At 34.6% G+C, this 288358-nt stretch overlaps 1 long non-coding RNA gene across 2 annotated transcripts; it reads left to right on the top strand.

The window, feature by feature from the left end:
- The first annotated feature begins 102110 nt into the window (after window positions 1-102110).
- On the top strand, window positions 102111-202997 carry LOC131423648 (uncharacterized). Of its 2 annotated transcripts, XR_009225497.1 has the most exons (4): window positions 102111-102239; window positions 103551-103713; window positions 108089-108302; window positions 201962-202997. It is a non-coding gene; the product is annotated as an uncharacterized LOC131423648 (long non-coding RNA). The 2 variants fall into 2 exon arrangements; XR_009225498.1 differs by lacking the exon at window positions 103551-103713.
- Window positions 202998-288358: the final 85361 nt, after the last annotated feature.

Genomic DNA, 288358 nt, shown 5'->3' with positions numbered 1-288358 from the left:
CAACTTCAAGCTCTTCACTCATGTGTTTCTCCAGATATTTTGAGTTTAGGTTCTCTGGTCATGATTGTCTTCTATAATCATTACCAGCCATTTTAAAGGAAGATATTAAAATATCTTGCCAAATTTTTTAAAATTTTAGAATCTGAATAATAAATTTTCTTACATTTGAATGAATATTTTTTTTAGAAAGAAATCAACCACATGTCAATTAGAATGCACCTAAATGGAAATTTGCTTAAATTTAGTTTTGAGAAACAGAAATTACATGATGCCAATTTAATACCAGATTGCATTTTAGCCCTAATGATCAAATATGAGATAAGCAAAAATGCAAGTGGAGTTTATTCTGATACATCAGTTACATGTTATATTTAAATAAAATTTCTGGTTAGAAGATTAGCTGAGTTTCCAAACATACTATCACTTAAAGTTAATAAATAGCTTTTACAAATTTTCTTGCTCTAATGATATGCTTCTAAATTATTTTGCTTTAATTTTTATTAACCTCTAAATTTTAATTAAATATTTAATTAAAGATTTAATTCATTTTTATTTCTATTAATAATAACAGCCTATGCTACCTTAGAATTTTGCATGGGTCATTTATTTAAATGTCACTAAAAGTCATATAAAGCAAGAAAAACATTACCTCCATTTTACATTTGAGAGAAACTGAAATTCAGAAAAATCAGTGTATCTATCTGAAATAATATGGTCAGTGATGAGTCTAGAATCCAGACTCAAAACAGGCTGACATTAAGTCAGCATTCTTATCAAGATCCCAGGAGTTGCCACATGAGTACTAGGATTTGTTTCTTGTAGTAAAATAGGTTTAAAATTTGAATGCACTATTCTCATATCTAAATGAATATCAAAGGAAAAAAATTATTGGTTTGTTCTCACTTTTTTCAACATAATTTTTTTTCAATATATACATATTACTTGATGGATATGTTAACTTGTCTCACTAAAGTAACCATTTTATTATACACATCACAGAACATCATGTTGTATACTTAAATATATACAATAAAGTTTATTTGAAGCAAAAAAAAAAAAAAAATAAAACAGAAAAACAAAAAACTTAGCCAAATGACCATTATTTTTTACACCAGTATAAAATATACATATGTGGGGCAGAGAACACTGGTTGGAACTCTGTATTTTCCTCTCAATTTTTCTGTTAACCTAAAACTGCTACAAAAAATAAAACCAAATTAAAAATAGCTAAATATTTGAATTGTGACAAAAATCATGATATATAAAATCAAATATAATGTTATATATGATATATAAAATCAAATATAATGTGTTATATAAAGGAGGAAAAATTTTTATTCCTGATTTTCTGAACTATGTCTGAGGACAGAGGGGAGTAAATTTTTATCTTAAGAGTTTAGTGTTATAAACTAGTCTCAGACCAATGAGGATAGAGAAACTACATACTAACTTAAACAAGGATAGTTTAATACAAAGAGTAATCAACTATAACAGACTAAAGTACTGAAAGATTAGTTAGTAAGAAGTAATAAACTCTTCAAAAAAATACAGGATCTTCAGGTGTAAGGAGTCAGCTTCCTACAGGACTAAGAGGCAGTACCAAGAAAGTGGCCCTCAGGCCTGAGCCCAGGCCCTGTGGAGAGGGCACTGCTGAGGCTCACTGAATGGCAGAAGAGACACTGTGGTGCCAACCGATGGCACTTGTTGAAAATTAGTCCTGGGACATTACCTGAAATCTGCCTCCCTTGTAGAGACAGCTGTTCATAGGGACATGCCTCTTCAGAAGCACTCTGCTATAAAATCAGCCAGGGGTTCCAGGGAAAGCTGCCAGCTGCCTGCATTGCAGACAGCAGGCACTAGAGAAGTTGGATTTGATTCAGGAGCTGGGTATTAGAGAAGCACTTGGTTCCTGGGGAAGTTGCATGCATTGCAGGAAATTGGCAAATAAGCTACCAGAATCAAGAAGAAAAACTCTTTCTCTTGCATCACCTCTCTAACACCCTCTACTGAAAAAGCTTAACATCATCTCAGATGGCAAAGGAAATGCATTTTAAATACCCATATCTGTATTCAAAGAGCAGGTAGTAAAGGAAGAATTTGGAGTTGAGAGGCATAAGTTGATGTCTGGCACAGGTGGTATAACGAGATATTGTTGCCTTATGACTACAATGTTTTTTGAAGTGTAGACATGAGGGAATTTGTGAGAAGAGACTGTTTGGATGAACTTTCCCTTCTCTTCTGCAGATTCCAAAATGACAGCTGACTGTTTCCTTGGCATGTAATTTCACCAGCTTTCCATCTTGCTGATTCCTATGAGCATATGAGCTGCATTATTTGTGCTGTTTTTCAGCAGCTAGACTGCTTTCTGCATCTAGCCCTCTGTATTTTCACTCCTTCCTTTTAATTTAATTTTTCAACTTGTTTCCTGCCCTTCCAACATCAGCCCTTGGAGCTTTTGGAGATGATGAAGTGTTTTTTCACTTATTCACAGCTGCTGACCTAAAACTAGTTTTTGTATACACTTGGCCATATGTTACCTTTTAACCAACCCCATAAAAAATGAAAGAACATATGAAGTGACATAATACCCATTCATGAACAGGTCTGATGGATACACTGCATTGGAGAAAGGTTGATAATGGTGTAGGAAGAGATGTGGTCTGAAGATTATACTTCTATTCTTCTGGAAAAATAATGCTATCAGTACAATCTAGCAGACACATGCTTAGTTCATTTTTTATTTTAACTCAGCCCTCTGTAGTTACTTGCTAGAAATTCTCCTCCTGATGTGGTTTGGTTTATTAGTTTTATAAATTATAAATATGATTTATGATTGTAGGTATGAGTTTTAAGAAAAAACAAGCTGTGTGTGGTGGTGTATGTCTATAATCCCAGTGATTTCTGGAGATGAGTCAGGAAGATCATAGTTTAAGGCCAGACTTGGTAACTAAATGAGACCCTGTCTCAAAATAAAAAATCAGATGGGATGGGGATGTAGCTCAGTGAGTGGTAGAACACCCCTGGGTTCATTTTTCAGTGAACAACGTCTCCCCCAATGAAAGAAGAAGGTGACTAAAGAAAAATAGTATTAATTCTCTACTGTCCTTGAGAGAACCAATCTTATCAGTTTTATGTATATCACTCCAAATATTTTTCTATGGTCTTATAAACATGTATTTATTATTGTATATAATCAGTAGCTTATGGGTAGGTATATAACATTTCCATTTTTGCTTCTTCTTACAAAAATGGGTGTCACAGATATTTTATTAAGATGATATAAACAGTTGTGACTCCCTCCTTAATATCTGCATGAAGTTCCATATGGTAAATGTATGAATTTCCTGCTGATGATGTTCAGGCTGTTTCTAAATTATTGTCACTTCAATCAATATGCAGCAGGACAGTTAGAGGGTAATCCTTTTAAACTACAAGATACATGTAGTTAATGTATAACTTAGTACCATAAAAGGAGAAGCACCTCTCAGAAAAAATTTATGAGAAAGGGGTTTTTAAATTCCTTTTCCTGCAGGACTGCTCTTTAAATACATCTCCTATTTCTTGTTTGCTGACTAGCATGATTGTTTAAGTATTATTGAAAGTCTTTCTGTAATCATAAACTCAAGATGCTTTATTCCTTATCAGCCATTATCTAACAAAGAAAATAATATTAAAAAATATTTTCAGGATTTGTTTCCTAAAAAGTTATCACTGAGTATCGTTAAATGTTTTGGGAATACATCTGTTTGAAATTAGGTTTTTATTTTTCATGATTTATTTCACTAATTTCCTAGATGCAGAAATATGACAGGAGTCAAGATGGCAGATTAGAGGCACCCAGCACTTACCAGCTTCTCAATGAGATAGAACCAAACAACAAGCAGGTGAACAGCTGCATGTTGAGGTGGTGGATTATAGGTGAAACCTAGGAATATTAGATATTAGCATAGTAAGAGAAACAGAGTCCTTAGCACTCATTGGTGGTGGTATAGGAGGATAAAAAAATACTCCTGGTGACTCTCTAAGTGCAGAATCTGATATCTTGCAAATATATACCCTAAACAGAGACGATACCTTGGATCTGCATAGTGAGCTGGCAGTGGGGGAGAGGTTCTCTGCATTTCCCAGTGTATTAATATAGTGTCATATTGGGAACCATTTGACGAAGGCCCTATTGTTTGAACTTGCTACTCAGGGGATCAGAAGCCCCTTCATTTTTTTCTATCTCTAAGACCCCAAGAACTCTTCTTTACTGGCTCAGAAAGTAATCATTCTGAGAGACAGTTTGGCCCAACAAAGTGACTGACACAAATCCACTTAGAATTCCTTGTGGTGGGAAGTGTGGCCTGAAATGTGGAGGGAAGAAGAGACTTCCCCTTAAAATATGTGGTTCCAGAGTTCTGCTATTAGTACCCAGGGAAAAGTATAGTTATGTGAGACTTCATGTGGAATCCAAGGTTGGGAGCTCCAGGATTATGGGTGGTGGATAGCACATAACTTGCCACAGCACAGGTCTATGTAACCCTGTAACCTCTCATCTTGCAGGAGTGCCTAGGGATGCACCCTAGTGTTTGTCTCATCCTAGCAGAAGGCTGCCCAGGGAGCTCTGAAAAGCTCTATTGCCCGTCATGATCAGCATTTCTTACAGGTTCATTAATGTGCCACAGCACAGACTTGGCAGCTGCCCTTGCAACCTATAAGACTATAGAGAATATTTATGCCTAGCACATTCTGCACTAGTTTATTCTAACTTGCAAAACAGTTGAGAGGTACTCCAAAAGGTTTAGCCACAAATCATTACTGCCAGTCACCAGGATCATACCACAATGGAAAGAATGGGGATGAGGTGGTGGTGGTGGTGGTGGTGGTGAATCACCCCTAGCCAGCATTTTAGTTTTTCCTTTCTTATTTCTTGTCTTTGGAATTATTATTTTTTCAATTTTCTCTTTTTTTCCTTCCACTTTTAAACTTTTCTTCTGCTCTCTTTATTTTTCTTTCTTTTATCCTTTAATTTACACTATATTTTATTATCTTTCTTTTCTCTTCTTATTGGCGCTGCTATTGTTCTTTCACAGTTCTTATATATTTATTTATTTTTCAGAGCTGGGGATCAAGCCAGGCACTTAGTACATATTGGGTGGGTGGTCTGCCTCTGAGCTATACTCCTAACTCAGGTGAGAGGAATTGCCTCTAGTTTCTGCCATGACCCAGTCCTACCCAAACCCCAGTATATATTTAAAGAATATAGGGGACAAAAGACACCAGCTGATGATATATTTGCAAGTAGGCATAACTAGGGGTACTGAAATAGTCCTCCTGGGCAATTACCCCAAAGGAAATAAAAACAGCACAACTACTGTGGACACCATATCTATAAGCGGCCTTAGCCTCAGTTTCTCCCACACTCAATTATATTAGACCTCATTGACAAGACTAGTTGTGAGGTTCATGAAGGGGGATCTTGCCCCTTACCTCTCCACATGAAACACTGTAGTGTCCAAAGAGAAGATACAAGCTTTAGGCCCTTCACCATGATTGGAACAGACAGTATCAGAATTTAAAGTAACACAGTCAACATAAGCCCATGAAAATCTCCACTACCTATTAGGGATTTTCACTTCCACTGTAGGAGTATGCACACATAATCTGCAGTCTATACCACATAACTTAAAATTCACAGAGAGAACTGACTTTTGTAACAACTCTAGAGAAGATGAGGCCCCTCAGTCTCTGATATAGCACACATTATGTCAAAATTCACTAATCTTAAACAAAGAAGTCACAGAGAGATGATACTATAAGGCCCAATTGGAATTGAAATCAACAATACACAACAACCAATACATGAAGATGCATCATCAAGAGAAAGCCACTTTGGCTGGGATGGGCTGAGGTGGGCTGGGGCTGTAGCTCAGTGGCAGAGCACTTGCCTCACAGTATCACATGATACTGGGTTTGATCCTCAGCACCATATAGAAATAAATAAATAAATAAAGATATTGTGTCTATCTACAATTAAAAAATATTTGAGAGAGAGAGAGAGAGAGAGAGAGAGAGAGAGAGAGAGCACGAAAGCCACTTAAAGCCCTCACAGAAATTGAAGAGATATCCACCCCAACAGATGAACAAATATCAGCATAGAAACATAAGAAATTGACAAAGAGGCAATATTACACCTCTAAAATTCATCATTCTGTACTAAGTAAGCAGATTCTAAAGGTATCAGAGTGGATAAAATGCCAGATGAAGAATTAAAAAGAATGATTTAAAAAATAACTCAATGAACTCCAAAATGATATAATTAAGTAAATTAAGGAAGAAAATTCAAGACAAGAATGAGTAATGAAATGAGAGAGGGAAATTTTGAAAAGGACCAAACAGAAATTTTGGAATCAAAAAGCTCAATAAGTCAGATAAAAACTCAGTTGAAATCTTTGTAAAGGGACTAGGTCAAGCAGAATGAAGAATATCAGGACTTGAAGACAACTATGATGAAATACTATATTCAGATAGCATGAACACATAATAATGAACACATAATATCTCTGGGACACCACTGAAAGACCAAACATGCATAATTGGAATAGATGAGGGAGAAGAGCCATAGGATGAAGGCATAGGACATATTAATGAAATAATAGAAGAAAATTCCCCAAATCTTGGGAAAGAGCTAGACATCTATGTACAAGAGGCATGGAGAAAGCCAAATGAACATGACCAGAAAAGCACCTCTCCACAATATACTTTAGATAACTTGCCCAAAGTACTTCTTTCAGAATATTGAAATCTGCAAGGTAGAAGCACCAAGTCATATTTAAAGATAAATCCATCAGAATTACAGTAAATTTCTTAGAGGAAACTCTACAGCTCAAAAGAGCATGAAATGTTGTATTTAAAGACTGGGAAAACAAAAACAAACAAATCTGACAAGCAAAACTGCTATATCCAGCAAGGTTATCTTACACAATTGAAGAAGAAATAAAGTCCTTCCAAGATAGGCATAAACTAAGGGGATTCATGATCATTAGACCAGCATTACAGAAGATATATAAGGGAATCTTACAACCAGAGGAGGAAAAAGACAAACACAATCATGAGAGCATGATTGAAAGCATAAAAACCACTAGAAGAGCAGACACACAAATGACAAATAGGAAACAATCATATATCATCATTATGGTAAATCATCAAACTTCTAAGGTGAATAAAGAGAAATAAATTAATATGAAATATTCAAAGCAATAAAGTGACAGGAAGAAGCATTTACCTTCCAATAATAACTCTGAATACAAATGGACTTCATTCTTCAATTAAAAGACACAGAACGGTTTACTGGACTAAAAAACAATACCCCAAAATATATTGACTACATAAACTCATCTCACCTCAAAGATAAATATAGGCTGAAAGAGAAAGGATAAAAATGATATTCCAAGAAAACAGAATCTTAAAGCAAGAGGGAGTAGCTATATTTATGTTTAGGAAATATGGACTTTAAAATAAAAATCAGTTTGAAGAGACAAAGAAGGTCACTATGTATTTATAAAGGGAAATAGTTAATAAGAAGATATGACAATTATAAATATGCATGCAACAAATGTCAGAGTATCTTATTTTATGAACAAAAAACTATTAGACAATAAAGGGAGAGATATATCCCAATAAAATACTATTGGGCAACTTCAGTATCCCACTCTTTCCAATCTCTTTCCAATCAGTAGATCATCCAAACAAAATATCAAAGAAATGTCAAAATTAAACTATAGTGCATACCAAATTACTTACCAGACAGTAAAGGAATATTTCATCCAATGATAGCAGAATAAACATTCTTTTCATCAGCACATGAAACTTTTTCCAAAAACAGACCATATGTGAAGCTACACAAAACAAAGCTTAACAAATTCAAACAAATTGCAATAATTTCTTGCATCTTATCTGATAACAATGGAAATAAAGTAGAAATCAACAGCAAGAAAAACTAGAGAATAACTATAAAACACATGGAAATTGAACAACACACTATTGAACAGAGTGGGTCACTGACAAAATCAGAGGAAATTTAAAATTTCCTTGAGTCAAACAAAAAGGAACACAACATATAAGATCCTGTGGGATACAGTGAAAATAATACTATGTGGTAGTTTATAGCAATAAGTGCCTACAAAAATAAAAACAAGATCTTGAATAAATAACCTAATGGTCCCTGACAAGGCTTTAGAAAAACAACAAACCAAATTTAATATCAGAAAAAATAAAGAAATAATAAAGATCAGATCAGAAAAAAATAGATCCAGCTGTAGTGGCGCATGCCTATAATCTGCTGAGGCAGAAAGACCATGAGTTCAAAGCCAGGCCCAGCAATGTAGTGAGGCCCTAAGCAACTTAGCAAGATCTTGTCTCTAAACATAATATAAATTGGGCTGGAGATGTGGCTCAGTGGTTAAGCACCTGTGGGTTCAAACCCTGGTATAAAAAAGAGAAGGGGGCGGGAAGGGAGAGAGAAAAATAAAACAGAGATGAAATAATGATACAAAGCATCAGTAAAACAAAGATTTGGTTCTTTGAAAATATAAGCAAAATTGACGAACTCACTGTTAAACTAATTAGAGAGAAAGGGAGGGAGGGAGAGAGAGAGAAAGAGAGAACCCAAATGAAAAAATTAGAGATGATAAGGGAGAGATTACAATAGATAGCACTGAAATTGAAGAAAAAAGAACATTTTGAAAAACTGTATACCAATATATAGGAAAAATAGAGATGCACAGATTAATGGACATATATGTTCTACCAAAAGTGAACAAAGATGATATAAAAAATAAAAACAGATAAGTAATAAGAAATGAGATTAAAAGAATAATAAAAAATTCCAACAAAGAAGAGCCCAGAAATGGAAGATCACTACTGAATTTTATCAAATTTTAAAGAAGAACTAAAACAAATGATCCTCCATAAAATGAAAGTGAAGGGAACCCTTTCAAACTCACTCTATGAATCATGTATTACATTGATATAAAAATCTGATAAGGACATAACAACAAAAAGAACTATAGACAATATTATTGAAGAATGTAGATGAATATTCTCAACAAAATGTTTTCAAATTGAATTCAACAGAACAATAAAAAGATCATACACCATGATTGAGTTGGTTGAATTTTAGGAATACAAAGATGGATCAACATAAGTGTTATGGTTTAGTTATAAGGTGTTTCCCAAAAGCTAAAGTGTGAAACAATGAAGGAAAGTTTAGAGGTGGAATGATTGGATTATGAGAACTTTAACCCAATCAGTAAATTAATCCCCTGATAAGGATTAACTGGATGGATGTAGGATTAGCCAGGTAGGGTGTAGCTGGGGGAGGTGGGTCATACAGGGCACTGGGGTATATATATTGTACCTGGTGAGTGGAGTCTTTCTATGCTTCCTGGTGTGAAGTCTTGGGCTACTTCTCTCCACCACAGTCTTCTGCCCTAATGTTCTTTCTTGCCTTGAGCTCCAAGGAATGAAGTTGGCCTTTTGTGGAATGAGAACTTTGAAGCCGTGAGCCCCTAAATAAACTTTTCCTCCTCTATGTTGATTTTGTCAGGTCTTTTGTTCATAGCAGTAATAAAAGCTGAATAAAACAACAACAACAAATCAATAAATGTAAGAGCACATGAATAGAACAAGAATAGAAATCATCAATCTCAAAAAATAGATGCCAAAAGACTGATAAAGTTCAACAATCTTTCATGATAAAATCCCTGAACAAATTAGGTGTAGAATGATCATACTCCAACATATTAAAGGCAATACATGACAAATCTATAGCCAAGAGCATACTATATGAAGGAAAAACTGAAAGCTTTTAGAGGACTAAAATCAAGGATGAGACAAGGGTACCACTGTTGTTATTCTTACTAGAAATCCTGGCCAGAGCAATTAGGCAAAAGAAAGAAATAATATATAAAAGTAGGAAATGGGAAAGTAAAATTCCATGCAAAGACTTGTATCATCAGTAAATTATCCCTTTTGCTCATGATATGATTCTATACATAGAAAATCCTAAAGATTCCACCCCATTTTTTTTGTATCTGATAAGCAAATTAAGTAATGTGACAGGGTTCAAAATAAACATACAAAAATCAGTATTGTTTCTGTACATCAATAATGTACTTACTGAGAAATCAGGAAAGCAATTCCATTCACAATAATCTACACCCACACAAATATGTAGGAATTAGCCTTATAAAGATATGAAAGACATCTATGATAAAAATTAGGAAATACAGAAGAAAAAACTTGAAGAAGATACTAGAAGGTGGAAAGACCTCTCATGTTCATGGAGGGGAAGAATGAATATTGTTAGAATAGTCATACTAGCTTAAGAAATCTACAGGTTCAATAAAGTCCCCTGAAAGTACTAATAATATTCGTCCAAGAACTAAAAAAAAATCCTAAAATTCATATGGAAGCATAAAGGCAATAGCCAAAGAGATCCAAGATCCTAAACAAAAAGAGCTGGAGACTTCACAATACCTGAATTTCAGTACTGTAGAACCACAGTAAAAAACAAAAACAAAAACAAAAACAAACAAACAAACAAACAAAAAAACCCAACACAGTTTGCCACAAAAAAAGGCTCATAGACCAGTGGAATAGACCAGATGACTTAGAAATGAATCTACATATCTTTAGCAATTGATTCTTGACAAAGGTTACAAAAATATACATTGGAGAGTGGGGCTAAGGTTGTAACTCAGTGGTAGAGAGTTCACCTCTCACATGTGAGGCACTGGGTTCTGTCCTCAGCACCACATAAAAATAAAATACAGGTATTGTGTCCATCTACAACTAAAAAAATTAAAAATATATATATACATTGGAGAAACAACAGCCTCTTCAACAAATGTTGCTTGGGAAAACTGGATATTCAATGTAGAAGACAGAATTTAGATTCTTATCTCTACTTTGTTCAGAAAATCAACTGAAAAGGGATCAGAGACCTTAATGTTATCTTGAAATTACTAGAATAAAACAGGAGAAACACTTCAAGATGCTGGCATAGGAAATATTTTCTGGATAGGAGTCCAATAGCTTTGGAATTAAAAATTGACAAATGATATTAAATTTAAAAGCTTCTGCACATCGAAGAAAGTGATCAACAGAACAAAGAGAAAGCCTACAGAATGGGAGAAAATCCTTACCAGCTATACATCTCATAAATAATTAATATCCAGAATATATAAGTCCTCAAAAAACTTAACAACAACAACAACAACTCAAGTAGTTGAGTTTAAAAATGGACAAAGTATTTGAATAGACACTTCTCAAAAGAAGTACAGGGCTGAGGTTGTGGCTCAGTGGTAGCATACTTGCCTAGCATATGTGAGGCACTAGTTTAGATCCTCAGCACCACGTAAAATAATAAATAAATAAAATAAAGTTATTGTGTCCACCTACAACTAATACTATTTTTAAAAAGAAATACAAATGGACAATGAGTATGTGAAAAAATGCTCAACATCTTTAGCCACCAGGGAAATTCAAATCAAAATCATATCAAGATTCTACCTTACTTCAGTTAGAATGATTATTATCAACAAAGAAAAATTCAAAAATTAATTCTGGTGAGGATGTGGAGAAAAAGGTAGGAATATGAATAAGTACAGCTACTACAAAAGACAATATGAATGTTCCCTAAAAAACTGAAAATCAATGTACCACATTGTCCAGCTATACCACTGCTGGGAATTTATCCAAATGACATGAAGTCAGCATAGAAAAGAGCCAACTGTAAACCCATATTTATTATAGTACTATCTACAATAGCCAAGATATAGAATCAACCTAGGTGCCCATCAGTAGAAGAATAGACAAAGAAACTATCACACACACACACACACACACACACACACAGAGAGAGAGAGAGAGAGAGAGAGAGAGAGAAGAATATTATTCAGCTGTAAAGACAGAATCGGGAGACATCATATTGAGTGACATAAATCAGACATAAAAACACAAAACAAGTATCATGTTTTCTCTCTTAACCAGAAACCAAAAAATATAGACCTGGATGTAGAAGAGGGACTCTTAGGACTGGAAATGAGTAGAGAGCCAGGGTAGGGGGAAAAAGGGGTAGGTGAGAGAGGGTAGAAGGGAGGGTAGACATGATTAATGTGTGGTATCTGCATATATGGAAGTGTCACAGTGAAACCCATTAATTTGCACAATTAATATTGTTAGTAATAATAAAAAAGTTATTTTGGGCTACTACTAGAAGAGAAAGAAATCTTAAGATAAATTGGATCTTTAGTACTGAAATTGTAGAATGATAAGCAGTCCCATAGCATTTATCCTACCATTTCCAAATTTTAAGTAGCTCTTCATTTTTTATTTCACTACATGACATGCATTCGAGTTGGGTGAATGTGGCAGATTCTGAATTTACTGAAAAATTACCCAGTAGCAATTTTGAATTCAGCAGATATCATTATATTAGTAACTTTTCATTATTTCTATGAATTAGCTGATACTTCTTTCTAAGTGTCATGTTCTTCTCTATTATTGAAGCACAATCTATAGCTACTCTTGTTTTAAATTCATCTTTTAATCAAATGTGAAGCTGTTGGTCTTTTTCATGGATTATTTCAGTGATATTAAATAATATTATTATCTTCTTTAAAAATCATACCAATTCAAGGCACTTAGGCTTAAATTAAATTAAGGGAAACATTTGGTTTGATATAAATGAACTTAGACATTTATATGTGCAAATTGGCTAACTATATTTCTAATAGCCACTTCTTTCTGTATCTGGCCTAGAATATGGAAACAGATATAGTAGTAATTATCTGAAATGTTTAAAAATGTATTATACTGGAAGTTGTGTCTGGCAAACCTGAAGGACATAATGCAATTGACACTGATTGACCCAAAGTCCCTACTTTGAAAATTATCAGCCAATCTACTCGAGAAAAATAAATAAAAAGGAAGTACTGTGTAAATCCCACATTTTAGTTCTATGTATGTATTTTATTTCTGCAGTACTGAGGATTGAGTCCAGGGGAGTTTTACTATGAACTATATCCGCAACCCTTTTAAAATTTTTAAATTTTGAGACAGGATCTCACTAAGTTGCTGAGGTTGGCTTGGAACTTGAGAGCACGCATCAGCTCATGGAATAGCTGTGGTTACAGGCATGTGCATGTGCATCCAACTTAAACTCCATATTTGAAAAAGACACTTAATTTTAATATTGTGAACTTTAAAAATAAATGTTCTTTTGAACCCTAATCCTAAACCTAAGCTGAATACTTTTGGAACTTACAAAGGCGAGGAATTATTCAAGTTTCAGATGGTGGGATTGCAATGAGTACACACGGCATTCAATAGAAATCCTGAAAGGATTATGCTTTAGTTGTGGATGCTGAGCTAGCCCAAAATAAAGGTAATTTCACACTCACCCCAAGAAAGCATAAACACAAGCCTGAAAAGTATGCTGATCTAATGTACAATAAACATTTATCAGGGTGAAGTCCAACATTCCGTAAAGGAATCAAATAAAATCCAGCACTCAATAATATAAATTCATAGTGTCTGGCAGATAAAGAATTACTAGACATTTTAAGAAAGCAGTGTGCATGTGTGCATAAGTATTAAATATTCTCAGTGATTTAAAGGATGATGTGAATATAATGAGAGAGTCTGTATTAAAAATGAACCAAATGGAACTGAGATAAAACTTTAATAGGATGAAATAATCTACAGAAAAAAGATTAATGATTTTGAACACAAAGCAAAAATATTCAAAATGAGACAAAAAAGAAAACACTGAAAAGAAAAATGAACAAAGCCACAGTGACATGTCATTTCATTTCAAAATATAATATTCTCATTCTCTCTCTCTCTCCCCCTCCCCGCCATACACACAACACAAACACACACACACACACGCAGAGTTTCTGAAAGAGAATGAAATGGAAACAAATGTAAAGAAATGGTGGCCTAAAGATTTCCCAAGAGTAATACCTACAGATATAAGAAGTTTGAAAAAAGCCAAGGAGAATACACAAAAAAGGCCATAACAAAGTCATTCTAAAATTTCAAAACTATTGATAAAGAGAAATTATTAAAGGCAACCAGGATAAATCAATGAAATTAATTGCAGATAAATGTTAGAGAAAACTAAAGAAGCCAAAAATGGGTTTCATGAAAACTAATCAATAAAAGTGATAAATCTCTATATATATTGGTCTAGGAAAAAAATTGAAGGGAACTAAGTTGCCAATTTCAGGAGTAAAAGTAAAAACCTAACTAGAGATCCTGCAGACTTCTGAAAAGATAAAAGGTAATACAAACAGCAATATCCCAGTACATTTAAGAATCTAGATGATATGGACAATTTTCTTGAAGGATACTTTGTCAAAAATGATGTAAGAAGAAATAGAAAACCTAAATAGCTCTATATCAATTTTTAAAACTTAATTTTTAGTGAACAACTTTCCCAGGATGAGAACGCTAGGCCAAGAAATTATCACTGTTGAATTCTATCATACATTTGAGGAAGAAATAAGAATGTCAATTCTATACAAACTACTTCTGTACGATTTTACAATTTTACTTTACAACTCTACTTCCAACTTTTATATTACTTTGACACCAAAACTAGACAAAGATATCACAAGAAAGGAGAACTATAGAGGGATATCCTTTATGAACATAGGTGTAAAAATCCTTAACAAATATCATCAAATGAATCCAGTCTGTACATAAAATGGAAAACACACCATGACAAAGTTAACTTATCTTAGGAAAGCGGAGTTGACTTAATATTCAAAGATCAATGTTAACAGAATAAAAGTAAAAAACCATATGCTACACTCATAAATGCAGAAAAAGCATTTGACACAATTTAACATCCATTCATGACCAAAAATTACTATAAAGTAAAATAAAAACTCTTAAAAAACCAGGAATAGAAGAAAACTTACAACATACAAATTGTTGTGTGTTTTATATAACTAGCATAATACTTAAAATTGAAAGACAATACTGTCCCCATAAGAACTGAAAGAACACAATGGCACCCACCCCTACCTGTTCCACTAAGAGGTATGCAGAAAAATAAAACCCTAAATATCTCTCAACCAGTGAATAGAGAAATAAAATGTGCTATATTCATTCAGTGAAATATTACTCAGTATTTAAAAGGAATGATATGCAGAAAACATGCATAAATCTTAAAAGCATTGTGATGTATAAAAGAAGTCACAAACAGTACAGAATCTATCATTTCATTCATCTGCAATTCCAGGGAAAGGCCTAACTAGCTTGTGATGACAGAAAGCTTATTAAAGGTTTTGTAAAGGGTTGGGAGGTGAGATAATTGACTTAAAGGAATTAAGAAGGAACATTTCTGGGGTACTGAGATTCTTCTATATATTAGTTATATGGTACTTTTTCCTGTATATAAATGATCTCAATAGTGTTGGTTAAGAAACATTTCAAAATATAATTACCATGGAAGATGTGCTCAAAGAAAAAAGGTGCAAAGAAAACATAAGAAAAATTTAATGCCATGAGAAACAGTCAATAAAGGATGTAGAATAAATTGTACCAAACTCAAATGAAATTGGAGATTTGAACTGCAGAGTAAAATATATGGACACACACACACACACACACACACACTCCATTTTATACATTTATCAGATCTTTTGTCAGCTTTGAAAGACAGTATATTTTAGGGAGTTTTGAAAGTTATACTCTCTTGAAAAATAAATCTGCCTTTGTTATAGATTATAATATGGGGTTATTTCAAGCATACCTAATAATATGTTTATATGCCCTCCATGCATGCTGGAAAGGCAGGTGTAGAGCCATTTCACGAACAAATATTAATAAGGAACATTGTATGTGGAACATGATCTTAACAGTAGTTTGGAATTGTAAAAAATTATTTGGTCTTTCATCTCAATCAGTTTTTAAGCTTAGTTTAAAAGACCAGACCAGAAAAGAATAATGCCAAAGATTTATTTTGAGCACAGAAAGCATGGATGTCCATGTGACAATAGAGTTCTAGCAGTTCAGAAAGAAAGAGATCACTAGGTCACTGTTTCCTAGAGTGTGAAGCAGGCACACTGGAGTTTCCCTGGATGTTTCAATTGTTACACTAATGAGCTTCAAACCAAGGAAGTCATTCCCTTGGTCAATTCTCTTCCAATTATCTGGAAATTATGTCAAAGAGAGAGTGTAAATTTAATGCAAGCACATCTTTAATGTCTCCTTAAAATTTCCTACATTTCTCTTCTTTTTACAATTAGAAAGCAGAATCAGGAGCAGGATGTCTAGCAGGATATAGTATCTAGGAAACAAATTAAAATATAATTAGATTGCATTTTATTCTCTTTAAGATATCTTCTGTTTATAATCAATAAATATTTTACAATGATTGTGCTGAGTTTGTATCTCATGTACAAAATCTCTGATATATTCTACTTCTCCCACCTTTATATTACTTTGAAAATCCACGAGGGCACAAAATGGTGTACAATTATGTAAAAGTGACAAAACCAGAAACCAAAACCAAGCAAACAAAATTTGATTAGGCAATTTTTTATAAAAGACAGACATTATTTTCATGATTGAAAATCAAAAGCTTTAGTATTTGCCTTTAATTTTTTGCTACCATTTTTTACAAAAATAATGCAAAATGGAAAACATATGTATATATATATATATATACACACACACATATTCCTTCAGCAAAACAAAAATTCTTCCAAACTTCTGCTTTAAAAATCCTGACTGTACTGATTTGGGTCTGACTCATTGTTGTTCCTTTAAATTTAAGAAGTTGCACTTCTTGGGAACTTGTAGGAAAAAGTCTATTTTTATTCTTGGTGGATTCTGATGTCAATACATTGAATGTCCTAAAATTCAGGTTTGCATATTAAAGCTATGCACATGGCTATTTTAAAAACTGAATGGAATAGAGCTAACAAGTAATATTTAAAAGCCACAGGTTATTAAGCTTTGTTAAATATTGAGAATCAGTTACCATTAAAAGTGACCATTCTAATGGTAATATTTATTTCACTTATTTTTTGAGAAACAAATTGCAAAACTAGTCTGACATTACATACTTAATGATGCCTAATATGTTTGATAAAGAGGTGAGATAATTTCAAAAATTGATGAAAAGGTTTGAAAACAACTTTGCACAACTTTAACAAAAGATTGCATTATACTGTTTCCAAATTTGTCTTAGTAGAATTTCTCTACTTAAGCATCCATATAATACTGGTATTGTATGGTATTGTGTGTGCCTGACTAGACATTTTGGGAAATTTCCTCTATTATATAGCTTAATTTTCACTAACTATGCAAACCTGAGAAAACAAGTTTGGTAACTTAAGTTATTAAAAATCTACTTCCTTAGAATAATCTTGCCTTTTCTGTTTTTTTTTTTTCTGTTATAAAAAGTTGTGGAAGCAGGTGGATTTATTCCTGTGTTCCACTTGGAACAGAATTAACTATTCCAATTTTCTCAGACATTTTATTTAATCACTGTCCAGGAGAGATTCTTCCCTGTGTCCTACCTATACCCAACAGGGACATATTCATGGACTTATCTGTATCCACTGTGTGTAGTAAGTTTTAAGAAGGGAAAATAATTTCCCCTCATATCTGTAATGACTTTTTAAAAAAGTTTGGAATGAAAGTGTTTTAATAGAGAAAGCTATTTTAGCTCATTTTGTAATAGTCTCTTTTAAATTGTCTGATATCATATTGAGCTTACAATTAACCAAGGGATACAATTGAATATTAAAAGTTATTGAACAATCAGAAAACAATAATGCTCAATTCAGTGAGAATACTGTTTTAATGTTTGAGATTTGTGAAAGGCACTAGGATCTTTTCTCCTGCCCATAGAATTTTAGTAGTAACTAAGTTAATTAATCACCTAAGAATGAAATTGATTGAGACAGAAGAACTGGCTGATAACACATAAAATACAGATAAGGTTACCAACAACAAAACACATTAAATATACTTCATAGTAGTTAACAGAATTTTTATATGTTTATTCAGTTGCTGTGGGTAATTGTTCCATTGGTAAAAGTTTTCTTTAAGTTCAACTAGAAAAAAACTTCATTTGAAGTCAGTTTTAGTTTATTTCCGATGAGGTTGATCTCTCTTATTCTTTTTAAAGCCTTCATTCATTGGTTAAGCTTTCTCTACCTTTTTGTTCTTACACTGTTAAATGGTCTCACCATAAAGACTATTGAAGCATAAAGACATATAGAATTAAGGATTCTACTTCCCAGAAATCCTTTATTTGAAGAATTAGGAGGTTTGATTTAACACATTTTATCTAGGTAACAGTACTACTCTAACTTACAAAATATGTAAAATAAAATATATTTAAATTAAAATAAAGGAGCTTAATGCTTTCAAACATAAAGAGATAGAAACATTAATTACCCCAATTTGATCAGTGCATATTGTATACATGTCTTGGATATCACACTGCACTCTATTCATAAATATAATATATAAATATATAATTATCATGTGTTAATCAAAATTTAAAAAGAAGTTTAAAGAGAAAGAAATTATGACTACCTCATTTGATCATTACACACATATACATGTATTGAATTCTGACATTGTAGGTACCCCATAAACTGATACAATTAAAATAAAAAATAAATTAAAATTTAGCTGGTGATTTTTAAATTATGTTTTCAACTTGTTTAGCTTTGTCCTTTCATTGTCATAGTTTTAGATTTAAAGGGGAATCCTTTAAAATGAAGATAAGTAAAATTGTTACAAAACATATACATGTATTTTATTATTATTTTTTTTTGGTGCTGGAGATATAATCCAGTGCCTTCACGTGCTAGCCAAACACTCTTAACACTCAGCTATATCCCCAGCTCTGATTTGGGTATCATTGCAATGATGCCAATGGTACAGGCTGAGATGATGCTGAGGGTTAACTAATGGAACTGTATTGAATTGTTTAACTTTAACCAAGCAAAAAGCTTGCTATTAACCAGCAAGTAAAAAGAAAATACTTATTTACATGAAAGACATTTAATGAATATTTTTGAATTCTATTAAATATTTCCCATAAGTTTTTTGTAATGTAACATTGCAAGAAAAACCTTTTTTGGTGATTTCATGTTGAACTCAATGTTTTATTTATAGTGAACTGGGAAATTCATTTTAGAATAAATCACCACCTGGTGGCACTGTTTACTAAGAAATTGTTAAAGCATGGGCGGACCACAGGGCTCAGTGTCCTTTATGTTGCTGTATCCTTTTGTGTTTGTGGAATTGGTCATCTTTTTCTATTGTTAGTGAATACTTGAGTTTTAAGGGTGACAATATTACATTCTTTTTATTGTATAAACCATTTTATGTATATAGAGCCTATTGCTGTGTGTTTCATAATCACTGAAAAAAATCTTAGAAAATATTGTTGGACTGTTTCTATAATCTGTTTTTTTTTTTTGTGTGTGAGTGTGTGTGCATTTGCTTATACCTAGAAAGCACCAAAAGAAAGTGAAGAATAAATATTAGTTCAAAGTTAGATTTTATACCAATGTATATTTTGCAGATTCTTAACAGTGGTTGGAGGAAAAATGGTGGGGTGAAGCAATAGACCAGTGTTCTAAAATGAGAAGCCAAGGCACTTCAGTGTGGATATAGTACACACATAGTTCACTGAACACTGAAGGACAATTTTAAGGAAATGTTCATATAGTACTTCCCTCCTCTTTTACCACCACATCGCCTTTTCTTCCTTCAAATCCCTCAATGGATATTTTATATCTTGTTTAAACAATGAATTCAGATATTGGGATGTTAAAATGTACATATATTTGGAAAATTTTTATTCATTTTCCACTTTGCTTTCTGTGAAATAGCCTATACATGTATCTTGCACAAAGCTCTAATTTACTACTTGATTTTATGATCTTGAGATCCACAGCAAATAATGTTCTTCATTTACACATTTAATTAGTACACAAACCAATTATGGGCAACTAGATGCATATTAATTCCACAGAAAGGGAAAATTTGAATGTAATATAAACAATTCCAATGTTAAGAAATTAAAGTTTAGTTCCCTGATGTCAGGTGCATTAGCTTTAGTAGGTCAGGGATTGTCATCTATTGGGTTCACTGATGTGCCCAAGGACCAACCTGACATGAAGCAGATATTCAATAAATATTTTGGATGAATTCAAATGAATCTTTGAATTCCTGGCAAAGTAACAACAACAACAAGGTTGATTGTTAAAAAATATAATGAAAGATAGCATGATATTGAAATAAGACCTAGAAGAATGAATAAATAATTAATTTAATGTAAAAAGTTACAATTCTAATTTCTGGGTCTGTATTAAGCAGAGAATATGTTTGTTATAACATTTTAAAATCATGCAGAGTAAGAGTGTACTGAAATTGCAGTTTATTATGTATAAAATAAACACTTTGAATATATCCTCTATGAAGGTGCTTTACAAGGAGTACATAGTTATTTGGAAGAAATGTTTTCTTACAAAGAAATGAAGAATAATATAAGGTCATTGGTAGGAAAGAAGAGCCTGAGAGTTTTGAACATTAATATGAGTAAGACTTGAATCATGAGGCTGTTGGAACTTGTGGATTTCAGTGCCCTGACTTGGGTATCATTGCAATGATGCCAATAATGAAGACTGAGATAGAGTTGAGGGTTAACAAGGGAACCGTATTGACTTGTTTGACTTCAATGATGTATTCCATCTTTATTTTATTTTGGTTGTTGTCTGTCTAGGCAGCTTCCTGTTTGCTTTTACTATTTTTCTTTTTTTTGTTTAACTGACAATAAAATCTTCTCCCAAATTGAGTCCATCTCACTGGGTTGTGCACATGGAAGCTTTTTGCAAGTGGGTAGAGACAACAAATTTTAGTTCTGGTCACTGGCGTGATTGTGGAAGATCAGGGAGAAGGCACATACTTCATCAAGTCTGCTTTTCTCACCTATTGGTCTTCCTCTTATTTCCCAGACCAAGCTGGCTCTCATATTTCTCTTCCTTCCTGTTATAAATAATTGATTCCAGGGCAGCGTCCTTCAAAAGCATGTACATCTTAATAGGAAGGATTTTTTTAAAAATGAATAATTTGTGTGTGTGTGTGTGTGTGTGTGTGTAGCAGGTATGAGACATACTACATAAGAGCACAGACCTTGGAACAGACTTTCTGGAATGGAACTTCACTTTTTTGCCAAATCACTGTGTGATTTGAGGCAAATTATCTGACCTATTTGAGTTCCATTTTCCTCATGAGCAAAATCATATCTAATTGATGAGAGGATGAATGTGTAAAGGTAAATATTTTAGAATAGTACCTGGCACATAGTAAGTGCTATTTGACCTCTAAGAGCAGTTTTAGGCATCAGCATATGAAGAGGGAGCATGATTTGGACTTTGGTGTCTCCCATAATTCATGTCATTGTATCACCAATAAGTAGCCTAAGGTCTCCTGCAACTATGCCTTGGGTTCAGTTGGGTTATTATCAACTGTTCTTTCTGACTTTGAAGGAGCTTAAAAAACAATAATAGATTTTGATCAGAAAACTTTCCTTGGTACATGGAAACAAATGCTCTAAAGGTACTTGAAGCTTATTATACTGAAGGAGTATCTAATATTAATAATATATTCCTCAAAATACTTTTTAGATAAGCATTAACAAAGTTTGCCACAGATAAGTATTACATATGCTTCCAATGTTTAAACATAACGTTATGCTACAGATAAGTATCATACACATTTCCAATGTTTAAACATATCATTAAAACTCCTTTAGCACCGGTATTGATGATCAAATATGAATTTTTCTTATAAGGGAAAACTTGACATTTTCTGTATTTTTATTATTAGTTAACAATAATGATTTTTTTTTCTGGTACTGGGGATTGAACCCAGGGGTGCTCAACCACTGAGCTATACTCACATCATTTTTAATTTTTTTATTCTGAGACAGGGTCTAAATTACCCAGGCTGGCCTCAAAATTGAGATCTTCCTACCTCAGCTTCCTTAGCAGCTAGAATTATAGGCATTAGCCATAATCCTGGATACCTTATTATTTTCATTTGCATTTTCTAGGTTTTAGAAAATGGAACTGTTTTCATTTGATACTAAGTTGACTTTCCTACAAAATGCATTCTGTAATATTTAAATAATTTTCTATTGACTTGCTGATCATTTTGAGTTAGTAAATCTATAACTTTCTTGTGCCTCTTTTCAATAGGAATATAAGGAAGTAAGGACATATATGCAATCAGAGCAAAAATATTCATAGAGAATGTGAAATACTAGAATAATGGAGAACAAGGGCTTATGCTTATCTATATCCCGGTAACAGACTACAGCACTGTGTCATAAGTCATAGCTCATTTCCTTGTCACTACTTGTTGCATAATTTATGAGGCCCCATTCAAAATGAAAATGTGAGCCTCTTGTTAAATATTTATTAAGAATTTCAAGATGGCAACATGAGAGCATTAAGCCCTACACAGGTCGAACATTCACGGAGTTGACCCTTGTCATTGTATTCTGTTCAGGTAGAGGGGTAAGTTTTGAATTGCTCTTCCTAATCTTCAAAAAATAAGTGAGGTTCTTATGAACTGAATATCTATTGTGTGATGTCCAATTGCCAATTACTTGGTAGACACTGAGAATCTGGTCTGTGTTTACTTCTTCTGTGGCTTTAAACAATGCTGTAAATACCAAATAAATGGCAATTATTTATATTTTAGCAGAGTATGACCACATTCCCAATAAAGTTTCTACCAATCAAAAGGGCTTCGGAAAACTGGGAGTTCATTATTTCCTTAACTAAATTTACTCATTTATTTTAACCTGTGAAGAGTTATAGACTACTTACTCTTCAGTGCAAAACATAAACAATATGGCTAATATTCTAATCATAAGGGGAATTTTCCTGATAACAGTTTTGACAATTTGACTCAGTTTGATATGAGTTATTCACGCCCTAGATCAGACTGTTAGCCATACACGGAGAAATATGTATGAAACCCAGAGTGCAGTCTATTTTGGAATTCTCTGAGTGGCATTCTTTCCCCCCGTGGGAAACACATTTTCTTCCTTCTCTGCCAAGCAGGGAGTAAATTATATTCAACTTTTCTGATTACATAAATCCTGTCTTCATATAGTAACATATTGAGCTCATAATCCTTGGAATCATTTCATTAATGCTGGTTAAGGGATATTGAAACTAGGTATACTAAAGACAGGTAATGCTCTGTTGCATTTTCAGCATGATTGGCATAGGTGCAAACCTTTCTTCTATAGCTTCTCATATGTATTTTTTTCTCATTTTTTTCAGGAAATTTTATTATCTAAATGTGAAAATGTAATTTTTTATATGATATAAAGTTATACTTATTACTTAATATTAAACTAATATAGGAATTTGAAATTGTGAATTTGAATCTACACCGCACAATTCTAGCTTATAAGTAATGATCTCAGACAGAGATTAGATGACTTTCTTATGTAACATTTGTTCTGCGTACACTGAGTTGGTTGGTTTGGGTCTATCTGTGGATATCCATTCAGCCAACCAGAGAGTATGTGACTTAGACCAGAGTTGATGTGATTCCCTAACTCATAAAGGAATGAAATAAAAGGTGAAAGATTAGAGGTCAGTAAATATAAATCACTCAGAGGCCAAAGACAATTTTTTTTCTTTTCAACCAACTTAGAGAATGATAGAAACAAATAATAAATGTTTATGAGCATATCTGTTTTTTTTACTCTTACACAAGTTAGAACATTTTTACCTTATGACTTAACACACAATCAACATAAACATTATAACTAGTAACCTACACAACAGGTCCTATTTTTAAATTAACCATTAACATTTGTGTTCTCACTTGAAATTGCAAAATTAGGTTAAACTCAGCAATTTTTAATTGGGACCATGTGTAAGCTACATTGTATTTGTGTTTAACAGGAGCAAGGATGGTGAGGTACGTACAATACAAATGGATAGTTCTTATATTAGGCTAATAGCAAAACAGTTAATAATAAATACTAATTTGAGAAAATAATTAATGTTCATTTCAAAATAAGGCAAACACAGAGTTGAGGTCTTAAAACAATACTATATTGTATCTGGTTTATGATAACCTCTTAATAAATATTTGGTCCTTCTGATGGGAGATGAGAATTTTGGTTTACATGTTAAGATTCGCCCAGAAGACCTTACTCCTTCATTCTTTATATTCCTATGCTGTTATAATTTGGATATGAGGTATCCCCCTAAATACTCATGTATTAGGCAATGCAGGAATGTTCAGAAGTGAACTAATTAGATTATGAGAACTCTAACCTTATCACAGATTAATCCATTTCATGAATTAATGGTGGTAACTGTAAGCAGGTGGGGCATGGCTGGAGGAAGTAGGTCACTGGGGGTATGCACTTGGGTATTATATCTTGTTCCTGGCTCCTAGTTTTCTCTCTTTGCTTCCTGGCTGCCATAAACTGAGCAGCTTTCTTCTGCCACACCCTTTCACCATGATGTTCTGTCTCACCTTAAGCTCAGAGCAATGGAGTCAGCTGACCATGGACTGAACCTCTGAAACAACCAAAATAAACTTTTCTTCCTTTGAGTTGTTCCTGTTAGGTATTTTGGTCACAGTGATGAAATGCTGACCAACACACATACCTATAATATTGTCCACTGTTCTGATTAAGATGTCAAATTCTGAACTCAAAAATTCTGCATGTGAATATTTACAACACCTATTATTTGGTTGAAATATAACTAAGTTCAATTCTCAACAGTAGATCAGAAAAATGACCTGAAGTTAAGACTGGTAGAAAGAAGAATTTTGTGGCTCTAATCAGAATACATTACTCATGGTCTACATTATTTTCTCAATTAGCACAATATAGTTAATTTCTAAGTTTGTAAAATGTAAACCTGTGACATAAAAAGCAATTATTTGAATATTAATAAAAATCCTTGAGTATGACATTTGTTCCTAGATGGTTATCATTTTGCAACTGAAGTAAACATTTTAGCTGACGATTTAACCATGTCTGTTGTTTTTTTTTCCTGCAGAAAATCACAATTTATATATTTAGACCTCTTGAAAGCATGAGGATGAAAGTCATGCTTAAGGATGTAGAAACAGAAAGTTAAAAGGAACCCAAAATCCTTTCAGTTTTTATATTTAAATATTAAATGAGTTTGCATTAAAAATAATTTCTTTTCCTTTGAAACTCTCTATGCATATAATTGAATTTACATATATTTCTTTTTTAGAGTATGTGCAAGATTATAGAACACAGTAAGCCCCATGGACATGTCTAAGTACATGAAAAAATGGGTGGAAAATTCTTAGAAGAATATGGTATAGTGGGTAGAATTTCACAAGCTGTAGGTACTGGATGTAAAATTTAAAATTTTTATTTCTTTTTCTAAAACCACATTGTGCCTTATATGAAAAAAGATTAATCTAGGTACAGTTCTAAATTCAGTGAAAATTAGTGAATCTTCATTGTTGTATTTATTACCTTCATTGGTGGTATATGTGGCATGAAGAAGTCTAACAAAAATATTAGTATGATATCAATGAGGAGGGGACACTAATTTATTAGTCTAATCTATCTTGGTTATATGCTAGAATCCTTTGAGAAATAAGTAATTTTCTAGTTCTTCAACTGTGTTCTCTTTTATGCCATGAAATCAAATAATCAAATATTTCCCAGTTAATCTGCCTATTCTTAATCATTTGCTTAAAATATTTATCTTCTATCAGAGAAATACTTGTAGATATATTTGATTTTTGCCTTTCTCATCTAATTTTCCTCTTTTCCATGGTTACAGCGCCCTCTACAGTTATTCTCAGGAATTACAGGAGGCACATTCTGTTAACCGACAGTGCATATGTCTCAATTCTCTAACGTTCATGCCATGTAGAGTAATAGCACTGATTCCAAATTCTGGATGATCCAGTGGGGGTCAGATCAATTCCTCTTTGTGACAAAATACACTAATTACTGATTATCACCCTGACCTGGTCTAATTTGGCTGCTGGCAGTATCTAAATGAATAAAATTCTTAAGTTTCCTCTTTTTTTCCCTCTAATGTATTTCTTTGCTCTAGTTCCTGAGATCTTAATGTTAAAATGGGTATTGTTGTTAGGCAGAATAAAACAAGTCTACTTGACAAATAGCCTTTCTACTTCTTTTGTATTACAACTCAATTAAAGCCATTCATCTTCATGGATGTACATAGATTGTCTTTATAAATATTGCATGGATATATGAAAAATGTATATTCTGTCCAAAGAGTAAAATATTCTGTATATTAAATCAATATTATTGGTTGGCTTATTACATTTTTCATGACTTTACCTGTTTACATTGTCTATTATATTTAGTTGTGAAAAGAGTGTATCAAAGTTGATCACTACAAATTTTCTTTTTTAAAACAATGTGTAGAGTTTCTGTTTTATGGTTCATATAAACTTAAGATAAATTCTATTTGTTATTATTGCCTGATATTTGTCTCCAAATTATTGCTTTTAATATTTGTGAAGGAAAATTATGCCAAACTTAGCCCATGTAAGGTTCTTAAAAAATATTTATTTTCTGAAAAGAAATTCGCATTCCTGAAAAAATGCTTAAGAATTTTTTTGACAAATTTAGTGGCATTAAGATCTTTTCTTGAAATCTAGTTTGTCACTGACCAAGTTAACTGTCTATTAGTAGCTAATGTTTGTCAAGCAGATGTTCTTTTCTCTTCTTCCAGTTTTTAAGAAATTCTATCTATAAATATTTAACTACGATTTTTAAAAAGTAAATGTCTGTGCCAAGTGTTTAAATTTTTCCATTTTATGTCTCCTTTCTTGCAGCAAGCTTTAAATAAAACTTTGGTATCATATCAAATTTCATGTAAAGATTTTTGACACTTTAAAGACACAATATCTGCTATTTTGTTCAACCATAAGCTATGGTCTGGGTGTGGTTTGAATGTTCCTCAAGGGTCTATTGGGATGGAAGGCTTGGTCCACAGGGTGGCATTATTGGGAAATAGGGGAACCATTGGAACCTAGTGGCGGATTCTTAGGTCACTGAGGATGTATTCTGAAGGTAGTTCTCATAGGACTCCTTAGAGGAGGGTTGTTCTGTCTGAGTTTGGCCTCCATCTACTTCTCTCTGGCTGCCTGTTTAATATATTACAGCTGGCTTTTACATGTGCTCCTGCCATGGTGCCTCCATTCCTGGCCCCTACCATAGGCCATACCAATGGGCCTTTCTGATCCTAGACTTGGACATCCAAAACTGGGCGCTAAATAATTTTCTATCTTCTTTATAAGTATCCTGTATCTGTTATTTCATTAGAATGCTGAAAAGCTGTCTAGTATACCATGCCTGTTTTTTTCTTTTTCTCATTTGCCTGGCAATTATTTGGCTAACTTCCAGCACTTGAAAATAACTTTGAATTAAGTGCTTTTTTTTTTTTTTTTGGTTTATAGCTTATTGCTGGCATTCATTTTTTAAAACTGACAGTCTGATTTTAATGACATATTTAATCTATTAATATTTAGTGTAATGGCTGATTAATTGGTTTTATTTATCCCATCCTAATTTATATTTCTTCTAACTTTTAAGGAAAATTGATCAAGTCATAAAAATAGGGAAAAGAGATTGCTTAGCAGTCTGAACATTCAGTGAAGTTCTGGGTCATGTTGTAGCAGGCTCAACCACAATTGTGAGCTTCTCTATGGATGTTGTACTTGAATTTTCTTAATTGGTCTAATAATTTTTCTGTTGAAGTTCCTACCTAACCCCTTTAGCAGTTCTACAGGCTTGCCATGTGTTCGGTTTATTCTGGTTCTCTAGCACACTGTGGCAGGTAGCTCATTTTCTGGAGTACTAGTTTTCCTTTGTTGACATTTTGGTTTGCAAACTACAAGCTTTGGGGGTCTTACAAATGGTGAGAGGCATTGTGATCTTCTGTCAGGAGAGAGTGGCATGGATTATACTAAGGAATCTCCTCTATTCCCTGATCTCCTCATACCTGCTTTGCCTTAGTAGAAGCAAAGATTCCTCCCACCCCTTGCTGAATGACCCCACTCATAGATCTCAGCCAGTTAAACTATATCAAGGATTTGCTGCTTTGTGGTTCTTACTCTAAGTTTTCACAGCTCTTCTTTGGGTGTTTCCCTGAGACACCAGGGGTTGGAGTAGTAGGTAGCATTGCTGTTTTCTCCACAAGTTTCTCAGAGCCCACAGTTTCATTTCTTCCTAGCTTCCCAAGGAATCCCACCACTTAAAAAAATTGGGAAGAGGAACATAATTTGGAGCTGATGATGGAAATAAAGACTTGTTCAGATCATCACGTTTCCAGAATCTCATTGAGAACTCAGGTTTTGATTTTAAAAGCCAAGATTTAATTATTTTTTGACCATTAATAATTCTCAAAAAGTGTGTTCCTTCTTGTCTGGCTTCCCAAATTCGTAGCAGGCTACCAGTGGGGAAAAAAGATAGAAAAAGGAGCATATCAATGAACATTTAATATATCTTACTACTCTGTTAATGCAGTCTGTTGTGAATATAAACTGCTGACATCAGTGGTTCAAGGCAGGACTTGTATGGCCACCAGGGGAAAAGTGGCAAACACTGCTGCTGTAAGAGGATATTAGACACTTGGTGGAGGTGACTCAGTGGAAGTTATTTAACAGGGTTTTCTTAAGAAAGGGATAGAATTGGGGCACTAATACAGGAACTAAGATTTGAGGAATTTTAGAGAATAAATATTCTGGGAAGATCCAGGGGTATGTTTAAAGAGGAAAACAGAGTTCTAAATCCAAATGGCAATTCAAGAAAAGCAGGACCATGTATACGTCTATTAATGAGAAGAATGCAATTTGAAAATGTCCTGATGGTTCCTGAGCATCTAAGAACCCAAATTCTGTTCCAGCTAAGCCAAAAACTAGCTGGGTAACTTGGGAGTAAATATCTGAATGCTTTTTTTTTTAAGTTTAATTCATCTGCAAAATGAGGTTTTGGCGATATTGGCCTTGATAAGTCATACATTTAAACACATGCTAAGATACACACATATATCCCTCTCCTCTGCAATCAGTCTCCCTGTTGTAGGTGACTTAGAATCAAAATTAGAAGTGGTGAAAGGGAAGTGCCCTTTTGGTTCAATGTATTCCAGCTATGTATAACCATATAACAATGTGTTTTATCTGGAGGTAGCACATTTCATATTTGGAAATACTATTAGATATTTCCAGCTTTGAGTGGGATAGTGGGTAAAGAAGTGCTCTGTAGCAGGTTCAGGCTAAGGTGCAAAAAGTCCTCACACATGGGTCAGATCCTGTGGTGTTAGAGGTATCTGCAGTAGGAAAAGATGCTGAGTGAGTTTGGTGGCTTGTTCTAGTAAGATGATCACAAAATAGGCTCCTAAGCTTTGGAACAAGGCTTTGCTATCTGTAGTAGAGTGTTGTACAGTATTCATAGAATAGCTCCTATTGTGTTATTATATCCTAATGGGGCTAAGTGACCCTATTGCCAGAAATTCCCATTATGACCTGGTTTCTGCCAGATTGACTAAATCAGTACCAGTTTATCATAATACAAATTTGATAGATCTGGGGTCAGTCATGAACAGGGCCAGAGATCACAAGTAAAAATATATGAGTAGGTGGTAGAACCTTCTATGAAATCCATTGCTGATGTCTTTTCATCAATTAATCATTGTCGCTGCTGTAGGGATAAGTGAGGTTGTAACTGATGACAAAAGAGGGAAAGATGAGGCTGGGACCATGGAAAGGTTGATTTTCTTTGTGGTGCAAGCTAGTGATGAATTGCCATTACACTTACAAATACATTTGTAAGTGGCCTTGAAAAATAGTAGGAGTAATGGGAATTCCTTCCAGTGGACAAAACTGAAGATCTGAAGTAAAAATCTCTATGAACTCATAGACAGTGGTGAATGGTTTGACTGACTGGTCAGGGGCATGGAAGAAGAAAGACCAGATAAAATTTGAACTGGAGCATGTAGATGGACCTAAGGAATATGTCAGCTTTCTGTTACTGTAACAAAATACCTGAGAAATTTGATTTAAAGGAAGAGAGACATATTTTGGCTCACATTTTCAGGGGTTTCAGTTAATAGTTTGGCCCAGCTGCTTTAGAGCCTATGGGTGAGACAGAACATCATAGCATGTACGGACATGTGGTGGAGAGAATGCCTACCTCCTGGTGACCAGCAGGCACAAAGAGAAAGGAGGGCTAGAAAGAGGGGGCATGATTGACTTGGGAGATTGGGCTTTGTGTCACTGCAATTCTGGATTATGTGGTTCTAGAGGTTTTGATTTTGGAAGGGAAAATGCTCTCAGCAAGGAACACATCAAGAGTGTCTTTAAACATTAAGCTATGCCTGTTACATAATCAGTTCATGTGTCTTTCTTCACTAGACTGGCAAGGCAAAATAACTTGATAATCAGGAAGAGGGAGGACTATTGTTATGTAATAGGATCAGTGAAGAATATCAATAGGATATAGAATGTGATAACCTAGGCCATCTCTGGGGTTCCTAATCAGTCTTCTGTCAAATTTTGACACCAATTGGACTAATCAGTCATGACTTAATAACATGATATCCAGGAATACAGACCTCTCAGGATAAAAGTCTTGGTCATCCCATCAAGATATAGGTGAACTACCTATAAACCATAGGTACCTGCTAAGGGTGCCATAAACACGGAATGGATAGTGTAAAAGGGAAATGATGATATTAGTCAATTCAGAAACTAGTGAAGCCATGTGGAATGTAGTTTGTCCCATCACAATTTTTCTTGTAAAGTTTTCTTAGGAAATGAGACCAATCAAAATCCTGGAGGAGTTGTACCTGGAATATGAAACAAGTGGGTCTAGAAGGGCAATAGTGAACTGTAGTGGATGCTGTACTTCACCACTAGTAACTGCTTCTGTGATTAGGCTTTCATTTCCTGACTGCTAGGAGTGCTCCCTGCTAATGGCCCATAGCTGAACAGGTTCCTTGCAATTGCCCTCAGCCAAGGGAATTGCTTTGGCCATGACCATGTCTCTGACTGGGGCTTTCCATATCTAATCACTGGTATTTGTGTAGATGCAAAGATCCATAATCTTCTGTTAATTTAGGATATTTCCAAAGCATCATCGAGCTTCAGAGCTCCTCATGGAAGTGATTGAGACCACCTGTCGCAGGATGAGTACCTCTTTGGCCTAATCCTGCTTCTGTCACTGCATCGGAGGTAGTGCTCCCATAAAACACTTGCACTCAGTCCACTGAAGAAAAGTCTGTGTCCTATAGAATTAGACCTGCCAAACTAATAATTTAACTTTTAAAATGACAGGAAATGATATGATTTCTTTGATTTGAACATCACACAATAGGTAGATGTATTAAAATGTCACATGATATCCCATAAATATGTTTAATTTTATGTCAATTAAAAAATGACATGGCATGTTAAAATAGGGTCTGTCCAAAACAATGAAGTAAGACATTGATTTTTTAGTAAATGTAACTACAGTAATAAATCAAAATTGTTAATTTAGTCCCTCTACTTTCTCACTCCTTTTGTGGCCTAAGCAAGATTCCTTTCTTGATTTATAAAAAATTGATTCAACTTTATAAATCCTAACCTATGAAACAGTGCCCTTTCCAATGGAATGTCTTTTATCTAATAGCCTCAATGAATTTTATCTTATTTTATTGTTAGAATTGACAGAACACTAGGTAGAACATGGAATCATTTATAGAGTACAATATTTTACATACTGTTGCAAGTTAAAATCTGTTTCATCAAGGATAGCAGTATAATGGATTATGTGGTTAGTTGTTTTCATTTGATATTATGGAATTATGACTAGATATGTTGTAAGGGATAAATTATCAAACTTTCATCACTTTACCAGACAAGAAGAAGTAAGAATATCAGGAGATGTTAGCATGATGCTATGCACTTAGCATAGCTGGCCTTACTATCATGACTCTATTCCACTGTATGTTTACACATGGAAGTGCAGTGCTCAAGTTAGTTTCTCCTTAAATATGTACTTTTTAGTTAGGTATGCTAAAATCATAGGATCTGGTACCTTGATTACTCCATAGTAGGTGACTATGTAACAGTAAGATATTACACATTCCAAAAAGCTAGAAGAAAGAATTTTGATAGTTTTTACCATAAAAATTGATAAATTCTTGAGGAAATAAATGTTTAACTTCCTAACATCCTATAATGTATGCAGGTGCCAAAACATTATGTAGTGCCCCACTAATATGTATAATTTTATGTTTTTGTGTATTAGTTAAAAATACATTTAAAAATTAAAATTACTAGTAGCCCCAAATTAAAAAAATGAAACTCATGAAGCTCTGTGAAACACAAACACACATACTTACGTCCATCATAGAATTCCTTAAGTAAGGACACTAACACTCCATCCACAGAGAAAATACTCATCAATATACTTATAATACATAAATAATACAATGTGGCTTTGGCTTAGGAATAAACTACAAATGAAACAGAATGGAGTTCAGAAACAGACCACTGTGTGTATATCGACCTGATTTTTGAAAAAGAACACTGTGGATGGAGGAGACTGTTTTATCTTTTCAATATATAGTGATGGTTTGAATAGGAAGCTATTAGGAAAAAAAAATACCTTGACACTCACCTCATCCCATCCACAAAAGTCAATTCTCAGTGATTTGCTGAGTTAAATATACAAAGCAAATAAGGGAAATTTTAGAGAAAAATAAAGGTGTGCATTTTTGTGACATTGGCATATACAAGGAAATCTTGCACAGGACATAAAAAGTACTAAACATAGTAGAAGAAAATTAAAATCTATATTATATTATTATATTAAAGTTAAGAATCTCTGCTCAACAAAAGATATGGTAAAATGAATAAAGAAGAAACTATGAACTATGAAACTATGAACCAGGGCAATATATTCACACTATATTTATGTCAAAAGATTTCTGTCAAGAATATATAAAGAACCCCTACAAATCAGCAAGAAGACAGATGGCTCAAATGAAAAATGGGTAAGATTTGAAGAGACTTCATGAATAAGGATATTCCAATGGTCAGTAAAGGTACAGATAGATGCTTAAATTCATTATTTATAAGAAAAAGGTAAATTGAATCCAGGATGTGATATGATAATACTTCACAATAATTAGCATTACTATGATTATAAATCAAATGTTGGTGAAGACACAGAGATACTGGAACTCTCATGTGCATGTCTCAATTCACAATTCCAGAATGTGCACATACAAATACTCTAGCAACAGTGATTCAACTCCTAAGTTTATTTAATAACCATTGCACACATTTTCAAATATGCATATTCAAGAATGTTCAAGAATGTTCATAGCACACTATTCTAAATAAGCAAACACTGTAAATTAAAAATTGTTACTTGATAGCAATAGAATTGAAGAAATACATTATATGGTTACTAAATAGGAATGTTAATGAATGATCTATATCTTTAGCAACAATGTAGAAGAACTTCACAAATATAATGTTGAGGGAAATAATATTTTTATATTTAATTTTTAATTGTAGTTGGACACAATATCTTTACTTATATATTTATTTTTATGTGGTGCTCAGGATTGAACCCAGGGCCTCACAGGCTCTAGGTGAGCACTTTACTTCTGAGCCACAACCCCATCCCCATGAGGGAAATAATCTTAATGTAAAAGATACATGTTATATGTTCCTAAGGGTCATCAGCTACTCATCCACTAGATTTAAGCTGAGCTCCAATCTGTACTGCATCCTGGAGGTGAACTATTTTGAGTACTTTGTGATGTATTTCATAGATGCAACATAGAAACTAATAAAATTTATTCATTTAAAAGTCAGGATATTAATTCTATTGATTACATATTGACAGGAGGAGGGAATGAGGAGGCCCATTGGTGATTGTCTTTTTTTTTTTATTCTTGGAACTGTTGTACAGATTCCTGTACTTTAGGTCAATGCAGTGAGTAATATGCTTATGTCTACTTATCTTTTTTGTGTGTATTACATGTAAATAGAACTAAGAAATTATTGTTTTTATCTTTTGAAGAAAAATACTCTAGATTTATTTCAGTAGCATTTGACTCATTCTTAGATAATATCAGTTATCTTTTTCCTATTTTCAATCTTTTTCCCATACTTTTGAACATACTTTCTTATCCTTATTGTACTCACAGAATTTTTTGAGTTTTCAAATCCAGTAATTCAAGTTGACATGGCCTCAAAATCTTTGTTATTCCCCTCAGTCCTCATCAATCTCTTCTGCACTAGAGGTGCTTAGACCTGTGCACCTTAGATTCACCTCCATACAGTGACTCAGTAGGTCTGGGTACCTGATAGGAGTCCAGTGTCACTGAACCACCAGACTAGTCTGACAGAGACAGCATTAACATCTTTCTATGTCAGACTTGACAGCAGAATGATTAGGAATTAGAATTTTTTAAAATTATGCCATCTGTAGCAAAATTATATACTGATCTTCTAGAGTATTCATTACATTTGAATGCATGTAGGACAAGAGGAACCTAGATTTTGAGGCATCCCAGAGAATCTCTTATTCATTGAAGTTTGAGAAATAATTTTCGTATGCCTATAAACTTCTTTGCTACTGAGAGGAAGAAATTATTAGAGTACATAGTAACAGTAGCCCTGCTACATTCCCAAATACTTTCTCCCCATTTTCCTGATCTCTCCAAGTTATATATCAAGTCCCTAAAAGTTGGTAGTTTAACCAAGGCTATAGGGTTTAAATAAAATAGTTACTTAGCAACTCATAATTCACACAGTTTACTTCTTCCAGCTCTGTTTCAGAAATCAGAACCATTTGTATCTCTCAGCAGACAATGTAAGTTTTTAAAGTGGAGATCGGCAATGGCTCCAGCATATACTAGTGCTGTTCTACAGACAGAGAGGGCAAATCGCCCTCTGTTGCAGTCTGAATGGCAATTTACTTTCCTAAGCATCTTTCATGGACCAACAATTCATAATAGGAAACACCAGCAAAAGAAGAAAAGAATGCTTTCTCCCTGCCCTTTATCAATTATGTTTTCATTAAAAATTCTTATTAATAATCATAGGAGAACAAAGTAATTTAAATTTTAAATAGGTAAAGAATCCCTTTTTTACTTCAGGACTTCTTCTAGCATACAGTAATATTTTCCCCCAAATGGCTTATATACGGTACTCATTAACAAAATGCTTAGTAACAACTTCTGAAGAAATAAGTATAGAATTTCATGCCTCAATCCACTAGACCCAAACATAACTGTTGACAAGGAGCTATATGACTCCAGGGGGACTTGCAACATGGATGACAGAGCTTTATCCTATTTCCTGATTTCTAGGGTTAATGGCCTGCCTTTATCTTTACCATTGAAGCATTTTTTTTCTCCTGTTTTGCTTATACTGTAAAAAGGAAGGGGTTAGAAGCTTAAAAAGAGAGTTCCTGCAACCATTTCCTTTAATGAGAACACGAGTGAAAATAAGAACTATTAGTTAAATGGACAAATTGTTTTTCAAGTGAAACTCTCCAGTCTCCCAGACAAAAACTATTTATACTGAAAGCTGTTTAATGACTTTGATCTAATACTATTTCTCAAGTCCATAGGACAGTTCACTTTCAAATAGTTCAAGTCTCAAGTTTATAAAGATGTTTTTTGGAAAGAGTTGCAAGTAGTGCTTTCCAAAGATAACTGTCATTTTATTTTTATTGCAATCTTTACTTAGTTAAGTAACAATAACAAGAGTTACATGAGAGGTGTCCGTAACATAATTCTGTATTCCTGAAAATACCTAAGAATCAATCAGAATGATCAGTTTGGAACAGAACTCTGTATCTTTTAGGACACACTTTGAAAACCACTAACATCAGATTTATTTAATATAATATTAATAATTGGTGACATTTTATTTTATTTTTAAAAACCTTTAAAAAATATTTTTTAGTTGTTGATGGACCTTTATTTATTTATATATGGTGCTGAGAATCAAACCCAGTGCCTCACACATGTTAGGCAAGTGCTCTCCCACTGAGCTATAACCCCAGCCCCTGATGACATTTTTTTTTAAAATTTCATTCCTCTAGTGGAAGAGGATTCACTTTCTTTCCCCCTTTTTCTTTATCTGTGTTTGTAAAGGGATACACATACACGTTTTTGCACATATATGTACATACATGGTTTTCAAGGAACAACGGAAGACAAATTCACTAAATGATATAATGTTGTATGAAGTCCTCAAAGAAGAAAGCCATAGCTGAAATCCATTGAGTATACAGGAGGGGAAACTAATTCTAAGCTACATTCAGCAGAAACTGAGAAATAAAAATATGAAATTATATTTCTATAAGAAATCAGGGTTCATTCTTTTTTGTGAGACTATGTTTGTCATAGCAGATGAAAGATTGGAAATGTGTGTGCATAGTATATAGTGCTTTTTTCTTTTCTTTCTTTCCATGTGCTCTAATTAGGGAGCTCAAGGTGTTATCTGTCAGATTGTTTAATACAGTTTAATAACATTTGAAGTATTCTGTATGCTTGATAGAAAAACAAACACATTTAAAGTAAGATTCTAATATAGATTTTGCTGTTCTGTGATCACTCTCTTTCCTTCATCATATTAGTTTTATCTAGGCTAACAAATACCAAGTGGGATCCTGTATAGTAGCACCATGCCACTTTAAAGAAAACAATTATATAAACCATTTGAGAACAGATTGGATTTTTACTTTTTAATTAACCAACTTGAGGAACATTTGAGGTATTAACAAAGACTGTCCAAGTCAGGGAGTTTCAACATTTATGTTTGTAAAGAATGGAAAATAAAGGAATATTTTCAAGTCTTTGGAGACACAGAAGGGGTAAGGAGGGGAGGGAAAGAGAAAGGAGGGGAAGGGAGGGAGGGAGAGAGAGACCCAAGAATGTTCATTCTAATTTGGTTTCCATAGTAAACCATCTGTGGGATGATGAAAATATCATCATCACTTTGGAATTTGTTGATCTTATCAAGAAATAGAGATAATCTTCAAGGTTTCCCTTGGCATTTTGGAATCTGCTTTTCTTGAGTTAAATAGGATGTGAGATTTCTTACTTTGGTCTGTGTGTGGAAAGATATAATAAGTTAGTGAAGGTGTAACTAACTTCTCTTTTAGGTTTACTAGTTTTGGGTAGTGTTTGCCCAGCTTGCACAAATCCATTTCTGTGTACTTAATATAGAAGGTGGGTGAAACTAATGAAACATAATAGAACAATTAAGTGAAACCTTGTGATAGAGACTGAAATCATTTTTTAGTCGAACATATCATGAATTTTTCAGGCTAGCAAAGATAAAAATAATTATCTATGTTTGTTAGACTTACCTTAAATTTTAGGTTATTCCTAGGGGATATTAAATGTCACATTGGCACCATCTATAGATATCTGGAATGAAGTGCACCTAAAACCATTACATTTTGTGATAATGCAACACTTCTTTTTATTTAAGGTAAGTAATATCAATTTTAATTCAGCTGAGATACCAAAATGGTAATCAAAGCCACAACTAGTGTTTGCATGCTTAAACTGCAGAACAATCCAGCAAATATCACTCTTCCTTTTGTCAACTTATATTTATATTATAGATACATAATACATAATATCTATGATTTTAAGTAGATTCTTAAGATTTCTACAACTTCTATAAAACATTTATTTCATGTTTAATGATGAGCAGCAAAAGTTCCATTTTAAATATGTTAGAGTTTTGAAAGAATTGCTTTTTGCTTTGTGTTGTTGTTGTTGTTGTTTTTTAATTTTCAATACTCAAGTACAAAAGTAATCCTATAATCTATATGGGCTTCATAAAGTAGAAAGTAATAACTTTTTCAGAAGAGTGACCTTGTTAATGTATGGGAAACGTGCTTATATTTGAATTTTTGTTATATGGGATTAGATTTCTTATTGAATTTTATAGGTACAATGATAATATTAATTGGAATGTGTGACCAAAAGTATATTTGCCACCATGATATTTTGTGTAAGAGGAGGAAAGCACTCACAATTTAATTAGACACATTCAAAGAAAGAAGGATGTGACTGAGCTCATGCTCTTGTTGGAGGGAAAGAAGAAAACCTTTGAATTTTAAATTTACTTTCAATAAGCCAGTCACCCCAAACCAAAGGCCCAATGTTTTCTTTGATACTGGGATGCTAACACACAATGGGGGAGGGGGTGGGGAAGAATAGAAGTTCATTGGATCAAAGGGGAATGAAAGGAAGAAATGGGGGATGGGTATAGGAAAGATAGAAGAATGAATCTGACATAACTTTCCTATGTTCATATGTGATACATGACCAGTGAAACTCCACATCATGTACACCACAAGAATGGGGTCCTAATTGGAATAAGTTATACTCCATGTATGCACAATATGTCAAAATATACTCTGTCATGTATATCTAAGAAGAACAAATTAAAAAATAAATTTACTTTCAATCAAATTTTGCAAAACCTTGCTCTTTGACATAGATATCATGAATATAGTAATAGCAATTTGCTGTAAACTGAACCTAAGAAAAAAATGAATGACTTTCAAAAACAAAAGCAAACTCCCTGCACTCATTTTTCTTGCTCTTTTACTGACCCTTACTTAGGGATTTCCTACACTTTGCTCTTTTTTATATATTAGTGTTATACCAGGAAAAATGAGTCAGATACTTTAATAAAAGAATAATTTACTGAGTAATCTAGTACAGAACTGGATTCAAAACACTTGTTTTAAATAAAACCATTTAAAAACATATCATTGAAATTAAATTTGTATCTTCAGTATAGTAACTATCCATTTTTGCTCCATCCCTCCAAATAGTATTCAGATATGTCTCTGAGTTGGCATCATTATAATTTTCTATGTTATTTTGTTATAATCATTTTCCTGAATAACATTTGAAATTGATTTAGTGCTTCAGAATTATCACTTTTACTGAGCACTTACTGTATTTTAGATGCTAAACTAAAATTATTACACTGTTTTTTTTTTTTTTTTTTTTTGTACTGGAGTGGTTGAACCCAATGGGGATGAGCCACATCATTTTTATGCTTTATTTGAAACTGGGTCTCATAGGGCCTCACTAAATTGCTAGGACTGGCTTTGAACTTGTGATTCTCCTGCGTCAGCCTCCTGAGTTGCTGGGATTATACACATGTACCACCCTGCCCAGCACATTTTCTTATTTGTACAAAATAAGTAAGTGGCAGTTATTGTTTTGTCCTTTCTTAAGGATAGAAAGAGTTAAGTAATCACACAGGTAGCAAGTGATGGATCAAGGATTTGTGAGCAGATGGTCTAAGCTTAGAATTTATGCTCTAATTAATATGCTATGCTGCTTCTGACAACTGAAAGTGTATGCTAAGGAAACAAGGATTAGATAAAGGGGAGAAATAATACAGTTAGAAAAAGTTTATATTTTGGATTTGCACCAATACATTTTTGCTCTCTTTACCTAATTACGCCCTGAGGTTCTTCTTTCTCTGCACTTCAAAATAAGAAACAGCTTACGTAATATTCTATAGTCCTTTAGAGGAGTGTTCTTGTCTCAGTCTCAGAAGACACCAGAAATAAAAAAAAATTCAGACTTAGATCTACATAAGAACAGGTATCATGGACAGATATAGGAATGATTTATGGGTAAATCTTTATAACAGGGATCAAACCATGCTTTAAGTCCATCAAACTAAATAAATCTACTACATGGCTGGTCCAATTTACAAAAGAAACTAGTGGCAACTGTGGGTGCTAAATACAAGATAGGAAGGATTCTTATTTGAGACCAGAAATAACCTATAAGAAAAAAAATCTGAACAATCTTTCAAAACATATTTTGGAAGACATGGGCTTTAAGAAAAAGACAACTTTTATTTTGAAAAGAATTATTTTCCAATTTAATTTTTTTTTCTTAGAAATTTTCTCTTAAACCTAAGTTGAGAAAAGCTTAAGTTATATAAAATGGCAGTAAATATGTCAGACTGGGACTACCTGACAAAATAGATTAATAAAATAGTACAATTTATCACCTGGGCATTTAACAAAGAGAAATCAGCCTTAGTAAGGAAATATTTTATAAATGAGTTTGAGCACCAACATTATGGCCAAGTTGATTGAAATTGTGCTCTGCCTCACCCAAATGTTAATGTCTAATTAAATGTGTTTTTCGACTGTATGAAGATCCTGAAACAGTTACTTTAGGGTGCCTGAATCCATTGTCTGAAATAAGAATGTATTATTTATTATGTATTTTAAAAATGCACTACTTATGCAATTTTCCTAAGTAAAATTGAGAACAATAAAAATCTTCTCATGTGTTTGATCCTACAGATTGGCTAATCAACTATATATAGCCAGGAGTGCCTTACATGTTTGCTTAACTTAAAACATATACATGAGGGCTGGGATTGTGGCTCAGTGGTAGAGCACTTGCCTAGCATGTGTGAGGCACTGGGTTTGATTCTCAACAACACATATAAATAGACAAATAAAATAAAGGTCCATCAACAACTAAAAAAAATTAAAAAACATATACATGCATATTAAAATCAATCCTGAGCTATAGAATGGAACCTTTTATTGAATATATGTTCGCTCTTTGGAATTCTGCCTTTTCTTTCTTGAATAATCCATACGTATAAGGTAATTTTAAAAACTTCTAGTTTCAGTATCTCACTATTTTTAATGTGTAGAAAAAACTTACAGGTATTTGTGAAGCTGAGAGCAGAATCACCCTACATTTTTATGATTCCCTCATTTCCCATTATTTTTACAATAGTTTCACTCTCACCTAATTCAATGACTATCTTCATTTTCTGTCCAAAACTTTATGGTGCCTTTCCAAAGCATTTAACTTAATTTGCATATAACAATGACATTCATATTTTTCACACTCGTATTTTTCTAGTTAATGCCAAATTTAATTAAGTTATGTAGTTACAAAGATGATTTTACAGTAGGATACAGATTTAAGCTAAAATATCATTGGTCTAAAGAAGAAAATTTTCTGTGTCTTCAACAGAAAAATCTACTTATTTTAAGACTGATATGTGGCTCAACAACAATTAGGGTCAGCACCTCTGTCTAGAAGTTCAACCAGTGTTACAAGGTGACTTCTCCCATTCTTGCCATGACACTCAGATTCCAGCCAGCAGTAAAAGGGGAAAGAGGAAGGAATGTGTCACTTCACAGTACTTAGTCACTCTGTTATACCTTGCTGCCAAGGAGACTTGGAAAAGAAGTCTGTAGACAGATTACCATGTGTTCACTAAAAATTCTACAGTTATTTAAGAACAGGAGAGGGAAGAATGATGACTGAGGACTTTGAGCAGAGATGTGGACCAGTGTGAAGCTTTTGAATCCAGGCAGGTACCTTAGTAAGTTTTGCTCTGACCCTTCTCTTGTCTTGCCACTCTGCATGGGCAGAGTCCAGTAGGACTTGTCTAACCAGAGTCCAAGAGTGGAGTAGAAACACAGTATAATAACCACGACAGGAACTTCCATTTAGAAGAGAGAAAGGTGGAAAACACAGAACAGCTGTAAGTCAAAATGCTACAGCAATGGAGTTAGATTCTTGTTCAGCCCCTAGAGGTCCAGGTTTCAGCAGGGCATGATGGCAAAAGCCCGTAATCCCTAGGACTCAGGAGGCTGAGGCAGGAAGATCTTGAGTTTGAGGCCAGCCTCAGACACTAAGTGAGGCCCTAAGTACTTACCAAGTCCCTGTCTCATAATAAAAAAAAATAAAATAAAAAAGGGCTGGGATGGGCTGGGGCTTGAGCACTTTTCTGGTATGTGTGAGGCACTGGGTTTTATCTTTAGTACCATGTAAAATAAACAAATAAAATAAAGGCATTCTGTCATTCTACAAGTACAAAATAATTTGTTTTAAAGGCTGGGGATGTGGTTGAGAGGTTAAGTACCCCTGGATTCAATCTCTAGTACCAAAAAAAATAAATAAATAAAAAATAAAAAAGAAAAAAAATTCCAGGTTTATTCCCTGGGAGAATAACCCAACTATGGTCCACCATGGCCCTTAGCCTTTTTACTTTTCAATTACTTTTTCAATGGTAGGCAGTATAACATGTCATCCAGCTCTTGAGCTCTCCTTGTTGCTGGTGCTAGGGGTTTGAGACTCAGTGTTCATTAATGATTAAAAAAATCATGAGAATTTTATTGCTATTGATACTACAAGACCAGTAAGTCATTACTTTATTTCCTAAAAAACTTAGTTATATCTGGCCTATTTAATTCTGGTTATTGCCATGTAAGGCTAAAGATCTAGATGTGGATCTAGCTTGTACTTTTATTTACTGACCTCTATGCTCTGTGTAGCCTTTCTGCTTCAATGAAATGCTGGTAACTTTGATTTTCTGCAGCAAGATCTTATATGAAGTGGCAGCAGACTTAATCTGGTCTTTGCTGTTTGGAACATTCCACATGCTTTGGGCATAAAACAGGTGTTTTACAGAGGAAATGAGAGGGTAGGCTAATTTGATGAATTAGTTGTATTTTATACTTAAAATTCATGTAAATTTGGATTATGGCTATATTTCAAGTACTCAATAGTTACAGAGTGCAATTGTAAATAATCACAAAAGCTTTGGCTTATAACTAGGACATTTTAATTATCAAGTGTACTTTTCTAGGCATTGTGAGGGATAACAGTTGTCATTCACCAAGAAATCTGCTATTTAGTGAATAAAACACACTATGTAGTTATTTCTCAAATCATGAAGTTCTAGAGAATACTAATTTGAGTCATTCTTGTTGGAAATAATTAGGTTCCCTTCTATTTTCTTCTTTTTCTAAATGGAGAATGGTTAATTTTCTTTTTCATTTGAGAAACTAATGGTAGATTCTGGTGAAAGTCCACCCATATCCTCTAACCACCACATTCTGTCTTTTGCAAAGAAAAAGTCTTGATAAGCTTGAGGGGCTAGGTCCAAGCCAGGTCAGAGCCTTCTACCATGTATTGATATATTTGATATGAAATTAGCTTTGGAAAGACTAAATGCTAATGTTAGAATACTGTGGAGAAAAATGCCTCTCACCTATGATTAACTGAAGTTGCTAATGTCATCCTGATTTGTTTGTCACAAGTTAAGTGGTTCAGGTCTCTGAGATATACTTAAGAAGCCAACTTTCCAAGACCCTACTTCAGAAAGTGTTACCTGGATGGGAGTGAGCAAAACATCTGCCTCTTGGGATTCAAAAGGCCTTCAGCTTCTTGGGTTTATCTTTTAGCTTAGCATTTAAAGAAAATGGCTCAAGCCTCTTTGTGCATAATAGCACTGTTGTACTTTCCCCCTAATTCCCCATTATTTCAAGGACTAACCTCCTCTAAAATATCTGGAGAATATAATAGAGATTGCTTCATTTTTGCTTCTATGCTGTCATCTCAAGGATGCACAATCATGATTCCTCATCCAACCTCATGCTTCTGTTCACATTGTGACCTGTCTTTACCTTGAGTTTGTAATAAAAATAAAGCATGATAAGGTGAGGGGGTTACTGGAAGGTATGGCAGAGGTAGTTACTATTTTAAATAATACGGGCAGGGAAGAGCTCTCTAGTAAATTAACATGTAACCAAGAATTAAAGGAGGTGAGGGAGTGAGCAGGTAGAAATCTGAGGAAGGTGTTACAGGAAGAGAGAAGTGGACTGTATAAAGTCCTGCCATGTAGGAGAAACAGCAGGATAGTCAGTACAGCTGGAGTTAGGCTAAGGAGAGTCACAGAGGTGAAGTCAGAGAGGGAGGGGACCCTCAGACTATGTGATGCCTTGCAGATATGGGTACTCTTTGGCTTTGACACTGAGTATGGTAAGACGCTGTTGATGAGTCTGAGGCAATTTTTCCTTCCTCCTTTGTGAGACATGTTTAAGAATCCACAACAGAGTTGTGGCTATTCTGCAATTTGTCAAGGCTTGCTCCAGTGTTGTAAGCATATCTGGGAGGGAATAAACAGCCATAATGTCAAGAATAGGCCATTAGAATTTCCTAACTTCCTTATGTTGATAAATAGTCTCTAACAGTTTCATCTGGGACATGGTTTACAGGCTTCTAGATGAGTCACCAATTTCCAGGCAAAGCAGAGGGAAGATGGAACAGTCACTGGAGGGAGATGTCACAAGCTCACATCACAGGCAGAAAAGCAGCAGAATGCTGACATGCCGAGAAACATCTCTTGGGGGAAGATAATCTAAACCACACTCACAGGACAATATACCTGGGGAGAAAACTCCACCAAAAATGTAAGACAGACTATGCTCTCATTTCTCAGACTGTGACTATTAAAGACTTATAATTAACTGCAATTAATTTTAGCTGAAATTCAGCCATACAGCCCATTGTCATTACCACACCCACTACAGCCTCCACACAGCTGTGGGTCATCATTATGATCTCTCTTCCAGGAACATTAAGCAATTTGTTAGAGAACAGACATCCAGAAACAAACCTGTGTTAGCTTGAGCCTGTCTTCCAATTCTACAAACCAAACCGTCACCCTCCAGAAACGACGATTCCAGTCCACTTCCTATATCATTTGAAGAAACACAACACTGACAACAAGAATGTCAAGTTTCAAACACAATGCTAGATTCACTGTGAATTTCTGTAGTGAAGAACGACTACTTTTTAAAGATGCATTTGTCTGGGGTAGCAATATTAAATTTTAACACGTATTGACAATGAAAGTGACAAACTCACTTTGTTTCAGCTCTTTACAAAGTGAGCAATGAAGCTTTAAATCGTTTTGTAAATGAAATTTAAATATACATAATACATATTTATTGGATTAGTTTAATCATTACCCTAGCACCCAAATCCATTATCACTGACATTTTGGTATAGTTCTCTTTTGTATAATATTTTTGTTTTGATTTTTCTTTTTGACAATATTGAAAATATCATATGAAGAATTTATATATGCCTATAATTTTACCTTGCCGTTTTCCTTGATATGATGTCAAAGCATGTCCTTTGTTTTATAAACTCTTTAAAATATAATTTTAGGGTAAGATTTCTGAAACATTCCATGATTATGATCTTCACTGCTAAAATTCTCCTCTAGCCCTCTACCACCTTTAGTACAAAGTCCCAACATCTTTAGGGGAGGATATTAAGCTTGTCATGATTTAACCCTTCTTGAATCCCTAGTTTTTTGCCTTTTCTTTAGTTTCCCGAACATATCTTGATCTCTAGCAAATTGGAATAACTTCTGTTTTTGAGTCAATGATACTTTTTCATTTTTCCCATAATTTCTTTCCTGGATTTTAATGCCTTTATTATCATTATTGGATTCAAAATTTTTACTTATCTCTAAATACTGAAGTTTTTAAAATTAGATTTTCTGGGCAGCAGCCCTTGACACTCCTCACCCAAACCCATGCAGTTGGTGACCTGGGTCTCCTGTCTCTGAGTCCCCACAGGACACACTTCAGCAAAATATGGGTTTCTTCCTCTATACCAGGTGCTCTGTAAGAGTGGGAACATTGTTTTATTTTGCATTTGTGTCAGTGGTTTCAGCATAGTTCCTGGTAAAAAAGAGGCATTAATTCATTTTGAATGAGCTAATGAATTACCATAAATAAATCATATATATTTAAATTTTTTTTTTGTATTTTTAGGTGTCGCTGGACCTTTCTTTTATTTATTTATATGCACTATTGAGATTTAAACCCAGGGCCTCACACATGCCAGGCAAGTGCTTTACCACTTAGCCATAACCCCAGCCCCATAAATTATTTTCTTTTATCTGTGCACTTTTACTGAGAGTTTGTCTTCCCTGATATAAAGTCCAAATCTTCCAAATTCAAAATTGTCCTTATTTATTGCCATGCTATTGTTGTTATTATTATTATTAGCTTACTTACTTTGGGTTTAGGACTTAGAGTTCTTTGTATTTTTTTAAATTAAATACCACTTTTATTTTAAAACATAAATTTATCTAACCTTTTTATTACTTAAGGAAACATACATATATATGTAATATATGTAAACATATGTGAAAATATTTATATATAAATATATACATATAACAGATAGGGGGTGAAGAGATTTCCACAATCTATGAAAAATATTTTTGATGATGCAAACAATTACACGTTGGGTTTTAAATTATTAAATAGAAAAGAATCAAGCATCAAGTCAAGAGAACACGTGCAGAAATGGCTTGGAATCCTATGAACTCCACAGAGATTTCTTGTCTCAGTTTTAGTAAAAGCGTGGAACAGGGTGGGCAGGGTCCCTCCACTCTCCTCTTACTGCTTTGCTCTTTCTAACCAGCAATTTTTGGTGCGACAGATACAAAATATCTGGAGGGGAGGGATCTTTGCTGCATATGAAGTGAACAATCACTGGTTTGACACTTTGGGCCTGAGTTCTGAGCATTTGGTGTAGACTTTTTGGAAGCCTCATGAGGGTCATTGATAAAGTGAACTTTTAGGCTTATAGGCCTTTGTCTGCCAGCTGCACTCTATCTCCCTCAATTTCTTTATATTTTAATGGTAAATTTTTCTAATAAAGTTAAGAAGAAACAGCACTGAAATAAGATGGAAATGGAAAAAAAGAGGAAAAAGCTGTTGAGGATAACTATGAATTTGCACATTTTAAAGAGCATACTGAGTTTCACAGAGAAATATTCAAACTGAACGATGGCATCCATTTCTAGTATCACTATAGTTATGGACTTGGTGGTAGCTGTGCAGGTTTCCCATTTTTATCTTCATCCATGAGGGATTATTATGGCCACCTATTAGAAATATAGCACTCCTCCTGCCTTGAAACATCCTTTTTGTAGTAAAAATTCTCTCAGTTCTATGGATCTGTATAGGATAGTCTATATGGATGTGTGTTTAGTTTCAGAATCATGAGCTTGGGATAAACTATTTGATCTTTGATTCAATCCTATTATCTGTAAAAAGGGCAGAAGAACAATATCTGAGCCATGGGACTTTGAGGATTAAATATGTACCTTCATGAAAGAACTACTGTTTTAGGTTTGTAGTGGTAACTGACTTCAGGTGTATTTTATGATTCTAGGTCTATGTGCCTGAGCAGCTGGGTCCAACCTTTACCTGCTAAACTTCTTTCTTAACTGAGGAATCTGCATTTCCTGTATTGGTAGGGAGGGTAGCTTGAGAAAGCATGCTAGTAGAAGAGGTGAGAGGATCTTGGCCTACAAGGGATTTTGGAATTGGCTGACTGGGGCCACAAGAAAAAGTCTTCTTGTACTCTAATGAAGACTCAAACTCCAATAACTTTGTCTTGGAGCACTTAGAACAAGGGGAGGAACTATGGTATTAGGAGATGATCAAGAAGAGAATGTAGGAGGAGAAGCATTAAAAACGTGGAGGGCTGGGGTTGTGGCTCAGTGGCAGAGTGCTTGCCTAGCACATGTGAGGCCCTGGGTTCAAACCTCAGCACACATAAAAGTGAAATGAAGATATTGTGTCCACCTACAACTAAAAAATAAAAAAATGTGGAAACTGATAGGTAAAGGTACATACTGAGAAGTATCATTGTAAAAGGTGTTCCCGATATCCACTGAAAACGAAACAGAACTAGGTTCTGGTATTTGCCTATTCTCTTATACCTGTTATTCTCTTGCAAAATTTTAGTCACCAGAGCTTCATTTTCTCTTTTAGGACATCCCATAATCTGCTTTTTGAGATTTGAGACTATGGTAATATTAGTTTGCCATACTTAAATCCGATCAGATACCTGCACCTCTCTTACCCATTCTTTTATTTCTCACACGAGGAGTTTGGGACTGTCAGAAGAGTGTAGTTATGAGCATGGTTTCGAATGTAATCTGCCCCCTCCCAGTAAATTGTCTTAGGCAAACTTTCCTAAACCTCAGTTTCTTCATCTAAAACTGAAAAGAGAGATGGTGAGACTGTGCTACCTCATAAGCTGTTGTGAAAATTTAATGTATAAATGCGTGGGAAGAGCTGAGCATAGAACCTACCACAAGAGTCGTGTTTAATATGTGGATTAATATACTGTCATTTTCAATTCATTCTTTCATTTCTTTTTGGTATATTTTCTCCCTTTTGCCTCTTACCTCACCACTTCTGATGCTGCAAGCACGACAGATGTTGTCAGTGGCAGTGTAAAGTCCTAAGAGTGAAGCTGTGCTTGGAGTGTGCAGGCATGAGCAGGGTCAGTGGCAGTGAAATTCAATCATCCAGATCAGGCTGCCCCATGTCCACCTGAACAGCCAACAGTGGAGGACTAGGAAGACAACTTGTGGACATATTTGATCAACTTCCATTCTAAATGGAGAATTAGCCAGAGTGGTTTACACATATGAACATGAGAGAACCCTTCAATATTTTCTTTTATGAATCTCACAGTATAGAATTCATCTAAAGGAACTTATAAGTTGAACTTGATAATCACATGTACATCTTTGCTTCAAATGTATCATTAAAGACCTTATAAATGGTGTTCTCTATTTTCAGGTGATAAAGGGCAGCTATATCTTTTAAGACAAGAAAGGAAACATTTAAAATTATTAAAATTTGATAAATAATTAAAAATTTAAATTTAAAATTTATGTACCTACTAGGTTTAAATTTAGAATTAAATGCTAACTTGACTCAGAGCTAGAAGGATTAAATAAATTTATTATTATTTTATATAAGTAATTCATCTTTTCTTAAAAATATTAGTCCAGTATAGGAAAGGATTAGAAAAATCAAAAAGATCCCCACTCAATCATATAATCTGTGCACATTTTATATATGCATTTTCTGGTCTTTGCTTACAATTATATTTCAAAAATATAATTTTATTGACTATTTTTGCATTTTGCTCTTTTTCTTTTTTGATACTGGGGCTTTTTTGATACTGGCCCCTTTACCACTGAGTTATATCCCAAGTCCTTTTTTATTTTTTATTTTGAGAGAGGGTCTTGCTAAGTTCTTGAGGGTCTCACTAAGTTGCCCAAGTTGGTCTTGAACTTGTGTTTCTCCTGCCTCAGTCTTCCAAGTCACTGGGATTACTGGTATGTGCCACCCATCATGGCTTATTTTGCTCATTTTAATTAATATTAATTTAAGTTTGAAAACAATATTCTTAATGCTTGTTTAATATTCTATTGCATTAATGTACACTAATTTATCTATTCTGCAAGTGGAGGCATTAATTTCCTTGTAGGTTGAACATTTAGTTTCTGGTCTTATACTATGATAAATAAAGTGATTTTGAACATCCTTATACCTAAGTGTTTATGTTCAGGTGGCAGGAGTGCTTTGATGGAAAGAATAAAGATGCCAATGGCTTCAGTGGTAATTTTTATTGTGGAATTTTAATTGTGGAATTCAAGGAGAAAAATGTGAATTTCAAAATAAAAGAGAAAAGGATATTCTTAAGAAAAAAGGGCTAGAAACACAGCTATAGCCTCAGCATAACTAAGAATGATGGGAATAGAGATTTAGTAGAGAAAGAAAGAGAAAGGAAGAATATAGCATATGAAAAAGAGTATTATTATCTTAAATAGAGATAGGACCAAGAAGTAGGATCAATATTTATTTAAGATTCTAAATCAGAATTTCAGAATAAATAATGCTACTGATTTTATGATAAGAAAAGTTGATAAACTGTATTTTTATCATATTAAGCTTTAAAAGATGATTAGAGATTTGGTTACACATATTTCTATAAGTGATACTGAATTCTAGGAAGGGTTAAGAATAAAATTAAGTTAAAACCATCATTATATAGGTGGCTATTAAAATAGTGAGATAGACAAAAAAAGATTCTTTTAACTCACATTGATAGAGCACCTATCATGCATAGAAAGTCATGTGATAGGTGTTCAAGCCAGTATAAAAATGAGACTTTAGGGAAAATGATGAAATACATAGATACAAAGCTTTGTCCAAAAAAATGAATAAACTATACTGATATACTTCAGTCATAGTAAAGGCTGTAAAGGAAAACACGAGAATAGAAACCCAATTTTTTCAGTCATTTCTTATAATAATTAAAGAAACAGAATGGCCACATGGTGGCGATATTCAACAAGAAATTAGAAAACAGGAAAGAGAACTTTTTTTGTTTCTTTTGGCCTGCTAATTCTCTTGGAAAAGCACATTGAAACCGTTAAATCATAAGGAAACAAACACTGGGAATTTAGAGGGACAAATTACTAACTGCTCCATCTACCTCATTTCCTTAGGCCACTTGAATTTTTGAAACATATTGCAATTAAATGAATTTGTGGTTTTTCTGGATTTGGAACAATGGCAAGATTTGAAGATGCTCAGACAGAAAGCTTCCTGCCTTGGGTGAGTGTCTGCTGTGAGGCCCTCTGGGCAGCTAAGCAGCAGAGAACAGAGGCTCTTCTATTTTCTGGAGTTTACATTAGTCAGTTTCTCCAGTGGGCAAGTTCCCTCCATATGGTTGGCAAAGAATGGTTTGGGACTGAGCAATACTGAATCTTTTCCAAAGCAGTCATTGACTGATTTATATAAATGTAAAAGCAAGTGTTTAAAAAAATATTAAATGGGGCACTAATGCTGGAAAAGAAAGAGTAGTTCTACTTTAGTAATTCATGATACTTTCAGTTATTTTGAGCCATTTGAAAATAAATATCACATGTGCTATGTGTCAAAATATAGATATTTAATTTAAAAATAAACTGTAGCTTATGAATGCCATTAATAGGATCTTTCATAAGAATTATAAGACAATGTGGGTTACCCTAGTATTCAAACTCCATCCTTTCCCTCTTGGATAATTCTTATGGTTTCTTCAATACCTCTATAGTTAAACCAACTCAGTTCTTTAAAAAGAAATTACATCTGGAAATAGAGGCTACAGAGGGAAAGTCTCACAAAAAAAGTTCTCATCTCAATAAAACTTTATAATTTCAACTGGGATTTCAAAACATTTAGGAAATACTCAATGGAAAGAAGGTGGCCAAGAAAACAAGTTATAAATAAAGAAAGATATTTACAGGCAAAAATAAGTCAAAACAAGGAGAATGAAAGCTGTTTAGATTTGCTACATGTTTGGGTGAAGAACTGTGTGAAGTTTGGTGACTCTTATAAATTTAATCCAGATGCTGCTATTTGAGTATAATGGGAAAATACCACTTCTTCTCTGCCCCTGGCACATCTGTGTCTGCTTATTCCCCAACCCTCAGACCTGTCCTGCCTGCTGGGTGTGTCCAGTGTGGGTAGAGTGCAGTCTTCCTTACCTAGAACTCAGAAGGGAAGAAAAAGGAATGTAAGATAAGGATCATTTACAAAAAGATGCAGGACTGAAAAATATGCAAGGGAATCAAGAAAGAGGAAAAAGTAAAAAGGGAATTATTACTGAATAATAATTTTGACTCTCCCTGGTCCCTGACTGGGGCACAGAAAGTAGAACTTGCCCAGGAAGATTGAATTTTCTTGATTCTGGGTCTTCTCAAGCAGTGAACCCTATTTTCTACTTTCTTTTCATTGCAGCTGCAAAAAATGTACCAATTTCCATTCACCATTGAGTTTTGTCTATCTTGTGTAATCTGGTTTTCCGACTCAAAATACTATAATCCACTGATCAGATACCTCAAATTATTCAGTCAAATGGTAGTCGTTTTTCCTGGGCATCTTATTTTGATATCTGACTCAATTCCTCTTTGAAATCTGGCTTCTTTTTGGCTTTTGTGGGTTTCCTCCATCTCTCCTCCTGACTTCCTGAATTAATATTCTCTAGCTCCTCTTCAACTCTTGCTCCTTGGTTGTTGACAGTCTTCTAATTCTTTGCTGATAAATTTCAAATTCATATTTAGCACCAGCCACTCCCAGAGCTGGAGATTTTGATATCTAATTGTCTATGAAATACCTTCATGAAATTGCCTATTGGCAATTCACACCTAAACGGGTCCCACATGGATATCTGGTGTTTCTTGCTGAGTCCTCAGCTCTGCTGTTTTTCTCCATACAGAGAACATCACCATATCCCAGGCAGAAAATCTAGGCTCATCCTGAGTCCTCTCATAATCTCCACCCCGATTTATCAGTAAGTCTTTGGAATTATGTATATTCACATTATACAGCATGTCCCATCTATCCTTTTTTTTCAGGCTTCATTTTATTGTTTTCCAGAACCATTGCCATAGCTTTATGACCTGGTTCTGTTCTAGTTCCCATTTGGTCCTTTATTCAAACTAGCGCCAGACTTAACTTTCCAAAAGACAAATCAGATCCTACTTTAACTTCACACTTATAGTCCTTCCAACTTTCATGACTTCTCATGATCCATAGATTAAAATCCAAAGTTCTTCACATGGCATTTAAGTTTGTTCATGATTTGGTTCTCATGTCACTTCTCCATACATCTAAGCTACTCCTAGACTCCTTATCACCAAGACCCCTTTGAAAACTCCAATATCTCTACTGGCCTACAAGGTAACATTCCCCATTTTCTACATTATAATGATTAAGACTCAGTTCAAATATTAACTCCTATATGACACTGATTTATTTTTAGGACCTAATACATAATATGGGTTTTATAACTGTTTTGTTATTTTTCTATTAAGTCAAAATAAGGAAAATGAAAGCTGTTTAGATTTGCTGTGAAGTTTAGAACATTTACTTTGAATAAACTTATACAAATAATTTGTGTCAGTCATCATTCTAGGCCATAAGAAGAAACAAAAGGAACAAACCTGAATCCCTGATCTCAAAATAATTGCAGTATATTTTAGGTAAACAATGTCTGTATTCTGTCAAGTACACTATTATAATGCACTTGACAACCCCTAATACAATTTTGTCTACCCTTTTGCCTTCAAAAATGGCTGAAATATTATTTCCTGTTCAATGTCAGGTGTAAATTATGTGTACACCAAATGAATATCTCCTCTGTTAGGTCTTAAGGACCTTTCTCAGAATCAGCCTATGCCTTAGTGCTTTCTAAAAAAAAATATTTTTCACAATAAAACTTGGGCTTGCAGGATGAAATTTGTTTTCTTTTTTAAAACTGTCCTATCACCACTTGATATTCTTGGACTTTTTTGTTTACTGTAAACATATGCCAACAAATAATTTCATTAGATGGGTTGTACTATTATATGATAACAACTGGGAAACAGAGTGAAGAACATAAATGATGCTCAGAAACTACCAAGTTTAGGAGGATCTTCTAAAATTAATTTAATGTGTTCTGGCACATTCATATCAAAGTAATTGGATATATAGTTTTTCTTTGTGCTTTTATTCTAAAAAAATAAACTTACTGCCCACCCCCTCATCTTTCTAATTTCTGCTAAAGGGATCGCTTACCAAAATAGCATAATAATAGCAAATAGCCATCATCAATTTAGGTACCCTTCAAATTAAGGAGGTGATTCATTCACATCTCTGTAGATCTTTAGACACAAGGACCTCAAAGTCCACCTGACTGTTGCCTCACAGGGAAGGTTCAACTTTGGTCTCTACTTTATAGAAACACATTATACTCTTGTTCAGTTTATACTTTTCCTACATAAAACTTGGTTTTGAACTTCTCTGGAAATTGACAGCAATCTTTTCCTCCCTCCCACTTTCTTTCTTTCTTCTGCTTTATTGAGGTATAAGCAATAGACCAAAAGACTACACATATTAATGTACAGAATTTGATGAGCTTGGACGTAAGCATGTACCCAGGTAACAATCCCCACAATCAAGGTAATAGATATATCCATCATCTGTAGGAGTTTTCTTATGCCTGTTTTTTGTTGCAAAATTTAACATGAGATCTAACCTCAAAATTTTAAGTGCACAGTACAGTATTTTTTACTATAGGTGCTATGCTGAGCAGCATATCTCTTGAGCATAATTGAAACTCTACATCCCTTGAACCATTCATCCTTTTCCTTTCTCCCCAGCCCCTGGCAATGCTCTATGAGTTTGTCCACAATGATGCAATGGTGGGCAGGGTTTCTTTCCTTTGTTGTTGTTTTTTTTTTTTTTTTTTGTTAGGCTGAATTACATTCTCTGGATGAATATTTTGCAATTTGTTTATCCATTGTTCTGTTGATAGACATTTGGGTTGTTACCATATCTTAACTACAATGAATAGTATTGGAATGAACACAGGGATTCAGATGTCCCTTTGAGATCTTGATATCTACCCACCAGTGGAATTGCTGGATCTATTTTTAGCTTTTTGATGAACCACTATACTGTTTTCTATAGCAGCTGCACTATTGTAAATTCCTACCAAATGAAGGAATAAAGAGTTATATTTTAGCATGCTTAGTTGTGATAACTTCACATGAAAGGAATAATGAATTTATAAATACTTTTAAATAAAAATTCTATAATACTACTGAGTTAATACAACTCAGATATTTTTAGCTTTTCTAGATGCAGTTAAAGAGAATCATTATCTATAACTTTAGCTTTATTTATTTATTTATTTATTACCAGGGATTGAGCCCAAGATGCTTAACACCTCAGCCACATCCGCAGAACTTTAAAAATTTTTGTTTGTTTGTTTTTGAGACAGGGCCTCACTAAATTGCTTAAGTTCTTGTTTAGTTGCTGAGGCAGGCTTTGAAGTTGCAATCCTCCTGCCTCACCTTCCCTAGCTGCAGGAATTATAAATGTGTGCCACATGCCCAGACAACTTTAGCTTTTTAAAATGCAGATAATATAAAATAATAATTTCTTATTCATTTTTAATGATGTTTTATAACTATAATTTATTTGTGTATCTAATTGCTATATAAAATTACATATTGTTCATATTAAATTTTAAAACAATGCATATAGATAAATAGTTAAGACTATGTAAACTAGCATTAATTGTTTTTAATACTTACAGATAATCATTCTAGTCAATACTTACTTTTGGTTATAAGTACTATGTTAACAAATTACGGAAACAAAAGCAAAATGAAGCAAATCAATAACATAAATCTGATGTCACCAATTTACTCTTGCTTCCTATCTTTTAGTAAACATAGAGTCAAAGACCAAAATTTGTTCCATCAAGTAGAATCCTTAGTTCAGTCCAGGATGGGCTCAGGGATCTGAATTTTGCTCTGCCTGGTGGTACATGCTTGTAATCTGAGGAAGCTGAGTCAGGTGGATGGCAAATTCCAGGCCTATCTCAGCAACATAATAAGAACTTGTTTCAAAATAAAAAATAAAAATGGCTATGGATACAGCTCAGTACCTGTGGTCCTGGGTTCTATCCCCAGTACTGGAACAACAAAAACAATAAGAATATGAATTTTAATAATTACCCTGGTGTGGGTGGGTGTATTATAGTCTGATTATCCTGTTCTCATTATCAGATTACATTTGTAAGGTGACTATAATATAGCCATTGGCTTTTAAAAGGGTGTTTGTATCAAAATTTCAAATATTATGTCATTGAATATATTCTTATACTTAATATTCAGTTATTTAATTTAAGCATAGCCTACATTGTCATTTAGAATATGAGCTCTGTATCTAGAATACATGACTTTGAATCCTCATTCTCTACTATTTGGCTTTGTGGAATTATGACCCCTCTTAGTTTGTAATTTACCAGTTTATAAAATAGAATAGGAATAACCCCTTACTTCACAAGATTGATGCCAGGATTAAATGAGTATTTGGGATATTGTAAATACTAAATTAATGTTGGTCATGATTATTCAGATTACTTTGTGGATTTCTCCATTATATGGATTCAAAATCATCCTTTGTATTGATTTATTTTTATTATATACACAGATCTTAGTGTGTACACCTGAGGTTTGTTCATGGACTTCCTGATTTATGCCTGTTATCTAGGAGTAGTCTCTGGTTTAGCATTTGTCTGGGATGAAAGTGTCACAATTTGGAATATTGTCACATTTAATGTTTTCAAGGTAATCATTTATTTTGAGAGCTCAGAATTCTTGTTTTGGTTATTTGTTTTGCAGTGCTAAGGATTGAACTCAGGAGCTCATGCACGCTAGGCAAATGTTCTGTCATTGAGCTTCACCCATCTTGAGAGCATAGAATTCTTAGGTAAATAAATATCATTCCATTACACTTAAGGTGGGTTTTTTTTTCCTGTGAGGAGAGCATTTTTTTTAAGACATGATATTTGGAGTTTTGTAGATATAGTTTCCTGTGGACTGTCTGATAATCTGCCTCCTATTAACTCTGTACTTCTACTAGTATCTGAACTAAGCTCAACTTCTCAGAAGAGACTCCACCAGTAAAGTGGATGCATTTGCCTCTTGAGCTCAAGATTGGGCTGATAAAATTGAAGACAGTACCTGCTACATAGTGGGATTTGTGACATCTCTCACACAGAGTCAGTTCTGGTAAGCAGGTCAAGAGTATATCTGCATTAATTTGAAAAAGTGGATTTCCCTGTCTTTTATCCTCCCGTTCAGTTTCCTTAAAATAATTTAAGTGACTCCAACACACATATATCTCACCTAAGTGTACTGGCTTTTCTATAATAAGCATATTTTAGAATACGTTTTTTGAATCTAATCAGAGAGCAGATACTGTGACCAATAATTGGTAATTCAGATTCTTAAATTTCTGGTGCAAATTAGTGTAGAAAGTTGATTCCAGAATAGCAGAAGAGTTTGAAGATGTAGAAGTGCTCCCATCCTCCTAGTTTCTGACTCAATTACATTTCTTTTTGTCTCCCTTCCCTTACTTTTTTGGAAGCTGACTTGAAATTCTAAATGATGGGATTCTCCTGGAATCATGAATGTAGTAAAACATGTCAAGGAGCAAATACAGATTTTTCTGCCTAATCCCAAAATGTCACAGTATGTCATGTCACATCAAACAGCTTGACTCTGTAAAGATAGTACACACAATCTCTTGTCTTTAGAACCTGTGTGTACAACCTAGAATATTACCTTCATAGAAAAATAAAAATATAATTGAATATATTTAGTATATACCAACTAAAACTGATCTATAGCAAACTGGAGAACTAAACAATGATTTAAAGGAGGAGTTTGTGCATATGCACAAATGCAAACATACTTAGTTACAAGCAGGCCAAATGAAACAAGTTTTGAAAATTCTACAGTCTTCTACTTTTCTTTTTTTAAAAATATCTTTTATTTTTATTTATTTATTTTTTATATGGTGCTTAGGATCAAACCCAGGGCCTCATGTGTGCAAGGCAAGCATTCTACCACTGAGCTACAACCCCAGCCCTTCTAATTTTTTGAAGCAAAATTGTATCTAATACCTCAAATGACTGAATAGCTATCAGGGTTTCATTTCTTTCTCAGAGGTCCCTTTGTGACTCAGTTAAATTTGGATTTCAGATAAACAACAAGTAATAGTTTATATTTGTATACATGTTAAATATTTAGGACACACTTATAATAAAAGTACTTATTTAAATTTCAGATTAAAAAATAACTATTTTACTATATGTATATCCTAAATACCTCATTATGTTTATTTTAAAATTTGTTTACCTGAATTTCAAATTTAACTGGGTATTTTGTGTTTTTATTTGCTAAATCTGCCAGACAAAATTCAAATCAACCTTTTACTGAGTCCTTAAACTTTAGAAAAGAGGTTAATTATGGTTCAGCAGATTCTGTCCTGTTTGATAGACACTATAGTGTTTAACTGATTAAAATGGGAAAATTGAATTTTTGATCTCTTCACATGAGCAACATTCAAATCAGTGTAATAAAATCCAAGTACAATGAGAAAGTGTGAACAACTCTTTAAGTTCTTTATAATGAGGTTTGGTTAGGAATAATATGTTTATTATTAGAAGCTAGACCTCAGTTAGAACATGAGCAGAATATGTTGAAAATAGATCTGCACAATCTGATCATACAAGAGGTCATTCGATATTGCCCTGAGTTATTTTGATATTTAAGTGGAAGTTATATTTGTTAAATATATTTTTGCCCCCAGGTTAATGATTAGTCTGTGGAATAGTGGCAAAATGAACAATAATATGAGAATTCAGGATAAAACGGCAAGTTGAAACAGAAAGGGTGTACATAGGACACAGTTGAAAATTTGGTATGGTACCAAAACAGGAATGAAGACTAATGGACCAGAATAGAAAACACCAGAGGGAAACTAACATAAATATAGCCTTTTTAACAAAAGGTGGGAAAACTGGAAATCCATATGTAGAGGAATGAAATTTAATCCATATCTGTGACCCTGCATAAAAGTCATCTCCAAGTGGATCAAAGACCTAGGAATTAGACCCAAGGCCCTGCACCTGTTAGAAGAAAATGTAGGCTCAACATGCCAGCATGTTGGCACAGGAACCAACTCCCTTAACAAGACTTCTAAAATTCAAGAAAAAAAAAATCAAGATCAGTAGGTGGGATTGCATCAAATTAAAAAGCTTCTGCACAGCAAGGGAAACAAGAGCATGAAGACAGAGCCTACAGAATAGAAGATCTTTGCCACCTGCTCCTCGGGGAATTAATATCCAGAATATACAAACAACTCAAAAAACTTAGCACTAAAAAATACAAATAACCCAGTGAAAAAATGGGCAAAAGGTCTAAACAGAGACTTCTCAAAAGAAGAAATATAAATGGTTAATAAATAGGTGAAAAAATGTTCAATATCTCTAGCAATTAGGGAATAGCAAATCAAAACTAAATTGAGATTTCATCTCACTCCAATCAGAATGACAATCATCAAGAATACAAGTAACAAACAAACAAGCAAAACCCAAAACAAACAAACAAAAAAGAATACAAGTAACAATAAACATTGGTGAGGGTGTGAGGAAAAAGGTACACTAATACATTGCTGTTGGCCCTGCAAATTAGAGCAACCACTCTGGAAAACAGTATGGAGATTCTTCGAAAGCTAGGAATTGAACCACCAGGTGACACAGCTATCCCACTTCTTGGTATGTATCCAAATGACTTAAACTCAGCATACTACAGTAATGCAGCCATATCAGTGTTTATAGCTTCACAACGCACAATAGCCAAGCTATAAACCAATCTAGGTAATTTTAAACAGATGAATGGATAAAGAAAATGTGGAACATACACACAATGGAGTATTACTCAGCCATAAAGAAGAAGGAAGTTATAGCATTTGCCAGTAAATGGAGAGAATTGGAGACTATCATGCTGAGTGAAATAAGCCATTCTCCCAAAGTTAAGGTTTGAATGTTTTATCTTCATGAAAGTTGACAGAATTCTAGGCATCCTCAAGGAAAGAGGAGCCAAAGAGTTTTCATGAAGGCTTATGGGAACAGCTCTGGCTCATTGACTCAATAAGCATTCCTAAGCCCTATTCATCAATTTCAGTCCCCTTCCTTTCTGGATGTAAACTAAGAGAACAAAGAGGAAACAATTTCTATGTGTCCATACAACAAAATGGAAGGCCTTCTGTGCTCTTTATAATTTTTATACCAAACCATCAAGGTATTTGTGCATCATTATTTATAGACTGCTCTACATTAGGAATTGTTCCAGTCACTCTCATGGAGCTTGTATGCTAGCTCTAGGCATGTCTTGTGGTCAGGTCTCTAAATATACCAGCCAGTTGGGAAATACTGAAGCACCATAGGCTCTGACCTTGCCTTCACTCACCCTACCAACATGCAGAAAATGAAATGGCTGAATATTTCCTATGTATCACCGACCTCTCATGTTAGTGATTCTATTCAATCATCTGGATTTTTAATAGGTCCCCACTGACTTTTTACTAATAAATTTCTACTCATTATTAAAACTTGTTTTATATAGTCTTTCTCCAAACTCCTTTCTCCATCCAAATGGAATTTAAAGAAAGGTAAAAGGTACTTGTTTTTACCTTTAGTCCAAGTTAACAGCAAAAAACAATGAAATAAAAAAATAAAGCAAGAAATTATCAGAAATAAAAAGCAAATAGTTATGAGTAACAGACAAATATTATATTGCAAGATGGGTATATTTAGGTAGAATAGGTGTTAAGTAAGGTCAAAATGACTGAATGAAAAATTACTGAGCTAATAACGCTTGAGAAGATGAATTTTGTGAATGAATGATTACAAACACACTTTATGTTGTACCATAGTTACTGTGTTTCTATTGCAGTGGAAAACTAGTAGAATTAAGTCAGCATAGTTGTGCATTCAAAGTACTGAGAAATTGTGTAAAATACTGGCTTTAGATATCATTATGCACTGTTAACTGTGGTATTCAACAGATTGCCATCAGAGAAATGCTTAAGTCAGAATGCCAATGAAGTACTCAGCAAGATGAGAACTTATGTGAAAGGCTTATATGAAGATTATAAAATTAGCTTGAATGTTGACCAGATATTTTAAAGAAATATCCAGCAAATAACTTTTAAAATATACACTAAGTATATTGAAAATAGAATATAATATTTATAATTGATATACAAAAATTTTAAATGATTTAAAATATGTGTATCAGGTGCACACTATAGTAAAATTACTCCCCATATACATGTCTTCATGATGAATATAAATATGACTTCTTATAATAAATGTTAGACCTAACTTTCCATTAAAGACAGTTTTGTTCTGCTTGTCTATCAAATTATTGACAAATTGATAAGTCAGTAATGACTAATACATTTCAGCATCAAAGTTAGTCTTCATTTCATCAATCCAAACTGAAAATAACTTTTAGGTCCAGGTGAGATGGGTATGGAGTCTTGAGTAGAAAGAGTTGGGCAGCCCAGCTTCTCCATTTCCTTACTCTATGACCTTGAAAAAAGTATGTAACCCCTATCAATCTGGATTTCCTCATTTGTAAAATTATAATAGCACTGCTGTGAAAAATGTATTGAAATAATGTGTGTAAAATGTGGAGCTCTGTACTAATTTACATCAGGCATTCAGTAAATATAAATACTTTTCTTGTTCAAACTTGGGAGATGAAAGAAGAAAGGAAAAGTAAATAGATGCTATGTGATTGATCCAACGTCTCCTGCCTGTCTTACATAGAGATGGCCCAAGGCATTCAAAGGATGAGTAAAGCACAGGACTGGTGTGTGGGAAATGCATCAACCATAGTGCAACCACTGATATGAAAGACAGTGCTCAAGGTTCTCTGGGAAACACTTGGACATGTCAGAGGGACAGCAGCTTCTTATTGGCATCATCTATAAGAGACCCTGATTAGTACTGAATCGTGACTCTTTCCTTTCTCTCTCTTATGTTGTAAATATTAGGTGTCTCCCAAAAGCTCATGGGTGAGATGATACAAGAAGGTTTAGAGGTGACATAATTGGCTCATGAGAGTCTTGGCCCTGTCAGTGCAATAATCCTCCAATGGATTAATTGTGTATAAACTGCAGGCAGGTTGGGTGTGGCTGGAGGAAGTGGATCCCTAGGGGGTGTGCATTTGGGGTATATATTTTGTTCTTGGTGAGTGGAACACTCACTCTCTCTCTCTCTCTCTCTCTCTTTCTCTCTCTCTCTCTCTCCTGGTGCCCTGTACTGAGTTGCTTTCCTCAGCCATGCCCTTCTACCATGATGTTTTGCCTCACCTTGGGCTCAGAGCAATGGAATTGGCCATCTGTGGAATGAGATCTCTGAAACTGTGACTTCCAAATAAACTTTTCCTCCTCTAAAATTGGTCTTTTGGTCATTGTAGCAAAAGATTCACTGAAACACTCTTCAATGTGAATAGCACTAAGGCTTTCATCCACTTATGTTTTTAACTTTCTGATTTCTAAAACTGAATCACAATCATGAATTCAGATTTTTGAATTTAAGTATATTTTTGCACAAGTTCATTTCCTTCATTAAAATTTCAAAATTGTAAATATACATGGCTACAAAAACCACACTATTAAAATATATCTTTTCTCTCATTGGAGGTGAGCATAAGGAAGCAATTGGAGAACACTTTTCACAATTAGGATCTGAATTTTTGACATCAGAAAGGGCAAAATGGCGACACACCACTGTCCTAGCTTTACAGAAATCAGTTTGCTTAATTGGGGGAAGATTCTGCTGCTGAAAAACCAAAAGCTATTTTTTTTCCTTTAAAGAAGTAGTATTTTTTTGTAGCTCTACTAAGTGCTTAAGCAGCTACTTTATACAGTATTTTAAAATTTAAAAATAAATTCTGGCAATGCTTCTAAAAATTGGAGCAAGCATCATAGATTTTTATGGCAATAGTGAGAAAGGGAGCAGAAGCAAACAAAATGATGCCATTTACGAAGTCTCAATTTTGATAAGGAAAAGAAGCAAGGCGCAAGATGTGCCACTTCGTGTAACCCAATTCAATCATTGTCAAACATATCTTGAAGTTCCTGTCAGTTTTTATAACAAAACCGGCTCTCTCAGTCAATATTTTCTTACTTCTTCAACTTATCAAACATCTTCTGACTTTTGTCAATTTATAACATTTTGAAAATTCCCTTTGCTTTTGAACAAGATGTCATTGATGATTTGTTGGCAGAATTTCTCGCCCTCTAGAATGTGTGTTCTGGTCTGAAATGCCTTTACCTCTGTTCTTCCGATTACCCAATGCTCTTTGCAAACACTGATTACAAATGTCATTAGCTTCAGTGACTCACCTTCAGATTCTAGTGCTGAAGGAATGGATCATTAACTCATTTTAAAAATTTTCCAAAAAGGTTGGTTCTACCCACTTGTCCTTCACCTAATTATCAACCTGCAAAAAAAGGAAGAAAGGGGATACCATACTAAATGACATCTTGGACCAGAAAAAAGAATTAGGTTGCCAGCAGAGCATATTTAAAAGAATGATTAATCTCTCTGAATTTGATAGTCAAAACATTTTGACACTAACTGGCAGTTTTAATGATCACTATAATTTAGCTGATGGGTTCATTAATAAACTCCAGGATACTTTGTAACATTCAACACTGTGATCACTCCAGTTAAGGTTACTGAGAACAAAAAAAATCTTTCCTTAGGACTTGTATAACCTGCCATCAGTAATCCAAGTAGGAATCTGTGCATAATGATATCTGGCAAACAAGTACCCAGGAAGATTATCCTATCTGCTAGTAGCCATTGGTCCTGTCTTATAGGTGAAATATCCTACAGCATTCTCAAATGACCCACCAGCCAAGAGCCACATATTTTAGTCCCTTAGAAAGGGAAAACAAATATTATCAAATCAGTAAAGTACAGTCATCTTTTAAACCCCATTAGAAAAACAGAGACTTGGTCTTGTTGGTCTTAGTGCAGTAAGTAGGGTGGTTTGGTCAATAATTTTGGGAGTAAAGTTCATCTTTGAGGCTTGAGAGGTTATGATTGAGTTCAAATGCAAATAATATTTAATTAATCTACCTCAGTAACTCTCTGATAATGTTAGACAACTCTAAGATTATCTGTGGACCCTTAGTAATTTAGTCACTGTTATTATGTCAGCTTCTGGGCACAGTTCAGGTAGTTTTCAGGGACTGATAGAGGCCATAATATCCACTATTTTAGCAATAGATAGGGGTCATTTGAATGAAAGGATTCAATTTGCCTGGATGTGGAAGAATTGGAAAGTGATGTGAGTGAATAGTTGTAACAATATTTTTATTGTAAAATATTTATTCAGTGATTATGATAGAATAATCACTGTACATGTACATCTTCAGCCTGAAATACAAAGAGGCAAAAATAAATGTTTATTGCCTTATCCTTCTCTCTTTCCAGAGTAGTAATGTTTTTTCAGGGCCTTGCACATACTAGGCAAATACTCCACCATTAAGCTACATCCTAGTTCTATAGTCAGATAATTTTAAGCTAGAAAATGCCGTACCAGCAAAAGGATAGCTTTTCCTAGCCTCTCTTTCACTATGAAGTAGGATATGGGTGGCAAGTGGTAGGGTTTCTCAGCTTCTGGAAGTTTCCTTATAAGATAGCACTCATGAAATCTTCATGATGTGCTTCCTTACCCCTTTCCCTATGCTTCTTTGAATGTCCATTGCCATTTTGGACCATGCATTTGAAGTTACATGCCGCAGTCTGGCTGGGCACAAAATCACAAGCCACTCAAGCAGGAACAAACTTTATTTTTGAAACTGCCGCCAATGCCCCATACGCTCCTGGCAAGATTGCCGACTGACCCACTTGGCGTTCTCCCGGACCCCCACAGGAAGTCCCTCCTCCGGAATTCCCTCCTACCGCACTTCCCCAACCAATGGGAACTCTCCAGTAGTCCCATAGCAGGCCGAGGTGGACAGCAGGAGTCCAATATCCATATGAATACAGATCTTAACATAATCATATCATCTCAATGGCTTGCTGGCATCACCTTTCAACCAAAAATGCCATGCATCATATTACTTGGCTGCGGCTCTTAGCAGTTACACGTGACAGAGCAAAGACACAAAGGATATATGTTCTCCGTTCCTGTGAGGTGCTGTTCAACCCAGGGTTGTCATGTCAGACATTAACAATAGAAAAGGATGACATAAAAACTGTTTATAACCCATCATTTATGAGATTTTTCTGTTACTCATCAACAAATTAATCCTAACTCACATCACAATACATAGGGACCAATTCAAAATTTATGATTAATAACCTCCTTTTCTGTTTGACACATCATCAGTAAATGCCAGATTCTATGTTGTTTCCTATGTCCTCTGTTCCTCACTGTCTATCCAAAGAATAAGAAAGCATAGATCCATATTTCCAAAGTAGCCTTTACTCAACACACACACACACACACACACACACACACACACATTCTTACTCATCACTATTCAATATCTATTCTTCATCTGCAGTTTCCCCAGCTTTTTTGACCATAAGTGATATGAACTCATAGGGCATTTTAATGAAAGCTTTAATAGAAGTCTGTCTTTGTAACAATGGTTTAACAGAGCACTGACCAAATCTCCCTAATCATCTTAGAGAGGAGCATCAAGGGTTTCAAGGAAGAGACACTAGTTGAATTGAGTCATAAATCTTGAGTAGAAAAGCAGACTATGTTGAGAAGAATATACCTCCAGACGGAGGAAAAGCATGATGGAAGCTGAGGGCATATTTTGTAAGGTGAAGAAGTGCAGCATGTGGAGGAGTGCAGAAGGCTAACTCAGTCGTGATTAGACCTCTGAGGACATTCTATGTCTTGCTGAGGTTCTTGGATTGCTCTCTGGAACACAATTAGGGACTTTCAGACGTGGGATGAAATGATTATTTTTGTACACTAGAAATATTCTAGAATAGGTGATAAGAGGAGTAAAATAAAAAGGCCAACAATTAGGATATTATTGGAGTGTTCATTTAATGAAAATGGAACTGAAGATGAGAGATTCCAAGATTTTCTGAAAGTCTTCTAAGGGGCTAGGCAGGGAAAATAGAGATATCTGCGAAGAAGAGAATTGTTTTAATACTCAGCATATAGGTAAAAGTTGGAGCCATGAAGTCTTTTAAATCCCTGAGGGAGGCATGTGGATTGGAAAGGATATAAAAGTTAACAAAATCCTGGGATGTAGGTGGAAAAAATAAATATACTGTAAAGGTATTTTGGTGGTAGCAGTGAACAAAAGTCAGGAAACCAAGAAAAGAGATAGGGGAGGTGGGAAAGGGTTTTTTTTTTTTTTTTTTAAAGTATTTATGATTATTTGATTAAAGTTTGCCTCCCTTGTAGAAGACAATAGACTTCAGTATTTTTGTTCGCCATTTTATCTTCAGTTTCTAACTGAATGAAGCCCAATATTTATTACACTTTTATTGCTTATTAAATATGTATTAAAGAAATCCGGATTCATTTTAGACATTATTGAGGCTTAGAACAGACTAAGAGATTATACCAAGAAAAACCCAATTGTAAAACAACAAATAGAAGCAAAACACAATCATAAAAAAAACAACAATAAAAAAGACATCCTATTTCTGGCTTATAAAAAATGCTTCAATTGCATTTGAAGCTTCAATTGCATTAGAATTTCCTCATTGTGCCACTATCATATCACTGTATTTGTTGAATTGTGCATCCCAATTCTTATTTCATCCATACAACCAAGTTTCTAAAAGTGACTGAATACCTGGCTAATGCAGAAAGTGAAAACCCCTTGATGATGAGATTGGAAAGGTGTCATGTTCAATCTATAAAATTTTTTGAAGCAACAGAAAATTGAAAACATGTAAAAAAAAATTAAACAAAACCAAAGTATTATGTCTGAGTGGAGAGAGTGAGAATTACATTTAGAAAAGTAGATTTATGCTCTGGAGTTTAGAATTATATCCCCCAGCAAACATCAGTACCAAGAAGAACAGAGGGAACTCAGATGAAGGAAATGTTAATAAGAGCTCATAAAAACCAAAAAACAAATTGAGACTGTAAATATCAGATTTACTTTTACTGAAATCTTTGTTAGGAAACTCATTCTAAGACAAAATATAAAACAATAGTTGAGTGCTTTTATGGTTATAAAGGCTTAAAAATTAAACTGCTAGGCACAGAATGTGGAGTACTTTCATTTAGTTTTTAATTCCTCCTACATAGGTGGTCCTCAGATCCAGAGGGTTCTGGGATAAACAAAGCTATGAGTTGTTATTAAAGTTAGAGAGGTTGTTATTTCCATGCAGTTTTATTTCCATCTGACTTGCTTAAGCATGCAGAGACAACAAAGCAATGTTCAATTTGACCTTTTATAGTTACATTCATAAAAGTAATAAAATTTCAAAGTAAAATTTTATAGAAAATCTGTTATGTTTACCATTTAACGGGGACAGAGCATACCCCTCTCCAATTCCACCCAATTATCAATGCTGAGGCTCTCTTTCCTCAAAATTACCACTTCTCTGAGTGTCAAAGGGCTCATCTGCCAGCTGAGGCCCTATGAATGTTATTCTAGATAGGGCCTATGTGATGGTTAATTTTATGTGTCAATTTGACTAGACCACAGTGTACTCAGATATTTGCTTAAACCATATTCTGAATGTGTCTATGAGGGTATTTTTTAGATGAGATTAACATTTGAATCAGTAGAATGAGTGAAACAGATTGCCTTCCCTAATGTGGCTGGCCTTCATTAAATCTATTGAGGGTCTGAATAGAACAAAAAGGCTGAAAAGAGGGAGATTCTGCTTTGTACCCCTGTCGTTGAGCCAAGATGTCTGTCTTCTCTTGCCTTTGGACTTGGTGTTAGATCAGAATTTATACTATGGGATCTCATGGTTCCCCAGTCTTTGGACTTGGACTGGTACTTAACTCTATCTGCTCTTCAGGGTCTTTAGCTTGCTATCTTCAGATCTTTGGACTTATTAGCCTCCATAACCATATGAGCCAATTTCTTATAATAACTCTTGCTTTACCTGTATAATGCTCTCAGTTCTGTTTCTGTGGATAGCTCAGACTAATACAGATTTTGGAACCAAGAATTGAGATGCTGCTGTAACAAATATAAACATGTGGAAGCAGCTTTGGAAGTGGGTAATGAACAGAGGCTGAAAGAATTTGAGGTACATATTAGAAATGTGGGAATTAAAAGTAATATGGAAATGAGAAACATTATTTGAAACCAAAGGAAAGGCAATCCTTGTTATATATTGGTAGGAAACTTGACTGACCTGTGTTCTAGGATTTTGTGGAAATAGAAATTATGAGTGATGAAACTAGATATGTGTTTCATAAAGTTTTCTCCTGGATGATTATAGTAAAATGCAAAAGGAGAAAGATGATTTGAAGAAGGAATTGTTAAGCAAGAAGGAATCTGAAATTGGAGATTTGAATATTTTCAGTGTATCATTTAAATTGCAAAAGATAAGAAAGATCATTCTGAAGAAAACACCAAGGATTTTAAGAATAGATATAGTCAAAATAGATATAGTATTGTACCAGCAAAAGCACTGCCAACTTGAACTAAAGAGGGCAGAAGAGATAAGCGGAAGTGAGGAAAGGCTGTGGGATTCTTTGGATTTGACAAAACAGGACAATGAAGATATTTGGCTGCAAACATGTGCTATTCTTCAAGAACCAGGGAAAAATAACATCAAAGGTGTTTCATATAAGATCAGGGTCATTACCTGGATTTCATCAGACCGGATGACTTCTTTCTGAATGTGGGAGCTTCAGGATCCCAAGGAGTTACCACCACCTCAGTGGGTCTAGAAGGCAGAGGATTAATCCAATGAGAATTACATTCAAGATTTACTATTTGGTGGAATTGAAATTAATCTTGTTATATTTGGGACTTGCTTGGGGCCTATTATTCTTTCTTTTCTATTTCCCCTTTTGGGATAGGAATGTGGAAATATCTGTTCTATACCTGTCCCACCACTGTATTTTTGGAAGCATATAATGTTTGGTTTTACAGGTTTACAACCAGGGAAGAATTTGCCTTAGGATGAATCTTTTCTCAAGTCTTAATTGCATCTTATATAGATAAAATTTCAGAAAGACTTTTGATTTCAGACTTTTTTGAGTTAGTGCTAGAATTAGTTATGAATTCTGAGGCTGTTGAACTATAACATATTTGCTTGTAAGAAGGACATGAATTTGGGGAGTCTAGGGCAAAATGATATGGACTGAATGAATTGTGTTCCCAACCCTATCCTAATTCATATGTTGAAACCCTAACCCCCAAAATGTGATGGTATTTGGAGAAGGAGGCCTTTGGAAGGTTATTAAGTTTAGGTGAGGTCAGGAGGGTAGGGCTCTCATGGTGGGATTAGTGTTCTGATAAGAAGAGATGCCAGAGAGCTTGGACTCTATACTGTGTAAGTATACAACAAGAAATTGGTTGTCTGTAACCCAGGAAGAGAGCCCTTAACAGCAACTGAGTCAGTCACCTCCTTGATCTTGAATTTCTAGCCTCCAGAATTGTGATATATAAATTTTCATTGTTTAAGTCTCTCAGACTGATATTTTCTTATGCAACCTGATCAAATACATCACAGAAAATTCTTGGGTCATTGAGAGGAGTATTTAATTCAGAATTTCTATCTGTAGATGGAAGTCATAATTCATGATCAAAGGCACTCTTCTAGGTCCAGGTAATGAGTACTGGTCCCTCAACCCCAGTACTAGGCTATGGACTCAGGCACACCATAGCACTGAGTTATGTCCCCAGCCATTTTTCTTTTATTTTAAAGCAAGGTATTGCTAAGCTGCTAAGGCTGGCCTCAAACTTCTATACTTCCACCTCAGCCTCTGGGGTCACAGGAGTATACCATGGTGCCTGGCTCAGATAATGAGTAATCTCTACCTGTTTATTTGATATCCACAGGACTTCCTGCTGGGGGCTACTAAGGGTGATGACAGTTTTTCTACAAGGACACCACATGATTATTCATCACCTGCATCTGTCTCTCTCATCTCCACTCCCTGACTTGCTGTGAGGGTTGGGCTCATTGGCTCCTCTTTCCCTAGCTTAGATAAATCTTCATTCTCCTTATTTATGTACACACGTGAAGTAGTCTGGTTCTGTGCATTCTTTATTCTGTTTAATTGTAAAAACATAAATTCTGTGCCCTGCTTCCCTCAGGTCTCTCCTGTGCATTAACTATTTCTATCTATTTTCATGCATACTCTAAAATAATTCTGTTTTTCTTGGAAGCAATACAGACACCTTTAACTCATGGTGGAAAGATTACACAAGGACTAGGGGAAACCAGATATAAATATTAATAATTTAAGATAACCTGCAAATGGCAACATCAATGCAATTGATTTTTCATACACAGATAAGCACTCCTCTGGATTTTAGCTCTAAAGTCTGCATATAAAGTCTGCATATAATTTGAACATGGAAAATGAGCATTGTGTATAGACTCTTTCTCTCCATGTATATTATTACATATCTACATGTGTCTCTATCTATCTGCTAAATCTCAGTCTCCATTTCCTACTTTCAAACTCTTGAAACGGAAATCCTAACCTCTGTTTTTAAGCTAGACTGTGAAAGTCTCTTTGCTGACCACCTTGGATCAGGCTTCCCCTCTGATTCAAGTTGTGAAGTGACAAACTATAAAGGGCAATCCCAGGGGAGGCTGTGGGCCTGGCAAAAGTCAATGTCTCTGATACATTTCTCACATTGACCCATATCTTTTTTATTCTATCCCCAGACCAATCTAAGACCCAATCTCTCCTCTTGATTATTTCCATAGCCTCTCTGTTTTTATCCCATTATCATGAGATCTTATCTTCCTAAACTGTATGCTTTTCTTATCTTTTACAGCCTAAACATTCAGTATTTTACAGGACACAAATTGGGATTTATATGTGAAAAAAAACTATCCTGTCTTTAAACAAGACTGATAAACACCAATTTAAGTAATTCTCACTCAATCTATTTTCCAGGATTTCTTAGAGAGGTTAATATGCTGATATGTATTATAGCACTTTCAGGGGGAGATATGTGATATTTCTCAAATTTATTTAAATAAACCCTTTCCCCATGGACAATTAAGTCTTTGTGCAGTCTGCTTTAGCATAATGCTAGCCAACAATATAAAGTAAAATTTGTCACATGGTATATTTATGTCTTTCACAATTTGTACACTCAGACTTATATACCATACCTGAATTTCCTATTTAGCTTTATAAAAGGATATTTTAACACTACTACTTTGACCACAGTACTACTTCAATCATCGTTTTAGTCTGCCTTCCATTTTCTGGGCTTAAAGGCCATATTACAAAATTTCTGTTATTTCTCTTCTTGTTTCTCTTTCTAGGTCTCAGTCTTCCTGTCTTTTCTCACTCTCTTTTCTCTTTTCTATCCTTTGTCCCTCTGCTTTCTTTTTCTCTAATTATCTTACAAAACTGGTCATTTTTTTTTGTCACTTAACCATTGTCTCAATCTGCTTGGGTTATTCTGTTATAACAAGATATCTTAGGCTGGGTAATTCAAAAGTAACAGAAATTTACTGCTTCCATTTCTAGAGACTGGGATGTTGAAGATCAAAATGCCAACAGATTTGGCTTCTCATACAGATAGATTCTTCTATGTGTAAGGGGACAAAGGGGCTTGCTCAAGCATAAGGTTACTAATCTCATTCATGAGTGATTCGGTTTGATGACTTAGTCATTTCCTGTCATGGTTTGAATATGTCCTCTCCAATGTGTTGAAACTTAACAGTCTATATGATTGTATTAAGAGGTGAAGCTTGATTTGGCCATTGGAACTCCTCCTTCATGAATAAAAGTAAGGACTTTATCAAATAGGCATCACAAGGCATGTGATTTTTTTGGCCCCCTGCCTTCACCACCTGAAGAAACATGTTCCTCCCCTTTAAGAGTGCAACAGATGTGGACAAGCACGGACCCACCAACTCCTTTATCTTGGTCTTCCAGTCTCCAAAACTGTAAGAAATGAACTTTTGTTCTTTATATACTATCCAGTGAAATAAGATACTTCCCCAGAGGCTCCACCTCTTAATTCTACCACAAAAGTCATTAGTTTTCATCATGAAGTTTGGAGGGACACATTCAGAACATATCCACTCTATGACTAAAACCCAAGATGTTAGAAGCCATAATCTGTAAAACTTGATGTAGATAATGAGTAATTTGCTCACTCTGGATCCTAGGTCCAGACTAGGACCCAGGTCCACCCCACCACCAGCAGACCCACAGCAGACTTCAGGCCCAGGCCCAGGAATGCCCCTACCAACCAGCAGACCCACTCTAGAGCCCAGGCCATCACCATAAGCCCTCCTCATGCAGTAGCCTCAACCTTACAACAACAGACAGCCTAGAAGCACCTGCATCTCTGAACAGGCATCCCAAAGCCAATGGAATGCCCTCCCTTTCAGCCCCATCTCTGAAAGAGATTGCATCCATCTTGGGACACCCCCACTGCTATCTCAAGTTACTTCCACTGTTGCCACCAGCACTTTTAGTTGTAGTAGCATCCATCCAGGGACATAGGCAGGGTCTGGAAGCCCAACGTCAAGGTCAAGGTGAGGTAGAGATAATCTGCTCAGATACTGCAAGATTGTAGGGCAGATACTCTAATACCTCAAATCCACACTGCAAGAAAGGAAAACACATAGACAGCATGAAAAAAAAAAAGGACCAAACAAACCAAGATACTATAATAACAAAATCCATTTGGGAGGGGGGAACACACACACACACACACACACATATATACACACATACATATATGTTGTTGATAGATATTTATTATTTATTTATTTATATGTATTGCTGAGAATTAACTTAGTGTCTCACACATGCCAGGCAAGTGTGCTATTGCTGAGCCATAGCCCTAGGCCCCAGGATAACTTTTAAATCAATGTGTTTATGACCAACAGAGTCATCATAATGATAATGTTAGAAATGAGAAGCCTGAAAATAGTGTTTCCTTATGTTGTCTACTTTCTTTCCTTTTACTTCAGTGGCATGAAGACATAAACTGTTTATAGGGTAGAGATTTTTTTCCTTCTAATTTTGCACACATGACTTTATCAATGTCCTCCATCCTCCATTTCATTGATCTATTTTCTTCCCATTCCTTAAACGTTCTTTCTCATGAAAGTAGTTTATCTTGAACTCCTTGAAAGTAAAAGTCAGTAAAAGGAGGAGTGAGGAATGGGGAAAGTTTAATTAATGGGTACTAAGTTGCATTTAGATAGAAGTAAGAAGTTTTAGTGTACACAGCAGTTATTTTGTACTTACTGTATACCTCAAAAAGCTAGAAGAAAGGACTTTTGTGATGAGAAGATAGATTAACATTATTATCAAATGTATATGTACAGCAAAACATGAGGATACCACAATACTTATACATTAATGTTTTGTGTTTTTAATGTATCAGTTAAAAAGTGAAAAAAATAAATAAAAAAGAAAAATTGGGAGATCTTTGTTAATTACATGTGTTTAAAATATTTTGTGTTGAGAGCACAGTTGCTATATATATATATATATATATATATATATATATATATTGTTTTAAAAAATATTTTTAGTTGTAGACAGACACTTTATTTATTTATTTTTATGTGGTGCTGAGGATGGAACCCAGTGCCTCACACATGCTAGGCAAGCGCTCTACCACTGAGATACAGCCCTAACCTGAGATATGTTTTATCAAATATATTTGAAACCTCCAAAATTATTTTTCTATGTGTAGTGTATACATATAGTAGATGTAAGTATATATAATATGTGTGTGTGTGTGTGTGTGTGTAAATAAAATACTAAAGTATGTATGTCTGAGTTTGTTGAGCATTTTTGTAGGCTTTTAGATATTATACCAAGGTTTGACTATATCGATGAAAAATTAAAAGTAGGAAGAGAATAGAATAGTTGACATAGATGATTTTTGATGTGACTCTTTGAAATTAAAAAAAAGTCATTGGCTAGCTGAAATAACGGTCAAAGTTAATTAATTCTGTTACAGCAAAGAGAATTCTTCAATCAATAGGCAATTCTTATACAATTTTTAATAGGCTAATTAGAAGAAACAAATGTCACAAAATGTTCATTACCTATTAAAGATGTGGTATCAAATTACTAATTTGAATTTCAAGAAGCATAGGAAGCATGACAACTGTGAGTTTAATTAGCTTTAGTTGATAAATTGCATCTTAAAAATAAAGATTATATACCACCCAAATGAATCCTTTCACAGGAGTTAAAATTTATTAGTGAGTGAGGCATTCACAGACTAATTACAAAAGTTGTGAGGTTATGGATATAAAAGGAAAGAAAAATAAAAAATTCATATATCTTGTCAAAGACATTTTAATTCTTTTTGTGTCCCTGGTGTCTGGAGCAAATGAAAAGGTCACAGGACTTCAGGAAAGAGGGTATTTATTAGTGTTAGCTACTTCAGTGTTTCATCTACTAGAACCTGCCAAGTTGTCTTTTAAAGAGCTTTACCCTTCAAGTTAGACAGCAATTTCATCCTCCAAAATAGACTCTTTACCAATGAATTGCTTTAGCTCACTTTTTAAGTTCTATATTGACTATTATGAAATAAAAATCTTCTAGAAGATAGAAAGAAAATCTGTTGCATTTTGTAATAAAGAACGAATGTCATCATAATTTAAAGGTTTGTCTTTATTAATCATGTATTTTCATCATTCAAAAGAAAAAAGTAAAGCATATTTTATAATAATAAACATTTTTAATTTGCCTGAGAAAAGAGATTTGGAAAAAGTATTATTTTTGTTTTTCAAGTTAATTCATTTTCGTGATGACATTTCAATAAAAAGCTATGGCCATGGTCTTCATACCATTGTTTATTTATATTCCTTTTTAAAATGACAATGGTTAAATTGAACTCTTCTTTATATTCACTAAATGCCCTGTCTGGCACATTTCCATTTCATGACAGATTGTTTTCTTTAGTAGTTCAGTGTCATCACTACCTAGCTACAAACAAAATTACTTATTATGGAAAAGGAAGGAAGACTCTGAGGGGGAACAAAGAGCCAAAAGGGAGGAAAAAAAAAGTTTTGAGGTTGTGCAGTCATGTCACTGATAACACTGTAGGGTTGGAGTTCAGAATCACAATGAACCAGGGACTGCTTGCTCTCTGCCTCCCATCCGCCCTCTTTTTATGTGAGATTGTCTATTGTGGTTATTCTATCTCTATTTCTGCATTTTATGGTATATGTGTGTGTAGGAGCAAATTCACAGGACTACCATTAGCAAGGATTTAGAAGAAACATATAGAAGGATGCTGACCTGAAAAACTTCATTTGTACCCAGACATCATTTGATAACATAAACCTGAATATTAAGCCTGAAACTCCAATAGACCATCATGAAGCAAGCCATCTCAGTTTCTTCATCTGTAAAAAGGGCAAATAAGCCATATCAGTTTTATGGTTGTTTCCCACTATTTTTATGATCATATCAATTGTAATTTTCCATTATTTATGCCACTTTACTATCCTGGCTGAATCAAGGGTTGACTAAATTATCTTATTGGTTGCTATATACTCAGTTTGGGTCTTTTAAAGTAATAGATTCCCAGACAATAATAATCTGTTTCTGTTCTTTAAAATCTCTATAAATTTCTATAGTGCTCATTTTAGAGTAAAGTATTCATTGGATGCTTAGCAGATATTAAATGATGCATATGATCATGCTCATCAGCAGGGTTAGTGGCACTATCAGAGCTACCATTTCTTTTTTTTTTTTTTTTTGCTTACTAAAATCATCAACAATATGAGTATCTGCTCTTGGCTACTATAACATGACAGGTGAGAAAGCTTATAGCACTTATATACTTCAGGGCTTCTCAAGTGACTAGAAACTGATTTCTAACTCATGATGAACTGAAGAATAATTTACAGTGTGAACTGTCCTTTGGGAGATTTCATCAGCTCACTGATGTAAAAGAGGTCATTTCTATGGTTTGGTTGGAATTTTTTCTGACTTGATTATTTTTGTTTCAGAGGGACACTTTAATGAAAAATAGACCATTGGGCAGCAAAACGGAATGCTTGTATGGAGAACTAAAAGGTGGGCTCCATAACTGAGGGAGGCTTGGTGAATGATTTGGGGTAATTGGCATTTTTCAGAACTGGGTTGGTGATCATTCATAGTCCTTATGAAACCAGAAACTTTCCACAATCACTTAAGATAGAACCATCTCAGTTAGCAATCATTTCATTTTCTACTTGCTGGTTCTTTGTAGACAAAAGTAAGCAATGAACAACTGCAAAATCCTCCATGTCCTTGTTGAAACTCTCCTGACCTCTTCTAGTGTCTCCCAAAGAAGGCTATTGCTTGCCTTGGCCTTGTGACCTCTGCTTCCTATCTGGAGATTTGAGTGATGAATTTATCCATTTGTCCCAACCATACTATTTTATTTTTAAAATTTATTTATTTATTTATTCTAATTAGTTATACATGACAGCAGAATGCATATTGATTCATAGTTCACAAATGGAGCACAATTTTTTTATTTCTCTGTGCACAAAGTAGAGTCACACCATTTGTGTCTTCATAATGTACCTAGGGCAATGATGTCCATCTCATTCCACCATCTTTCCTATCCCATGTCCCCTCCCACTCTCTCCCTCCCTTTTGCCCTATCCAATGTTCCTCTGTTCCTCCCATGCTCCCCTCCCCCATTATGGACCAGCATCCACACATTAGAAAACCAATTCTCGAGACTTCTCATACCTAGAAAGAGAACCACAAGGGAATTCTTAGTTGCAGTTTTTACTTAGGTAACCCAGAAACTATGATTCAGTGGCATGAAACGAAGGATATGTCTACTGCCTGGTTTATATAACAAATATCATCAGCTAAAGGAAGCAAATCTGATATTTTATCAAGTTATTTCCTGTTTTGATCCTGTTACTTAAGCAAATTATGTAAACCCAGTCTCTGAAACTAAAGACCATTTTTACAGCATAAATCAAATGTTGTGCTTAATCTGAAGGCTATTAGAAAAAGCACACATATACATGCCCACACACTTACAACTGAACCTATTTCAAAAATCTTACTAGAGTTAAATGAAAATAGACATTTCTCTCTATTAGGATGGGCTATTTGACAGCATTATTACTTTCATCACTGCTGATGAAGTCTCTCCATGAACAAACTCTAGTCAGGCTCTTCTGAAACTCTCTTCTCAACTAGATTCTTTTGACTTTTGAACTTTTCCGTTCATCTCTGCATTGTCCAATTTTAGCATCTTCCCTTTTAGTCCTACTAATTCAGTTTAGTGCTAATTTCCCTCTCCTGATATCTAATCACTTCACTCTCAATTCAAATTTCTCATTTTCCACCTTCCCCTGGTTGATGCATGATCACCCTGTCCTGCCTTCAGCAAAATTTTGTTAGGTCAGTTTAGCCAGAGCTTCTCCTTATTTCTGATGCTTTTTCATAGTATTTTTCTATCCAAGATCCCCCACCCTATTCCTTGGCTCTGAGGCTTCCCATTTTTCCTAATATTTGGAGCTGAGCCTGATCTCTTCCCTACAACAAAATCTCATACTGGCAGCCAACTTATATGTGTCTTTCAATAGTCTCCCCTTGAATAATTGTCTGTCCCTCGGGAGTGTCCTGAATAAATGTTTTCCTTAACTCTACTATCTGCCATTTGAAAATTTTAGGGTAAAAATAAATTGTCCAGACACACCTTGATTCTTTACTTTTCTGAGCATTTTTTTCAGCCACAGTGATTTAAATAAATACCTAAGATAATGCTTCTATAAAAGATTGGATCTTTTGTGGGACACTAAATTTGCAATGCTTACAAATAAAGGGTAGTAATTTTATAAGTTGAATCCTCTGTATCACCTCTGACTCAGCAGACTTCTACCGGATTGCTGAGCCAAGGAAAACCAGGATAGTCCTATTGGCAGCAATGAGAAATTAAATTGCTTCTTATCCTAAAATACTACATGTGAAAATGTCCTTGGTGAAGTCTTTCTTGAAGCTCCGTGACTGTAGGGAGATGGCATAAGGAGGAGCATTAGTGTGGTCCTGACCTCCAGTGGGAATCTGTGTCAGTCTGATGAATGAAGTCTCTTTGTGATAATGTTCCTGAGGCGATGAGAATTCACTTAGATCTCTTCTGTAACAGTAAAGAGCTCTTGGGAGCCTCAGGGCCTGTTTCCTCTGTTATTTTGACTACTTCTAGGCCAGTAGGCTGAGAGGCAAAGGGGAGCCCTGCTGTCAGCTCAGCAGGAGTCACGCTCAGGGTGTTCTTGCCAGGGCTTGGATTTCCTCCCTGCCAGATGCAAGGGTTGAAGAAGGAAGTCAAGCCATGCTCAGAATTCTCTCTTCTGAAATTTATTCTAAACAAGGTGATAATTTCCAATTAATTCTGCAATTAATATTAATAAGAAATATCTTTTTCCAAAGCAACTTTGAAGTGAATAGTAAGTAAATGTTTGGTTGAATTTAGAATAATAATACATTCCTTCTTATGCTTCTGGTCCTTTGCCCAGGAAAGTCAACAAATCAAACATTCTCTTTAGTATACAGACTTAGTTTTTTTCCCATGAATTTTATCAAAATCACTTCACTTATTGGCAATAGGATTTTACAATGAGCCTTTTTAAGAATGTTCATGTTTAATTTCTTGGCTTTTTCTTCAAATATCTCTCCAAACCTATTGTCAGATGGTTTGATATTAACATGAGATTAGATGTGGGTGGATGACTCATGAGTTTTGAAAAACATTCGGAGGAAAAACATTTATTTTGGTTTAATTCATATTTTCTAAAGGTTTTTCTTTTTTTAATTTGGTTTTCTTACTACCTCACTGAACTCCTTTCAAACTATAATAAATCATGAACTTTGGAATCATGTCAAACTGGGTTTATAAACTGGTCCTATCACTTCACCTTCTTGTAATTTTAGGTAAATTGCACTATTCAGGCAATGAATTAGTCAAACATAAAATGACTGGTTTCTTTTTCAATTTTCCCTTTTCTTTTTCATTTATTTGCCATAGAGATATTTCTTTCTTTCATTACAACCCACTTTTTATGCATATAAAACAATACATCTACTATCTAGGTGACAAAATAATATATTTAAAAATTATATAGATATAATCAGAATGTATTTGGGTTGATTGTAGGTCAGTTTGCATCACATTCAAAAAAACAGAGCTCATAGTGTCTATCTATCTACCTACCTAATATTCAATACACACACATTCACATACCATTTCCAGAGTTGTTTTTAACCTTATTTCAGAGCTGTGTTTCTCAACCAGGGGCAGTACTGCCTCCTTGCAGATATTTACAAACATGTGAGAATGTTTTTGGTTATCATGATGGGGAGCACTCTTGATAATTAGTACATGGCACCAGAGATACTTAGCCTTCTGAAATGTGTGGGGCAGTCCTGCACACTGAATGTTTTCCTAAAATCAACATCATAATGATAAACTCCAGAGAAAATTCCAGAAAGAAAAAAAAATTACTGACACATAATCTTTAAAATTTCTCTCCTTGTCACTAGTTTCTACCAAAATTCTTGACAAAGATGAGAATCAGCCCTGAAATCTTCTCTTTCAAAAACCAAAAAAGGTTTTTTTTGGGGGTGGGGTGGGGAGGAGAGGTACCAGGGATTGAACTCAGGGGCACTCAATCACTGAGCCACATCCCCAGCCCTGTTTTGTATTTAATTTAGAAACAGGGTCTCACTGAGTTGCTTAGCACCTTGGTTTTGCTGAGGCTGTCTTTGAACTCCCTATTCTCCTGTCTCAGCCTCCCAAGCCTCTGGTATTATAGGCATGTGCCACTATGAAAGTCATGTTTTGTTCGTCTGTCTCTCTTTTCCTTCCCTAGTTCATTAACTTATTTTTAACCTACTTCCATTTAACCCATGTGGCTTTCTTACATTTTTTCTTTTTCTCTAGAGTTGGCTGGGAAAGCAAGAATCTTTTGTTCTCCAGAAGCTGGAAGAAGGAAGGGAAAACTTGAGGACTCACCCCTTAATATCTATTTTTATTTGACACAATAGAGATGGGTTTGTTGCTGCTTCCAGCACCAGATAACTATAATGTGCTGTCCATTTCAAAAACAAGAACAAAATTCTGAAAGTTTTTAAAGAGAAAGATGTTTAACCTGATTCAAACTTAAACATTGTATACATGTTCGAATTGTATATATTATCCAACTTATGCATACAATTGTTATGTTTTTGTGTGTCAGGTAAAAAACTAAATTTAATTAAAAGAAAAAAATGGAAAGGTTGTGATTCAGATAGATTTGAACTGAGTACCTGATCATCTTGAAAGAGAACTGGTTTAGTAGTTATGTTTGATTTCTTTTTTAAATTAGCCATTTTTAATTTTACTTTAGTTTTTACACAAATGGAGCACAACTTTTTCTTTCTCTGGTTGTACATGGTGTAGAGTCACACCATTTGTGCAATCATACCCACACACAGGGTAATAATGTCTGTCTCATTCCACCATCTTTCTCCCCTATACCCCTTTCCCTCTTCTCCCTTTCCTCTGTCCAATCCAAAGTTTCTCCATTCTTCCTGCCTGCCGCCTGCCCCATTATGGATCAGCATCCATGTATCAGAGAAATAATTTGGCCTTTAGATTTTTAGGATTATTTTACTTGGCTTACATTTAATTTTGAGGCATGATTTAAGCTCTGTGACCTTGTGTAAGTCATGGAACTCTGGTAGCTTCCTCATTTCTGAAATGGTGTGGTACCTTTCCTCCCTAATAGCTTTAAGGGATGGTTATTAGCAGTGTTTGTCTTTCAAACATTAATTACACAACTCTGAGAGTAACCACAGAAAAAGTTAATCCTGATCATTTTGTGCTATTTTGCACAGCATTGCATTGTTGTACTTGAACTTTAAAAAGTAATTGTTTATTTGCATGTCAATTATTGTTCATCTGTAAGATTCTTGAGGTAAATGGACAGATCTTCTTCACCTTTTTATCCCTAGCACCTGGAATAAAGACTGGTATACAGTGCAAATTCAGATAACCTATTCACAATACTGGTAAATAAGCTTTTACACTACAAAAGACCATATATTAAGTGTGTTCAAAATTAAACGTTCTCATTTCCATGCTATATTTTCTGAATGTATATGTTTTCCTCTTTGCATATGGTATTGTCTGGTTATAAACTTATTCCCTGAAACCTATTTTAATATTAATGTAATTCTTTATTTGTCCATGTTGAATAAAAAAGAAACTGATCTAAGTAAGTAAATACCTCTACTTTATCTGCTATCAACATAGCTAGAACCTGTTAAAATTATTTTCTATTAATAACATGACAGTATCATCACTTAATGATTAATACACAAAATACAAGATTAGTTAATTTTCACTTCTGGTATCTCATAAAGCATGTCACCATCATAGCATATCTTTGGGTCATAAAAAGGGAGAAGGCAGGAAGGAAGAAAAAAAAGAATGAAGCAAGGTGAAAATCTAATATCTTTTTTTTCTATCTCACCATGTACTGAGAGAGTGCTATGTTCAGTTTTATAGACAAGATAACTGAGACTGGGAAAGATTAAGTAACTTGTTCAAGGTCACCTATCTGGTTGGTAGCAGAGCTTCTCAAGTAAGTCTGACATGAAAATCTTGTGAGCTTTCTACCAAACCATTTTATAGTGCTCCAAATATATGACTACTTGGTACAAGATAATTTAAATTCTACTCAAAAGAAAATTTACTATAAGCCAAAAACATATATTCTCTTATAGCTATGCATCTTCACCATACATACTTGAGAAAACTATGTTGCAGAAAAACTCTTTCACTTTGCCTTGTGGTCAGCAGATCACACATATTCATTCTGTGAATATTAATGTCTTTATCTAACTTAAAGGACTTTGTTCTTTTGTTTTCTGTTCCATCCTCCTTTATTTCAATTAAAGAAGCAAACTGGTATTTGGTATCAAATTAAACTAATAATTTCAACCCCTAGAATTTTTAGCCCCAGTTTATGAGCCAGTGTGGGCTTTGCAGTCCACACATTTCTTAGAAAACTATATGAGAAGTCTATAGAATATTCTGTTTATGTGATTTTTGTTACAAAATTAGAATAGTACTCTTCAAATCAGTTTCATTTTTCAAGAAAAATTTAAAGGCTGACAGGTATAGATTCATGATTTTCCTTCTTTCACACCAAATAATTACACATTTTCTTATTATTCTTTTTGAAAGGTGGCATATTTTATTATTCCATCAACAGCAATTCCCTTATAAATGTTTGAAGAAATGTCTTTGGAAAATACTAATATTTGAGAAAGTGATTTCTGAAAAAAGTTTTTTCAAGCATGGCCATTTTTAATTAACAGAACTTATAAATCCCCCAGTTCCTCCTTTATTAAGGAACTTTTTAGAAACTTGATATGTAGTATGACTCTCTGGGAGGAATATTAAATGAAGCATAATTCCAAATGATGATGATGATGATGATTAGAAGTAGTAGCACCAGCACTAGTAGACATTGCTACTAACATCTTAAAAGCATAATTGCATAACTTGAGTGAGCAGCAGGTAAGTGCAGGAATTAATTCTCTCTCTCTCTCTCTCTCTCTTTCCTCCTCCTCCTCCTCCTCCTAAAAGCACTACCATCAACAAATAAAAGTACTCCCTTGTGAAATAATTAAACAATCTTAACGATAAAAGGCCAAAATAAAATTATAATTATGGCAGAATACTAATAAAAATGCACCACTCACTGAAAATCAGCTTTTATCAATCTTACCTATTTTGTTACATGTAAAATGCTGTATTATATGCTTTGGAAAACATAAAGAGTTCTAATAATTGGCATCTGACTTTAAGGAGCTTAGCCACAGGGAAAGGTAGCATATACACATTCATAAATACATCTTAGTGTTAAATAGGATAGGAGTCAGGGGATTGAGAAATTCTTGGGGACAAATATAGTCAGTAAAATTTTACAGAAATGTAAGGTTTAACTAGACTTTAAAGAATGTGTGGGAATTACATGGGTGGAGAGGTGGTAGAATGTTCCAACTAGGGAGATGGTATGTTAATGATGAAGTGATGACAATGTGAAATTCTGTTTTGGAGATGAATCTGAGTGGAGTAGAAACTATTTGTGAGAGTAGGAACAAGATGGGAAATAAAATGAGCACAGAAGTCAGAGCTAGGTCTTTAGAATTTACCTAATTGAAAAAATGTTTGCAAACAGTCTAAGGAAATTAGCCTAGGACGAGTATGCAGTGTTATTTGAAATGTGACAAGAACGAGGGAAGAAGAAATAAAAGAGAAGTAAGGTAAACAAGATCACTATGAGCACTTGTGCAGACTTCACACTGGACAGTTCTGGTGTTTCATTGTATAACTACAAACTGTACGTCTGTGCACAGCAACTTTGATGAAGAGTGAATGGTAGCATAGTGGAGAACAGAGAGTAAAGCAAATTAGACAGGAAAAGATTTGAATTAATGCAGCCAACAAGAAATCTGCTCAGCAAGGTCAAATAATTTCTATCTCTCTGTCTCTCTCTCCCTCTCCCCTAGCCCCCCACACAATCCATGCATGTTTGAAGTTCAAACAGAAGGCAATGGCAGAATGATTAAGGAGAAGATATACTTAAAAAGGTTTCTGAAAAGGTTGGTATAGAAGGCCCAGATTGAGATTATATTTTCCTTTGAGTCTCAAAGACAGTTATGATCATTCCATTATCATTTCCTTAGGGAACTACCTCAGACAGACAGGTTCCTAGCGAAACATGGAAAAAAAATATAGATAAGTCAGGTGCTTCTGATATATCAATTCCTGTCTGGGAAGGTTGAAAAATGCTTTTCCTAGATCCTGAGTCTAAGAAATTGTATCTGTTACAATATTTAATTTAAATATATGGTATTTTAGTATTTTAGAGTCAATAAAAATAACTTCCAATGAATCCTCTAGCATCTATTTTACTCAATAAAATACTCATAAAGTTGGTGATATCTTATTAGCCTTATGTTTTGGGTTGGTTAACTTTATGATATATTCAATTATATAACTTCTACATTACCAATTTAGGTTATATTTTAAAGAAATAAATATTTACATGACATTTTTATAACAATTACAATACTATGCTTGAATTTAAAGACTATATAGACTGGTAAGACTACATAGACTATACAATTGGAAAGAGAACACACAAATTTATTATGCAAAGCTAGTGTAAGCTACCAAGAATTATGGGATCTCAGAGTAGAGAGTAAGTTACCAATGAGAGGCAAGTCTTTATAGAAAAATGTAGTGGTCCTGGACCCTGAAAGCCAAGCAGTGGTACCTATAAAACAGTTCAATTTAAATGTGTACCATAGTGTACAACCCAAAGCACCAAACAATTCGTAGAATATTTTTAGTACAATTTATTTATGAGTTCTATTTAATTCCTAACCAAATTATCATTTTGGACTATCATATGCCTTAATGATAATTATCTAAACTTTTAAAGTAATGAATGCATAGTATGATAGGAATTCTGAAAAATACTAGGAAAGTATATAGACAAAATACTGAAGTACAGATAAAATATGATCTCACTGAAGATAAATATTAGTAGCAACTATCATGTGTCTTTCCTCTTATGAGTTCATGGCAAGTTTGAATATTTAACATAGTCTTTATATGAATCCATCTCATACTTCTTGATTAAGTTTTTAATTAGAATTCTGCTTCCTAGTTTCCATTACTGGAAATTTATTTATTTTTAATTTCTCCTTTGAGCACATCATAATTTATCCACACTCTCTACATACATGGCAAAAATAGATACGATTACCTGCTTTTCATAGTAGAATAGTAAATTCTTCTATTTTAAATAAAATTTCTGAAATTAAGAGTTTTTGGTACATACAACTTGTTTTCAAACATAAACTGTGGAACACTCATACATGTCTTTTACTATTGGTAAAAAAACTTCTTAGGTATGAATTTTCCTCCTTTTTATAAGTTATGTTTAAAGATGAAGTAATTTTTCTTGATTGTAGGTACCCACCTGCCATACCAGGTAACATATGAGATGTTCTTTTCCAGATTATTATTTTCTTTTTAGGTTTTTGAGACAGCAATTCATCCTGCAATCATTTTATAGTCAGGAGTGGGATGTGATTCTGAGAAAATGCTGCCATGCAATTTCTATGTCAGGAATTTATTAACCGTGTTAAGCATAGAATGATCTGTTCTGGAACAAATGTCTGCGACTTTTTTCCCACATTGTTGCTTCTCTGGAGCTCATGGGCAATGCTGGATTATTTTAATCATGTAAAATAGTCACAAACAGGATTTTGAAAGAGTTAAACTTCCCAGTAATTGGACATTTTACTTTGTTTGTGAGTCAATATATTTTTTTTTTAAGAATTAGAGAAAGGGACTAAAAAACAGAGGCATACCCCAGGAAACTTTTCCTAATGGCTCAGGCTTGTGGAAGCTTTCTATATCTATAATGCTGGTGGCTCAAATCTCCACAAAGAAGCACAAGGACTGGCAAGGACTGGATCATAACTATTCCTTTAAACTTTACCTTTTAAATTTGCTTATACATAAAATTTTTATTTGAAAACTAACGTGCATGTGATATAAATTCAACAAGTTTCATTGACCTTCTTTCTTGAGTCCATTATCAGTTTCCTGTGCATCCTTCTAGTAATATTATTTATACATAGAAATATATTTAGTCTGTTTCTTCATAAATAGAAATCTCATGTTTCCATTATTATGCAGATATTTTTTGTCTTCCACCTTTAAAATTTATCTTAATAGTATGTCTTGGAAATCATCTTATATCAGTGTGTGTATATATTTACATGTTGTTATATTTTATTACTATATGCATTTTCTTTATCTAGATATACTACAGGTTATGTATTTATTCCTTTGTAGACAAACATACAAGTTTTCTTGGTCTTTTAATATTCAAACAGTCTTCCAATGAATATCTTTTCAGATATATAAAATAATAGCTGTAAGATAATTTTTGCAAATGCTGTACCAAAGGAAGACTAATTCACAATTCACGACTGATTGATCTGATGCCAAGATGAAAAGTCTTTTGAGGTTTATCCCAGGACTACAGAAACTGAGTTTAGCAAAACTAGTAACATCATTTAAATGATCAGAAAATTGTGCTTGAAGCGAAAGAGCCAGCTGGATGCTTGGGTCTTTGGGTAAAAGAGAAAAAAGCCTTGGATGTAGTTCAAGTGCTATGTACCTTGGGAGCTATCCAGAGTGCTGAAGATCCACAGCACGAAGCAGTCTGTCCCAGTGGATCAGAAATCTAAATCGCCTGATTTTATGTCTCTTCTTCCTTGACTACTGCCCTTGAGATTTTTAGTACTACTAAAATTAGCTATTACCCATCGGCTTCTTTTTTTCCCCTGTCCTTAACTCACCTTAATTTTCAATTTGCCTCAACCCCAATCCATTATGCCTCTTTTCTCAACCAATTCCAGTTGTGAGCTGCTCTCACCATTATTAGTATTCCAAGAAAATTAATTTAAAAATTGCAGCAAACTTGAATTTGACTATTTCCTGAAAATGATCTCAGTTTACACATATGCATAAATATACCAATAATATATCAAATACTTTGTTTCATCTGAGTGATTCAATATATCTGGCAGCTGAAACGTATATCAGAAGATAAAATACTTGAATACATGAAATTTTCTATTGCTTATTTTTGCTTTCCTTCATAATATAAAACCCCCTACTAGAGCTGAATGACTTTTCTATTCATATAAATCATAATTGTTTGCATATTTCTTCTAAAGCAGAGATGTCAATTTTTGTTCTACCTGTTGAAGGCATGATAATGAATAACCTAAAAAACCCAATGTATTCTGTTTAATTAGTTTTTATATCTGTACAACTTGATACATTGAGGAGTTATGTGAGAATATTAGAATACCTAGAGTTTTCCACCTAGTAAAATGTCAGAGAAGACATTTTTTATATTTTAAATTATATACCTGGGAATCCTCTCAATAAAGTATTCTGGCTACAGAAGACAGGACAAGAGGAGGGTCTGATATATTTGTCTCATGTAGAGTGGAGGGCTTATGTGGAGAAAAGGGTAGAGAGAAAGAGTGGTGGTGGAGACAGAGAGAGAAAGGAAATATGAGAATTGGCTTAAATAAGAGGAAGTTATTGGCTCATATGCCTGAACAGTCTAAGGCAGCCTGTCTGTGTTGACTTCTCTCTAAACCATATGGTCCCTGGAGAGCTGCATGGTAACTACATCTTCCCAATTTCAAATCCAACGAAATATTTTTCCTCAGTTATTCCAATTAAAATCTAAGAAAAACTCTAGTTCTGACTATCTTTACTTTATTAGTCACATTGTTTATCTTGAAATAATTAGGGTGCCCGAGACATTTGATTTGTTGACGGCTTTAGGCCTAGGTCATGCTCATACCTTAAAATTGGTGGGAAAGGTAGATTAGTCCTCTTACAGAAATTTCAGGGGAGTCTTGTCAGATGACAGAGGATCAATAACAAAAACAAAAGGAAAAATAAAACAAAAAATCAAGTATACACAACAGAGTAGAAGGTAGGAAATACAAGGAGGAAAACCAAGGAAGGATATTTAACTATATTATTGACAATAAGAATTCATATTTATTAATGTTTTTATGTGCACTACATTAATTTGTCCTAGCAAGAACATTGCAATGTTATCACTTCATATAAATGAAAACATTATATATTTGGTTTTCAATTTTTCTTCCCATGTCTCAATTAAAAAATTCACTCAAATGGGTAATAGTTGCTCTTCCTCTATTCATAGAAACTTATAAAGCTTTTGCTTGGGGATTAACATTATACTTACCTAAAATATATATGAATACATAGCTTCTCCCAAACTTACCAAAGAAACTCTTTCAGGATGTAGAAAACATAAGTAGTGATACTTCTTCCCCACAGAGTGCCCCTTGACTGTTCTCCACAGATGAGATGGTGGGAGACTGGATAAGCAAAACTGGCACATTTTATCATTCACCTGAATCTATCTGTGTCTACTCTTGATCATTAATGACCAGACTAACAATCTCTATTGAATTCACTTTCAGAATGTGCAACATTTTGTTTATATTGTTTCAAAGGCCTTTTCCCCTTCAGCTTGCTGTTGGAACACAGCAAGAGTCAGTCATTCTATTGGCTCTTTAGGCTGTCAGTGCAAACAGGAAGCCACTTCATATTCTTTGTTCTCTGTTCCCATTGATTTCTTTTCCTATAGCACTATTCTCATTTTGTTCTTGGCACTATTATCTTCTTACCTTAGTTTCATACTTCATCTAACAAACACTTAGGTATGATATTTCAGAAAATTCTTATTCTAGCTTCATATCACAGCAGTATATTTGTGAGGTTGCTGATGGCAATTTTTAAAATATAGGTTTTCCACTTTCTGGTATAATAATGCTTAGCATCTACATACACCAACATCTTATTTTGTATGGTGACTTTCAAGTAAGCAACATCCATAACAAAAATATCCAAAAAAACCCCTCAAACTATTGATTTTATCCACTTGATAAAAACGGAAAAAAATACCCATAAAACTTGTTGTTAGTAATTAGAATTCTTGTCTATTTTATTCGGAATGTATTCTTGTTTTTAAAGGTGGACACAATATCTTTATTTTACATTTATGTGGTGCTGAGAATCGAACCCAGTGCCTCACGCATGCTAGGCGAGCACACTCCCACTTGAGCCACATCCCCAGCCCTGGAATATATTCTTAAACAAACAGAATCCATATAAAAGATGGTCAGCACATGTATCTAGAACATGACCAGAATATCATGTTGAGATATGTTTTGTAGGTCATTGACAAACAAGGGAGATGCTACATGGCAATTTAAATTTTTTTTTGTCTATAACTTAAACATAAGTTAGAGAAGATTGTGGATTTTTCAGTAACTCACATTCAAAATGCTGGAAATATAAAATAGATGAGATGACTAATTTGTAGGATATAAGAAGTCTGGAAGAGAAGAAACTTCAAGAATTCTACTGAAGAGTAATGGAAAAGTTAAGAAGGTGTTTTAAAATACATCTTATTATATTTTAATTATTTCAATTGTGTTAATCCTAAATCCCCCACTATATTGTAATTTCTTTGCATGTCAGAACCATGGACTATTTTTTTTTAGCATGTGGTGGTTCTTGTAATTTGGAGATAAAATTTAATAAATTTTGAATACTAGGATACTGGAAAAATAATATAGACCCCCACTAAACAAAACAAAACAAAAAAACAAAAGAAATGTAAAATATCCATACCTGTGTCCCACTGGAGAACCATATGACAGACTCATCTATAACTTCTCAAGTTATTTGTGTGATTATAACAGCATAATATTTATTAACAACCGTTCTTTATTGGAATCTCCAAAATTAATCTTGTATTTTCCATCTTCACTCAAATCCTGTCTCACACCATGGTAATACTATGTGTCAGAAGATAAATTGGTATAGATTCTGTGTTTAACTTTCAGATGAAATGACAGGACTAGGGAGGTAATAGATAGATTTTCTAAAAGCACGGGCTATGGTGCTAGGTTCCCTGACTTAGGGTCTGGATCTATTAAATATTAGCTGTTTGAACATGAACAACTTAACTGCTCTGAGCCTTTACATGATATATCATAATGGGGCTTATTTTGAGAATAGAATGGGTCAGAACAGCAAAGTGAAGGTCTGGCATCTATTAAATATCAAATAATGGTAAACAATGATTATAGGTGAGGGGAAAGGGGAAAGCTTGAAATCAACAGAATTATCAAAATAAAAACTGGAGACCAAGGTAAAGAGGCAGAGGGAATAGGGATGAGGAAGACTGCAAAGATAAGGAATTTGATGAGATACTTTGTTGAATGGTGGAATCCATAGAATGTGGGGGTCTCCACACCAGAAAGGGGATAAAGGAGAGGAAAGGTGGATGCTTGTGAGCTATGTTCTCTTTATTTTGAGAGAGTGGGAGTGCATTATCATGCCTTTTTAAGACTTGGTAGTTCATTTCTTTTTAGCACTGAATAATGTTATCTTGTCTGGATGTACCACAGATTCTCCTATGGACTGGAATTTTGGTTTCCTCGGGTTTTGATGATGGTGAATACAGCTGCTATTAACATTGGAGTTAAGGCCATATAAAAACCTATACATGGTTTTTATATGGCCTTAACTCTTTTGTGTAAATGTAATACTAATGTACTCTACATTTTAAAAGCAAAGTTATACTTTAAGGATAGGAAATTTATTATAAAAGCTAGGACAATATGAATAGTGAAAGCGGTATTGTTAATGATTATGAAGAGCATTGCAATTTGGGAATATTCCATGCAAATAAAAAATGCATTATCACCCTACTTATAATTTACCTGGTACTCTATACAATTATTAGGACAACTGAATTTCAGTTTCAATGAGAATTCCAGACAATCAATAAATTTCAGAATTGATGAGGACCTTAGATTTTATCAAGTTGAATTAACAAAGTTTACAGGTAATTTACCTAAGCTTATAGAGAAATCTAGGCTCATGTAAGAATAATGACTTGCTCATAGTCACAAAATTCTTTATATAACTTAGGTGATTGACTCCAAGTATTTTTCTACTATAACAATTCTATAAATACTATGAAAGACTAGAATCTTCTCATTAAAAGTCAAAATTTCTTGCTTTTAGATAAGTGACATTCCCATATCAAGGATAAAGTGTAATGTTTTTTTATAAGCAAGTCATAAAGATCACCCCAGAACAGAGTTTGATTGCATATTTCAGCATAAAAATAGGAAAGCTGGGTTGCTATGATAAGGATCCATTCATGGATTAATGAAGCTTACCTTGTGTCATTTGCACATGAAAATTACTCAGTGGTTCAAAAGTCCTATCTAAAAAGTGCAAATAACAGATTCATAGGTTTCCTATAGGGAAACATATATAAATGATATGATATTCTCAAAATATCATAAGCATTTACAAGCTAGGAGTCATTGAGACCTGGAATTCATTTGGAATCAAAGAAGGACATTGAAGCATGAGATACCTAGAGTATGATTGGGTCATTGTGGGCCCTGGTGGTTAGAGTAAGGAATCAAAAATTTTGGTGGGTCTGAATACTGCAATTTTAAGTGGATTAATTGGTGTAGGACTTTTAAAAGAGCATATAGTGGCAGTATAGGATAGAAGATATAAATTAGAGGAGACGATGGAGAGTTCCAGAAATTCCCCAAGTCCTATCATTTGATTTTATGGGAAAAGGTGTGTGTTGTAGAACCATATTTCATGGATTAAAATATGAATCCATTGCTTATTGGCTTCATAATGAAAAAGTTAGTTAGCCATCTTGTATCTTGTTGTCTTCATCATTAAAGTGGTGATAGTAATTGGATTTCCCCTTCAACTTTTTTGAATAAATGAGATAATGTTTGCAGCATGTTTGTATGCTTAAATTATAGTAACTAGAATTGATATATTAGTAATAGTTCATAAATATTAGGTATCATTATTATTACTTTAATACCAGTCTCAGGGCAAGTAATGCACCAGGGACCAGAACTGCTTTCCCAATCTAATGGCCTTCAATGCCACATCATTTCCTTCAGTATTTTTAAAATAAGAACACTGTGCATAAATGAGTTCAAGGGCTGTTTTCCCTTCTCCCCCTCCTCCTCCTCCTCCTCCTCCTCCTCTTCCTCCTCCTCCTCTTCCTCCTTCTCCTTTTTCTTCTTCTTCTTCACTTTTCATGGGTTGCTAAATTGAGTAAGGAAAGACTTTTCTCTGTATTTGCCACGCATCAGCTAAGAGATGCACAAAGTGTAATATTTACTCATGCCTACGATATTCTTTGACAGCAACTAGTAGACAGGACAACTTCCTTGATGTCCAAATTCAAATACCTTGGTATCCATATCATACTGAGAATAATTCCTTCGATAAACTTATAGATTATCATATATAAATGTCAAATGATTAAACTATTGAATTCAAAAAGATGGGGGAAAATGTGGCATTAAAATAATAAAACTAAACAGGAGACAAGGCTTGCAAAGCATGACATGGATTAATTTTTTAAATGCATTGAGATAAATGGAAATTATCAGCAAGAGAAAAGTGGAACCATCTGGAAATAAGGAACTGAGAGACATTAGCTCAGTACAAGAAGGATGCCTAGAGTGAAGAGGGAATGAAGCATGAATATAGAGAATCGGCAGAATAGGAAGAGACAAATTAGAGGAAGGTAAGATAGAAAACATGTATGAGAGCAGTCACAGAGTTTCATAGGAAGATTAAAGCAGTAGGTTGAAACAATTGAGCTTTGGCAACTGGAAAACAGTCTCTGATAATAACAGGCATGACAAGCACGAATCTGGAATGAATATCTGTTCACAGAGTATTTGTGACTCGTTGATGCAGCAATTTCACGAGATTTGAAAAACCATCTGAAAGGAAATTGGGGGTATTGTACACATAGGCTTTTTATGGCTTATCATGATTATTTACTTTTTGCTATAACATCTAAACGTATTCTAAACTATAGCCATGATCTTCCTTCAAAATTCTGTGTAAATTGTTTTATTCTATATAAAAATCACATCAGATCAGAAATGTGTGGAAGGGATGCTTCTCAGCATTCAGTTTTATGTCCCTGAAGCTAATACCACTTCCATGCCAAGTAGATGTTGGAAATTTTCCGTTGACTATTACACAAATTTCAAAAAGCCAAACCATTGAGTCAGAGGATAGTTTATGGCCCATTAACAATACATTTGCTTCTCAGAACTGTAAACACGGCCTTATGGATCTTAATGTAATTGTTTAGGATGAGTGTGTTGGCAAGAACTGTTGGAGTCTGTTAACACAGTCTGGAAAGCAACGTGTTTAAAGCAAATCTGCAAAATGTTACCAACTCATTAAGCTAAGAGCTTTATGGCTCAGTGTTCTAAAGCAATTCTGCGAAACACTCTGAACAAGGCTGTATATCCATTTCTGATTCTGCCATACTTTATGTGTAAATAAAAGGGGCTACTTTCCTTGTTGCATTATGCTGTTTTATCATATTGTTGACTTTTTCAAAACAGTCTTATTTCATTCGGTTACATAACTAAAAGAGTGCAGAAAAACATTTATATATACCCTATGGAACAGATCTGGCTGTATTTAAATGTAGTATAGAAAATGCAAAGGTTCTTTCAAAACTATGTTGCATAGACACAGTATTACTACCACTAGATTTCCACTCTACTGTTTCTCTAAAAAATCACTTGTGATTGAGAGGATTCTGGGTATGATATAGTATATCCTTGTGCTCACTGAAACAACACTTCTATAGCATCCCAATGGATAGACTAAAATTCTATATGCTTATGTGAGGTAGACTTGATTTCATTAAAATGTTTTCAGTGACAAAGGAAAGAAACACAATTCAAACAAAGGAACTAGATCTCAAGACTGAAATATTCAATGGTTTCTCATTTGCAGCTTCAGAGGTTCTAAGGTCTCAAGTTGTGTCACCGTCTCTCCTCCCCTTTGGGCTGTGTATGTGGTGTTTGGGATTGAACTCAGGCTTTCATGTCTCTACCACTGGGCCATAACCTCAGATTTCCCACCATCCCTCAATCCTGTCTTTTTATTTTTTAATTTTCCAGGTGGTTTTGCTCTCAGTTTGCTTTTTCTTTGTAGTACTGCTCAGGCTCCAGGATCACCTCTTAACAGCTCCATAGCACAAAGAAAAATGGTGTTTCTAACAGTTCAAGCCAAAGTTATGGAAAAAAAGTATGTCAGACTGACTTGCAGCACGACTTTGCCTCTGCACCAAATACTGGGCCAGGAAAAGAGGAATACATGGAATGTTCAGGTCAGGTCATACACCCACCTAGTAGGGTCCACTAACTGGGATGATTTGATAATTTAGCTGATATGGTCTAGATTATGTTCATTATTTTACCTCTCTTTATCTTCAACAACAGATTGACACATAATTATTTCTCCCACTTGTCTAGTCAATATTCTCCCTTACAACTTCACCAATACTGCTTTAATCCAAATTGTCTTTAATGCTTTTCCTGGGACAGTAGCTAGAGACATTTCATTGTTCAGTCTTTACCTATCTAAAATTTTGTATATTGTTGCCAATTCAATCAATTTTATATCCACATTTCATTCCTTACCACCCCATACTGACCTATTCTTATTCCTCTTTAAGATCTATGCATTCTTTTTTGTATCTCAAATTGTACCTTTTCCAATTTGAGATCAATATTGTTTTCATCCTATAATTTTCTCTACACTCATCATATAGTCAGTCTTTACATTAGTTCTTTGATGCCTGTGTCCTCTGCTAGATTGAATGGCAAGAAGAATAACCTATTCATCTTTATATTTGCAAAAGTACTGAGCATAACATCTTATCTCATATTAGCTTTCAATAAATGTTAGGCAAAAATAATTACTGAAATGCTGAATAATCCAATATAAACAGTAATTGATTTAAGAATGTAATCTTGGCCAGAGTACTCAAGGAAAGACAAATAGATCACTATATAAGATTTCATAACTCTAAGTAGGAGCCAGAGGTCAGCATCGGTATCTAGTCCACATTAGGAGACAACTCTTCATGGACATCTTGCATTTCTGGATATTTTATAAGTGTGACACTGCTTGTATTTATTCTGATCTATTTTTTGAAAGGTTGTTTCAATGAATATATAGTCTTATAAGACAGAAAAATGCTGCCCTCTTGAGCAAAATATATGAATCCTTATGGTATATTATAAATGGTTCCAGTTTCCTAAGCTTAGGGATTTTCTTCTGCACTGCATATCAGAGTATCAACTGACTTGATCCTCTTTACAATATCCTCAGGGACTTGGGACTTAAGCAACTAATATGAGGAAATGCTGACACTTTGGCTACTACTATTGTTGAGAGTAACAAAGCCTTTGTTTCTGACTCAGGTGTCTCTTATGCCTTCAGCTATTAATCATGAAACTGTGGAGGGTTAACTTATGAACCTAAAAGTATGGTAAAATTTCAGAATCTTCACAGATCTTAATAGTTTATGCCATAAATAGGCTTTAGAAGTATATATGTACTTACAGGGCTTTGGCTTTTACAGTGGTATATTTCATGTCAAGTTAAAACTGGTAAGATTCAAATCTTGGTCTTGTATGATCCTACCTGTTACTTTAGTTATCTAGGATTGATGTAATATTTTGCCTATAAAATCTGTATAGTAAGAATTAATAAATTGACCCAAAATAGCTACATTAATTGATTAATTATTATGTGATAAGTTCATTAAATTAATGTGTTCATTTTATCAGTAATTAACATCAACATGTACACTGTAATATAAAGAAAAAAACTCTGGGTCTGTTTCCTGAATTGTCATGCTTACGTTACTTCATACTTAATTAGGTTTTTATTTCTAGAAGTATGTTATCTTTTGATCCTTTATGCTTCCTTCTGTATCCACTGCTTTTACCATAATCTTCACCCCAATTAACGATATAATCTAAATCCTCTCCTTTCTTCCTGCTTTATGATATCGCCACCATTGGCTTTATGTACTGAACAAAGAGTGAGTTTTCAAAATGGAAATCTGAAGAAATAACTTTCTAAGAAAATATATCATTGATTCCCATTGGTCTCTCAATAAAGCCCATACTCCTAAACTACAGCTGCATTTAACAGAGACCCCAAATGACAATGGATTATATAAAACAGAATGGTATCACTTTCTTAGATACCATTTTGATAGACTATGAATATAGATATGGTGCTCTGCCCACAAATGTTATTGAGAGAACTAGGTTCTTCATGCCTCATTACTTCACCATCCCTAACACTTGTCTCTCATTGAAAATGTGCATGGGGCATTATACCATGATTGTATTACACAAAGCAGGATGGAGGAAAGAGATAAAGGGATGGATGTACCTTTCTTGTAAATGCATATCTAGAAAGTTTTCCAGATCTCTTCTGTTAATGTTCTATTGGTCATAAATTAATCATATGGTCACACTTAGCTGCAAAGGAGTCTTTGAAAAAAGACTTCTTTCTGGTATCCCATATGCCCAGCTGAAAACTGGAGTTTAATTCTTACAGAAGAAAAGGAGAATGGGTGGTAGGTAACAATAGCAGCATCAGCCACCCTTTACTAGCAGGGCCATTCATGAATTGGCTCCTGCTTTGTTCTCTAGCTCCATCAGATAATACCACCCCACTGTGGAAACATTATCAGAACACATCTTACATTGTAAGGTTGTTATTTTTTATTCATTAGTGTTTAAGTTTGACTTCTTCAACTAGATTGTGAGCTTCTTAATAATAATATTTTACTTAAACACTTAAATTCCAATATCAAATAAAACGTTTGCATATAATAGTTGTAGAAAAGTTACTGAATGCCGGATGTGGTGACACATTCCTGTAATCCCAGCAGCTTGGGAGGCTGAGAAAGGAGTTCAAAGTCAGCCTGCCTCTAAATAAAATACAAGAAAGGACTGGGGATGTGGCTCAGTGGGTCAAGTGCCTCTGAGTTCAATCCCAGTACAGAAAAAAAAAGTTACTGAATGGAAATACTATATTTGTTAACATTAATATCCATCTTTTATGTATGAAATAGGTAATTTCAGAATTAGTTCAGTTGTATGTTTTCAGATCAGCTAGTTTTCCTTTGTCTTCCTATTCTCCATGAAAATAAAGTGTGGAAGGTTTTTGAGATCCCTTCCATTCCTGAATTTCTGAGATTGTATAAAATATAACCGTGTGAAAATTTAGTTAGAAAAGCAATAATAGTTTTTATTACTGAGTTCTTCCCAAGGGGCTGGACACATCTGTTTCTCTGGCCTTTTAACCAGTTTTATTTTTTAATTAACAGTTTTATACTCTCCTTCAAACTTAATCCTCTTCACTTTATTTATGGAAGCAGGAAATATATTAATATAAAAAAGACTTTCATAGCGACCACTCTTAACTGGATGATGATACAAAGGGCTTTTTCTAATCTTTGCTGAGAAATTATGCTCTCAGAATTAATCCTTTAAATATTCTTACAAACAATCATTGAGTTATAACTATAAAAATGGCTATACAACTTTAAAAATAAATGCTTGAGTATAAGATCTCATTCAAAATGGTAGTGGTGCAGGGAGGGACCCTTAAACACAAGAGAAATTATAAATATTCCATTTTTATTCAAACATATTTTACTTGATATACTCACTGTTCATTTGTTTTCTTCCTCATCTTTGCAGAAATATCAAATCAAAAAAGTGAAATTCCTACCTCTAATTGAAACACACACACACATATGTCCACACACAATTGGGTGTATGAAACTCAGAGATAAGAGGATAAATGAAAATTTATATCTTAGAAAACAAAGTTGGACCTTATTAAACTATAAGGAAAACATCTTGTGTGAAAAAGAGTGCAGGTTTGTTTACATGGCCCTGAGGTTATGAAGAAAACTATCTTTTCCTTTTTATATAGGTTCTTGCAATTGTAAAAATCACCCATGGCATGTAATATATTGACTTTTGCAGCTTGCATACACCTAATCTTGCCAATATAGTTATTTGAAATCAAATTGATTTTCCTTGAAAAGCTTAATTGCAATCCTAAAACGGCTCAGCAGACTCATAGCCCAATTGATTCCTGTCTCCCAAAAGGCATCTTTTGGTCACAGACCTCCAGAATGTTAATTGTTTTGGTGGATAACCAAAGCTCTAAGGACCAAAAGGTTGTGGATTGACTTGATGCCTGACTCAGTTACTCATTTATAATATATTTACTTCATACATATTATACTCATTTATAATATATTTCTACCAAATGATATTATACAACAACCACAGATGCCCTGAGGTTCAATTCAGAATGTTTTCCTTAATTAATTAGCCTCAGTATTTATTTTAACATGAAATGACTTTTTTTTTTCCATCAAAGCTTTTGAAAGCTGAGAGCAGAGGTGAAAAAGGTGTTCAATAGTGATGATACATATCAAATGTAAGGCTCAGGAGCAAAACTGACAATAAAATTTTTGAGTGGAATTTGGGAGATGTTTGAAATTTTCTCACTTCTGGACATCCCTCTGAGGGGACTGGGAAAGAGCACAGCATAATCCCCAATCAGTTTAGAACATTGAACTCATATTCTGATCTTTGCACAAATAATGTTGAGTTTTGTATCACTAAAAAAGGAAGTTGCCAAGATATTGTGTATTAAAAATGAAGAATATAGTTTCTATGATACAGTTTAAAAAAAAGGAAAAGTATGATTCTCAATACCACCCCCACCATGAGACACACACACACACACACACACAATAGAAAACAAACTGACAGTGGATTTTTAATTATGCCAATTAGAACTAAGATTCTCTCCCTCTCTCAAAGTTAAAAATATGAGAAAAAGGACATCTATTTTGATTTTTTTTTTTACCATTTATGCCAACCTCAAAATAAATGGCAGCCAGTGAGTTGATTTATGAGATAAAGGTATGCTGGTTTATCATATTAAACACATAATCTGCATATATTTTACATTAATCTATTTTTTGCTTATCAATCACAAATAGAAAAATGACTTCATTTCATTTTTCAATTAATCATAAAATGAAATTATCAAATAAAGTCCAAATACCTGAACAGTAAATCTAAGGCCCTTGTTTTCCTTCCAACTCTGCCCTTATTAACTACTTGTTTTGATAATGCTCTGCCAAATAGAAACCATTGACTCATCCATGGTTCTTTTGCTTGTTCACTTTTGTATCTTTTGATAATGTTGATCTGCTGTCCTGGAAAACATATTTTTCCCTCAATTTCAAGAACCAAAGTTTAAGTATATTTCAAATTGTCTTCAAACGTCTCTTCCTTCTCTGTCACAAGTCCACATAGGGAAGGGAAATAACATCAGTTAAGTTTTGAAAAACATTATTCTTCCTATTGTGTGGAGGCCTTAAGCACAGAAACAAGAAAGTGATGAAGCTGTTGTATAGTCAAAGAGAAAATGGTGACTTGGATGAAGGAAAAATCAGTGGGCAAAGAAGAAAGCAGACTATATTCATACTGTGGAGTGAAATCCACTGATATTGTTCATAAATTCATGCAAGCACATGAATATAAGGGAGGAATAATGGATACTTAATTTTTAATAATGTAATTTGTGTTTGCCTGAGCCCCCCAAAAATGACTAGAAAAAAAGAACATATTTTCAGGTAAAATCAAGAAATAATTTTAGGCATATATTGTAATGTGTATTAGTGATCCAAGTTGATGGAACTCAAGATAGTAGGCTTAGTCTGGAGCTTAGAGCAGAGAGTCAGGCCAGGATTATAAAGACAGTAAGACAAGAATGCTTAAAAAAAAAAAAACACGTAAGAATAGAGGCAATCATCTATTGAGGTATGTAGAGAAGAGAGGACTTTGAAAGGACCAGTAAGGTAAAAAAGAAGAGTTTGTTTTGCTGAAGCAGGAGGAACTGCTGAATAGTGTCTAATGCTTTGGCAAAGCTATGAACATATGGAAAAGTATTTACGAATGTCGGTAACATGGAGCTGATCTGGATTTTTGATAAGGGAATTTTCAGGAAATGTTGGGAGTGAAAGCACGATTGTCATGGGTAGAAGTATGAATTAAAGATCAGGAAATGTAGGAACAGTTAAGAGGAATAACTACAGAAAAACATCAACAAATAGGGCAGAAATGAGTAGACTATGTCTATGGAAGACATTTCTTTTTTCAATTTGGAAGCACATGGTGTGCATTAATGGAAATTATCCACTAAGGTGGGGAAAACCAACTATGCAAGAGGGAAGGAAAGACTCAAGTTAGTGGAGGTTTCAGGAGGACTTTAAGAACCAAACCCAGAGAACAGTGAGAAGGGACTATCTTTGATAAGAGGGAGACAGATATTTTATTATGAAAAATACGACATATGGGGTGCAGGTAGAGTACAGATTCAGCACCAAAAATGTGTGAGACTGGAAATCTGATCCCTCTATCTTATCATTGAAATGGTAGTTAAAGTCCTCTAGTGTGGGAGTTGTAGGAAAGGGATCTGAAAAAAAAAAAAAAAAGAGAGAAATTTTGAAAGCTGACTCTCCATGTGGGAAAGTGAGCTCATTGCACAAACAGATGATTTCATGGAATACTATTCCATGCCCAATTGAGATTTGAAATAGAAAGCTGTCAGTTTCACTCTGTGAATTTCTTCATTCTCATTCTCATTTGCCTTTATTTGAAAAGACACAAAAGAAGTCAGATTACTTTGAATTATAGTTAATTATGTACATATCTTATTTTTGTATATAACAAGGCAGAGGAAGCAATAAAGGAAACAATAAATATTCACATCTGAAATCCCCACAGCACCAAGCACATTGTAATCCCTAAATAAACTTATCCATTTTTCTTGTTACATTTGTAAATTGGTTAAGGTTATTTATTTAAGAAAGTAAAATGTCATTATTAATCATGATAAAATTAATATAAACAAGGGTACTGGGTTTTTATCAGACATGATAATGCACATTTTTTTGACATTCCTTTTCTAAGAAGCTTAGAGAATATGTCATACTTAGTGTTTCAAAATAACATCAAGGTATTGAATTTCAAGAGTGACTGTGAAGACAAACAAAGGGTGCTGAATATTTCAGCCAGGAATCCATTGGAATGTAACCGCTAAGGCACTAGGTAGTAAATGCTGAGTGGGGTGTTGAGTTTCTCATTGCAAATGTCAAACTGAATTTTAAAATAGCTGAAATGGTGATGCCTGCTTGAAAAACAAAGTGACTTGGTGCTAATCTTGACATAAAAATGTCTGTTTGCATATTAGCAGGAATCCTAACATTCAAAATCTTTACCATAAATTTTCAAGTTGCTATTCAAAATTAACTTTCAGCTAAAATATTGGCATAATTCAAAGTAAGCATAATGGGCTTTGGAAAACATGTTTTCCAGGTTTATTGATTTGAAACTAAAATATGTATGCTTCTCTCTTTACATCACAAAACAACACATAACTATGACCTGTCACTTTGGGAAACAAAGCCTGGCAGTTGTTACTGTTTTCCTTTTAATTGGCCTTAAAACAACCCAAATGAGCATCTTCTCAAAGATTCATTCACCTGACAGCTTGTCTTTATATGGAACAAAAAAGTTAAAATAAGAGTCAAAATGAATATGAACAGAAAAAAACTGCTGAGAAGTATTTGGGGATTTGACTTTCTTTTCCCCTCTTCATGCTCAGAGAGAAACAAGACACATTAATCAATTAACTTTGATCCTGTTAAAGAAAGCTTTAAAAAGAGAGTTCTAGGCTTATGAAAGTATATTATATTATTATTACAGCATTCTGCTTATGCACTTATCAATCACATTCTTATAATGGCATACAAACCAAAATACCATCATGTATTCAATTTGTATTTATTGGGTACATATTGTGTGACTGGAAAGATTTTAGGGACTGTAAACAAGAAGAACCAAAGGGTTCTATAAAGAGGATGACTGACAATGTTTAGACTGGTGGTCAGTGAAGGCCTTGCTGAAGAGATGATATATGAGCTACAATATGAACAATGAAAAGGAGCAGTCCATGCAGAGGCCCCCATGAGATTGTTCCAAGTAGAAGCAGTGGAGTTTGCCTTTTTATATATAGAAATTTTTTTACATATAGAGATTTCAGGGTTCCACTCTTTAGTTTGAGCACCATGAGAATTCCTAGAAGCTATCAGTTCATAACTAGCACAATCTTCTAATTAGACATATGTTATTTGGGTTGGATGATGAAAACGAATCAATGAACAATGTGATGATGTTGAAGCCATTATCCAAAATTACATGAATAAAAGTTCTTGCAAAGAGTCACAAGGCAAGTATGTAATAGATAACTGGAGTTTAGGAATAATGGTAAGAAACACACTTCTCTTTCAGTTGCATTTTCTTTTCACAACAGTGTGAAATACCATGGTGACCTTTATTATTTCTAATCCATTAAGAGTTAGGTTAATTGACTTGCTCAAATTTGAACAGATAAAATTGAAGAATCTGACCTAAAACTTATAACTTTCAGCTCCAAATTTAAATGGCTTTCCTATTACAGGAATTTAAAATGACCATGTGCACACGTAGACACACACACAAAAATACTAACATAGGATTTAATTTATAAGTTAATTTACTGTATCTCCTAGGAACTTTATGCCTACAATACATATTAATACCACTAGATGACAGTTATATTTCAGAATGAAATATTGATCTAAAATAAGATATTTGGGGCAATTATAGAAACAATTTCAAGATATATTTCCTTTCTAGAAAAATGTAATATAGCAACATAGGATTGCAGCTGATTCTAGGTAATGAAATTGAAATGAAGGGACATCATGATGGATCTTAATCCCACTCTACAAGGAATCACAGTGTGCCTGCTCTATGATGAGCTCTTCTCTTCCCTAGACTTTCTAAAAAAAATAGAAAAAAAATTTAAATTAATTTTGGTAATTGAAGAGATATTAATCAGTTTCTCCTGTCAACAAATATTTTCTCATGGGATCACTAGCACCCATTTAAGGTTTAATTTTAGATATTGCTGTATTCTCTGATGTGTGGAAATTTGAAGAGCAGCCCTCAGTACCCTGAAGAGAACACTGTGTGCCAGGTACTAGAACATAGTATCATTGCAGAACAGTTCTAATCTTCTCTTTACTGAATACAACCTAAGGTGAACCATTTCCAGGAACTAACAAACAAGATGGGATGAGAGAAGATTTTAGTTCAAGGTATGTTTCATCTATAAAAGTACTGAATAGAGAATATTTTTTTCTTTTTTTGATAGACTATTATTGGTTCTTTTTAGTTATATATGGCAGTAAAGTCTATTTTGACATAATTATATAAACATGGGCTATATCTTGTTCTAATTCAGACCCCAGTACTTTTCCTTTCCCTTCCCTCTCCCCACCCTCTGCTCCCTTCCCTCGATTAATCTTTCTGCCATTTACCCATAGTTATTTTTAAAATTAATTTCTTGTGGAGGGGGGTGGATAGAGAAGATTTTTAAGGAGTACTCCTGGGAAATAAATCTCTGTCAAGAAAGGACATATTTCTACCTATCAGAGAGAACATTCGGCCTTTAGTACAATATGTCAAAACACGCTGTACTGTCATGTATACCTAAAAAGAACAAATAAAAGAAAAAAAAAGAAAGTACATGTTTCATTTTGCCATTTCTCTCCTCAGATTTCAAATCAGACAATAGCTTTTAGTTTCTCTTTGCTCTAAGCTTGTACTTTGAGTTAAAGTAGTAGTCACTAAATTTACTAAAATTCATCTAGGTTTTCCTTTTTACAAACCATAGGTGATGATATCACCAGACGTTTCAAGTAAAGGGTGCTAATAAGATTTTTATTTGGAGACATTAAGTCCTAGAGATGAGAATGGATTTGAATTAGCATGGTTAGTTTCCTTCTATCATAGAGGATGCTGTTTTATATATTCTCTTGCATAGATCTTTTTAAAAAATCTTCATCAGAATTCTTTATCCTTTCTTCAGTTTGAGGGCCATAATAGAAGTTGAGAGTCTTTTCCCTGATGTATAAAAAAGACCCTCAGGATAAAGTCAAACTGCTGTACCAAGTCACCTTGGCAGGCTCGCAAGAGCTTGCTTCAGAAGAGCAGAGTTTGTATTTTGTCCCCCATCAGGATACTACTAAAGGGAACTTTGTGTGTAAATCCACAAAGATGTTCATTGATAAACTGTTATTTCCATTTAGAAATCAAGTAAGACTACAAAACCTGTGTGACCTTTAATCCCTTCGGTGGCAACAGCAGGCTTTACAAAGAGCTTCTCTCCCTAAGGGAAGAAATGGTGTTCAGGGTGAGACTGTAGAGGTTTAATTGGCACTTTCTGTGGTAGCCACATCAATGTTTGAGGTTTTTGTTTTTGTTTTTTTTTTTTGCAATGGAATTTACTTGTTACATGACATTTAACTCTGGACTTAATCAGCAACTAATTATTGATTTTATCAAGGAAATTTTCTATAAGATGGGAAAGAAGCTTTGGCTTTAATGTTATACTTTTCTTCTTGCAGAATCATCCTATTGATTGAAAACTGCCTGTGGGGAGATTGTTCACTCAGACAGTGATGTCAGTGAGGATGAGAGGTTGGGGCTGAACTTTAATTGAGAAACCTATAAAAGTCACTAAACACCATCTCATCACAGATAGTCAGTGTGATTCATGTGAATACATATGTAAGTAGTGCATTGCTCTTTCTCTTATCAGACATGAGCCGTGGACTCTCCAGAGAAATGTTCTGTAAAGTCCTTAGTGGCCTAAGTTAGTGCTTCTCAAGCATTTCCTTCTTCAAAAGGTGTTGGTCCTGGAATTGAATTTAAAATGCTAATTAAGAGATAATAGCTTTCTTCCTAAGATTCAGTTATACCTTAATCCTAGGAGCAGACCAAGAACAAGGTTCCAATGCCCCCGGGCTCTATAACAAGACACCAGAGAGTGAATAGCTCATAAGCAACAGAAATTATTTCTCACAGTAGTCAAAGTTGAGGAGTTCAAGATCAGTGCACCATCAAATTCATCATACATTGGGGCCCATCACCCTCCATGGATGATGATTCTTTCTTGTTATATTTACATGTGGTAGAAGGGATGAGCGAGACCCTCAGGCATGTTTTCTTGTACTGGGGATTGAATCCAAGGACAGTCTACCACTGAGTCTATTATTTTGAGACAGGGTCTTGCTAAGTTTCCCAGGCTACCCTGGAACTTGTAGTTTTTCTGCCTTGTCCTTTTGAGTTTCTGGGCTTGCAGGTATGTGGCACTACACCCAGTATGGGTCTTTTCTAAGAGATAATCCCCAATTATGAAAGCTTTATTCTTACGACATAATCACTTGCCAAAGATCCAGTCTCCTAATATCATTACCTAGGGGGTTAGGATTTCAACATGTGAATATTGACGGGACAAAAACAGAACCATAGCTGGAATTTTCCCTCTCTTCCTATCTCTACTTACTAATTGGGAAATAATCAGGGAAATTCTCTCTGACTTTGGGCTTGCTTAGGGTGATAAAGAATGGAGCTTTCCATGAGTGACAAGGACAGTCTGTGTAATTCCAAGGCTCGAGGCAGAGCAGTAATAGGATTTCATTAGTAAGGACATTTCTCAAGGAATATTCAGGTTGATGGAAAGACTTGTGTTGTGGATAGCTGGCTCAAACTTTATATTCACTTATTTAAGTGTCATTTTATTTAGAATACTTTTAGTGATTAAGCAGAGTTCATTTTAAACATTATTTTCACTAAAATAACTGTACAAAGTTGGAAACGTGCATGTCAGACTTCTAATATATCAATTCAATAATCTCTTTCTTCTAAACTTTCGTTAGACTTACTATTTATCTATACAGCAATTAAAACATAGAAACCTATGGTATTCTCCGATAATTTTACTTTTTCTCAAATGTTGGTGTCATAGATGATTTAAATCCAACAATGTTCAATATACTTTTGGGGATGTAGGAGGTGTTTATTTGTTGTAATGTACTGATTGATATACATATATTTTAAATTCCCATACCTACAATTCAAGTTTATATTAAAGTTATTTATTGTGTGCTTATACTGAGTTAATTGACAATGATGCAAAGAATTATTCTTAAGTTAGGATACTGTAGATTAGACTGTGTAACACAAATGCCCTTGATCTCAGGAATTAGACAACAAATGATTAGTTGTTGCTCATGGTATCTATTACAACTTGGTTAGAAGCTCTGTTCCTACATCACATATCCTTACCTGAGGACAGACTAATGGATTACCCAAATATTAATATGACAGAAGGAAAAAGGACCCTGACCCAGAAGTATCAAGAGAAGTCTTTGTGAAATAGCAAAAAAAAAAAAAAAAAAAAAAAAAGCCTAACTTGAGAGGTAAGAGGTGAGAAAAGAAGGCAGGGATAGGATTTTGCTATGAAGTGGATAAAAATGGGGTATTAATTGGGGGGGGGTAAAAATAGTGTTAAAAAATAAATAGCGGAGTGTAATTCAGGAGTGAGGGAGGAAAGAAGAGAGAGAAGCAATAATCCATGTGCAGGAAAAAAAAGATAGAGAAGAAGTTCAGAAATAAAGATCCTGAGAAGACTAGGGTGTCTGAAATCAGAACATAAGTGGTTTGAGGAGGGACAGTACATAATTATAAAAAGGAAGGGGAGCATCAGTGTAAATGGAGGCTTATCAAAAGGTTTGTGGAGAGGAGAGAATACTGGTTGCGATTGCTTTTTTTAAAAGTATGAAGTCAGATCATCAGCTGAGTGAAGGAGGAAAGGGGAAGTGGGTAGTTTTAGGAGAGAATTCAACACGTGAGATAGTCAATTTGAAACATGCTAAAACAAAAATAAGAAAATATGGAAAGACGACTACATTGTATTGCATGACCTCTTTGCATTTGTGACATTAGATTGGCCTGACTGATTTTAAATTACTCTCCAGGAAAATTCAGTTGTTTGGGTGCAGACATGACATAGGATAATATGTAGATTTAACTAGAGTTGGGGCTTTGCCACAAAAGTAAGATGGGGTAAGGGATATGTTAAACAAACAACTGTAACAGTGATTATAATGACAGATAATGAGCCCTACATTGGGTACATAGAAAAGTGAGGATATGACAAGGCAGAGGATAGTACTTAACAGAGAAAATGCAGTAACTTGTGGCATTAAATATTTTACACTTGGGGGCAGACAGGGATATAAATAATTAACTCTGAAACACTGTTAACATATTCTATCCTTAGGCAAGTTTAGAGTCTCAAGGGAATAATTAATTCTCTCTGGGGGCAGGGGTTGGGGAATATATATAATATACTTACTGCTCTCTAAGAATTATGCCAAATCTTTAGAGCAGAGGTGGCCTTTTTACTACTGAGGCTGTAAATAACCTCTAGAATTTGGAGAGCCAGTCACAGTCTGTTGAGAGCACAATCATATTTTTCTACAATTCTCCTTTATTACTAGAAACAGATTATTGTAATCTGGGCACCTGTAGATGCACTTAAACCTCATCAAGCTCTCAAGTGACAATTGAGATGAAAAAATAAGGCCCTATTAAACTTGAGATCTAGGGGACAACAGAGAGAAAACATTAAGGATGGAATTTGGAATCCTTTAAGAAATAGAAATATCATGATGATTAAGAAAGAGTCTGGGAGGGGCTGGGTTGTGGCTAAGTGGAGGAGTGCTCAAATAGCACATGTGAGGCTCTGGGTTCGATCCTCAGTACCACATAAGAATAAATAAATAAATATATAAAGAGTCTGGGAGAAAAAATGGTTGTTACTGGAAATAAGAGATATGATGCAATAATGAAGCATGTTGTGGGATCAGGTCAGACGGAAATATGATTTGATATGCCAGGACTAGAACTAAAGACCAGGAGCCAGGAAAAGAGGAATAATAGCTGACACCATGCTCATTAAGATGTGTCTCTGACTAAGGACCTTAACGTTTGCCTGTGACACAGATGATAACACGCCCACAGTCTGCTTTAATGGAGGTATCTGACTTCTTCCCTCACCATTTTCCTAGTCAGCCCAGACTCCTCACCTTCCTGACGTATTTGGGTCTATATCCACCCTCTGCTTTTGCTTACTGTTCTCTTCATCTGAAATATTCTCTTTTTCGTTGACATATATTCAAATCTTACCCATTTTACAAAGTAACTTTTCCATAAAACCCCATTGCAGACCAAATTGTTGAAATATGACATAACAAATTCTTCCTCCAAGTAAGGGAGGAATACTTGCCATTGTATTAGCCTTTAATTTCTCCTGTGGCTAGTTCGGTCTTCCCAGGTGGACTTCCTGGCAATAGCACCATCACAGAAAGAACATTGTACTTGGAATCTCAAATTCCAGCTTCTCCTTCTAGCTTGTTATTATTCTTATCCAGCTACTTATTATTAGCTTCATAGTGAAGTACAAGACATTTTTATAATCTGTTTTTCTCATCAATGAAATAAGGGTCGCAGTCCTCAACCTCCAAATTTGTGAGGTGGATTATGTGATATGAGAGAGTTTTTAATGTGGAAAACAAAATCTAACTAGTTGTGATGGTTTACCTTACATTGCAAATTGGTTAGGGTGTGGTACCCAGATATTTGGTCAAACTTTATTCTTAATATATGTTTCAAAATGATATTAATATGTGAATAGGTGACTCTGAGTCAATGTGATTGCCTTTTGTAATGTTGAGTAGGCCTCATCCAATCAGTTGAAGTCCTGGATAGAAAGCCTGGTTTCCCAGAGAGGGAATTCTGCCAGAAGACTGCTTTTGGACTCAAACTGTAACTCTTCCCTTGGTCTCCTAAAACAAAACATCCTTTTAGTTCTGTTTCTCTGGAGAACCATGCTGATAAGCTAATCTAAGCAGAAAGTGATTTATTACAGTATATTAGATAGAATAAAGAAGGTCTAGGAAATCAGAGGATTTTATTTTGGAGGCTGCACAGCCAGGAACAATGAAGACTTAAGAAAATCCCAAGTATAACACAAATGCCTAACTGCCAAGCAACCTGAAAATGGCGTTTTTAGCTTTCTGTTTTTTTTTTTTTACAGGAAGGCATGTACAAAGAGGGTTCTCATGGGGCTGAAACAGCTGATCTGAGCTGTCTGCTCTAGGTGACATATGAAAGTTACTGGCATTGAGTCTGACAGGAGAAATATACCATGTGACTTCAGAATTGTGAACTTCTTGAGGACAGAGACACTTGTCCTTCTTTGCAACCTTCTGAAGTTCCAAACTTCCCATTTCCAGGTCACAGATTCTTTGGTAAGCTATCTTTATTTCCATGTTCTTCCTATTTCCTTCAATACTCTCTCTATATATAAAAACTTAATTTCTTCCAAATTTCTCATTTATTCTTGTACTTATATTTTAGCCACTGTTCAAGAAGTGGGCTCCACTGCATTATTTTATAAAGATAATATTTTTATCAAATATTAGATCTACTTATTTTTAAATTTTGGGGTCCATTGATTTAAAGTGTGGAACAGACCGATAATGGTCGTTTTCACAGCATGCTATATCATAGAGACAAATATTGGTTATCTTGGTAATCAGAAAAGAATAAAAGAAAATAAATGTGTGTTTTGATTACTAAGTTAACTGAAATTCAAGACAGAGTTATGGCTATGTTTAACAGAGCTGTCCCCTCCACTGCATGCTGAACAGAAACTTAATATTTTATACATAAATTAATTTTTATTTTTATCATGGCTCCATTTAGGTAAATTCTTCCCACTTAACAGATGAGTGACTGAAGCACTTGTATGTTAAGTAATCTGCCCAAGGCCCTCCCAGGGACAGGCCAATTGTGGGATCTCTTAACTCTTGCCTTCTAACATTTACTCCTGACTGAACAGCATTGTTATTGGAGGATTTTTGTTTTTTGATTCCTATATATATGCCTTTGCTTTGATTGGCAAAATTAGAATTGGTAGAACATAACTTCTTAAAGATTCCTATTTATACAATCCATACATGAACAGTGTTCACTTGATCAGTTTCTTTTTTTTTTTTTTTTTTGCTATTCATCTTAATTTACTTTAGCTTTTTTTTTCCCCATGTCTATTCAAATTTGAACAAATAAACATGGTCCCGAATAAAGAGAGCCCTCTGACACCAATACCTCTGAGAATATTCATGTACATATCAGGTGAAATAAAGGTTGCGGGAAGAGCAATGTATCATCCAAATGTATATAGCAGAGTACACCTGTGAGACAATCATAGAAATTTCCTTTATGTTGGAAGAAGAATTTCATTTAAAACCATTTTGAACCAGTTGTTGTGGTGCACACCTATAATCTTAGCTACTGTAGAGGCTGAGGCAGGAGGATTGTAAATTTAGGGGATTTAGCAAGACCCTGTCTCAAAATGAGTAAATAAAAAGGGTTGGAGTTATGGCTCAGTGATAAAGCAATTGCCTAGCAGGTGCAAAGCTTGGCTTGAACCCCAGTACTGAAACCAATCAATCAATCAATATAAAATTAGTTTGATCTTGGGAGTGGGGGTGTGTTTCAGGAAAATTAAAAGTATTCTTGGAATTACATAAGATTTTCTTAAGGAAAAATTTCATAATGAAACGTGTATGGATCTAAATATAGGTATTAAATACATGTCATATACCCAATCTCATATTTGGCACTATGCAATTTATAAAAGACCCAAAATCTCAATAATGATTATGAACTGGAACACAATTACACCAATGAAGTGTAATATGATTTTTTTTCTCTGAAAGGGTGTTATAATTTTCAGGCTTGAATAGTACTGAACTTCAAAATGATAGCCCATATGGCTAAAAATGAGGAGAGACAATTTAAATTACTCTTCATTCTCTTTGTCTTAGGAGATTAATTTTCTGTCATTTTCTTTGAGAAGTTTACCTTCTCTAACATTTCTAACAGAAGGAGCTTAACAATGAGAAGGGCAAAAGCCTTCCAGGATGGCACTACAGAATTTCCATCTGTAAAGTATAGAGTTGTTTGAATTGGTTGGCCACTGTGCTTTATGAAAAGATGGATGAGAATGAGGAAGTACAGCAATTTGAAACTTTTGAGTCTATTGCTTCTAATATTGTATGTTACCTGGAAATGGAAGTTGTGGAAGTGCATTATCAAGAGAGAGACTTCAAAGTAGAATATGAAAGAGAAGAGTTAATTTCCAGAGGGAGTTCTAATCATTTAGTAGGCCTGCCAGAGTGGACTTAGATAATATGCAGGTATGCTCAATAATATATTGGATGTTTGCCAATCCTTCAAGCTGAATTTTCTTACCTTTGGAAGAAAAAGTCTTTTGTGTATAAGGTACTGTTCTTTCTGGAATCTATAAACCCGTTTTATCTATTATCTCTGCTGCCTCAGCAAGAGACTATTAATTGTAGAATACAGATAATGATAATATTCTAAGAGAGAAGATTTAAAAAAGAATAATTGAATGGAATTTTATTTTTTAACAAAAATAATGGGATATTTTGAAGTTCATTTATGGAGATTTCACATGTTCCATGCTATAATGTTGAACTTTTACATGGTTCTTTAAATGTATCAAATTTATACTCCTAGGAAAAACAGTAGGAAAAAAATCGATCTGCCCCATTTTTCCTGGGGTAAAGAGGTCAGGTGTCTTGCCCAAGAGCTAAATACAATAAATCCGAATACTTTGGAACTTCTGGCTTACTGTTATTGATCCAAACACTTGTTTTCCTATTTGTGCATTGTTATACTTCAATTACAGTAGTTAGGGCTTCCTGGAAACCAGCCTAATGAATTTTATAGGTGTTGGCAATCTGAATAGTTATCCCTGAAAGAGCAAATACAAGGGACATCATGTGGGCATGGAAATAAATGAGTCAGATGTTCTTTTCAGGATTAAATCATGACACTTGGAGCATGAAAACTAAAAAGGAATTCCCATCTTGATTTCTATTTTTTCTCAACTCCCTTTTCCCCAATCTTCTGTAGACCCTTATGTTCGTACAATTTTATTCTGAAGAGTTTTTTCCTGAGCTAACTAAGATCACAAATTGGATCCAAATAATTTCCACATTCTGGTCTTTACCTAGTCTCTCCTTGAAACCAAACTTTCTTCAATCTATCCCCTCAGGATATTGCTGTGTAGCTGGTGGTCTAATTTGCTCAAAGTGGAAATGGGTTAAACCACTCGAGTCACATTGTTTTTCCTTGGACCTGTGTGTATATTAACTTCTCTAGTTGCTGTACCTGTTACACATATCTGGACTGAAATGGGAATTTTACTTTTCATATTGTTTTCGCTGTACACAAATTAAAGAAAAAGACAGACTGCGAATCTGCATGTAGGTGGAACTGATGGGAAACTACTCATATCTTGAGAGTGATTCTCTCCCCAGTTACATTATATACTAGAAGTTAGAGTATACTCTTCATTCTGTTATTATTAATCTTGTTATTTTTATGAACTAATACAATTTTACCAAAAATAAAATTATTAAATATTTAATTTAATGCTATTAAATTAACTTTATATTTTCATTTCACATATGTATTCAAACATATGTTCATATTTACATAATTTTAATTCATGATTTTTATTATTCTGAATGTTTTACTATCTATTACATTATTTCTGATATAAGTGAGCAATGTTGTCAATGACACACATGTATGAGGAAATTGATATAAAGGATTTTTTTTGCATATTCAGGACTTTTAATGACATACACATAGCTAGTATTTAGTCAAAAATGTTTTTTAAAGTAAATGTTATTTTAGGATGAAAAATTAAATCTCCAGTTTAACAATGGGCCTTTGATTCCTTCTAGCATGACTATTGTTTGTATACACTGGCTAGACTTCATCTGTTGTAGTAGATGCAGAGTTACTGGGTTATATGGGGAGAAAGGAAAACAAGATAGGAATGTTTAGAAGCATGATGATGTACATTAGAAAATGTCAATCAGGCTACAACTGAGTTTAATGGGTGGAACAATCTCTAAACCAATGGATTTGAAAAGGTTTCACCCATATATAAATTTTAAAAATGTTGCTTGAATATATATTTCTCAATGAGTTCTTTTTCCTCCCTATCTTTCCAAGAATTGTTTCACAATAAGTCATGACCAATCATGTTGACATTTTATGTGTAAACAGATAGATAAATGGATACTTGGGAACAGCAGATATAAACTAGGACAGTCTTGCCAAAACCAAGGAACATGGTGATCCTTTTAGATGTGTGGAAATCTTTCCACATCCCAACAGAGGAAGAAAACACAACCAATCTCACCTTCAGCTTAATATGAAATATGTTCTGCCCTCATAACACTTATGTTTAAACTGGCTCTATGTCAAAATATCTTTATGTCAATGCCCAACCCTGGTAAGTGAATATTTATTAAAATTTTCTGAGGAATACTGAAAAGTCCTGAGTGACACTGGTATACATATTAAGACAGTGGGTAAGAGAATGGGCTTTCATGTGGGATGTGTTTGAACATTCATTTCTCCCTTTACAATTAAGCAAATTTCTCATATTAAACTCTCTGAATGTCAGTTTTCTCATTTATATAATAGGGGTGGCAATAATGGTACCTGACTCAGAGTTGCTATGCTGATCAAATAAGGCAGGAAAGGACTTAGCAGAGTGTCTGGTGCATAATCAACATGTTCTTATTGAGATGGACAATGGCTGTGGGTCCCTGAGAGCCCCTCTTATTAAAGAATGTATTCAGAAGGCAAGACTCTTACTGTTCTTTACCTAGGACATTTCCCAGAGTTGCCTGTGCAGTGAATAACTAGAGGGGGAGTCAGGTCTCCTTTTGGAACATAGAGTATGCTTACTTTTTGCTTGTTCTAAAATGCAAGTTCCTTCAAGTGTTCCTTAGCTGCAATGAGCACCCATATCTTCAGCATTCATTTGGACCCTCTTCCTCACCACCATGGACCTTGGGGGCAAAGAGACCAACACAAATCTGCTGATACTCATGCTATGTGCACTGTGAATGATATTATTTTGTCTCTGGTCCATAAATTTTGAGTCTCCTGATAGTATTTCTGATGCAGCAATGGGCCAACTTATTAGTTTTAAAGTAGGTAAAATAAATTCCAAACTCAATAGTTTGGTGAAAAGACTAGGAAGCTGAAAGAGAGAGGGTTTTCTTTAAAAAGGACAAGCACCCCATAGCTTTGGTTCAGGTATTAGAGGACTCCCTGGGACCTGGGATCCTCATGTAAGACATGCCCAAGGATGAGAGGGGCATAATAAGGATACTCCCCCAGCCCCAACTTTTTGGTATTTATTTCAAAGACATTACTGTTGGTATTCATAGAGAGATTTCTGTGTTTACAATAGGATATTTCTGTGTTTTACATAGAATATTCTCTGTGTTTTACAATTACAAATTTATTTTTAAATTCAGGAAACTTCATCAAGTTAATGATCAAATAAGCTCTGGTACACAAAGTAAAATTCTAAAAATAATATTTTTATGCTTGGAAATACCTTTTAAATAAAAGGTATTATAATTATATATCTTAATTTTTAAATTTTATTTATTCTAATTTGTTATATATAATAGCAGAATGCAATTAAATTAATATTACACAAATAGAGCACAATTTTTCATATCTCTGGTTGTATACAAAGTATATTCACATCATTTATGGTTTTGTACATGTGCTTAAAATAATGATGTCCGTCTCATTCCATGGTCTCTCCTACCCCCATCCCTCTCTCTTCCTCTCCCTCCCCTTTGCCCTATCTAAAGTTCATATATTCTTCCCATGCTCTCCTCATCCCATTATGAATCATCAACCTTATATCAGAGAAAACATTTACCATTTTTTGGAGGGGATTGGCTTCCTTCGCTTAGCATGGTATTCTCCAACTCCATTCATTTACCTGGAAATGCCATTATTTTATTCTCTTTTAATGCTGAGTAATATTCCACTATGTATACATACCACATTTTCTTTATCCATTTATCTACTGAAGAGTTTCTAGGTTGGTTCCACAATTTAACTATTGTGAACTATGTTGCTATAAACATTAATGTGGCTGTGTCCCTGGAGTATGTTGTTTTTAAGTCCTTTGGGAATAAACCGAGGAATGGGATGGCTGGGTCAAATGGTGGTTCCATTCTCAGTTTTCCAAGGAATCTCCATACTCCTAACTATTGATGGGCCAGATGGTGAGAGGTAAGGATGCAACAAGCTGCTCAAATAGCATTTGGTTATTGTTCGCTCCCCTCCAGGCAAGAGGAGAAAGGATATTACCATAATTATGGGGCAATAAACCCTGGAGGCCAAACTGAAAGGCAATGTATCTGTGGTAATATTGGTTGGAATCCACACTGCTTAAAAAAAATGTGTCAACAGTTATGACCTTGCTATTTGACATAAACCATTGGATGGACTGAAATTTTTGGAAGTTTGTTTTATTCTGTTGCAAATGATCTACTGCATGAAACCTAAATTCCATGCAAACTCTTTCAGTGCTGACACAGCTGCAGTTTTGTACCTCATCCTCCTATGGTCCAAGTTGGCTGGGAGTGAAGACAGAGTGCTTGGCTCAGGGTGACCAAAGCAACTGAGAACTCTGAGGCAGATGTCACAGTGTGGTGTGCAGGTGTAAAACAGGGTCCCTCAGCCCAGGTTAACAGATGCTGGGAGATGTGCAGGGAAGGAAGCAGTGCTATACTCTACTGAAACAAATATCTGAGATAAGTCAATTTTAAAGAGAAAATATTTATTTTGGCTCACAGTTCTAGAGGTTTCAGAATAGAATTGGGCAGACCCATTACTTTTAGGTCTCTGGTGGTGGGAAGGGGGTTAGTATATCATAGTGAAAGTGTGTCCCATAGCAAGACCTTTCAATTTATGCCCAGGACATGAAAGATATACACATATCTTTCATAGATATAGATATATAGATATAGATATAGATGGATGTGGGGGAGGGAGAAAGAGAGAAAAAAAGAGATTGGCGTACCCCCCATTCTTATTTAGGGACATGCCCCCAAAGACCTAACACCTTCTAGTAGCTCCACTTAGAATTTCTGCCACCTCCCTTAGTGCAAAGCTGGGACAAAGGCTAAACTTTGGCTCTTGGAGGACATTTAATATCCAAACTGTAGCACGGACTGTGGAATGGAGATGAGGGAGGAAAGGAGCCTCCCCACTTACGTCTCCTGTGAAATAGTCTCCTCTGCTACCCTGCATACTATACACTCCTTGTAAGGAAGTAGAAGAGTCTCCTGGCACCTATTGCATAACCACTAACCATGTATTTGTTAAGTTCTTGTTATAGTTTGCATCAGGGAAAATGATGATCAAATTCATCAGATAAAGCTTTGGTTAGACTTACAGTTGCTAAAGGAAGTTAAAAGGATATTGCAAGTGGGGCCCTTTGGCCTAGTGTACTTTTTTTTTTCCCTGTGGCTCCCATAACTGAACATATAAGGGAATGATGGGTTAGATGCCAGAACTTCTCTACTCTATGTGCCAGAAAGGTTCTCTTCCTCTGGGACTGTTTTATGTACTATCTCCTTCAGGGTCCCCTAAGAGAAAAAAGACAACAAACAAACAACAAAAAATTCTTGGAGGAGATAACAACAAAAGTCGGCTTTAAAGTCTCAATACTACCAAGGACTCCAAGAGGCCATTTTTCCAGTAAAACAGTGCTAGCTGCCTGATACAGCTGCCATATTCACTCCTTTTGAAATGTAGCTATTGGCCTGGTGTTGAATGTGAATGCCTTACTCATGTAGGACTTGTACTTTCTGGATTTTCATCTCTACTTTAGGGCAGGTCCACTTGAAGGGTAACAATGGGGTTAGGAATCAATAGACCTCACTGGGTAAGTGGCAATGGATTATTCAATAGTAAGGCCAAGATGGCCAGAGTGTCATCTGTTTTCCCTCCCTCCACCACCTGAAGTAAAGCAACTCAAACAATGGGACCTTGCACAGGTTCCTCTGAGTGATTTGACCTGGTGAACAAATACTTCATCTTTGACACATCATGGTACCCACTGGGACCTGCCACTGTTTATCCTAAGGCTAAAAACTAAAAGCAGATATGGTCAATCCTTTTTGTGGGCAAACACAAGATCATCTTTGTAGATCTCTGCTCAGTCCTCCCTTTGATGAATATTGATACATTTTCCATTGACTATTCTATTTCTGACTCTTTCCTAATTAGATCTTCCTGGTCAACAAATACAATGAGATAGTTAGATCACTGAATGTTACTGTCCTCAGAAATTGTTCATTTCTTTTTGGTTGCCTTCTGGGTAATGATTAGGAAGAAAAGATTATAGGCCTCAACATTAAAAAATTCAGGATTCTTCCTGTTCATTCAAGCTTCTCTCTTTCCTCTAGCTGCAGGCAAACCCATTGGGTGTTCTGCATCTCTCTGGCTTTCCACATTACCTCACAGGAACTGGAGCAAAATTAACAGATCATGCTGATACATATGTGGCTGGCTGTGCTCTGAGTAATAAAATCGTTTATCTCTGAGCTACAAGTTTTGTGTATTCTATGAGAATCCACAATACAGTAAGATTAATTTATTAGCTTGTTAGGGGGGTAAAAATCAAATCCCAGACATAGTGGTGATAATTATTTGCAACTCTATGTCTGAATCTTATTCTCAGGAAGTATTAAAGTTAATGAAAGCTGCTTTTATTTTGGAATCCTACTTTTTTTTCCAAAGGCAATAATTGAATGTTATGCATATTGAAAAGAGTCTTTCATGCAAGTTGGTTGTTATCTTTTCTAATTTACAAATTTTATGATTGTGAAAGTGAGATGTTGATGTTAGGGAAAACTATTCTATTACTATCTACTCAAAATTCATGAAAAAATATTCAGTCAAGTAGTACATTCACAATTGAGGATGCTTAAATTAAGACATGGAGATACTATAATAGAATGAAGATTTAGTAATATCTGGAATTTTGAGTAGACATATTTCTTAAGACTTCTTTCTAAAAGGAATTGCTCTTCTTACAGCTAATATTGAACAGTTACATATGTGCCTTTGAAAGAAAATAAATACTAGACAAGTTGAGGTCTTGGAAAATGTCTGAAGTGCTTCCTTATTGCTGTTCTGGCTGTGTGGTCTTACTGTCCTGCTGTTCACCACCCACTGGTCAATCAAATACAGGCAATCAGCAAAGGGGAGACTCAGTAACCAACAGGAGAGATGACATGCAGTTTAAACGGCCATCACATGAGCTGCCTAAGAAAGGCACAACTCTGAGAAAACACACATTTTATATTTGTATTCCTATCTGGACCCTGTGATTTATCGTCTTCATCAGAAAATATCACTTAAAGGGCAAGATTCAATTAGAGAGACAGATTTTGTTTTTTATTTGAAATACATACATAAAAATTATTTGATTAGGAATATGGTATAACTCTATCTCTACAATTTCCTGAGTATCTACAAACAAGTGATGCTAAAGATATGCCTTATGCCATGGAGGAATACAAATTTGTTGTTCTGATTCTGGGGTGAAGCCTTTGTTTTCTTATTGATACTGCTTTGCTCTCCTTGTAATTAGTGGACTATAAACCTGATTTAGTAACCCATACATGAAGTACAGAATAGAAAAGGGAACTTTGAGTTCTGAATCCAGTAATCACTTTGACCTACCAATGAATGATAGCCTTACACTTCTAGTTATAAACCTGATAGATTATATACATACATACATGCATGAATTTACACACATAAACTCTCATATCACTTCTTTTATTTCCATGTTGTTTGATGAGCTTTTATTTGTACCTAATTTTTAATTTGTTATTCTTATATATCTGTTTTGAACTTCTGAAGGCATATATTTTAAAGGTTACTGCATTCTCTGACTTCTTAATTTTGTATTTTTTTTCTCTTGTGCAGTACCTATTAAGTGAAAACTACTATGAAGCTTTATGGGAAATAAAGAAAGGAATAATATAATCATTAGAATCCAGGATTTTATAATCAGAAAACAGAAATTAATACATGAACATTATGCCAGGTCTAAGATATATATATATATATATTGTAATGGAGATGTCAGACAAAAAATATGCTAGAAGGACAACAGTTCACTTGGATTTGGAAGGTTTGTAAAGGAAGGTTTGTAAAGAAAGTTGTTTGAAGCTAGGGCTTGAGGGTTGATGGAGAGCCTAGATATTTTATAATAATTATATATTTGATTCTCACAACTTTTGTATTCTTTTTAATTGTATTTCCAGAAACATAATTGCTAAAAACAAGTTATTCTTAAGAATATATCAGGTTTCCTCAAGAATTCTAATTTTTTAGTTCAGGATTTCCAAACACTGTAATCATGCCTACAGAAGTAAACAATATTTATATCATGACTTAATACACACATACATGTATATTAAACTAAAGCAAAAATTTGACAAAACAATATTTATTCTTATGGTATTAATTTTATTTTTATTAAGGTATTACTTACACAGTGAAACAAGCAAATCCTAAGCATGCAACTTGACAAGTTTATACATTGGGGGTATATAATACTATAGAGTTAATCAAGAAACAGAACATTTCTAGGCCTCATGAAGGAGTCCTCATGTCCACTTAATAGTCAACACCCCCAGAAGAGATAACTGCTATTTGGAATTTTATCAACATATATGAACTTTGCTTGATTTTGAAGTATCTGGCTTTTATCAGTCAATGTTATATCATTGCTGCCTACTCTTAATTATATTTTTTTTATTTTTTTGAATTTATGATAAACTACCAGTAGTTTTTTTTCTTTTGAGATATAATTTACATATTATAAAGCTCACTATTTAAATTTTTTTTTAGTTGTAGTTGGATACAATACCATTATTTTATTTATTTATTTTTTATGTAGTGCTGACGATTGAACCCAACACTTCACATGTGCAAAGTGAACATTCTCCTACTGAGCCACAACCCCAGCCCCTAAAACTCACTGTTTTGAAGTTTATAATTCAGTTGTTTTATAGGACTGTGTGTATTTTGGTGTATGTAACTTCCTGTTTGTAATGAGAAACTCAGGGTTGGCCAAGAGTGAGATCTTAGGACCTTCTTGGGTCATTTGTAATCATGTGCACAGTTCCAGACACATGCACAGACTCCATCAACCCTCAAGCCCTAGCTTCAAACAACTTTCTTTACAAACCTTCACGTTTCTACTTCCATTTTCATACATAACTATTTTATGCATGTGGCATTTGAGAATCCTAGGGATGTACTAGAACTTTCCAAAGCCTCTTAGGACATCACATTCCCCAACATTTTAAGTTTATTTGTTAGCCTATTTTTTTGCCCCAGTTGTTATCTACTGCTTTAGGCATTCCTGATGTTTACCACTGACTGTAATTTTTTAAATTAATGTAACCAGAGAAAGATCTGTTTTCACTAAGCAAACTCCAATCAGGTCAAATAAATCCAGATTTGTGACTGGGTTTTTTCCAGGAAGTCATCAAAAAGGTCAAATAATTACAATTCCTTGGGAATGTGGTTAAAGCAGATATAATCTAAATCTTTCTGGGTTCCCTTGGAGGGTGTCTAGTCTTCTGAATCTCCTGCAAGTGCAACTTTTGCTTTTCAAGTCTATTGCAAAGGTGAGATGGATGGGTGAGAATAAGGCAAGTTAAAATGCTGCACAGCATACTGTTTTGTTTTGTTTTGTTTTTTAACCAAGATTCAGCCAGCTTCTCATTTGTTGGAAATCTTTGTTTAATTTCAGAGTCTTGAAAAATCTGGTTCTGATCATTTTGCTTTGTACTCATTGCTTCTGTGAAGAATAAAATTTTCAGATATCCTTACTCCACTATATTACTGACATCATGAACTTATACTTGCTATTTTATTTTTTTACACACTGTAATATTTTAAATTTCCTATTGAAACAATAGCAAAAACTGATTTCATGGTCTACTCAAGGGTTGCATTCTACATATTTAAAAGTCAAGGCACCTAGTTTACCTAAGGGTATTTACACAGTTTCAGTAACAAGCAGCATACACTTTCGTGGAGCACAAGCTTGAATGCAATAACTTTAGATGGGGCTTGAAAGTATTCAGTAGCATGCAGAGAAACAAAAATTGAGACTACGTTGGATGATATAGGGTAATTTAGCCTCTCGCCTAGAATGTATACCTGGATTATTGTGAAGCAGGAAGCCAAAATAAATTTTGATTCAAATTGTCTATTTGAGCTACCTCACGTTTCTACTTCCATTTTCATACATAACTATTTTATGAGTTGAAGTGTGTGCTACTCCCAAATTCATATGTTGAAATCCCAACTACCAGTACTTCAGAATGTGAGAAGAGAGGGCCTTTTCAGAGGTAATTAAGGTAAAATGAGGTCCTATATGTGGGCCTTAATCTAGTATGATTAGAGTCCTTATAAGAAGAGAAAACCAGGACACAGCCAATACAGAGTTGAAAAACCACGTGGAGACAAAGGGACATGGTCATCTGCAGGCCAAGGAGAAAGGCCTCAAAAGAAACAAAACCTGTTGACACCTTCATCTTTGACCTCAACCCTCCAGAACTGTGGGAAAACAAATTTCTGTTGTTTAAGCCACCTAGTCTCTGATATTTTGCTACGGGATCCCTATTAGACAAATACAGCTATTGTAAGAGAGAGAGAGAAAGAGAGAGAGAGAGACAGAGAGAGAGAGAGAGAGAGAGAGAGAGAGAGAGAGAGAGAGAGAGTACACACTTTGCTCAGGCCTCTTTTCCACTTGTTTTTTCCCATTTAATCAAAATGACATTGTTTTCAATTAAGCTTAACATATGAGAGACATAAAGCCCTAACTACCTCCCCACTCCCCTGCAGACATCAACAACATGTTGGTAACATTTTGGAAATAATGTGTTTTAAAATAAATTATTCTTTTATCTGCCAACTGGAGTTTTTGTGTGAATTTTGAATAATTTTCAAATCCTGAGCAAAACATCAAGACTACAAGGTCTGTTGAGACAAATGTGTTTTCTTTGTTCGCCTTTCCCTATCCCATGAAACTCAGCATCCACCCTATTTTTGCGTTAGGTTAAGCTACAGACTTTACTCTGGAAGCAGATAGTTGTAGAATTGTGATTCCATTTTTTCTGCTTGATCAGTCCTTTTAAGTTGATGACCCTTAGCATCTTCAATTTTAAGTTGAATTAGGTGTACTTAGAGGGAATCGTTTTCCTGGTTTGATCTGCTCAGGTGGTTTTAACCCTATTTGAGTGGTGAGGCTGTTCATTTGGGTCCAAATCATGTGCTCCACCAGATGAGTGAAGGCTTACTCACTTTTACTTTGACTTGTAACCTGCTGGGTTACTCCAATTGAGTTCAGTATGAATGCTCAACATCTTCAAGGTTTCAAGGTCCATAAATCTCAACCACAGTACAAGGAACCACATCTTCTTCTATATTCTCACCAGCCCGATAACCTCATGTGGAGATTGTTTAAAAAAATTATTTCAAAAAGGAAACATATAAACAATAATTATCTTTTAAAATAGTTTCATTAGCTGTTTGTTTAGGTTATTTTGGTGGGAAGAACAAATTGTTTTCCTGTTACATTCAGATGCTTTTTTCCCCCCTTCTTCATGTCATTTTGATTTATGGGATTTTTTTTTTTCATTCTTAATAGCTCAGACAAGTTACAAGCATGGATGTAAAAAGTTGGCAGTGTTTAAAGGGCATCATTTTCACATGTGTTCAGATACTCTGCAAATGAACTACATCATGAAATTGGAGATAAGCATGTCAGAAATTACTAAGCTTTTCTTAAACACTCTAAAACTTTACATACTAATTTATAACATTTGTACTTAGCATGAGTGAGCTGTTGGTTTAGGAACTGACATTTACTGTTGTGGGTGACTATGACTCTTATGCCCCTCAAAAGAAAAAAGAACTTGATTTGAAATATCTCCTGTAAAATAAATTTCAATTAAAAAAAAACAAGCTACAATGAAAATCAATAACAATAACATCTGGATATCTGAGATGTTATTGCTCTTTACTATCACAGCAACAATTACAGATAATATAGGTAGAATGGAGTTTAAATGGTTTTCTACTGATATTTTAAAAAATAGAAAGTGGTCTTAATGAATCATTAAGACTTAAAAAATAAAAAGGCATACGGAAGAGAACTTCCATAGAACAACTTCTATTATTTTGCTTATTTACTTTTTGATTTCACTTTGATCAGTTATCCTAGAGGACTCCATTCTCTTTGAAAACCTCTAAGCAACAAGGACTTCATGGTGGTTCATTAGGATACATGTAAACTCCCTGGGTGGGATGGGGGTGTGGTAGGGGAAGAGGAGTGAGGCGCTGCCACACTGTTGAGCTTCACAGTGGCTGCACATCAAATTCTGAAGATTCACAGACAAACCAGCAAGGAATTGGGCACATTTTTTAGGAGCTATGGTTCTCAAGGGTTTAGTGTCCTTTTTTTTTTTTTACCTAGAAGTTTGCAAAGCTAGAATAAATAATCTCAGATTTTGTTGTTCCACATTTTCTGGGCTTCCCATTCAAAACTTGCATAAGCTTTCATGCTCCAACTAGCCTGGGTGCACCCCCATGGCCAACAGCTTTCATGGGGAGAACAGGAGGAATTTCTTTTATTCCCTTTGTAATAAGAAACCATTGCTATTTAAAAAAATTAAGTCCGTGCAATAACTTCCAATCTATATTACTAGCGAATGGCTTTTTTAGCTTTGGCTCAGACACATGCATCTCTGATGACCCAGTAGAAACTACTACTTAAAAAAAGTCTTTAAAATACTGTCTCCAAAGCCAGGGTTCACTTCCTTATCACCCTTCAAAACTCACTCTCTCTCTTTCTTTCACTCTCACTCTTCCATCACCTGTGGCTATTTTAGTGAGTGGCATCTTAGTGTGGGCAGCATGCTTGATTGCCTCCTCCTTCCCCTATTCCACTAACTACATTCATTCAAATTACCAGGTCTAGGGATTCTTCCTAAGTATCTTTCCTCACTTGGTACACCACTGATGACAAAGTACCTAGGAAACTTTAATTGCCCTTTATCTGGGCACTCTGTCTTCTGTTTCTCCTTTCTGCAATTTGTTCTCTGAATTACAAAATCTGTTTTTATCTCTCTTCTACTTTAAATCATTACACTTTTTATTTCTCTAAGAACAAATTAAAACTTCTTTATCCAGTGCAGGAAACTTCTTCACTCATGCTGTTCTCCTTGATTTCTCTTTCTTGGGGCTACAGGACACTGACTTGCCTTGAAACCAACTCCTGCTAGTTTTCTACTGACCTATTTGGCTTCATCTCTCACCTCTGCTCTTTCCTACTATGTTGTTACCACTTTGAGTTGACGTGACATCACTGTTTCAAGGCTTTTGTACAAGTGTTTCATTTTGCCAAGTCATCATTTACCTTCCTATCACCTGGTTAATCTTCATTATTTTTCATCATTCACCTTAAAGTTTACTTCTTCCAACAACCCTTCCCTAACCACCTCCTCTCTTTCCCAGTAAGTTTAAGCTGGTGACTCTTTTTGATTTTCTCCTACCTGCTGGATTCTGCCAATAAAGCTCCCATCTCTGGAGCAGCCTTGCCTGATAACTTGTGTATCTCTCTTTTAATTTTCATCTCTTACAGATGCAAATCTATAAAACAGGATTTTTCTTTTTTTCTTTTTGCATGGTAGTTATAAAGATGAATTGCCTGATGCGGAATATGGAATATAGCAACAATTTAAAACATGGTAGATATAACTACTACCAATACTTCTGTGACATGCTGTTTCATTCAGAGTGGACATGGAGACTGCCTTTTCCATTAAATAATGCAAAAGGATTTGGAAACAGGGTAGAAAGGAGGAATAAAGAAATTAACTGAAATAAATTAAAAGGTTGGTCATGGCTTCTTAAATTGCTTCTTAGACACACTTCATTACCAGTTGCTAGAATTCAGTACAGCAAAAAATCTCCACTGGGATGCTTCATTTGAAGATGTGGGCTTCCCAGCCCGGCCTGATATGGTTGTCTGACTTTCATGTCAATGCCTGTCCCCACCCTGTTTGGAAACAAGTCACTGCACATTCTCTGGCTCCCTAACTCTGTCAGAGGGAATGACGGATGGGGTATTGGAGCAAACCACATACACTCACAAAGAGCAAGGCTGAGCAATACGACAGCGAGTAATTAAAAACAACCTCACTCCCTTGGAAACTGCTCCCACCTCCTGCCACCCTGGCCTCTACTATCTTGGCACTGTTGGTCTACAGTTTTCTGGCTGTGCTTTCTGCCAGCTCACTTTAGCTGGCATGGGCACACTACACATTTGGCAGTCTTTGTCCTCATTACTGAACTCCTCTGTGGAGCTGCCAGGCTTTGGTCAAAGGCTGCAGGGCCACTTTGAAGTCCTTCCAAATATTTGCGCCTATGGTTGGGAAGTTGGCTTGTTACAATGTGTATTTTCTCCACTTTTTTTTTCCCTGACATGGTATATGCTAGTTGATTTCTAATTTTATTTCAGAGTAGAGGTAAAGAAAATAGGAAACATTTTGACCTGCCAGAGAAGGGATACTAACTCTCCATCTGTTCCTATATCACACATTCATGCATATTTCCCAAAGAAACAAGTTAGTTATCTATAAAACAGAATAATTTTATATAGAGTAACTTCCTGAAATATTTAGGTAGAGATGATTAAAACCAAACCAAAAAAAAAAAAAATACTGTTATACATGGAATTTCCTAGTTGCAAGTTGGTTTGCAAATGTTGTTTTCCATAGGATCTTAGTTGTTTGGAAAATAAAGCACCAACTATTCTGTTTAAATAACAAAATCTGCCTGATTCTCTACTGCTAGTTTAGTCCCATATATCAACCCTTTAGGACTGATGGGGATAGAACATTCTCTCATGGCATCACTCTTGGAATTTGACAGACAGAAAATGAAGCAGTACTCTCCATGGCGTCTAGCTAACTGCTCTCCTTTTTTCCACTTCCTTTCTAGTTTAGGAACTCAGGACACAGCATGATTCTCTAAAAGCAGCAATGTTTAGAAAATACCTGACACCAACATTGTCAAGCCTCTCTCAGCCACACCCAACACCCAACCAATCACACAAAGTAACAGACCTGGGGCTTAGTATAATTCTCTCTCTCCACTCGTTAGCAATTCCTTTTCTTCTCTGAAGGATGAAGACTGGGTTGTGTTTGCCAACCTAATCATCAATGAAGTGTCTCAAACTTCTTTACAGATATTATCAGGTCAATTCTGAAAAGATTTTAGATGGTCTTTTCTATGAACCAAAGCAATTTTGAGATATCCAATTTCCTTATGAATCATGGATCAAATTGAGGATAGATTTCTAGTCTATTCGTTTTCACATTCACAGTTTGTACGTTAGGCCTGATTTTCACAGCATGGGGGAGGATTTGTACACAATTGAGGCATTTTGGAAGAGCTGCAATATAGTTGTTTTTTTTTAAGAAATAGTACCAATAAAAGAGGATACTTAGAAAATGACTTTATCAATATTATTCTCTCCTGTTACCACAGAACCCTGCATATTTCTCTGTTATTTTAAAAATAAATTTTGTTTTATAATTTTCTGGCATAAATAGAATTATGAACTCCTTAAGGATGCTACTTTTAAAATTTCTGTTTCTACAATGCACACAGTATGTACATAATAAATTATTATTTAAAAAAATGGCTGAACAGTACAATGGCACAGAGCTCCAAATAAGATCCAAATGACATGAAACTACAAACACTCCCAAATCAAATCAAAACAAAAACCATTCATGTTTTTCTTATGTACCTCATTCTGCAAATATTATTGTGGAGCATATTTGTTTTAAGAATGTTTACTAGAATTTCATTTCCTGTTTTCAATAGATCTTTCTCATTACTTACAAGAAGTAGCCCTTGACTTTCAGCACACTGAGTCCTCTTTGTTTAATCCTTTGGCGTCTCTTTGAGAATCCCTCCTTTTAGGAATAATTGCTAAATCCCAAACTGTAGAGAAGATAAAAGAAAATACAAAAGATTGACTGAGGTATATAATAATTTATAGGATGACTATTTCTAAGATGGGTTGTGATAAAACAAGTTGAATTTTGAGGAAACCAGCTTAATTATATTCTTTTACAGATTTAGCAACTGACATCATTACAGCCTAGTATTGGCATTAAGCTCCATTCACCCTTTAGAGCTGGCTGCAAACAAGAAATGCACAGATGAATTTATCCTAAGAACTGCATCTGGCCCTGGTAGAAATCTCTTTAACAGTAACTGGCATGTAGCTGGGGCTGGAACAGCAGATGTTGCTTTGCAGTTTGGGACTCTTCTCTAAAATCCACTGAAAACATGGACCTCGTAGCAATTTGGCCAACTCAAATAGAATCTGAAAGCTCTGGTTCTCTCGTAGGCCAGCCCTTGCATCTCTAACAAGACAGAAGTCTGTGGGAATGTGTTGGTCTTGGCCTTTGAGGTTTTCAAACAAAACAAAATGGACACACAAAGCTTATTTCTCTGCAAATGTAGGTAGTGGATGGAAACGTGGATAGACTGTCTCATCATCATCTCTGAATGTAAAAACTGAGTCAGAAAAAACTAATATTCAAATTTTCTGCACACCTTCTGTTTTCTTCTCAGGATATGAACCACCAGAGTAGCATTCTATTCACCGGGTTTACCTTTGCTTGTTAAGTAGTATATGTGGTTCTGAAGTGTTAACTTCACGGTGGGAGAGCTGTGAGATTAGTATTAAGGGAAAGAATGACAGGAGGCTTCCAGACAGCCCTGCCTACCAATGTGTCTGGCAAACTTCCACACACCTTTGCCGGTGGGCTCTTAGGGAGTTTATGTAGAGGAATAGGTATCAGGCTGCAAAGCACACCCCTAGCCCATCACTAGAGTGACATCACTAGGTTGTTCTCCTCAAATTTAATGTTTTATTTTGGCAAAGAAGACAAAACTAAATGAAAACAAATTGATAGATCTTGACTAGCATACACAACATCTCAAACTTACTCAGCCAACTCTTCAAAATACTCTTCCCACTTAAGTCCTCTGGAACTTTTGTCTAAAATATTTTCAAAGTATTTTAATATATATTATTACTTATATTTTCAGAATTCCTTCAAATTATTATTACTCTCCTTTTATAAATAAGATCATTATTGATCAAAGACGTTAAGTAATTTTCTTAAGACCACAAAGAAACTAAGTATAGAATCAGAATAATAACTAGGTATAAAATCAGAATAATAATTAGGTATAGAATCAGAATATGACAATAATCTGTTGTTTGTGTAACTTCCTACTCTTCATTTTCCTCACTAAAAATAAATAATTTTCTTATATTACATGAAACATTACAGACATGTATGACAGATTTCTAATATTCTTTGAGATGACAGATTTTAACTTGTTAAAAGTAACTCAAAGATTTCTAGTTATATAAGTTATTTGTTTTACAACTTTTGCTATCTCTTCAGCCCAAGTTCTCTCTTTGCCTGTAAACTATTATGCATTTGTCAGTTCTTCCCATTCAACAATACCTTTTTCCTCCTAGGGGCAGATAAGAGTGGGATTTTTGCAATTAGCATGGATCACTGAATAATGAAAAGGGTGGCAAAGATCTCATTAATTTCAATAGGTTCCTCTCTTCTTATAGATGATAATCTCTGTTGTAGAGTCTGATAAGGCAGATGATGACAACACAGGTGGAAAAAATAATAATTCATAAATTTCAATGATGTATTGTGACATTCTGACTCTTTCCTCTGCCTACCCCACTAAATTAGAAGTTAGGATAGAATGGAACATGAAGGACCCCTGAACTAAGGATGACCAGGAACTGTTCAAGGATCAGGGATCCAGAAAGAATATTAATCAAGTATCAATTCTTACCCATGTAGGTAACTCAATGGTCTCTAAGTGCCAGAAAAGTTCCCTCTGACCAGTATTCATGTCTCCTCATAACTTCTTCATATTTCCATGTTAGTACCCCACCACCTTTTCTAAACATGACTTGGTCATCTCTTCAGGGCCTGATCACAAAGTTAAATCTCCTGAATACTATTTATCCTACTAATTAACTCTACTTCTATGGAAGTGCAAAAGTAGAAGTTGCTCCTGAACACCTGAAAAACATAATATTCTTTCCATTTTGTTCCAGCTGTAAATGGAGCCCACCACATAAATGGATAGAATAGTGAACTGTGAACATAAATTATAACTCTCTACCTCACTTCTACTTAATGTCTGATTACTTATCAAAATCTGCCACTATCATTAAATTCTGTGGAGGTGGAGGCAATATTTCTCTTGCTTTCTTTTTTATCCCTGGTGCATAGCTCAATGTCCATCAGAGAGAATGAAAGAATAAATAAGTAAATAAATGACCAAGGAAAAAAAACAAAAGTAATGTTCTCTGGGAGAATCCTTAGAGATTTTTCATTTATTAATTTATTCAAAACTATATATCTTTTTACTCAGAAAAATAATTTTTCTTTCTGTGAAGATCACAATTTTGTGACCAAGCATTGGCTTTCATAGTGTATATATAGAGGTTTCTTCCTCCAAAAGACCCAAGGCCAATCTTGCATAAACAACAATCTGTCAGCCTGCTGATGGCTTTTGATCAGTTCCAGCTACACCATTGGGCTTCTTATTTCAGTAAAATATGCCTTTACTAAATCATTGTGACAAGCCCACAGTGAGGGTGTTTGCTGCTAACAAAGGACCAGACTCCAAGACAAAGAGGGATTGTACAGAGCAGAGGAGAACATTTGCATCCCAGGATCAAAGCCAATAGACTGTAACCATGCAATCATCTAATCCACTGGGCAGGACAGAGGTCACCTCCAGAGAGGAAATTTTCCATCCCTGCCAACTACAGGATAGAGGAGTTGCTAAAGTACATGAGAACAAGATCCTAGGAGTAAAACCAATTTGGAAATTGGGCAATGGCTCTGGAATACTGATTACCACATACCAAATTGAGCTGACCAGAATTCATTTTCTTATTTATTTGTGCATGTTTTCTTTTTCCCGAAAATATCTAAGGTTAGTTTTCCAGAAAATATTTTTATCATGGGGGCAGTTAAGAAACACATAGGTTAGTTTAGGAAGACCAAAGCAAGGATCATTTGAAATGGGCATATTAGGTTCTTGATGTGTTTTTGCACTTTTGTTTGAATCTTAACATATTTTATATTTTAGGAATTCACAACACTTCAGGGTGAAGCCACACTGAAAACTTAATGCTGTCTTCTAACAAGAACTGGCTTTCATATGTTTCATATCTTTATACTTATACCTAGTATTAGCCCAAGATTATATATGAGTTTCAATATTTCAGTGAAGGAGAAACTAATTTAGAGTTCTGATTTTAAAACTGCATGTTCTTCAAAATAATAAGGATAAGAAGACAATTATGTTTATTAAGGAAACTTTGGGAAATATTTTAAAACAGGCATTAAATTTATTGAATCAATATTGAATATATGTTGATGCTAACACAATATGGGAAGGGGAGGGAAGAATACAAGTTCACTGTATTAGACAAAGGGGAATGAAGGGAGGGAGTGAGGATAGAAATAGGAAAGACAGTGGAATGAATCGGACATAACTTTCCTATGTTCATAGTGAAACTGTTTGATCGGTGAAACTCCACATTGTGTTCAACCACAAGAATGGAATCCTAGTTAGAATAAGTTATACTCCGTGTATGTATAATATGTCAAAATATGCTCTACTATAATGTATGTTTTAAAAGAACAAATAAAAATAAGTAAGTAAAAAGGAAAAATATTGAATAGTGTTTATTGTACTTCGAATCAATCTTTTATCTTTTATTCGTTTATTCAATTCACAAAGATGAAACACCTACTTTGTAGTATGTGTCAGACTATAGGACAGATTTTATGTGGGAAATTAGTGTCATATAATATCCACCAACATCTTCTGGATTACATGAAGCCTTAAAAATAAACCCAAATATTATGAAAAATTAAACACATAAATGTATAGAGAAAAATAAGCCAAATTCTCATAAAGGTCAAATAGATGTTAACAGTTTTCAAGATTTCATCCTCTTTGTTTTATCTACTCTTCCTCCAATTTTTTGAAGTTTTTAAAGCAAATAACTACATCATATCATTTTACCACTACATACTTGACTACATACTTGTAGAAATATGTAAAATTTATTATGTAACTTAAAATCTATTTTAATGCTTAATAAACAATAAATCATTTGTTTCACCTTATAGTCTATTATTTAAGTTCCTCCACATATTTACTCTTGAATATTATATGAATTTGAAAATTTTGGGGAAAAGTAATTTAAAATAAAAGCAATGATGCTTTTACCAACATGAAATTACTAAACTTATTTTAAAAAGTTTTTGGTACTGGGGATTAAACCCAGGCCACTTAACCACTAAGTAACATCACTACCCCTTTTCTATATTTCTATTATTTAGAGACAGGGTCTCACTGAATGGCTTAGGGCCTTGCTAAGTTACTGAGGCTGGTTTTGAACTCATGATCCTCCTGCCTTAGCCTCCAAAGCTGCTGGGATTACAGGCAGGTATTGTTGTACCAGGCTAAATTTACATTTAAAAAGTCTTATTCACTTGAAAAAAACCTTAAATTTACTTTAAAAGCATTGTATAGTGTGTTACAGTACTCAGAATCAGGTGTCTTTTTAAAAAGTTTTAATATTTGGCTAATTAAATGCTATAATTATATCATTATCCAGAGTATTTCTCCTTTCTTTCTCTTCTTTGTCTCAAATAAAGCCACGTTTGATCGCATAAACCTTTGAATGTTCTCTACTGATGTCCTCTAGTGTTTAACTTTTGAGGGTGAAGTTTCTGGAAGACTCTTTCCACCCTATCTCCCTGTCCATTTATGCTTCTATTGGAATAATAGACCATGTCAATAAAACTTGGTTTGGGAATATTAAGGAATGCTAAGCCTGAGTCAAGAATCACTAAAACAACTTGCCTGGATATTTTTAGTGTCCTTTTTGTTAGGTACAAGCTTAAACGCAGGCTTTGTTTGCATCTCCTGACATTAGAGAAATTCTGTCCAAATTAACTGCTATTCTTCAAATCAATCTGAAATCTTTTGAAGAATAAACTAGCAACATCAAAATGTTTATTATTAATAGTTTATTACAAAACACAGTGTTTGCTTCTAAGAAGCTTACAGTCATATGGAGATTTTTATCCCTACTTCATTAAGATTCATGTAGCTTTGAAAAAAATCCTCTCTACCAAGGTTGGAAATCATTGGAAAAGGGTAATTTTGGTTTTTAGCTCTGCATTTCTGAACTTTGATAGGCTTTGAAGTGAAAGGAGGAAAATTAATCCTTATTAAAATTTAGACCACTTTTTGTAATAAAGAGATGTACACTTGTTTAGTATATTGATACAGCTTATTTTTATGGTTTGTTAGGCCATATCAATAGTTGGCTCCTACCAAATTTATTACTCATTCATTCAATATTTATTGTTTCTATTTTGTCCAATAATATAAAGTGTATCAATGAGTAATCTAAATAAGTCAAAATGCTTGATCTCAAGTAGCTTATCATTAACTATGGAAAATAATGAGGTAATGACTATGAAAGAACAGAAGCAGGCTAACCTGGACAGAATGTCTAGTTTCTCAATGTCTTGCTTCATCGTTGGTATTATCCTGACTTCACATTGCTAAATGATTTGTGGAACCCTGTCTGGGTATGTTCCTTAGAGGGTGTCTGACACTTATTTTTAGTCTTGCCTTTTCCTTCCTTGTCCTGGCTTCCTGTTCTATCTCTGCAAGCCATTTCCACCTACGGTCTAGACACAAACCACTTGAAGTTGCTTCTAGTTCTATGATTTACATGTTTGTGAAAGAATGAGGAAGAACCAGAAGGAGAGGCATATGTCTCATATAAAAGTTGAAGTCTAGATATAGTTCAGAAATTTTCCTGGAGCAAGTCTGTAAAACTATCTCAATCAAATGAGAAACCCTTTTAAACATTCTAAATAAAAACATAAAAATAATTCATAGCATTAAAGCCCTGGGTAAAACGGATTTAAAATGGATGAGAGAATTCCAGCATCTGGAAAGCCTTGCCCATTCATGTGTGGTGGTGCATGGCTATAGTACCAGTGACTCAAAAAGCTGAGGCAGGAGGATACCAAGATCATGGCCAATATTGGTAACTTAGTGATACCCTGTCTCAAAATTAAAATTAAAAAAGCCTGGGGATATAACTCAGTGGCATAGTGCCCAGTGGTTCAATTTCTAGAACCATAAACAACAAAGAGAGAGAGAGAGAGAGAGAGAGAGAGAGAGAGAGAGAGAGAGAGAGAGAGATATGGCAGGGACTTGTTCATCTGTCTGCATCAATGAAAAAGTGAAGACTCAGTTAGGCATGTCTTGGTTCCCAATTAGCTTTAACCTAAGGGCTTAAAATTTAAGCAACTAATTTTTACCATTAAAAATTATTAAGATTTCTGTTCATCACTGCTGTGGATTTATGACCTTCTACTAAATGTGATTTGCTTTCCTTCTACAGTTCCTCTTTTGTCTTTTCTTACTATGTATATTGAAGAGAATGAAAATAGTAAGTGTAAAATTTCATTAGTTTCCTACATGAATGATGTTTTTGATGAAGAATGATTTTCTACTATTAGTTTGGATTCAAATGAGTCAAGAGATTTCCTCATCCATTCCATATTTTAGAATCATACCTTAGCAAAACTTTAATGAAAATGCCATTCAGATAACATTAACCTGGGCATAAAAGGATGGTTTATTAATTTGCTTATGAAGAAGTACACAAGTAACACTTGATTGCATTTTGTTTTATTTTTACAAAAGGGGACAAGGGGAAGAAGAAAAAGAGGAGAATGAGGAGGAAGTACTGGTGGTAGCTGTGAAGGAGTAAATAATTACTAAGGAAGAGTTGATTCGTCTTGCGTTTTTTTCACCTATGCATAATGTATTTGAAGGGAAATCATTAGCTATAATTTCCAATCTTAGCCTCCCTGTAGTTCATATACAAACTTTGACAGTGGAAACTTGCAAAAGCTTGTAATGATGCATAGCATTGTGTGTGTGTGTGTGTGTGTGTGTGTGTGTGTGTGTGTGAGAGAGAGAGAGAGAGAGAGAGAGAGAGAGAGAGCGCTAGAAAAAGTCCAGCTGAGGTTTAAGAAATCATTCCTCTTATCTGCATGGCTCCCACCGCCCACTGCAGCATGTGTCCTATAGACTAATACAACCAGAAGTGAAAACACATTTACTTGGAAAAGAAACAACTTGTTATATTTTAAAATGAAATCATGATTCTTTATTGAGAATATAATCTAATTTACAAGGGTTATTACTAACGTCTTTTAAAATAAATAATAAATTGAAAGGATAATAAAAATACTCTGGTCTCAGTTTAGTTCAAGGAGGTGCTGATGTGGCATACTGCTTGGGACTGAATGTTCGTGTACCCCAGATTCCTATATTGAAGCCTTAACGCCTAATGTGTGAGCAATGGGGAATCTTTGAGAAGTACCTAGGTTCAAATGAGGATAGGTTTCTTATAATGGGACTAGGGGCTTGATCTCGAGCTTGTTCTCTCTATCCATCATGTGAGGACACAGAAAAAAGGCAGGAAAAACCCTCAGTATGAACCAAATCTGTTGACATCTTGACCTTGGACTTCCTAATGTGTGTGTGTGTGTGTGTGTGTGTGTTGTTGTTGTTGTTGTTGTTGTTGCTGTTGGCCTGGTGATTGAATCCAGGGCATCCCACATATAAGGCAAGTGCTCTATCACTGAGATACACCCTGGCTTTTGCTTTCTGAATTCACTCTTTCTTCATATCCCTCATAAATTCTTATTTTATGCCTCCTTTTCATGAGAGAGAGAGAGAGAGAGAGAGAGAGAGAGAGAGAGAGAGAGCTAGAAAAAGTCCAGCTGAGGTTTAAGAAAAATGTAGTGGAAACAGTGGAGAATGTGGATCCCAGGAACTGTTACTGGTCTCACCTCTGTCTCAGGCAAGTAACCTATGGAGTCACTTTTCCTCTGTCACTCAGATTCCTCATTTGTAAAACAAGGGAACCACAGCAGATGATTTGTAGGGATTTTTTTTTTTCTAAGACTTCCAGGAGTCTGTTTCTACTCCTTTTGTTCCTATTGCTACTCAGTTCATTGAGCAACAGCTCCAGCATCCCAAACATTTCCCTCTGCAATTCTGAATGTGATTCATCTGCCTAAAAATTAATTCAGATTTCAGGAAATAAAAAGATTCTTGAAAACAAAGAGGATGTGGATTATCATCAGGCTTATTTGAGATTAGAGTCCCTTGGAGGTAGTTCTATTTGCTTACGTGGATTCCTCTACTGAGAGACATGTCTGCTCCAAGACTTTCTAAGCATGCAGCATCCAGCCTTATATCTCATCTAGTTTTCCACCAGAGAATTCTAAAACACCTGATCTAGTTCTGAAATGTAACTTAGTACAGATTGCAGTCAGTGAAGTGAGCTGTCACCAGAAGGGGATGAACAACTGCAGGAAGCACAGTGATGCACGAAGAAATAAAGGTTACAAACGCCCTATCAGTCTCATCACAGAAACACCACATGCATCTCCAAACACAAGAAAACTCCAGAATTAGAACTCAACTTGTGAAAAATGTGTATTTACATGTACAGAGGTGAGGAGTGATGAATAGTAGACAACAATATTTCTTTGGCAAGTCTTATGAAGACAAACAAGATTGGGTCACGGAGACATCATTTGTAACGTTTACTGAAAATGCATATTGAAAATCTTACCAGCTTTTCCTCTCTTGTTCTTTAAATACACACTTTAAGACTGCAATATGATCATTTGGATAATATTAATTCTGCGTATCCAAGAGCATCGGAGATCTTTCCATCTTGTAAGGTCTTCTTTGATTTCTTTTTTTAGGGTTCTGTAGTTTTCATTGTATATAGGTTTTAACCTTTTTTGTTAAGTTGATTCCAAAGAATCTTATTTTTTTTTTTTTGAGGCTATTGTAAATGGAGTAGTTTTCCTCATTTCCTATTCAGAGGATTTGTCACTGATCTACAGAAATGCCTTTGATTTATGGGTGTTGATTTTATATCCTGTTACTTTGTAAATTCATTTACTAGTTCTAGAAGTTTGCTGGTGAAACTTTTTGGGTCTTCTAGGTATAGATTCACATCATCAGCAAACAGTGCTAATTTGAATTCTTCTTTTCCTATGTGTACCCCTTTAATTTCTTTTGTCTGTCTAATTGCTCTGGCCAGTGTTTCAAGAACTATGTTAAATAGAAGTGGTGAAAGAGCACATCCCTGTCTTTTTGCAGTTTTTAGAGGGAATGCCTTCAATTTTTCTCTATTTAGAATGATGTTGGCCTGGGGCTTAGCATATATAGCCTTTATGATGTTGAGATATATTCCTGTTATCCCTATTTTTTCTAGTGTTTTGAACATGAAGAGGTACTGTATTTTGTCAAATGCTTTTTCTGCATCTATTGAGATGATCATATGATTCTTATCTTTCAGTCTATTAATGTGATAAGTTACATTTATTGATTTCTGTATGTTGAACCACCCTTGCATCCCTAGGATGAATCCCACTTGATCGTGGTACACTATCATTTTGATACATTTTTGTATTAGATTTGCCAGAATTTTATTGAGAATTTTTGCATTTATGTCATTGAAAATATCGAAGTTTTTTTTTTTCTTTTTTTTTTTTTTTGATGTGTCTTTGCCTGGTTTTGGAATCAGGGAGATATTGGCCTCATAGAATGAGTTTGGAAGTTCTCTCTCTTTTTATATTTCCTGAAATAAATTGAAGAATATTTGTATTAGTTCTTCTTTAAAGGTCCTGTAGAACTCAGCTGTGTTTCCGTCTAGTTCTGGGCTTTTCTTGGTTGGCAGGCTTCCAATGGTGTCTTCTATTTCATCACTTGATATTGGTCTGTTTAAATCGTGTATATCATCCTGATTCAATTTGGGCAAGTCATATGACTTAAGAAATTTGTCAATGCCTTCAATATTTTCTATTTTATTGGAATATAAGTTTTCAAAATAATTTCTAATTATCTTCTGTATTTCTATAATGTCTATTGTGATATTACCTTTTTCATCATGTATGTTAGTGATTTGACTTTTCTTTCCTTCTCTTTGTTAGTCTACCTAAAGGTCTGTCAATTTTGTTTATTTTTTTCAAAGAACTAACTTTTTATTTTGTCAATTTTTTCAATTGTTTCTTTTGTTTCAGCTCTAATTTTAATCATTTCCTGTCTTCTACTGCTTTTGGTCAAAAGCACTATACATATTTAATGCAATTCCAATCAAAATTCCAAAACAGCATTCCTCATAGAAATAGAAAAAGTGGTCATGAAATTTGTCTGGAAAAATAAGAGACCCAGAATAGCTAAAGCAATACTTAGCAGGAAATTTGAGCAGGCGGTATCACTATACCAGACCTTACACTATACGAGAGCAATAGTAACAAAACAGCCTGGTACTGGCAATAATGAAAAAATAGACTGTTAGACCAATGGTACAGAATAGAAGACACAGAATCTAATTCACAAAATTACAATTATCTTATATTTGACAAAGGCGCCAAAAACATACATTGGAGAAAAGTTAGCCTCTTCAACAAATGGTGCTGGGAAACTGGAAATCCATATGCAACAAAATAAAATTAAACCCCTCTCTCTCGCAATGTACAAAACTCAACTCAAAATGGATCAAGGAAGTTTTGTACATTGCGAGAGAGAGGGGTTTAATTTTATTTTGTTGCATATGGATTTCCAGTTTTCCCAGCACCATTTGCTGAAGAGGCTAACTTTTCTCCAATGTATGTTTTTGGCGCCTTTGTCAAATATAAGATAATTGTAATTTTGTGAATAATTTTGTGTAATTTTGTTAGCTGCAGTGTTTCTGGTTTAATTCCTAACAGAAGGAAAAGTAGGCCCAAATCTCTATTGGATTAGGCCCCAACTTCCTTAATAAGACTCCTATAGTGCAAGAATTAAAGTCAAGAATCAATAAATGGGATGGACTCAAACTAAAAAGTTTCTTCTCAGCAAAAGAAATAATCAGTGAGGTGAATAGAGAGCCTGCATCTTGGGAGCAAATTTTTACCCCTCACACATCAGATAATCTCTACAGTATATAAAGAACTCAAAAAGCTAAATACCACAAAAACAAATAACCCAATCAATAAATGGGCCAAGGACCTGAACAGACACTTCTTAGAAGATGATATATAATGAATCAACAAATATATGAAAAAATGTTCATCATCTCTAGCAATTAGACAAATGCAAATCAAAACTATTCTAAGATTTCATCTCATTTCAGTCAGAATGGCAGCTATTAAGAATACAAATAACAATAAGTGTTGGCAAGGATATGGGGGGAAAAGGTATACTCATACAATGCTGGTGGGACCTCAAATTGGTGTAGCCAATATGGAAAGTAGTATGGAGATTCCTTGGAAAACTGGGAATGGAACCACCATTTGACCTAGCTATTCCTCTCTTCTGTCTATACTTAAAGGACTTAGAAACAGCATACTACAGGGACACAGCCACATCAATATTTACAGCAGCACAATTCACAATAGCTAAACTGAGGAACCAACCTAAATGCCCTTAAGTAGATAAATGGATGAAAAAAATGTGGTATATATACACAATGGAATATTACTCAGCAATAAAAAAGAATAAAATCATGTCATTTGCAGGTAAATGTATGTACTGGGAGAAGATAATGCTAAGTGAAGTTAGCCAATCCCTCAAAACCAAATGCCAAATGTTTTCTCTGATATAAGGAGGCTGATACATTGTGGGGTAGGGAGGGGGAGCATGAGAGGAATAGATAGGGAAAAGGTGTGGGAGGAGAAGAGAGGGGGCATGGGGTTAGAATTGATGGTGAAATAGGTGGACATCATTATTCAAATACATGTATGAAGACACAAATGATGTGAATATACTTTGTATACAACCAGAGGTATGAAAAATTGTGCTCTATATGTGTAATATGAACTGGAATGTATTCCACTGTCATATATAACAAATTTGAATAAAAATACTAAAAAAGAAAGACTGCAATAGACAGTGTTTTCTGAGATTTACTTATTATTTTGGAAAAACAACGTTTGGCAAAGAACTCCTTAAAAACAACCCCAAAATTTACCTTTTCAAGGCTTTCAAAACCCTACCAATAATTTCTTTCAATGTTAGAAAGAAATGAAATATACAAAGAAATATTAAAAATATTAAATAATGATTTTTTTCTTAAAATATTAACAGTACAAAATTCTCCTTAAAATATAAACAAAGCTATCATTTTGAATACATAAGAAAAACCCTCATTATTTTGTTATGTATAGAATATAAACATTTCAACTCTTTTTTTCATACTCTAACATAAAGTAACAATAAACACATACCATACTTTGAGAAATGGCAATAAGATGTGAGTTGAGGAAACATATGTCACATAGTTTAACCTTCAGTGCTATTAATGCAGAGTGTGTTTTCTCACATAATGCTGAACAATCCTGAGAGCTTGCTTTGACATTAGAGTCTTAAAGACTATATAGATAAAGGTGATAACAAATAAACATAGAATGGTGAGTAAAATGTTCTTAAATTAACCATTACATTGATGGATGGATTCTATTTTTTTGCTGAGAACATTCATAATACTCCTTCAATACAAATAGTAAAGGAAAAGAATTCTATAGCTCTATACTAGAGATACTTAAATTTCAACATGTATCAGTATGTCTTGGTGGCTGATTAAAACCCAGACCACTGGACCTCATGTTCAGTTTTTAATTCAGTAGCTGAGCCTGCTCCTCTGAGAACCCCACTTCAAGAACTACTATTGGGTAGTAGATGATACCTAAAGGTCACTTAGTTCATTTCTCTTTCCCTGAATTGGTGGCAAACAATTCAAGATTCCCAAGTCAGGACCACTGACACCAACAGACTTAATATATTATTAATGTTCTAATTTCAAACACAGCTCAAATAAAGTGGAGGGACTGGAATGTGGGTCAGGAAACCTAAAGGGTAGTGTGAAGAACTGAATTAGAATTGTCTTCCCATAGTTACAGGAATAGGCAAAGGATTGGCAACAGTATCACCTCTACCTACAAAGCCCTTCAGGCAAATTGTTCCTGTGATGTTTGGTAGGGACTGCAGTTTTCTCAGCATTTTTAAATTTAAGCAGGAAGAAGATTTCCATTCGAGATGGAGGCCTGAGAAAGGGAAGAGTAGGGGCAGTAGTAGGTGGGTGCTGCCCAACTTCATTTCATTCAGCTCTGTCACCTGGCCTTTAGTAGAATGGCATGAACTAACTTTTGCATTTGTTACATCTTGAAACACTGAAGAACATTGGGAAGATGATTTCATCTACTTAAGTCTTAATTTTCTAATTTGTAAAGCAGGAATGAGAGGAATATCTTCATTGAAGGATGTTTGGAGAATAAATGAGATAATAAATGTATTTGTACTCTAAATCCATCATAAGCCCAAGAGATGAAAAATAAGAACGATGTGTCTATGTTGACCTTTCCAAACATACCCAGATATTAATATTTCAGTAGCTAAAACACAGCCAAAATTCTCATTAATAGCCTTCTTTTTGATAAAGCAGGCATTCTAAATTACAAGAATAACATATCCATCTCTACCCTGTCCCAGGCGTGAACTGTAATAAAGTTATTTTCATTAAAAAATTCAAAAATGTGCCTTTTAGTCATTTGTTGTTGTTGTTGTTTTTCATGAATGTCTTTGACTCAATATCAAGTCAAGCGCAGGATGACAAATATCTTATTTCTTTATTACTTGACCTTTCTCGCAGAATGATGATGTTGATTATTCACTCCTTGAAATCCTAGTTTTATACCATTCACCCTTGAGCTTGCTCCTTTCTCTATGACCATGTTTCATGGTCTCTCCCACTTTCTCTTGTACCACCACCTTTAAATGTAAGATTCTATACTACTTTTGTCCTTGGATAGCTTCAGTTCTCGTTCTCCCTGCTGTATATCTCTTATGGACCACAAGTTTGTGTCCTTCAAAATTCATAGGTTCAAGCCCTAACCCCCAGTGTGGTTGCACCTGAAGACAGGACTTCTAAGGAAGTAATTAAGGGTAAATGAGGTCACAATGGTGTGGCCCTGAGCCAACAGGATTAATATCCTTGTTAGAGACACCAGAGGGCTCATTTTCCTTCTGTGCGCATGCACAGAGGAAAGGCCACAGCATATGGTGAAAAGGCAGCTCTCTATGAAACTGAAAGGGAGCCTCCCAAGAAAGCCAATTTTCCAGGACTTGTATCTTGAACTACCCAACTTCCAGAACATGTAGAAAATAAATTCGTGCAGTTTAAGCCATTTATCTGTGGCACTGAATGTTATGGCATCCCACAGCTCTAACTCCCATACCTATGCTGGTAAGGAGCAAACTCAGGCCTCTGGCCTTAGCTTCTCAGCTTCAATTAGGTGTTTAACCAAGTGTTTACAAGTCCTGGTGACCAACAAGCAGCACACAGAGTCTATTTTTCTGTCCCCTCGAAACAGTACCTTTGCAAGTGTTACTAAACTGTGTGACTCATTCTATCCTCTAAGCAAGAAAGTAGAGAATTGCTCTTTTTTTTTATAGATCAGAATGTCTGTTCTAAGATCCTCGAAAGCGAAATCCTTCGTTGTAGCTATTTGTCTCTAAAACGGGATTCAAAACTAGGCAAGTCATAGGCATTTAAAAGTAAATAAATGAGTATGTGGGAACACTCATTTTGTCCACTTTAATATGATTTTTGAACCAGGCAGAATGATTCACATGCCAATCTCTGATGACCATGGAAGCAGATATGGAAGAAGGGAGTATTTTTCTCCCACTTAATCTCTCTCTGGTAAACTTCTAGGGACATTCAAGTTCCACTAGTCTCATAACTGTATGTTTTAAATTTATAACTTTGTCTTTAGTGTTTAGTCCCACATTTCCCCTTTGGGCTTGCCAACTGACCCTAATTCCCTACTTTAAATCTTAAACTCTCTAAGGACTTTAATATATGGAGTCCAAACTATAGTTTTTCTGTGCTTGGCATCTTGTGAAAATTCTTCCACGTTAGCTGTGTTGTTTGAGACTCAGGTTAGCACCCAGAACAGATTCACTTCAATCCTCTCTGAGGGTGGGGTGAGAGAATTATATACATATTCCAATAGTAATAATTATGGGTTATGATTATTTACCAAATGTTGCTATGGGCTAGGGATCAGAGTTAAGTATTTTACATACGAAATCTCATCCAATTCATTTTCACATTAATTCTATTAGGGATGCACTGATAATCCCCATTTTGCCCAAGAGGAAATTAAATCTTAGGGAAATTACATATCTTATTCAAGATTATAAAGCTAATAAGTGATAGAACATGGATTGGAACCAAATCAACGTCTTACACAACATCTTTTCAAACAGAACTTGAAGTTGCCAATTCTCAACTTAATAGATAAAATCTGAACATCAGATGTGTGATGTGAATACAGATTCCGGTTCAGCCTGTCAAAGCTGTGTAAGTTGCTTGTGTAGTAGAGCTCCTAGGTTGACTATTCAACTGCTCTCTGGTGTCATTAAAATGGACACAAAGGCAAAAACCAGGAGCAGGAGGAGTCTTAGTCCCACAAACCAATATGAATACAAAGTTTATTCTTTCAGAGAAACAGGATTAGAGGGAGCTGTTTCTGTAGCACATCAGAAGTGATTTAAGAAGTTTAATCACCCTTGGGCAGGGATAGTGCTTCCCTTAATGTTTTTCAAGAGGAACGTCATGGGCTGAGTCTTCTGTCCTAAGTGCAGCTGTGGAGCATATAAAATAATTTGCCTGCCATAAAAAGCAGTGGTTTGTAATTGCAAATGTAATGGATTAACCAAATGCCACACATGTGACTCTTAAGGAGTCCATTTAAAATAATAACCTATTTAGGAATAATCACTTAAAGTGTGTCCTCTCTAAGCTGTTCCTGGAGGCAGGACACTTAAATTAGTTTAACAAGGGTGTTGTAAAAAGAAAATTTACAAACTGCTTGCTTTATCTCTTTCTTTTATAGTTGGTTGTTCTTGCAAATGTATCAGTACTGTTAGGTTAATTTCGTTCTTTTGTCCTAATGTATTTAATAGGAAGAAATGAAATTGTGCTTTAAAGAGACACACATTTTTCTCTGGTCAAACTTGGTAGTGACTTTGCAGGGTCATTTCAGTAAAGGTAGGACCAGAATCTCAAAGGAGGTCAAAGGAATGTCAGGGGGTGCCATGGAGAAAGGAGTTGAGAAGTCCCTAAGGAGAATCTTTTCCTTCCTCTAAGAAGACATTTATTTGATGCCCTGTTGTCATAAGACTTCACTCTATTGATGGCTCCTTTTCCTATGTTCTTCTCTGACATCATCCTCATGATACCTTATCAAAATAAAGAATATTAAAGCTGGACAAGAAGTTGCTATGTGTGTGTATGTATGTGGCTGAGTAAAGAATTTAGAGAAACTAAAGCATATAATATAAATGATTTTGAGAATTTATAAAACAACTTCTATCATATTTTATTTATATTATACCTTACAAATAAAAGTTATATGCAAATATTCAGTAGCACATGAACTTGTCTCCCTCAGTAGAGCATATGGAGAATGATCAAGAAAAATGTTCCTGTCAGACTATTCAAAGAGGTTGAAAAGTTTTATTTTATCATTAAAATATTAAACTTAAATTTAAGACCCATTAGATTATATTTTAAGCATTTTATTGAATAATTAAGGGTCCTGAAATTGACATCAGAATTTTTGCAGGAATTCTTAGCCTGGAATTCATAGACTTTTCCTTTGCCCCACTTTACTAACCTCTAAAATTTATTATTATGTCAGTTATTAAAATGGGGAAAAAGCCACAGATGTATTAGTGCTTTCTGCAGTTTTGTCAACAGTAGAAATTACCAAGATTTTCATAGCATATACTGTATGACAGCTATTAAAATATTGTTACAATTATTATTACTTTAAAAGTACCGTAGTTATTGAATGTACTTGATCTTCTAACTGATAAAGAAGCACATATATTACTATTTGGATGAACCATATAAATTGCCCATATTTGCATTTTTTTTACTTAAAAATGAGTTTTGTGTGGTTAAGCCTAATTTATTATCATTTTTCATTAAAATAACTTGATACTTATATTTCAGTATATATTCTTATATTTTATGTGCTTGCTTTCATGTCTTAAAATCATTTTTTTCTGAAAAGGATTCCATTGGCTTTCTAAGCTGCCAAAGTGATTCATGACATGAAAGAAGTTAAGAGTATCAATGTTTGTAGCCAGGCCTGGGGTTGCCTGCCTATAATCTCAGAGACTTGGAAGGCTGAGGCAGGAGGATAGCTAGCCTCAGTAACGTAGTGAGATTCTGTATCAAAAGAAAAAGAAAAAAAAAAAAAAAAGGACTGGGGATATAGTTCAGAGGTAAAGCATATGGTGGCTCAGTAATCCCCTTAATAAAAAGAAGAATGTCAGTGGTGAGAAGTTTGGTAAATTTTTGATAAATTTTGTCACGTAGTACCTCTGAGACATTAAACAAGTTGTTTAACTTTTCTGTGTCTCAGTTTTCTTGAGTGAGGAAAAATGAAGAATATATAGTGAGTTTCTCATAGAACTAAGGGAGATACTTCATGCTCAGGGATAGAACTCAATAAACATATTACTCCTTTTTCAATGCCTAATCATATTTACTGTTTTAGTCTTTTTGGAAGATTTCAATAAAGGTGTTGTATGTGTGTTTAAATGACTTCAGAGGGATTTTTTTAGGGGGGTGGTGTTGAATTTTGTTTACCAAACATATAATGCTAAAATCTTACCCCCTCCTACCTCAGAATGTGACCTTATTTGGACATAGAGGTTAACAAATTAAAAGAAAATCATCATGGGAGGCCCTAATCCAATATGATTGGTCTGCTTATGAAAAGGGGCAATGGCAATGGGAAGAAATGTGGACACAAAGGCAGACAGACAGGGAGGATGTGAAAACACATAGGGAGATGGGAAGACAGGATGGGAGTAATGCATCTACAAGCCAAAGGATGTCTGAGATTAATGACAAGCCAGAGGTGAGACAACATATTACTATATTTTTAAGCAACACAGCTTTTGGTACTCTATTATGGCAGCCTTAGAAATGAAAAAAAAATATATATATATTTTAAATTTCTCTACCTTCATGTATGTCTTCTATACCTTTGAAACACTATGTTTTCTATTTTCTATTTATATACATACACATATGTACATCTCCATACACTATATGTATATATGTATACACACATTTTGTTATTTGCTTATGAATCCTTAGTCTCATCTTTTTTTTACTTAGCTTAAACTAGAAATTAACATAAAAAACAGCTCATGAATAACCATGGTTTTCAGAATCATTATAAGAAGGAAATATTTCATGTACAATGGGAAATGAATTATCCTAATAGCCATTAAAAAGCAGCTTATACTGAAGGAATTTTACTCCTCAATGGTTAGAGATTTGTTATGAAACATTGCACATTTAAAATGAAGCCTACAATCACTTTCTGTATAGAATGATGTCACTGAAAGAACTTGCAAATAAAGAATAAACTTTTCTCAGTTCTAAAATTATATCACTGTGATAAAATAGGTGCTTCTTTCAGACAGTGCTATATTCTTGCCACTGTCCTGAAGGTCAGAGGGGTTGCAGGAAATTACTTGTCACCTGTGAAGATCCTTAAATAGAAGCACTAAAACCTGAAAAAAAACTTGACAAGAATTCTTCAAAGAAAGTTTTTAAGAGAACAATAATTCTCCATGTCTAAGATTTGCATGTGTCTGAAAACCATTTTGCTGGTTTTTAAAACATGGACATAAGCACCAAGTTTGAATAACACACAATCAATTGTGTCTGATGCCCGATAACCTTAGCTAGAGGTGAGGAAAAGCCTTTATTTCTTGGGGCAGGATCTGAGTGTTTTTGAATAGTGTAAACAAAGTCTGCTACATATAATATCATTTCTTTTATTTGGTACTTATGTAAAGTTAGAAAAAAGTTACATTTTTTTCTTTTATAATATTTTTTTAAAGAGAGAGAGAGACACACAGAGAGATTTTTTTTTTTAATATTTATTTTTTAGTTATTGGCGGACACAACATCTTTGTATGTGGTGCTGAGGATTGAACCCGGGCAGCACGCATGCCAGGCGAGCGTGCTACCGCTTGAGCCACATCCCCAGCCCTTTGAGCCACATCCCCAGCCCACATTTTTTTCTTTCTTTTGCTGGGACACAATGCTTTCTTTCTATTTGAACTTATTTTGATGATGTTTGAATATAAATTAAGAAACATACAACACATTAAAATATATAATATCATTTATACCTACATTGTCCATTCAGGCAATAAAAAATGTCCCACCTCTAGTATTCCACATGTTGGGTGCTATGGTCATGGTGAAAACTCATAAAAGCATAGAGAAAAGTTCATAATATTCTGAGAAAAGATGGTGATTTCAATCTTCAATGGATTAAGAAATCTTTTTAAAACCATGCAAGAATGGTAAGTTCACACAGCTGCTTCCTTAAAAATTCTAAAGAACATTTCACTTTCTCATAAAGGACTACTTCCCTAGGAATTGCCCTCCTGTCCTAAACAATTATGGTCTCCGGAAAAAAGTGAAATGATTATTTCAAGTGTTGAGTTCTTAGACAGCAGGAGTGTGTGATTCCTGAGAGAGGGAAGACTACCACTGCTCATGTTATGGAGTTGGAAGCTTTCAGAGTGCAGGGCAGGGAGACAGAAGCCCTACAGCACAGAGCGCTTGCAGAAGGGAAGAGGAAGAATTTCAGAGTAGAGAAGGGATTGGTGGCTGTAAGGCCTGTGGGTAAGTACACATGAGGGATGGGGGAGAGGAGCTACTCGGTGAAGCAGCTCTGGAGCACTACAGAGAAGGTCCTCTCCAGCCCTTGGCTGAAGCTATTTCTGCCCAGGGTGAGGTGGAGTACCTTGAGGCAGGGGAAAGAACCACCTGGGAACAGTGGGCCAAACCTTCCCTAAAGTCATACATGGAACAGTCAAGGAAAGGCAGCAGAACACAACAGACACTAGTATGGCAATATGTAAATCAATGGATGTGTAACTGATGTAATTCTGCAATCTGTATATGGGGTAAAGATGGGAGTTCATAACCCACTTGAATCAAAGTGTGAAATATGATATATCAAGAAATTTGTAATGTTTTGAACAACCAACAATAAAAAATTAAAAAAAAAAAAAGAAAATGAGCATTGTGAAACTCCCATACAGTGCTATTCAATAAAATTATAATGCAATCCAAAAAAAAGAGAAGACCCCCAGAATAAAGACTGCTCTGAACCCTGATTGTCAAAGTTTACCAAGAAGCCTTAAAAGAATCAAAATGATTCTAAGTAACTCAACCATGTCCCCAAACAAAATCCAACACTTTTTAGAGGAATTCAGTAGCTTACAGTACTCAAAATGGAAAATTCATATCTAGTATTCAGCTGCTAAACATTACAGAGAAGCAGAAAAATTGTACTCACCCAGAGGAAAAAGGCGTCAATCAATGTCAAATGACAGAGATTATGAAACTGTCAAATTTCTTTAAACAGTGATTACAAATATCATGAATATCAATATCACAATCACAATGAGGTCTACCCAGCTGCCACCCTATTTTAAATATTTTCTTCTCCACTGTACTCCCTGTCCATTGCTCCTGGCCTACTTTCCCTGGTCTGTTTTTCTCATAGCACTTCTGTTCCTAGTATTGTATATAAAAGTAATTTTTAATTTAGCATTACATATAAAAGTATTTAAAATCAGTTAAATCTATCCATTTATTTGTTTAATTTACCATCTATTTTCCCCACCAGAATGTAAGCTCTCTGGGAGCTGGGATCTTCACCTGCCTTATTTACTGGCTTAACCTTACAGCCAAAAATAGTGCCTGGCATACAGTAGGAAAGCAACAAGTTTGTTAAAGAAAAAGCAATGATTTATCTTTTTTTATTCATGGAATTGTGCTAAGTTTTTGGAAATCACAAAGGAATTGGAAAGCGTCAGGCCTGGCCATATGCTCTTTGGTGCCAACATAATGCTATTTAGTTACATAAGCTCTTGGCTACACAAACTTTTTCTTTGAAAATATAAATTGAAAATCAGTTCATGGAGATCTCTTTTTTTCCCCACTATGAGCTAAAAATCACTTGAACTGCCTGTGTAATAAAGGATTTGGAGAAATAATGTTGGTTCACAGGTCAAAATATTACAGAAATACTAATGCAATATAAGTGGTTCTCAGTGAGAATTGGTTTTAAACTATTTCCTCAGTTTATAACCTATTTACCAAAAGATTTTATACTTGCACTAAAAATATACATGCAATAGGACAGTTTCAATATAGATTAGTGAAGAAAATACATGATACCAATTTGAAGAAAGAAAATGATATTTATGGCAAAAAAAACAGAAGGGGAAATTTTGAGCATGAGTTTTATTTAAGCTTGATAAAGGAAGCATAAGTATGAGATTACTCTTATTAAAAACAAAACAACACAAATTTACGATATTTTCTATAGAGGTAGATGTTTAAATTCCTGGCACTGAATTTCAAGTGAAATTTGTCATATTTGTACATGCACTTGATCAATCTCTTCCCCTTGTACCTTTCTTTTACTTCTTTTCCTCCTTCTGACCATCCATTTGCTCTATGCTAATGATATCCTTTCTATCATTATTAATAAAAGTGGAAGTCATTGTGGTACATTTGTACATGGATTTTGCATAATTTGGTAGATTTTGTTCCCCAGTACTTCTTCATGTCCTCCCCTCATCCCTCCCTCAGTCCCCTTCCTATTCTCTATTGGTCTCCCTTTTATTTATTTATTTTTAAAATTTTTTTTATTACTTGCTCAAAACATTACAATGATCTTGACATATCATACATTTGATTCAAAAGGGGTGTGTAATCTTATTTTCCCATGTGTACAGATTGCAGGATCACATTGGTTATACAGCCATATAGGGCCATAATAGTGTCTATTGTATTCTGCTGCCCTTCCTATTCCCCCTCCCTTCCCCTCCCCTCCCATCACCTCTTTCTACCCAATCTACTGTGACATATTTCTCTCTCTCTCTTTTTTTCTCCCCACTCACACCATCTTATATGTAATTTTGCATAACAATGAGGGTCTCCTACCATCTTCCCTGCAATTCCCCTTCTCTCTCCCATTCCCACGCACCTCTCATCCCTATTTAATGGTAATCTTCGTCTCATGCTCTTCCTCCCTGCTCTGTTTTGAGTCGCCCCCCCTTATATCAAAGAAGACATTCTGCATTTTTTTTTAGGGATTGGCTAGCTTCACTTAGCATAATCTGCTTATTTTATTCTTCTTTTTCTCTTCTTCCAGATATGAGAGAAAACATTCATCTCTTGACTTTCTGAATCTGACTTATTCACTTAGCATGTTGTCCTCCAGTGAATGGCCATTTACCAGCTAATGACATAATTTCATTCTTCTTTATGCCTGAGTAATTCCTTTATCCATTCACCTAAATTTTGAAGAATAAACTAAAGTCCTTAATCTGCCACAGCTAGACAAAAATTCCATCATATCATTTTCAGTTAACCATAGGAGATCAAAAATGTGTGTTTGCCTATGCTCCTCTAAAATGACAACAAATGTTTCTAATTTATTCAAATAGTAGGAAAGAGATAATAACTGATGAAAGTAGTCAACAAATTAAAAAATGGAAATAAGATGAAGGAAGAGTAACTGGCTTCACCAAGTTGAAGTGCTTACAGAGGTTGGAGGCCCCAATTACAATGGGAGGGAGTGTGCACTGGGTTTTAATAAATGAAAGCATTTGCTTGAATGTGTATTTGTAGCAAATTCTTAGTTCCTACCCTTCCATTTGGTCTATATTAGCATCTAGGCAGTTGCTTTTATCCCTGTGCAGGAGAAAATAAAACAGATCCTGAACTCAAAGTCAAAAGGTAGAGCAGAAGATACAGCATGCAGCTGTACACTGGGAAATTATGTGAATATTTGTCTTCTTAAAAAAAGAATTAACAGTTTCCTTTCCACATTAATTTGCTAAACAATGACAGCCAGGCATAACCCCAGCCACCACCACCATGGGAGGAAATGTGGAAATTCTTGATGTTTATTGTCTTAATGAAAAATGTGATTCTACACAGAACTTGCAATCATCTTTTACTGCCACACTCTTTCTAATTCATCAAACAGCTGAGAAAAGCCTCCATTATGAAAGGCAGATACTAAAACACAAAATATATTAAAATGGAGAGAAAAATAATAGCAACAAAATTATGAGAAATAGTTGTTTGATTAAAAAAAGTAAGATGCAAGTTGTTATATTAGAAAGACATGGTCCAAGAATAAGCAAGAATTCATAGATGTTAATGAAAAACATATAAAATAGGTAAAAATAAAAAAATATAAAACTCTTTTCAGATTTATTTTAAAAAGAGCTAGAAGATACAAATTTTCCAGTACTAGTAATGAGAGAATTGCCATCACTAAACATTCCAGAGATGATAGAATGATAGTAAGAAAGCACAGTGAATAATTTGATGCCAATAAGTTGAAAGAACTTTGATGAAATAGACATATTTCTTGATAGAAACAAGCTTTGGAAGCTCAACTCAAGACATATAAAGAAAACATCAAACCAGAATAGCTCTATTAGAGTAGCTAAATTAGTTTAAAATATTCACACAAAGAAACTTGACTAGATGACTTCACAGGTAAATTATATTGCAAATTTAAGAAAGAGATAATACCAATTATATATAAACTGTTCCACAAAATTGAAGAGGAAGGTATTATTTACAACTCATTGTAAGAGGTCAGTATTATTTCAATAGCGAAACCAAGCCCTCAAATATTTTTTTAAGAAGAAATTATAGATCTATAGGTAGATAGATGCAAATATACAAAACAAAATTTTAGTCACTTGGTATATCTACACACAAAAAGATAATATTTCAAGGCCAAGAAAGTTTAATACCAGAAAAGTCAGTTTTTTTTTTTAACATTTGAAAGTCAGTCATGATAGCTCACTATATTAACAGACATAAGAAGAAAACTACATGATTATCTCAGTGCTGAAATTTCAAAATTCTACATCACAATTGATCATTCTCAATAAAATTCACAACAAATTGGGAATTTGTCAATCTGAAACAAAAGTATTTAAGAAAAAACTACAATTATCCACATATTTCATGGTGAAATGACTGGATGTTTTCCCCTTAGTACTAAGAAGAGGGCAAGAGGTCTGCTTTGAAATTACCTCTATTCAGGATGGTGCAGGTGGTTCTATACAGGGCAATGAGGCAAGATAAAGAACTAGTCCCTATTTTAGAATAGAAAACATACAACTGTCTCTATTCATATTGATTGTGCAGGTAGAAATTCCTATGGAATCTTTAAACACTCAACTAGATCAAGCAAGACAAAAAAACACATGATCAGGATAGAAAATCAGTTCTATTTCTAGCAATATATTTAAATTAAAAACACTATTTACAATAGCATCAAAATTATTAAATACTTGCAGATAAATCTGATAATATGTTTAAACCATAGTTTCCTTAAAAACTATAAAGAAAATATAAATAAATGAAAAAATATAATGTGTATGAGCCAGAAAAATTCAATATTGTATTCTTCTCAATTTGATTTATAGATTTAATGTAATCTCTGTCAAAAATCCCAGGAGACTTTTTTTCCTGTAAAAATTAATAAATAAATTCTAGATTTCATACAAAAATGCAAAAGAATTAGAAGTGCCAAAACAGTCTGCAAAAGAATGATGAAGTTGGAGGATTTAAACTACCTAATCTCAAGAATTATTATAAAGCTACAGTTAATCATGATATTGTGGTACTGGCATAAAGATAGACGAATGTGTCAGTGGACTATGGTAAAGACTTCAGAAATTGAGCTATGTATAAATCATCAAATAATTTTCATCAAAGGTGCAAAGAAACAATCTTTTAAATTTTGTTGACATGATGGAGAATTTTCATATGCAAATAAAATGAATTGGATTCATATCTTTCATATAAAAGTTAAACACAATAGGACATAGAGCTAAATGTAAAACCTAAAACTATAAGACTTCTAAAAACAAAGAACAAAAGAGGAGAGAATGTTTATGAGCTTGGGTTTGGAAAAGCATAAAAACATGGTCAGTGAGAGGAAAAAAAATAATACTTGGCATTCATCAAACTTAAGAATTTCTGCCTTTTAAAGATATGGTTCAGAGAATGAAGATGCAAGGCACAGACTGAGAGAAGAAACTGTTTGAAAATCTCATATTTTATGGGACTCATACCCACAATCTGTTAAAAAAACAACAACTCAAATCTCATTTATGAGAAAATAAGCAAACTGGCCAAAGATTTGAACACTTTTAAAAGAAGCAAATGGGCACTTGAGAAATATATATTAGTCATTAGAAAGATACAAATAAAAATTTCAATGAGGTATCACTGCAAACCTTTTTGAATTACCAAAATTAAGACAGACCACAGAGGGTTGGTAAAGATAGTGAACAACAACTTTAGAAAACAGTTGAGCAGTTGCTTGGAACTTTAAACCTGCTCCTACCAAATGACCCATTCATTCCTTTCCTATTTCAGATATTTGAGGACTTTGAATGTTTGCTTTATATATATTATTTGTTAGGAAAGTACCAGGGCATGTTCTTCATCATATTAAGAACATAATCCAGAAGATAAGAAAAAGGTCCAGGATACAGAGGTCACAGATTTTATAATAAAAGGTAAAAATAAGGGAGCATCAGTTTTTTTAAAAAATCTGTTATTGATTTTATTTTTTTAAATACAAACAGCAATGGAATGCATTATAATTCTTATTACACATATATAGCACAATTTTTCATATCTCTGTATATAAAGTATGTTCACTCCGATTTATGCCTTTATACATGTACTTTGTTTTTTTGCATTACAATTCTTAATATACATATATACTACAATTTTTCATATCTCTGTTTGTATATAAAGTATGTCAACATCCAGAGCATCAGTTTTTCAAAGAGCAATCCGGGTAGACTAGAGTAGAAATATGGTTTCTAGAATAAAATATTGCATCTGATATATGATAGGTTTAACATTGTGAACATTTTATTGAGACAATTGAAAGGTACTACAAAAAAGAAAGGAACAAAATGAAACCAATGGAAAAAATATGTCACTGATGACAAAAGTTTAAAACTTATCCATAAAAGAAAGACATAATTCACTAATTACTTTAATAATGAATTATTATTTTAATAGTAATAGAAGCACTAAATAATAATTTTACTAATAATTGCTATATATAGGAAAGATTAGATGGGGAAGAAATGTTCAAAGGTGCTAAATAGTTTAGTATAATGAGTATTTGTTGCAAACTGAGAGTTTAGTTTTACATAATCCTTAGTGTTTTCAGTTGAAGCAGAGTCCTGCAAAGAAGATTAAAGTGATATTTAGCTACTATTGAACACCTTCAAACTCACTTTAATTAAGAAGGCAAGTCTCAGAACAAACTATGTCACACCTCATTTTACTCAATACATAAATAAGCCTTTATCAGCAAGCAGGTACATAAACAGTTATGATTCAAACACTTCTTGTCCCTTTAGGTGTTTTGACTGCATGAAGAGTTAGGCAAACAATGTTTTTGAAGCAAAATCCAGTTAACCTTACAATTGACCACTGACAATCAGATCTCAGGATCTCTAGGGATTGAGCCTATGATTAACTATAAGGCTATAGACTCTAGGCTTCTTTAGATTATTTTCTTATTATGGTGGAGAAATCAATAAATGATCTCAGCAAATTCACATATCTTGAATACTGCCTATTTTTACCAATGAGAACTTGTGCAAATTTTTGTTTATAAGCCACTATTTCACCTATAAAAACCTATTTATTACATTTATAATTCTAATTATCAAATCCTATGATGTGGTGAGGCAGCAGGGACAAGATAAAAGCATTTTAGGTAACAGCCTCTAAAGAGTTGGTATCCTTATTAGACTGTGTCCAAGATGTGGTTAGAGTAACTCATCACATAGAGGATAGAGCTAAATCTCTATGGAGAAGGAAGATATTATAGATAGCATAGTAAAAGCCAATGGATAAACGTGTAAAGTGAGTGAAAAGAACAAGAGATAGAGCATATTATTTGGAAATTTGGATGCAAATACCAGAAATAAGCAAAAAGAGTTGAAAGTAGTTACCCTGGAGACTGAGGAATGGGGTGATACGTGACAGAATGGCATAAGGAACCCCTACTGATTTTTCTTTGAAGTCTTTTGGTGATGTTGAAATAACTTAAAGCCATACACATGTATTTCTTTGCTAAGCATAAAATTAATTTGAATAAGATAAAAGGTTAAAAATAAAAGCCAGGATGGAAATCATCTTTTGGGGAATTGAGAAGCACTTTTGCTCCCTTAACTGGGAGGAAGGGATAAAAGCTTCTGGGTCCCTTGTTTCAGAAAAACATTTTGATTGTTCCTGGAATCCACTGATGTATGCAGAGACTTTACTTTTCTCTTTTGAATACAAGATAAAAGATAGATATGATAATAATGAAATTAAAATCACACACTAAATGGAATATAGATGAAGTACCGAATGAAATAAGCTTCGCTTCAAATCACCAAAACTCCACAAAGGATTCAGGATCTTGGTTTGAATTTAAATAAAGTAGTTAGAAAATTCTTTATTACAAATGATAAGGCTGAGTGATTATCTTTAGGAAGAGATCTAAAGGGGCAGAATTCATCTGGGTTCAGTACAACCATAGTTATAGAACACCCATTGTGTGTCAGGCATCCTGCCATAGTGGGAGAAGGAGACACAGCTTTTCTTCTCAAGGTGGTTACATCTGTCAGGGAAAAACAGACAACACAGCCCCTCTGTTGATGAAGATCATCAAGATGTAGATCACTATAGTTCTCCACACATGACTTTGTACTCTTGCCTGCTTAGGGATAGTTTCCTGTGCTAGGAATCAATGGACACTCTTCTACTTATGCATGTTCTTCAAGACTTCAGTCAAATTCACAGCCCATGCTGTGAAGCTTTCCCAACTTCTTTGACTGATGTAGATTCCCTTCCCCTCTCCCTCTGCTCACAGTTGTTCACACTTCTGTTTCCATACTCATCCAACCAAGCTGTAATTTTTCACCTTCCCAGAATATCTTCCTCCAACAGATTGCACATTATTTTTTGCGAATAAGGATTAACATTAATTATCATTGTTAAATACTAACATAATGCTAAGTATATAGGTGGTCAGTTAACATTTGCTGAATAATTTGTGGGAAATTTATTCTGGGGGTGCTGGTGAAGACTTCTTAGATGACTTGACCTTGAAACAAATTTTCAGCATAAGGAGGAAGGCATTTACAGTCAGAGAAGTTAAACATATATTTCAGATAAAAAGAAGAGTGAGTTCAAAGATGGGATGACTGAAACACCATAGAATATTCAGAAAACTATGACTCAGAATGGCTAATGGGAGTTAACTGGAAATAAAGAAAAAGTCTTATGCTACATTTGTGTGGACTTGATCCTTTAGGTGATGGGTAACTAGTTAGGTTTAAGCAAAAAAGAAATAAGATCTTATTCACCAATAAGAGACTTTATTTTTAAACCAAACTACATATATACATATTCACTGTATAAAACTCAAAACATATAAAATGTATAAGAATGAAAAATATAGAAAGTACAAGTTTTTAGAGGTGTCCTAAAACTCCACCACTTTGAGATACACCATTAACACTGGGTAGCTATTTTTTCATTGTTTTTCTTGTACTCAAATGTGTGTAAAAGGTCTACATTTTACAGAAATTGAGTCTTATATTTTTATTATATCTTTTTATTTTTGCTTTTTTATTATATTTTTTTATTTTTGCTTTTCATATTTTAACTAATTTACTCTTTGCCCTTTTTCTTCCCTTAGGCCTATATAACTAAAATGTGGTTACATGTTATTAATCATGTATTCATAGATTTGTTTGCTATTGTTTGAAAAAATTAATCTTAGACTTTTTATTTTTATCTTTTGACTTTAAAATATATTTTGAAAAATCCATCCAAGTTACTGGCATAGAAACAACTCAGTCTTTCAAGTGACTGCATTGTGTCTTGCAATATGAATGTACCACAGTTTACTCAATCATTTCCCTGTCGATAGACATTTGATGTGCTTCCAGTTTTGTTTGTTTGTTTTGGTTTTGGGAGGCTGGGGATTGAACTCAGGGCCTTCAGCATGCTGGGAAAGGGCTCTACCACTGAGCTACATCCCTAACCCTTAAAAAAAAAAAGTATTATGAGACAGGACTTCGCTGAGTTGCCTAAGTTGTCCCTGAAGTTGTAATCCTCCAGCCTCAACCTCCTGAGTCACTGGGATTAGAGGCCTGTACCATCATGACCAGCCCATTTCCAGTTTTTGATACTATATATTATGGTATATTAAACATCTTTGTAAATTCATTCTTATTGATTGGTGTTATTTCACAGACTAAACTCTAAATTCTCAAAACACAAATAACTTGAATTGTAAATTTATTAACTTTAATAGGCAATTTCCAGAAATCTTTCTAGAAATGGTTGTAGTAATTCATATTGTAACTCAAATGTATATGCTTATAGCCAGTAGGTATTATCATTCATTTCAAATTTTGCTAATATGATAAAACAATGACATTTTACCTTTTCTTCAGTTTGCTTTTTTTCCCCCTGATTGCTATTAGGATTGAGCACCATTTTATATATGTATTGATCATTAAGATTGCTCATCTGTTAACTGCCTATTAATATAGTTTTTCCATAATTCTATATAGTTGGTTTTAGTCAATCTGTAAAAATTTTTTCTAAAACACAGATATTAAAAATCTTTGTGTTTTAGAATAATTATGACAACTGGAAGGTGGATTGAGAGTGGGCATCACTGGAGACAGATAAATTGCTTAGAAAATTATTGAAAAAAATCTCAGAGATTGGTTGTGAGCACTCAAACCAAGGAACTGGCCATACTCATAGAGAGAAAGAAGATGTGATATAGAACTCTCCATTAGATATGTCCTAACGAGAGGGTACTCATTACACAGACCTTGCCTCCCACATTTCAGCTTATACTTCATTTCCCAAAGAAGGTACATCATGTGCACTATGAGAGAAAAACCATGATTCCAATCTGAATTGGTGAACACTCCCCTTTCCAGCCCAAGTCTTGATTGTGATCAAAGCAAAGAATCTTTCTAGGTTCTTTGAGAATAGTTACACACATTTATGTCTCTGTCCCACTGAAAGACACCAAACTGTTCTTTGAATATCAGATTTTAAAAATGCATGAGTTTTGTAGGCATGATGGCACATTTTTTGTAATCCCAAACTCAGGAGACTAAGGCAGGAGGATTGCAGGTTTGAGGCCAGCCTCAGTAACTTAGTGAGACCCTGTCTTAAATAAGTAAAAAGGGCTGGGGATATAGCTGAATGGTTTAGTGCCCCTGGGTCCAATTCCTGATACAAAACACACAAAAAATCATGCATTTTCAGTTGACATTTCTATGAAGTATGTTTTCATTAATTTTACTTTTTAAAAATGGATCATTTGTTTTGTGATAAGCTCTAATAATCAGGAATTTGATTTCTTAATCATAATGTTCCATTTTATTATCATGTCCCAGATGAGCTTCCTGAAAGAACTGCTCAGTGGTCTCAGGCTTCTTTCTACTGAAGCCCTGGGCACTCAGGTCAGCTGATTCTCTGATCATTGTAATTGTATTGCCAGCCTTACTGGATAGTGAAAAGCTGTAACTAGAAGTCATTAACTCACATTTCTATCTACCATTTGATGTATGATTCACTTAGAAATCTCTAAATAACATTAATATAGATAATGATGATGTTTAGAAGAATAATATTGAGGTTTTGGAACTGGTGGCTATATTCAGTGAGCAATATTTTGGTAATAAATGAATATGTTTAAAAATCTTTTTGAGCACTGTAAAAAAAAGGAGCTGTTAAAATTCAAAGACTGATTTATTCAGGTGCTTTGATAGCAAGGAAATCAGCGTGATAAATGGCTTGAAAATTCTAAGAAAATAACCACTTACTGATGTGTTAGCAATACATACAAATTATTTTATGTAGATTCCTAAGGGTAAATTTTACTATTATAATTCTGGGCATGATGTATCCCCATTACTTTTGTTATATTTTATTCTAAAAGAAGATTCTATAGTATTTCTTAAGCCGTCAATATGGTTTTCATGTAATCTTACTAATCATAAAATGTTTAATTTTCTTAAGTACTTACTCTGCCCACTTAATTGTTTAATTCTCATAACTCCCCCAGGAGAAGTATTGTACTTTCTGTTGAGGAAGCAGCACAAAATGAATATGTTGCCTAGAGTCACAAGACTGTAAGGAGTAGAGCTAGGATTTGCACCCAGGCATGCTTTCTTCTGGCCATTTGCACTTGTCCACAGCACTAGGACATATGGTAGTAGTTAGGCCATTTCTGCTATGCATCCTTCTTTCTTAAATCAGCACTGGGCATGCAGGTAAGGAATACACTCACAAAGGCACTACCAAATCTATAATAAACACAGTGGTATATAATCTGATTTTTTCAATGTAACTGATTCTAAAATAAAATTGCCATTTCCCTTGAAAATTCACAGAAGTAGGAAAGTGCTGTGCAATGGTTTATCCCAGTGATATTCACAGATAATCATGATTCACAATAAGAATTCAAGTAGATATTAGTCCCTTTCTACTTATGGCTCTTTCTCCAAGAATATTTTTTAGAGAATACAATTACTAATATTAACAATTATGATTTGCTGATTTTTCCAGTTTCATTTGTGATTGAACATTTTCTGCACAGACATCCTGTGAGACAGATGACACAAACATCAACATCCATATCTTAGCAGGTGTGGCATGGAGGTACTAGTGTTATTTTCAGTGAACTCTAACTTGAAAGTGGTGGGGATATGTCTACAACGTGTCTTTTGACTGGAACATTGTTGATTAGTGAAAAGAACAGCCATTTAATAAAGATTTTTGCTGAAGTAGACAAATAAATCCTCTTTGCAACAGTACCAACTTAGTGCCCAAACACCACTTGTGCCCTGAAGTTCATCATTGTTTTACACTGGGTGGCCCAGAAAAGAATAACAGAAAACCAGTCAAGATTCATTGAGCACATTTATTGTTCAGTGACAAAGCTGAAATCACTTTGTTCTAACAGTTGACTTTCCACTGAACTCTGAAAAATGTAAGCAATTACTTGATTCATGCTCTTTAAAAGAACAAATGCTTGCTTAGTTTATTTTAACCTTCAGATTTGATCTGTCACCCTAATAATGCTAATACCCCTAAGCAATTATGGCATTTATCATTTGTTGCTCTATTGTATGTTTCTCTAAACTCCAGATAAAAAAATAATAAATTTCTGTTGAGTACTCCTGTATATACCTATTTGGTAGCAGCTACAACAGAAAGTGGTACTCAGTATTGATGGGGTCTGACTAAGAAAAGTAATTTTGGACTTCTTCCCTTTCTAGTTTTCATCCTAAAGCTCAGCACAAAATAAAACCCAGGTGGACCAGGAGGGAGTTGAATGTACTTCAGATATATGGTGAATTTCTGGTAGATGTAATTTGAGTAGTTTCTTGATGTCATTCTTCCTTGAAAACCAAAAAAAATTAACTAGTTTTAAATGTAGGTAATTTATTGTTTCTTCTTACCGGTTTTATTAGGTAATAAATTGCTTTTTTGGTGGAAATAAAACTTAAGTTCCCACCTAATATTATATTTAAACATTTTTCTTGATATTATTTAAGGCACTGCTTAAATATACAATGAATATCTTTTCAATAACAACATGGTGAAACAAAGATGAATTGAAGAAGTTAATTCAGCCTTTCCCTGGAGGAACTTGTAATTTGTTTTACAAATGAATACCACAGAATATAAGAAATCAAGAAAATATAAATCAATCTCTCTTGAATATAAACAACCAAGGAAAGCTTCATTATCAGACCAGGAAAGGAAGAATGATTAAATTTCATTTTTTCCTAAAATTATCAAATTCATAAAATTAAAACCTGAACTGGGAATATGAGGGTTGGGGGGTGTAAAATGGGGGTGTTATTAACCAATGAGTATAAAGTTTCAATTAAATAAGATGAATATACTAGATATCTACAGCACCACATTTATTTGCAATCAAATAACGTATTGTACACTTAAACTTGCTAAGAGGTTAGATCTTATGTTCTTGCCATGATAAAACAATGAAAAGATTGCTTTCTACATGCATACTTAAGTGACAGTATGGAGATTTGTCATATAGAATTATGAGCTATAAAGCAGTTAAAGCTGAGAGGTTATCTATCTCAAATAATGCCATCAACTCTAGAATGTTTAATGTAAAGGTCTAATCCCTGCCTATTTTTAACATAGGCAATATGAGTTTTCTGAAAAGGCCATTCCTTAACAAAACAATGCCATACATTTGAGAGGAAATGGTGTCTTTCCTTTATCTATTAAAGAGGAAGGAAATCTATCTAATCTTTCCAAAATTATATCAAATTATTAAAGAAAAGCTAAAATAAAAGGGGAAGAAAGTTCAGCCTAATTGCCAGTGGAATCTGTTGTCGAATTCATCAGTAGTCTATCCTTCATTCTAAAACTTCTCACAATCTCTGTGTACAATTGCTGTGTTAATAGTAGTTACTAGCATTTTCCATTGAGTTAATAGTTTATTGTATAATAGATTCTTGTACATAGAGTTAAAGGTAGAAGAAAGTTCAGTAAATAATATAAACCAGTCTCACTATTACAGGTTTTCTCTGTAAGGTGATAATGCTTTGAAGGAACCTAAAATAGAAGAGTTGTACCAATTTAATGCTAGTATTTGTATACATTTTCATTTGCTTGGGAATTCTAGGCTTACAGTTACTCAGCAGGAAATTGGACAGCAATTAGATGGAATAACTTGTAGCAAGCAGGCCTAACTCTGAAACTTATGTATACAAAATAAATCAAATTCCTCTTCCACATATTATATACTCAAATATCTGAGGGCAGCAAGTGTGTTTCTAGGTATTATGTATTTCCATTAGCCAAATAACTCAACAGGAAATTCCCTATTTATCAGCTTTCAAAATTATCCTGGAAAGGCCTTTAACATCAGAGTGAAATATTTTTGTTATGTCATTCTGAATATTAAGAAAAGTAGAAATTAATGAATATAGCTTCAGATCACATTATTTCTTTAGCAATAAAAATCACATAGTTGAGTTTTACTAACTCTGCACTCAACTAATCCTGTAATTCTATTCCACAAAATCTGCCTCTAAACCTATTCTCTCCATTTTCCTCAGATTCAATTTATGTCTTTGGATTGTACTTCAGGGTCTACAGTAATCCCTGTCATGCTTCATATTATTAGATTTTTCTTATTTTATATTTTCTTGTATCCTTTTAGATTAAGATTTTGATATCACTGTGTTTGATACCCATTTCTGGTTTCATATCATTGATGTATTTGTAAAGCATGACCTTAATATTTATCTCATCTAAGTTATTGATATAAATGTTAAATAAGACATGATAAGGTACAGTGTCATGTCATATACCATTCTTAGATTTCCTCAGATTAATATCAATTAATTAATTGATTAAACAGAATCTTTACTTACATGTAAATTAGTAGCTGCAGGAATCATTGTATGCATTTTTAGAGATCATTTTTTTAAAATAATAAGTTTGGGTTCACAACAAAATTAAAAGGAAGATAGAGATTTCCCATATATTCCCTGTTATGGTTTAGATATGAGGTGCCCAAAAGTTCATGGACTAGATAATGTGAGAAAATTTGGAGATGAAACTATTGGGTCATAAGACTCTTAACCTAATCAGTACATTTATTCACTTAAATGGATTAACTGAGTGGTAACTGTAGGTAGGTAGGGTATGGCCGTAGGACTTGGGTTACTGGGGCCATGCCTTTGGGATATATGTTTTGTTCCTGATGAGCACAGCACTCTCTCTGCTTCCTGGTGGGAGTGTTCTGAATCACTTTCCTCCCCACACTCTTAAGCTATGATGTTCTGCCTCACTCTAGACCCAGAGCAACAGAACTGGCTGTCTATGGACTGAGACATCTGAATCCAAAATAAACTTTTCCTCCTCTTAAATTGTTCTTGTCAGATATTTTGATCACAGTGGTGAAAAAGCTGACTAAAATACCCTGTGCCCAAACATGCATAGCACTTTCAACCTCACCATTATCAACACCCCAAGCAGAGTTTGTTATCATTGATGGACCTACAAGGACACTTCATCATTACCAAAAGTCCATAGTTTATATTAAGGATCACTTTTGATGTAGTACATTCAATAGGTTTAGACAAATATATAATGATATGTATACTTGACTAATATGTTTTTTAAATATTCTTGACAAGACATTATGTACTTTCTTATGCCTTGGTGAATTCCACATTCATCCTATCTACCATATTTTCCTGATTTGTAAATCAAGTTACTCCTTGAAAAATATAGGCCTTTATAAAAAAAAATCTTTAATTATGAAGACAGATAAAAGCAAAAAAAAAATTTACCCATACTAATTTAAGTTACCTTTCATAAAATTTGTTCATTTCTTTTCCATTGGAGACCTCAAGTCTTTATTGATTTTAGAGTTCAAATTTATTTTGTCTTATACACTGACAAAAGATCTAAAGATTCCATTTTTAAGGTTGGGTAACAATTTTGATTATCACCAGTTACCTAATAAATGAGGATTAATGAGCTTCTGGTTATTAAAGATCATGTATCTTTTTAATATAATAGTACTAATTATAATTGTAGTAATAAATTTCCTCATTTCTTCTCCTAGATTAAATTTTCTTTTTCTGGTCATGATAACAGCTTATCTCTTCTTACTCAATTATTTTCTCATTTATTAGTAATAATTTGGATGATGATGATCTACAATGTTAGATATGTTGTTAATAAATAACTGGATCTGGGTGTTCATTAATACTTCTCATAGTCTCTCTGAGGACTGTAGCTCAGAGAGAGTGATTGTCCCGAGCACAGTTTTGAAAGTACATCAGGGTTTTGTGGGTCTCATTATCATTTCTGTAGTAATTCATTTTTTGCACTCAAAATGCAGCTATCACAGTGTTTTGATATCCTATGCAGCAATAGCATATGTAATTAATTTCTAAGAATTTATACTTACTATAACTGAAGATATAATCCAAATATTTAAAGGAGGGATCCATATATTCTATCTGACATTTAACAATATTGAGTTATTGAGTTGAAATTAATGAAAGTGTTCTGATCAGTTTTTTTAATGTTGATAATTATATTATTAAATCAGGTATAGTAAACATGATAAATACTCTTAATCATTAACATAATACTAATTTTCCAAAAATAAAATATTATGGTGAACTTTCTTTTAAATTTTCTAAATTATTTCATCTACCATACTACCAAATTCAGAATGAACAGCTTTCAGTACTAGATGTTTGTAATATAGTGTATCCCGTGTATCAGTCTCATAAATGGCCAGTATAATTGAAATTACAATGCAATCATAATTTCCAGCAAGAGTTGTCTGTTTCTAAACTAGGTCTTGTCTTGTGATTAACCCTGGGTCAGTCTTCCAGGATTGGAGCCTAATAAATAATTCAGAAAGATAATTATCTGTCTCTATATATGATAATGGGCTCCAAAAGGGGAGACAAGAAAAACAGAAAGAATGGAAGGGATACAATCAATGTCTAAGGCATTGGTCCTAATTGAAAGCAATTTTGCTCCTTAAGAAATATTTTTATTGTAAAATTTTAAGTAGAGGTGTAACTGGCATCTAATGGGTTAAGACCAGAGTTGCTACTAAATCCCACTGTGTACAGGCATCATTGATTTAGAACTAGTTTTAGATTTTAAACTACACTATTAATTTAATTGTAAGGGCCTGGTATAATGTAGATCTACTTTATGTGGAAAATCAAGGGACTGCCCATAGGATTATACAGCAAGCAGTCTTTCATTTGTTCCTACACTTGTAAACAGCCTGGTGAGTGGAGATTGTTCTTTATTGGACAATAACATTCTGAGAACCACAAAAACTCATAAGCAAATGATAAATACACCCCTCCATAATATCTTCATAATGCAATTAATGTCAAGAAAAATGGATAACATGTTTTGTAAAATGAAATGGATAACTGATTAAATATTAGGTTGACCACATAATGCATTAAAATGTGCTTGTACATATGTGTTTATGCATATTTTTTCAGATATGGATTGTTTTTCCAATTTTTAGAGAAAACTTCTGTAAAATCATTTCTTAATGTGTCTACCAAATTACATCCTCAAACATATTGAGAAAGATTTGGAAACTGCCATGAAAAAAATAAGTTTTACATCACTCAACATTTTTGAGAATAAGGTAATTGTTTCAATGTATCTGTTCTCTCTTCTTATTTCATATTCAAGTTTGTGTCATCTGTTTTTGGAAAAGAATAACTATTCAGTGTTGACACAGTGAATACTATAAATTAAATAGAAAACTAAATACATAAATATGGAAAGTGCATCCATTTTGTAAACCTTGGATCTTACTTTTTCAAAGATACTCTAATGGGACAGCTTCTGCAATAGTTTTTTTTTTTTTTTTTTTTTTTTTACTGCATATGGGTTGAGCACCTAATACCTGCAAAGTCTTGAAGCCCAAGGAATGTTAAGGTGAATAAAGGCATGGAGGGCTGAAATAAGAGAAGAAAAGAATCTTTTTATTTTTCAAATGAAGGCTGAAGGGGTTTCAGAAAGGTAGATTGAACCTAAGAGAAAACCAAAGGAGAAAAGTTAATTTCTTTGCTCATGGTACCGTATATTTTAAGAGGGAAATAAGTAAAACCTATATTAATTGTCTTAGTGGAGTTTTGGATTCATATTTCTATAGTGCTATAGTTTTATAACATAAATATGTATATTATAGCCCAGTAATAAGGGGATGAAAAGCTCATTGTTTAAAGACATTAAGGAATCAGAGTTATGCTGAAAAATATGATTTTACAAATTCATTCATTCATTCAACTAATGTTTGTTAGGAACATAACGTATGCACTGTAAGTGACACAGAATGCCAAGGAAGATGTCAACGAAAACTTAACAAACACTTCCAGGGACTAGAGTGCTGATATTAAAGAGGATCTTTGCTTCTTCTTGCAGAAATGGATCAGAGCACATTGATTTACATTTTAATATAGGAGACCTAAGTTAGGACCTCCCTAGGACCCTTCCATGTTAAAAGACACTGTGCCAGTAGTGAAGATGTAGTCTCTTAGTCTCAAATCCCTTCTCCTCTGTTTTGGGCTTCTGGAACTCAGTTTGCTGCTCTTTCATTTGTTAAACAATGTGTAAGGGGCACTGGAGGGAGTCCCAGGAGGCTGGAGGACAAAGGATAGATTTGTACATACCAGCTTCCTGCTGACCCTCTCTCTTCTTCCTAGGGCTAGTGAGCATCTCTCCAGCCACTGTCTTTACCTGGCAGTTTCCCACCACCTTAAAGACTCAGCCACATGGTGTCCCCTTAGAGGTGCCAGCACTAGCTGGCGGTGTTTGGAGGCCTGACCTCCACAGGGTTCTTCCACCAAACATCAACGTTTTCAAAATTCCTACATCTTTTCTTTGTTCCCTCAGACCTGGAGTTGGTTGCTGCTTCCTGCAATTTCTATTTTCACGGCACTTTGCTTTGTCTGTCAGTGAGGTTTTCCTATGAGATCTGTAGGAGAGCTTCCTCCTAAGGGGTCAGTGACAATTTCTCTCATTTTTGTTGGTATGATTGTGAGTACAGTACACGTATAAACTGTTAAACATACATCCATATATTAAATATAAGTGGCCCCTTAATGTTCCACTACAGTGTAGTTTCTCCATAAATAATTATACTTCTTTTTCTTTAATGCTGCCCTGCTACACTTTCAGTTAACTTGAATTCACAGTGAACATGTTTTTTTTGTTGTTGTTGTTTGTGTTCTTCTGAGAAGGCTTCCAAATTCTGAAACATTTCTTTGTCTACATCTTGATCTCAAGACAGAGTTGACAGGACATCTGATGTATGTGTGAGCTGGTGACAGATACCATGGAATTCCAAAATCAAGGGCTCCATGAAATCTTATGATGTATTTATCACATTTCCCACAACTGTGAATTATCCCAGGGTACCATAAAGTATAAGAACATAAACATTACTGGTAAATAGAGTTTATGAGTCCTGCTGTGTGCCCTCAGTCAGCTATTGACACTTTTCTCAGTTGTTTAGTTACATGAAAAGAGTTTCTAATTATCTGACAGATGTATATCAATAAATCAAGTCCTTGGGCAATAACTGTGTAGATAAATTGATTCCCATAAATATTACAGCATGTTTTAGGTACATATTCTAGTTATTTATTTTTAAGGTCGATTTGGAATTCCCTATAATAAAGTATGTTTTGATTCTCCTGGTAAGCCTAGAAGCTCAACAAACTACTTTAAAATGTAAGGATTACAGGCCCAAAACCTTCACAGACATTTCCTGAAATCTTATTTTCAACACAAAAGTAAAATAAATCTTTCTGGTTGATATTAAAGATGGAATATAGTAATTTCTTTTCTGAATGAAACTCAAAAAATATTGGTCTTTCCATGTGAATTTAGTGAAAACCGTCAAAAGTGAAAAAATGCTTAGTTTCTTTACTGAAATATAATAATTATAGTTATTGTTCTCTGGGTCTAGGGCTGTGGCATTTAGCCAAGGACTACTTTTTGATAATTGTGTTTTGGATTTTGAAAGAAATCTCATTATTTCTTTTGACTTCTACACTAGAACTTATTATTTTTTCTTCTGTAAGTCCAAACTAACTTTTATGTGAATTTTTACAGAGGAGGAAGCAGAAACCACTAAATAGTAATGACTTAATAGTAATTCTTTTTTTTTTTTTTTGAGAGAGAGAGAGAGAGAGAGAGAGAGAGAGAGGAATTTTTTAGTATTTATTTTTTTTAGTTTTTTCGGCGGACACAACATCTTTGTATGTGGTGCTGAAGATCGAACCCGGGCCGCACGCATGCCAGGCAAGCGTGCTACTGCTTGAGCCACATCCCCAGCCCTAATAGTAATTCTTATAAATATCAAGACTAATAGCCATGAATCAACTTGGTTGGTTTTAGTGAGGTCCAGTATTCACCAGCTCAGTTGGTGGTGACTTGCTTTGCTCCTCAGAGTCCATAATGTTCATTTTTTCAGTGAGCATTTCTATAGCAGCTTCCAGTTTAAACCACTTTCTCCCTCAGAGGATGAAATGCAGGGTAGGTTCTTTGCCATGTTCTTTCACATGGAGGAAAAGGAGCAAGGAAATCCTAGCTGTGTGGCAAAAGGAACTTTTAGAGAACCAAGCACAGTTTGTGGATGGACTAGAGAACACAAATGTCAACCTTCGCCCACTTCACAGATCTGCTTGGGAATACTCTTCTGTAACATGAGGTCACATGTTTTTAATGACTTCTGGGTAACAGCAATAACCAGAGACTCAGTTAAGAATTCACTATGTGCCAGGCATTCTTTTTGAAGGAAGGAGCAAGGAATAAAGGACTATAAGGCAGAGCAAGAATAAGGAAAGAGAACTCAGAATGTGTCAGTTACAGATTTACTGAGTATTTTTTAAGGCAAAGAAAAAATGTTAGTAATATTACTTAAATTGGCTTATACAAATACTCTGGTAAAATTTAGGAGAAGCCAGTAACTTTGTCAAATAATCTATAAATAAAATTATTCTCAATTATTTATTTTTTCTCATATGATGTATGTGTCTGAGACAGGAAATCATGTGTTTCAATAAAAATGATTTATGACAAAGATGTTATCCAAACCCATACAAATAAGCTGAAATATAAAATACCTTTCACATATTATAAAGAAAAATGGGTCTTTAGCTGTTTTGAATAATTGAGATGATAAAATGTCCAAATAATCCATTTGCTGTTTTGCTCAAATTTTATGTATGAGATACCTCTATGTGACATTGTGCTTTTGGAACAAAATGAGCATATCTTTTCTGAACTCACATAATCCTCAGATTCAATAATTCAGCACTAGGTTTGTAATATTAATTTGAAAATTAAACATTTATTTTGGAAGACAACAAACACTACCACTTATAGAGTTAAATTTAGGTTAAAAACATTTAAAGGATTAACATATTTGCTGTTATGCCAGCTGACTAAAATTTCTGTCTCTACCTGATGATTTTGTTACTAGAGGCACTTTGATCATGGAACTTGAAAATCTCCTGTTAACAAGTCTTCTTTGTCTAAGATGCTAGTTTCTAGATTTTACTTCCTCATTAAATTACTATAGTCCATGTTGGTTCCTCACCATTTAAACTTGAAGAAGCAGTGTATCATTTCCCACTCATCTTTTCATTTTGCAGAAAACTAAAAGGCACAATATCTTTGTTCAATTATATATACAGAGTAATTTTTTTGGTAATCTTATCAGTTTTCTTCTATTACTGAAAGATGTTGAACATGTGGCTCATTATTAATATATGCTTCTGTGCAGAAATCCCAGAGATCAATTTAATTACACTGCTGCAGTTATTTTCCTTCCAGAACATTTGAGTTACAGTTTAGATTATGCAAGTACTAAGAATGTTAAAATTTTAAAATTATATATATATATATATATATATATATATGTGTGTGTGTGTGTGTGTGTGTGTATGATTATATATATGTATAATGTTAAAATAATGGACTTGGCTGGCCTTTCCCCATGGTTCATGGCAAGTAGTTTATAAAACATTGAAATTTTCTGAGTGATTTGATCTGATAATTCTAGATCTGATAATTCCTGTTAATGAATTGGCATGGGGGATAGCTCCATAGTTATATTAACATGATTATTGTTAGTTATGGATGATTCAGGGTAAGGGGATAGGCATTCCAGAAAGACCAACTAAGTGGTTTTAATAATTAGGACTTTGGGCCATGATATCTCAATTTCTAGTAATAAGAAGAGAGCTGGAGATAAGAGTTCATTTAAACTTGAAGAAGCAGTGTATCATATCCTAATTCAATCAAGTGTACCTACTTAAAGACACTCAATGAGAACCCTGGACATTGAAGTTTGAGTGAGTTTTCCTGGCCTGCAACACTTCCAGCATTGTTATTCATTAGAAGAATAATGCTTCTAGAGCATAAGGAAGCTTCATGTATGTATGAAGTCCTCACCCACTGTGTCTCTCAGTTTGTCCAATTTGAATTGATATCTTTTTGCAGTAATAAGCCTATAGATAACATAATGTTTTCTTGAGTGCTCTGAGATACTCTAGCAAGCTATTAAAGCTGAGGGGGTAGTGGGAACTCCTGAATCTGTAGCTATCATTTTAGATGGCTTAGACCCCTACATTTGAGGGCTTGTGTCTAAAGCAAGGGAATCTTCAGGAGGACTATAACCTTAATTTCAAGTTTGACAAGCTCACTGCAAGATATCAGAAGGAGAGCTCATATTTCAAATTAATTCAACATACTTTGATAGATATTTGGGTTGTTTCTAAAAATCACCATATGATTCTCCTTCCTATTCCCCTCAAGTACAAGTGACACTGGCCTGAGAATAGCTCATTTTAATTAAGCATTGAGTCAACTCCATTTCTCTCCAAATATTAACCTTTCTGTGACTTAAAAAAGGTTGATATGAAGATTATCACCTTCTTTCGTGAATGAGTCTTAGGAAAGCTAAGTAGATTGTGGCTTCTTTTTAAATCTGAGCTGCTCATTTTCATGTTTTAGCTTCAGGGTAGGTGTTACCTTGAGAAATAATAACCTGAACTATGCTAGACGAGTGCTGTATATCACTTTTCTCAGTGTGGAGAGGAAAGCCAAGATACCCTAAGAGTTAAGTAAGGCAGGGTTGGACTGTCACATTCTATCTACTCTGTGGATAATGGACCTTTATGCACTTTTTAATTTTAATTGTTTTTTATTATTTTTCTCCAATACCAAGTGTTCTACCCCCTCCTTCTATGAACATCTTAACTTCTCTATAGGGGGCACTTCCCTGCTAGAGGTAGACTTAGAGGTTGCAGCATCTATAATCACAGTTACTTTCATTGCTGTGGTGCACTGAGAAAGGCACATGTCACTTACATCTGCCAATTGGGAGCTTTAATTCAATAGGTGACATAAAGTTATGGGGATAGTTAAAAGTCAGGCAGCTTTATGTTGGCCAAACTGTTCCTCTTCCTCAGAGTCTGAGTTACTAAAGCATTTTCATTAAACCTAACCTTTACCCTTTTGGTAAGCAGTCAGGGTTTGTTGACCACAGCCAAGAATCCTGACTCACTATGTCTTCAAAAAGTGACTTATAATTGGGCTTAAAGATAAGGTAGTTCCTTAAAATAGAATATACTCTGCTAATAGAATTATGTTCATAAGGGCCAAACTGGCAGTAGAAGGAATTGGAGTTTTAGTAAAGTAAGGAGTACCTCAGACATTTAGAAAAATATCTAAATGACCTTGTCAATACTCTGGCTCATGGTATAGTATAGAAAAGAGTCAGAAATGACACAGAGTCAAAGCCTGAGAAGAGAGTATAGGGGGAAATATTGCAATGATTATATTCTAAGATATTTTAGCCTAAAGAGGAAAAAGTAAGGGATAAGACAAAGTACATGTAAGTTATTATTTTACAGTTTGAAAAATACTTACTAAAGATCTAATACATCTACCTCTATAAAATTATCATTCTTCTCACCAGAAAATAGAGAATGAGGTCAGAAATAGGAAATTGCTTCCCCTCAAATATTCTATTTAGAAACAATTATTAAAGAGGAGAGGGTGGTTGAAATTTCTAAGGAATATACATAGAAGAATTTTTTTTCCACTCTGGGATTGTATAGGTATAAAAACCTAAGTCAGGAAACTTTGACCATTCTTAATTCTATATAATAATCAAACACTGTCACAATTAAAAAGTTCTCAAAGGAATATACGAATTACTATACAGAACTTTACCATTTGATATGTGACTTAGAAAGAGTGACATCATCAACACTTTGGATTTTATTAGATATATATGCAGAATGTCAGGTCCTGCTACAGCTTGACTGATGTGGGATCTGCAAGTCAACAGATGCCTAAGTAACTTGTATAAAAAATATCAGTATAGAGCATACAGCAAATATTTTATTGAGTTCAAATCTCTCGATTTCTAAGCTACTCTTTACAAGTCAATAAGTCACCAATGGAACATAACTAATCTTCAGTCCACTAGCATTTATTTAATGTAGTGAAGGTCTAGGCTGAAGGAATTAATTAAATGGACAAATTATATTCTGGGTTGAAACTATTTGTCATTCAAATTAATCTTCAGCCTCAAATCTAGACAATAAAAATATTTTAAGCAAAGCCTTTTTGTGCTCAAATTATAGAAAGTAAGAAGAATAAATACTAGAATGCCTTAATGTTAAACATAAGGACTGTATTTAGGCACAAAAATTGAATTTGATGTAATGATACAAGGTAGATACTATGTTTAAAACCACACTTTTAACAATTCTAATTTGAAAACTTTTAAATGCACACAAGTTTTCCAGACCCTTCATGATATGCCCTTGTATAATTTCCTTACAATTTGTTATGTATGATACAAGAATAGTGAGTCAAAGGATCGTGACAGAGTTTCAGTATGAGTTATGAAAATGAATGAAGAAATTTTACGGGAAATTTGAGACAATGTTCAAATAATAAAGTACAAGGACTTAAGAATGCCAAAGGGGTAGAAAGCTTGACTCCTCTTCAATAGTTCCTGAAACTATCCAGAGCAGTCAGAAGAAAGAAGAAAATTCAAGGGATACAAATACAAAAAGATGAAGTTAAATTATTTCAGTGTGCTGAAGACATGATCCTATATCTAGAAAACCCAATAGTTCCACCAGAAGACTTCTAGATCTGATAAACAAATTCAGCAAAGCAGCAAGATCCAAGACCAACATACAAAAATTAATAGCTTTCCTATACTCTAATGACGAACCTGCTGACAAAGAAAAGTCAGAAAAACTATCCCATTCACAAACACCTCAAAAAAAAAAAAAAAAGAAATCAAATACGTAGGAATAAATCTAACCATGCAGGTAAAAGACCTCTAGAATGAAAACTATAGAGCACTGAAGAAAGAAATTGAAGAAGTTAGAAGATGGAAAGATGTCTTTGGGCAGGCAGAATTAACATTGTCAAAACAGCCACACTACCAAAAGCATTATGCAGATTCAATGAAATCACCATCAAAATATCAATGACATACTACACAGAACTAGAGAGAAAAAAAAAACTTCTAAAATTCATTTGGAAAATTAGAGAGCCAGAGTAGCTGACACAATACTGAGCAAGAAGAACAATGCTGAAAGCATCACAATAGCTTATCTCAAATTATACTAGAGAGCTATAATAAAAAGAACACCATGGTATTAATGTTAACATGGACACAAAGACCAATAGACTAGAAGACAGAGACAAACCTACATACACATAGTCATCTGATAGTGGACAAAGGCATAATAAATATATATTGGAGAACAGATAGCTTTTTAAACAAATGGTGCAGGGAAAACTGGATATCTATATGTTAAAGAATGAAACTAGGGCTGAGGTGGTGGCTCAGTGGTAGAGTGCTCACCTACCACACGCGAGGCCCTGGGTTCAATCCTCAGCAACACACACACACATACACACACACACACATACACACACTCAAAGAATAAAATAAAATAAAGCTATTATGAACAACTACAACTAAAAAATAAATATTTTTTTAAAAAGAATGAAACTAGATCTCTATCTCTCACCTTACCCCAAAATCAAATCAAAATGAATCAAAGACACAGTAACTTTGCAACTATTAGAAGAAATATAGGCTCAACATTCCCATATTGATATAGGCACAAACTTCCTTAACAAGATACCTAAAGCTCAAGAAATAAAACCATGATAGTGGGGAAGGCATAAAATTAAAAAAAAATCTTCTGCATAGCACAGAAAATGATTAAGAACATGAAGGAAGTTCCTACAAAATAGGAGACATTTTTGCCAGTTACGCATCCACAGGGGATTAATTTACAGACTGTATAAAGAACTAAAAAAATACCAAAAACAATCTAATCAATAAATGGGCAAAAGAACTAAATTATTTTTTTTCAAAAGAAGAAACACAAGAGGCCAATAAATATATGAAAAAATGTTTAATCTCTTTACCAGTCAGGAAAGTTAAAATCAAAATTACATTGATATTTCATCTTACTCCAATAAGAATGGAAATCATCAAGAATAAAAATAATAATAAATGCTGGTTGATATTGTGGGGGGAAAATTACACTCCTACATGTTTGGTGGGACTGCAAATTAATACAACCATTTTAAGAAGCATTGTGGAGATTCTTCAAAAGACTAGGAATGGAACTACTATATGACCCAACTATCCCACTTCTTGGTATTTCTCAAAAGAACTAAAATCAGTATACTATAGTGATGAAGGCACATCAATATTTACAGCAATGAAATTCATAATATCTAAATTATGGATCTAGGTCAGGTGACCATCAACAGATGACTAGATAAAGAAAATGTGGTATATATACACAATGGAGTCTTGCTCAGCTATAAAGAAGCATGAAATTATAACTTTTGTTAGTAAATGGATGGAACTGGAGAATATAAGAAAAATAAATCAAGACTCAGGACTGGGGTTGTGGCTCAGTGGTAGAGTGCATGTCTAGCACTTATGAGGCACTGGGTTCCATCTTCAACATCACATAAAAAATAAATAAATATGTCCTTCTACCACCAAAAATATTTTAAAATAATAAATAAAAAATGGACTCAGAAGTGGAAGGTTGAATATTTTCTCTCATATGGAATCTAGAGCAAAGTGGGAAAAAAGAGGGGCCCCATGAAAACAGAAGGGAGATCAGTAGAGAAAGGGAGATGAAGGGGAAGGAAGAGGGATGGTAAAAAGTAGGAACTGTGGAATGAAATTGATCAACTTATGCTATGTACACATATGAATATACCACAGTGAATTCAGCCTATTATGGTTTGGATGTGAGGTGTCCCCAAAAAGCTTATGTGTGAGACAATGCAAAAAGGTTTAGAGGTAAAATGATTGGGTTATGAGAGCCTTAACACAATCAATGAATTAATCCTCTGGTGGGATTAATAGATGGTGACTGTAGGCAGGTAGGGTGTCTCTGGAGGAGGTGGTTCATTTGGGGTATATATTTTGTATGGCAAATAGAGACTCATGTGAGCTGCTTCCCTCTGGTACACTTCTCCTCCATAATGTCCTGCCTTACCTTGAGCCCATTGGAATGGAGTTAGTTGTTTATGGACTGAAACCTCTGAAACCATGAGCCCCAGAATAAACCTTTTCTCCTTAAAATGGTTCTTATCATGTCTTTTAGTCACAGCAATTAAAAAGCTGATTAAAACACCATCTTTATGTATATTTATAAAGCACCTATTCAAAAAAACAATAAATTAATAGAAGATCAGTAAAGGAAGGGCAACAGGGGGCACAAGAAGGGGAGGGGAAGAGGAAGTGCTGAGGCTAAAATGGAGTAAATTACAATTTGTGAATATATGATTATGTCAAGATGAACCCAACTATAATGCCCTAATAAAAACACTTAAAAATTACAAAGTGATGTTTTCTAAGATAAGTTAATGTCATGAAAAGATATTCACAAAATAAGATTTTGAGAATAATCCAGATTAACTAAAATAAAATAAATAAAAGGAAACAATATCAGAAAAATATCCCAAACCAAGAGAAAGTTACAAATATCAAGGCATAGGAAGGAGAAAGGTTGCCAGTCAGATTTAACTCAACCAGTCTACCATAAAACATCTTATAATCAAACTCTCAAGTGGGAAAGATAAGGAATTTCCAGACTGCAAAATAAAAGAAAGAGATAATATACAAGAGTGTTCCCATTTTCCAGAAAGCATAGTTGTCGCGACAAATCCTATAGGATTGGATACAATGGCATGAGATTTTCAGAGTACAGAAGGAAAAAAAAATTGCCAACCAAGAATATTATTAAGTTATGATTTAGAAATGAAGAAGAGATAAAGACATCCCAGACATACAAAAGCTGAGAGAATATATCTCCATGAGACCTGTCCTACAAGAAATACCAAAAGCGATAATTTCCAAGTGGACAAAAAGATGTCAATGTATAGGAAGAAAAGATGGGAAGGTATAAAACTCAATGGTAAGAGTACATAGATAAATTCAGCATGCTACAATATTTTTGGTTTATATCATGGTTTTAAAACCATTTACATCTTTAGTATGAGAATTAAAAATGCAACACTTAAAAATAATAATGACTACATTAATTTATTAAGAAATGAGCAATATAGAATGAGGTAAAATGGAATATTAAAAGTTCAAAAGATGGAGAGGATTGGAATGCAATTGTGGAGTCTTCTATTTTTTTAAATCTTGTTTCTATTCTTTAAAATTTAAATTGGTATCAGTTCAATATAATTTGTTATAATGAAAATATAAACAAAAGTTGAGCAAAGGAAAATTAGCCTCTTCCTTTCTTTGAGTTGGGATATTGGTCTTCTCCCACCTTCAAACTCAGACTGAAATTAAATCATTAGGTCTCCTAGGTCTACAGGTTGTCCACTGAAGATCTTGGGTGTTCTCAGCTCCCATAGCCATATGACCTAATGGCTTATAATAAATTCATGTGCGTACATATATGTGATTAATATTTGTTTTATAAGTACTTTTTTGTTTTATAAATATTTATGTATAATTTTTACATATTCACTATATATTATAAATTTATCAGATATATTGATAGAATTTGCAAGTATCGAATAAACAAATAATGAGAGTCAAAAAAGGAAAATATATTTTTGTAAGTTTCATAGTAATCACAAATCAAAAAAAAAAAATCTATGGCAGACAAACCAAATACAATAATGAAACAAAGCTACCATAGTAAATCATTATATCACAAAACTAGAGTAAAAAAGAGTGAGAAACAAAGAAACAAAAATAAAATTAGAAAAAAGTTACAAAATGATTTTAGTAAGACCTCATCCATACATAATTACTTTTTAGTGTCAGTGGATTTAATTCTCCAATTAAAAGACATATAGTGGATACTGAGTGGATAAAAATGAAGACCCAGATACATACTGCTTATAAGGAACTCACTTGACTTCTGAAGACACTGAAAGTGAAGGGATGGAATAAGATATTCCATGTAAATGGAATAAAAAAAAAAAAAACAGGAGTGGCTATACCACTATCAGAAGAAATGTACTTTAAATTTTTAAAAAGACATTATGTAATGATAAAGGGTCAATTCAGAAAAAGGAAATTATTCTATGTTTACACACACACACACAGTGTTGATGTACTCAAATCATAAAGCAAATATTAATGACATGAAGGAGGCAGATTCCCATGTAATAATAATTGGGGACTTTAATTCCCCACTTTTAGGAGTGGAGAGATCATCCAGACAAAAAATCAAAATGGAAACAATAGAGTAAAACTTAGACCAAAAGCATGGAAGACACATCTACACATTCAACAGCTGCTGAATACACATTCTTCTCATCAGCACAGGGAATGTTCTCTAGGATAGATCACATGATAGGCCACAAAGCAACAAATTTTTAAAAAAGAAAGTGTATCAAGTAACTTTTCTGACTATAATGCAATAAAACTTGAAACAAATAATAAGAAAAACTTTGGAAATTTTACTAATACATGGAAATTACTTTTTTAAATAAATTTTTTAGTTGTATGTGGACACAATACCCTTATTTCGTTTATTTATTTATTTTTATGTGCTGAGGATTGAACCCAGTGCCTCACATGTGTTAGGCAAGCCCTCTACTACTGAACTATATACCCCCAGCCCAAGTAACTTAGTTTTGAGCAACCAATGAATCAAGGGGGAAAAAATTCAAGATGAAATTGGTTTTGTCATATTTAACACAACATTTGGGATATTACAATGTTATCTTACCTTGTTATAATCCTATCACAATTGAGACAAAATATCATCTTTTTATTATTTTGTAACTTTGTAAAGATTTCTAGAATGCAAGAGTGATCAATAAACAATTGATGAATTAAAAAAATATCCTAAACAAATGAAAATGGAGACACAACATACGAAAGCCCACAACATATCAAAGTACAGCAAAGGAAGTACTAAGAGGAAATTTATAGCAATCAATGCCTACGCCAAAGAAAGAAAAGCTCTCAAACAAAAAACCTAGTGCTGCATCTTAATAAAAAGTAATGTCATCCCAAAATTAGAAGGAAATGAATAATAAGTATCAAAGGAGAAATAATGAAATAGAAATTTAAAAAACTAAAAGGTCAACAACAGCAACAAAATGATCTGGTTCTATAAGAACATAGACACTAAGATGAAGAAAAAAGATACATATATATGTATATATGTGTGTGTGTATATATATATGTATATATATATATATACTAAATATATATAAAAATACAATTAAATAATAAAATCAGAAACAAAAAGGGATACATTAAAACTGACACCACAGAAGTATATAGGATCATTAGACATTAGTATGAACGATTACAGGACAATGGTTTTGACACCATAGAAGTAATGAACAAATTCCTTGACACATGCAGCTTGTCAAAATTGCATCATTTAAAAAAAAGACCAATTACAAGTAACAAAATTAAATCAGTTATTTAAACACACACACACACACACACACACACACACACTACCATCAGCAAAATGCCCAGGACCAGACTGCTTCCCTGCTGAGTTCAACAATTTGAAGATGGACTAATGCCAATTGTCCTTAAGTTATTGCAAAAATTAGAAAAGAAAAATTTCAGACCCATTCTATGAAAAAAGAATCACTGTGATCCCAGCAGGGCATGGTGACGCTTGCTTGTAATCCCAGCAGCTCTGGAGTCTGAGGCAAGAGTTTCGCCAGTTCAAAGCCAGCCTCAGGGGCTGGAGTTGTGGCTCAGTGGTAGATGGTTGTCCTAGAATGTTTGAGGTATTGGGTTTGATCCTCAGCAGCACATAAAATTAAGTAAGTAAAATAAAGGTATTGTGAAAAAGATTTTTTAACAACAACAACAACAAAAAGCCAGCCTCAGTAACTTAGAGAACCCTGTCTCTAAGAACACAAAAAAGAGGCTGGGGATGTGGCTCAGTGATTAAGTGCTCCTAGGTTCAATCCCCAGTACAAAAAATAAATAAATAAATAAATAAAAGGATTTGAACTGAACTGGAAAATAAGTCAAACTTTCACTGTTGCAGATAACAAAATCTGTGCAATATAGAAAACCCTAAAGTTTCTCCCCAAATTTATTAGAATAAGCATATTTATCAAATTTGCAGGACACAAAATCAACAAATAAAAAAAATCAGCAATGTTTACAATAGCAAGTTATCTGACATTCATAGTAGTTACAAAACATGTAACTACTATAAATGAATTTAACCAAAGAGATGAAAAATTTTGCAATAAAAATTGTAAAACACCAGGCATGGTGGTGCATGCCTGTAATCCCAGTGGCTCTAGAGGCTGAGGCAGAAGGATGAAAAGTTCAAAGCCAGCCTCAGCAAAAGTGAGGTGCTAAGCAACTTAGTGAGACCCTATCTCTAAATAAAGTACAAAATAGGGCTGGGGATGTGGCTCAGTGCTTAAGTGTCCTAGAGTTGAATCCCAGGTACCATAATTAAATAAATAAAAACAATTATAAAAGAAAATGAAGCAGACACAAAAATTGGAAAATAAACCCATGTTGATGTCTGGGAAAAACTAACAGATAAAATGTTTATACTAACAAATCAATGTACAGATTAAATTCAATCCTATCAAAACATCAATGGTATTTTTAATGGAATTAGGGAAAATTCAAATTTATATGGAACCATGTTGAGAACCATCCATGGACTATGTGTGGACCAAACTGGCATCATACCCAGTGAATAGGAAAATCTGGTATATGAAACTTCCAGTGGCAATACATGTGAATACATGTGAATTTCTATTCAGCTTTGCCAGGTCCCTCACAGCACCTGAGATGGGGTGACCTGCTGTGGACACACAGCCTCTCAAAGATGAGTGTAGCCCACCACGATGCCAATCACCCTGTTGACTGCAAGACATCATGAAGCAAGACTCCACTCCTGAAACCTTATCCCTGCCTTTGATGGTCTTCCTTAAATAAAGAATCAGACCATTTTTTTTAACTGTTCTGTTCCAGCTCCTACTAGCACTGGAAGAACCTATCAGATGCTCCCTTATAATTTTGACTCTGTCTTTTATTTCTTCACTAATTACTTCAGACTTTATTTTCTCAGGTGGCTTATCCCCTCCTGCACAGGAACTTGAAAGACTATAAAAATCAACCTGAATTTAAAAATGGGCAACAGACTTAAATAGACATTTATCAAATGAGTCACATGGCTGATGGGTATGTGAAAACTGCTCAATATCTCTAATTATCTGGGAAAGGTAAATCAAAATCACAATGAAATACCACATGACCCCATTAAGAATGGCCTTTATCGAAAATTTAATGATAACAAGATCTAGTGAAGATATGAAGAAAAGGAAAATCTTGCACGCTGTTGCCGGGAATGTACATGAGGAGAGCAACTATTTGAAGCAATATCAAAGTTTCATCAAAAGTTAAAAAAAAATTCAGAAATCCATTTCTGGTTACATATTCAAAGGAAGTGAAATCCGTATGTAGGAGAGACAGCTGCATTCCTATATTCATTGCAGCACTTTTCACGTAGCCAAGAATTAAAATCAACCTAAGTGTCCAACAACTGGTGAACAGATTAAGAAGATGTGGTATGCATACACAGTGGAATACTCTTCAGCCATTTTCAGAAACATGGATGGAACTGAAATTAATCATGTTCAGTGAAATAAGCCAAGAATAGGAACACAATTACACATGGTATCCATCAAATATGGAATCTAATAAAGTTGATTGTATAGAAGTTGAGAGTAGAATGGAGGTTACCAGAGGCAGGGGAGAGGAGGAAGAGGAGGAATGGAGAAAGACTGATCCATATACAGTATACAGTAACAGCGTAACAGGATCAAGCAGTTCTAGTGTGCTATTGTATGGTAGGGTAACTATAGACAACAATAAGGTACTGTATGTTCAAAAAACTAAATGAAAGGATTCTGAAAGTTTTTAGCATAAAAATGACAAATGTTTGAGGAGACTAATAAGTTTAATCTGACTTAAACGTTACACCATGTATATATGTATTGAAACATCATGTTATCCCATCAATATGTATAATTTTTATTTTTATATACCAATTATAAATGTAATTAAAAAATAAAAAGAATAAAAAACTACTTTCTTGTCTTAAGTATGTCCTGAGTTTAAGACCCCTTTAACCTGAAGCCAATATATTGAAGAGAGACTTGGATACACATACATACAAGTGCAGTCTAATTATTTTGTTCATTTAAATGTCTGGAAGTTAAATATCACAATCACACAATGAAAATTCATGGCTCAAAAAATTGTCATGCAGATTATGTAAATAGACTGAAGTTGTTATTAAAACTTTAGGCTTTTATCCATCTATGTGGTTAAAAGTGGGCGAATTTTAAATGCTTAACATAATTTAACTCATTTAATCTTCAACAATTTTGAGATAGTTGTTGTTATTATTCTCATTGCACAGCAGGGCACAGAATTTAAAAACTTGCACAAGATCACACAGGTGATGACAGGCATGCTAGCTCCTGAGCCTGATCGCTCAATCACTTCTCTCTATTGCCTATACTAAAAAGACTTCTATCATATACATATTTTTTTTTCACTGTTAGAACTGAACACACAATTGAAGGAAGGGAAAGAATTTTGGGTAAGGAATTGCTGCCTTGGTTAAAAATTTTTCTACATTCTCTCCATAATTTTCCCTCATCAAAGCGGAGAATGCGCAAATTTTTATGCAATAATGAAAACAGATCATTTTATGTGGATATCATCTTAGGAATGAATACCATTTTAATGGCAGTGTTGTTGCCCTTAGGAGTTGGACACATAGTAATTTGTTCCTTTTTGTAAACTGAGGAGAAAAATCTGACTCTGAGTTTTGTCTTTGATGAAAGGCACTAGTTACCTTCAGAGAATTTCCAAAGGGAGCCTCACTTTTCATATCTGCTATATTTATGACCATAATCCTTACCTTCCAAGGATATCATTGTCCAGTCAGAGCAATGAGCCTTCTTCGTCTCCTAAACCAACACAGTAATGATCTACCTCATCTATTCTTTCTGAAGTTATAAGCCATGATCCAATAGTCATTTTCCTTTACCCTGGTTCTGTAGCAGATTTGCCATAAATGTTTGGAGTAAATATTTTCTTTCTGCCTATGTGTTTTCTCAAATGCAAATGAGATCATGCTTTCTTCCTTTTCTCCATCTCAGAAGGAGATTGTTCATAAAAACCTGTGAGCTTTTTGTGAAAACATATCGCACAAACTTCCAACATTATTGAATTTTTCACTAAGTTAATTTTAGTTTAAAGGGGAAAGTCATGGACATGAGCAAATAAGCTGAGGGTTCAAGAGTAATTTGGTAAAAGTCTTGAAAAACGAAAGTCCTCAGTTCTGAGTTTAAACCTTTAATGGGAATAAGTGGAATATTTGGCAGGGGCATTGGAGACCCACCAGCAGAACTGTGTGCAGGATACCCCTACAATCAGATGTTTAAGCTCAGGAATCTAGAGTAGAGGTGGAAGGGTGACTCTAACAGATGAAAAAACTTGGGATAAAGTGGTGGTGGAAAGAAATGAGAGAAGAAGTCAATTCCCAAGATTTAATGGCAACTTTAGAAATTACATCTATTTCAGAGAAGCCTAGTTATATTTACTTGCTCCATAATCAGGATGTTTGGCTAAGACCTTAGAAGGCAACATTTGCCTGTTATTCTTCTGTCAGATCTAATGGAATAAGAGATTTTCAAGGTCTGCTTTTCATCGAGTTTTGACAAGCTTTTCATTCTTACTTTCAGTACATGATTTGCAACCATCTTCTCCTTTTAATTTCAACTCCTTACAGGCAAGATTTATACCTCCTCATAATATATATTAATAGCCAACATCCTGGAACTCTAATCTATTTAACAAATGATCATCAGAATAGTTTTTCTTGAATCATAATCTCAGTGGCATGGATCTTCATCTTAAATCTTATAATGATTCCTTGTTTAGGCACACATAACCCACTATGGGCTGCTTCTAACTTACTTCATCATCTCCCACATATTTTCAATCTCAGATCTAAGACCTAGGTTTTTTTTTTTTTAAAAATTATAGATACAATACCTTTATTTTATTTACTCATTTTTATGTGGTGCTGAGGATTGAACACAGTTCCTCACCCATGCCAGGCAAGTGCTCTACCACTGAGCCACAACCCAGCCCACCAAGATCTAGGTATCTTGAATTGTTCCCCATGGCCTGATTAGGATTGCATGCTATTGTGGCTCTGGCATATACCCTAGCATGTTTCCCTGATCTTTAAAAAAAAAAAAAAAAAGAAATAAAGAAAGAAAAGAAAACTATTTGTGAGGTTTTAGACATGTTTCATCTGTTCTCTCCAAAATAATTTTCCTGACCAGCCAATATGAAAATAAGCCTTCCATTATAACACTTAATTATATCATTTATGTGTCCTTTTTATATAACTTTGTAAAGTATAATTCATTAATTTATTAAATTTCCCCATTAATTTAGCCATTCATCAAACATTCACCAAGCCTATAGTATGTGCCAGGCTCAAGGTGGGAATTTATATATAGAGAGACCTAAGACCCAGTAATTGCTCTTCTTAAGCAACTCACAGACTATTGAGAACACAAATATGTAAGCAATCAATTAAAATTCACTGTGAAAATTTTGGCAGAAAAAAAATGATGCATCAAGTGCTAAGTAAGCAGAATGGAAGGAAGGCCTGAATTGAATATAGCAGCTAAATCTATCAAAACCTCAATATCAAAATAATATTCATAATAAAGTGAAATGCTGTAGTACATATTGCTAGAGACCAGAATATACTGCCCCAAAATATAAGGGATTATGATCTGAAGGTTATTATGAAATAGCAGGTACAGGAGTAGCCTCATTCTCCCAAAATCAGGACATATGTTTACAAAGGGATCCGTCCCTATCACCTTTTTACCAAGGAGAACAAAGTTTAATGACTGAAGACATTTCAGGCTCAGCCTGGAGATGGTACAGAGGAATCTGCAGAAACAGGCTTCATTCTCCATCCTTTATCTGTTATTTGTATTTCCATAAGTTGCTATCCCTAGAGACACAAAGTTCTTCTCTTCTGTCTTGTTATTTCTCTAAAAATGTATGTTGTTTGTGGAAAAAAACTGTATTAGCTGGAATTTAAAGGCACCTCTTTGAGGACTACAATTCCCTGGGTATTGTCCATTTACATATGAAACACGCATGTTAATAAACTTACTTGTTTTTCTTACTAATCTGTCTTATGTTATAGGGGGCCATTCCCATCAAAAGCTTCTGGCAGTTGAAGAAGAAATTATCTTCTTCCCTTACAACATCTTAAAGCACATTCATATTCTCTCAAATACAATTATCACAACTTTCAGATGTGGGAACTGAGACCCACAGAAAATTTATTATCTGACTAAGGTCACATAGCTAGTAATTAGCATAGCTAATTATCATAACAAACAGTTCTGCTGGAAAAAATAGTGTCAGGACAGCAGGATGAGAAGGGGTGGGGAGTGATAAGTAGAAGAAAAAGATTTCTTACCCTATTAGAAAATTATTTGAGTTTGGAAACCAAGTCTAACACAAGTTTGATTCTCTCATGAGTGCTATTCTTTGGATCTGAAATGTCCCCCAAATTCTCATGTGTTAAAGACTTGGTCTATAGCCCATGGCACTATTGGGAAGTGTTGGAACACTTAGGAGGTGAGACCTAGTGGGAGATCATCAGGTAACGGGGGTATTGAACAGGGCTGCAGGACCACAGTGTCTTCCTCTATCTTGCTTCCTAACTACAAGGTAAAGTTTTTCTTTTACCTTAAGCTTATGCCATAATGTGTCACTGTAGATACAAAGCACCAGGGCCAACCAGCCATGGACTGAAAACTCTGAAACTGTGAGTCAACATGAAATTTAAACTTTATGTAAGTAGATCATCTCAAGTAATTATTATAGTGATGGAAAGCTGACCAACACACAGAATAATGTCTTTAATAATATTTTTTAAAAATATGTTTTAGTATAAAAAAATTTATACTACACTAGGTTAAAGTCTTTGTAATTTAAGACAACTTCCATGCATGAAACAAAGTGTGGGTAAAAGAGGTCAGGGGATGGATGTGATTTATTATCCTACTTCGTGATAAAGGCTAGGAGGGGAGTCAATCGACCAGGAGGACTGAATGAAACTTGCCTACTCTGTGACAGGCAGCTCTAGAAAACAGCTGTTCTCAGCACACAGCCTTCATTGTTAACCTGTTTCATCAGAGTACACACTGGCTCCTAAGAGGAGGGGCAAGACAGTGACACTCTTTCCTCTCCCAACTTGCTTATCAGATCTTCCTCTTCCTCTGGGAAGGAGAAAGAAAAGAAGCAGAAAAAGGCAAAAAGTGTTGCTCAAATTGGTTCTCTCCACCTAGAAATTCAGGCAAAGGCAAAGGATTTTTATCCCAATGAAAACTGTTTGGTTTGTCTATGGTTTTTCTCATGCATGGTAGCCTATAAGACAGGACAGATCTTTTCAGCGCTACTCCTGTTCTTGAGATAAAAAGCTTTTACAGTTGCAACTTTTAAATGTTTAACTTTCACTTGAAGGTATTATTGACATTTTGTGAGGACTGTGGTTTGGATTCAAGGAGGAAGTAAAGCTCAACCATGATTCCTGGTCACAAAGTATAGTAGGAAAAAGTGACAAAGCCACTGAATTTTAAAGCTCCTAGAATCGGCCTTCTTAAAAATCACCAAGAGATGAGTTTTGAAGTTTCAGGAAAGAAGCCTCCAAATGTATGCACTTGACTATCTTGGTGTTTTTATATGACCTTATTTTATAATTCCAGAAACCTTGCCAAAATATGCATTTAGGTTTTTTTAAATATGGTTGCTACTTAAAATAAATTTTATCACAATAAATGTCTTGTACATTCTTGGGTTTCAGATTTAAAAGCTACATCAAAAATATCCTATATTTTCTGATGCATGAGAACTGTGTTGATAAAACTAGTCTAGTACATAAACCATGGGATTTTATGGCTATAATAGAATTATTCTGAAAAACTTGTATAGTAATATCATACCCACTTTTTTTTTTTTTTACAAATATGTTGAGACAGCAAAGTGGTGAATTTGTTGATTGTAATACATACATATGAAATGTTGTTAGTTGTGTTGGCAGAGTTAGGCAATGTATGTAGCTCTTTTCTCCAATTCCTTGTTCTTACCATTATAATATCAGTTTCTGAAATAATGGATAGAAATTGAGGTGTGAGAAAATGATATCAATTACTCCATGAGAATGAGTATATTTAAGGACTGAGAAAATGGAAAAAAATAAAGACAGTCAGCTTATTATAAAATATGTGGTCTTTTCAAAGCATAATCACATAAAAGTGCCTTAACATTTACAATTTTCTGTCTTTTTCACATTCTTTCAAAAATTCCCAATTTCAGTATGTCTAATGTAATTAAATTTAAAATTTAAATTTTGGGAGGTGGAAGTGACCTCTCACCCAAACTTTTCCTTTAAGAGATGAGACAGAATTTTAAGCAATTTATTAAATTGTGAAGACCAGAGAGACAGTACATACTGGAGTCAAGAAGAGCAACAGGTTTCTAATTTATAGTTCTTTTTGATATTTTGTGCTACTTACATTCCTTTAATGAATTTGCAGAGATAGTTCCACCTCTCCTTGACCATGCTCTGTGTAGTAAGTTTAATTCAGTTCTCTCAATTAGTCATCTCAAAAAAACCTCCCCTTCTCTTCACCATTTTTGAAAGTCAAAACAACAACAACAACAACAAAAAAAACAAACAAACAAACAAACAAAAAAAAAACATGAAGAAGGGATTACTTTGCTTTTCTGGGCTTCTTCTCTTTCAACCTTCCCTCCATCTTTCTGGTATTGCCTGCACTGTTTGTCAGTGTTTTAAAACTTGGGATAAGATCATTTTCCTTATTCTGTAAAAAGCTCAAAGAAAAAACATGCTATATTTTCTTTGTCATCTTCATGATTCTTTCCTTTCCTTCTTTTCCTTCCTCCTCTGCTTTCTCCTTAATTAAGTTCAAGGCAAGATGGATGCCTTTGTTCTCAGTCCATTGTCCTGAAAATGAAAGCTAAGCTAAGGTCACAAGTGCTCTTTTTAAACCACAGACCTAGTTGTAGATACTGAACATATTGAGAAATAACCCCCTAAAGTTTTCTATTTCTCATTAACTTTTAAAAGGCTTGCTGACTACATGTGCTCATTACACTGAGTTGTAAATGATGTTTGAAGAGAATGATTCCGGCCCACTCAGTGCACAAAGAGAATACAAACAAGCATTTTGCAATTGCTTTTCCAAGGTGATACATGCTATAATATTGAGCTGAGTTACTGCTATGAAAGTTTGAAGTCCCAGAAGTCTCAAACTACTGAAAAACAAACATGAAATGAAAATATATAATTTGTTTCATGTCGACTCTCACCTCCCACTGACTTATTAAATAGAGGCAAAAGTTTTCTTCTCTAAGATAAAGTACCACATGAGAAACTCTGACTTCTTACTCCTTCCCCCAAATTATCTTCGTTTTTTCGGTTTTAACTCTTCCTCACTCCTGTTTTGTTGTTTTAACTGTTTATTATATTTTCAATAACATAACTCTTCTTGTTATCACTGTAAGCCATAGTTGTAGCTGAATAATGCAAGCAGTTGAGTACATAGCCCAGATGCCACCAATGGTCACTTCTAAGCACAAACTCACTTTATGTTGCCATTTATAATGAACACTGTTATAAAATAAATAGGTAAATAAGCAAATATATAAGAACATTGCAGAGTTTTAAAACTTGGGTAAGATCATTTTCCTTATTCTGTAAAATGCTCAAAGAAAAACCATGCTATATTTTCTTTGCAAAAGTGTTTGGGTGATTGGAAGAGTAGTGGCCTAGACAGTCATAATTTTAACTATTTCTTATGGTTTTCTGAAAAGAGGATCTGCCATATCAAAAAGGCCAGAAATTCCATTGAAGGTCTTCTTGGAAGTAGGAGACTATATTATGAAACTACAACAAAAATAGAAATGCAATTTTGTTGAGACAAAACCAAAAGTAACACCCCCCCCCGAAAAAAAAAAAAAAAAAAAAACAACGCAAGCATCATAAGCAGTGTTCATGTTTAACTGGACTCTGTGAGATAAGCAGCATTAATATTCTCCTAAATATCTTAATCTTATAGCATTAAGGACAAAACTGTGTTGGATTATAGTGGAACATAAATGACTCCAGAGAGCACATTTTCATATTGATTACCTAGAAATATCAGATCTCCACATGTAAATAAGGCTTATATTCAGAAAAATTTCATTTTCAGAAAAATCAGCACTATGTAAAATATGTAACAGGTTTGTTTTGTTTTGTTTTGTTTTGTTTGTCTACTAACCTGAGGAAGATCTAAGAAGTTATAGGGCAAACAAAATAGTAATGTCTAGCTGACCCTCTGCTAATGAAATTCTGAAAACCAAATTTGCTCAGCAGAGCCCCTGGGCCACATGCCCTCCTGCTGTCTCAGTAGGAGCTATCACTCCTGGGCCCCTGTCCAGTTCCCATAGACTTTCATTGGTCAACAGGAGATGGTTGAGATGGGGAAGTGCTGTGGCTCACCCAGATGTATCCTCCATTTCTAAGATTACTGATATTCCTTTGTTGCATGGCCACTGTGCATCTGTCTGCCATTATCAGTAGTAATTGTCCTGGCTCATGTGTCTTTGCTGTACTGGGTTATATCATCCCTCTCTACTGATGGCTTTTTTCCCTTCAAGTGTTCAGGCTCCCACTTTGTTTCCAATCTCTAATCCCCCAAATTTGCACAACACCTGGAAAGATGTATCCAGGAAGTGTACTGTGTTCTCCCATGCCCAGTTACTTATGTTCTATATTCTGCTTCCTCCTCCTGTTTAGGCAGAGCTTGACAAATCACTCTATTACTGGAGCTATATCCCCAGTCCTCAAAAAATAGCCTTTTAAATCAATAAATTTAATAAATAAAATTAGACAATTTGGGAGTAGAGTCAGTACCTGCAGTAAATTAATTGTTAATTTCCTTTCAAGAAGGAAGAACTTTATGCTGCCCCTGCTTATATTTTCCCTCCACCTTTGGAATCAAGTTGCCAAACCTGTTCAGATTTACCATGTTAAAATTTGCAGATTTGACTCCTTGCTCTTTGGTGTATCTTTGAGCTACTAAAATATACTAGATTGTTGCATATGATTTTAGAAAATCAGAGCCCTAAACAAAGTATTAGCAAGATGTAGCCTCTACAGTATACTGAATCAGTTAACCTAAAACCCCTTCTTTGCTATTTACTACTGGATGTGTAACTTTGGGCAAAAAAGTACCCCCATGGTAATTGTGAGAATTAATTGAGATATTGCACAAAAAGCACTGATAAAAATCTTTGAAACAACACCCAGTTAGAGGACATCATGGGAAAGTAAAACTCATTTATAATAGTAACAAAGAAGATTAAATACCTAAGAATAAACTCAATAATATATAAAACATATATGAACAAAACTAAAATTCTGAAAATCACAAAGGTAAACTTGAACAAATGGAAGGTAACTGTTATTCTTGGATATGGCGTCTCACTATCTTAAGGTGAACCCTAAATTAATTTACAAATTGCATAAAACCCAAGAAAATAACAAAAAAGCTTTAATTTGGAGTTAAGTGTAATGTTTAAAATCCATACAGAAAAACTAATGTGAAACTAGCCAGCAAAAGTTTAAATATAAAGAATATGGCAGAAAAGCTGTCCTTATTAGACATTAAATATAATGTAAGTCCTACATACTTAAAACAATATGGCACTGTCTCGTGAATAGACAAACATGTTCACAGACTAAAATAGAACTCATCAAGTACACATGCAAAGTCTGTGTGTGATGAACTGGCAACTCAATTCACTGGAACAAAAATGCTTCCTTTTTTTCTGGGTGCATGTGTGTATGTTTTGGTGTGTGCATGTATGTTACTGGCATTGAGCCCAAAGTTTTTCTCATGCTTGGCAATTGCTCTACCGTTGAGCTATATCCCCAGTCCTGAAAAATAGCCTTTTAAATAAATAAATTTAATAAATAAAATTAGATGTATCTCTCTTACCAAAGACTAAACTTGCAAATGAATTAGGAATCTAAATGTAAAAATGAAATCCAACAAGTATTAGAAAAAAACATGGATGAATTTCCCTTTAACCTACAGTGAAAATCTTTCAAATTATTTTTACTGAAAATTTGGAGGAAACAGAAGAAAATATTGACAAATTAACAAATTTGAGTATATAAAAATAAAAATTGGGGCTGGGGTTGTAGCTCAGGGGTAGAGTGTTTACCTCATATGCGTGAGGCACTGGGTTTGATTCTCAGCACTGCATATAAATTAATGAATAAAATAAAGGTCCATAAACAACTAAAAAATAATTTAAAAGATTTGCTGCATGACAAAAAAAACCCCATATCATAAATAGTCCAAAGAGATGATAATCTAATTTGCAACATGTGCCACAACAAAAGATTAATGTCTCAAATATAATTTGCAAATGTATATTTTGTTTATTAAGCACATGAAAAACTCATATATGGAGTAATATACATTAAAAAAATACAGAGGTACTATTTACCACCAATAAGTTTACCAAAAAATGAAAATATAGCAAGGTAATTTTTTAGGAAAATTTGAGAAAATTTTGCTCTCATGAATGGGAACACAACTAGTACCAGTCTTCTGGAAAGAAATTTGGCAATAACACTTTGCATGTTTTATATTTACCTTTTGACCTAACAATCTTCCTTCCAAGAATTTATCCTAAAGACACACTTCAGTCATGAAAATGTACAAGGTTATTTGTTGCAGCAGTAAATGTTTGTAATTGTAAAGTATACATACATCATGTGGTTTTCTGAAGACATTTGTTGGAAAGTAGTTGTACATTCAAAAAATGGAGTACAATGTGGCTATGAAAATGAATGAGGAATATCTCTGAAATAATAAGGAATAATTTCTAGAATTTTATTTAGTAAAAGTTTAAGAAGCAAAAGAGTATATGTTCTATATGTAATAGGCAACTTTGTGTTAAAAAAATAAAAGAGGAGAAAGAACAATGAGGAACCATATGAAAAACTACATATACCTGCTCATTTGTGGGAAAAGACACACAGGAACAATAAACCAGACACTAAGGAGACTGGTTACCAAGAGGAAATGGGTGAGAATGGTGAAAAGAATGTGTGGCCAGAGGGGCTGAGAAGGACTGAGACTTCTGTAAGTACATCTTTATGAAGACTAGTGACTTTTAAAAACTTGTTAACAATGAAAAGTATTTTAAATGTAGAATTTCTAATTCTAATGTTCTTTTTGCTAGCTAGAAATGAATTAACAGAAATTCTCTACTGTGTAGGTAGCATATTGCACAAAATTTAAACTTTTGGTGTGTAATTTCCTGTGAACAAAAATTAAAATATTTTTCCTGTGGCCATTTTTTTTTAAGGAAAAATTACCTTTGACATCTTCTTGTGTCTTTTAAAACTGCAGTAAAAATGTAAGAAAATGGTGTTACAGATTTTGTCAAAAACACCCTAACATTTACTTAATTGGTCTTTTTTGTCTGAAGAGGAGGAGCTTGTTAAAGGCTGCCACATAAAGTCACCTCGACAGCTTAATCAGATCCAACTCCTGTGTCTGACTACAAAGTACTTGTAATGTCAGGCTCTCTTTTTATTTTTAGTGTTGTTCCCTGTCATCACCTCCCACACAGTCTTTGCCCTTCTAGTCTTATCTCTCATAAGAGGTTAAGAAAAAGGGGGGGGGAGTTGCTGATCAGCCAGCAGGAACTGTCAAAGCATCAGTCATTCTAGCCTTCCTCCCAAGAAACAAAACAAATTATTCTCCCAGCCAGGCTCCACACTGCCCTCTGGGCTCAGGTCTAAAACCGTTTGAACTCTCCCATATGGCTCTCAACATGTGATTGTGCCGTTCCATCAGGAAGCCACTCAAAGGACATTTTCTCAGTTTGATTTATATTTTCCTTTTATCTCTAATATGCTCCCAGGAATACAAAGTATTTCTTTGTCCTATTATGTTTTTCCTGCTTGCCCAGTTTCCTTCTTATTTTATTGCTAATTTACATAGTCTGTTCATTTACTAGATTGAAGGCCAGGAAATATGCCAGGCATTTTTGTTTGTTCTAGATTTTATAGTGCTATATCAAGCATCCCGTTTTTTATTTGAAGTTGTATGACCTGTGTATAAGTGTGTGTAGCAAACAAATTTCCAAAGATTTAGACTCCATTAACCAACCAAGACTTTGTATTTAAAACACAAGAATTATCCTATAAATAGCTTTCAGAAAGAGGCCATTTATGAATATATAATATTCCAGTGATTGAGGTACATTGTACTAAAATGAGGTCGTCATTATTTGAAAATCTAGGGCCACAATGGTATGTGAAACTGGTACACAGTTCACCTTGTTCTTTCTGGTGATATGAATATTGTAACTTAAACAAAACACAGAATGCAGTCAAAACCATTGTTGTTAAAAACTTTGCTGTTGAGTCATGTTGACAAATGAGCAGGATTAGACCTTAGACACAGAATGTAGAGCTTGGAATTTCATGTTTAAAAAGCTCAAGAATAGATTTTCAGAAGTCTCAGGGAATGAGAAAAATGTTCTGATCAACAATAAAGATTAAAAAAGAAAAACAGGTATATGAAGAAAGCAAAACTATACTTTCTCGGAGGAGAAAATGGACTTGTGCTTAGTTTGGATTTCTGATTTTCTATTTCTTGCTCATTTTCTTCCCATCAACGTGCTGACATTTGATGCAGCTTCATAGTGAAAGTAACTCTTTCAAGTGGTATTTGGATTTCCTAAGAAGGACCCTTAATGCATTGTGAGAGATCATTTATTTTCAAGGGAAGGAAGGCTCTTCTGCTCTGTTGCCAGTTATTGACTAATCTCAACTCAGAATATCTCCAACTTCTCTCAAACAATTTAACAATATATTGTACAAGGATTAACTGTTTTTTTTGCACACAGACTCAGAGATCCTGTGGTTTCTGCTTTACCTTAGTGATGCTGAAATCTAGAAGGTGGTCAAAAACAGTGTGGGGGAGAGCGTGGTGAAGATTCATTTAAAATATAACAACATGGAAGATGTCCTGGGACATATGACTATTTCACACACATACTTACCTAATAAATATACACACACATATACATACATACATTCATATATAATAGTAATCAACTTTTACAACTCTTATCTGATTAACAAGGTCATGTTCAATTGAAGCATAATGTAAAAGTCACTTTACTTTCTCTCATAGATCCTAAAGTTCTTTACAGAGACAGAATTGGTGAACATGTGATAGTCCATTGACATCATCATTAATAATATAATAACTCCTTTTCAATTTTCAAGTAAAGCCAAATATTTTACTTGCTATATGTTCCTTACCCTTAATTAGACTAACTTAACTTTAAGTCATCTAAAAGACTTGAGAACCTACATGTGATTTAGATTGGTTTACTCATTCACTTATGGATACTAGAATATTAATTTCATTTCTATCATATCCTAGGTCCTGAAGAAATAAAAGGGTAAAAGGTAGATATGGTTTGTACTTTTGTAAATGTAGAGTTTTAGTCTGAAATGACAAGTTAAATTCTGGTAAACTACTAGTAGTATCTTTTGGTTGTTTATCTTCAAGGAAAAAAATAAAGTTTTTATTTAAAAGATTAATATAAACCTTTTATAAGTAAGGCACAAAGCATACATGCATTAGTAATTCAGGGAGTATCCTGTTCCTATAGTACTTATGTCATTCATTACTGTACAGTTGTCTCTCCATTGTACTTTTGTTTAGAAAATTGGCACACATGGCCAAAATCAAGGAAAGTCACATTATCTTGAAAATTCCTTAGGAAGTGCTATGTTAGAAATCAACATGCCATTGCTTCATAAATTTGTCAAACTATCCCAGCCCTGGCCTTGCAGCAAATCACTGTTTGGAATTAAAACCCAATGAAGTAATTGGTTGGCTCTGCAGTATCGGTACCCTCGCCCAAAGTGCATCTTTAAAACTTGGTATCCCATTTAGCCTAGATGATTTTGTTTGATGAGAGGTAGGAACTGAAACTGTGTGTGAAAATAATGGAATCACATTTGCCATCTCTTATCTATCCTAGGACATTCAGTTGTTGGCTCACTCTTAAAATTCTCAATCTCTCTCTTTGCCCTATTCTCTTTAAAATTATAATGCTGATTTTGGGGAAAAAAAACTTTAAACAAGACTGAGACAACTTAACTATGCATCTCAAGCTGTTTACTGTTCTGGGGTAGCATATCATTTTGAATCCTACCAAATCATTTTTCAAGTTATACTACAGTAGCCACCAAGTTTACCCTAACCACTTAATCAGGGTAGAGTGAAGCTTTGTTTAACCTTTCCTCAGTGAGTAAATATAAATTATGAGCTATTAGTTATTTTAAGTTATACTATAGTGATCCTCCATGTACAAAAGACAAAATAGATTTAGCAAAATCATTATCGTTCTTGATTATCAGTATTCATTTTGCATTGATTTCAACATACCTATCTGCTTGCCTATATCATCTATCTCCTTCCTTTATGGTCTTCTGGGAAACCAGAGAGCCAAAATTTGACAGTATTTGTACAAAATGAAAATAAGTAGATTTCAAACAAGGATCTGAGGTGTTCTGTGAATGTGTTGTGTATTAAGATATAAACATGGTGAGCTACAGTTTAGTTGCTCTGAATATGTTTACTGTAATACTCAGGTGAAACTGCCTTAGAACTAAAGTGTAACTGTCCAACACAATTCAAATGTTTAAACCAGTTTTGAGTAGAGATGATCTACAGTGAATAAAAGTTATCTACAGGTCAAGAAACTTATTCTTTGGCTCCCAGGAGTTGTGCACAGGTTTGTGTGAACATTTATGAACAATTCAGTTAAAAAGCTACCAATGCTTTCCTGGCTTTCATTCAATATAATTTCTATATAGTTATAGCAGCATAATCTGCATTAAGTAAAAGTAATTAAAACCAATGATTTCAGGAGAAGGGGAACATTTATATAACCTATTTATTTAGTAGCATATTTATTTATAAGTCTTAAGAATTGTGCATTGTTTTAGTTTTTGAAGATATGAAGATGGAAATTTATGTTCATACCTTCAAGGAATCAGCACATGGCAGAAAAAAACAAAGAAATCAAGGCAACATCATAATTCTATGTTTGGAAGCAATATTCTGTTCTAAACGTAATATTAGAGAAAACAAACATGAGAATAACCTTTTCTCATGTTTAATCTTTGTGATCTAGAAACTGGATAGAAATACACAGCCATGAAAAGAACTGAAGTTATGATCTTAATGGACCTCACATCCATAAGAAGGAACAATTCAAAGGGTGTTTAGCCCCTGCAGAGGAGACTAAACCTCTTTTACAATACCAGGTACTGAACCCTGGCCATTGATGGGGAAAGTGGTCCCTGCCCATAAAAAGAGTATAAACACTTCTGCTGCAGACAATTTCCTGGGTGTTTTAGATTTCTTAACACACCAGCTTACAATTTAGAAGGACATCAACATATCCTGTTCATCTGGAATTGATCCAAACTACCTGGTGGTAACAGAAAGATTTGCAACATTTAACATATGATCTGGGAAGAAGCCCTAGTCATCAATATACAACTGAGTAAGTTCTCAGGGCCTGGGTAGATTCAATCAAAGGTTGAGGAAGGAGAGAGAAAATCTTTCATTCATATGAACCAGCCATCCAAAATTCCAAAGAAAAATCCATTCCCCTAGTCAACAACCAAAATAATAATTTGATTCTGATGGCATGAAAATAACATTGGAGTCTCAAAAAGACATTAAAATAAGTTATGCTGAGATACAAATACAAAATTATTAAATTTAAAAAAGGCTAGATGTGTTGGGATAGGACAAAGCTCAATTGACACAACCTAAGGAGCAAACTAGTGAGCAGGATCAGGATGTCACCAGGACCCTCATTCAGTTCACTGGTTACTCAGTCCTGCAAGGAGAGAATAGAGGAGGAGCCATGGGAGATTGACTGAGAAATTTCTGAAGTTTGCAGAAAGGAAAAAAAGGAGTAGTGGAAAAGTTGTATTTGCAGATATGACAGCCAAATATTTTCCAAAATTGAAGACATGAGTACTAAGGTCAAAAGCCCACTTTAAATGCCAAGCAGAATAGCATTAAATTCATCCCAAGATTCTTAATAGTGAAATTATAGAGTATCAAGGATACAGAAAACACTACGATAAAAAGAGAGAAAAATGAGCTGAATAGCTGTTTTCAGTAACACCAAATGCCAGAAAATGACGGGACACCAGCTTCAAAATGCTGAGGAAAGATAACTGTCAGCATAGAATTTCATATAAGCCAAAAGACTATTAAAGAGTTTGAGCAACTGAGGACATTTTCTTACACAAGAAGACAAAGGGAGTTTATATCCACAGACCATCACAGCAAAGCATTTATTCAGGCAAAAGAGAAGCAGCAGCAACAACAACAGAAAGGAAATGTTAGTTGCAAGAAACAGGAAGAAAAGAAAATGGGCTAAAATCACCCTGAGAAACAATTTTTAGTTTTTTAAAGGAAATTTCTTAAGCTGAGATTTCTAATCCAGTAGCCACTAGCTATATGTGGCTATTTAATTTAAAATTAACTAAAATTAAATGAAATAAAAATATCTCTGCCGTATTAGTCACCTTTTAAGTTATCAGTAGCCATTATGTGGACAGAGCAGAAAGAGAATATTTCCATCATTATTCTTTTAGGCACCACTAGTAAGAGTTTAGGCCACTGCAGGAACCTGTGTGTTTTACATTCTTAAAGCACCTAGGAAGGATATAAAATCATAAATAGATGATATAAACACTGACTTGAAGGTATCTACTTAGGTCACTTTAAAAAAATCCTGTTTAATGTACATTTTAATCATATATATTTTTCTCAGCCCTATATTTTGTGGGGCCATCAGTAGAAGGAATAAACTAGTTTCAAATGTCATACACAAATCACTTCATGCTGGGTAAGGTCTTAGGTAACAGTCTCACTTATAAAAATCTTTAAAGGAATACCTTTAAAACAGTAAACTTGCAGTCATCTTTTTATTCATCATGCTAAAAGCAGCAATATGTGAACAAGGGTGAAGGAAACAATAAATCCTATTGATTTCATATTCATTTAGGCTTACTTTTCTATGGTAATTGAAGGTTTTATAAGACAAAAATATCTTTGTTTTGAAACTTCAATATAGCTTCTATCATAAATTTATGTTATCCAGCCTTGGATAAGTAGAGGTGGGACTAATTGGCTGCTTTCTAATAGATTAATTAGTCTTCATTTTTTCATAATGTGCATGAAATTTTCTGTTGGTTCATTAATTTACTTACCCATTTATTTCATTTTATTTATTCACTTGCACAAAAATTAAGTTGAATGCCTGCTACATTCAAGGCACTGTGCTAAGTCTGGGAATTTATTATGATCAAGACATAATCCTTGCTTTCAAGGAATTTATTACTTATAGCAAGAAACATACTTTAGATTAAATTACATGAAATATCTACATTTGTAGCTAAAAAATGAGTGAATATTGGCAATTTCATGTGTTGAATTTAAGGCATAGACAATTTTAATTTAGAGTGATAAATCTGTAATAACTGCAAAGTATGCTTCTGCTAACACACTAAATACAGGACCCAAGGTCATCCCGAGGACTTCTTGGAATAAATGAGGTCTATGTTGAGCTCTGTAGGGAGTATGAGAGTTAGGTGTAAGGCAACAGTATCCTCGGTGGAAAAGTGAACCTGCTAGTCAGAGGCTGTTACAAGTCAATCTGCTCTGACTTACATGTAAAGTTTTGAGATTCATCTATTAATACTTATTAAATACTTAGTTCATTAATAAGTGGGAAGCCAGTAACCTGAGGTTTCTATGAGTTTCTACATAACAGACTACAACTTAACTTGGTATTGAACAATCCTGAACCTAATTTAGGAGTATATATATTTTTGTAATAAATACCTAGGTTTCAGCCAATCACAATTTTCTGAGATGTAGTAAATCACAAGTAACCAACTGATCAGACAATTCCAAATAAGGCAAATACCTCATCACACCATGCCTAATAAGTCAGATGTCTATTGGCAGTAGCCAATCAGGTGATTTTTCTACTTTGTTTCCACATCTGGTCTATAAAGTTCACTCACACTATGGGGCAAAGCTCTCTAACTCTCTTCTGGTTCAGCCCAATTTATGAGTCATTCTTTTTTTTTTTTTAAGAGAGAGAGAGAAAGAGAGAGAGAATATGAATCTTTTTTTGTAGATGGACACAACACAATGCCTTTATTTTTTTTTTTATGTGGTGCTGAGAATCAAACCCGGTCCTGCCTGTCCTAGGCGAGCGCTCTACGGCTGAGCCACAGTTCCAGCCCCATGAGTCATTCTTTGCTCAAATACAGTGTTTTTCTTTTAACCTATATAGAACAGTGATGAAAGTTGTTATGGCTGGATATGAGGTGTACTCCAAAAGCTCCTGCTAATGCAGGAATATTCAGGGGTAAAATAGATTATGAGAGCTATAACCTAAGCAATCCATCCCACTTTGAATGGACTGAGTAGTAACTGCAGGCAGGTAAGATATGGCTGGAAATGGTGAGTCTGCTTCTTTGCTTCCTTGCTGTTGCCATGAGGGGAGCTGCTTTCCTCAGTTGGGCCCTTACTCCATGATGTGCTGCTTCACCTTGGGCCTAGAGCAAGAGACTCAGACATCTATGGAAGGAGACCTCTGAGACCATGAGCTCCAAATAAACTTTTCCTCCTCTAAGTTATTCTTGTTGAGTATTTTGGTCACTGCACTGAAAAGCTGACTAAAGAAGAGGGTTTGGTGTTAAGTTTACTAGACACTAAGGGATAGTAACTTAGAAGAAGGGATAATGAAAGGCAGGAGAGAACAAAGAAAAAATTAGAATAAGAGTGAGAGAAAACTACAGAGTATAGTCTTTGGTATGAGATAAGGGTTTGAGGGTCCATCACACTGAAGATTGTAACTTTGAACAATTTACTTGCTCTATCTGAATCTTCATTCTGCACCTTTAGCAATGCAATGACAATTGGAATCCTTATACGCTGTGGGTGGGAACGGAAAACAGTGTAAAAATTCATAAAAAGAATTTAAAATAGAACAATACCATATGATCCAACAAAACATGGATGAGCCCGGAGAGCATTATGTGAAGTAAAATAGCACTTGCAGAAGGACAAGTATTGTGTGATTCCAACTGCATAAGGTATCTAAAATACCCAAACTTGTAGAAGCAGAGACTAAAATGGTGGGTGCCAGAACTAAGAGGGAGGGAGAAATGAAGAGTTGCTATATTTAATTGGTAGAAAGTTTCAGTTATACAATAAGTTCTTGAGAGCTGCTTATAGTTCATAGCATTAGTAAAATTAGTTGAGTGTGTGACATTTGGTTAAAAGGGTGGATTTCATACTACCATAAAAAGGCAATGATAATAGGTACAGTATTATTGAAGTGACATAATAAAAAAAAAAAACAAATACATGCAAAGCTGCTAAAACCTTGACTAATGAGATTTAATAGATTCTCAAAACACAGCAGTCATTTGGTAATATTATGTAAGTTCTTACTGTTAAGAGGAAGAGACAACACCTTACCACATTTATAAGCAAAAGGTAACAAACAAATATGTAAACAGAATGTATTGAGGATACATTCTAAATGATACATAAAGTTGTTTACAGGCTTTTTAATTTTTTTTTTTTTTAAATTCCAGGCTCAGGCTCTAGCTCAGTGGCAGAATACTTGCCTAGCATGTGTGGTGTACTGAGTTTGATCCTCAGCACCATATTAAAAATAATAATAAATTAATTAAATAAAGGCATGCTATCTACAACTATAATTTTTTAAGAAAAATCTTAGTTAACTTTCACTTCTACTAATATTCAAGTTTCAAAACAAATAAGTTATAAACAGGGAATATCTTCTACCCTTAAAATCTACAGTCACATCTCTCCTACCTCTGCTCACTGTTAACACTTTATTTTTTCCTTTTCCAGGGATTTTTTTTTTTTTAGCAATAATGTAAAAATGAGGGTTTTACTTATGTTTTCACATAAATGTACCATACTTTACACGAAGTTCTGCCTTTTTAGTTAATATATGATGAATCTCTTTACATATTGTATATATATTTAAAGTGATATATAAAGTCTCTTTCTTTTTTCATTTCTTTTTCTTTTTTTTTAAACATATCAGAGTGGTATTTCCATTGCCTGAGTCGAAAATAATTTCATAAATTGAACAATATGGAATTGCTGATACTTAATTAAGACCTAAAGAAATGACAGTTTCAAATAATTTATCATATTTAACTAATTCCTTTTTGAAGGACATTTTACATTTCATAAATAAGTTTTATTATAATCTAGTCATTAATTGTTGTCTATGACTATTTTGTGCAGCAGTGTTAGATAGATGTGACACAGATCACACAACCAGCAGACCTAAAAGTATTTACTATCTGAAAAAAATACTTAAGTTATTTTCTTAAAGAACTTAATTGTTTTCTATTTGAAAAATCTGATGATACCATAAAGGCCTGGCTTTACATAACTGTACAGTTCACCTTCTGCTAATGGAGACAATTGCTAACAGCTATAACATCACTTTTCATACTTATGTGAAAACTTGGAATTGAAAAGATTAATTCTGAACAAAAATCATTGATGTTAATGAAAGTTTTGTCAGCATTTTGTCTTTGGGCACAACCTTCTCAAAGAAATAGTAATTAACATAGGTGCTGATAGTTTTTCAGCAAATTTGTGTCTACCAGTTCTCATGTGGTTAGTGATATTACTATTGTTCCCATGGAAGATAGTAAGTGCTAAAAATAGTTTATCTATATTACATTTTCTTCATTAACTTTCTACAAAATGAAAATTTAGTACTTAATTTTTTATTTAACATGCATTTTCTTTTTTATAGTTCATGTACAGAAAGAGCTTCTTGGAAAATTATTCTCAATAGGCTATCAATATTATTACTATCAATAACAAATACAATTTTACATTTACACTACATAATAGTAAATGGCCAAAATACAAAATAACCACTTTCAGATTATTCTCTCAACACTATATACCATGACTTTCAGCTTCTGTTTCACACAAACATTTTATTTACACCTGTCCTTTGATTTTCCTGGTTTCTCACCTCATAATATATAGGCAGGGGCAGCTGCTTTCAGTACTTCCCACAAGACCAAGACATGAAGGGGTTAGCTAGCTGTCCCTAGCTGCTCTTGTTCCTAACATTCTTTGTTTTATTACTGGAAAGTCAGTATGTAGTCCTTGAAAGGAAAATGTTGGCTACCTTGTCCTGAAAAGTTTCAGAATAGAGAAAAAGATTATATATCAAAATTAGAATTATATACATTGCAAGTTGATGATATCCATATTCTCCTCTAACTATGATGTAAGGATAGACTCCACACAATTGTCATGAGAATTCTAGTCATTTGTTGGTGACTTTATAGATGGTTCCCCTTGGAAGGCAGTTCAGCCCTGTTTGCTCCAGTCAGCTGTGCAGGTTAGTGCAGAGTGTAACATAGCCCAGAGCCTCACAGTCCTGCTTCACCAGCTGCAGTCTGTATATTCACATAGCTCTCAAAGAAGATACTTCAAGTGAGGAAATCCTTTTATCCAGGCATCAAATTTACCTTGACAATTAAAGAAGCAGGAGTGATAAAAACGATGGCTGAGCAATTTAATGTAGTGTGTAATTTTGAGAGGGATGGAAAAGATGCTCTTTCTTTTCTGAGAAAAGGTATGTGCAACACTAGCCAATTAAGAGAAGTATTAAAATTCCATTCATATTCACATTTCTTTAAAGCACTGAGCTGATGCATAAAACATCTATATTGGCCAACTTCTACATAGGGACAATAAGCCAATGATCTCTGAATTCTACCTTCATTCCCCAAAGGAAGAAACGGATGCCAAGAAAATTTAAGTGACCTGGCCAAAGGATATGATGAATGAGTGCACACTCTAGGAACACAAGATACCTTCTTCCTGTATTTGATTAAAAAATTAATGCCAATTTCTTGTAGCAGGCATGTACAGCTTTGACATTTATAAATATATTTTAATGCATTCATACTTCCTGAAGAAGACTGCTTCTGAAATTATATGTTCCATAAATTAATCCCCCTCTTTTAAAATACTACATTAACCCCACACTGTGAGGAAATTGCAGCCCCTCCTAAATAGAACATTCTGCCAAGGCTTAAAAGAAAAGGCAAGTGGGTTTTCTCAAAAGCATCTTGATCACATTCTTGCAAACGTGGCCCTTCTAAATATACCTCAGCAAGGACAGTGTACTGATTATGCAAATGAATTCACTGTTTTCTAGGTCACAGCAGGCTGACTTCTACATAGAATATGCCAAGAGGAATATCAGGGGGTTCTTGTTGCCAGAATGTAAATGGCTTCTACTGACAAAAATTGACTGGAAATGAAAGATGTTATGTAACTCTAATCTTCCCACTCACTTAAAAGAGCCATGATCTGAGACTGTTCTGCTACTCCAGAAAAGATGGTTGTGTTGGTTGACTGCCTAGCTAGATGAGTTAGAAAGTTATGAGCTAAAATTTGTTCTTCCTGTTCTATTATTAACTCTGTGTAGTCTTATAAACTCTTTGGGTCTCAGATTCCTAATGTGAATAATTGTGTTCCCTTTTAAATGGAGGTAGGGAAATATATTTAACTATGATAGTGAATGCCTTGCTCACATATCTAGAGAGAACTTGATCAAAGAATAGTGGCTGTTTAATTTCCTCAGAAGCAAAACAAACACTAGCATTGTTATTATTTTTTATAATAATAATTGAGGTCCTCAGGGGGGCTGATCATTCAGAGGATTTTTGAATATGTGGATTCCCATTTATACTAAAAAGAAAACATGGTTTAGTTGTCATGAAATAAACACTATGCATAGACTAGGAATAAGTCAGAACCAGTTTCTGGTTCTTAATTGTGTAAGACCCTGTGCATGCTCTGAACCTAGCTGAGCCTCAAATAATTCCATCAAAACCCATTATTTCATGAAAGAAGTTTGCTGCTATAGTTAATTAAAAAACAAAAGACTTTTTTTGTGATGGTGTCAACTATAGTTGTTGGAAGTACTGATATCATATTAACATATTTTTGTTGTTCTTCTTTTCTGTCCTGCAGCCTCATTTCCTTGGGAGAAGATTTCAAAGAAAAAAAATTGATCCTCTTTCTATGGAATCTTGCATTTAAAACACAATCAAAATATTCCAAACAAATGTGAAGGTGTAAGATGAACAAATTCTGAATATCCAATATATAACATGATGATTATTGCTAAAAGGAATGTGTTTTTAAATTATACTATTTCCCAAAAGTAACACCGCTGTTCATTTTATATGGTACTTAACAATTTACTTTGTGGTTTCACTGATAGTACATTTGATACTTAATATTCAGTGACAATCTGCTTTCAGTATTATCAATATTCTGTGCATGTGGCTGGACACCTGGAACTGCAAAGTTCTTCCTTATATATTTTTCCATAGAAGTTAGGTTCCCTGTCTGCCTGCTGACCATGCTTTAGCATAACTAAACAATTTGAGTAAGCATCTACAGAATTTGCTCTAGAAGTTTATAGAGCTGCCCTTGATCTTTCAGGTTATGCAGTTTACACTTATTAAAGTGAACACTGACTTGGGCGATAAACTGTTTTAAAAAACTCTGGCCTCTAAAGCTGTGTGATCCTGAGCAAGATATTTTGCTTTTTGGAAACTCAAGTTTCCTAATTGTTAGTGGTGATCATTACATCGAATGCATCTGGCCACTATGGAGATAAAATGAGATCACAGTTTAAGTAGAGCTATCTACTCAATGCCTGGCATGAAGGGATAACTCAATCATTGCTAACTCCCTTTTTCCTTGATTCTTATTTTTCTTTTAGCTGATTCAATATTTTCTTTAGGAACATTATTAGTCTTCCTTTTGACTGTACCAGAATTCTACCTTTACTCACCTGAAGGAATCAGACTAACTAATTTGGTAGGTGCAGTGGAAGAGCATTGAACTCAGAAGCTTTAGTTTACTCCTGTGGGCTCTGTGGGCAATTGCACAGTCTTGGGAAAGTTATATTTGTGCACAACTATTTCCACCCATGTGAAATGAGGATACTCATATTTATCCTACTGTTTCAGAGATAATTTGTTAGTCTCAGAAACAAAATTATGTGAAAACATTTTAAAATTTTTGAAATAAAATTGAAATGGAAAAAAATACAATTGTGATGTTTATGGTTTTGTCCATCTGAAACATGTCCTAGAAAATAAAAGATTTCCCCTTAAAATAATGTAACAAAGTAAGAGAGTAACTGTGTGGTTTGCTTTCCAATCTGATAATCTGGTAATTTTTTTTTTCACAAAGACCCCTGGCATTGTAAATTTTTGGTGGGGAAATGATAAACTGATTCAAGTTTCTTTAGGATGCTCCTTGAAGGAACATTTATTATTTGAATCAGGAATTTTCTCACAGTTTGTCAGATCTGTAGTATTTGGGGAAATAATTATATGTCTTTTCATCTTCTGAGTAGTTTGCACATAAATGAAATACCATCAAGGGACATTTTTGTTCTAACTACAGAAGTGGCACATTTCCTCTCCAAGTACTAGATCCAAATTAACAGCAAAGAATTCACATCTCCAAGTTTGATCTGTAGACCTGAGAACCTCTGCAAGAGCTCATCTCCAGACTCATTGAATAACAACAGTTTTGACCCTGCCTGAAATATATAAAGTTTGACATCAGCTGTAGATGAAAACTGTGAGGAAAACAACAGACCCTTGTTCAGATAGGATGCAACAATTTTCCATTCAAGGTGAATCACTGACACATCTCTTTAGGAAAAAGAACTCTGAAAAGTATTGTGGCTGAACCCATTACAATTCAACAAAAGTTGCACTTTGGTTCATTTTTCACTTCAAAGTGTGCATGTGTATGTGTTTTTCTCCCCTTTCTATCCACTCATTTTCCCGTCTGCGAATTCCTTTTTACCAGAAGGAACTTTGGCAGAACAAAGGTGTCAAAAGAAATTCAAGCAGAAAGATACAATATTAGCTGAACACATAATGGGAGTTAGCAGCATGACTCAGCCAAAGATATTTCAGTTATTAAATCCCAGAAACTTTGAGAAAAAGAAAGATGCACTAAGGTAAAAGAATGAAAACAAGATTACACAGTTAATAAATTATATGATTTCTTGGTCAATTTTAGTTGTCACTTAGGAGCTGAGTTCATTGAAAATGCTTGTATTTACAAGTGACCTTTAAGCCAAAGGACATGGAATAAGAAGAGTATAGCAGGCATTCCTGCTTCTATAAAGCCTAGTGTTGCCCTTAAAGAACATAAATGAAAAGATGCTGACTGACTACCTACTATGTGCCGAGTGCCACCAAATAAGAGACTGCATTAGAGACTCTGGTGAAATTAATATGTTCACCTTTCTAGCAGATTCATTTCTTTTGAGATAGAAATACTTTCCTACATAATTCTACTCCATGAGTCCCTGATAAGTCTGCTTCTCACCATCTTCTCTAATCAGAAATAAAAAATCAGGAATTAGGCAGAAGTAATGGTCAGGTCCTTCTTATGGTTAGGCTAGTGGAGGAAGACTTTGGAATGTACTTTGGGTATGTGGGAGTTGGGATGTTGTCAAGGAGACGCATTTCTAGCAAAATCAAGTCAGTCATGCTAGCAGGAAGGATGCAAATCTCTTATGCAGTCCTGGTTAAATTTTTCTGTTAAGGTTGTCTGATCTTTACAAACTATTCTTGTTGTTTTTCATTTGGTTTTCCTTGGGGAAGATCAAGTAACAGCTAAGTTTGGATAACTTTTGACTTTCTTTTTTTCTCCTCTCCGTAGGCCCAGAGGAGCAGTCAGTCTTCCATTTAGGCAGAGAGTAGGAAATTTACAAGATATAAGGGAAACATTGATACAAGACAATTTCTGAAGGGAGGAACTGTAACTTTGCAAAGGTGTACAATTGTGGAGAAAGAAGCATAGAAGAGTTGTGAATATTGAAAGAAGCAAAGTTTCTTTCTATCATATGTTAGTTAGTAGTTAATAATGAGCAGTAAGATTCATGGCAAGGTCACAGATTTTCTTTAAGTTAATTTTAGAGTCTTTAAAACTACTCCCAAGCCAGATGAGTAAATAACTTATAGCAGATAACTTGTAGAAAAACATTAGGTACAAAGTCCTGGATAATAAAAGATAGAAACAAAAAGAGCAAATTGGGGGCTGGGGCTAAAGCTCAGTGGTAGAGTGCTTGCCTAGCACATGTGAGGCCCTTGGTTCAATCCTCAGCACCCCATAAAAATAAATAAATAGAAAAAAAACAAATAAAGGTATTGTATTAAAAAAACAATTCTTTTTAAAAATAAGAACTAATTGGGGAAATATATCAAGAAAGATTAATGTGACTAACACTTGACAAGGTCCACAGAGGTCAGGGTAAAGCTAGGAGTTATGGCCAGAGGTGCCACCTTACATCTTGGAAGGGAAATTTCTTTAGTAGAGCAGGAATAAGCCACTGATTCCTGTACCCACATTGACGTAAAATTGACTTGTAGATGAAGCCCCCCTGAATAGGATGACCACCATGACAGTTCTGGAAAGGACCAACTAGGGTAAAAAACTCCACAGCTCTACATAAAGAAGGAATTGAACACCAGACTGGGGGAGGGGGAGTGCAGAAGATGAGCCTCAGTCCTTAAGGCAAACATCAAACAGGAATAAATGTGGAAACAGCGGGGTTTCCTTTGTTGTTTTCTACTGGGAGATGGCCCACTTGCTCTTGGGAGTGCTCTTTGCTTGAGCCTTATTTTATTTTCACTTATAATAAAGTTCCCTTGCTTGGATTTGGGTGTCTGACTTTAAATTTTCTTTCATCACAACACAAGAAATGAGGCTTGGAGCTTCAGCTCCCCACTCTTCTATGACATTTATTCTAGAGTTGGTCTTTGGGAAGAACAAATAAGGGATGGAATAGAAAATGAAACAAAACTCAAATTAGACTCTGAAGGCTAAGAATTGTCCAGTCAACTCCAGAGTCCTTCTGTGAGACTCCAGTTTTGTAAGGCACAAAGATACAGAGTAGTTAGTGGTAAAGAAAAAATTTGAAAACATAAAATAAGGAAGCTTGTACAAATATAAAATAAATCTGCAATAATGATTTGAACTAATTTCTAAACAAGGGAAGTGATGGGTATTGAGCGCTGAGCAAATAAGGTTAAGGGGGTAGTTCTATAGACTGTACCCACTATGCTGACAAAAAGCAATTTACCTGAGGCTACTCTGGTTCTGCCTGAGTCAACTAAGTCAACTGAATGTGCTACATTCCTCAGCAAACAACCTGTTACCGACAGGAGAAATGCAGGTCCAGTCCCTCTCTGCCTATAAGAACACAAGTTGCCCCGAAGCGGTAACATTTGTTACTTCTATACAGACCAGATTCCAGGACTCAGAAAGATAGGATAATTAGAAGCAAAGCCCAGTAACCATAAAATCTGAAAGAATAAGTACCAATTAGAACTGGTCAGTGTGGGCAAAGGCAACTAGAAATTGCCTTTGGATCTTTTTTTTTAATATATTTTTAATTTGTTGTAATTAGTTATACATGACAGTAGAATGCATTTTGACACATTATATATAAATAGAGTTTAATTTCTTATTCATCTGGCTGTACATGGTGCAGAGTTACACATGTCACGTAACCATATATGCACATGCTATTACAATAGTAAAATTCCTCTCCATGGGGTAAGACCATGCACAGTGAGGATTTAAAAGTTTGATGCAATCCTACTGTTAGTCAAAAGCCAAGAGATGGACCCGGACAGGACTCTGGAAACGTCCCTAAACAACTGGAGGAAAAGGGGCACATCATCTCTCTCCTGAGAGGACCCATTGTCTCCCTTTATCCCTGGATAGTGTCCCATTTTGCCTTGTCCTTTAAATAAACTCCTTATTGCTGCTATGTGTGACTCAACTGAAATCCTTTCTGTGAGGTTGTCAAGAATCAGTTGTGGATCTCCACATTTTCCTTAGCTTTGCAGGTGGTAATAGGAAGCAATACAATAAGGTTCAAAAAAGAATTTTAAAACTGAGACATGGTCAGAAATGCTGAAATGAACTTGCTAATAGAAGCAAAACTGTTTAATATCCTACTGGGCAATACATTGTAATATTTGTTTTATTGTTTCAGCCAGGAGAAATTGAATTTTATTACTACTGGACAAAATTCATTGCCTAGTTATGAATAGGAATCTTTCATATTTCCATGGAGAGGAATCACTTGCAACTTAACTCTTAAAATTTAATCTCTAAACCTATAGAATAACCTAGTCAATAGAAAATTAAAATTGCATCCTCCTAGAAAATAAGATTATGCTTGGAAAATCTACTGGATAACAATCAGCATGTCACTGAAAAATCACAATGGTACCTTTTGCCCATTTCTGAATCTGGATTTTGCCCTAATCTTAGACTAAAGGGACAACCTATTTTTTTGTGTTGTCTCTGTATGGTTTTGATGTCAGTTTAAAAAATGCTTAATCTTCATAAAGATTCAGAAACTATGTTCACATTGGAAAGTAATTTTATTTTTGGAACTATCCAAAATTGGGAAAGAAATGATTCCTGTTCTCTAGGCATTAGCAGGCATCTGAAAGTAACCTTACTTCTTTGCCTCTCCTTCTCCTTAGTAATTAACATATTCTGTGGAACAAAATAGAATACCTCTTTTTGTGGTATTATAAGGAACAGATTGTTTAGAAAATTTAATAGAGTGTTCCTACTGGTTGCTTTTTAAATGAAACACTTGAGTTCTATGGATCTATAATTTCTATCTTCCCACCTGAAGGCAAACTCTTTCTATGTTTTTGGAATGATGGAATATGGAGTAGATCCAAAGCTTGATGTCAACTTGGGTGGGCACCGAAATCCTGAGCCCTAATATAAGAGGGTAAGAGATGTAACTGAGCCAAACCTGGAGGGAAGTGAATCAGTACAGCAACTAATGATGTATAAGGCAGTCCAAAACTTTTTGAAAATAATACTTGGCGTAACCATGTCAGATGAAATTTAGGAAATAATCATTATTAAAAGTTTCAATACAAAAAAAGGAAAGGATTCCATTTACAACTCATGCTGATGGTAGGTGGAGATCTGACCATCTGCAGACTCAGGGAGAAGAATCCAATTTCTTGAAAAGAAGGCTGTTAAGTTTGCTTACAATTACTTGGTAGTTACTCCAGAGTGATCACTAATCAGGATAACTAAGGCCTATGGAAACTATGGAAAGGTAATATTGGTATGAGTCTGGAGTTTGGACAGTGCAGCTTTTTGGGAATAGTGTTTTTTCCCTAGTGAGTTTCTATTTATAGTTGGTTTAAGAAAAATGTGGCAGCAAGGATACAGGGGACAGAGAAGAGCCCGGTGAAAGCCCTAAAGACAAAATTGAGTTTCTTGAATCCTAGGAAAATATACAGGAATTACCATTTTATTAGAGTGTAGCTGAGACTTACATTAAGAAGATTTTAAAAACCATAGTAGAAGCAAATATGGGATGAAAGTAGAAGCAGGCTCACAATTAGGAAATCATAAGTCACAACGCAAGATAAAAATCTGGAACTAGCTAACACCTACCTCATTATTCTGTTCTCTCTTCAACTCTAGTAAAATTTTATAACAAAGTATCTTGTTGACCATCCCAAATTGACTTTAACTAGCTGTTGGTACAGAAAGACCAGAACATGTGAGTTTCCATTCATTATGCAATGTCTATAAATATTGTTTTTTAATGTCAACTTTTAATAAGTGATCACACCATTTCTTTTTAAAAGTCCTGGCCCTTACAGAACTGTTAACTAAATTGCATGTATTTCACTTTTTATAGTTCTCCTCACCTCTTCTTTCATTTTTAATATTCCAAGCTTTATAATTTTATATCTTTTTCCCTCTATTACATTACAATTATTAATTCTATAGCTTTCAAAGTTATGACCTTATATCTGGATCTTCTGTTGATTTAAACCTAAATTTCAGTCTGTACTTAAAACATTAGCTCCACCTTGAGTTCTCTTGCTTTGTAAAACTTTTTTATTATCTATTATTATTTTTATTATTCTTTGATCATGGTGTGCCTCATGTAGCTTATACTGATCCTGCTAAAGATGATTATTAAATATTCGAGAATTTTGTGAGTGGGTTGTTAAATTTGCTGTAGTAGGAGAATTTATACCAGTTAATGAATAGTTTCTGCAGCTGAAATGTCCACTTTATAGACAGGGAAATCCAGATATGGGAATGTTTATTTTCCCAAGATCAAAATGCTAATAGGCTATGGTGATAGAACTAAAATATGATATTTCTTTGCTCTAACCCTCATCATGGGTATTTTGTGATTCTTACTTTCTTTAAGAAAAGGTTGAAATTGTTTAATGAACAGTTCCAATTGTTTAATGAACTCCAATATACTGTTTGTAGATAAAAATAACAAATGTAAAGGGGTATGTATTAATACATATATATTTATTTAACTAAATATATACTTAGTAAAAATGGGAGATATGATGATAAGAAAATTTAGATGCTTCTGTTCTTGAAATAGAGCTCAAATTACTCTTTATAATGATGGTTTCCTTGTACGCATTGCAATTAACGTTTATAGAGTTGGTAAAGCTCAATTATGATTATAGAACTTGATAGGCTAATGCCTCACAATGAATAAATATAAAACAAGAAGATGATATTACATTTCTATTAATTTTATATCAAAATTATGGGAGATATGAGTTATACTAAAATGCTCAAACTGTATTGTAAAATAGACTTAAAAATACACAATATACTGAGAACTTCTATTATTTTTTTTTTTAAAGAAAGAGTGAGAGAGAGAATGAGTATTTTTTTTAATATTTATTTTTTAGTTTTCGGCAGACACAACATCTTTGTTTGTATGTGGTGCTGAGGATCGAACCCGGGCCGCACTCATGCCAGGCGAGCGCGCTACCGCTTGAGCCACATCCCCAGCCCGAGAACTTCTATTATTAATTGGCATTTATCATGAGTAAACTCAACCAGTCAATTCTATACCACTTCCAAACTGCACAAATATTCACTGTAAGCTGTGACTTACTCCCCTCCCATGCTGTTTGCTCTAGAGTCACATGTTTCCCTTCAGAGAGGAGCAACTTGTTCCTCTCAACAAAAGTTGTCACCATCTTTCCTTTAGAGCCAACTCTTGGCAACATCTCTCTTTCCTTAAATAATCTCAACAGGAAACTCTTATCCCTTCTGAGCATGTGACTCAAACTGACCAGAAGTCCCAGAAGGGATGATCTCATATATTAGATTAATTTTCCTTGCAGCTTGTTTATTCCCTTCGAAGCATCTTTCTATTACAACTATCTATGAGTCCCACTGTATCAACTAATTCTGGGTCATTTAGTCACACTCCTTTGCATCAAAAGCAAGTTTTGTTCATCTGCCAGGTTAAGAGCAGCCTTCATGTATTGGGAGACCTTTTCACTCCCTGAGACCTGTCATGGAATTGTTATTCAAAGAACATTGATTATGATTTGAACTTTTCTCTGTCCCCTCATTATACTTTCCACTGCTGAAATCTTGGTGCAAACCTCAATTTTATTATTTGTATGAATAATAAGAGCAGTCTCTTTTTTACTGCCTTTGTTATATTTTTAAATTGCATTTAGAGCTATGGTTTCAAAATACTAATCGTATCACATTCAACTTACACTGAATGTTTTTTATATTCTTAGGCTTCAGCACTGCTAAGATCAGAATTTGTAAAATGTTTGCTCCTTCTAAGACACTCCATTTTTTAAATATTTGTTATTAATAATATCCATCTGCCTATAACTACAATAAATAGCACACAGAAATATATGAAAAAAATAAATGTACAGCAAATATTACAGTTCAGATATAGCCATTATTAACATGTTGATTTATCTTCTTTAAATCTATACATATTTTCTTGGCCACAAATTGTGATAGTGCAGTGAAATTTCTAAGCCCAGTATTACGATAATTGACATGAGGTTATTCTACAAGGAAAGGAAATACATGTCATTTATTCTATTTACAGTAAAATAGCAGGTTGATTTTTTCCCTAATTTGGGAATATGACAACTTTAAAAAAAAAAAAAACTCTAAATTGATTCATACGTAAATTACCAGTTATTTCATTTTGTTCATCCAAAAGCATTTATTCACATTTTCTATGTGAAGCACATAGTAGTTTATATAAGAGATAAATAAGGAGGGTTTTTGCTTTCAGGGGACATATAGTTCAAAAAGCAGGGTGAGTGTGTGTGGAATAAGTACATAAATTCTGTTTTTAAAAAATTAGAATTTCACTAGGGTAATCAGAAGCAAAATGAATACTCCTGGCGAAAGGTAACTTTCATCCATTGTCATAGATTGGATGCATATTGGTTGAATTGAGTTTTGAAATGTGGGAGTACACGTGGAGGAACTACTACTATAAGAAAAGACCAGAGAGAGGAAAGCTGGGAGCATTCTTGGGAAGAATCCTGGCCTCAAGTACATGGTGAGATGTACTGAAAGATATAGCTGGAAAATGGATCATGTTGAAGCAAAGGAGGACCTCAAATTAAGGGAGTAGGTACTTGATAGAGGGGGCAATCTTCTGAGTATTTTCATTCTGAAAAATGACAAAGCAACAGTTGTGCATCAGGAAGACACCTTCAGTAGCAGCATATAAGGAGGGTACAGGAGGGAAGAGCTTAAGTTGAGGAGAGTAGTTTCAGAGTACTGGTTAGAGAAAGCTAGGGCCAGGATTGGAGAAGAAGCAACCAGAGACTAGAAGAAAGGGGAGAACTTAAGAATTGTTTAAAACTGAAAGTGACTGGACTACCTGAATGTAACAAGAAAGGGTAAATATGACATTAGAAATATTGCCAGCATCATAATCCAGGATAATCATTAGAAGGAGACATCCCAAATGGGTTAAAAAAAAATTAAGGTGATAGAAATTTTGAGGAAAGTTAACTTTGGTTTCAGAAAAATAGATTTAAATATTAACTAAATGTGGAGACATTTTCAATATCAAGTTTAATTTTAAAACTTTCAGAACTTCCTTTTTTGAAAAAAAAATTACTTTGGCTACTATTATTATATCTCCTTGAAAAGGGAGTTTAGGACATTGCTCACTGTTCTGCTAATTTCCTTTTTTCACTTCATGCTCTTACCTCTAGGATATTTATATCCTGTAATCATGTCTTCCCTTTTAAGGGGGCGCATGGTTGCTTTCTACAGGCCCTTCCCCAGCTTCTGCCCTGTAATCTTCCTATTGTTTTGACTGCCCTGGTTGATCTGGCTAACCACATCCCATCCTCAATGATTACCTTGCCAACACTGCCTTGTCTGCTGGGAGGGCAGGATGCTCACCTTAGAGAAGCAGGCTCAAAATCAGAGTTCACTGGAGTATTTTTTCCAACCTAATTAATGGGGGTGGGTAGCACACTACAGTTTCTTTGAAATTATTTGGTTTGGAAATCAAAACTTGGGCAAGCTGCCATTTTCTGTTGTTGTTGAGTGAAATTCTAAAGTTTGATAAGGTAAGTACACATATTTGATTTGTATTAAATGACCCTAGTTGTTTAAAGGGGTTCTAGTTGTTTAAAGAGGTTTCTCAAAGTTAAAACAAAACTTTTTTGCAATCCAATGATAATTCCAAACTGAATTATAATTGCCTTTGCCCTGGTCTAGCATTGATTTGATAATATAGAAGCAAAATACAAATTATTTTTTATAATGGAGTCAATTGTGATTCTGGAGCTGATTTTAATATTGCCCCTGTATGCTTTCTGATAGTTATATACTAAAGAAAGAGTGACAGGGATAGTGCCAACTTGATATTTATATAATTACATATTAGGACACAATTTAACTGGTACTTACATAATACCACATTTGTTTCTAAGGTTTTTCTGTCCTTAATATTAACATCAAGACAATGGAGTTTTTGAGAAATGATAAAACTTGGATTGATATATCTAAGTTTTTCTCTTTTTTAGGTCTTAGATATTGGAAAATGCATTTAATTGAGCAGGATAGTTAATGTCAGTCCAACTTTCCAGAGTTACTGTATCCAATTTTGGATATGCCATGTTCTTTTGCTAAAATGCTCCATTTTCCAGACCAGTGACTTCTTAATAATGTGGTCTTGATTGCATGCTCCCTCTTTATATAAGTGATGCTTAGCTGTCCAACTTCTGACTGTCTTGCCCTGTTGTGCATATGCTGGTTTTACAGTGTGGCTGGAGTCTGTACTCCTACTGAGATAAGGCTATTGGAACCAGAAGGGCAGGACTTGTGCTGTATGTAGGGAGTCTACCTCAGATTAAATGTCAGATTTGTAGGTATTTCTCAGCAAGTGAATCTGAAACACTTAGATTGTGTAACAAAGAGAGCTTTTACTGGTTCCTATTACCTACGCCCTCCCCTCCACCAAAACAAAATAAAAAACAAAATAGCTAAACCACAACAGTGTTTTTCCAATAATAATGATTTTTAAAAGCAAAAAACTGCTCATGTTGCTTATATTAAAATAAAAAATAATCAACCCTCTGAACAACTACATGTCCCATTTTAATTATATTTTTTTACTCAATAACTTTTCACTGTTTATTTTTTTGTTATTAATCTTGACTCACAGGTCCTGTTTGTCAAGGTTAGTCCTGGGTTTTTGGACTACTTTATTATTTTTTCATTGAGTTGGCAGTCATAAAACCAAGTATTTCTCCACAGATGGAATGTTAAAGGGGACATAGTTAAACACAAACCCACATAATTCTAGGTGTCAAATCTTCTCCTAAAGTATTGAAAATTTATACTTGCATTTCTAAAAATGTTATTGAAACTGAAAAATAAAATGTATCTATTTGTATTTTTTAGACCATATTCTTTATATTTGCTAAAGTTTCTAAATCACAACATATTTTCAGAGGACAAGAAAATAAATTGTAGAGAGATTCCACAAACAAGATAATAATTCTTCAGATTTCAAAAACCAGATTAATTGATTTATAAATGACTGACCCCATATTGCAATCTATTTTCACCATGATTACAATTATGAGTAAGCCATGCAAAAATGCTATAATAGTCTCTAAAGGAGGATGTGAAAACATGAGATATGGAAAAACTATGCTTTTATGATAACTGCCATATGACACTGTGAAACTTGGGGCTGTTTCTGTCTGCAGTATTTTCAAGAAATCCTAGAGTCAAATACTTTCTAAGCACTGAATATTCAAAATGTGAATTTTATGTATTAAAGATCTAATCCTTTTTTAATCTTTTTTTCTTTTAAACTTGTTTTAAAACAAGTTTTATTTTATTGCTTGTTCTTAAACCTTTATTGATCTTAAACCTTATTTGGAGCTAGATGGGCTAAATTGATAAAATCTGACAAGTTATATACTCATTTTCAAGAATACATTTTTTATAATATGCATTTCAATAATTTTTAAACGATGTGTCACAAATAATAATTAGCATAAAACTGGAAATATATAAGTTTATTAACACTTTTCATTCTGTTATGTGACAATAGGAGATTCTAGATCTTGATGTACCAGTATGTCATTGGGATTTAATTCCAATTCAGGGTAAAGACTCAATAGAATTTTCCAATCTTTTTATACCAGGGATAGGACTTTTATAGCCCAAGAGGAAATTAAATAAGCCAAAGGAGCCAGGTGAGGAGAATATTTCATATAATATACTTCTCTGAATATTTCAGAACCTGAGGAAATTTGTCTTTGGGTTTCATAAAATCTTTTTTTTTTTTTCTTTAGCAGCCTCCCAGTCAGTTCAGGAACATTTACTCAGAAACCTTAAACTTTATACCATTATACTTGAGTCTTAATGTATGCCTGAAAAAGCTAATTTATGCCATAGATTCTTGGAGTTTGAGGCTCAGATATTTTAATTAAATGTGGTATGCATCTCTAAGAATTTTATACAGTTCTATAATGTTAAATGTTATAAAAAGATGGGATGTTGGTGAGGAGCACATCTTCCCACATTATGCCCCATAAACGCTATTTGTCGTGGGCCACCACAGTTCTTTGTAGCATCTCCCACCAGGCTGTAGAATTTATTTCTTCACCTTTTTAAGTTTGGACTGACCTTGCAACTTGCTTTGACTAGGAGAATGCAATGGAACAAAGTTGTTAGTAGTGAACCTGAGATTCTGAAAGCTTTTCGCATTTTCACTGACTCTCCTGGATTCCTGTAACCACCTTCTTAGGTACAGAAAGCAAAGAGGAACTACTGCACCTGGGATTAGCTTACAGCAGCCCCTAGGTGACAGTCAGTTATTTGCAGATCATGAATAAACTCAAGTAATACAAACCTAACCAGGCCCAAATCAGCAGGAATGCCAAAATATTGCATTATAAACTTACACACAGAAATACATGATTGTTGTTTTATGTTATTAAGTTTGGGTGGAGGGCATGTCTATGGTCATAGGTAACTGCAGTCATTGCTTTCATGGGAGAGAAACTTTATCACTCTGAAAAGTGGTCTGCTTTCATTTTACTCTTCTGTCTTCTTTATAAGGATGACTGTGTGTTTGAGTTATCATAAACTTGGAGGTAGCTTATGAGAAAGGGAAACCTCTAGTCCCAACAGAGATGCTATAAAATACAAATATTGGATTGTAATGTGGCTGTACACTCAAGGGAGCAGATTCTCTGATTTCTCAAAATGCACTGCCTAAAAAATAGTACAAAGAAAACTTCTAGAACTAATAAATGAATTCAGCAAAGTAGCAAGATATAAAATTTACACTCATAAATCAAATGCATTCCTATATGTCAGTGATGAATCCATGTAAAGAGAAATTAGGAAAATTACCCCATTCACAACAGCCTCATAAAAAAATTGGGGAATCAATCTAACAAAAGAGGTAAAAGATATTTACAATAAAAACTACAGAACACTAAAGAAATAAATAGAAGAAAACCTTAGAAGATGGCAAGATCTCTCATGCTCTTAGATAGGCAGAATTAACATTGTCAAAATGACCATACTACCAAAAGTGTTATACAGATTTAATGCAATCCCTATTAAAATCCAGTGACATTCTTCATAGAATTAAAAAAGCAGTTATGAAATTCATTTGGAAAAATAAGAGCCCCAGAATAGCCAAAGCAATCCTTAGCAAGAAAAGTGAAGCAGGAGGCATCACAATACCAGACCTTAAAATATACTACTGAGCCATAGTAACAAAAAATGGCATGGTATCAGCACCAAAACAGACATGTAGACCAATGGTACAGAATAGAAGACAATGGGAAAAACCCATCTAAATATAATGATCTCATACTCGACAAAGACCCAAAACATAAAATGGAGAAATGGTGCTGAGAAAACTGAAAATCAATATGTAGCAAAATGACATCAATCTCCTCTCTGCATAAAACTCAAAGTGGATCAAGTACTTGGACACTAGAACAGAGACCCTGCACCTAATAGAAGAAAAAGTAGGCCCAAATCTTTACCATGACGACTTAGGAACTGACTTCCTTAATAGACCCCAAAGCACAAGTAGTAAAATCAAGAATTAATAAATGGGTTGGAATCAAATTAAAATCTTCTTCACAGTAAAGGTAGCAATCAGTAATGTGTAGAGAGAGCCTACAGAATGGGAGAAAACCTTTATCACATGCACCTCAAATAGAACATCCCAGGATATATAAAGAACTCAAAAAACTTAACACCAAAAAAACAAAAACAAAAACAATAACCAACCCAATCAATAAAGGGACTACGTAACAGAAAAGACATTTCATAGAAGAAGAAATACAACTGAAATATGAAATATGAAAAAATTTTCAACATCTTTAGCAATTAGAGAAATTCAAATCAAAACTACACTGAGATTTCATCTCATTCCAGTCAGAATGGCAATTATCAAGAATACAAGTAACAAACGTTGGTGAGGATGTGAGGAAAAAGATACACTGATATGCTGCTGGTCCAGCTGCAAATTGGTGTAACCTCTATGGAAAGCAGTATGGAAATTACTAAGAAAACTTGGAATGGAATCACCACTTCACCAAGCTATCCCACTCCTCAGTTTATACCCAAAGGACATAAAATCAGCATACTACAGTGACAAAGCCACATCAATGTTTAAAGCAATTCAATTCACAATAGCTAAACTGTGAAACTGCATAGGTGCTCTTCAACAGATGAATGGTTAAAGAAACTGTGATACAGATACACAGTGGAATATTAGCATTAAAGAAGAATAAAATTATGGCATTTGCTGGTAGATGGATGGAGCTGGAGAATATTATGCTAAGCGAAATAAGCCAATCCCAAAGAACTAAAGGCTGAATGTTTTCTCTGATGTGTGGATGCTAATTCACAATAAGTGTGTGGGGGCAGAGAAGAATAGAGGTACTTTGGATTAGACAGAGGGGAAAGAAAGGAGGGGAAGGGGTATGGGGGCAGGAAAGTTATTAGAATGATTTGGACATTATTACCTTTTGTGCATATATTATTAGTAACTCTACAGTGAAATTCTACATCATGTTTAACCAGAATGACTCTACATCATGTTTAACCATACTCCATTTATGTATGATGTATCAAAATGCACTCTACTTACATTATAACTAATTATAACAAATAAAATATAGTATAAAATGACCTGTCAATTTTCAGATGTGCAAAAAAAAGCAATTCCATCACTTGTTTTTTTTTAATTTGTTCTATCATTTAATAAAAATTACCTTTAATAAATTTGTTCTTATGTCTTGGCTAAAATTAACCTATTAATTTTGGATTGTAGACTCACATTCTTAGGTCTTCTTTCAGAAGTGAAACTCACTGGCTTTCAGGACACAAGGGTCCATCACTTGCTCTGTATATACAATTAGCAGTACCAAGGGCACTGTCACTGACTCTCCCTGCTACATATGAAGCTTCTATTTTGTTTTTGGTTATAAGCAAATACTGAGATAAGTCTAAAATTCTTAATACTTGTAGCACCTATTTTGTCTTTATTGCTAAACTATACTAGAGAATATCATAGACAACACATTTCATAAGTATAAGATGGGTACATATAAATCCTTCATTAAAATAGGCAATAATTAAGGAGAACAATTTGGTATTTGACTCTTTACCTAGGTTTCTCATTGAATTTGGAAAGCCTTTAGAAATATGCCTTTCTGATTCACAGAACAGTGAAAACTCGTTCCTAGCAAACTCGTATAACTTGCTTGGGGATTTGTTTCAGTAGCCCTTGAAACTCTCTTTATTCTCCTTCATAAGCAATTAGTCTCATATCCATGTGCTATTCTCAGTTCAATATTAAACTGGCATATTATCACCTATAACTACTCTCCTGAACAAAAGCTCTACAGATTACTTTATCTCTTTTATTGCCTCAACACATTTCTTGAAATCTAATTTCTAATAATCTGAATACATTCATATAAATTATTATAACCTAATAACTTTTATGTCCCTTCCCTTTCATAGTGATACTACATTTGTGGGTGATTAAGACCTTTAGTCTCTAAATCTGAAGGTGGGACCAAGCAATGAGGAGGATTTCTGGCGTCATGTATTTTTGTCCAGGGAGCCCACCATCACCTCCCACGTAGCATCAGTTACCTTCCATCTTCATTTTTACATGGAACCCTTTTTTGAAGGAAGACCTCCTGTTTTCTCTTGCTGTATTCCCACCATATCAGTGCCCATTTATGAGTATCTTAGATTCTCTACATACTTATGACATACACTTTCTATAACTGACTTCTTTGGGAGTAAGAAAGGTGAGAAGGAGGAAGAATTGTGTGTGCATGTGCACCTAGCCTCCAGGATAAATTGTCCTTTTCATTCTGACAGCTCACAATAATAACTCACTTCTATTTTGTGGTTTGCCACCCCGAAATCTGAAGAATAAATAATTCCTTTCATTGTTACTTAAAACATTTAGATTCAACAAAGTCATTTTGTAAATGATAATATCTATTGGTGCTTGACTGCAGAATATAGGTACATGTAAGCTTTTGGTTGCTATGACAATTTGCTTTGGGGTGGAGGGTTGATAAATGCCTATGGTTTTTTCCCAATATGGGTCTTAAATTTTCTGGGCACCAATAGTCCTACAGATCACTAAACCAACATGAGATCAAAAAGTCAAGAACAATCTTAGGTTAATAATGCTTAACTCAGGACAAGGGCACTACCAGCAGAATCATCTTATATGCACAGGAGAAATTGCTAACCTTGGTTCTGGTGACTTTGAAAAGTGACCAAAGAATGCCAAAATTCTTAACTTTTGGTAACCTACCAAAAGGCAGAGTACATTATGGGAAAATGACTCTCAGTGTGATATTATATATTCACAATTAATTTAAACATAAAATTTTGAAATGCTGGTGCCAAGGCCAATTCCAGCTGGTGTAATTTTCTCAGATTAAGTTTCAATGAATATAACATTTCAAAGAAAATTATATTGTGATATTAAAGGAAAGGCCTTATTGCAAAGGCAGATCACAGCTCCTTCTGTAATAAAAAAGAATAAAAAGGAATACTGATTAGTAGGAATGAATGAAGTTTCCCCTGTGTTAAAGCATAAGATACAGGAGGTTAATTTTCTCCTCGCTAGGTTCTATAATTGCTCACATAAATCTCCTCATTTATACATGTAAACTGGATTGCATGTTGTGTGAGGAAAATTAAGGATTCAGCAAGGAAATATGCACATTAAATTTATGATTGTAATTTTGGAGTTTAAACTGAAGTTGTACGTTCATTTGGCCTTGCATCCTTTCTCCCGTGATTTCAAACACGGAAAAAAGAATAAGAAAAAAAAAAAAAAAAAAACTACAACAAAAAAAAAAAAAAAGGGAAGGGCCTGAAAGTGAACTCCACTACCCACCTTCATTTTGTATGTATCTGACAAGGTCTGGAAAACTCATCAAAAAAATTTTAAATGTATTTCTATGTTGGACTTTCTCTAGTGTGGTGGAATCACTGCAGCAGGATCACCTGGACTGTTTATCGAAACATGCAGACCCCAGACTTTACCTTGAATGCTCTGGGTCAAACACCTTTGTGGATGGATCTTGAAAAATGCATTTTTAATAAGTTATCAGGGTGATTGTGATGCATGCTGAAGTTTAAATACCACATCCTTGTGTAACATTAGTGGACAAATATTCTGCCATATGCAATTTTCTAAAATAGTCTCTTAGGATTAATAAATATAACAATGATGAGAGTAGTGATATGTAAGAATTATTTACATACAAGTTGCTTTGACTGTTAGTAGCAAAAGTACACAAAATCTTCATCTCTTTTTCCTTCTTCAACTTTTAGTTCAACACAATCTTTCATTGGTCCAGTCCTATTTAACAGTCAGGCTTGATAAACTTTTCTAACTAATGTATATTCTAGTAGGACACCAGGATTCTAGTTTGTTAAAATTCTACACTGTTTCATTGCCTTTTTTTTAAATTCCATCATTTTAAAGTTCAAATTAATTTCATACTTGATGTCAACACTTTATGAGTATTCACTCATGTGTATTTGCTTCATTGCCCCTGTGGAAAAAATACACTAGGCCTGGTTATTAGGGCTAGCTTCTGAAATTGGAAGATTGGAATACAATTTATATTTTTAAAATGTCATATGCTATCCATTCTATATGTTAGTCAAATTAATTTAAAAATGTAATGATAAACTGTATTCTCTAACTCACATAATATCAAATTCCTTAATGACTTAAACCTTTGAATTTTCTTTCCTAAACCTATACATAACATGAAAGTTTCATAAAGTTAATGAGCATGAGTTTTGAAACAGACAAAAGTAATTTTAAATAGCTGGTTTGTATTTTTAAAAAAGTATTATACTATTTTAAGTCTTAATGCTTTTCCTTCAAAATATGTCATTGCATTTTGTAAGTGTATCATTAGACTGGTCTTGTTTCAGGACCAACAACATAATTCACTTCAGACACACTTCCAAGAAGATAAAATCTCTGAAAAATGGATTGCTGAAAATGTTTTAAATCCTAATTACAATTAATAAACACTCTAAGTGGCTATAGTACCTGGGGCTAAGGCTGAGGCACAAACTGCTCCATACTAGCTCAGAAGCTACAGAAAGTTCACATTTTGTTTTGACCCTTAAAATGGTACTGCCAAGGAACAAATCTAAACAAATGATTGTTTGCAAAGCCCTTTCTTAGGTCAGGTCAATATTATGTAATGTCCTTATTCATCTGGCTGAGCCCATTAGCTGACCCTGAATTGAATATCTTTGTCTTTAAATTTGTTAAAAGTTGTAAAAAATCAATGAAAAAATAAGTTGGGTTTTTTTTTTTTTTTTGGCTTAGTCATTGTGAAGGATGAATTCTTAGAAATATTAACTTGGAAAATAATGTCCCAATTTTGACACACATCAAGTATCTATACATTATCTCAAACCTAAGATGCACAGACTGAAAATATTTAAAATACTGAATGGAGTCAGTAATTAAGTGCTCTGCTAAGTTTCTGATTAATTCAGTACATGATTTTTTTTTCTGCTCCAAAATTCTACAATAAATTTTTATCTAAGTGATGTAATCTAGCATCGTTTCTATTTTTTAAACATTATTTTATATAAACATAAATATAAATTTAAAGATACAAATATATTTTTAAAATTTAAATCTATAGAAGTATATTTATTGTTAGCACACTGCACAGCACAAGGCAACATGAAAAACACACTAACAGAAAGTGTTATTAAATATTTTGACAGTCAATTGCCTTCCTCAATTAATATACCAAGAAAGATTTACAAGCCCATGGATTGTAAACCCAATCCACTCTTGGCCTCCCCACCCTCCACTCATCCATTTCTTGCCAAGGATATCACCAGTTCTTTTAATACTTGTTCCTCTTTAGAGGGCTGACTGCCTTGGTATTGCTTTTTAAAATGAGCTTTTCTTGGGAAAGATCAAACTTTTAGATAGCAAATACATGTTAAGAAAGTTAAAAATTAAATATTTATACTCAACATTGTTTTCAAGTGATAAAATGCATAATTGTGCTAGGGCCTTTATTTGTATTCTAATAATGACTTAGGGACAATATGAAGAATATTTAAAGAAATAGAAATTTAATTTCCTGACATTTCAATCATTTAAATGCAAATGTACTGTTCCACTAACTTTAATTGTATTTCAAGGACAGTGCTCATTATTTCATGAAAAAAAATGTGCAGAATCTTCCTTAAATAAATAGGTTACCATCAGATTTTAACAGTGGACAAACTGGGGAAAGTTAGCACAGTCTCAAGTCTCCCTTTCCGTTTCTAACTTTTAAATCCATAAATAAGGCAGATAATATTTCCCTAATCACCTAATATCTTTTCACATGTTCAAACAAATTTTCTGCACTGGAAAATAAAATGCAAATTTGAAAAAAAGAGTATTCTTGTAAAATACATCACACTGTTGTTATCTTATTCATGATCATTCCTTTATCTTCAGAGAGAATCAAACCACTAAGCTTATTGGGGAAGTATAAATAAAGATGGCTAAAATTTAATATACACAACATTATATTGGTATGAATTCTAAATGACAGTCTACATTGGTTGTTATTACAACCTCCCCTCCTTACAGATTGATAGAAGTGAAAACCAAAATTAAATAAATACATAAAGTATCTTGCTCTTATAGGAAGTGATGGTGTTAAGCTTGTAATACAAAGAGCTAACATGCATGGTTCAGACCTTTAGTCATTGTTCTAGCAAGTGACCAGCAAAGCATTTCTATTCTACTTATTGATTCATTTTTAGTTTGGGGAAATATGGTAATTAGTAATAGCATCTCTGGAACCTGAGAAAGAGGATTATGATTGATGTCAGGTTTCCTACAAGCAGAGCCTGAAGTGGGAATTTGCATTAGTGTTCTGTTGCTGCTGTAACAAATTACCACAGACTTTGTGGATTAAGACAACACAAATGTATTATCTCACAGCTCTGGAAGTGAGAGTCTCATTGGGCTAAAATCAAGGTGTTGGGATGGGATGCAGTCTGAGGAGACTCCTTTTCCAGCTTCTGGAAGCTGCCTGCATTCTTTGTTTCATGGGTCCCTTTCCACACCTTTAAAAATCTGAACATTCTCCCATAATTACCTCTTCTTCTGGCCTCTTCTTTTCACCTTTAGGGGCCCTTGTTATTATGTTGGGTCCACATGGATAATCTGGAGTGATCTCCCCATTTCAGTTGATTAGTAATCTTAATGTCGTCGTAATTTTTCTCCTTTACCATGTAAAAAATAACATATTCAAACAGAGATAAGAAAAAATGTGTTCTATATGTATAATAAGAATTGTGATGCATTCTGCTGTCATGCATTTAAAAAATAAAAGCAATTTAAAAAATAACAGATTCATAGGTTCTGGGGACAAGAATGTGGATATCTTTGAGGGCCATTATTCTGTGAACCAGAGGATTCTTCTCAGGTGTCTTATTAGAGACTCCTCTCAATAGAAGAAAGAGGGAAGCATGATAGATTTGAAGAAAAAAATATAAGCCAAGATATGATCTCAGCTGGAGACAAGCTTCAGCCTGATCCTAGTGGACAAAGCAGTACACCATAAAAGTTAATTCAGCTTGAAGTGGTGAGTCTGGTTGGAGCAGGGACATAGACCATAAGAAGAGGTGGCTCCTTCCATTTGTCTAAAGGTAAATAATAGGAAAACTGCAGCAGATGGTAATACTCATAGCAGCTGGCACTTCTGATAAAGGGAATGAGCAAGACGGTAGCAGAATCCACTATAGACCCTGTGAAGTGTTGAATTATGTCCCCACCAATAGGTTATGTGGAAGTTTAAACCCTTGTTATCTCAGAATTTGCACTTATTTGGAAATAAATACTTTATAGGGATAATCAAGTTAGGCCCATATGCAATAGGAATATTATCTTTATTAAAAGAGATATGTGGATCCAGAGACAGGCATAAACCGAGGTCAGATGATGTAGAAGCTGTGGAGAATGCAAAGAGAGGACAAAGATGTGGAATGCTACATTTAAGCCAGGGAACACTGGAGGCAATCAGAAGGCAGGAAAGAGGTATGCAACAGTTCTTTCCATGGTGCCTTCGGAGGGGGCATGACCATGCCAGCAACTACCTTTATGACAAACTTCTAGCCTCCAGAACACTTCAACAACAACAAAAAAATCTGTTGATTCAAGCCATACACTTTGCGATCCATACACTTTGGTTACGACAGCTCTAGGAGACCAATGAAGACAAGAAGTCACAAAACCTACAGAAGAGCAATTTAGCAAGCAAGTAGCCATCCTCCTGAGCATTTCTTCCAATGAGTCTTCTTTCATACTGTCAAGTGAGAATATTTAGGATTTCCTATAGCTCAAAGAACAAATAATTAATATAGACTTTTACCTAAACATTAATGGAATAGGGCAGGCCCTCTCTGGATCCTTGTTGCTCCATCTGCCAATTTTGTAAATTACACTTCTGGATTTCTGCCCGTCCCTGCAAGTGCTCTAATAGTAGATCCATAGCCTCTTCTGTTATGTGTTACATAACTTTCTTACCTAAAAACCAATTAGTTCTGTAAAGACAAGTTTCATACATATTTATATCCATCATATCTAGCATATAGCCCGATTTTACAGAAACTCTAAAGGCAATAGCTTTTCTCCATCTTGGGAGTCCCCCAAATATAATACACTAATAGTACTTTTTTTATTCACAAATAAAAATAAAATATAGGAAAAAAGAGGAGTCTGATATATATTTGTGGTCAGCAAGGAGATAATGATTGGATCAGCCACAAATCACATGGTTTCTACAGGGCTTGTCCTTGGCCCCAGGGAGCAATCTCAGAAATAATTGCATTATTTTCAGAGAAATTATAACTGACAGGCTCAGGAAATGCAAGTAAAATTAGAAGTAACTTTAGTCCAAACAACCCAGGGATGCCATAATAGTTTAACATAGTTGGGAGAAAAAAAAATCAAACAAATAAAATACTTGGCCTTTGTTGGGGGAAAAAAATATTTCCAAAGCTTTGCAATTATATGAGTGTGTGCTCCAGTGAGACATTAAATTCTACCACTCTTGACCCAGTCACTGTGGTATAAACACAGCCTATGTCTTATGCTGACCTAATACTACTTTAAAATTATAATTGAATTACTTAAATGTCTTCTACCACTGTGCCAAAGGGAGAACCATGGGACTATTAAGAATAACTTCTAATGAAATGGCCAGGATGCCATCGTTTCTATTCCAATTCAGGCAGCAAATAAAAGGCACAGTTGCCAAAGCCAGTTTTCTTTTACTGACCTTTACATAAATGTTATCCACATAGGAGAAGTGTATAAGAATCTTAGTAAAAGAGGAGATGATTTCAATGCTGAGTTTACCAAACATTTAAAGAAGAACTAATACCAATTCTTTTTAAATTATTTTTTAAAAAAAGGAAAAGAAAATGAGAGCATTCTCCTAAACCCATTCTATGAGATTAGCAGTACTCTGACAACCAACCAGACAAGGACAAAAGAACGATACTCACAGGCCAAATATCCTTGATGAACAGAAATGAAAAAATTTAACAAAATACTATTAAACCAAAACCAACAGCACACTAAAAAGATTATTCACCATGATGAATGGTGTTTATCCCAGGGAGACAAGGATGGATAAGCTTATACATATCAATAAATGTGGTACACCACATCAACAGAACAAAGGACAAAAAACATATCATTTCAAAACAAGTAGAAAAGACATTTGGTGAAATTCAAAATCTCCTGATGATTAAAACTCTGAACAAACTAGTTACAGAATAAACATATGAGAGGCTACATATAATAAACCGAAAGCTAATATCATACTGAATAAGGAAAAGCTGAAAACTTTCTAAGATCTGGAATACGACAAAGATGCCACTTTCACCACTTTTAGTCAATGTAGTGCTATATGTTCTAGCCAGAATGCTCAGACACAAGAAAAAATTAAAAGGCATTAAATTGGAAATGAGGAAGTCAAATTGTCACTGTTTGCTGATGACATGATGTTATAAACAGAAAACTCCACTAAAATAAAAAAAGAAAGAAAAAAAAAGTATTAGAACTAATAAATTCAGCAAAATGAAGGGTACAAAAGCATCATACATGCATCAGTGGCATTGCTGTGTATCAGTAGTTGATTATCTGAAATAGAAATAAAGTAATACCATTTGTAATAGCTAGAGAGAAATAAGATACTAGAAATGAATTTAAACAAAGAGAAAAATATTCATAATGAAAAGTATAAAGCACTGATGAAAGAAATTGAGGAGAACATAAATAAAATGAAATGACACATCATGTTTATGGACCAGAAGAACAAATATTATAGAAAATGTCCACACTAGTATGCTGTTTTTAAGTCCTTTGGTCATAGAACGAGGAGAGGGATAGTTGGGTCAAATGTTGGTTCCACACCCAATTTTCCAAGAAATCTCCATACTGCTTTCCATATTGGCTGCACAAATTTGCAGCCCCACCAGCAGTGTATGAGTGTACCTTTTCCCCCACATCCTTGCCAACACTTATTGTTGCTTATATTCATAATAGCTGCCATTCTGACTAGAGTGAGATGAAATCTTAGTTTTGATTTGCATTTCTCTAATTGCTAGAATAATGAATATTTTTTCATATATTTGTTGATTGATGGTATATCATTTTCTGAGAAGTGCCTGTTCAGGTCCTTGGCCCATTTATTGATTGGGTTATTTATTTATTTATTTATTGGTGTTTAGTTTTTTGAGTTTTTTATATACCCTAGAGATTAGTACTCCATCTGATGTGTGAGGGGTAAAGATTTGCTTACAAGAAGTAGGCTCTTTGTTCACCTCACAGATTGTTTCTTTTGCTGAGAAGAAACTTTTTAGTTTGAGTCCATCCCATTTATTGAGTCTTGACTTTAATTCTTGTGCCACAAGAGTCTTATTAAGGAAGTTGGGGCCTGCTGGGAGCCATTAGCCAAGTAGGTATGACAATTTCCTTGCCAGCGTACCCCATGTTGCTTAGTGGAAGGACTCGTGGAAATAGGACATTTTGCAGTGACATTGCATCTAAGGTGACCTTGCTCAAGGACCAGGGCAGATCCGGGTTTAGGGTGTTCCCAGTTTAGGACTATCTGGGTTTAGGGCGTTCCAGGTTTAAGGTTATTCCTGCTGGGAATAGGGCATATCCTGCTGCCTGAGTTCCCCTTGAGTTCTCATGGGATTCAGACAGTATTTTTTGGGAGACAGAAGCCCAGTGCGGGTGGATTTCCCCAGAACGTGATTGTAGATGGCTGGTGTGAGTTCAGGAATAAAGAGTTGCTGTTTGAATCTACAAGCTGTGTGGTGGCTCGTGATTTTGTGCCCAGCCAGACTGCGGCAGGGGCCTAATACTACATGATGGAAAATTAGGGCCTACTTTTGCTTCTATTAGACTTCAGGGTCTCTGGTTTAATTCCTAGGTCCTTGATCCATTTTGAATTGAGTTATGTGCATGGTAAGAGATAGGGATATACAGTCACATCAATGTTTATACCAGCACAATTCACAATAGCTAAACTGTTGAACCAACTTCTTAGATGCCCTTTGATAGATGAATGGATGAAGAAATGTGGCATACATTTACAATGGAATATTACTCAACAATAAAAGAGGATAAAATCATGGCATTTTCAGGTAAATGGATGGAGTTAGAGAAGATAATGCTAAGTGAAGTTAGACAATCCCCAAAAAACAAATGCCAAATGTTTTCTCTGATATAAAGAGGCTGATTCATAGTGGGGTAGGGAGGGAGAGCATGGGAGGAATAGATGAACTCTAGATAAGGCAGAGGGGTGGGGGGAAAGGAGGGCAGGGAGTTAGAAATGACGGTGGAATGTGATGGACATTATTATCCAAAGTACATGTATGAAGACACGAATTGGTGTGAATACACTTTGTATATAGTCAGAGATATGAAAAATTGTGTTCTATATGTGTAATAAGAATTGTAATGCATTCCACTGTCATATATAAATAAAAAATAATAAAAAAGAAATCCTCACACTACCCAAAGTGATCTACAAATTAAATATAATCCCTTTCAAAATACCAATGACATTCTTCAGAGAACCAGGAAAAAACCCTTGAACAACCAAAGCCAACTTAAATAAAAACAAAACAAACAACAACAAAAAGCAGAGGCATTGTATTATCTTATTTCAAAATATATTCTAAACCTGTAGTAATCAAAACAGCATGGTACTGGCATAAAAACAGACACATAGATCAATGGAACAAAATAGGAATCCTAGAACTAAAGACAAATCTGAAGCCAATTGTTTTCAATAAATGGGTTAAAAACATGCCTTGGAGGGGGAAAAAAGCCTTTTCAATACATGGTGCTGGGAAAATTGATTATCCACATGCAGAAGAATGAAACTAGCCCCCATCATCTCACACCAGTTACAAACATCAGTGGATTAAAGACTGAAACTATGAAACTACCAAAAGAAAACAGAGAAAACATTTCAGGACATCAGAAAAGGCACGGGTATTTTGGTTTGAGTATTTTGGATAAGACCCCAAAATCACAGGAAACAAAAACAATAGAAAAATGTGATTGCATCAAAATAAACAGCAAAGAAAAACAATCAGCAAACATAGTAAAGTAAATCTACAGAATGAAAAAACAAATATTTGCAAACTATACATCTAATGAGGGGTTGATATCTGGAACAAACAAGGAACCAAAAAAAACTTAACAACAACAACAACAACAACAAAAATAAATGGGCAATTAACCTAAATAGACATTTTCCAAAATAAGACATATAAATGGCCAATAAGTATATGAGAAAATGCTCAACGTTTTGAATCATCAAGGAAATTAAAATCAAAATCATAATGATATTACTTCATCCCATTAAGAATGGCTGTAAGTGAATCACAAATATTGGTAAGGATGTGGAGATAAGAAAACCATTCAATATTATTGATGGGAATATAAATTAGTTAAATCTAAAGGAAAATAGTATGGAAGTTTTTTTAACAACTAAAAAAAGAATCACCACGTGATCCTGCAAACTGAGTATATTATATCCAAAGGAAATGAAATCAGTATGTGGAAGAGACACCCGCACTCCCATGTTTATTGCAGCACTAGTACATAATAGCCCCCAAATGGAAGCAAGTTAAGTATTTATCATCTGACATATAGATTCAGAAACTGTGGCACTTCTACACAATGTAATATTATTCATCCATAAAAAAGAATTGGAGCCTACTAATTGCAGTTACATGGATGGAACTGAAGATAGTTATGTTAACTGAAATAAGTCAGACACACACAGGGTTACTGCATATCACTCATATGTGGAAACTAAAATGTTGATCTCATAGAAGTTGAGAGTGGAATGTAATTACCAAGGGCTGGATAAAGTAGCCAGGGAGAGGCAGATGGGAAGAAGTTGATCAATGAGCACTAAGTTACAGATAAAGGGAAAAAAATAACTTGTTGTGCCATTACACAGCAGGGTATAGATAGTAATGGACTTAAAAAACTAGAAGAAAAGATTTTGAATGTTTTCACCATAAAAAAAGTTAAATATTTGAGAAGGCAAATATGTTGAATCTGACTTAAACATTATACAAATATACATGTATCAAAATATCACATACTATCTTATAAAAATGTGTAATTGCTATGTTTTTATGTATCAGGAAAAATAAATTTAAATTAAAAATATATATTCTAAATATATTTGAGTATTTGCTTCATAACATTTAGAAATAATAACCACCACAAATGGTTTTATACCACTCTACACAAATGATAGAATCTGGAGGAATTTGAAATGTCTACCTACCTAGCTAGCTAGGTTTCTGTATCCCAGTTATATTTCTTTAGGCTCTTAATGTACTTTTTCTTAGATTCCCAAATTCATTGTCACAGATATATAGAAAGGGTAAAGTTTAGAATTATTTTAGAGAATAGCCACATATTCAAGAGAATAATAATACATGCAAGTTCAAAAGGGGAAACATTATTATTGAAATATTGGAGTCACAAATCAGATTTTTCTACATCTATTCAAATAGAGAATTATAGAATTCATCTATGGGTTCATCCTTGTCATTTTTGGAGAGTCAATGACCAGATACACAGTTGGGTGTCCACTCTCTCTACCTCTACTGCATAACCTCCTTCTTTTCAGCCTACACGTCTCTTCTCAGCTGCACCAAGCCTCTCTGCATCCTGTCTCATGTGAACCAATTCTTCTTCAAATGTCAGAGCATTTTGTACTAAACTCTTATTAGAGTCAAGGCACTGAGAATCCCTGTGCGACTGTATCTAAGCCCCACAATTGGCTGTTTGATGTATAAATATTTGTGCACAATTATGAAAACACTTTAATATATTTTCATGAATTTCTTAAAAAAACTTTTAACTAAAATTATAACCTATGAAAACATCTTCAAGTACCAACATTTGATGATCCTCAGGGTCCTTTTCCACTACATTTTTAAATGTGGGTGAGAAGAGGAGTAGGCTCATTAGTTATTAACATTGGTGACTACTTCTTCCTTTAATGATATTTTGGTTGAACAAAGGTGGAAAACTTAATAAGCATAATATCTCTCCCTGAGTTTAAAGACTGGTAACTGTCAAGTGCATAGTAAATCCAAACTACCTTGTCAAATAACTCAAGACCTATTCCAATCTCCAAGATTAACTTGACTTTCAGCGTCTCTCTGGAGTTAACAATATATACCTCAGCTGACTCTGAGATTACTGTTCTGAGTAATTGGGTTCAGAAGTTATGTTTAATTGTAAAGATGAGGAGTGATCTTTTTTCCCAACATTTAAAAAATTTTAAAAAATTAACAAATGACTACGTTACTTGGTTTTTCTGAAATTTTACATTTAGATGTCATTGAGCATTTTTTCAAAGGAATTCTGCTATAGATGATGAAGTTTAAAATGATTCCAAAGAAACAAACCTCATGGAAGGCAACTTGGTTATAATATCAGAACTATGAATGTGTAACCATTACCTAACCATTTCTGGGTCAGAACATTATGAGAATTTATGTCACAGAAATACTAATATGTGTGAGGAATGACTAAAGTATAAGCTTATCCAATTTTACATTGTTTGATTCTTGCAAAGATGGCAATATAAATTTCTAAAATTAGTGGAGTAATTAAACAAATTATGATATATTCATACAGTAGAATATTATGTAACTATAAGAAAGGAAAGCTATTTATAGATTGATGTGGGTACATCTCCAAAATGGATTGCTAAATAGAACAAAAGTGCAGGACAGTTTTCATGAAAAGCTACATTTTGTGAGAAAATGGTTGAGATTAAGACAGTATATTTATAATTGTCAAAGATCCATAAAGAATGCCAAGAAATAATTATTATCTTTGTGTTGAAAGAGTTGGTAATTGGAAGGAAGATGGCGGCGAGGGGAGTGCATTGCCCCCGTGTGCTGCTTCACTGTGTGGGAGTATGACAAGTCAGGACGGCTAAAGGATATCTTGTTAGGAATTTCCAGCAATAGTGGGGTGCTCTGGAACCTGGAGGAAGGATTTCCATTGCACGAGGATTGGCTACGGGGACTCAAACGCGAGAGGTTTGTCGCACGGAGGGTAACACTGCTTATTCAGCAAATCGCCCCGCGGCTAGAGTCTGCAGCGCGCGCTGGGAAACGAGGAGATAGTGACGCAGGGATACAGCGCTGCAGTTTCTGCCAGCCGTGCAAGCACCGTACTCAGGGCTGAATTCTGGGTTTGAGACGGGGGAAGGAAGCGGTCCATCTCGGTTCTCCACACCGGTCAGACCACAGAGGAGGCCAGCAGCCACCATGTTGGAAAGCTGACGTCACCATCCCTGTTTTCGACTGACCGCAGCTCATTCAGCCATAGAACAGGTAATTTCAGGCTGCCATTCGCCTGCGGCTTGCAGACAGATTGCTAGGGTTCAGTGCCTGGGGGCTTCTTAGAACCTGATCTTATCAGAGTGAACACCGAGCGCGGGGCGGCAGAGTTCCGGCTCCAGGAACCACCCTGGCCCAGGGCTGGGGAGCCTGCGGAGGCTGCTTCTTGGACCCTGCTCCTATCAGAGCATACACCAAGCACTAAGCGGCCGAATTATGGCTCCCGGAACTGAGCCCGCGGGGACTGCTTCTTGGAGCCTACTCTTATCGGAGCTTACACCGAGCACGGAGCGGCCGAGTTCCGGCTCCCGGAACTGCCCTGGCCCAGGGCTAGGAGCCCACGGAAACTGCTTCTCGGTCCGGGTCCTGCTGAGGGCCGGTCAGGACTCACCCGTTGCTTTGGTTGCCCGGCAAGGGGAACGAAATGCTGCCATTCGCATAGGATACCAACATGGCAGAGATCTGATGTCATCAGAAAGCTGCGGAGGAGAGAACTTCATCAATACCAGCGGCGACAGAAACAGTTGGTCTCCTGGTAGGGGGGGTGAGGCACAGACACCCGAGTCTCCTCAATTTGTCGTTGAGCCAGAGGGGAGGAGCCGGGCCGCCGCCAGCGCCAGGAGCAGGCCCAGCGGCTCGCCAGCGTGGTGACCGCGTGACTCCAATTGGAGAGGGGGCGGAGCGGAGCCGCCACCTGCACCCGCAAGGTGGGCAGACCCACGACCCAGTGGTACATGGGCGTGGTAGGAGGGGCAGGGCAGAGCCGCTGCCCGCGCTTGCAAGGTAAACAGACCTGTCACAGACTGGCGGGTCAGGCCCAGTGGCCTGCCAGTGTGGTACACACATCACCCCAACTGGAGTAGGGGCAGAGCAGATCCTTCTCCCACGCCCGGATCAGGCCCTGCCGGTGTGGTGGCCACGTGACCCCAATTGGAGTGGGGGGAGAGCGGAACCGCCACCCGTGCCTGCAGGGTGAGCAGACCTGTGACCAACCTGCAGATCAGGCCCAGGGGTCCGCAGGCGTGGTAGGAGGGGCAGGGCAGATCCGCCACCCGCGCCTCCAAGGTAGGTAGACCTGCGACAGACCGGCGGATCAGGCCCAGGAGCCTGCCAGCGTGGTACACACACCACCCTAATTGGAGTAGGGTCAGAGCAGAGTCGCCGCCTGTGGCAGGAACAGGCCCAGCGACCTGCAGGCGGGGTAGTCACGACACCCCAACTAAGAAAAGCCCAGGTCCGGATGGGTATACAGCAGAATTTTACAAAACCTTTAAAGAAGAACTAATACCAATACTTTTCAAGCTACTTCAGGAAATAGAAAAAGAGGGAGAACTTCCAAATTCATTCAATGAGGCCAACATCACCCTGATACCTAAACCAGACAAAGACACTTCAAAGAAAGAAAACTACAGACCAATATCTCTAATGAACCTAGATGCAAAAATCCTCAATAAAATTCTGGCGAATCGGATACAAAAACATATCAAAAAAATTGTGCACCATGATCAAGTAGGATTCATCCCTGGGATGCAAGGCTGGTTCAATATACGGAAATCAATAAATGTTATTCACCACATCAATAGACTTAAAAATAAGAACCATATGGTCATCTCGATAGATGCGGAAAAAGCATTCGACAAAGTGCAGCATCCCTTTATGTTCAAAACTCTAGAAAAGCTAGGGATAACAGGAACATACCTCAATATTGTAAAAGCAATCTATGCTAAGCCTCAGGCTAGCATCATTCTGAATGGAGAAAAATTGAAGGCATTCCCTCTAAAATCTGGAACAAGACAGGGATGCCCTCTCTCTCCACTTCTGTTCAACATAGTTTTCGAAACACTGGCCAGAGCAATTAGACAGACGAAAGAAATTAAAAGCATAGAAATAGGAAAAGAAGAACTTAAATTATCACTATTTGCAGATGATATGATTCTATACCTAGCAGACCCAAAAGGCTCTACAAAGAAACTATTAGAGCTAATAAATGAATTCAGCAAAGTGGCAGGATATAAAATCAACACGCATAAATCAAAGGCATTCCTGTATATCAGCGACAAATCCTCTGAAATGGAAATGAGGACAACCACTCCATTCACAATATCTTCAAAAAAAATAAAATACTTGGGAATCAACCTAACAAAAGAGGTGAAAGACTTATACAATGAAAACTACAGAACCCTAAAGAGAGAAATAGAAGAAGATCTTAGAAGATGGAAAAATATACCCTGTTCATGGATAGGCAGAACTAACATCATCAAAATGGCGATATTACCAAAAGTTCTCTATAGGTTTAATGCAATGCCAATCAAAATCCCAACGGCATTTCTTGTAGAAATAGAGAAAGCAATCATGAAATTCATATGGAAAAATAAAAGACCCAGAATAGCAAAAACAATGCTAAGCAGGAAGTGTGAATCAGGCGGTATAGCGATACCAGACTTCAAACTATACTACAGAGCAATAGTAACAAAAACAGCATGGTACTGGTACCAAAACAGGCGGGTGGACCAATGGTACAGAATAGAGGCACAGAAACCAATCCACAAAACTACAACTATCTTATATTTGATAAAGGGGCTAAAAGCATGCAATGGAGGAAGGATAGCATCTTCAACAAATGGTGCTGGGAAAACTGGAAATCCATATGCAACAAAATGAAACTGAATCCCTTTCTCTCGCCATGCACAAAAGTGAATTCAAAATGGATCAAGGAGCTTGATATCAAATCAGAGACACGCCGTCTGATAGAAGAAAAAGTTGGCTACGATCTACACTCGGTGGGGTCGGGCTCCAAATTCCTCAATAGGACACCCATAGCACAAAAGTTAATAACTAGAATCAACAAATGGGACTTACTCAAACTAAAAAGTTTTTTCTCAGCAAAAGAAACAATAAGAGAGGTAAATAGGGAGCCTACACCCTGGGAACAAATCTTTACTCCTCACACTTCAGATAGAGCCCTAATATCCAGAGTATACAAAGAACTCAAAAAATTAGACAATAAGAGAACAAACAACCCAATCAACAAATGGGCCAAGGACCTGAACAGACACTTCTCAGAGGAGGACATACAGTCAATCAACAAGTACATGAAAAAATGCTCACCATCTCTAGCTGTCAGAGAAATGCAAATCAAAACCACCCTAAGATACCATCTCACTCCAGTAAGATTGGCAGCCATTATGAAGTCAGACAACAACAAGTGCTGGCGAGGATGTGGGGAAAAGGGTACACTTGTACATTGCTGGTGGGACTGCAGATTGGTGCAGCCAATTTGGAAAGCAGTATGGAGATTTCTTGGAAAGCTGGGAATGGAGCCACCATTTGACCCAGCTATTCCCCTTCTAGGTCTATTCCCTAAAGACCTAAAAAGAGCATGCTACAGGGACACTGCTACATCGATGTTCATAGCAGCACAGTTCACAATAGCAAGAATGTGGAACCAACCTAGATGCCCTTCAATAGATGAATGGATTAATAAAATGTGGCATTTATACACAATGGAGTATTACTCTGCATTAAAAAATGACAAAATCATAGAATTTGCAGGGAAATGGATGGCATTAGAGCAGATTATGCTAAGTGAAGCTAGCCAATCCCTAAAAAACAAATGCCAAATGTCTTCTTTGATATAAGGAGAGTAACTAAGAACAGAGTAGGGACGAAGAGCAGGAGAAGAAGATTAACATTAAACAGGGATGAGGGAAAGGGAGAGAGAAGGGAAATTGCATGGAAATGGAAGGAGACCTTCAGGGTTATACAGTGGAGGGGGTAGAGAGAGAGGAGGGGAGGGGAGGGGAGAGATGGGGAGGGGGGAGGGTGGAGGATGGGAAAGGCAGCGGAGCACAACAGACACTAGTATGGCAATATGTAAATCAATGGATGTGTAACTGATGTGATTCTGCAATCTGTGTATGGGGTGAAGGTGGGAGTTCATAACCCACTTGAATCAAAGTGTGGAATATGATATGTCAAGAAATTTGTAATGTTTTGAACAATCAACAATAAAAAATTAAAAAAAAAAGAAAGAGTTGGTAATTAATGTTAATTTTCATCTTTGTAATGATTAAGCAATGCAAAATTGAATAAACTTATACTTGTGTAATTTCTCACACATTATTATTGTGTCATAAATGGACATATATTTTGACATATTACACATACGTACTTCACTGTCATGTATACCTTAAAAATTTTTAATAAATGATATACACAGTGGATGCAGATAGGAGGGAGTCTTTTTCACCATATTTATATCTTATTTATTTTGCAATTTCTTTTACCTGCTCAAATGTTTTAGAAACCTGAAAAAAAAATGAAAGGTTTAAAAATGAAGTAATTCCATTGTAACAAAACATACTAGGGTGATTGAAAACTCTTTCATTGCCTAATATCTAGTCATTCACACTATACAAACTCAGCTTAATTTAATCACTTTCTAATGCAAACATATCAAAACATATTTTACCTCTAAAATGTGTAAAGCATACAATTATTTGCAAAGTAAAACTAAAAATTTTTTTAGAGAGTGTATTGAAAAGGTGGTCACCTCACACACAGCTAGTGTTTGGCTAGCTAGGAAAAAACTTCCATGAGATTCTATGGAGAAAATCACATCATCATGGTCCAGAAGACTACTTCTTCAAAGATAGACTGCTCTGTCTGAGGTACTTTCTTCCACCCTACACAGGGATTTTTCTGTTCCTAGGCTACTTCAACAACAATATGTTTAAAATGGGCAAGATCACTTTTCACCTTTTTGTGAATCATGACTTTTAAAGCCTTGTCAGTTGCCTTACTTCAATGTCACCAACCGTGTATTACTTCTTCAATTTTTAACACTTTAACAAATACATAGGGAGCAAAAACAAGGGATTCAACACTGAACTGGTTGTTATGAGGAAGAAAGTATAAGGTGTGTCCCTGCCACAAGAAGGTTACGATCAATCACCTTGTCTTCATCTTTAACCTAAGAAGTTTCTTTTGTTAAAAAATATTGAGACACTACTCAGTTCCAAGCATAGGTTTTTCAATTTAGTTTTTTTTGTTGTTGTTATTTTTCACAGTGCTGGGGATTAAACCCAGGTCATCATGTATGCCAGGCAAGTGCTCTACCGCTGAGCTATATTCCCAGACTTTATTTTGTTTCTTAAGCCTCAAATGTTTTCCACCTCTCCGAGTTCTCCTTGATAGCAAAGCCACCTATCTTTTATAGATCTAATTTTCTGTGCCAGTCATAGGGCTTATGCCTTTATAAATATAGAAAGGTACAAACTTACACAGCCAGAAATGTAACTTTATGTTTTTCTACGACCGAATATCTATTTCAAAACTCATTCCACTGGTGGCAAAGATGAATTCCTAATTTTTGGATGAAGTCAGTCCACTTAGGGTTTCTTCCACTCTTTTTCTTTTCAAAAATTGCATTTTTATTAGGCAATAGCCTCTGACAATCATTTGTGATACTTAATGTAGTATCCAGTCTTTGGAATGACAAAGTATTTTGTCCTCAGCCACTTCCCATCCACGCTAGATCAGTCTAGCTCCCTGTATGCAGAGTGATGTTGATCACCTTCAGAATCCTGGGTCTAGACATGACATGTAGTACTTTCAACCCTGCTACTCTTACAGCATGTTGCCATTTCCTAAAATCAGAGATTACCAAATATATCTAGAGGAACTAATATCTTCCTCTTACAGACATGGAGGGATATGTCCTTCTTCCTAAATATTCTCAGAATATCCTTCTCAGTCACATAAGTACTCACCTTTTCATTCACTTATTTTTCTCCTTCCTAGGGAATGCTTTACCATCTATGATATAAAAAAAAAATCTAACTCAGCAAATACTCTTTTGAATCTTTTTGGTGCTCATATAACAAGAAGGAGATTTTTGTTTTATTTTGACTTCTTGCTAAATTCTCCCTGAAAAGGAAAATACATTAGTTAATCCATCAAAATATTACACCAGATGCACTGGTATAATTATTAACTCATTTACTGCTCACAGTAACCCTATAAAACATAGGCACAATGGATATTCTCTTAAGGAAACTGAGGCCTGGCTGTCTTCTCAGTGTTGTGAATTATCAAGGGAAAGAGTTAGAATTGGACCAGATCTCTCTGTTCCCAGAGATTTTGCTCTTAAATCATTATCTTTTCTATAAAAAATAATTTTTTTCTCTAACTTCTTAAGAACATCATACCTTACTTACTTAAATGGTTCTGTACTCATTGGGTAGGAATAAAACATCAAGAATTATTTTCATTTTTGGCCACTAAACATGTCTGTCTGTCTCTTTTTGGTTTCTATGGTATACAGATTTTATAGTTTTTGACTTCAGTCAAATTCAAATCAATGCTATTAGTTTGCAAATGTGTTAGTGTTGCTTCTTTTGTATTCAGTGTTTTAATGGCAGATTTTTGTTTTGCTCAACCTTGAAACATTTTTTAAGGAAAAGTTTAATACAAGTGTCATTGTATTCTTTCCTCAAGGAGACTACTCCACCCTATATTTTTTTCTTCCCTGAGCAAAATGTAAATTTAGTTTTTTCCTCTCTGAATAGTGTTCTTATGGAAGTTGCTGCAAGAATAGTTCATGGGAGTTTACAGTATTAATAGTGGTCCTTCCATCTTTGAGCCTGTCTTTTTTTCAACAGTTTATCAAGGAAAAATTACAGGCAAAGCACAGCATGTGTGAGGAGCCTGGACTCCTTAGTGCAAAATAATTTCTCTTGTGTCTTTTATCTTCATGATTAGGATTATGTAGATGGATAACCCAAAGCAGAATGCTTTTCTCCAGTATGTACCCCAACTAAGGGTTTGGAAATGGAAGAGGGGAAATGAAGGAAGAAAAGAGAAAAACTGGGGTAAGGACAGGAATGGAGGAAAAAAGGGGGGAAAGGAAGAATGGAGAGGAGAAGGGGGGTGGAACACAAGGAAGAGTTACATGGAAAGTGGAAAACCAGAGTAGAGCTTTAAGGGGAAGGGGAGCAAATCTCTTGGAGGAAGTAGGAATCCTAGAACCACCTGGAATGCTCCAACTGATGCATTTCTATAACCCACCAAAGGAGACACCAGGCAAACAAGCTCCCATTAAGCAAATACGGTGGGATCCAAGCAGTTGTGCTTTTAGAAGTGATAGACAAAAGAATATCCCAGCTCTGGGTTCAGGGTTGCTTTTCAAAGAAAGAAAAGTACAGTTCCTTTCTAGGGACCTGGAAATTATACTTCAGGTGTCTGAATTGAAGAAAGCATAGATGGAGACATGTCAGGGAGTGATCACAGTAAAACTAGCCAGACTGTCATCTAAACTATGCAGTACAATCATTGTTTAAGTCAATGAATACCGATGTGCACCTACTATGCGTCAGTTGATATTTTCAGTATTGTAAATGTAATAGTGTTTAACACAGTTCTCAGCCCTCAAGAAACACAAAGCCCGATTGTGAAGGTTCATTTATGATCCTTAACCTGGATTAAGAAACTGTTTGAGGTGGCACAGAAAATGCACTTCCGGTTCTGAAGTTAATTAGTGTTTTCTGTTTGTAGATATATAAACAACAGTTTATCCCTTAGGGGACAGATTTCATTATTTACTCTTTTGTTCAGTCAACAGTTGAACAAGTCTGTGCCAAACACTGTGAAATGCAGTAGGATAATTTATCTAAATTTCCCTATAGGAATCACCTTTGTGGGGGAAAAAATATATCCCTTTGGAGATTCTTATTTAGAAGAGAAATATGAATTTTTACCATATACTGTAGGAAGGCTTATAAACAAAGGAGTTTTGGAAATCCTTCTGTAAAAAGTACTAAGATACAAGAAAATATGGAAGGCAGAATCCAGAATTCTTACATCTTCTCAAACTTCTTTGATTAGATTTTTCTCTGACATTTAAAAAGGTAATTCAGATTGTTTTATATCTCAGTTTAATAGGACTATAAAATAATGTCACTGGTTTTTTTTTTTTTTTTTGGTGACTCTGAAACTGACTTCCAGAAATTCTAAAAGCATCATTTCTAAAATATTCAGAGTATCATGTTTCCAAGGTGATTTAAATTACAATATGTATGTTTTTTAAAAAAAATATTAATTTTTTAGTTGTAGTTGGACACAATATCTTTATTTTATTTATTTATTCTTATGTGATGCTGAGGATTGAACCCAGGGTCTTGCACGTGCTAGGTGAGCACTCTACCACTGAGCCACAACCCCAACCCACAATATTGTATTCTTTTTAAGTTTTGTTATTAGGAAAAAAAATACTTTGAGACACAAGTTTTAGTTATAAGTATATGAATTTTGAAACTAGTAGAAACTCTTCAGATAATTTCTTTATATAAAAAATCATGGGAAAAGTGAATCCAGAGAGCCCGAGTTTCTTATTCATAAAACTAGAACCAACATCATCTAATCTAAAAATATGCCATTTCATCACCTATCCTGTCCTTTTGCTGCTAAAAGGAAAACAAAAGGTCTTCCACAGACTTTGAGCTTCACGAGGAGCATGAGGTTGAACATCTTTAAGTTATTATTGCATCCCAAGTAGGCAGCACAGCCTGGATTGCTGCACGCAGAAGGGACCATCTCCTCTCACTCCATCACACCAAGTCTACAGTGGAATGAGTGCCATTATTACCTTCTCTCTTTCCTCCCAGCATTTCTGGGAAATGAGCTCAGCACTCATCTCAGACTTACCTCTCCCCATCCCTAAGCTACCTTGTAGCTAAAGTCCACTGGGTCCTGTGGAAGCCTTCAGGGAAACTACTGCAAGTGAGTTTCCCATATCTGCAGCATCAATTTCAACTGGGAGCTTGTTAAAAATGTAGACTACCTGATACCCTAGACCTACTGAATCAGAATCTACATTTAACAAGATCCCAGGATGATTCATATGCACATTAAAGTTTGAGAAGCAGTGGTCCAGGGTCCATATCAAAGGCACATCGGACAAACATTTCATTTCTAGTAAAGAGGTAATGGCAAGGGAGTAAATTATATTTTAGGAGAGAAATAGATTGCTGACCTCTTTGAGGGAGATTAATAAAATATTACTTTCAAAGCTATAATTACATTTTCAATCTGCTTTATCCTTTAAAATAGTTTTTTTAATTCTGTGTCTAATTTGTTTAATAATAATAAATTTTAAATCCTAGAAAGATTGATTTGTTTGCTTATTATATTGTTACTTTAAACTACTATCGTTTTGGCAGAAACAATTGCAGTACAGGACATTTCCTGAGGATTAATGACAAGTTAGGAGAAATAGCTGGCCTGAGACAAGGCTGAAAGCAATTAATCCATTAAATTATTAATTCCTAACATATGCCTTATGTCGAAGTTGTTATTGTTTCATCAACAGAACACTGGGGAAGGAAAGAAAGAAATGGAGATCTGTAGATCTTTTCTCATGTTCTGGGCAGTTCCATTTTGGTTTTTGCTAACATTTTCTGAAGACTCTCAGAGAATCACTGCTTTGTTCATTAATCTTTCAAATTGCTTGATAATTTCAGCACATGGTGCAATATAATCTATTTTGTTACCTCAACATTTCATTTAGTTCACTTTACTGCCCCTAACACATGTAGAAAATGTACTGCCATTTTCAAACTCATTATGCAAATACTACACCTAGGCACTATTATTTCGATTTCCATTAGCTCTCCTCCACCATTAGCCTGGCCTCCTGTGAATCAGAAGTGTCACCTTACATGTGTAGATTTCTGGGATTTGGGGGTTTTGTGTTATACTGAATGGTCTCCCACAGACTCAGCAGAAACCAGTTGTATTTGAATCCAACACTGCATTCTGCCTATTCAAATATTACAGTTCTAATATGTCCTATTAAGAAAAATATTATAGCATATGAGCCTTAATAATCATCTTAGAAAATCATTTCATGTTTACAGCCAGGAAATATCTCCCCTCAGAACATGTGCATGTCTGTATGGATGCTTAAATGTGTGCGTAAAGATGTAGATTAGTTCTAGAATAACAGATACGATGCTGCAATCTCAAAAAATTTAAAAGGTGAAAAAAGATTACCATCTATATATCGGGTTTTGAGGAAATTCACATCATATCTATCTACATAGGTAAAGTGGCAAGCTTGCCTTAAATAGAGCTATCTGCCTTCACAGCAATGAAAAGGTATTTGAATTCACTCAAGACTGAGTTTCCCATTCTTTGTATTTCAAGAAAGGAAATATCCTGTTTATATGTTAGATCATTCTTTTATTCAAAATACAGAACTTGAAATAAAAAGGTCATTTTTCATAACAAGAATTTTGCCTGGTTTGTTTACTGTTCTCCCCAAATGAGTTCGTTTAGCCTTGAGTAATGCACAGCTGACCTAAGAGTGTCTGGATAAAATAGTTTTTCTGTTCCCCTGTCCATCATGCTAAAATGCATCGATTCTATCTCCATTGCTTCTAAGTATACTTATTAGTTTTAAAGAAAATCTAAAGATTTTCTATCAATGGATACTCACGATCTCTGAGTGCAATTAAATCTTTTGAGAGCCTCCTTCTCATTTGATGTATTTGATCAATCAATACCTATACACTGAGTCTCATGCAAGTGTATTCCTTTATCATTAGATATATACAGATGCAGTTATGATTAACAGAATGACAATGCACTTAAAATCATTCATAAATTAATTTGTCTTTATGTTTTTAATCTAAGTTAATGAAAATTTAGTTCAACTCTATGGAAAGAAATTAATCCTTTAGGGAAGATATTTAAAAACTGAATTTTATGATTGAAAATGTGGGTGACAGTACTCTAAGGGACCAGAAAATATTCAAGTGTCTCTGTGCCTTCTGCTGGACAGCTGAAATTCCCTGAGCACTACTGAGCATCTGTTCTGTGCCAAGCAGTGCAGTGTGCGAGGCACAGATAGCTGTACCAATATGTGCATGACCTGTGATTGGCCTGAAAAAAGCCAAAATGAGTCCAGACTTGTGAAACCAACATGAGTTTTAATTTTTTGTTGTTGTTGTTTTTTTTTTTTTTTTTTTGGGGGGGGGGGGTTCTGGGGATTGAACCTAGGGCTTTGTGCATGTGGGGCAAGTACCAACTGAGCTATATCCCCAGCCCCATGAGTTTTAATTTTTATATCTCTGTATGACTCATTTAGTTTTAAGGCAAAAAGATAAGGTGAGGTGCAATATGTAAAGCAGAAATGAATCATGGATTATAGTAAGACTTGACAGAAAGTTTATGTATTGATCATCTAGGAAATTTACCTTAAATCCACTTTTGAGAAAGACAGTGAGTGAAAAAACAAACAAACATAGATTAGAGCAACTTCAAGTACACAGCATTTAGTACACATTTAAAACACACTATCCCAAACCACCTTAAAAAGCCTTTGATTTGTGTGTACTTTTTACCAGTTGAATAGATTTCTTCAACATTTTTTTATATGCTGACATCCAGGGATATTGATCTAAACATATTTTATCAGTAAAAGTAGCTGATGCACTTAAGCACCCAAAGATTTTGTTTTTATCTGAGTCATTCCTCCAAGACTTGTACTTGTTAGTACTATGTGAGGCAACAATTTCTTGACATTCATTTAAAGCATGGGGTTAGAAATATTAGGTTCTGACTTAACTGGCTCTTTTATTTCAAGTCATAAACTCTTATGGACTCCTACAGATCCTGGTCTTGGAACAAGCCTGAAATCAAGAGTATATTAGAGCAAATACTTTATGTGATGTGTATTTTTCACCAAACTCTTTGAATAAATTACCCAAACTAATTTGTTTCATTAATGAACTCATAGATTTTTTTTTTAGTCAATAAGCAGTAAGTTTATACTTTTAAGTTTGGCTTGGTCAAATCAGCAGCAAGTTTATACACCCAAATATTAGTTAAAGTCTTGTGACCCTCTTCAGATTGAACTTTTTCTTACATATTATTTAGAGATATGTGGTTTCAGAAATAAGAAGAAATTTGGAAGTGACTAGGATGTGAAGAGTGAACGTTAGAAATGGTAAAATAGTATAACTTTCAGGTTTCTGAAATTTTATATTAACTAGCTATATAACAGAGTTATTCCTATAACAGATTATTTCACTCTCTTAGAGCCCCGTCCCCTCACTCAGGTTTTTGAGAGTATTGGACATATTGGACAATGGAGAATGGAAACAGATTCAGATATTCAGCATAATGAAGTAGAAAAAGTAAATTAACCAATTGTTTGTTTTATTCATATTAGTTTTCATAATAATCTACAGAGACATTTTGCTGCACTGGGTGATGTACTATAAATCAGCAACATCATTTGGCCACATTTCAGTATGAGGACAAGATGATGAAGAAAGGAGGTAAGGTTAGTGAGATACTGACAGAAGCACAAATCTGACTATCTTCTGTGATGCATCGAAGCAATACTTCTGAGAGATCAGGGAAAAAACTCATCAGAAAATTTTAATTTACTAATCATTGATCAAGAGGAGACTCCATGCCAGAGCAACACTAAAACCAAGATCTCTTGCCTCCCTATAATTTGATTAGTTTTGTAATCAGGCAATTGAAATATGTACACAAAACTGAATGGGACATTTAACTACATAGAATAGAAATAACTGAATAGATTAAAATAACTAGTTACTCATCTATTTGTATTTCACTACAAAATTATCAGTGTAAAACTATCTACTTTTGTCCATTATATAGAGAAAAATGGTTTGAAAACATTTGGTTTCAACAAGGTATCTGGACAGTGAGTGTGACACATTTATTTAATTTCTAATATGTCAGAAACTCCTTTAAGTGTTATGCTGCAGGTGATGAGATTTATGCCCTTGTTCTCAGTTACAAAATTATTGAATTTTTAATACCCAAATTTGCAATAACAAGGATGAAGTATCTAAATCGAAACACATAATTTGGATTGTGAATTGTTTAGTTTGTATGCTTTCACTGATCTATCCCATAAGATCTTTGTTCCACTCTATTTGATGAACACCCAGTGAATTCTGGGAGAATTAGAGGCCTATTCCCAAGCAGCTTGCTTTCTAATGAGATAGAAAGACTATAGATAAGTACATAGATAAAAATCACAATTATAAAACTGTTAATCAATGATATGAAGGAAATAAACCAAATAAATACATGAAAATGAAAATAAAGTCACCTACTTTTGCATCAGGGAGACACCACTTGAAATCTGTGACCTAGTTTAGAGAGAAAACATTGTGGTTGTAATGAGTTTGAACTCACTAATAAGGAATATGCAAGCTAAGGAGTCACAAAATTACTTTTGACACAAGAAGTAAATCTACAAACACAAATGTAGATGGTAAAACTTAATAGCGCTGTAGAGAATGTTGCAGAGGTCGACACTCTCCTTTAATGAACCATTAACACTTAAAGATATGCTTTAAAATGATGCTAAAATTAGCATATAGCAAAAGGAGTAAGAAAATTTAATGATCAACTTAATAATCTTGCTACAGGGCCCACTATTTTACAAAACTCTGATCCGTAAGTGAGGAATAGTATACAGGTCAAGTGATGGTAGAGCTTTGGGACAAAAAAAAAAAAAAAATTAAGACATGGCCAAGTTTTAAGCAATGTGTGTGGGGAAAACAATGCTGCATGGTGTTTCCTCTTTGAATAGATGGATATCCAGTTTTCTTAGTTAATAAGATAGTTTTATTCTCTTGCAACATTATCATCTTCACTTATTAATTTATTAAGAGAAAAACAAGGGATTCTTCATTCAAAATGTCCATTTCTTCATTCAATCATTTATTTATTGAACCAATATTTATTGAACATCTATTTTAGTTCTTTCTAAACCTAATTTTGGTGTTTTAGAAATAAACCATAAGCCATCTAGTGCTTGATTAGCCTGAAGAATTATACACAGGAGAGTTATTTCTATGTAACAATCATGGCCAGCCTACTTGATTGCTATAGATTCCTCTGAGCATATATATAGTATGGAGCTTTAGTTTACTGAGAACTCCTTTAGGATATTGTTTTTGTCAGCTTTTTCATACTGTGGCCAAAAAAAACCCTGACAGGAATAATTTTAGAGAAGGAAAAGTTCATTTGGCATTTGTAGTTTCAGAGGTATCAGTTCATACACAACTGACTCCATAGCTCTAGGTCAGAGGTGAGAAAAACACTGTGGTGGAATGGTGTGGAGGAGGAAAGCAGCTCAGGGCATGGCATTCGGGAAGCAGAGATTTCCATTCACCAAGTACAAAACTTATACACCCCAAAGACAGTCCACAGGGTCCTATCTCCTCCAGCCACACCCTTCTGCCTATAGTTACCACCCAGTTAATCCCTATTGGGGTATTAATCCACTGATAGGGTTACAACTCTCATCGTCTAATCACTTTACCCTCAAACCTTCTTATATTGTCTTACACATGAGCTTTTGGGGAACATATCATATCAAAACCATAACAGGTACCTTAGAGTTATGCTGGGCTTTATTACATTATATATACACTGGCTAACACTACTTTCATATTTAGTGGAAAAGTTGATTGTCTGATTTTTATAAATTTAGCATACAGTTATTGTATTTATCATACATTCAATTCTATTTGCTTAAAAATGAATAAATAAAATATTTGGATAAAAATGTATGATATAGTATAGAAGAACCAAGATAGTCTACTGTTACAATTAGTATTTGTTATTCTCCTACCTAAAGAGCATGTTCAGGCTTTATTTCTACAAAATCAGAGGAATATGGATTTGGGGAAAGAATGAGATAGCAGAAAAATTAATTTTATTAAAAAAAACAGGAGGAGGGGCTGGGGTTGTGGCTCAAGAGGTAGAGTGCTCACATAGCATGTGTGAGGCACTGGGTTCGATCCTCAGCACCACATAAAAATAAAATAAAGATTTTTAAAAAACAGGAGGAAACATTAACTAAAAGATGAAAAAGTTGATGTAACCTAATAATTAGATGTGTACAGAGCTACTGGATAAAGGATGTTGACCAAATATTATCTACCACCCCAGGGAGAAGCAGGGAAGAAACAAATGTACAAAATAGAATGGAATTTGTTTTCTACTTAAATATTTGTTTTTATGTGATTTAAAATATTTCCCTCGTAATGGATCCTGAGTCAAAAATAGGTTAAGGACCAGGTAGAATGTCCCTCTTCAAACCATTAATTAGCAACCTATAAAGTGCTACTCTTATGGATTGTTCCAAAGTATTTCTACTTGAAACCCAGAGCTCTGTCTTTATGTACTCAAAAATTAGAGTTTTTAAATTGTGTTTGAACTATGTGGTAGGCATTTTCCCTTCGAAGGCTTTATAATCTAACATCACATCAATGCTATGAATTACGTATTATTAAATCTGCTTACTGATGAATTTACTCAGGTCTGAGCATTTCAGCACCTAACCCCAGGTCACTCACAAGTTGAAAAGATCAAACTAAAAGCTTGACCACTATTCTTTCCCAAGCCCACAATTTCTTCTTTAGAGCTAGTGATTGGTGTATGTACGCGTTTCTGAGCTTCATCAGGAAGGCAGGAAGTATACCGATTTGTCACATCACATATAGATCTTTAGAATGCAGCAATCCAATTGCCTTTGAAATTAGAATCTCTAAAAATAAAGTTGTATTGACCAGCCAAGGTTTCTGAGTCACTATTCAAATTTTAGCAGTAACTTTATCCAAAATAGAGCCTTTATTTAGGAGGAATAGGGAATGAAATATTTATGCTGATAAAGTTACTTGCAAATGCTGAGGCACTAAGCACAGAGAATTTCAATTACTCTGATCCAATAGGGGGTACAACAGTGGAATCATTAAGAAAGGGTTTATGTACCTGCAAGTAATAAAATATTGTTTTCAGAGATTGAGGTCTCTAAGGCAAATTCCAACTTACCATACAAAATAAATGAGGTAAATAAGATAGAACTTTGTAAAGTTGTTGTCTGTAGTTCCAAATATTAAAGAACTTGAAATATCTATGAAGGTGTATTGGAAATTAATGGTGCATACAGATGAAACTTTTAAATGTCAGTCTTGCAAGGAATGTGAGTGGGATGAGATAATGGAAGTTTACTCATCTTTAGTAATGCACTAGCTCAAAGTAGTCTTGCTCTTGTAAATAATTATTTATTTTCATGGAAAATATATTAGGTCCATAGTCTACTTAAAGGATGTGTGTGTGTGTGTGTGTGTGTGTGTGTGTGTGTAAATGAGTTAGGTATCAGAGGAAAGTGTTAAAATGATTCATTACAGCAAATATTCATTATATTGCTTCATTCTTAGTTAATGATGGCTACAAAAATATGCTCAAAACAGAGCACATCAAAAGTGTAAAAATACATTTAATACAGTCCTGAATGTGCATTTTCTTGCTGTTTCTTCACTAATAGTCTCACTGTGTTTCTTTCTTCTCCAATTATATTTAGTTTACTTTTAGCCTTTTATTCTTCCCAATTTTTATCCAGGGTTAAGTCACTGTTATTCAATTCACTGCAATACAATCATCTTATCACAGGGGCGAGAACAAAAGCTTTCCACAGAACAGCACTTGAGTCTCACACAACATTATGGGTGAATTACTTCCTGGACTTGAAGCCCAAGCTAAATTCTAAGTATTTGTTAATTAAGGCTGCCACACCTCTCTCACAAAAAGAGATTCCATCTGCTGGCAAATCCAGGCTTACACAGCCACATAGAATTCCTCAGTTTTTCAATAATTTTTGTCATTTTTGAACTATTCTATTAATTATGTTATTTTATTGTTTTGGTTGCTAGTTCCATGTTATCACTGGTACTTAAATGAGAATGTTCTTATTAGTTCTCTATGTCTATATTTACTTATACTTATGTTTACATATATCCTAGAATCCAGACTTTGATATATATTTTGAAACTCAGAAAATGGTTAGAGTGCAGAATATTTGTTTTACTTGGCAACAACTAAGTTGTATATAACAACTATCTATAACAGCACTCCACCAGTACTATTGCACATGTGCGTGCATGCACACACACACACACACACACACACTTGTTTTAAGAGAATAGTTAAAGTCTTTCTATAGTTTTTTTTTTTTCTTATGCTGTCACTCTACATAGGCACCTACCAAATAAACTGCATTTAGGTGAACCATGTCCATACACTTCAGTTTTTCCCATACCTAGATTCTCTCCAGTATTCAGAATAATGTGGCATCACCATTACCAAAATCAAACTCACCCATGCACACACATAACAACGTACCCCTGTACCTAGACCTTCCCATGTGAGATGATGCCCCTTTTCTCTGAAATCACCTGTCTCATATCTATGCCCTGTAAGACAAATTTTCACTTCTTCCAGTATTTCTCAGGTGAGTAAACCAACAAAACGAGATAACTCTTGCTAAGGTACTAAATATTTAATTGTTTTTAAGGACAGGTTGGCTTTTGGCTTCCTCCCATCAGTCCCCAGTACCAGGGATTGAACCCAAGGGCACTTAATCACCACGACAGATCCACAGTCCTTTTTTGTATTTTATTTAGAGACAGGGTCTCACTGAGTTGATGAGGCTGGCTTTGAACTTGTGACCTTCCTGCCTCAACCATCCTCCCCCACAGCTGCTGGGATAACAGACATGTATCACCACACCTGGCCATACTGGCATTTTAAAAGCAGTTTTTGTTTAGCTGCACCATTTTAAGGAGTAAATGTTGGCTAGTAGAATTTCAGGCAAAGAGACATGTAATGAAACACATATTCGGAAATAGAGGGAACTTCTTATTTGATAATATCCTCCAATGCCACACATTAAAATAATTCTAAAGTAGAATTATTATGTTTTTAATTATTTTAATTAGAATCATTATATATTTATTTTTTCAGTTGCCTGACTTAGGGAAAATGGGAAATGGGTAAGTATAGTGATATGGGAAAATATAGTGAAACTAAAAAAATCCAATTAACCACATGGTATAGAGTACTTAAGATCCATGCTCAGGTTTTCTTCTCACATGACATGTCTAGCATATCACCTAAACTGTCTCAATCTCGATCTCCACTTCATGTATAAAACAAGTGGCTTGTATTAAATATGACTCTATAATGTTATGCTCTTAGAATGGAGTTCATCTCCATGAAAGAAATGAAAGAAATCATACGTATTAGGAGGGGAACAATTTTTATAAGAAAAATAAAAATTAAGCTACTTATATAAATGGAAGACAAATCAAATGTACTTTCACAGAATCCATGAATTTAAAATGGATACATTTGTAATTTGTTAATTGAGTTAAAGAAGAAAAGCTAGAGGGAGCGTAAATTAATAGGAACTTTAAGGATGAAATCTGATTGAAATCCAATCTTTCCTATTTCTAAATCTAATTTGATATTGTTTAGAAGTCAATTTATTTCTTAAACAAATGGACCCTAACCCACCAATTAATCTTGAAGGACAAACAAGTCAGCAACTCACAAAAAAGTATTTTATTTAAATCAGTTATTTGTTATTATGCTGGCATAATGCTTTACGATTTGTTAGTATTCCAATGCTGTACCCCCAGTCAAGGCTCTGAAGCAAGGAAATGCTTAGCTGAGAACCTGAGAGAATCCACACTGATCCTGATCAACACAACGTGGTGAGCATACAAAGCATCCTTACCTTGCACTACCTAAACACAATCTGGAAAGCTTTAAGACAAAAAAAAAAAAAAAAAAAAAAAAAAGAATGCTGAAGTCCAAGCAAAACTAATTCTTCAGGTTATCATTTCAAAAACAAGACCTTTTCAGGTGAGAAATGACTTTGTCCATATGCCACATTGTAAAACCAGTACTAAGATTTTAATTCATTCCTATGAGAAAGACTTAGTGTGAGAAAATCAGGTGAGAGATAATCCTGTTTCTCTTCTACCGGCAGATTCTTTTGAGACCTAAAGATCTTTAATGACAAAATTCCTTTAAAAGGGTGAGGAACAGGCCCTCATCTTTTACTGTGAAAGGGCAAGATACAGTGATAGACTATACTCTAACTGGATGAGAAAATTAAAGTTTCCAGGGCTATCACAATGAAAACTCTGGCAGAGAATTTAATTGCAAAGTTTTTTTTTTTTTTTTAAACTTGGATGAAGAAAGAACTTGAGATAAGGAGAAGCAGCTGACAGTAAATATTTTCAAGGACAATCCTAGGCTAACATATAAATCAATTTCCTCCAGATTGCTTCCATTTCTTCCTTCAATGCAATTTATATAGGTTTCTTTGTCTTATAGTATAGCTATGTGTGTGATTCGTTACTCTAAAATAGACTTGTCTACCAAAAGGCACTGTCATTCCATTAGATGATCTCAAAGACCTCTGGAAAAGTTGAGAGAGCAATATGTTTGGAAAAGAGATCAAGCTTCAAGATAGTTCCCATTTATTGGAGCTCAGCTCTAAGCACTACAGTGTCTCACATAATTATTATTATTTTCATCAAAATTTTAAAGTTTTAATTTCTACTTTAAAATTAAGATCATTGAGATATACCAAAGTTTAATTTCCTTTCCTTTTCCATGAAATAAAACTAGAAAAATTGTTAAAGTAGTAACCACTGCCAGTCTTATTCCAAACCTTCTCTATTTGACTGTCTTGTCCCCTTTTGCATGGGACTCCACCACATACCTGCGTGTAAGAACAAGCCAACTTTCTCCACCTTAAGGTTGATTGTTCATGCCTGTTATCCTGGACATGGGCCCAGGGTGAGGATCAAAGCCCAAGAAGGCAGATTAGTGAAGGTTGTTGACCACAGCTCAAGGACCAACAATTTTATTTTGTATGGCATCAGTTCTAAATCCTGTATTTATTTCAAGCCTTAAGACTTCCAACCTTCTCCTACTCTGTTCATCCAACCTATTTGGACTCTCCACTCAGGCCAATTTCTTTATATTGTTTCATGTCTTAAGTTGTGTTTATTTGTGTAATCAAAACTGTTACAGACCCTATTTAAAATTCTCTTCCTTCTGTTCCCAGTTTCTAGCATATCCAAATTCTATTCAATGTTTGGGGCCAACTTCCTAAGGCTTTCTCCAACTCTTTCTGACTTCCTGACTTTTCTCTTTGTACTTCTGAAAACATCTTTGGCAGATATGCTATTTGCATCATTTTCTAAATTGTTTCTGTGCCTTTGCTTATCAATGAAATAGAAGGTAAGAAGTAAACAAAATGCTAGGTCATCTGTTCTCAATAAATACTTATCATGTGAGTGGCTACATTATTTAAGATATCTGAAATACTGTGGAACAACAGATAATTGGATAAAAATAATCGCTCCCCAGCCAACTCCATCTTATACTTTAGATTTGTCAGGTTTAGTTATGCATTCATTTTTCTTTTGTAGTTGCAGATGGACAGAATGCCTTTATTTATTTTTATGTGGTGCTAAGGATTTAACCCAGTGCCTTACACATGCTAGGCAAGTGCTCTGCCCTAGTTATGCATTCTTTTCAATAATTTTTCAGGCCAACTTATAGGACCTCATGTTTGCATGATGTGAGCTCAATAGACAATTCTGGAATTTATTCTCAATAAGAGCAAGCCTCTAAACTTTCATCGTGTTAACTGCAAATTTCTTGATAATTATGTCTAAGGCATATATTACAATTTCTTAGATTTTGAAATATCAGGAAAGAAAAAAGCTTTTGAAAGTATAAAGATTTTGGAGAGGGTTTTGATTTTTCACTGTTCTTTTGTATATGCATAACTTCTAAAGAAATTTTAAAGGCAGCAAAGTAAATGTCAGCCTGGAACTTTGCAGAACTAGCACAGTCTGCAGATGAATATCCTGCACTAGCAGAGAGCTTATTTGAAAGAACTATAATGAATCACTACTTCTGGTCTAGCCTAGATTTATATAATGAGCATAAACTTATGGAAACATACTTGTGACCTCTTGGTAAAACTCTCTTGACATTTTAAATTCACTTCAATTAAACACCATCTGACTCTTCAGTCCCAGGATGTCCTTGCCTCTTTTTTCTTTCAACTTAGCCATCTTGTGCCTGCTATCCCCATAAAGGCACAAGTCAGAACTAAGTAGGAACTCAGGAAAGCTGGACAGCAAGAAAGCTAACTGAGACAGATTATTGTTTCTCTTATTTCTTCCTGCATTCTCCACTGTACCTGGAAAGAAGACAGAATGCAGATGACAGATCACCTTGGGTTTTGTAGTTCTCTTACCCCTTGGCCTAGAGAAACATGTACTCCCTGTAGGCCCTTGTGGCTTCTATCATACAAAGTCCACTAGGAAGTGTCACCAATGCTTGAAATACATTGCAGAATCCCTGGCTCTGGTAGAGAGTTGGTAGTCCCTTAAGTTTCAAAACATATACTAATTTTAAAATTTTTGGATCTCTCTCAGTGATTATAACAATGTCTGGCATATCACAGGTGCTCAGAACATGTTGGTTAAACTGACACGGCAGTTAGTATTCTGGGGAAAAAAAATTTTCAAGGTCTCTCTTCAAAGAAAAACATCTAGTATTTACACCTAACTTTTGGTGGAAAATTTCTGAAAGGGCTTTTCATAATAACTCATATATGTTTGTAAGCTCTTGTTTTGAGGTAGCAATAATTGTTCATATTCACAAAGTAGATGTGATTTAATAAATTTGTCTAAAATATGGTAAAGCAACAGTAATACTCTTCACAGGGATATAGTTAACCTTCTTATAATTTCTCAACACATGATGGTTCAGTGAGGATGTCTTTGTCAATAAGTTATCTGTGCCCAAAACTATTGAGGCAAAATATCAACATAGTGGAATGCTATGCTAGTTCCCTTCCCTTATATTTGTTAACTGTAGGTGTTCTCTTCTCTGCCCCCACCCCACAAAAAATCAACATATTCTATACTAAAGGGGGAAAATGTGGTGGCTTGATTCTAAAGAAAAATGAGATTAAGTAGAAACATTTACATGAATATGGACACAAATCTTCAGAGGATGGCTTTACCTCTATATCCCCTCAACAGCCAAGAGTTAGACAAACAGTTCTGATGGAGTCATCAAATGAGCAGACTCTAATGTCTAGCAGTCAGAAGACACTGAATCCAAGGGTAACCAGAAGACACTGAATCCAAGAGTCTCAGGGCCGGTAGAGCATGTGGGGACTATCTTGGCAACTATGGTCCATTTTTCATTTTCTGTTTGCATCAGAGGAGGCAGTTTACTCTCTGCCCTGTTCCACAGAAAGAAAGAAACAGCCACAATTCCCTTAACAAATTTTTATTCTACCAAAGGCCTATAGAAAAGTCTGGATTAAAGTGAAGTTGGTAATTTCTTTCCTACCTTTCTACCTGCTTTCAACATCCTCAGAAGCTTAAATCACCGACTTTATTTCTCCCCATGACAGTGACCCTACCTCACTTCAAACCCAGTCCGAGTCAGCCTCAACACCCTCTGTCTGACTTGCTTTCAAATCACAGAGAACATCCTGGGAAGAAGGGAATTAAAGTGTCTGGCTTGAATCTTACAGGATCTGAAAGGTAGATCTAAGTCAGCTTTCAAGTTTACAGGTTTTATTGCAAGAATCTAGTTAATTTTCTTCACAAGCCTATGTGCCTCACTCAAAGAAGAATGAGAGAAGGGATATATGGAGTGCACAGCCAACTCCTTTGGTAACCTGCTGCTCTTACAGTTCTTTGGTTTATTTCTAATAATTGCCTTTTTAAAATTGGTGGTGTAACACCATGTAGCAGTCCTGAGAAAATATTTACTCAGGTTGTGGGAACGTTTACATGTTGCTTTATGCTGTATGATGATATAGGGTGGTCTAAACTTTTGAGTATCTTGTAGATACTTAGGATTTTATTAGTGTTATGGAGGAAAATGTTGCTTATATCAAATACATTGAATTATTGTGAAAGAGTTTTCTAAGGTGATTTTAAAGTGAAAGCCATGCTCTTAGTTCTAGAGTTTGTGAAAATATATATATCATTTTTAAAAATTTATTTATTATTCCAATTTGTTATACATGATGGCAGAATGCAGTCCATTTCACATTATACATATTGCACAATTTTTCAAGTCACTGTCCATAAAATATTTTCACACCATTTGTGTTTTCATACATGTTTAGATAGGGCAAAAAGGAGGCAGGGGAAAGGAGAGGGTAAGGGGGTAGGAATGATGGTGGAATGAGTTATACATATCACTTTTATTAATCAGAAGTCCTTACTGATAACAATTTACTGAGTGGATTAAAATATTCCAATATCCTAATGCTATGAATTATCATTCACTTCCTCAGTACTTAGGAAAGTAACTTATATTGCCTTCATTCTTATTTTCAAGACATAGGTCACAGGAAGATTAGATTAAATTTGAAGCCATAAGTTGTGTCAAACTTTATTTTCAAATACCCACCAAGCAGAACACCTAAAATTAAATTCTAAGTGTACTTTATGAAGAAGGAGTAATTTTTTTTTTTTTTTGCTTCCCTGGCATAATTAAGGTACATGAATCGTTTTTAAAGTACTTTCCCAAGGCTCTAAATGAATGTGTCCACTCTTTGGATCTTCTTCCTAGTTAAATTATGACAGTTATTAAAAACAGATTTTAATCCTTATATCTTTATTACTTAAATGTCCACACAAAGTGAATGATAGATGGGTCATATACTGTCTTCATAAAATCTTTCCTGAGAAGGTTTTTATTGAATTCCTAAATGTTATAACACCAGAAAAAAAACCATCCAAGTAAAAATTTTATTGATATAACAAATTTTTCTCTATTAGTATAGGACAACTAAAAAAGATTTATTTTGATCCAATTTATTCCAAATAACAAAAATGAGTAGAAGGGTTAATTAAACATGTTTGGAAGAAGAAACCCAGATTAAATAAATATTTAAATATTTGTAGTTGTGTTACATATAATATCCTACTATAGTTTTATGTTGTTTATTTTTTAAGGTTTATTTTCCATTTATGAGGGAGTCTTTTTGCCATAATATTCTAAATTTAAATAGAAATAAATAATTGGCCAATATTTTGTATTACAAAGGGTTATGATAAAATTGGGCCATATGTATTTCAGTGGGACCTCACTATATAAATGTTTTAACAATGCATGTGTCCCCAAAAAAGGCAGGGCCAATTTGGATCACACCCAAGAGGGCACTCAATCACTAAAATATATTGAAAACCTCAATATAAGCCTATTTCCATTGGAAATTATTCACACATCACAGAATTGTCTAACATACTTACATAGCAATATGCTCTTCTTTACAAAACCTCCTTCTGAGCTTTGTGAATCTGAGTATCTGATTTAATATTCAAACACTGGCTAGAAAGCAAATTTGATTTTCCTTCCAGTGGGAGATGAGAGAAAAGCCAGGTAGTATGGACAAACACTGGAATTCCCAGTGTGCTTGCATGAGGCAAGGAAGACTTGAAGTTGTTTTAATGAGGTCAGGGTATAAGGGAAATATAGGCTAGTGACATCTAATAAAAATGACTGGATGGTCTACTTTCATAGACGTGTTAAATCTTTGTATTTATCTATTAACCCCACCCTCTAACCCAAAACAAAGATAATAGTGCTCATTTCCCAGGGTTACTTTTCAATAAGCAAAGTATCTTTCTTACTTTTGACACCTAAATTGGTATGGCTTTTAATGATATTAACATAAAACTGGAGAGGAAAAAAAAAAAAAAGCAACTTTCTCCCAAAGTCTCTCAGACACTTTTAGCCTGTACATAATAACACTGGGACCAAATTTAACTATGCATTTTCCCATGCTTAATTGTGGTATAATTTTAAGGACCCAGATATTTGTCTCTAACCATATGCATATCTTTTTGCATTTTAATAGCAAGATGAACATTTGGCAGATGATTCAATTCTTTAATGATGTCATTAAAGATAGGATATGCAATGTAGCTATGCATGGGAAAGCAAATACATTGACCTAAATTTATACTAAGGTACAAGTGAATGAAAAGACAGGGCTTGCAAAAGGCAGGTTTTGAAATGAAGAGTGCATCAGAGTAATAAGTGTAAAATAATGATCACATAAACAGATGGGAGGAGATATACAAAAGGGACATTGAGTACATTAAAGTGGCATAAACAGGTTTCAACATAGCACATAACAAATGTTATACACAGTGCCTTTAGCTTTTCCAGATCTGGCATGACTATGTCCTAAGGGCTGTACATAAAGAATACCTTCAATTAATTGATGTTTTTGAGAAATCCCCATGAATCAGGCAGTATTGAAGACACAGAAGAAAAAGCACATTCTCTTATCTTGAGCATTTTAAAATCTACTGGGAATAACCTGAATGATTGACAAGTCCAAAACATAACAATAGAAAATAACATTAGATCACTTTAGTCTATGAAGAGAACAGGTTATTAGCTTTCTGCCTCAATTAACTCTCACTTAACTGCCTCTAAATCAGTAATCACACACAATATCTTATATGATTAAGTGCTAATCATATAAAATGCATTTCAAAGGAAATAACAAGTGTGTATATTTTTAAACCAGGTTCCCAGATGTCCAATTTTCCAAATGAACCATTATGAATGAATTATGAAAATACTGAAAAATTATAAGCTAAAAAAATCTTATGACTTTTGGTCACTTTTGATATCAATTCTGGCTATATGGAAACTTCTATGTTAAAAGACAGTTACTAAAACATCTGATAATTTCAGAAGTACTAATTTCATGACTTGCAAAAACAAATTTTTTATGATCATTGAAGATATTCAGGTAAATATGTATTCGTAGAGATAAAATAGAGTAACTCATATTACTTTACACATGTTATTAAAAGACTTCCAAATAAATTCTGAATATACAAAACAGTTTTTTTGTCTCTTCGAAAACCAACAATACAAACATATCTTTATACAACTCGGCACTTATTGGTTAACAATGGCCTAAACTTGCCATATATAAAGGACTTTTGATGAGATTCTTTCTTTTTAAACTTTTAGTTTTGCATTTGATGTTGCTGTAGCACTTGAAAATTTGTAACATCCTGGCTTCTAGATTAGCCAATAATTATAATATTCATAATCTCTATTTATTAAGTTCTTTTTATGGACCACTGTGCTAACTATACATTTATTAGCCATGCATTTTTCCCAAAAGTACTCCACATAGATGCCACTGCTATGCTGTGTTAACAGGTAAATACACTGTAACTCAAAAACTAATCAAATATGGTCTAATATTAATATTTTCAGTTCCAGAGATCTAGTTCTGATTACTGCCACTCTCATCTCTTTTGGATTTCTTTCTTTTTTTTTTTTTTTTGCCCTGAAGCTATTGTTTAACCTTCTTTGTGATATTTCTATCACTTTATAACATCCTCTATGATTTACTGATTTGCTTTATTTTCTCTGTTTGTCTTAAGCAGCACATTACACCAGTTCCAATTTTCCAGTTGCCTTCTTAACATCTCTAATAACCCTTTGTCATTTGAAATGCAACACGGATACATCAAACTGCACTAAATAAGGCTAGATCCAGTGTCCAGGATTGTAGTTTCACATTCTAGACTTGTTTTTAACATCTGGACAATACCACTTAAAAATCTATGAATTTCAGTCTCTTTGTCTGTAAAGGGGTGACATTTAATTCAACAATCTTTACAACACTTTCCCATTTGAAAATTTCATGATTTTTGTATCAAAATTTAATACCTTTTTGTCTAAAACATATTCTTTTTTCTAACTATTCCGTTTCATCATTTCATTCACTTCTATAGTGGCTTGGACCTGAATCTATCCCCTTGTCCTAAAATTTATATAGTCTTATTAAAGTTTAGCATTTCTCTATTCACATGTATTTATTTTGTCTCACAGTGTAACAAAGTCTCCTTTTTCAGCCATATCATCTTAATTGGGAGCTTAGTAAACAAAACTAACATGAATAATACAAGCCAAATTCTGTGACACTGATTATGATGTATAATCCTGGAAATATGGTTTTCCAGGATTGTGAATATAAGAACAAAAAAATTCAAAATTTAAGAAAACCACCATATGAAGAGAAACAGACTGTATTTCTATATACTAATATGACTGATGATTGATTTCTGAGTCCAAAGGGGAGCAAATGGAGTTTCTTTTTTTGGTCTCTATGTACATGGGCCTTTACACACTGACAAACAAAGACATAAAACTGAAAATTAAAAAATGGAATGCTGATGTGTTCCCTCCTGAGACTTAATGATAAAAAAGCAGGAGGCTCCCTGATCAAGAATAGAACTAGACTCATTCTATGATTCCAGGTACGTTTGAAGCTGTACTCTTATATTTCAAGTATAATGTTTACATCAAAATTAAAATTGCTGCTTTTATAATCAAGTGGCACTAGCAACCATTTTATATAAAAATTATAGAGTGCCAATTCTTTAGGGTCAGTCGGAAAACTAAAGAAAGCAAGCCTTATTATAAAGTGACATTTACTTAGAGAGTCTCAGATACCAAGAGGCGGGTTGTCTTACCAAGAATGTGTGATTTTTTTTCCACAGTAAATTTGGAAACGTTTGCATTGATAATTTTAGCCTTATCAACAGATTTGAGCCATTTGCATGACTGGAAACTTTATGCAAAAAGTGAAAAGATTGGCAAGAAAAAGAAAACCAGAAAAGCTGTGGCTAAATCCCCACAATGATAATTTCACTGGCAACAAACACAAATATTACAAGCCATTCGAACCTACAGTTGGGCTTAAATCAGAGAAAGTTTCGGTAAAGAAAGAGAAACAACCAAAACATTAAAAAAAAAAAAAATACATCTAAAAGATTTAGCTGAAACTAAAAATATGTGATGCTCTTTTTTGCTTAAGCAATTATCATGTAATTCTCCCCCATGAGTATTTAGGAAAAAAGACAAGCAAGTGCATTTATTTGTTCACAAAACTGAAATTACTTGGTTCAAAGAATTACAAACTTCTTAACCATATTCAACTATCATTTCATTGAATAAAAATCAGGACCTGAAGTGCTAGCATATTACCTAGTAATCAAGCAACAAAACTTTCTTGGCATTAGTAAATTAGTACTACATAGCATTAATTTCATGCTTGTCTACTCTGGTAAGCTGTGACTGGTTATAGAAAGTTAGAAAGCAGAGTTAGAATAGGGTAAAAAAAAATCTCCCTTAAAAATAAGAAGAGATGGGGCTGGGGCTGGGCTCAGTGGTAGAGACCTCGCCTAGCATGTGTGAGGCCCTGGGTTCGATCCACAGCATCACATAAAAATAAATAAATAAATAAATAAATAAATAAATAAATAAATAAATAAATGTATTGTGTCCAAATACAACTAAAAAAAATTTAATAGGAAGAGATGAAATAATTGATTTATGTGTGTGTGTGTGTGTATGTGTTGCTGGGGATTGAGCCCATGGCCTTGTACATGGAGGGCAAGCACTCTACCAACTGAGCTCTATCCCCAGCCCTAAGATGAAACAATTGAAAGCATTTAATGCAATTAAGCAAGATTTTTCATGTTTTCAAACATCATGGTTGTATCTGAGGTCTTCCCTTCAGGGAAAGAAGTTTTAAAACTATTGCACATGCATAACACATCTTTTAAATGATTGAAAAATGACTAGTTGAGATGCCTTGATTTAAGATGAATTTGGAAAGCTTAGAAATGCATTAGAGTCAATTTCATTCTGATCATATTAATTCCCCAACCTAAAGCTTTTAAAATATATTTTAAACTAGTTAAAATTGGGGAACATGGAAAAGCACAAGATACAAATCCACAACAAATTTGGGGTTTTATTTTTACAAATTAATTTATCTGGTTTTATTTTCCCCCTGATTCTGTTTGTCCACAATGACCTTCCTTATTTTTTTTTCCAGATTTCTTGGTTTAATGTGTAATATAGCACTGAGGGTCCAGGAGGGTTTTATGCTCTAATAAACTGCTTACAGAAGTGCCAGCACTTATCTGAAGTCACTTTAACTTTATGTCTGCATATCCTCAGGGATTTTGCCATTTGTTTTGATGTCCCATGTGCGAATAAAATAACTACCAGAATGGCATCTATGTGTGCATGGACAATTTCAGCAGATATTATCCTGCCTTTGCCATTGACTCATTTGTAAATCACTTTCAAATATATCCTTCATTCTCCACTAAAATGACCTTGTCCTCAACTCCTGACAGGACTCTAAGACACAAAATTGTCTTCTTCATACTTCATTATCTTTGTAGAAGCACTTGAGTCACATGTATCAAAAGACAAAGCACCAGTATGTATGAGAGTTTACGCTTGCTTAGCACACTTGATTTTATGTCTATTCTTCATACTTTCCACCTTCCGTTGTTTACTTAAAGGGAAAAAAGGGAGGATTTGGGCATTTTCTTAGAGTCAAATCAAATATGAAAGTTCAATTCAGATTTGTCAAAAATGTGTGTTTATCTGAGACAATGAGTAAAGTTCTGGTCACTACATGCTATAAATATTTATGTGTAAATATATGAACTCTAGATAGGGCAGAGGGGTAGGAGGAGAAGGGAGGGGGCATAGGGATTAATGATGATGGAATATGATAGACATTATTATCCAAAGTACATGTATGAAGACACGAATTGGTGTGAATATATTTTGTATACCACCAGAGATATGAAAAATTGTGCTCTGTATGTGTAATGAGAATTGTAATGCATTCTGCTGTCATATACACATAAAAAAATAATAAAAAGTAAATTTGGGAAAAGTCAATATATGCCGCAGTCTGGCTGGGCACAAAATAACCGAGCCACCACAAAGCCTTGTAGATTCAAACAGCAACTCTTTATTCCCGAACTCTCACCGGCACTCTACACGCATGTTCTGGGAAAAAATACACTCCCTCCACTGGGCTCTGCGTACCAATACTCCCAGAAACCCTTGAGAACTCAAGGGGAACTCCAAAGGAGTGGGCACCTGAGGCAGCAGGATACGCCCTAATCCAAGCAGGATCTGCCCTATTCCCAGCAGGATCCACCCTAAACCTGGAGCCACCCTAATCCCTGAGCAGGGTCACCTTTCAACCCAAAATGCCATGCATCATTCCTACTTGGCTATAGCTTTCAGCAAATATAAGCCATTTTGTCTGCTTCTCTACAACTGGTGGAAAGGTTTGGAGATAGTGGGCACTGTAGAGCTGCCAATCTGGTTTAATGATATAGATTTGCTAAATGTTTGATTTGAACAGGATGAGCAGGCATTTGAACTTTGTGTTTCAGAAACAAAATGATAAATACAGTCCTATAATGATGATTTTTTAAACAGATTTAAAATGGCTAAAAGCCCACAGAATCAGTAAGATGTATTTTTATTTATCAATTCATTTCCTGCATAATGCTGACAAATTTTCATCAGTTGAACAATTTGCTTAAACAATCTAGTAACCTTATTGAAGCCAAGAAAGTGACTCATCCAAGTTCCTTATTCTTCTATAAAGTAGAATGTATGCTTAATAGAAGAAAACACAGAACCCAGTCAGGATGTGAGATGGAGAAGGAAGCTTGAGGAAAAGACCCACCAGGAGTAGAGAAGGGTAGCAAAATGCAGAGACAGAGAGCAGGGTGCCAGGAGAAGCATGTTTGCTGTTCTGAGGAAAGGCCCTTCAGAATTAATACCAAGATAGCTTCCCAGAGAAAGGTATCCTATGTTACCACCTGAAAAGTGCATGGGAAAGGCAAAGTGTCTGAGTAATCTGAAATGACCAGGGATAGGGTGGAACACTAAGCTAAGTTGGTGGCACAATTCTTGAGTTCTGTTTGGTAACTTTGCCCCAAAGTAGTTCTGTATGCACGTTAATTTATCTCCCATGTCTCAAACTAAAAATCTTCCATATGTCCAGACCTTCATCAACTAAGTGAATTTAAATGCCACCTGTTTTGAGATCTTTAGGAACTCCCAGCTTTTAATCTTCAGGTGTTTCACTCAACATTTTTCATCAAGAGTTGACTTGCCAAAAATTCCAAAATGCTCAATGCAGAATTCTCTCAGCCCCAGAGGTAGCTTTAGGCAAACACAGTCTTGCAAAACTCATTGCATAACACAAGACAATCTTGAGACCTTACCCAGGCCTTCCATCTAAAGTTAAAAAACGTTTAGGCTTCACTGGATTCTTACACCTTGACTATATATGAATTGGGAGAAAATCTCTACAAACTATTTGTAACCATGTATTTCAAATACCTTAAATTTTAATCTCTAAATCCTATTTAAATATAATATACATATTAGTTTATGCCAGTCACTATATTGTCTAATATAATCCCATTTCTGAAAGTATGCTAATTAACAAAGCCTTGATTGTTAATTAAGATTTTGACAACAAGAGTAGTTCTAGTAGGTACCTCTAGAGTATGAGTTTCCTAATTAAAATTCCAACAAATCTTTTATACTTAATCCAATCTAAATGTCATACAACATCACACTGTGTATGCTGAAGTATTTTTTTTAAAAAGTATACACATACAGATAAGTTGGACAAAAATCACTGTTTACCTTTCCTACATATCTTAGACTTGAGTTCCTTTTTATAAAAACTTGCCTGCTGAAAATATGCCATACCAGCACATAAAATAGTAGTTAGTTCTTTTTTAAATTTATTTTAATTAGGTTTATATGACAGCAGAATGAATTTTGATTCATTGTACACAATTGCAGCACAACTTTACATTTCTATGGTTGTATATGATGTAGCATCCCACTGTATGTGCAGTCATATGTATACCTAGGGTAATGATGTTCATCTCATTCCACCATCTTTCCTACCCCCATCCTCCTTTCCCACCCTTCCCTATCCTCTGTCCCATCAAAATTCCTCCATTTTTCCCATGTTCCCCCCATTATGGATCAGCATCCACTTATCAGAGAAAACATTTGGCCTTTGGTTTTTTGGGATTGACTTACTTCATTTGGCAGGATATTCTCCAACTCCATCCGTTTACTTGCAAATGCCATAATTTTATTCTCTTTTAATTCGGAGTAATAGTCCATTGTATATATATATACCACAGTTTATTTATCCATTCATCTAGTGAAGGACATCTAGTTTGCTTCCACAGTTTAGCTATTGTGAATTGTTAAAGCATGAAAGCATAATCTTCAAACCTCAAGGGATTCTAGGAGTTCTGAAAACTTCATCTTATCTACATTTTTTTTATGATTTTATAACTTTGATAACTTTTCTTTACCTCAAATATAGTCTTTCAGTTATTTCTCATGTAAAAACTTTTACACTTGGAGAAGTTAATTTGTTACAGATTTCTAGGCCCCTTATCCAGAAATTCATAATCAGTTGGATTTAGGATAAGAACCAGAATATTTCTTTAAGTTCTCTAAGTGAATTGTTTTGAAGGCAAGTTTGAAAAACCAGGTGTTGGTTTTATTTAGAAACATGGTGAAGGCAGAACTATATATCTTCCAAATTTTCAAAAATATATATTTTTTCTTAAAATTCTAGACTCTCAGACCACAGCCACATACATCTTTGTGAGCAGGTCTCAAATATCACCAAAGAATAGTTATTTTTAACTAACATCTCATATGGTTCTACAATATTTAGCACAAGTACTATGAGTCTCAAAGGGCTCAATACAGATTTCTTAAATTGAATATTAAAGAACATGGCCATAATTTTGATAAATGATTCCATAGACTTTAACAATCTCAACACTTTGGCTGGAGCATCAGCCAAGTGCCTATGTTCATGGTTGAAGAGAAGTTGTATGGGATTAAGGGCAAAAACACAGGCTCTTAACTAAAGAAGCAGAGTAAGCCACAAATCATAGGAAGATGACAAATATAGTGGGCATCTGATGTTTTATATAATCAACTTTTTATTGCCTATTCTAGCGGTTCTCTAGGTGTGGTCCTTGGACCAGTAACAACAAAAATCACATAGGCGCTTGTTAAAAATAAATTCTTGGGACCCACTGCACACTTACTAAATCTGAAGCTGGGAAAGGAACCCAGTATGCCCGAAACTTACACTACTCACTTGCCTGCACTAACAAATTTAGCTTTACTAGTCAATTTTGAGTTGGGTTTCTGTTACTTGAAATCAGAACTTGTTTGATTACTACAAATGCATTAGGCAAAGCATACTACAATGACTAAAATATAAAGTACAAGCCACTAAAGGACTAAGCCTAGCCATAGTGCCAAGAGTTCAGGCTGAACAGATACAGAATCAGAAATTGGGATGGTAAAGGAAGATCTTGGGTGTTCCATTACAGTTTGGATATGTAAGGGTTTAGGGCCTTGGTGTTTATGTGGATCAAGCTGCTTTAAAGGACCAAAAGAGGGAAAAACAACAACCGCTGAGCCTTTCCATAAAGCTTTCTTGTGTTTACTGTCAGAGATTGAGTGCTAGAAAAGTAGAACCTTTGTCTAATGAGGAATGTTTTTCATTTTGAGAAATAATTATTTGTATGGAAGGAATATCATTTCTATGTCATCTATTTTATGGGAATTTATAAATGGAATACAATAAATAAAAATAGTTGACATATTTTAGTACATTGGATGCATTTGCTATCCAGTTGTACCCGATCATGGTAGCCTGCACATTCAGAAACCTATGGTTTTAATTGTTTGATCAATAGTTTGTCAGATGGTTAGTATAGGACTGAAAAACTGACAAATGAAAATCTTTTTAAAAATAAAGTCTTTAAAATAACAGCAGTCAATCAAAGAAAAAGTTTGTGGAAATGGCTTCAGTGATTCTTACCAACCAGCAGAATTTAAAGTACTTCAGGAATATCGAAGGGTCTTCATCTGGCATTTTTCACAAGATATCAGTAGTACCCTTTTGCAATCATTGAGGTAACTATTACTCAAGGTCATTTCAAGTACTGTCTCCCTCTCTTGAAATGTGCTTTCCATTTAGTGATGAACAAGGGTTTAACATGGTTTATTGCTAAGAATTATATGATCTTAATCATGCAGATTTTTTTACTTGGATGAATTATTCCAGATACACTGTATCTGGGGCAAGAGCAGGAAGCTTTAGAGATACATAAGCTTCTCTTTTGGACCCATCTGTGTTACAACTTATATTGCTTTCATCTCTAATATCAGGAAGACTATTATGCACAACACACTTAAAAATAACAATAACATGAACAGAGTATTTCTATTTCCCAAATATTTTATAAGTATTCTCATTTATGTTCACGGAAATCCAGTAGGGGTATGTATTATCCCTATTTTATAGACAAGAATATTGATATGCAAAGGGGCTAAGATGCTTGGCCATATACATAGTGTCTAAGATTTGAACTTTAACTTAAGAACTTGTTCTTTTGACAATATTGCTTAATAAAATTCTATAGGATACATGTGCTTTTCTGAATACATGAACTTTTATACATATAAATATAACTGGACTATAAGCAAGAGACCATAATCTTTACTATTTTTTTAACCAGTGTCTACCAAGTGTAATGTGGTATTTATCACATAAAAGGTAATCAATAATTATTTATGAATGCATAAAGTTTTTAATTGGAGTTTCTGATATATAAAATATAGAGTTGATTATAGAGGGTAGATCTATACATTATTGGACAATTCTATGGCATATAACTCTTAATTTTCCAAATGTATGATTTGATATGCATGGAAAATTCTGTAATATTTCATGTTGAAATTTGCTTACTAAGCTATTCTGACCATAGATGCATTGAAAGATTAATTTTTTCCTGATGATCTGGGAACATCAAAAAGCTACTGAATTGTAACTTGAAAGTTATTTAGCTTGAACTTCCATCCATTGTAAAAATCTTATCTATAGTAAGCACTCTTCTTGACAGGTAATCATTTGGCCTCTGTGGAGCACTTCAAGTGACAGGGAGCCCATTACTACATAAGGCAATCCACTCCATTTTTGAACACCTTTAATTGTTTAGGAAGTTCTATCCTATAGTTAGTGGAAGTTTTCTTCCTTGTTACTTCATCCCATTGTTCGTAATTTTATCCTTGAGAGTTACTCAGTGTGACTGTCTGGACAGACATCTACATGACAGTCCTTCAAATATTTGAGGGAATAATCATGTCCCTCTAGGTCTTTTGTGCTCCAGGCTAAAAATCCCCAGTTCCCTCAAACATTTTTCATGCTGCATCATTTTAGCATTTTATCAACCAGGTTGTCTTTAAAAATCATCCTCTGACAGAAGTGGATTTACCATAAAACCAAGAGTTTCAGGGCTGTACTCCATGGGCCCCCTTCCACAGATTAGGAGGGGAAAAAGCCATGTATTTACATAGGAATAGGTTTTGTAAATCTTGAAAAAGTAACATATTTAAATCTCAATGGATTAAGTCTGGTCTGACTTTCAAAACTTCAGGTGGTATTGCTAGGTGGCTTTGTATAAGCCCCAGGTGTCTTTGAACTTGGCATGTTGGAGATATTTTTTAGTAGTTTAGTGGGATGTAACTTTGCAATTTGCAGTACTGTGTGACTGATAAATTATAGCTTGCTATCCCAATGTAAGATTGGCTTCCAGGCATCTTTCTGTATCTTCTCTGCTAACTCTCCAAGCAGTCCGATTTAAGGAAATGGAAGATAATCTGGTTAATATTTAAGATTAGTATATAATAAAATGATCTTTAATCTTCTGGCTAATTCATGAAACCATAAAGCAGTATTTCTAAAGTTGACAATAATTGTAGACATTGACATGACATTACCAATGGATTGTGAAGCTGTTAACAGAGTTTCTAAACAGTCAATAATAATAATAATAATAATAAATTTCAACCAAACATTCTAGAAGAAACACTGAAATAATTTTCCCTGCCCTCTACCAAAAAAAAAAAAAAAAAAAAAAGAAAGAAAAAATTACAAAGGCACCATTATACAGAGGTGGTCTAAGATTCTACCTTCAACTGATGTTTGTTAGAAGTATACAAGTCAATTAATTAATAAAAAATATTGTGTTAATGAATTTTGTGACATTTGTGACATTTTTCAGTTTTCATCATCAAATAAATATTAATTTTATGCTTAGTTTTGAATTTGCAATTTTGTAATTTTAAAAAAGCCCCCAAACTGTGTAACCTGTTGGTGCTACAAAACTTGGATTCTGAACTACCTGCTCTGTAAACTCAGTGCCACCTAAACATAAGTATTACAATGGGAATTTACCTCCTTTAACCTAATTCTCTATTTTTAGTGATAGGGGCTTGATTCCATCAGCTTTTCTGGTAGTTTACAGGTTATAGAATTGCTGAATCAGGAACCTCAGGGTTGAGTACAATTCCAAAGGTCAGTTAAAAGCAACACTAATCTTCTGCTTAAATTCCCACAGTCACATTCCACCATCCTTGCTAACCCCAGTCTTCTTTCATATATATATATATATATATATATATATATATATATATATATATATATATAAATTTTTATTGTTGGTTGTTCAAAACTTTACAAAAATGTGATGGACATCATTATCCAAAGTACATGTATGAAGACACAAATTGGTGTGAACATGCTTTATATACAACCAGAGATATGAAAAATTGTGCTGCATATGTGTAATAAGAATTGTAATGCATTTCACTGTCATTTATTTTTTAAAAATCAATTAAAAATTTTTTGAAAGAAAAAAAAATTCCCACAGTCATCAACCCATGGTCAGATATTTCCAGTTACAGGAAACTCATTCTGTCATGTGGAACCCATTACATCTTTGAACAACTCAAATTTAAGAAGGTTTATGATTGTAATGTATTTCACTACTGTCATGTATGTAAGAAATAAGAAGAAGAAGGTTTAAATAGTGTCTTTTATTAGATTTGCTGTAAAATTAAATATCTGAATTTTTCACATAAACTTCCTTCATCTATATCTTTTCTTTCACTTTTTAAAAAATATTTATTTTTTAGTTATAGGTGGACACAATATCTTTATTTGATTTTTATGTGGTGCTGAGGATCCAACCCAGTGCCTCACATGGGTACTCTACCTCTGAGCTACAACCCCAGCCCCTTTTCTTTCCCTTTTCAAAACCTACTTGTAACTGACAAATAAAAACTGTATAAATTTATAGTATACAACATGATGTTTTGAAATATATATGTATATGTATGTGTGTGAGTATATATACACACTATATACACTGTGTATAGACTAAATCAAGCTAATTCCATAGGTATCACCTCACATAAAAATTTTTTAAATGTGTGAGAACACTTAAAATGACTCTCATCAATTTTCAAGCATATGATAGATTGTTATAACTGTAGGCACTATTTTGTACAATATCTTGAATTTATTTCTACTAATTGAATATTTGTAGCCACTAAACATCTTCCCAATCCTACACACCTCTATCATCTACTCAGCCCTTGGTACCCTTTTCTGAGTTTAGTTTTTTAAAATTGCACATATATAAGTACAATCTGTCTTTTTAGGTGCACTTTATTTCATATAACATAATGTCCTCCAGTTTCATTCATTTTGCAAGTGACATTTAAAAAACAACTTTTTGAGATAATTTTCAATCAATTTTCTCATTTAAAGCATAAAATCTCGCTTATTTTAGCATATTCACATATCAGTAACTTTTAACTTTCCAAAGTATCCTTCAAACAGATTTTTTTGGGGGGAGGAGGTACTGGGGAGTGAATCCAGGGGCGCTTAACCACTGAGTCACATCCCTAGCCTTTTCCGTATTTTATTTAGAGACATGGTCTCACTGAGTTATTTAGAGCCTTGCTAAGTTGCTGAGTATACCTTTGAACTCAGATCCTCCTTCCTCAGCCTCCAGAGCCATTGGGATTATAGTCATGTGCCACCATGCCTGGCTAGAATTTTTTTTTTTTTAAAGAATTTTGACTTTTTAAAAAATTCCTTTATTTTATTTATTTATTTTTATGTGGTGCTGGGGATCAAACCCAGTGCCTCACGCACGCTAGGCAAGTGTTCACCAACTGGGCTATAACCTCAGCCCCTCAAATAGATAGTCTTTTAATAATGGAATGTAGCATAGTAGCCTGGTCACTGGTGGCAAAAATGAATAAATATTATAGTAATCACTTATAGAGTGCTTACTGTATGCCAAGCAGGGTTAATGTATTTATAACTATCATCTTATTTGTATAATAACATTATATGGTAATGCCATCTTTATCTCATACTTATGAAAACCCCATATGAGGCTAAAGTTAGATAAGTAACTTGATTAAGTTCATGAAACCAGGATGTTGCAGAACTGGGATTCATGCTCAGGTCTGTCCGACTCTGAAGTTCATAACTGAAAACAGCAGAATCCACAATCTCCTATGACCTTTGTTAATTGCCAGTAATAAATTCTAGAAGAATTACTAAGTACCAATTACCATGCATAAATCATTTCATGTTAGTACTGTCCTTTGGAAAGTTCAGTAAAATAGATATTGTGATCTCCAACAGAGTTAAAGACATGTAACTTCGGAAAGCCAAGTTTACTTATCTAGTGAATAGTAGAGCTAACATTTTCATCTGTCTTACTTCATTGGGTTGCAGTACTGTGGACTGAGTGGCTTATTTAAACAACAGGAATTTCTCATAGCTCTGGAGGTTGGGAAGTCCAAGACCAAGATTCCAGCAGATTCAATGTCTGGTGAGTGCTCAAATCTAGCTCATAAATGGATGTTTTCTCTGTCCTTATGTGGCAAAAGGGAGAAAACTTCCTAGGGGTCTTTTTAAAATATAAAACCCATTCATGACTCTACCATTAGGACCTAATCACCTGTCAAAGACTACATCCCTACAGCATCACCTGGAGGTAGAATTTCAACATATGAATTCTGGGAACACAAATATTCAGACCCTAGCAGAATCTAAGTGTACTTAATATCCAAGGCTTTGCCTTTTTTCTAAGATGCTGCATCATCAATTCATTAGCAGGGTCCTTGAGAGTTATCTAGGGTCCTCATAACTGCATTGTCTCATTATTTTGCTGCTACAGTTGATCTCTTTGAGGTTTAAGGTTGAAAATAATGATCATGCAGATCGTGGTGGCACATGACTATAATATCAGCAACTTAACTTGGGAGGCTGAAGCAGGAGGACAGCAAGTTCAAGACCTGCCTCAGCAACAATTTAAGTTCTAAGCAACTTAGCCATACCCTATCTCAAGGGAAAAAAAAAAAAAAAAAAAAAAAAAAATATATATATATATATATATATATATATATATATATATATATATATATATATATATATTCTTTCATACAAAAAGGACTGGGCATGTGACTCAGTGACACCAAAAAGAGAAAACAGCTATCAGGATTGATGTATTGATATATATGTATGTTCAGATATGTGTATACATACCTGTATACATATGAATGCCTACTTGTATGTGTATACAAATGTGTGTATATATGTCTCCATCTTAGTCATGTAGCCTAAACTGAATGAATAAGTAAAATCTTACTGCTGACAGACCTCTATTCCAGAGGTCTCAGCTCCATGATGAAAAGTTCAGCACACCCCTGCCCAATCTGCTTCTCCACTTTAGTCTGGAAAATTATTCTATTTTGGAGAGTCAGACACTTGGGGAATATCATTATGTATTCCATTTTTTAAGTCCTCTAGTTTTATAATCATCTTAATAAAACATCTTTATGAACATAAGATTGGACATGAAATAAGAAAGAAGGGTCATATAAGGGAAACATGATGCCCAACATGTACAACGACAAGGTAGGACTGACATAAGTGATCAGTCATTTCCACTGGCTACGAATACCTGTGTGCTTATGAATGTCATCATTAGGGGCAGTTAAATGACTTATTTTCTTAAATAATGCAAACCATACAATATATACTTACAGTATAGGAAAATATTCAATATGTTAGTTTATATTAGAAGCATTAAAAAGAGAGAAAAACACACTCTGATATTGATTTTAAGATACTTCAAATTATTTTAGAATAAGTATTCAATTATATTTAGATTAAAACAAACAATTCTTTCATTGAATTTTTTTGAATCCCCACACAATTTTATAAAATTACTTAACACCACTGTCATGTCAAACAATTGCTTATGCCACTGACTTTTTGAAATATGGCAGTTATTACCATATGGCCAGCAGCTCAGCCTGCTGTCAGGTGTTCTAGCTTTAGTGGCCTAACACATAAGCCAGATTTGATTTTGTAAACTGCAATAATCTCATAGTGCTTTGTTGTCTGATTGTGTTTTAATCTTGCTTAAATGACAATTATAGTCAAATTCTATCTCACTCATGACTTGGCACTTTACTTATTCGTCCTAACAAGTTGGTTTCCTATCTGGGACAAATTCCAAATCAAAGGTTTTAGATTTAAGTCATTAGGTTCATTTATCAGGATCATCTGCGATCTCTTTACCCATCAAGACCAAAACAATCTGTCCTTGGCTTCTAATTTTTTGGCCTTAGAAGAGGATAAAAGCTCTCCCTCCTTTTTGAGTGTCTGTGCCTAACTTCCTAATATTGTTTCTCTGCCTGATTCCAATACTACTTCCATACAAATATTCATGCCAAACGTTTCATGATTTTTGTAGCTTTGCTGAAAAATCTGACCATTAAGGAAATGGCCACCTCATGGAATACAATATCTTCCATTATCTTGGTCCCCTTGGCCTCTTATTTTCTCTCAGCATTTTGCTTTTCCAAAATAACTAGCAATTTTTCTTTTCATTTTTTCAGAAAGAATATTTTTTCCCTATGTTCAGCTCCTGTACTTGCCTTTCTCCCCAGAGTAAGCCCCTTAAAAGACTTCTTTCAAATACAGACTACTCTCTAAAGGTGAATCCAGAAGTATAATTTCAACTATGCCTTGAATTATCGTTTTCCCTATTAATTACCAATTCTACTTTCTATGCTATTGTTTCCTCAGAAAAATCTGGTGATAAATCTGATCAAACATTTATAACTAGAATCTAACTACATTTCACCATTTCCCCTGTGCCCATCCTGGTCTCAGCCTCCACTGTTTCTCTTGGATTATCTCCATAATGCCCTAAATGGCCTACCAGCTTCCACTCTTGATCCCCTACAGATTATTCACAACCTTCTAGCTTAAAATTTCAAATGGTGTTCTATTTACAACAGAATAGAAGCCTGGGTCTTTCCAATGCCTGAAGGACTCTAGCTTTTTCTCCTTTTTCTAAAGTCCTCCCTGACATGCTCCCACCTCATGGTACTTCACTGCTGGTTGTTGTTGATTTGTTTTATTTGCCTGGAATGATTTTCCCCAGTATAAGGTTGGCTTGCTCCTTCATAATATCAAATCATTTTTCTGTGAATCCTTCCTGGGTCATTTTATTTACAATTGCTCCCCCTTACCCCAGACTCCTAATCCTTCTGCAGCACTTTAAAAGAAAAAAAATATATTTATCTATTTTTATGTGGTGCTCAGAATCAAACCCAGTGCCCCACATGTACAAGGCAAGCGCTCTACCACTGAGCCATAACCCTGCCCTCTGTAGTGCTTGTGACCTTTTAATTTATACCATTATTTTCTTATCTACCCACTCAACCATGTCCACAATATCAATAAGAAGAGTTTTTTAATTGACATGTTTTCAAGATCTAGAATTGTTCTTGGAATAAAATATATGGTCAATAAATATTTATTATATAACAAATCCAATGAATAAGTCATTAAGATTATTTCATATTTATGCCTAGATTTATGCTGAGATCTACCTTTAGCTGAGTACATTAATCAATCCTGTTTAAATTTTGATTAGGTAAATAACTTTATTTATTCATTCAACTACTCTAGGGACAGGCTCTAAACATGTGAACATGCAAAAAAAACTTTTTTTTTTTTTGGTACCAGGGATTGAACCCAGGGGTGCTTAACCACTGATCAACAAACTCAGCCCTTATTTATTTATTTATTTATTTAGAAGCAGGATCTCCCTAACTTGCTTAGGGTTTTGCTAAATTGCTGAGGCTGGATTTGCACTTGTAATCCTCCTGCCTTAGCCCTCTATCCCACTGGGATTACAGGCATGGGCCATTGTGCCCATAAATAAATTAACATATTTATAAGATATGTGCTTTGAAGGGAAGAATCGGTCCAGTGATACTCCAGGAAGATCCAACTTAAATAGCCGTTCTCTCTCAGGAGGTATCAAACCAAATTGCACAGAATGAGATGTCTGCCACTTGGAACAGGGATAAAAGCCTCCCAGAAATGATATAATGCAGCATGAAAGAGCACTTGATAGACTGAAAGAAGTCCCTGTGAATGATCTCTCTGAGGGAGAAAAAGGGTTTCATGAGAGAGGGTTTCATGGACAGCAAGACCAAGGCAAGGTCATAGATGGCATGGAATACCATGAATAGAGGTTTACCTTTTCTTCTAAGTGAATCAGGAATGCACTGAAAAGGAGCAATGCCATCATCAGTTTGTTTTTTTAAATGGTCATTTTGCCTTCTGAATAGGGAATATATTTGGGTGGACAAGGGTGTCATAAGTTGTAGGAACAACTTCAAAAGGATACAAAGATTTTTTATCAAATAAAAGCATGCAAAATATAGGCATATAGAAAAATTCGGAATATGAACACCAAAAGTAGATTATAGTCCATATTTCTTTTCCTTCTACTATTTTCCTATATTTCCAAATATTTAGTGTTAGAATATCTTCATATTTTTTACTGGGGAAAAGAATCACATAGGTGAACATATACAAAACACAAAAGAAAAAAGAAAAATGAAATGTGGACTCTGCTCTAGTGAGTTTTTAAAGTAATTAATTTACAACTGAGATTTTTAAGAACAAAACTGCCACAAACATTAAATTTAAGTCATATTGGTTTTGTGGGATATCCCCAATTTCCTCTTATTTTAAAAAAGAAATGCATAAAAACATCATGGTGATACATAACAGAAATTCAGAAATAATTGCTAAAATGTTCATAGAGCTAAAGATTGATGACTTATTAAAAATTAAAAGGGAGATTAAAGTCCAAAGAAATTTAACATGCTCCGTCTATCTTCTGACAATGTATAAACAAAAGCTATCCATTTTTTAAATCTATGGTATAGGAATCCTCTGTCTATAATATCAGATATCATTTCTTTGAAATTCTGTGCTTGTGGGGAAATTTTATAATTAAATGAAGAAGTAGGTTTAAGTTTTATTAGTCTGCTGGAAATGAACACATGGGAAGAGGCCCGTCAAGGAAACTGCGGAATTAATACTTACGCAACACACGATTGCCTAGTGACACATTGTGTGTGTAAGAGTCTTTTGCTTTCTGGAAAAACGGTTTTCCAGGCTGGTATAAATCTGTGGAATGTTTTGTGAAATCACTAAATAGTTTCCAAGACCTATAAAGAGTATTTCAAAATGTCTACAATTATGTTTTGTAGTTTTAAAATGAATAATATTAGGTTCTTTAAAAATAAAATGTCAAATTATATCTTCTTTGCAAAAGTAGCTATTTTTTTCCCCAAATATTCTCAGAAGTTCTCCTAAGCCTTCTACAAACAAGGAGTCCTTCTGCAATATCCTGGTTTGCTCAATAAACAGAATGCTGTGAAAATAACTGACTGTTATGAAAGATATTAAACCAATAATGAAGTCTGTATGAATTTAATACTCTCCAGCTTACATTTCTTTCTGCCCCTAAATCAAAAGGATTCTCATTATCTTTTTTATTTGTGTTTGTAATCATTAAAATGGGGCTATATGATTTTAGGGGAAATTTACCCAAGTTTCAAATCATTCTTTGCCCCTGAAGGCACTGTAGTCATCGATGATTTCTTCTACATGGATATTGGTTTTGGTTCCTGGCTCCTCTAGACATATTTTCTCATGTAAATAGTGCCTGGGAAAGAACTGGAATCTCAAGTGACCAATGAATGTCTTCTGGTTCAAGTTTAACTCCATTCATGCATACTCTTGGAATGAACTGAAGGGGGCAATATTTACCAAGAAACTTCATCAGGGAAGAACTTAAGGAAATAATTATGGAATCATTTTCACAATTATTTAAGATAAAAACAGTTTTTCTTTGCCAGCTGCCACTGGCATTACACACATGTACATATGCACAATGATGAACTGCAAAAGGACTTCAAAGTGCTGAATATCATGGATTGCATTATGGATTATATTAACGGATGACAACAATTGTTTAGTTTATTAGGCCCAAAATAGTATATTCTGCTAGGTCTGACTCAAGTTCAGTTGACTGTACTAGTATTTCTATCAAATTCAGTTTGTGAAAAGTCTTTCACATAATGGACTATGGTTATTCTCATACAGCAACAATGATTCTTCCTTTCAAGTAGCTTAATGTGGATAGTTAGAACAGTCGCCCCGACTCCCTAGTCATGGTTTCACTTTGTTTCATTTACCTATGGTTGACAGCATTCTGAAAATAACAGTAAGTTTCAAATAACTTTCATTATAGCATATTATTATACTTGTTCTATTTTATTATTATTATTGCTATTAATCTCTTTCAGTGCCTAATTTATAAATTAAATGTTATCATAGATATTAAACCATAATGTATATAAGGTTCAGTCCTATCTCAGGTTTCAGGAATCTGCAGACCATCTTGGAATGTATCCCCCATGGATAAAGGGGAGCTACTGCAAAGGTAAATCAGGCCTGAGGTACCACTTCTTCCAAGAGCAGTTTTGCTCTTTCAGATTTCCTCTGGCCCTTATTAGGGAAAGCAGAAATTCTTGCAATAAAATATCTGAACTTGTACCACAAAAAGTGGTCACCAATTTGTGTCTAAATGGTGATAAATATATCAAATATAGATTGTTACTTGGGAATATTGTGTGAATGAGAGTATTACATGCATACACCTCTCTGTATGTAACATAACACCTTCCAAAATAGAATAACAATCAGCATAGACACAGCTGACACTTTTGGTTACCTGCAACCCACCCCCACCCCAAATAAAACAAGCAAAACAAAATAAATAGGACAACCATATGATACAAGTATATTCCTGCTCATTTTACAACAGCAGCCACAATACCCTTATTTGCCTATTGCAGAAAGCATGGGATTCTTGACCATTCTTCCCTGTCCCTTGATAACAATCTACAGGGGAGGAAAAAAAAATACCTGATGTTGCACTTCTACTACTGAACTATTCAATTTACTCCTTGATTTAAAAAAACGTTAGGATGATTTTGGCTAATAGTATATCATAGATGAAGTCTTGTTGTTTTGGGTAGGAGGCATCTTCAATAGCTTTATTTTTTATATAATAAAATTCTATACAAACAATTCTTTATAAATGAAGTAATAAAAAACAGAGTAATATTACTATAAGATAAACCAGATAGTTATGGATAATTTTCTCCATAACTTAATTTCCATATCCCTAAAATGGGCAAGTTGGACTAAATTAGCATAGGAAAGGATACAGACAACTCATCCAATACAGTTTTTTGGAACTGAATCCAGTAAGGAAGCCTTGGTTATCCAAAGTCACACTACTAGAGAATCAGAGTAGAAACCAGAGCCTGGGTTTCCAGTTGCCTAGCCAATGTCTCCTCCACCTGAAATACAGTGCTTGGTCCTGGAATGAATGCTGTCTGGCTATGCTAGTTGTCCTACCAGTCAGATCTGAAACCTATGGGTCACATTAATAGCAAGGCATGCACAAAGGCAGATATTGGCTTAGCCAGGCTAAGGACACCACAGTTTCCATGCACACATGGACCCAAATATCCTCTACCAGTCAAGGAGAAATGAAGAAAAGGCGGGGAAAAGAGGATGAAGGAAACAGCTTAGGACAGAGAAGGCTAAGAGAAGGACAAGGAGAAGACACAAATATGACGAGATGGGGTGGGGTACTATCTGGGGGAGGAGGGTTGAAACCAAAATAACAGCAAGTAAAGTTTTCTGTAGATTGCCAGAAATTCATTCTCAGGCTTCCCCTTATTTAATAGGTTTTTCTAAGAACCCTTGATTTTCTTTCTTCCTTTGCTTTCTCTCTTCATATGTCTACTCTTCATTCCCTTTCAGCCAAACATCTGTTCACTTTTATTACTTGTTTTGTTTAATTACTACATGTTAAAAATATGTTCCTACTAATTTCACTTTAATTTATTTCTTAATTAGAAAACAGCTTAAGAATTGGCATAGTCCTCCATTAGGCCTGAAAAAACTTTTTGTTTATTTTTAAATTGTTTCATTTTATTTTGTTATTTCATGTATTACCAAATAATTTACCTTAAAATTAAGTACCTCTTATAACTACAAATTCAGAGGACATCATCATGTTCCTGAGACATTTTTAAGCAATTATTTATAAAATGACATAGATGTTATAGTCATATAAACTATCTATTCACCATCAAAGGAGACCCCACCCTTTCAGTTTTTCCATTCTTTACCATGATTATTAAATTCCCTCTTATTCCTCCTTTCCGGAAAACACGCTGCTTCTATTAGATACCCAAAGAGATATTACTGTTATGAAGTCACTACTGATTTTAACATTATCAGAAGAAATTTTTTTTGATTTAGCTTTCTGTATCTTTTTTAAACGAGGTTAATGAATTTAAGAAGTTATCCTACAATAGAGCATGTCAGGTTATAATGACCATCTGTGAAGCTTTGGATTTGTAACCACACAAAATACATAATACATAACCACACAAAAATGTAGGCAGAAGAGTACTTCTCTCTGACTAAAAAAGAGTGCTGAATTATTGAAAATTATTATAATTATAGTATATGTATTCATGTGGGTACTTTCATGCAATCACTTCCTGACAAATAATGGCTCTTAACAAGATTATAAAGTTCATGAGTAATGAAAGTACATCTGTTTCTTTTCGTAGAATTCTTTATATTCCTTTGTCTTATATCTGTCTCTGGGTATTTGTGTGAAACACCTTTAAGGTTAATGACAACTACAAAAATTTAGGGGACAGAATAATCTGGAAAAGGGACCGTTGAATTTTAAATTCACAGTAATAGGACTTTGGAGGAAAGGATAGAATTAATATTTTTACTGTAATCTGACCACATTTGGGCTAGCTGTTCCAAACTTAAGTTCTGAGTTACTAATGCTAAAAAAGTTCTTCTACAAATGTGCCTAATAGGAAACAGTATAAGCAAATATCATCAAATATCATAGTTTTTAGTAAAAATATATCAATAATATATTTATAAACAACCAAGACACTTAAAACATTAAAATATATGTTTTGGCTGTGATCTTTTAAAAATACTTATGAGGAAGGGGACATAAAAAAAGTTAGGCACCATAAGATACCTGCAGAATTGGTATAGCAATGTATTCTATATTTATGACATCTATATTATTTACAGTTAGGATAGAGCTATATTCCTATATCCATGTCTCTCTTTTTGACTTGGGTTTGTTTGAGAAATCTAATAATAGCATGGATCAAACCTAGGAACTGCCTATATTTTTACAAAAACTCCAGGTTCTGGGTAAGTCGAGAGACTATTCCTCTCAGCAAATCTTCTAAAGACAATAGACCCTGAAATCTTTTTCCTATCACAGTCCTGGATCCCATGCTGGCCCTGAAACCTGCGCCTTCATGTCAGCATTACTGTGATTTTCACTTGCAGAGACCTTCTAATCTAGCTCATTGTCTCACACATGAACAGAAAGAATGACAGGCTGTTCATTAAGGGACTAAAATAAACTACCACTTTAACTTTAAAGACAAAGGTGTTAATGTGAAAACAAGCTTTGTAACGACAACAGAAACTATGGACTATAGAGTGTTGCCAATAAACCATTGACCTAATTCTTTTCCATTTAATACAAAGCCATGCTACATTCCAAGAGAAAACGTTTTTCAGCCTCAATCATATTGATAAAAGTAAACCATAGCACAAAGTGGCTCTCGATATGCTAACATGCCATTTTAATTTTCCTGGAGGACATTAGGTCTGCCTTTATATTTTATGTTACGCTATCCCCTTCCCCAGCAATGAAACAAATCCATGGTGATTTAAACTGTGCTCATAGACATCTGCTCCTCTGGTAGGAAAGTGGCTACATTCATACTTTTCTGATGAAGCAAAGTAGTTCTCTGATCTGTCGGTGATATTCCTACCAACAGAAAGTATTGACAGTTTGGCACAACAAGCTAGAGTAAGATTCCATTTCTATAGCAGTACTCACAGGAAATCAAGAAACAGGAGAACATGGTTTAGCGGAAATTCTCATTTTGACATTAGCCATCATTTGCCCTTTGCATCTTACAGGCCTTATTGTGATGAGGAACACCTTTTCTTCAAGTTATCTTTAGACAGACAGGACGACCAATCAGCTATCACTATCATCACCATCACCACCACCATAACAACAACAAAAGAAACCAACAAATTATTTTCTCCTAGGTAGTTTTGAGCTAATATATTATGCATCCGACTGGAAATGCAAAAAGCATCTTATTAAATCACATCATAAATGACCCATGTAGAACAGTTTATATTTCATTACCAAGGTGAGGAGGTAGGGGGCAAAATAAATCAAAATGAACACAGCAATAATTGTTCCTCCCATGATATCACCTTAAATGTGGAAGTAATAAAGGAAACAAAATTTAAAAGGAGACTCTTTTTATTGCTGAACTCTTATTTACAAAGCAAAACTTCTTCATGACTTTGGAATATAGTTAAGTCTTATTTTATGTGAAGGGAAAATTTTTAAAAGAACACAAAGTCGGATCTATGAAGCAGGTCCAGGAAATACTAGTAATTAACTCAGAATAATAGGAATGTGAGAAAAAAAATTAGGTTTTTAAATACAACTTATCAAGAATTAACTTCATAATAAATTATGAGAACTTTGGAGAATCTTTTGTTTTTCTCTACATTTAGGGAAAATAGGTGACACAGCTGTATGATAAGCAAGATGCTCCTGCACCATCTTGACATTAAAATTATTTTTAAACATGGGGCTCTGTACCTTCATTTTCACTATGCCTTGCTAATTGCATAGCTGGTCCTAAATGGAGAACTGACAAATCTGCATTTAAAATAATCACTGGAGGTGATTTTGATTCAGGTGTCTGCAGACCTCATTGTGACACTAAAGACTGAGAGTAGTTTACTTTGAAGGTTAAAAAAGAAAAAGAAAGAATGGTACTGTGGATACTCTTCTAATCTTCTAGGAAGAAAGGGTTATCAATGCAGAGGTAACAGAAACCATGGGAGATAATAATGATGTTCTCTTGGAGTTCTATTATATCACTAAGCTAAGGGAATACCAACAAAGATAGAGACACTGTATGGTGTTAACTTGTAATTCTATATTTATTCCATTATGAAAGTGTTACCTTACTCTGCCTCAGATCAAAAACTGTTTTATGCTGGTGAGTTGCACATCACCAAAAACATTCCAGGTGCTTCTTTTCTTAGATCCCCTGAAAGCAGATTAATCTCATCAAACTCACCTCAGCAATTCGTTTAAATACTTAGTATGAATGAATTCTTAGTTTTAGCTTCACTACTTTTTAACCAGTCTTCGTGGCTAATAAGTAGCCTTTCTTGCCTGTGTTTCAGGAACACATACTTCCTCAAAACAATCCAAACCCCTGGGGGAAAGTCTACAATTTATGACAAAGGTATAAGGTTAAACGGCAAAACAGAGCATGCACATTTATTTGTATTCTATTTTGCTTCTTTTTTCTCCATCAAGGAAAATAATTTTCAAGCTGGCAAGTCTAGAACAAACATCATTAGGAGGGAATTGAAGTGCAAGATAGGTGCAGAGATAATAAGGGAGTGCTTTACAACTCTAAATTAATTCAAGCCTTCAGGCCCAGATAAATTATATGCTAGGATATTTAAATGACTTGGAGATGTGATCAAGGAACTACTGTTGTAAAACTCCAAGAAAGGATAGAGGGAAAAAAAAAAGGCCCCCAATAGATGGATATGGGCAAATATTATTCCTGTTTAGGTAAGTTTGTGGAAGAGAGTAGAGAAATTGGGTTCCAAATTGAATGCTCCAGACCAAGTTTCTGAATCATGGATAGGCAGTTTGTGAGTGGCTGCCTAGAATGCCAGGACCCTTTCTATGTGGCTCATCATTGAGTCCTCAGGGTCCTTATCAGGTGTGTCCTTAGCAAGGAGGGCTGTGTTTGAAATCAGCACAGATTCTCTGAATAGTAAACTTCAACAAGTTTACTTAAAGTGAACTTCAGTTTAAGCTTCACTCTATCAGCTTCACATGCATACTTCATAGGATAGGCCAAGTCAGTCTGTGAAGACAACCCCAACAGGGCAACCTCTTATGCCAACGTAACTTACTTTTTCTGATTGTACTTGTCCTTGTGGGTAGTCTGGGTTCTCTGCTGGGTGTCATTCTCAGTCCAGAACTCAAATTGACAAAACAGCCACTAATTGCAGCATTGACAGCTACCAAGACAGAGTAAAAACGAAGCCCTTCCAGGGAATGGCAAATCCTCTTTTATAGCTTCCATTTGGCAGCCTGTATCTGCACCCACATTGGATTGGTCTAAGCAAGTCACATGGTCATGCCTGCAGAGGTTAGGGGCGGGGTTAGCAGGGTGGGGGTGGGGCACTGAAAAACTACTTTGTACCCAAGTGAAGAAGACCTCTGTGGTTCAAATTACCAGTAATGACTAGAGATATACTATCTGTAAAAAGGAAATCATAGTAGCTATCTGTGAGGATATGAATTTTGTTCTATTATGCTTTTTTAAATTAAGGAATGTCATACCACTTTGTTTGTCTAAATTGCACTAAATCTAATGCTAAACACCTAGGTAATGAGAACTTTAATACTATTTCTGGTTTTGATGGGTTTGAAAAGAAAGCAGCATTTATCTCCTTAAGGTTGCACAAGTATCTAAAGATTTCCAGCTTGCCTCAGTAGTAAAGAAAGATTATCTTTTCTGTGAGTGGCAGTGGTGTTGCAGTAAACAGGTTGATTGGCATTTTGGCAAGCCACACCCATCTGGAAGAAGCTGTGTGGCTCCAGCGGGACTCTCTGTTTCTGGTGCTGTGATAAACTGTGATGGAGCTAGATAGGAAGCCACATGAACCAGGAATTCTCAAACCAGCAGGGTTGCTCCTGGGAGTTCCCCAAACCAGGCTTTCCTGAATAATGGCTTCGACATCATTTTATTTCACGCACAGTTCATGGATGGCTTCCCGCAAATATCCCTGCCACAAAACAATAGGGAAGACTGCATAACTTTTTGCTAAGAGAGAGAAAAATAAAAACCTACAGTGGGAGCAAAATACAAGTTAGGGTCTTAAATAAATTGTTTTTAATAAGATTTTAAGATAATATATTTAGTGACTAATAATTTAAGTAGAAGCAAATACAGTAGCTAACAGAGTAAGCTTTGAGAAAGTGGCATTTTTTTTTTTTGATGACTGTCAAAGCATGGCTGTTTCTGATTGAAAAAAATATGGCCATAATTCCATACTTAAAGCAATTACACAAATATTTGAAGGATCTATAGTCAATGTGTTCCTATGAATTGAGGAAATAAGGGCTATGTTTATAAGACATAACAAAGACTCTTACATTTGATTTTGCTCTTTCATTTTACATATAAGGAATCATAATACATAAAGATTTTATTGAAAGTCAGAAACTTTCACATTGTTTCCTTTAGTGAATATTACTTTTCAATTTTATTCCTGATTTTTCTTTTATTATTTTGATGCTTTATTTATTTTTTTTATTAGTTGTTCAAAACATTACAAAGCTCTTGACATATCATATATCATGCATTAGATTCAAGTTGGTTATGAACTCCCAATTTTACCCCAAATACAGATTGCAAAATCACATCGGTTACACATCCACATTTTTACATAATGCCCTATTAGTAACTGTTGTATTCTGCTACCTTTCCTATCCTCTACTATCCCCCCTCCCCTCCCCTCCCATCTTCTCTCTCTACCCCATCTACTGTAATTCATTTCTCTCCTTGTTTATTTTCCCATTCCTCTCACAACCTCTTATATGTAATTTTGTGTAACAATGAGGGTCTCCCTCCATTACCATGCAATTTCCCTTTTCTCTCCCTTTCCCTCCCACCTCATGTATCTGTTTAATGTTAATCTTTTCTTCCTGCTCTTCCTCCCTGCTCTGTTCTTAGTTGCTCTCATTATATCAAAGAAGACATTTGGTATTTGTTTTTTAGGGATTGGCTAGCTTCACTAAGCATAATCTGCTCTAGTGCCATCCATTTCCCTGCAAATTCCATGATTTTGTCATTTTTTAGTTCTGCGTAATACTCCATGGTGTATAAATGCCACATTTTTTTTCTCCATTTATCTATTGAAGGGCATCTATGTTGGTTCCACAGTCTAGCAATTGTGAATTGTGCTGCTATGAACATCGATGTGGCAGTATCCCTGTAGTACGCTCTTTTAAGGACTTCAGGGAATAGTCCGAGAAGGGCAATAGCTGGGTCAAATGGTGGTTCCATTCCCAGCTTCCCCAGGAATCTCCATACTGCTTTCCAAATTGGCCGCACCAGTTTGCAGTCCCACCAGCAATGTACAAGAGTACCCTTTTCCCCACATCCTCGCCAGCACTTGTTGTTGTTTGACTTCATAATGGCTGCCAATCTTACTGGAGTGAGATGGTATCTTAGGGTGGTTTTGATTTGCATTTCTCTGACAGCTAGAGATGGTGAGCATTTTTTCATGTACTTGTTGATTGATTGTATGTCCTCCTCTGAGAAGTGTCTGTTCAGGTCCTTGGCCCATTTGTTGATTGGGTTATTTGTTATCTTATTGTCTAATTTTTTGAGTTCTTTGTATACTCTGGATATTAGGGCTCTATCTGAAGTGTGAGGAGTAAAAATTTGTTCCCATGATGTAGGCTCCCTATTTACCTCTCTTATTGTTTCTCTTGCTGAGAAAAAACTTTTCAGCTTAAGTAAGTCCCATTTGTTGATTCTTGTTATTAACTCTTGTGCTATGGGTGTCCTATTAAGGAATTTGGAGCCCGACCCCACAATATGTAGATCGTAGCCAACTTTTTCTTCTATCAGATGCAGAGTCTCTGATTTGATATCTAGCTCCTTGATCCACTTTGAGTTAACTTTTGTGTATGGCGAGAGGAGGGGATTCAGTTTCATTTTGTTGCATATGGATTTCCAGTTTTCCCAACACCATTTGTTGAAGATGCTATCTTTCCTCCATTGCATGCTTTTAGCTCCTTTATCAAATATAAGATAGTTGTTGCTTTGTGGATTAGTCTCTGTGTCCTCTATTCTGTACCATTGGTCCACCTGCCTGTTTTTGTACCAGTACCATGTTGTTTTTGTTGCTATTGCTCTGTAATATAGTTTGAAATCTGGTATTGCTATACCGCCTGATTCACACTTCCTGCTTAGAATTGCTTTTGCTATTCTGGGTCTTTTATTTTTCCATGTGAATTTCATGATTGCTTTATCTATTTCTACAAGAAATGCCGTTGGGATTTTGATTGGCATTGCATTAAACCTATAGAGAACTTTCGGTAATATCGCCATTTTGATGATGTTAGTTCTGCCTATCCATGAACAGGGTATATTTTTCCATCTTCTAAGATCTTCTTCTACTTCTCTTTTTAGGGTTCTGTAGTTTTCATTGATTAAATCTTTCACCTCTTTTGTGAATGGAGTGTTTTTCCTCATTTCCGTTTCAGAAGTTTTGTCGCTGATATACAGAAATGCCTTTGATTTATGCGTGTTGATTTTATATCCTGCCACTTTGCTGAATTCATTTATTAGTTCTAGTAGTTTTTTTGTAGACCCTTTTGGGTCTTCTAGGTATAGAATCATGTCAACCGCAAATAGTGATAATTTAAGTTCTTCTTTTCCTATTTTTATGCCTTTAATTTCTTTCGTCTGTCTAATTGCTCTGGCCAGTGTTTCGAGAACTGTATTGAATAGAAGTCGTGATAGAGGGCATCCCTGTCTTGTTCCAGATTTTAGAGGGAATGCCTTCAATTTTTCTCCATTGAGAATGATGCTAGCCTGAGGCTTAGCATAGATAGCTTTTACAATGTCGAGGAAAGTTCCTGTTATCCCTAGTTTTTCTAATATTTTAAACATAAAGGGATGCTGTACTTTGTCGAATGCTTTTTCTGCGTCTATCAAGATGATCATATGGTTATTATCTTTAAGTCTATTGATGTGGTGAATAACATTTATTGATTTCCGTATATTGAAACATCCTTGCATCCCAGGGATGAATCCTACTTGATCATGGTGCACAATTTTTTTGATGTGTCTTTGTATCCGATTTGCCAGAATTTTTTTGATGATTTTTGCACCTTGGTTCATCAGAGATATTGGTCTGTAGTTTTCTTTCTTTGAGGTGTCTTTGTCTGGTTTCGGAATCAGGGTGATGTTGGCCTCATAGAATGAATTTGGCAGAGCTCCCTCTTTTTCTATTTCCTGAAATAACTTGAAAAGTATTGGTATTAATTCTTCTTTAAAGGTTTTGTAAAACTCTGCTGTATACCCATCCGGTCCTGGGCTTTTCTTGGTTGGTAGTCTTTTGATTGCTTCTTGTATTTCATCTATTGATATTGGTCTGTTTAAGTTGTGAGTATCCTCCTGACTCAGTCTGGGCAAATCATATGACTTAAGAAATTTATCGATGTCTTCACTATCTTCTATTTTATTGGAATATAGGTTTTCAAAATAATTTCTAATTGTCTTATGTATTTCTGTAGCATCTGTTGTGATATTGCCTTTTTCATCCCGTATGTTAGTAATTTGAGTTCTCTCTCTTCTTCTCTTCGTTAGCATGGCTAAGGGTCTGTCCATCTTATTTATTTTTTCGAAGAACCAACTTTTAGTTTTGTTAATTTTTTCAATAGTTTCTTTTGTTTCAATTTCGTTGATTTCCGCTCTGATTTTAATTATTTCTTGCCTTCTGCTACATTTGCTGTTGTTTTGCTCTTCCTTTTCTGGGGCTTTGAGATGAAGTGTGAGCTCATTTATTTGTTGGTTTTTCCTTTTTTTGAGGAATGACCTCCAGGCGATGAATTTCCCTCTTAAAACTTCTTTCATTGTGTCCCATAGATTCCGATATGTTGTGTCTGTATTTTCATTTATCTCTAAGAATTTTTTGATTTCCTCCTTTATGTCTTCTGTAACCCATTGATCATTCAGTAACATATTGTTCATTTTCCATGTGATGTAGGATTTTTCCTTCCTTCTTTTATCATTGATTTCCAGTTTCATTCCATTATGATCAGATAAAATGCATGGTATTATCTCCACCCCTTTATATTTACTGAGGATTGCCCTATGGCATAATATATGGTCTATTTTTGAGAAGGATCCATGTGCTGCTGAGAAAAAAGTATATCCACTTGATGATGGTTGATATATTCTATATGTGTCAGTTAAGTCTAGGTTATTGACTGTGATATTGAGTTCTATAGTTTCTTTATTCAACTTTTGTTTGGAGGATCTGTCCAATGGTGAGAGAGGTGTGTTGAAGTCACCCATAATTATTGTGTTGTGGTCTATCTGATTCTTGAACTTGAGGAGAATTTGTTTTATGAACATCGCAGCACCATTATTTGGTGCATAAATATTGATAATTGTTATGTCTTGTTGGTGAATGGTTCCTTTTAACAGTATATAATGTCCTTCCTTATCCCTTTTGATTAACTTAGTCTTGAAGTCGATTTTATTCGATATGAGGATGGCCACCCCTGCTTGCTTACGAGGACCGTGTGCGTGGTATATTTTTTTCCCAACCTTTCACCTTCAGCCTGTGTATGTCTTTTCCAATCACATGTGTCTCCTGGAGGCAGCATATTGTTGGATTTGTTTTTTTAATCCATGTTACCAGCCTATGTCGCTTTATTGGAAAGTTTAAGCCATTAACGTTTAGAGTTACTATTGATATATGGTTTGTACTTCCAGCCATGTTTGATTATTTATCTTTTTTTTTTTTTTTTAATTTAGTTTGTTTCTCCATGATTAGCTTCCCCCCTGCCCTCTGTCTTTACAGAGGCACTTCCCACTGATGGTTTTGTTTATTGTTTTTCATTTCTTCCTCGTGTAGTGTTTTGCTCAAGATGCTTTGCAATGCTGGTTTTCTGGCTGCAAATTCTTTTAGCTTTTGTTTATCATGAAAGATTTTTATTTCGTTGTCATACCTGAAGCTTAATTTTGCTGGATACAGAATTCTTGGTTGGCATCCATTGTCTTTCAGTGTTTGAAATACGTTGTTTCAGGATCTTCTCGCTTTCAGTGTCTGTGATGAAAAATCCGTTGTTAACCTTATTGGTTTACCCCTGAATGTAATCTGCCTCCTTTGTCTTGTAGCTTTTAATATTTTCTCTTTGTTCTGTATATTGGATATCTTCATAACAATGTGTCTTGGCGTTGGTCTACTGTGATTTTGTGTGCTCGGTGTCCTGTATGCATCTACAATTTGTATATCCGTTTCCTTTTTTATTTCTGGAAAGTTTTCTGTAATTATTTCATTCAGCAGGTTACTCATTCCCTTGGTTTGAATCTCTGTACCTTCCTCTATCC

This window comes from Marmota monax, unplaced genomic scaffold (genome assembly GCF_021218885.2).
Source record: "Marmota monax isolate L192 unplaced genomic scaffold, Marmota_monax_Labrador192_F-V1.1 WCK01_AAM20220418_F8-fsc00018, whole genome shotgun sequence".
In the NCBI taxonomy this organism is placed as follows: Eukaryota; Metazoa; Chordata; class Mammalia; order Rodentia; family Sciuridae; genus Marmota; species Marmota monax.
This window is presented reverse-complemented; position numbering and strand designations above follow the sequence as displayed.